This window comes from Jatropha curcas, chromosome 9 (genome assembly GCF_041381405.1).
Source record: "Jatropha curcas cultivar XTBG-Jc1 chromosome 9, XTBG_Jcur_1.0, whole genome shotgun sequence".
NCBI classification, from domain to species: domain Eukaryota; kingdom Viridiplantae; phylum Streptophyta; class Magnoliopsida; order Malpighiales; family Euphorbiaceae; genus Jatropha; species Jatropha curcas.
In genome coordinates this window covers 26,170,505-26,383,017 of record NC_143159.1, presented here as the reverse complement: position 1 = coordinate 26,383,017, position 212,513 = coordinate 26,170,505, and the positions used below count along the sequence as shown (strand labels likewise).

At 32.5% G+C, this 212,513-nt stretch overlaps 15 protein-coding genes, 1 long non-coding RNA gene, 6 other non-coding genes and 6 pseudogenes across 47 annotated transcripts; 21 read left to right on the top strand and 7 right to left on the bottom strand.

The window, feature by feature from the left end:
• The first annotated feature begins 19,906 nt into the window (after positions 1 to 19,906).
• On the top strand, positions 19,907 to 23,782 carry C4H (cinnamate-4-hydroxylase). Its single transcript, XM_012222786.4, has 3 exons — positions 19,907 to 20,742; positions 21,385 to 21,518; positions 22,993 to 23,782. The coding sequence occupies exons 1-3, from the start codon at positions 19,958 to 19,960 to the stop codon at positions 23,589 to 23,591; spliced, it is 1,518 nt and encodes a 505-aa protein (XP_012078176.1). The 5' UTR covers positions 19,907 to 19,957; the 3' UTR covers positions 23,592 to 23,782.
• Positions 23,783 to 25,538: 1,756 nt separating this feature from the next.
• TRNAG-GCC (transfer RNA glycine (anticodon GCC)) lies at positions 25,539 to 25,609 on the top strand. Its single transcript has one exon. It is a non-coding gene; the product is annotated as a tRNA-Gly (tRNA).
• Positions 25,610 to 25,612: 3 nt separating this feature from the next.
• LOC119371363 (small nucleolar RNA snoR114) lies at positions 25,613 to 25,703 on the top strand. The gene has a single exon (XR_005178978.1). It is a non-coding gene; the product is annotated as a small nucleolar RNA snoR114 (small nucleolar RNA).
• Positions 25,704 to 26,960: 1,257 nt separating this feature from the next.
• Positions 26,961 to 27,031, top strand: TRNAG-GCC (transfer RNA glycine (anticodon GCC)). Its single transcript has one exon. It is a non-coding gene; the product is annotated as a tRNA-Gly (tRNA).
• A 3-nt stretch (positions 27,032 to 27,034) lies between these two features.
• On the top strand, positions 27,035 to 27,126 carry LOC149493920 (small nucleolar RNA snoR114). The gene has a single exon (XR_016322762.1). It is a non-coding gene; the product is annotated as a small nucleolar RNA snoR114 (small nucleolar RNA).
• Positions 27,127 to 28,965: 1,839 nt separating this feature from the next.
• On the top strand, positions 28,966 to 29,036 carry TRNAG-GCC (transfer RNA glycine (anticodon GCC)). Its single transcript has one exon. It is a non-coding gene; the product is annotated as a tRNA-Gly (tRNA).
• Positions 29,037 to 29,041: 5 nt separating this feature from the next.
• Positions 29,042 to 29,134, top strand: LOC119371364 (small nucleolar RNA snoR114). The gene has a single exon (XR_005178979.1). It is a non-coding gene; the product is annotated as a small nucleolar RNA snoR114 (small nucleolar RNA).
• A 1,367-nt stretch (positions 29,135 to 30,501) lies between these two features.
• LOC105638883 (putative glutathione S-transferase parA) lies at positions 30,502 to 31,730 on the bottom strand. Its single transcript, XM_012222774.4, has 2 exons — positions 31,403 to 31,730; positions 30,502 to 30,934 (listed from the first exon to the last, which is right to left on the bottom strand). Exons 1-2 carry the CDS (start codon positions 31,715 to 31,717, stop codon positions 30,590 to 30,592), a joined length of 660 nt encoding a protein of 219 aa, XP_012078164.1. The 5' UTR covers positions 31,718 to 31,730; the 3' UTR covers positions 30,502 to 30,589.
• Positions 31,731 to 34,061: 2,331 nt separating this feature from the next.
• LOC105638852 (uncharacterized) lies at positions 34,062 to 43,832 on the bottom strand. Of its 7 annotated transcripts, none has more exons than XM_012222755.4 (14): positions 43,486 to 43,832; positions 40,747 to 40,886; positions 40,494 to 40,624; positions 40,026 to 40,064; positions 39,788 to 39,880; positions 39,560 to 39,676; positions 38,730 to 38,825; positions 37,823 to 37,936; positions 37,115 to 37,168; positions 36,385 to 36,432; positions 35,841 to 35,991; positions 35,014 to 35,179; positions 34,758 to 34,827; positions 34,062 to 34,440 (listed from the first exon to the last, which is right to left on the bottom strand). In XM_012222755.4, exons 2-14 carry the CDS (start codon positions 40,766 to 40,768, stop codon positions 34,189 to 34,191), a joined length of 1,353 nt encoding a protein of 450 aa, XP_012078145.1. In that variant the 5' UTR covers positions 40,769 to 40,886; positions 43,486 to 43,832; the 3' UTR covers positions 34,062 to 34,188. The 7 variants fall into 7 exon arrangements, with proteins under 7 accessions (XP_012078145.1, XP_012078121.1, XP_012078130.1 ...); XM_012222731.4 differs by having other exon boundaries at positions 40,782 to 40,886; XM_012222740.4 differs by having other exon boundaries at positions 40,809 to 40,886.
• Positions 43,833 to 44,801: 969 nt separating this feature from the next.
• Positions 44,802 to 59,428, top strand: LOC105638843 (uncharacterized). 6 transcript variants are annotated; one of them, XR_002285082.3, is made up of 20 exons: positions 44,804 to 45,189; positions 45,314 to 45,336; positions 45,500 to 45,681; positions 46,319 to 46,426; positions 46,536 to 46,578; positions 46,841 to 46,929; positions 47,040 to 47,135; positions 47,819 to 47,873; positions 48,041 to 48,140; positions 48,630 to 48,843; positions 49,654 to 49,813; positions 49,897 to 49,934; positions 55,737 to 55,803; positions 55,886 to 55,996; positions 56,099 to 56,124; positions 56,209 to 57,058; positions 57,150 to 57,199; positions 57,325 to 57,469; positions 57,928 to 58,025; positions 59,216 to 59,428. XR_002285082.3 is itself a non-coding variant. In XM_037641335.2 (20 exons), exons 2-19 carry the CDS (start codon positions 45,148 to 45,150, stop codon positions 57,438 to 57,440), a joined length of 2,370 nt encoding a protein of 789 aa, XP_037497263.1. In that variant the 5' UTR covers positions 44,804 to 45,004; positions 45,109 to 45,147; the 3' UTR covers positions 57,441 to 57,469; positions 57,928 to 58,230. The 6 variants fall into 6 exon arrangements, 4 of the variants coding, with proteins under 4 accessions (XP_037497263.1, XP_037497264.1, XP_089582624.1 ...); XM_037641335.2 differs by lacking the exon at positions 59,216 to 59,428 and having other exon boundaries at positions 44,804 to 45,004; positions 45,109 to 45,189; positions 57,928 to 58,230; XM_037641336.2 differs by lacking the exon at positions 59,216 to 59,428 and having other exon boundaries at positions 46,314 to 46,426; positions 57,928 to 58,230.
• A 195-nt stretch (positions 59,429 to 59,623) lies between these two features.
• On the bottom strand, positions 59,624 to 64,590 carry LOC105638833 (uncharacterized). 6 transcript variants are annotated; one of them, XM_089726500.1, is made up of 6 exons: positions 64,339 to 64,590; positions 63,159 to 63,983; positions 61,848 to 61,907; positions 61,547 to 61,755; positions 61,165 to 61,276; positions 59,624 to 60,568 (listed from the first exon to the last, which is right to left on the bottom strand). In XM_089726500.1, exons 2-5 carry the CDS (start codon positions 63,976 to 63,978, stop codon positions 61,211 to 61,213), a joined length of 1,155 nt encoding a protein of 384 aa, XP_089582626.1. In that variant the 5' UTR covers positions 63,979 to 63,983; positions 64,339 to 64,590; the 3' UTR covers positions 59,624 to 60,568; positions 61,165 to 61,210. The 6 variants fall into 6 exon arrangements, with proteins under 6 accessions (XP_089582626.1, XP_089582627.1, XP_089582628.1 ...); XM_089726501.1 differs by having other exon boundaries at positions 59,624 to 59,868; XM_089726502.1 differs by having other exon boundaries at positions 61,165 to 61,282; positions 63,159 to 63,938.
• A 5,674-nt stretch (positions 64,591 to 70,264) lies between these two features.
• On the bottom strand, positions 70,265 to 73,874 carry LOC119371361 (uncharacterized). The gene is made up of 3 exons (XR_005178972.2): positions 73,746 to 73,874; positions 70,629 to 71,554; positions 70,265 to 70,538 (listed from the first exon to the last, which is right to left on the bottom strand). It is a non-coding gene; the product is annotated as an uncharacterized LOC119371361 (long non-coding RNA).
• A 2,515-nt stretch (positions 73,875 to 76,389) lies between these two features.
• On the top strand, positions 76,390 to 83,698 carry HSI2 (B3 domain-containing transcription repressor VAL1). Its single transcript, XM_089726056.1, has 13 exons — positions 76,390 to 76,502; positions 77,414 to 77,495; positions 77,669 to 77,770; positions 78,269 to 78,915; positions 79,028 to 79,124; positions 79,234 to 79,408; positions 80,947 to 81,026; positions 81,136 to 81,193; positions 81,288 to 81,541; positions 82,214 to 82,263; positions 82,368 to 82,481; positions 82,588 to 82,655; positions 82,821 to 83,698. The coding sequence occupies exons 1-13, from the start codon at positions 76,390 to 76,392 to the stop codon at positions 83,516 to 83,518; spliced, it is 2,538 nt and encodes an 845-aa protein (XP_089582182.1). The 3' UTR covers positions 83,519 to 83,698.
• A 373-nt stretch (positions 83,699 to 84,071) lies between these two features.
• On the top strand, positions 84,072 to 86,889 carry LOC105640639 (uncharacterized). 4 transcript variants are annotated; one of them, XM_089725683.1, is made up of 5 exons: positions 84,072 to 84,226; positions 84,739 to 84,996; positions 85,578 to 85,709; positions 85,853 to 85,969; positions 86,313 to 86,889. In XM_089725683.1, the coding sequence occupies exons 2-5, from the start codon at positions 84,739 to 84,741 to the stop codon at positions 86,649 to 86,651; spliced, it is 846 nt and encodes a 281-aa protein (XP_089581809.1). In that variant the 5' UTR covers positions 84,072 to 84,226; the 3' UTR covers positions 86,652 to 86,889. The 4 variants fall into 4 exon arrangements, with proteins under 4 accessions (XP_089581809.1, XP_089581810.1, XP_089581807.1 ...); XM_089725684.1 differs by having other exon boundaries at positions 84,091 to 84,226; positions 84,721 to 84,996; XM_089725681.1 differs by lacking the exon at positions 84,072 to 84,226 and adding an exon at positions 84,247 to 84,385.
• Positions 86,890 to 87,616: 727 nt separating this feature from the next.
• Positions 87,617 to 104,080, bottom strand: LOC149493919 (uncharacterized). 2 transcript variants are annotated; one of them, XM_089725574.1, is made up of 5 exons: positions 103,654 to 104,080; positions 96,364 to 96,366; positions 89,144 to 89,229; positions 88,926 to 89,029; positions 87,617 to 87,927 (listed from the first exon to the last, which is right to left on the bottom strand). In XM_089725574.1, exons 1-5 carry the CDS (start codon positions 104,078 to 104,080, stop codon positions 87,666 to 87,668), a joined length of 882 nt encoding a protein of 293 aa, XP_089581700.1. In that variant the 3' UTR covers positions 87,617 to 87,665. The 2 variants fall into 2 exon arrangements, with proteins under 2 accessions (XP_089581700.1, XP_089581699.1); XM_089725573.1 differs by lacking the exon at positions 96,364 to 96,366.
• A 1,493-nt stretch (positions 104,081 to 105,573) lies between these two features.
• Positions 105,574 to 108,898, top strand: LOC105638807 (phenylalanine N-monooxygenase CYP79D16). The gene is made up of 2 exons (XM_089725572.1): positions 105,574 to 106,636; positions 107,824 to 108,898. The coding sequence occupies exons 1-2, from the start codon at positions 105,659 to 105,661 to the stop codon at positions 108,466 to 108,468; spliced, it is 1,623 nt and encodes a 540-aa protein (XP_089581698.1). The 5' UTR covers positions 105,574 to 105,658; the 3' UTR covers positions 108,469 to 108,898.
• A 6,337-nt stretch (positions 108,899 to 115,235) lies between these two features.
• Positions 115,236 to 118,136, top strand: LOC149493918 (phenylalanine N-monooxygenase CYP79D16-like; annotated as a pseudogene). Its single transcript, XR_016322727.1, has 2 exons — positions 115,236 to 116,211; positions 117,367 to 118,136. The product of XR_016322727.1 is annotated as a phenylalanine N-monooxygenase CYP79D16-like (transcript).
• A 2,384-nt stretch (positions 118,137 to 120,520) lies between these two features.
• Positions 120,521 to 126,638, top strand: LOC105640620 (B3 domain-containing transcription repressor VAL1-like; annotated as a pseudogene). The gene is made up of 12 exons (XR_016322694.1): positions 120,521 to 120,619; positions 120,787 to 120,888; positions 121,386 to 122,032; positions 122,144 to 122,240; positions 122,350 to 122,525; positions 123,840 to 123,919; positions 124,029 to 124,086; positions 124,181 to 124,461; positions 125,105 to 125,154; positions 125,259 to 125,372; positions 125,479 to 125,546; positions 125,712 to 126,638. The product of XR_016322694.1 is annotated as a B3 domain-containing transcription repressor VAL1-like (transcript).
• A 413-nt stretch (positions 126,639 to 127,051) lies between these two features.
• Positions 127,052 to 130,027, top strand: LOC105638798 (transcription initiation factor IIE subunit beta). The gene is made up of 5 exons (XM_089726156.1): positions 127,052 to 127,417; positions 127,772 to 128,029; positions 128,687 to 128,812; positions 128,956 to 129,072; positions 129,416 to 130,027. The coding sequence occupies exons 2-5, from the start codon at positions 127,772 to 127,774 to the stop codon at positions 129,752 to 129,754; spliced, it is 840 nt and encodes a 279-aa protein (XP_089582282.1). The 5' UTR covers positions 127,052 to 127,417; the 3' UTR covers positions 129,755 to 130,027.
• Positions 130,028 to 130,564: 537 nt separating this feature from the next.
• Positions 130,565 to 132,795, bottom strand: LOC110010168 (hypothetical protein). Its single transcript, XM_089726250.1, has 3 exons — positions 132,266 to 132,795; positions 132,052 to 132,155; positions 130,565 to 131,017 (listed from the first exon to the last, which is right to left on the bottom strand). Exons 1-3 carry the CDS (start codon positions 132,740 to 132,742, stop codon positions 130,756 to 130,758), a joined length of 843 nt encoding a protein of 280 aa, XP_089582376.1. The 5' UTR covers positions 132,743 to 132,795; the 3' UTR covers positions 130,565 to 130,755.
• Positions 132,796 to 135,388: 2,593 nt separating this feature from the next.
• LOC105638782 (phenylalanine N-monooxygenase CYP79D16) lies at positions 135,389 to 138,916 on the top strand. The gene is made up of 3 exons (XM_089726469.1): positions 135,389 to 135,477; positions 136,542 to 137,511; positions 137,950 to 138,916. The coding sequence occupies exons 2-3, from the start codon at positions 136,546 to 136,548 to the stop codon at positions 138,592 to 138,594; spliced, it is 1,611 nt and encodes a 536-aa protein (XP_089582595.1). The 5' UTR covers positions 135,389 to 135,477; positions 136,542 to 136,545; the 3' UTR covers positions 138,595 to 138,916.
• A 5,456-nt stretch (positions 138,917 to 144,372) lies between these two features.
• LOC105638772 (phenylalanine N-monooxygenase CYP79D16) lies at positions 144,373 to 154,371 on the top strand. 2 transcript variants are annotated; one of them, XM_089725623.1, is made up of 3 exons: positions 144,373 to 144,475; positions 152,364 to 153,345; positions 153,445 to 154,371. In XM_089725623.1, the coding sequence occupies exons 2-3, from the start codon at positions 152,386 to 152,388 to the stop codon at positions 154,087 to 154,089; spliced, it is 1,605 nt and encodes a 534-aa protein (XP_089581749.1). In that variant the 5' UTR covers positions 144,373 to 144,475; positions 152,364 to 152,385; the 3' UTR covers positions 154,090 to 154,371. The 2 variants fall into 2 exon arrangements, with proteins under 2 accessions (XP_089581749.1, XP_089581750.1); XM_089725624.1 differs by lacking the exon at positions 144,373 to 144,475 and adding an exon at positions 152,100 to 152,221.
• A 6,509-nt stretch (positions 154,372 to 160,880) lies between these two features.
• Positions 160,881 to 161,744, bottom strand: LOC105638764 (barwin-like; annotated as a pseudogene). The gene is made up of 2 exons (XR_016322426.1): positions 161,348 to 161,744; positions 160,881 to 161,219 (listed from the first exon to the last, which is right to left on the bottom strand). The product of XR_016322426.1 is annotated as a barwin-like (transcript).
• Positions 161,745 to 168,924: 7,180 nt separating this feature from the next.
• On the top strand, positions 168,925 to 171,708 carry LOC119369097 (phenylalanine N-monooxygenase CYP79D16 pseudogene; annotated as a pseudogene). Its single transcript, XR_016322693.1, has 2 exons — positions 168,925 to 169,906; positions 171,064 to 171,708. The product of XR_016322693.1 is annotated as a phenylalanine N-monooxygenase CYP79D16 pseudogene (transcript).
• A 10,540-nt stretch (positions 171,709 to 182,248) lies between these two features.
• Positions 182,249 to 184,136, top strand: LOC149493917 (phenylalanine N-monooxygenase CYP79D16-like). Its single transcript, XM_089726193.1, has 2 exons — positions 182,249 to 183,040; positions 183,473 to 184,136. Exons 1-2 carry the CDS (start codon positions 182,264 to 182,266, stop codon positions 184,115 to 184,117), a joined length of 1,422 nt encoding a protein of 473 aa, XP_089582319.1. The 5' UTR covers positions 182,249 to 182,263; the 3' UTR covers positions 184,118 to 184,136.
• Positions 184,137 to 199,602: 15,466 nt separating this feature from the next.
• On the top strand, positions 199,603 to 203,000 carry LOC149493916 (phenylalanine N-monooxygenase CYP79D16-like). Its single transcript, XM_089725560.1, has 3 exons — positions 199,603 to 199,795; positions 200,311 to 201,283; positions 202,103 to 203,000. Exons 2-3 carry the CDS (start codon positions 200,351 to 200,353, stop codon positions 202,745 to 202,747), a joined length of 1,578 nt encoding a protein of 525 aa, XP_089581686.1. The 5' UTR covers positions 199,603 to 199,795; positions 200,311 to 200,350; the 3' UTR covers positions 202,748 to 203,000.
• A 2,341-nt stretch (positions 203,001 to 205,341) lies between these two features.
• Positions 205,342 to 206,611, top strand: LOC105640595 (phenylalanine N-monooxygenase CYP79D16 pseudogene; annotated as a pseudogene).
• A 3,971-nt stretch (positions 206,612 to 210,582) lies between these two features.
• Positions 210,583 to 212,015, top strand: LOC105640586 (phenylalanine N-monooxygenase CYP79D16-like; annotated as a pseudogene).
• The last annotated feature ends 498 nt before the right edge of the window (positions 212,016 to 212,513 follow it).

Below are 212,513 nucleotides of genomic sequence, written 5' to 3'. Positions count from 1 at the left end.
CTAAACTCCCTCATTTACACAAATATATTAAATTAATCTAAGCCCAAGGTCAAGAGTAAATCTATTTTTTATTTACAATTTAAGTCTTAATTATAATTTAAGATGTTATTGCAACAAAATATCAAAATTCATGGTGAAATTAGTATAAAGGTCAAATTGGAGTGAAATTGCAACAAAAAGTTAAAGTTTACGGTGAAATTGGCATAAATGTCAAATCAAAGTGAAATTGCAACAAAATTTAAAATCGAGGGTGAAACAATATATTAAGCCTCGATTCATTTATGGAGTTAAATTCCTCGTTCAAATTTGTATCTCTGTTTGATGATATTATGCATGGAGTAGATATATCATCACAAATTCTTCAAAAGAAATATTATATTGAAATAAGAACTAAGAATTATTAAGAGTTATTGAAAATAAGTTAAAATTTAATAAAGGTACAGTAAACAATTTAAAAATTAACTATAATACAAAAAAAAAATTAAATTTATAATTTGAGACAAATAAAAAAAAGATGGAATATCTCTTTGTACCGACGGAGCATTACAAATCCTTTATTTCACATACCGCAGTGGGCTTGCTGCTCTGCTTTTGTATGACATATGCGGGACAACTTAACCAGGCAGTGTTTTGGCTTAATAATATGATTCTTTCCTTCTTCAATAAAAAAAAAAAAAAAAAAAAAAAAAGAGAATAGGCAACAATTTTTCAAATATTTTATTTTATTTGCAGGATTTTATTTTATATTAAAAGCTTTAATTTGTTAAATCTTTTATATATATATAATTATGATATCATATTTTTTAAAAATTTCAAAAACTTGGGTAGTTTGAAGATTCGGTTTTTACTGTCGTTACTATTATTATTATCATTAAATATGGTTTTTTTTTTTTTTGTTTGAAGAGGAAGGATTATTTATTTAACATAATATAATTTTCATTAAATATTATTTATTTAGATAAGCGAGTACATGAAAAGCTCATAAAGAAGTTGTCCGGCTTGCAAAAATATATCAAATTTGTAATATAAAGTAATAATTTTGTCTTTTAACCTAACAAGTTCATTGGTAAAAATTGAAGCTTATCTAAATTTTATGGGATAATTTTGTGAGTTGTTTATCCAATAATTTTGTTTTTCTATCTAATAAGGTGATGTTTAATTAGTTATAAAAGAAAGCGTTCCATCTAAATGAAAGGACTCTATCTTTTATTTTTAAAAATTTTGAATTAAATTTAAATTAGAAAATTTAAATTATATTATAATATTAAATTATTTGCAAAAAGCAAATCAGTTGAATTAAAAATCCGAAAACCATCTAAATCGAGCTGAACCCATTTGGTTTGGACCAAATCAGACTATATTCTTAAAAACAAACTCAAATCCCTCATCCTCTCTCTCCCCGTCGCCAACAGCTCCTGCGCCCTCCCTCCTTCCCTTTCTCCGACCAAACTCAATGGAATCAGACGATTAGGGACTCTAAAGTGCTCTACTCGTCGTAAGAAGTTCAATCCAAGTCCTAATTCACACGATTTAAGCCTGGATCGAGAGAAAATGAAACTTGAAATATCTTCAGTTTGCGATCTCACTCTCCAGCGAGTTCTTGCCGTTACCGGCTGATTTACGCGATGAAGACGGATTCAGTTAGCTCCTCAGCCCCATGCAAGCAATTCCCCTATGTTAATTCGGTCAACGAAGCTCGCATGTGAAACCGCCATGGATGGCAGTGGTGAAGCTACTGTCGAGGCCATTTTCAGCCAAATGAGACACACCTAGTCCAAATTCATCACGGATTATGAGTCCCCATGAGATTTCGAGCATTTTGGTGTATGTGTTGCTCAGTTCCGCAATATTCGATTTTCCAACCACCGTGTTCGACGGTCGGCATTTCAGTGAGCGGCCGGCGAGACTCTGGTGAGGCCATAGGAGATAGAATTCTCGTCTCGATTTGGTCAATGCAACGGTGTTAATGAAATTTCTATCGGTGATCCCTGGGCTTGGATGCTAAATTTCCGATGGAATTTGGTTAAGAGTTTATTGGTCTAATTTTATTGTTTCGGTTTAGTTAAGCTAAATGTATAGCTAAAATAGAAATTTACTAAAATGTTAGCTTAGTTGAATTAGCTTATTGATTAACTTAAATCAAAGGGAAAGTTAGATTAAAAATCGAAGATCTAATTACTGTTTTGGTGAGTGTCCACTTATTATCTAAGCAGTTCAAATGTTATGTAAATAATGGAGGATGGATTTTGATTGAGATTAATGCCCTGGTTTATATATTGAATTTACCTCTAATACTTGATTAGATAGCTATTCCAGTTTACAAGGCAGATATCGCAGAACTTTTAGTAAAATGCTTAATAATGAATTAAAAATAATTATATCATTAATGAAAAATAACTAATAAAATTACTAGCACTCGATGATGATTCTTATTATTATTATTAGGTAAAATTTTGTATATAAAAAGAAAAGGAGTAAGTGTTTGTAGTAAAACTAAATGGAAGTTTTTAATTTTAAAAAGGGTAATTTAAACGTTCTATTGTATATTTTTAAAAAATTAATATATTTTAATTATTTTTTTTATCATTATAAAAAAATTAAATGTTATTACTAAAGTGGAATGAAAGGATTACAATGCAACGGAAGATTAGAACCTACACTAAAAAAATGAGGAGCAATCTCATTAGTAGACAATAAAACATAGTGGAAAAAATATCCTCTCGGAGAAAAAAAAAACGGAAAAACGATTTCAAAATTTTTTTTGCAAACAGGTGACGTAATATTAGAAATTATTGACATAATTATGACGGGGACATGTAGCTCAAATAAGCAGTGGAAATGATGGCACGGAGGATTCCGTTAGGGGGGGTAGGTGAGTGCTATTTCTGCACGTAGCTTTCCGGAGTAGTAGGTGAAACTTTAGAATTGGTCTCAACACCATTTTTTTCCCACGCAAACATAAATAATATTTTTATTATTATTATTTATAATATTAGTCATTGTTATATAACGCAATCTAAATTGAATAATATGATAAAATATTATAGGTTTATCATTGGTAAATGAATTTAAATCTATCGAATTATTTTATTAATTATAAAGGTAATTTTTGTTTGGAAGAAATCAAATTACAAATTTTATTAAGAGAAAATTATATATAAATGTGGAATACAGATCAATAAATTTCTATATTTTTGTTTCAAGTTTTGAGACAAGAAAGAGCCTCAAAAGTATAAAGGAGACACTCTTTATTATGGCTAATAGGATATAAATTTTTATTACAAAGGTAATTTTCAAGTGTACTTATTTGAGAATATTTTAATTAATTTTAACTAGTAAAAATATAAAATCTTAATAATTACTTTAAAAAAAATTTAAAACTTGTTTAAATCCGATTTATAGACTTACTCATGAACCAAACTCATCAATAGAAATCTTTAAAAATTATTTCTAATGGAATATAATCATGTTGAATCCCTAAACTAATCATATTTATCTATTTTTTTTAAACAAATCATATTTATCTATTTTTTCAAAAAATCATATTATCTATTAACTTTATATCTTTATATCTCCATTTTAAGCGCCCAATTTTATCTTTTTTCAAACTAATGAAAATATTGAAAAAAAAAAGTTATTCAATGGGAAAATTTCTGGAAATTAACACAAAAAAAGGAAAAGTTAATTTCCACTAACCTTTTTGAATTTCATTTATTAAACAATACAATTTGTAGCAAACCACAAAATGTTATTATCAAATTTTTTAAAACTTTTATTTTAACCGTATGTATAAATAAATAAATTGATGGCTTTTAAAAAATTAAGAATATATTTAATAACTGTAATGAAATGTAATAAATGTAAAAAAATTCATCTACATTGTATTGTTTATTATATAAATATAGTTTATTAAATTTCATTATATGTACATTTTATTGTAGTTCATCAAACATAGTTTTAAATGTTTGTAGATTAAATCGACAATGTATGATAAAATATTGGAGCTAGAAAGAAATTTTCAGATCGTAATACTATAATAGAAGATACAAAAACTTTGTTCCATGACAAATTTTAAGATCGCTTTTAGTGTTTTGATTATATTAAACCACTATTTTTGTTAATTATAGTATTCAGTAAGACAATTTATTTAATAATTTTGAAAAGTTCAATGTGCGTACGTTATCTTACTTAATATTCAATATTTCAAAGTTAATAGATAATTTTTGACACAGATATCCATTACTTTTTATATATTAACAAACTCTGCTCGTAAAATAAAACGGTGCCCTTACATTTTTTTTTAGCATTATAAATTTAACAGCTAATCATAGAATTTCTGGCTTAATATTGCCAAAAAAAACCAAAGTCAAAGGTCAAAACAGCAAAGGCTAGGTTGCTTTGATTTTTTAATATTATCCCTTTGGATAGAGTTTGCGTCTCATTCGTATTCGATTGACAAAAAAAAAAAAAAAAAAAAAAAAAACTCAAATCTATGTATATATCCATTATCAAATAATTTTATTTTATTCTATTTAAAAATTAAATATAAAAAATGTAATAATTTATGTTCTCTTTTTTTATGTTGGTGATATTAAAATATTAATAAAATATTACTAATAACATATTAATTGAAGTAGTAAATAGTCTAATCTCTCGTGGCGAAGCCATAAATTTGACTTCAAAATTTTTGATGCTCTACTCTTTGAACACATTATATATAAACTTTTGTATGGTCGTGATTTTTTTTTTTTTTTTTTTTTTTGTGTGTGTGTGTTAATATTACTGCAGAACATTGATATTTGGCAGAAGATATGGGAGAAGGATTTTATAGATTGAAATTTGGATTTGAATTTCGCAAATTTGGGATTTTATTGAAATTGATAAAATTTATAGAAATTGATAGTAAAACTGAAATCTTTACAAAATTCTGATAATTTTAATATATAAAAAGTAACTTTCTTAATTGGTTTCATTTCTGGCCGCCATATATGGTTGTCGGTGACGTCCTCACAAAATCCAGTCGGTTGAAACCCATAACATCCATCATATCACAAAACAAATTGTTTAAATTCTCTAAGGGCATTATTGTCGTCATATCACAAAACAAACTATTCAAATTCTCTAAGGGCATTATTGTCTTTTTACTATAGTGCAACTGGGCTGTGCCAGACACCACTTGTACTAAAACTTACGTTTAATGTGCACAGATTGTGCTAGGTACAACTTGTGCCATTTAGCAACTCCCTTGATGATATCTGAATTGCTAAAATTATTTTTTAAGAACAATGCAATCTTTTCGTTCATGTTGGTGTGGCACAGTTAGTGCCAAAAATGTTTTCTGTAAAAATATTGTTTTTCTTATGTACAGAGCATTTTTTTTTCAAAATGATTAAGATTTTAATAGAATTAATAAAATAGATATTTATGATTAACGTGCAATCAAGCTCACGTTAAGTATATAAAAATTGATTTGTAATTTGATTACCGATTGTGCTTATTGCAAATCAATTGCTCTATCAACATGAAATATTTCCTACTTATGAAAATTATCTGAACCAAGAATATAATTTATAATTTGTGAAAATTTTATAATTTTATATACTATATTAACCTGGTAATTTATATAATTTTATAATTTTATATACTATAAAGCATCATCTGCTACTTATAAATATGCTTGTGTAACTAATGAAGGGTATTTTGATCTTTATGGTGTACTTTATTAAATAACTTGAATTCTTAAAACAAATTAAACAAAATTTGCATGATTTTATTTTTTTAAGTGAATGATCAATTTCTTAAAAATTAAAATTCCTTTTAATATTTATTTTTTTTAACATTAAATTTAATAGATCGAGTTTGTAAATTCTGAATTTTCTCAAGTCATAACATGGAAAAGTGGGCTGATGGGTAGATAGCACGTGGAAGTTAAAAATGGGTGGAGGAATCCCAGCACTGCCAGCAGCAGCTGCTCTTTTGTAGTGAGTGGTGTGCTTGCCGTCAAAATTGACGGCAACTGGTAGGCGCCAAGTTAACACCATTTGACTCATGCTGACAATTTCTTTTAGAAAGAAAATTCAAATTTGAATTTAGATTAGCCGAAGATTAAACAACGGCTGAATACATAAACTTTGAAATTTTAACTTTGACCTTAAATATTGCGAATGACCTATCGTATAATAAATTTGTAAATTTTGATAATATTATATCACTTTGAACACTAATATTAATAATTTTTAGAAATTTTAGCTTTTATCTATAAAAAATTGATTTTAAATGTAGTTTGTATGACTTTTGAAACAATAAACAACTTTTTAATAATTGTGTTATTGATTTAATTTTATAAGTTGAAATATTTAATAAAATAAATTTAAAAATTAAAATGTTTAATAGATGTAATTTTATAAATTGAAATATTTGATAAGTTAAAATAAAAATTGAAGATACCACGAAATTAAAATTATGAAAATTTAGGGATAAATTTATATATTCAGATATTAAACAATTCGTTATAATTTGGAAATTTATAACCGAGTAAAAGCGTATGGCTTGCATCACCCTATCCACAAGAAAGTTCAGACGTATGTATATTGTAACCCAATCAGTACCCTAGATCAATTGGTTCTTTTTAATCACTTTTCTGTTTTTTATTTTTTATTTTTTGTCTTTTTCATTTCTGTTTCTTTTTCTTTCCTCTATGTTAAAAAATAAAATTTGAACTTTATATGATTGGAATTTATTTTTGCAATTAAAATCAAAATCTTATTTTGAATATTTTATTTTATATATTTCTTAAAATGTCATTTTTTAATTTCTATGTTATTGGCACAGAATTATCATTATTAGGTTTAAATATGCCTCAGTCTATTGGATTAAGAGGATGCTTCTATATAAATTAATTAATTTGTATTTTGAGAAGAAATTTGTTATTGTAAATATGTATAATCAGGGTGTATTTTGCTGAAAATACTGTACCTTGCTAGGGGGCAGCTAGCTCTTTTAATAAGGTGAGTCCAATAATATTTATCCCCTTATATAAATTTTACCAAAATAATTAAATTTTTTTCTGTTTGCAAATCAAATTTGGAAAAAATATAACTTACATATTAGCTAATATCATTGATTTATTATTAAGCTACTAATCAACTATTCTCTTCTAAGCAAATAAAAAAATGCAATATATTTTAAATCACAATAATTGATTAATAATAAAATAAAATAGGCACACCACGGTATAGTATAATAATAAATGCATATATGATCCGACAATAGATCTAAATTCGAATCCCCTTTTCTAAATATATATATATATATTTTTTTTGGCAAATCAAGGATTAAATATCATTAATTCATAATACTACTCCCACAAATGAAAATGAGCATAAGATTAAAAAGCTTTAAACATGTGTTATTTAAACATGACTCAATTTACTTGCATCCCATGAGCTCGAGTTCTCAATGTATCTCGTTTCAAATTACGGGACCAAATTTGAAAGTAGTCAGATTAGATTTGTAGAAAGACTATAAAATGGAACAATGGCCATAATAGTCACCAAATGGAGTAAGGGATCGTCTATGTCACAAATATTATGTTCTGTTAACTCGATTAGATACTTCAAATCAAGATTATATTTTTTTTATTCTTTGTATAAATGGTTTATTATTACATTTCATATACAAAAATGTAGAAATATATTGATCTATACCACATATCTATATACAGTTTCCAATTAATGAAATTATAGTTTGATTTTTCTCAAAAGAAAAACATTTATGAGGCAAAATCAGATGAGATTATATTGACAAAATTGAAACTCTACTTTTTTTTTTTCTTTTGCTATTTTGGGATCGGAGTAAATCCATTATAATACTTTAGAGTCATTTATACTTTTACGAAATTTTGAAAAAAATAATGTTCTTTCAAAAATTATTTACAACTGTAATTTTACAAATCTAACTTTTGACATGCTATGGAGAGAGAGAGAATAATATACTAAAACCACAGGCTCAATCCAGTGCAATCAAAAAAGGAACTCATACCGATTAATAATCAATAAAATGTAATCAAAGAAATAAACAATAATAATTTTTATCTTTCATTGAAACTATCAAATCAAGTTGGGGTTTCAATAGAAAAATTGTAAATTATCAAATAACTTTTTCGTACCACAAACAATGCATTTGGTGGTTTTAGCAAAAATATGAGATGTAACCATTAGTAAGCGAAAAAGTGTATAAGAAAATAATATATATATATATATATATATTTTAAATCCATCAAGCTAATTAATGGTTTAAATAAAAAAAATATTTATTTATTCAAAATATTTTTTCATCAAAACACGCATCATTTGGTGGTGAAATATTTATGTACCAAATGGATTGGAGTATGTGATTATTAATTCAAACCTCGTGCCATTAGTTACTATATATTTTCAAATAAATTTAGAACTGTATAGTTGCGATTAACTTCTTTTCCTTAGTTGGGTAATGATTTAATTTAATTATACTTGTATTTTATATTAAACATATAATAAGTCTAACATATTTAATTAACCAAATTAAAAAAATATATATATAATTTAATAATTTCAAGAATTGATTAACCTAGCTAATTGAGGAAGGAACAAATTTATTTTTAATTCATTGATCATAATTTTAAAGGATAAGTATTTATCTTTCTTTTTAATAAATTTCTACGAATTATGATAAAAAAATTAAATCTTCTATTATAAAATAATCAAAATTACTTCTTAATATAATATGAATTGCTTATTTAAAAATTAAATATTAAAATTGTGCTCACATGACAAACAATAGATGTATCATGTTTGTATAAACATTGAAAGTTACAAATTCATTTATCATTTTTCTAATTTCATTATTCATTCATGTGAGATGTTGATAGAGAATTCCATGTATCATTTTCTCATTAAGAAAAAATTTATCAACACAAACCTAAATTAAGATATCATTCAACAAATTTCCATTAAGTGGAGATACTTATAATTTCTTTACACTTGATTTATGAAAGTCAAATTATTCGTAATAAGTGAAAATACCTTATTGCAACAGGTAAAACTCCAAAAATATAAGTTGTTTAAAGTTTTTGCTTATGATTAAAAAACTAATTAATTCCTCTAAATTATAGCAAAACTAAAGATAATATTTGAACAAATCACATTTTATCTCAAATCATTAGTCTTATCTCACATCATTATACCGTATCTAATATAAATGAGAGTAAAATTGAATATAGATAATTTATTATTTCTTAAATATTCAAAATAATAAATATTTTAGGGCAAAATAATCACCATAAAAAGATTTATATTTTATGATGGAGAGTAATTATTGAGTTACTAACCATAATTATTAGTAGTAATTTATTAATTGGAATATAAGAATATTCTTCATATTTGCATACATTTTCATTTACCAAAAATATCCTGAGTGTTGGGATATATAATAGGTTAAGTTAAACACAATAATGATGCCTAAATTTTCTTCTTTTTCTTTTAGCTCACTCGAAATAATTAAGTAGACCAAACACCAAAGCATCATAAATGACGACGACGACAATAATAATAATAATAATAATAATAATTGACTAAAAAAAATAAAAAAACCTATTTATTTCTACAAATGAGATCCAGTCCGAGAAGCATGTGCTAAACGACACCTGAACACCAACACAAACACCAAGTCAAACGCCTGATCATATGGCAGATCAGGATCAAAGTTAAGGAGGGGCCCGGCCTACGGTGGCCTGGACCCCACACTGTTAAGATGTAAACTAATCAGAAATCATTAAAACATTTAAATAATTTTTAACTCTCGTTCCATTCCATAATTTATGTCCTAGTTTGACTTGCAAATGTATAAAAAAAAATGGGTTTATTAAAAATTTGGTATCTAAATTCTCAAAAAATTTTTATTTCAATGTCTCAATGGAAAACGTTTGCACTCGTTGTTGCTATTTTGCTTCATTATTTTTTGTAATATATCCTTATGCTAGTATCCATATTAAATTGTTCTTCAAATTAATCAAACATTTGATTAAATAGAGTTTTATAGAAAGATTAAAGGTTAATATATATATATATATATAGTGTGACTATAATATTTGTTGATAAAAAAACATATTAAATAAGGGTAAATTAGTAAACTTCAAATATTATTTACTTTTTTTTTTAAAAAAAAGGTTAAATATTTGAATTCCTATATTATAGTGAAATTAATACTTAAGTTCCATAATGTTTGAGAAATTATTTTGAAGGATCTAAATTATGTTACCGTCAAATATTCAAGTACTTCCATCCAAAAGTTATCTATTTTCCGTCATTGTGAATGAAAAAGACGATAATAACCTTTATTTAACTTTCTTCCAAACCCCAACACATGCGGCTCTAATTTTCACCGTCAGATCCCAAATTTTCAAAGCCCCAGTCACAACCCGCTTGGGAAGATGGAACTGCAAGTGAAGGTGAAGATGCATTCATTACACAATGTGAACTCTGGGGCTCATAAGGAACTGCATGTGCAGGAGATGTACTCATCGCATTCTATGAACCTCCACATCCTGCTGATGCAAAAGCGATACGGCCATTAAAGAATTTAGTTGATGGAGGTATCACCTGTCCAGGGGATGTCATACCTTATGAAAAAGAAGGGCTTTTTCCAGTAGCAGTCCACCTCTTATCTACCAGCGACTTGGACTGATTCAAAGGCTGCAAGCTTCAATTCCTGGTTCTGTATACATTGGCAGTGCAGTTGATGTTTTGGCGTAATTAAAATTCTGCTCATTTCTTCTCTGTTGTATTGCAATCGAGGACGATGACATGGCTTTCTTCAAACCTGTGTTTTCCTTTAATGACTATTCTCATCTCTTCTTGTGTGCCTTTTCTCGTTGTGGAAGGATTTTCGGTCATTGCCCAAACTAAGAGCGGTCGCAGATGTGTGATCTCTGCAAGGAACATGTCCCGGTGATAACAAAGAAAAATTAGAAAAAAATAAAAAAAATTCCATAAGGGTATAGTTTGTCATTTAACAAATTTCTCTCTCATCTACATATCATTTTTATGTCATGTTAACAGGAAATAAGTAGTTTTTTACGCGAAAGGACTTCAAATTTGGACCATAGGATAATTTAGATCATTCAAAATAATTTTTCAAACGTTGAGGGATATAAATTTCACTATAATTTAGAGACCTGAAAATATTCAGCCCAGAAAAAAACACGATAATAATTTAAAACAAATGAAAAAAGAAAGTAGGGCAAAAATTATGAAAGGGAGGGAGTATTTAATTTTAAGTTAATCAAAGTGGAATTCTTAGACTTAAATGTCTAGTTTGACTGTTTATTTCTAATTTTAATTCACAAATGTATTTTATAATTCATAAATTATTTAGAAAATAAATAATTAAGTTTCGGTAAAATTATTTAAAAATAATTGTAGCATTTAAAAATTGATTATATATATATATATATATATATATATAATAAAAGTCTTAGTGGTTATTTTATATCTTAATAGCAATTCCTATTAATAGTTAAACCAAATTTGCCCTATGAACTGTTAAATGAAATAGGAGCTTACTTTTTTTTGAAAAGCGCTTAATACTTTTAAATGATAAAAAATCGTAAATTAAATAGAAACTATGAGGATCTATACATTAATTTTCTTAAAAAAAATTATTACAATAGTACAGTCTTTTGTTTGGTTGACGGGTAGTTTTAAAATAAATAGATAATCAAAAGTAAAGATAATATTAATACTTTCAAAAATTATGACAATAACATAATTTTTATATAGTTAACAAGGTTTTAAGTTAAATAATTAAAATTAACGAGGTTAGAATCCATTGTCTTTTGTACTAACTAGTTTCTGTTAAGATAATACAAATTCTGACCTTTATTATACTTCCTCATTTTTATTTATTTATACAAACTTTCCATTTACAGTGTCTCATTTATTTTAGATAAAGTTGTTATGTTTGGTAAAAAATGAAGGTATAAAGTCCACATTGCCTTTTATATAGCTTCCAATATTTGAAAATATCAAGATAGTGGCTGACAGAGTATAGAAAACGCATTTAATGAAGCTACGTTTTTAAGGCAATTGTTTTATCCTTTTCTCCCAACATTTTAATTAAAATTGCAGAGAAAATCAATTTATGACCGTAATTTTAGTTCTTTACAAATATCCTTATAATTCTTTTCAAATGACAGCGTATAACTTAAATGACATTGCCCGTTCCAAATATAAATCAACGATTTTTAGTTTTAACTCGCATTCAAAAATTGAAAGTCATATCTCACCAAACTCATACCTCCCTAAATTCCGCCTCCTCAACTTGAATACGGTAATCCATTGAGTGCTCATTTTGTTGTAGAATATTATTTTAGTTTAGTTTGGAATGCTTTAAATATCCACATTTTGTTATATTAAAAGAGTATTATTGTGTGTTTTTTTTCTGTTTCTTTGTTGTAATGACAATATTTGCCCGTTATTTTTTGTTTTTAAAATGATCACATTTTGTAGGAAATATTTTTATGTTCTCTTCAGTTTTTCAGAATGAGTTCTGAAAAGAAAATAATATATATATATATATATATATATATATATATATATATATATATATATATATAAGATTAAGTTTGATTGTGTATGTATTGAACTTAACTGCAAACATATATAACTAGTACTCATTCGAAAAGTTAGTACACACCTTTTACTCGTCTATGTGAATCCAGAAAATACAAAATGTGTGTAACTTAATATAAAGTGCACATATACACTGAAGATGATTGAAACAAATACATAATAAAACGTCTGCAAACGCAATGTATGTTCTCTACACGATTTGCTTCAATAATTGTCTTATCTCAAATTTTGATAGAGAAACACGAGTGCTACAGTAACTTGCTACAGGAACTCAGAAGCATCCGTGCTACAGTAACTTGATTCAAAATGTGTTGAAAGGCTAAGATAGTTGATGGTGAAGATTAAAATGAAAAAAGATAGATGATTGTTTTTGGAAACAAACAACACCCAATAGTTTTTGGAAACTAATAAAATCCAAATGTGATTAACACTTTCTTGTTATTCCAAATCTCCTCTTCCAAAGTACACAAAATCCCTTTATATAGGGAAACAAGAGATAGCCATAAACTCCCTTTGAATGTGTTGTTCAAAGACACAATTTCATGTTCAAAGGACACCTAACTAGGTTGAAAACAACACATTCAAAGATACACCTAACTAGGTTGAAAACAACTTATTCAAAGGACACCTAACTAAGTTTGAAATAACTCATTCAAAGGCACAATTCAAAGGACACCTAACTAAGTTTGAAAACAACACAAATGAGCTGGAATTCATAGTCAATGATCAACCAAGTGCTCCTTGATTGTTGTCTTCAAAGATGATGGTTTGAAGGAACCCAAATGGCCCTAAAAGGAGCTGTAGCTTCAGATTGAACATGTCACTCCCACCAAGCCCATCTTCACTTGGACTGTCTTCATCAACTTCACTAATGGAATCAAGACCAAGGCCCATGTCTAGGACAGCTTGTAAGGCTAGGCTAGATGGACCTCCATCATTCTCCCCTTCTTGAAAAGTTTCAACTTGGTCAGAAGTTGACATGGTGTCTTCCTTGTATTTGGCTAAGTCACTTACATTGAAGGTGTTGGAAATCTTGTAAGACGAAGGCAGCTCTACCTTGTAAGCATTCTGGTTTACCTTCTTGATGATCTTGTAAGGACCCTCGGCTTTGGGCATAAGTTTATTCTTTCTTTTAGAAGGGAATCGTTCCTTCCTTAAGTGAACCCACACTAAGTCACCTTCTTTAAATTCCACAACAGGTTTTAGCTTGGCTTGCATCTTGTAGGCTTCGTTCTTCTTCTCAATATGTGCTTTTGCTCTGGCATGGAGTTTGACAATTTCAGTAGCTCTGTCCTCGGCCTTTAAGTTAGAGGAGATACTAGAGTGTGCGTTGCTCAGATCAAGAGGAACAAGTGGATTAGCTCCATAAACTAATTCAAAAGGAGTAAAATTAGTGGTCTTACTCTTCGAACTGTTGTAAGCAAATTCAGCATGAGCCAACAAAGAATCCCAATTCTTTACTTTCCCCTTTAGCAAACTTCGCAAAATGTTGCCTAAGCTTCGATTGACCACTTCTGTTTGTCCATCTGTTTGAGGATGAAAAGCCGTACTGAACTTCAAGGTAGTTCCTAACCTTGCCCACAAATGCCTCCAAAAATGACTCAAAAACTTTACATCCCTATCACTTACTATGCTCCTAGGAATTCCATGGAGTTTTACAACATTTTCAAAGTACAAATTCAGAATATGAGATGTATCATTAGTTTTGTTACAAGCAATAAAATGAGCCATTTTTTGAGAATCTATCTACTACAACCATAATGGAATCATTATTTCGTCTTGTTCTCGGCAAGCCAACAATGAAATCAATACTTACATCTTCCCATGGTGAGCTTGGAATCGGCAAAGGCATGTATGGTCCGTGAGCTTGTAAGGTCATCTTGGATTGCTTACAAGTATTACAACCCTCAACAAGTCTTGAAATCTCTTTCCACATCTTTGGCCAATAGAAACTTTTGCTTGCCAATTCATAGGTTTTGTCTCTTCCAAAGTGACCGGCTAGGCCTCCACCATGGACTTCCTTAAGAATTGCTTCCCTTAAAGAGCTTTGAGGAACACAAACAGCATCAAGCTTGAAAAGATAACCATCATGAATAGTGAAGTCCCTAAATGCACCATCTTTCCTAACTCTCTCCCAAATTTGACCGAAATCCCCATCACTCTCATACAAGGTCTTAATATTCTCAAATCCTATTACATGAGCATGCATGGTACTAAGAACCTCATATCTCCTAGACAATGCATCAGCCACTCTATTACTTGGACCATCCCTATACTTCACTACAAAATCAAAGGATTGCATGTATTCAACCCAAGATGCATGTCTCTTGCTTAACTTAGCTTGACTTTGTATGTATTTGAGGGCTTGATGGTCAGTAAATAAGATGAAAGAGTTAGCCAACAAATATGCACTCCAATGTCTTAGAGCACAAATCAAGGCATAGAACTCAAGATCATAGGCAGAATATTTTCTCCTACACTCATTTAATTTTTCACTAAAAAATGCAATAGGTTTGCCTTCTTGACTCAAAACAGCCCCTATCCCAACCCCATTAGCATCACACTCCAATTCAAAAGGTAAGTTGAAATTAGGCAAGGCCAAAACAGGAGCTTTTGTCATTGCATTCTTTAAAGTGTTAAAAGCAAAGGTGGCTTGAGGTGTCCATTTAAACACCCCTTTTTTCATGCAGTCTGTTATAGGACTTGTTATAGTACTAAAACCTTTAATGAATCTCCTATAAAAAGAACAAAACCCATGAAAACTCCTTACTTGAAACAGATTGTTTGGAATAGGCCAATCAACAATGGCCTTGACCTTTTCAGAATCCATACTTATACCATCTTTAGATACAACATACCCCAAAAAACTAATGGTGCTATAACAAAAATGACACTTCTCTACATTAGCATACAACGATTCACGGTCCAAAACCTCAAAAACAAGTCTCAAATGCATATAATGCTCATGTAAACTAGTACTAAAGATCAGAATATCATCAAAGTATATCACCACAAATTTGTTAAGAAAAGGTTTGAGTACCTCATTCATGAGTCGCATAAAGGTGGAAGGTGAATTAGAGAGTCCCATAGGCATGACCAACCATTCATACAGCCCCTCATTGGTCTTGAAGGCTGTCTTCCACTCATCACCTTCTCTAACACGAATTTGGTAGAATCCATTTGCAAGATCAATCCTTGAGAAAATTGAAGCTCCATGCAATCGATCAAGCATATCATCAAGCCTTGGAATAGGAAACCTGTACTTGATCGTTATCTTGTTAACAGCCCTTGAATCTATCACCATTCTCCACTTGCCATTCTTTTTAGGAATAACAAAGGCTGGCACAACACAAGGAGAAACACTCTCCCTTATAAAGCCTCTCTTTAACAATTCATCAACTTGCTTTTGTAATTCATCACTCTCTTTAAGACTCATTCTATAGGAGTGCTTATGAGGAATTTGAGCTCCCGGAACAAAACTGATCTCATGTTGTATTGATCTTAGAGGGGGCAAACTAATAGGTAAAGTGTTTGGGAAAACTCTCTCAAACTCTCTAATAAGAAATTGTACCTCTTTTGGAATCACATGATTCTGTTTGGGCTCATCCTCCACATCAATTGGAACATAGCTGGGCAGCCCTTCCATGATCTCACTCTTCTCATCATTGGATAACAATCCAACCATTCCAACTTCTCTTTTCTTCTTTCTCTTCTCGGGTAGTAACGGTGTGAGCAAGATGGTGTTACCCTTATGGAAAAAGGTGTAAGTATTGGCCTTTCCTTGGTGTTGCACATCCTTATCATACAACCAAGGTCTCCCAAGAAGCAAGTGACAAGCTGTCATTGGGATAACATGGCAGCTCACCTCATCCACGTATTGCCCAATTGCAAAAGGAACTAGACACTTCTTAGTGACTTTAATTTCATGCTCAGAATTCAGCCAAGCCAACCTATAAGGGTTATCAATTGGCTCGATTTTCAGTCCCAACTTCGCAACCATTTCATTGGATACAACATTCTCACATGCACCACTATCAATAATAACTTCACACAATTTATTTTTTGTCAAACATCTAGTGTGAAACAGGGATTTCCTCCTCCAATCCTCCTCATTCTTTTCAATATTCAAAATACGCATCATCACTAAACACTCCCCATCTTCCATTGCATCACAAACTAGCATATCTCCCTCATCAACATTCAATTCACTATTTACTGCAACAGAATCAGCATGGTATATTTCTTCCTCAATCTCCTCTATCTCTCTAAGGGTCATTACTTTCCTTGAAGGACATTCAGATTGGAAGTGTCCATACCCTTGGCATTTGAAACATTTCAAAGCATTCTTAGAGGTATTTTTGGATGGTGGGACAGATTGGGTATTTCTTGGTGTGTTGGAAGTGTTTTTAAGAGGGGGTTTTGGTGAGGGTGTGTATGTGGTCTTGATAGGGGCAAAATTGGGGTTACTAGAGCTCGGTTTGTAGTTATAAGGTCTGATATTGGTTTTGTTTTGGTGTGAATGCTTCAAACTTGTCTCACTTCTTAGTGCTAATCTCTTCAATTCAATAAGAGATTCATAAGGGTAGAAGCTTACCATGTCTTGGATGTCGAATCGCAATCCTTGGAGAAAACGCCCCATGATCAGCTCCTCGGTCTCCTCGACCTCACACTTCAATAAGAATTCCTCAAATTCCATGGTGTATTGTTCCACGATTTTAGTATCTTGTTTGAGGCTCAACATTTTCTCAATCATTTTCTGTCTATAATGGGGTGGCAAGAACACCGCATCCATCTCTTCTTTCATCCTATCCCATTGAGTAATTTGAGGCCTCCCTTCCCTCATCCTTCGTTTTTGCAAATTATCCCACCAAAGGGCAGCATATCCCTTCAACTTCATAGCAGCAAGCTTCATTCTTTTGTCTTCGGACACCTCCCTCAGTTCAAAGGATTTCTCCATTGAGTATATCCATTCAAGATAGGCATCAGCATCGATCTTACCATGAAATTCAGGTAATTCGATTTTATAGTTGAAAGATTCTTCTTGTCTTTCAACACGGATGGGTGGTGGCAAACGCCTTGCCCCTTGGCCAAATCCTCCATGAAACAATCCTCTCCCTCTCCCTCTAAAACCTCCACATCCCAACATAAGGTGCTGGTCCTCTCCATTGAAATCTTCATTAGTCAGTTCCTCTTCATGAGGACTTCGGGTATTTGGGGGAGTATTTTGGATGAGTGTTTCTAAGGCTTCATTCATGGCCTTAAGAACTTCCATTTCCAACCTCATTTTCTCAATTGCTGAGGCTAGATCTTGATCTTCTAACATGACTTGTTTGTCTTTGTTAAGAGATGCTTGTTGGTTATTAAGCATAACTTGAAAACAAATGAAAGTGAAAGAAGGTAAGATTGTTGGCTCTGATACCAACTGATGGCATGGTGGAAAGGACTATGGTTTTGATAGAGAAACACGAGTGCTACAGTAACTTGCTACAGGAACTCAGAAGCATCCGTGCTACAGTAACTTGATTCAAAATGTGTTGAAAGGCTAAGATAGTTGATGGTGAAGATTAAAATGAAAAAAGATAGATGATTGTTTTTGGAAACAAACAAAACCCAATAGTTTTTGGAAACTAATAAAACCCAAATGTGATTAACACTTTCTTGTTATTCCAAATCTCCTCTTCCAAAGTACACAAAATCCCTTTATATAGGGAAACAAGAGATAGCCATAAACTCCCTTTGAATGTGTTGTTCAAAAACACAATTTCAAAGGATACCTAACTAGGTTGAAAACAACACATTCAAAGATACACCTAACTAGGTTGAAAACAACTTATTCAAAGGACACCTAACTAAGTTTGAAATAACTCATTCAAAGGCACAATTCAAAGGACACCTAACTAAGTTTGAAAACAACACAAATGAGCTGGAATTCATAGTGAATGATCAACCAAGTGCTCCTTGATTGTTGTCTTCAAAGATGATGGTTTGAAGGAACCCAAATGGCCCTAAAAGGAGCTGTAGCTTCAGATTGAACATGTCACTCCCACCAAGCCCATCTTCACTTGGACTGTCTTCATCAACTTCACTAATGGAATCAAGACCAAGGCCCATGTCTAGGACAGCTTGTAAGGCTAGGCTAGATGGACCTCCATCACATGAGGATTAAGGAAATGGATTTTTTTTTTCACTGACTTTCTATTTATGCCCCTAACAACATTTATTGCTTCACTCTTTGTTTCCTTAAATGTGTGACTACAAATAAGGGCATAGCGAAAATTTTGCCTTGGATTAGCTTTTATGTGGAGTAATTTCTCTATTTAAATGACAACCAAAATGGAAAGTCCTTATATATAGAAAGGAGAATCATTTATGTTTGCTCTACGCTGACCTGATACTCTCTAAAATGAAGTTTTTGGTTTTCACTTAGTTAGAAAATTTTGAAAATTTTAGAGAGAAAATATGCCTTCTTTATCTGTTTTTATAGATTTTCCACTTAACAACTCTTTAAAAATTACTCTATAATTTATTATTTACGACTAATGTTGTTTTGTTGCACATGTCTTAATTTGAATAAACTTATTTTAAGATTGATGTTTCATTTTAATTAGAAATAAAATTTTTAACTCTATATAATATATTTAAATCACGAAACACTGTGCAATCGTGCAAAACACACGTAAATCACTATACTTTTATTCTTCTTGTTTTCCTCCGATATAAATTTTATTCCCACCATAAAAATTTCCTTAAATTTACAAAGAGTAATTTAGTCATTCCACATCACCAAATTTTGAATTAATGGAAATGATCGGATCATTTTGATCTAACCATTATTGTTTTTTTTTTATTCCTCATTTAGGCATTTAGCCATGTGCAGTGCATCGCTATTACTGCCATCCCAATGGTTTTGGTTCTCAATTTGTATGTTGTGTAGGAAAACATAGCCACTTGTTCACTTTTATATTTATATATATATATATATATATAATATTTTCTCTAACGGAGACTATTATCAAAAAAATCTCCCTCCCACCAACCTCCTTACCTACCCCCATATGACCGCCATTCTCCTACCACTTCAAAACTTTAGTTCGTCAAATTTAACGCCGTCAACTTCCATTCTTATACTCTCACTCTCTCACCCACTGCTCCGTTCACTATAGCCACACGCTTCACCTAACGTGCCTATCAAACTCATCCACCTTCCACCCTTCATTATATAATACCCACCCTCTCTGTCTTCAATTCCCACACCAAACTAACTCCAAAATCTCCATCTACCTCTGGCAATGGATCTCCTTGTACTGGAGAAAACTCTTTTAGGTCTCTTCGCCGCCGTCATCGTCGCCATTGTCGTTTCTAAATTACGCGGCAAGCGCTTTAAGCTTCCTCCGGGTCCTTTACCCATACCCGTCTTTGGTAATTGGCTTCAAGTCGGCGATGACTTAAACCATCGTAATCTCACCGATCTCGCTAAAAAATTCGGCGACATATTTTTGCTCCGTATGGGACAACGGAATCTTGTCGTTGTCTCTTCGCCGGACTTAGCTAAAGAGGTTTTACATACTCAAGGTGTTGAATTTGGATCCCGAACTCGAAATGTCGTTTTTGATATCTTTACCGGTAAAGGACAGGATATGGTGTTTACCGTTTACGGTGAACACTGGAGGAAGATGAGGAGGATCATGACGGTTCCGTTTTTTACTAATAAGGTGGTTCAACAGTATAGATATGGATGGGAAGATGAGGCGGGGAAGGTGGTGGAGGATGTTAAGAAGAATCCACAAGCTGCCACTACCGGTATTGTGTTAAGACGGCGATTGCAGTTGATGATGTACAATAATATGTATAGAATCATGTTTGACAGGAGATTTGAAAGTGAAGACGATCCTTTGTTTGTTAAGCTTAAGGCTTTGAATGGAGAGAGAAGTAGATTGGCTCAAAGCTTTGAGTATAACTATGGTGATTTTATTCCTATTTTGAGACCCTTTTTGAGAGGTTACTTGAAGATCTGTAAAGAAGTGAAGGAGAGAAGGTTGCAGCTCTTCAAGGACTTCTTCGTCGAGGAAAGGAAGTAAGTATTTTATTTTCTTTTCTTTTTTTTTTTTTTTGGCTTTTTCAAAATAAAAAAAAAAATCCCACCAACTATAATAATTGCATTTTAAAGCTAAACTATAAACCATTTTCTATTTGGCAAGTTATTTCATTTTAGGTAAATGTTATGTTAGTTGCTAAAACTTAGTTAGCTGTCAATCTGAACTAGATATCAATCTTATCATTTAGGCAAGAAATCGTTTCCACAGTAACACCTAAACTGATTTGGGAGAAATTCTTCGGTGGGCTTTTCATCGAACACCAAGACGGCACAAAATGCCAAATTAGTCGAAGAAAACAGTAACTAAAGATTCCAATTCCTAGTCAGAGAAACAGACAAATTTAGCAAACCAGAAACGAGGACTGATATATAGTTTTTATTTTATTTTAAAGTAAATATTTCACCCAGTTCACTATTTCTTTAAGACACTTTATTCATTAGCGGGCCAACTTTAATAGTAAGCTGGTAGCATTTTATTTTTTAGTTGGCCGACTTTAGTCTGGTGGACTGGGGATATATGTGTTTATGAAAAAAAAAAAAAAAAAAAAATTTCTGTCAAATAGGAACTCAATATTTAAAAAATAAAATTAATATTATTATTTTTTCTATTGGTGAACACAGGAAGCTTTCAAGCACCAAGAGCATGAACAATGAAGGGTTGAAATGCGCAATAGATCATATTTTGGACGCACAGCAGAAGGGAGAGATCAATGAAGACAACGTTCTTTACATTGTAGAGAATATCAACGTTGCTGGTAAGATTTTTTTCTCTCCTTTTTTTATAAAAAAAAAAAAATTTATACACTGATCTTGTCATCTGTTGTCTTTTTCTATAATATATATTTAGCCATATTTTATTTTCTTTAGTCTTGATTATTCTGTAAAAATCCTCCCATCCAAGGGGTATTTTGGTCTTTTGGAATTTTTGATGGCCACTTAGGTAGCTACGCTACCCCTATACTGAAATCAATTTTCCTCCAGAAAATATAGCAAGTTGTGCAGGGCTATAAAAATGAGTAGATGAGGAATTTATGCACCGAAATTTTAGAGTTTATGCACCAAAAACCAATTCTTGTGAACAAAAAAGTACCTGGAATTCAAGACTTTTCCTTTTCTAACTTATCATAGAAGTTAATAAAAAAAAAATTTTCTTTTAGTGCTACAAGTTGCATACTTTTCAATTTTGCACGGTGTGACGTTGTTGTTAGTGAAGCCGTTACGGTAACGCCAAGAAATTAGTGATAGCTACGACTTATAATTTAATTATAAAAACAATGTCTTGACGTGATTGAATTAATAACTTTAATATTGATTGAAATTCTCCCCAGATTTGCATCTGGATTAGAATGTTATCACTAACGGCAAATCATGGGACCTTTTGAGCCCAATTCGATATCTCCTTTTAATGCAGCACTAGCTAACCTCTTTGGAAGCTAATTTAGGAACAGATATCTCAAAACTTTTTTGGTCAGCTTGTACCAATTGGAATGGTTATTGCCTTTTTAGTTTTAAGTTAGCCTAAGAAAGGTCAAATTGTATGGACGGACTTTTCAAGCTCAAACACTTGGCACTTCTCCTCTAAACCTTCCGTATGAATATAATACTGCTTTTGTCAACTTCTGGGACTAAGCAATTTTATCAGTTTTGCATAAGTTGGCTGAACCCAACCCCACCAACCACACCAACTGATGGTGGGTATCGTTGATGACAATTAACATGTCCTTTAAGAGATTAGGTATAGTTGTTGTAGGTGAACCGACCAAGACATTATTATTATTATTATTATTATTATTTTATTTGTATTAAAAAATCAGTGTTAACCCTTTTACGCTTGAGATGATCAATTAGCTGTTAAAAGTAGTATTATCTCCACTTTAGGTTGCATTAGTAGTAGAAAGTGCTCTTCTTACCTAACTTGTATTTAAGTAGGTTCTAATTTTGCCTTTTTTTTTTTTTTTTTAATCTTTTCTTCCTCATTGGAGTGATTAATGTCACTTAGATAATGAACATATAAGTAGGTTAGCTAATAGCTATCTTGGTGGAAGTAGGTTTATTTCCTTTTTTTTTATTATTATTTATTAGATCCAATCAAAGGGCAGAATTGTAAAAAATCTTTTTTTTTTTTTAATTTTCCAATTTCTAAATAACTAGTATTTCTTTCCAATTTTTATAAAGCAATGCAATTAAATTAAAGGTATTAATGTGCAAAATTTTTGTTATATGTAACAGCAATTGAAACAACACTGTGGTCAATTGAGTGGGGAATTGCCGAGCTTGTAAACCATCCTGAAATCCAAAAGAAGCTGAGGAATGAATTAGACACAGTACTTGGACCTGGTCACCAAATCACCGAACCTGACACACACAAACTCCCCTATCTTCAGGCTGTCGTCAAAGAAACTCTCCGTCTCAGGATGGCCATTCCTCTTCTTGTTCCTCACATGAATCTCCACGAAGCTAAGCTTGCCGGATATGACATTCCTGCTGAAAGCAAAATTTTAGTTAATGCTTGGTGGCTTGCTAACAATCCTGCTAATTGGAAAAATCCTGAAGAGTTCAGGCCAGAAAGGTTCTTGGAAGAGGAGTCAAAGGTTGAGGCTAATGGAAACGATTTCAGATACCTTCCTTTCGGGGTCGGAAGAAGGAGCTGCCCTGGAATTATTCTTGCATTGCCAATTCTTGGAATTACCTTGGGGCGTTTGGTACAGAACTTTGAGCTATTGCCACCTCCTGGACAGTCAAAGCTCGATACTACAGAGAAAGGTGGCCAATTCAGTTTGCATATATTGAACCATTCCACCATAGTTGCAAAGCCAAGGTCATTCTAATTTTCGTTACTCTAAGTTTGCTTCAAGGGAGAAAAGAATGGGAAATGATTTTGAATATAATGGGTTGATTAGAGATGAGATTTGGCTGATATATTCTGATATATCTGGTCTGTTGTGTGACAATGTAAATCTATGAACTTCAAAACTGTTCCAAGACTCCAATAATTATGTAATATTTTCTTTTCCACTAATTTTTTTCCGCAAATTTTTTGATTTTATATTTAAAGCTTTAGATTTTTAAACAAATTATATTTAATTTATGGATGCATTGGTTTACGGGTTATGAATTGATATTATTGATTAATTAAATCTCACCAAATTGAAATTTATAGCAATCAAATTGCATTGTCAAGTAATTTTATAAAACTTCAATGGGCATAAATTAGAAATTACAATTAGAAATATATATTAAATTTAAGCTCAATAGGATGCGAATCAAATATAAAATCTTAAGTCTTAGCGTTAGCCACTTGAGTTAACCCTACGACAATCACATATAAAATTTTGGTTTATGCTAAATTAGAATTTCTTTTCCTAATACTAAAAGAATTTATAAATGAAAGCTAAGAGTCTGTTTGAAATCAATAAATTCCACAAAATTTTGTGAAATTCATATGGAAATCCAAAATTTTATAAAGTTGATAAGTTTAGTTAAAATTTTATTAAAATCGTTGAAATTTGCAAATGAATTCCACTTATTAACCCACTCACATTTTTATTAACTGAACTGCCATTTCCTCAATCAAGCTTTTTCCGCTTCATAATTTAACTAAACCGGATTTCTTTGCTTACAATTAAATTTTATATATCTCTACTGGCATCAATCCAAAAGGGGTTTCATCTTTTTCTTTATTATCATCTGGTTCATCTTGATAAATATTTCATGGTTTTTTGGACGTGATAACATCCGAGCTTTCCTTGTTTGAGATTTGTTCATATCTATACCATTAGAGCTTAACATCTGAGATTCCTTCTATGGAAAACTCTAATAAAAATTTATCTAGTGGTGATCTTAGCTTGAAAGCTATTGAATTGAGACTCAGCTTACTTGGATCTCAGTCATTGAAGAGGAAGAATAGAAACTCGCAGCTTTTAGTATTAGTTTAAACAATAACAATAATAACATCAACGGCAGCAACAGTAACAATAGGAGCTTTGTGTTAGGTTCTAAAAGGATTTCTCTATTGCCATTCATGGTGGTTCCCGCAACTGGGTTTTCTCTGGCAGAGCTGGATCTGAGCCTAATTTTTCTTCCAAAGGAGCTAATGCTGAAAAATGATTGTTGGGTCCGATTCTGCTCCGCTTGTCAGATAACAACTTAAAATATGAAATTTTAAAATTTAATTAACCACTAGTTAATTAATTAATTAGGGTGAAATATGAGTGTATTTGTTTATATTAATATTTTTATTAAATTATTATGTCAATAGTATTTTAGAAAATAAAAATAAATTAATTTTCACTCACGAATGATTTCAAACATAATTTTATGGAATTCAATTGAATTTTTTATTTTAAATTGTAGTATACCAAACATGATAAATTCAATTGTAAATGAATTCTACTTGAATTCATTTATAAATAAATTCTAAAATTTTGATTTATTTGTTGGGTCCGATTCTGCTCCAAAATTTATTTTTTGGGAATAACGGATGAAATATTTTTATATTAATGAGATTTTGCCTAATTCATAAGTTTATTGCTTGTTTATATGTTAAACAATATTTTATATTCCAAAATACTATTGATAATAATGAAAGGATAATAACAGCTGAAATAGTTTCCCATTATTTTCAATTTTGCTTAATATCCAAAATTAGTTTTATAATTTTTTATATTTTTAAATTTATTAAATTTAATATTCATTTAAAAAAATTTAGAACTATATTTTAAAAAATACTTATATTATTTTCGATAAATTATAAACAAGGAAACATTAAGCATCGAGCACCAGTGGTCTAGTGGTAGAATAGTACCCTGCCACGGTACAGACCCGTGTTCGATTCCCGGCTGGTGCATTTGGGCTATGATGAAGTTAGTGCTCTATGCGGTAGAGGGGTCTATCGCAGTCGTCAGATCTTCAACAGCTGAATTCATAGCACATCTCAGCTCTTTATTTTTTTTCTTTCCCCCCCACTTTTTTAGTATTTAAAAGTAAAAATACATCGGAAAAGGAATTTTATTTTCTTTTAACAGTTTTTCTTATAATACCATTTTTGTTGAATTTTTTATATTTTAATACTTTTTAGATCATTTACACAATATTTACAGAAAAAAAAAAAAAAAAAAAAGAACAAGAGGGAGACAGAGAGCGAGAAAGAGAGAAAGAATCATGAAAAAGATAAAAGAGAGAGATGAGAGAAGAAGACGAATAAAAGGGAACAGAAACGCTGTCGTTTGATGAGCATGCATACGTAATCTTTTAATTGTTCTAGGATTGTTATGTAACGTGTGTAACAGTATGATTTTTACAATTACAGGCCCATATTGGCCACTCCCAAATTTTGGTGTGCCGTACGATTTTTGTTTTTTAACAGTTCAGTGCATATATCTGTATTTGGCCGTAAATTCATAGAATGTTTATCTTCCTATTTGCTTAGAATCAAGTGATGATCAATCGAATCATCGATGACCATGTGAGCAGAGAAAGAAGAACTGTAGAAGAGTGAGGGCGGAGGTAAAAAAAAAAAATACTCATTCCGTCTCGTTTTGCTTGCATGATTTTATAAAATACATTTAATAATAATTTATTCAATAAAAATTATTTTACCCTTCTTTTATTTTTAAAAATTCATTAAGATACTGAAAGCCCTTCGTTCAATAAACAACTATAAAGATTATTATGTGAAAAATAATTATTTACATGTCTAAATTTAGAAATCTTGCAAATATTTTGGGACATTAAAAAAAATGAATAATAAGCAAACAAAATAGGACGGAACGAGTAAAAAATAAAGAAAAAATAAAAATCCCTCGTTTTATTAATAGAAGTGAAACGTTTTTTTTTTTTAAAATACAAGTGAATTGTTTTTTATCAAGAAATATTAAGCATTTAAAGTTCTTCATTTCTTATTGCTAAACTAAATGGACTCAAAGGGTTTAGAAAATTTTTAAAGGAATGACAAATTAGTGTGATAAAAAAAAGATTAATATAATTAAAATTTGAAATTGATGTTCAATAACTTGGAGAGTAAATGCAATCATTTATTCATTATATAATACAGTATTTAACTATTGACGATTTATGATTTTATTAAAAATTTCATTTAACAGTTACTCTAGCAAAACGGATGACCTTTTTTCGTGATTACACAATGTATTACCTAAATGCGAGATTTTTATTAAAATAATTTGGGAATTGAACATCGAGCACCAGTGGTCTAGTGGTAGAATAGTACCCTGCCACGGTACAGACCCGGGTTCGATTCCCGGCTGGTGCATTTGGGCTATGATGAAGTTAGTGCTCTTGGCGGTAGAGGGGTCTATCGCAGTCGTCAGATCTTCAACAGCTGAATTCATTAGCACATCTGAGCTCTTAATTTTTTTCTTTCCCCCCCACTTTTTTAGTATTTAAAAGTAAAAATACATCGGAAAAGGAATTTTATTTTCTTTTAACAGTTTTTCTTATAATACTATTTAGTATTTAAAAATAAACATATATTGAAAAAGGAATTTATTTTCTCTCAACAAATTTTTATAATAAAACCAAGTTAAATTATGGATAGCGTTATCTCCAAAGCGCATTGTGTTAGTAATAGAGCAACTTATTTTTTTAATATTAAACTGACTATATGATCCTTGTAGTTAAATATTATATTTAACCCATAAAATCATCCTTTAGTTAAATATTACGTTTAACCCATAAAATTTCCGGCTCTTGAACTCATGGCTTTCTATTTCTCTTTCAAATCAATAAAACTGATTAATCCATGATAAAATCAATTAATCACACTAAGAAATTGTAAATAATTAAAAGCTCAAATTTTTTACAGATCTACCATTAAAAGTCAATCCTGTATTTTCTTCCTTGTGTTTGATAAAGAAGTAGAAAGAGGTGAAATGAATAGTTAGAAAATTTATATTGAAGGATTTTCCCTCTGGGTATCCATAATTGATGAAATATCTTGCAATGAAGCCAAAAAAGGTATCCATAAATTTTATCTCATTTTTGTTGAATTTTTTTTATATTTTAATACTTTTTTAGATCGTTTACACAGTATTTACGGAAAAAATTATTATTTGTCGTCAAGAACTAGAGCTGACTTTTTGTGACCAGAAATGAGACTCAGTTCATACTATAAATCATGAAATTTATTTTGGTTGGTGAACCATTCTGCAATAGAAGAAAGGAAGGCAGAGTTATTGAAATGCTGCAAAATTGACATCAAGATGTGTCTCATTTTTTAGAACACGAGTCTTCAATATATGGCAACAAATAATTTTTTATACTTCTTGTCTTAATGATAAATTTCTAAGTTAGAAAGGATAATATAATCAATTTAATATTAAAAAAAAAATTCATTTCTCTGGTATTAACAAAATGCGATTTGGAAATAACTCTACCCAAAATTATTTAATATTTTTAAAGAGAACACTTAATACACAAATTAATTAGAGATAAGACAGTTAACCTTTTATTTAGTTAGCATAAAACAATTTATCCAAGCACTTCCATTATCATATTGGCTTAATAAGCAAAAATACGGTAAACTTTGTGATTTGTTATAATCATATCATTTTTAACTTTTTTTAATAAGTACCCCTAAAAAAACAAATTAATATGTATACTGTAAAATGAAATTTTGAGACAAATATGTTATGATTGAAAGTAAAAAGTAATTATAATAGCGTGCAAAGTTCAGAATATTTTTATAATCTAATGATTAATTTACAATATTTCTTTTTTGGAATAGATGAATATTAATAAAATAAAAGCTAGTAAATAAATTAATTAATGCTCTTTTTTTTAAAAAAATATAACATTTATTTATTAGTTAAGTTCAATGAAATAGATCTCCAAGAATAGATTTATTTTAGTATTAGAAATTAAAATTCTTAAAATATGCTTTTCTGCAGTTTTTGTTCGTTTGAAAGATTTACATTGATTTATATAATAAATTAATTCGCGTAAATATTCAAAAAAATTTAGAGATATGATATATATCATAGAAATTAAAATATTTAAACAAGATGCAAAATGAAGGCTATTTAAAAAAAGAAATTAGATTCTTATTAAGTAGAACATTGATATTCTTTATATAATTAATTTTTTCAAAATCAAAGGAAATAATTAAACATAACCAAATTTGGTTTAAATATAATTAAATCCTTGTCTGAAGAAATAAAATCATTACCTTGAGAAGTTAAGCATCAAGCACCAGTGGTCTAGTGGTAGAATAGTACCCTGCCACGGTACAGACCCGGGTTCGATTCCCGGCTGGTGCAGTTTGAGGCTGTGATGACGCCTGTGCTCTTTGTGATAGATGGGGTCTATCTAGCTATCTGATCTGATCAATCAGATGGAATGGAGCATGTCTGAGCTCTCTATTTTTTTTTTTTCCTCAGGCAAATTCAAATTTTAGTTTATTGTTTATCATGGAAATTATTGTTAATAATATCCATTTTTTTCTCAGACAAACTCAAACTATATATATATATATACAAAAGGAAAATCATATAACACAAGAAAATCCATAGAAATACTTAAAATTAATTGAATCATATAAAAACATAAAAAAAAAAAAAAAGGCTAAGTTTGATTAAAATAAAAATAAAATTCAATTAGATCAATAATTAGCTTAAATAAAATTAAATGCAATGACATTTCAATTAAACAATTAAATTACGTTGCAAAAATTATTAAAATACTCTCATTTTTACTAATAGCTCTTAATTGGTTCTATAAAATGGGTCAATTTCTTAATACTCTAGATTTTTTCTAACAATATTTAATTAAAATTAGGGTTTATTGCTATTTACTATTCTTGACATATAAGAGCTAAGATTTTTAAAATTTTTGTCTTGGTACTTGATTTTGTTTTATTAAAATGTTTGAATGAATTAAAATTTTAAAACTATACATGTTTCGATTTTTATAATTACTAATGTTTTCAAATCATTTTATGTGTACCGGATTTAATTTTTTTGGAGAAAATTATAGTACAATCCCTGTAGTTTGATAAATACAACTAGTCATTTCTTGTCTTTTTTAAAATATACTAATTTGTCTCTATGTTTTGCTTCCGTTATACTATTAGGTTCTTCTGTCTATTTTTTGCATCTTTTCTGTTAGGACAACAAGAAAACACAGAGGTCAATAGAGAGATATTAAAATATTATAATAAAAAATTACAGTACGGTTCCTATAGTTTGAAAAATACAACTAGTCTGTCCTTGTGTTTTTAAAAAATAAAAGGGATATTTTTGTCATTTCATAAGATATTTAATGGAAAAATGTAATAATTGGATGGAAGGATTTAATAGTCTAACGGAAGTAAAATATAAAGATATTTTAATCTATTTAAAAAAAACAGAGACAGATTAGTTGTATTTTTCAAACCACATGGATCATACTGTAATTTTTTTTAATTTTTAGATAATCTATTTGGCAATAATTAAAAGTATTATTTTTAATAATATATAAATAGGTGAAAATGAGAATATGAACTAATTTTATCAAAATTTGACAATATTGAATCCAACCATAATCATTATCAACAACAACAATACTCTAATTCTAAAAAAAAAAAAAAAAAAAAATTGCAATGCCTCTTGATCTCAAGGCATGATTCTCCTTTCAGTAAAAAATGATTAATGAATTAATTAATTAATTTACACATAAGAGTATCTAAATTTAAAAAAAGAAACAAATTAGATCAAACAAGCAAATTATAAGCCCATACTGCTTAAAAGTCACCCAAAGAGAGAAGATTAGAAAGGAACTTGCACCAAACAATTTATTTCATTTTTCACATTACATATGCACTAAATGGAAAACTTCAGTCTAACCCTAATTTCTTTTTGAGCATCAAAACAAAGCCATAGATCTTGAGAGGGTCAGGAAGTGAGTTTTGAACACTCTCTTTTAGCAAGCACCTCTTGACCCATGAAGAAATTTTAGGGCACTCAGCTTCTATACTAAAATTTGCACATATTTTAAAAGAGTAGAACCAACTAGAAATGGGAATAAGTGCTATATCAACATATCCAATTCTTTCACCACCAAAATATAGCTTCTCTCCCAACTCTACTTCTAGTGTCCTCAACCCTTCTATAAACTCCCTCTTTACTGCCTCTTGATTTTCCCCTTTCTCCCTCCATATTTTCTTTCCATTCATGTAAATCTGCATTGAAAATAATTCACATACATGTTTCTTTAGATTCAACTAGCATTTTACAATTAATAATATGCAAAAAAAGCGTTAATCGATGGTGGAAATTTGGATTTTTTAGGGTTTTTAGAATGTTTTGTGCTAAATGGTCTGTTCAAAGCACAGTTTGGGGTTGAGTTAGTTTAACCCTTGTGTCAGTGTGTGGGTCCATATTTATATTGTTTATTATTTTTTAGACCATAATTTTAAATTAAGGTCCAATTATTATAAAATTTTAAAATTAGGGTGTCCTCGGGATTAAGATCAAAATAAGGTACAATTATACAACCCGTAAAAGTCAGAGTATTTTAAATGAATTGCTCTTTTAAATTCGAATAAGCTACAGATTTAAATGCATTTAAGAAAAAATTAAAAATTAATTAGAGAGTGACAGAATTTAGATTGATTGAAGAGTTTAGAGTGAAATATCAATTGACTGACCTTCTTCTCAATATAATCAGCCCAAAATCTTGCTTGGGATCGCAGAAAAGGATCAGTGGGAAGCAAAGGAGAAGTATCGCTCCATACCTCATCAATGTATTGGACAATGTTAAAAGACTCAGAAATGGGTTTCCCATTGTGAATAAGGACAGGGATCATCTTGTGAATTGGATTCATTTCAAGAAGCAAACAGCTCTTTTCTGCAAGGTTTTCTTCTTTGGCTTCATATTCAATTCCCTTCTCTGCCAATGCAATTTTCACTCTCATTGCATAAGAGCTTGGCCAAAAATCCAATACAATCACTTTCTTTTCCATCTTGCTTGATGAATGAGAATTTCTTTTTTTCTAAAAAAGAAAATGTTTTTATTTGTTACTTACCACTTATTTATAGCTGTTCCTTGCTACGTATCACTGACAATTTAATATGAAAAGAATGATGATGTCATTGCTTATATAGTTATGTTCATTTTTCTATTCTTCCTGCATTTGGCAGTATTCAAGAACAGTTTTTTTAAAATAATTTTTAATGTTTTGACGATCAAAAATACTAATCGCTATTTTTTATAGTATTCGGTAATATAGAGTGAATTAACTTTTAGAGATTAAAATAGCATTTTATAAAATGTTAACTCATATAATACTGAACTTCTTTAGCGTTTCACAAAAAACTAATTAAACAGCTAACAGTTAACAGCTATTAAAATAATTAATTTCACCGAATACACGTCAACAATGCAATATGCTAATTTGCTTCTTCTTGTTTGGGATTTAAAAACAAACGCTAGTCAAGCAAGATGGCTCCTTGTGAAGAAAGTAATTTGGAATGGTATCAATCTCGTTTTCACACATCCTAGTCCTACCCTTACAAATCTATCTATATTTATCTTTAGTCTATAATTTATAATATAATTAAGAAATTCAAAAAAGTTTTTGTAATGCCATTTATTTTCACAAAAAATATCTAAAAAATATTTTATTGATTTTTTTGATATTAGTCAATGGAAATATTTTTTAGTCGAAAAGAAAACTATGATATTTTTTAAAGGAAAATACTCCCTATATATATATATATATATATACTTGTAGTAAACTCAAAATTAAACAACTTTCCAAAGCCAAAAGACACCTGCTTTGTCACCCTCTAAAAGATGAGAAATCATAGTAGAAGGGGAAGGCACCAAATGGAAATCTCTACTCATCTTCAATGCTCCATCAGAATTAGCTTCTCTATGAATATCTCTCTTTTTAAAAGATAGAAAATATTTTTTAAGAATCTGTTTGGAACAAATGACTTATGGTTGTATAATTCATTTGCAAATGAATCTGTCATGTTTAGTATGCTACCATTTAATATAAGGAATTCAATTGAATTCCACTATTGACATAATAATTTAACAAAAATAAATAACAAACACCAATTATATGTATTATGTACAATATAATAACTTGTCTTTTTTTTATTAAAATATAAATAATAAATTTCATATAAATAAGTACCCTAATATTCCACGCTAATTAATTAATTATATAAACAGTAATATTCATCATAATATTTATTTTTAATTGATGAAAAAAATTATATTGATTTAGGTAATTAATTTGGAAACTAAAAAAATATTAAGAATTTTATTATTGTTTTTAATTGCATTTAAAAACAATCGTTGACACTTAGTTTTTATAGTTTCAAAGTAATAATAACTAACGTTATTACTAGACTTTAAAAAGCAAAAAAATATCATTACTGGTTTGAACTTTTCTAAAAGGAAAAAAAATAAAAATATAGATTAATGTAATTATTGGATTAAAAAAATAACGTTGCTATAGTTTGAAATTTTCCAAAGAAAATAAATAAAAGGGAAGAAAAAAGTTAAGGTAGTTGAGTTTATAGTGAAGAGTAATTTTGTCAATAAACATTTCAATGATCAATTTTGTGAAATTCATTTATAAATTCTATCAATTTTAGTAGAATTTGAGTTAGACACATTCAATTCCATAGAATTCAATTCGTAGAATTCAAATCTGTATTTTTTTTTATTACAAACACAATAATTTTGGATTTCGAAATAAATTTCACGAAATTTTATGAAATTCATTTATTCCAAACGGACTCTACGTGTTAGATAAATTTATTATAACCTTTAAACACAAACACAAACTTATTGATCCACTGATCACTTGTTCCCAAAAACTGCCATAATTTATCATTATGCATTTTTCTCATATTTAACAATAACACGGCCAAATCATCGTCTAGCAATATAAAAAAAAATTCCAGATTACTCAAGTGTTAATTTATGCTGTATGAATAAAGAAAAACATCATATATATAAACATTTTCAAGATTAAGAGGCATACAATTCCTTTTGTAATAACCAAAAATCAATTTTGTATCTAATTTGAATTTTCCAGAGCCTATATTCCAAATCAAATTTTAAAAACATACACCATTTTTATCTTACTCTTGTACTAGAGAGCGTATCTAATTCGCTTTGCAAACATAACTCTGAATTTTCATAAATGGAAGATAAAAATCCGGTAATAATCTATATCGAATTCAAATTATTAAAAGGGGAGGGGGGTTGGAAGACTCAGAATCTGATGGTCGATGGACCTTCAACATAATATGATCAGATAAAAGATCAAAGAGCCTATTCCTCCATGAATAAAAAAAAATTATATAAATTGAAAATTAAAAATAGAATGAATAAACCCTTTCAGCAAAAATATGGAAGGCATCGTTCAAAACCTCCATGACGCTGGTAATTAGCCATATAATCATTAATAGTCTATACATTATGATGACTGGAATCTAATAACTTGGTTTCCTCAGTTTCAGCAGTAGAAAGCTGAATGTTTGATTTTGAACTCATTTTATTCCACTCATTTTCAACGCGGAAGAAAATCCACTGGAAACGACGGACCATCTCCAAGAGAGTAATTGTGAACACGGTGAGGTAATTATGACGGAGATGAGCAGAGAGCTTGTAAGTCCACGTGCAACGCAGAATCAAGTTGCTTCCTATCACCCAAAAATATACCTGCAATTCACAAATTCATATAGTTAAAATAGAGAAACTGATTACTAGGCCAGCCACCAAACCAGTTAGAAGCGAAGAGAGAGGTTAATCAAATATAAGGGTTAGTTCAGCCTAAAATAAATTTTGCACTAAAAGAAGATTGCATTGCTTGAACAAAATCAACGTTCAATGATTGGATCAAATGAATTTGTCCATTCAGGTGTTAAACCAATCAGGCAAAAATGGTTCTGGTTTAACTAGACAGGTCAGCTGTAATCCTAGAAGCTCAGTTATATATCAAAGCCTGAATGGATGCTACATTGAATATATATTCTTACCCATTTTCGTCCATATATCAGGTATGAACAGATATTTGGTCTGTTGAATTTGAAAATTCGAGTGAAGCAGCTAGCAAAAGAAAAAGAAATTAATTAATGATTGTTGTTGAAGATTTGTAAATAATTTAAACTTTCTGCAATGCCCATCCAGCTTAAGTGGAAACCAAACTAAAAAATGGCATTCTCAAGCTTTAAGACCGAGACAGCGAGTACAATTGACTATAATTGTGAAACAGTTAAAGAGCAAACAACATACCTCAAGTCCCAATCCCGAGTCACATCCCAGTAGAATGAATACAACGAGTTCAAAACACTTGATAAAAGCCAGAGAGGCCTATAAAAATTTGTCCAACTATCAGGGACAACATGATATTTAAGTGCCGAAAGGAAAATCACTGGCACCGCAGTTGAATATTTTAAAGCTGAAACCACAAGCAAAAAAAGTTACTGCAATTTTCGAGCAACAATAACCTAAATGCAAAGCCCAAATAGAAAAGCTCAAAACTTGTAGGTGGTATTTTTTTCCAAAAAAGAAAACATAATAATATCCAATTGCAATGAGTTAAATCAAGACAAAAAAAAAGAAGGAAAAGATTTTTATAATAAAAATGCAATTCAAGTTTGCTTCAGCTAATTCAAATGTTATAACAAAATAAAATTGCACCAGATGAGAACCAGAAAAAACTAATGACCACAGAACACAGATTTCAAGAGATTAGGATCACTTCTCATATGAATTTTAGAATTCCTCAAAACCAAGCCACTCTCATTTTCTAAATTTTTCATTGCAGTGATAATCACTGAGAGATGGTCAAGCAATGATAATTATTACTAACTCGACAACAAGTCATTCTCAGTTTAGTGTTAGAAATGGGATCGCATTACAGGTTTTTTTAAGTCAGCAGACCAACAATAAATGATGCATTGCCAAAGATCATAAAACCATTTTTGCATAAAGGCCGACCAATTCGCTACGTGTTCAACACAATTCAAAAACAACTAGAGGGAAAAAAGATATTTAGTAATATATAAATCAAAGAAAAAAAGGGAACAGATCAGAGCGGAATTTCAAAGTGAATGTACCATTAAAGAGAGATGTTTTCTCCTTTGTGTCCTTGTATTGTCGAAGACATTGGAATAATCTAAAAATATAAGGCGAAACGAGGACTAAAGGGATGGCAATAGAATGACTGCCACAAACAGAATCAGCTTCAAACCATGCAATGGTAGCAACCTGCATGAGTCAAATAAAAAGTTTGCAGTATGGATCACTACATCTAGCAGCTACATTCAGAAGAGCAGGAACTTCTGATAATAGCCCAATATATATATGACAGAAATCAATACAAGAATGGTTTAACAGATTTAGTAGTCAAAAAAGGATTGGAATTGGGATGCCATGCAACCACAGGTCGAGCATTTATGGGTTTTTAGGACAAAGGTATTCCCTTTGTCTGTCTACTTCCACATCGAGAATTTTTTGAAAATGAAAAGATGTTAAGAGAGCTTCTTAGTTTTTGAAATAGGACCTCCTAACTCCTTTTATTAAATGCTGGTTTATCAAGAATATGCAAGATATGCACTTTGAACGGGTTAACTTTGCACAAAGAAAATGAAAAACACTGACCTGCCGATGAACCATCCGACATGCTGAACGCTCCAAATCTGAAAATACCTGCACAGAATTGACATTTATGAGAATATCACGTGATAAGAGTGGTAGAATATATAAATATCAACTGTATGCTAATTTCTTGCTCTGAATACAATATTGGTATCTACTATTTAATAATTGTTAAATTATAATTAATAGCTAAATAATAAAACTAAAGAAAGACTCGCCAATAATTTAAACTGATACAACTAATGAAAGACGAACAATGAACAAGACAAAGAGGATGATGTAATGGAAAGAGGTTGTCATTTACTACAAGCAAGAAAAGGAATAAAACAATTTGTGTTCATGGCCTTCTTTTTATTTGTAATCATCAGCTGATTCAAAGTTGATTTTCCAACAATAAGGAGCCATGAATATAGCCATTTTTCAGAAGAATAAAAAGTGCCAATAACTAAAAACATCAACCAGTTGAAAATGCAGTCGTAAACTTATCTCCTTCCATGACTAACCACATTAGTCAACAACTAGAATCACCTACAATTAATAAAAGGAACCAAAAATCTTAATTTTTAGATACAGTACAAGTTCCTAATTTCTAAAGTATTAATGTAACACAGGTTTACAAATTAAAAAGTAACAGAGAGGAGGGCAGTGGGATTAAACACTATAATATATGCAACTTCACGTGCACGAGTAAGCTTTAAAAAAATGCCTAAAAAGTAGATGATAGAATGCATACCTTTGAGATGGAAGTCAAAATATCAGCCAAGAAAAAGTCCGAAAAAGTTATTGCCTGTAACAAGAATATAAATATAAAATCAAACACAGTGCAGCCAAGCTCATAAAAACAGCAGAAATTTTTTTAGAAAAAAAAAGGTAAGATAACAGCATAAATTCCTCTACCAGACAGTAAGAAATGATCTATTGGTCCACTGATGCACATTCTGGCTCCTCATGTGCATAGGAAAGTTATGGGAGCCAGCTAACCATTGTGTAGATCAGACTAATGACTCCCAATAGTATATTTTCTAGGGACCATTATATGCAGCATAATCAAGTGAGACGACCATTATATGACAGCATAATCAAGTGAGACGACCTACCAAGCTGCCACTGCAGTTGATGACTCCTTATTTGCATCATGCTTGGCAGCATTTTCGTCTCAAAGTTGCATGCATCACATGGTTTATACAGCTTTTTCTTTAGCATAAATAATTTGTTAAAATTATGTTTGAGCAAGTTAGATAATTTTGATCTCACTCACTTTATCTGGTTAGTAGCTTTGACAAAATTTCCCAACCAACTGGAGTCCATATACAAGGAAGAATCTAGCAAGACATCTTTTTTCAAGTTAATATGATAGGTGAAACCTAAATTTTCCTCTTCTCATTCACTTATCTATTCAGTTCTTGATTAGAGTTAACCATAACATGGAATAACAACTTGCCTGTAGTGGGAAAACTATCCGCCAAAGGGTCCTCAACAAGTAGTAGCGAGATGATAAATAAAAGATATCAAAGGGGAATATCAAAACCATCACAACAGCAAAATATAAGACGACCTGCAATAGAGAGTGTTAACTGAATGCATTTCCAACATCATAACAGTAATCAAAAGATACAGAGTTTACTTTTGTCTAAATGATATATGGTTATAAAATCATGATATATGGAGTAACAGATCATACTTTTATTACAAATGAACAGATGATTCTTAATATTATTCCATAGAATTTTCATACACTCTCCGATTCTAGTTAAAATTATACTCGTATCCGCTTCAAAATTAAGAACTCAAATGTTATAGCACAACTCAAATCTTAAGACTCTAATCTTTAAAAATCAAGATGTTCATTCCAGTCAAAAAAGGATAGAACATTATGCTTCACATAATAATATAGCAAAGTGAAGCATTAACTAACAAACTTTGTCAAGTAAACTGAAATACAGATTGTCAGACCATGTTTTTGAAAATTATGCGCATGTAATCAATCCATCTCATTCTCTATCCATAACAATCTACCAATACAGAAAAACCAAAGCTTGAATTGTTTATGAAACTCCCAATTCAGCAGGTTATTATTTTCACTGTTTCTGTAACCACTGTGTGGCAATAGCAATGTAGATTAAAATAGCACCATTGTATTAGGAAACTAGCTATGATATTATTAAATATATGAAACAAAACTTTTTTCCCCCTTTACAGCAATTAGCATCAGTTAAAATCTTAACTTATGCAGGAAAAAAATTATAAAGATTAAAACAATTGTTTAAAAATTTTAAATGCGATTGAATCTGAATTAAAGTTAATGGTATAATCACATAAGATGCAATTAATAAGAGCATCTATTACACTGGTTGTGATGCAGCCAACGATACTTCTCCATGAGAATAAAGGTAAAGATATGCAGTCATGCTAGTTGGGACGACAATGGTCATCCACGTAGCAACCTGCAAATATCAAAATAAAATATTGCATTGAAAAAGTGTCAACACTAACAATAAGTATATAGCTTAAGAAAACTTAAAACCAACACTCAAGATTAAAATTAATTTCTAGACCAGTAAAAGAAATGAGAATAATTCTGCAACAATAAATGAAATAGGTTCTCTGGAAATTTACATTTTGCTACATCACATGTTGTAACAAGTGCTCAAAAAAGCATTCATCACTGTACTAGTATAGCTTAATGTTTACACCCTTCATCTAAATAGGCTACCCTGTCCAGAAACTAAAATGTAAATTCATGAACGAGAATCAACCATGATCCATAACATTCTCTTTCTCTAGAAGTGCCTTTCCTTCTTTCACTATTTTCCACAATTAATTTGGTAAGCATGACTAAAATTCTACTGACATGCATGGAGCAATGACGAAATTTGTAAGAGGTAAGAGTTAGATCAAACAGGTTGGGTGCAAAATGGTTCCAATCATAAAAATCCAACAAGTCTACATAGCGCGCAAGCACGGAAGCATGTTACTAACCAACATAAAGGCTTAAAAATGGCAAGATAGCATAGCAATAATTATAAGAGTTGGAAAACAAGGGTGCAACATAAGAAAAGTAAACCCCAATTAATTAAACTACTTTATAAGTTGTAAAGTAATGGATACACTGTTAATAAGGGTCCAAAAAGGACAACTAAACCATAATAAACTAATGCAGTAGTTTTCAAATACAAACCTTCCAGATTTCTCTATGGGTCAGATGATTTTGGTCAAGATCAAAAATTTTTGCATAATTGACGGTAGATTGGGCAAAAACCCATAAATTAACTCCCCAAAGCCAAACCATCATAGTCTACAATATGAAAACCAGAAGATAACATTCTTAGTAGCAATAAAGAGAATGTAAGAATCAAACTAAATTGGTCTCATTCAGGTCCCAATTACGACAAACACCATTACTAACCACAAGAAGGAGAGGATTGTAATACAAAAATGCCTCGTATAGAAAAAGGTCCCGCAAATCCACACTCATTCTCATGACAGAATCCCATCCAATCTGCAATTTTCACATGTATCCATTACAGAGATATAATACAAGCAACATGATGAAATTCAAAGGTCTTTCAGATGCTCCTTATGCAGCCATCAACTCTAAAATATCCAAATAAAAACCAAGGACAACAAATGAAATTTAAAGTCACCTTGCAGCAAATGAAACCCCAAAGAAAGAACAATAGTACCTGAACATTAAACCTCATTAGGATCATCAGAGATGGATAAAAAAAAAAAAGGACTAATAAATGGTGTAAATATAGAGTAAAATCAGAATACAACCCACCATAAACAGGAGAAATAATCTTAGGAGGAAAAAAAAAAAGTTGGCATACTAGCATTCAATTTTTCAACCACAAAATCAAAGGTAAAAGCAGATGTTACAAAATAGAAATTATACTCCAACAATTAATTCCTTCATTTAGCAGAACCAATTCATACATGGAGAAATAAATAGGAATAATCAAATCTACAAAATGTCACTTAAAGTCCATTCACCTTAGTCCTTCTTCAGATAACCAAAATATGCATATAAATTTAATAAATACATCATAAAGAAGAAATACAAATAATACTCTGGAAGAAACATAGATGTTAGTATATCATTAAAGCAAAACCTTAAATCTCCATAACAATATTGGAGATGGCATTATTGCAGCAGTACTAATTGGTGTAATCATACTCTTCAAATCAGGCGACTCAATTGAATGCAAGAAACCTTCCTCTGCACCATTTCCCTGCTCACTGACTGACAAATTGCACAAGTGTTAGCTCCATAATTACAAACAAGATACCATAAAAATAAATAAGTATGCAAAATTTTTTCTTTTTTTTTTTTTTTTTTTTAAGAAACAAGTAGTCATTCAATACATCTAAAAAAAAGCTTTATCATGATCTTTTTCTACCAAGATCAAAGACAACAGGTCGGCTACCAGACTTCCTCAGATGCGGACTATTTCCAGGCGCTATCACTTGTCCTCCAAACATAGATAGATGTAAACACACCTACTCTTCAAAACCACATTACCACAAACACAAATAAAATGAAATTAGTCTATCATTTATAATTGTTAAAAATTATGGATTTTTCATACAATCAGGAGATCTATAACAAATTTTTGTAAACACAAATTAAGTGAAAAAGAATTTCAAAACAAAAAATGGGATGAGGATCAGGATCGAAGAAAGAAAATGAGAGTAAAAAAATTTAAAGAGACTTAAAAGTGAGAAATAGGACTGGGTGTTGAAGTTTCGCTGCTTCAATTGATAACTTGAGTGTATGTTTATAGAGATTCAAATAGTTTTGAGGCTCAATATATCTTTCATATCAGTCTCGCTCTTTCTCCCACTAAAACTGAGAGCTGAGATTTCTCAGTTTCTACTTGATTTAAAGTATTTCTACCTGATATTTAAAGTAATCAAGTAGAACTTTGAAAGGAAAGAAAAGGATTTTGTCTGAGATCTCCAGTTATATTTCCATTTCCATCATCATTATATTGGCATTCTCCATTTTGAAAATTCATTAGTAACTTATCCAAAGACAAGCAAGCACAAGATGTCAAGGAACATATGAACCTGAAATTTAAGCATCTAAAGGAGAATTTAAGTGATTATTATTTTATCAAAACAAGGGTGTCAATGCTTAAGTACTATAAGTATGATTATCTATTTTCTTCTTCTTCCATTTTTTTTTCTCCACTTATAACCAGGCTCTATTTATCCATCTTCATCATTCAACCAAAAATCTATAATATTTAAGTGTCACAAAAATCTTAATAAAATGATAGTTAGTTTTTGTTAGTAACTATCTAGTCCTAAATTTTTCTTTTTCTAATGTCCTAGAAATTCTTGCCATCTGTTAAACCACATAGATTTCACTGCCAAGTATGAGTTTAGAATATATAGTCAAAACTACAATTATAAGTAAATTACTGTTCCATTCAAATTCTTAGCTCAAGTTCATAATTGCTCCATCTCCACAAGTAATCATCTAGGATTACTGACACCTCATTAAAATGGATCCAATGGATAAGATTGTAGCACACCATCATTACTTCTCCTTACTCCAAACGAGTTTTATAAGATTATGCACCTAAATCAAAGGGATTCTTCCAAAACAACAACTAAAACATTTTAAAACTAAGAAATAGGGTTCGATCCTATCCACAAAAATTTGACCTTGATAATTTCAAAAATAAAAAGGAAAATCTGAATTTCTCGAACATCAAAGAAGAAAGCTATTACACTGCGTCTTGTACCAATGGAAACTGGATAGAAAAATAGCATAGAGGGGGGCTCTTCCCTGTGCTTTATTTTCACGAATTTATGCCGATGTATATCATAAAAAGTGTTCTTGCCATGTACAAATGGGAATTAAGAATTTAATCAGTAAAACATTTTTTATGCTGAATTCTTTTAATTATTCCCATTTGATATTCTCAGTTCCTCACCTAGTGCTCCCAAAAATGACCATAATCTCTACTCAAAGTTAAGTCTAGCAATTCTACATCTATGCCTTTGATACTAAGATCATTTTATCATGAGTTTATGTTGCTTTTAGAAAAGAAAATTCTTGCGTAGAAGTTCCCAAATTTTGTACAAGAAGAGAAATTATTTGGATTCTAAAATTGAAATGATGAATATTTGATGAGGTCTATAAACAGAATGGAACAATAGAAACGATATTAAAGCGCATAAAAGAGTCACTAAAGTGGAGAATATTCACCATGGAATTTATTTCCAAAAGGTGTTAGTAATCGTGTTAGTTCAGGAAAATGAACAAATTATGAACTTGAGGAGAGCCACTCCCTTGCTTTGAGAGGGAAAGAATTATACCGGGTATATAGACTCAACAAATTTAATAAATTGAGGTAAATGAAGGTATGTTTCACTTTTTTTTTTTTTGAATGACAATTAACTATTGATTGGGGTGTATAAAGATGAACAGACACCCAATGTAGCAATCATTTTTCCGTTTGAATAGTCCCGTTTTCCAAATTGAGTCGGTCTCACCTACACCCAATTTAAACACCTATATAATATGAAACTAACATGTGGACCAAAGAGGGGTAAGGGTTTCTTTTCACTGGGAAAGAAAATGGCCAAAAGACTCCTTTAGGAAAAATTTTAATTCACCCATTGGCTTAGTGTATGAGACAATTGTTTACACCTAGTGTAGGAAAAGTTTTCCTTTCAAATTCAATCTTTAAGATATCCCAGTATATTACTTCACAATGCTAAAATTATAATTCCAGTTAATGTTATAATCATTCTCTACATCTCCCACAAAAAAATTAAATATTAATCTAAGGAATTCATCTCAGGATCATTCATTAAACAAAGACCCCGTATAAAAATTCAAAGGGAAAAAAAAAACAAATCTTTTCATGCATCTATGGCACAGCAATACTCCTCATTAGGCTCTCATCTATTCCAACCATATCAACATAAATTGTATTTCAAGCATCCTACAAATATTAATTAAAATTCCATCGAATCCTAATATGAAAGAAGAATGCATGTTCATTATTTTCTTTAAATCTAATTGAAATCAATTATCATGCACAAATTGCTGATTTAAAAGAAAATTGCTCAGAAATTTAGACTTACCCACGTGATACTGTAAAATGTTGCCTAAATACTGTGAAAATGATTGAAGTGGTTAACTTAGAGCTAATCGCCACTTGAGAAGATATGAGAAATGACTATGGCAACCTGGGATTTAGTTTTTTTCTTCTTGTATAAGTGATTTTCCGGTGAAATAATGATGAAAGAAGGAAGGATCCTGATCGCGAAGGAGCTGGAGATGGCGCCGGTGATTGGAATTTGGCGGTTATCGAGAAAATAGGTTGGGTTCTCTTTCTTCTTCTCCTCCTCCTTTCTTTCCTTTTCCGTTCTCAGTTCTCACCCCACAAGGCCCCAATGCTCCAATTCCTCCTTTCTTTCGTTTTTTTAATTTTGTTTACCTTTTTATCACACTCACATCACATGTAATCTACTCTACGATCACTGTACATACATACTCTTTGCATACTCAATATGTATCAATTAGCACATTATAATTTACAAAATTATATTTATTATATTTAACTTGTAAAATTATATATTTTAAAATATAAAAATTTATATTTTTAATTATCTAATACTATTTTAAACCAATAAAATAATTTATATATTTTTTAAATAGTAATTTTTGTGAGTAAGCCTTGAGCTCGATTAGTAGTCCTATTAACAGGATTTGGATACGAGTAATTTATGCAAAATAAATATAATTTTCAAGTTAAATTGTTCAGAAAACATAATCTTACAAGTTAATTCATTAAAAGAGTTAATAGATCAAAATAAATATGAAAAATGCCATTAGATTTTTGTTTATAAATTTAAGTGTTAATTTATATATTTTGCCATTTTTACACTGCAATTCACTTATCACAATAATATAAAAATATCATTAGGTTTCTAATAAAGCAGTTTTTTTTTTTTTATTTACAACTCATAATAAAACAACTTTAAATTGAAATTCTTCAAAATAATAATATATCTATAGGAAATTCAAGAATATTTCAATCCATGAATTCTATTACAACATAATTTTAAAGTAAATTAATAATGTTTAGCACCCATTAATCTCCAGAATAATTAATAAAAATATTTTATTAAATGTGGTTACAATTACAAACTTACTTGAGAAATCATAACACCTTTTAAAAAAAATTTATTAAATCTAATTATTTAAAATAAATATAAAAGTAAAAATATTAATAAAACACCTCCATTGACTCAAAGTTATTTCCGGAAAAAAAAAAAAAAAAAAAACTTACCTTAAAAGAATATTTTTTCACATAAAAGACTTTTCAAAATAACTTATTTTTTGTTATTTATTGAATAGTAGTTGGTCGGTTCCCGTTTTTCCTTCCTCAATTGTTGTGGGATTCAATCCTGGTGGTGGTTAAGGTTAACCAACTCGAGCTAGCATATAGGCTGCTTAGATCTTACACCAATTTTTTGTCAGAACGACAAGTCGTTACATCGTTCAGCAACACTACGATAAACTATAAAAGGAAAATTTGCCCAGCTTGAGATGTATATAGCACGTCAACACAGAATGTGGTTTTCGACTCGCTTTCTGGTGCTCATATATCTTCGACTAAACTCTCGAAACTTTAACACCAATAATACAGAAATTTCTTGATTAAGCTTAGTTTTGCTTTCGACTAAATTCGATTTCGTTAGGTTTGATTTTCAGCTTATTCTTCGTTAGAAGCTACCAAAATGCTGCAATGGATGGGAGGATCGAGGAGGAAAGTGACTACTGTAAGCAGTTATTTTGAATTTTAATTCAATAGCTTTAGTAGTCATTTGTCGTTTTGAATTTTGGATTGCAATTTCTAACTTTCGAATATTGCTGTCTATGAATGATGGCTTGAGAAATTTGAAGTCGAGGAAGTCCATACAAAAGAGGTACAGAAACAAACATTTGATTCGTAACAAATTTCTGTAAATTAAGTGAAATGCTGGTTTTTCATTCATTTTAAGGTTATATTGTGAGTTTGAGTTTGTTTTAAGTTGTAGGAATGTGATTCGTGAACGTTCTTATTCTTTATGATTTTTATATATATATAAGGCAAAAGCAATACTTTGAACAAAAGAGAAGACTGCAGCACCAGCAGACAGCTGGGTTTGAGAGCTCTGAAGGAGGAGGAAATAAATGGGAGCAAAATTACAAAGAGCATCGATCATTGGATATTCTCAATTTGCTAAACCTTTCCACAAGTTCCCAAGACTACAAGCTTGCTTGTCCTCGTGGTAAGTATCTGAAGTTTTTAGATCCAATGGCCTGAAATATTCACAAACTTAAGTGCTTGGGTCAATTTTATCCTATCTCTTGGATTTGTTTATTATATTACAATTGAACTTTGGGGTGACAATGTCAATTGAAATATCTTTAGTTATAACCCTCGAATTTAGTTTGATGCCTTCATGTGTTACTTGGGGTTGGCAGCTAATTCTTGGTTATGGTAATGTCTAAAAGTTTAACAAGCTATTAAATCTTGAGGAATCTAATAATTCTGTACTAAGTTGTGATGTTCTGAGTAATAATTTTCTGGCTTTTCAGAACAAACTTTAATGTTGAGAGAGAGAGAGAGAGAGAGAGAGAGAGTTTTTCATTAGAATGGAAGGTTACACAACCGTACTTGCATACGTCGCATTTCCTATTTATACCTCATTACTACTTGTAACAGAGAGCATAACCAACTATCTAACTCTGTAACAAAAAGTATAACAACTACTAATTCAAGAACTGATTACAATAGTCAACTCTTATTATTTATATTCCTAATCATATTCATAACAGTTTGATTTACTACTTTCTGGCGTGTTAAAATTATTATGAACTTTCCTTACCTTTTGTTTAACTTATTAACCATACATGGAAGGGAAGATCCAAAGGTCAATCCTTCTACAGTCAAAAGTCATATTATTACGAATCCACCAATGATTCAAGGCAGCACAGTCAATCCTGCAGATTCTCTTGAAATTAAGACAGCCAGTATGTTTTGTAATTTATTTGCAATATCTAGTTTTCGAATCTTATCCAGTCTCTTTCATATTTTTCTATTTCTTTATGTTTATATGTACTGATATATTTCTGAAATCAGGCTCTCCGTCACAAATCCAAGTGGAGACTCTATCGCCTAAGAAGTGAGTGAGAGCATGAGGATGTGAATGGCCATGTTACACTTCTAATCTATTGCAATCAAAAAAGAGCTACATTTCAACTTTAAATTGGCAGATCTTGGATTATTTCTATTATCAGGCTGCTCTTTGTCCATTTTTGGACTTCAGTGTGGACATATATATGTTAGCATTATCTGTTTAGTTTTTGCTGAGTTTCTGATTAAATTGCTTAGAGTTTTTAGGCAAGAGTTTGTCTTGTACTAGTAATTTGAGGTTTGTGACCCAGGGTTCAGTTTGGTTCTCAAGATAATCACAGCAATGCTTTCTATGAAATTGATAACAAACTAGATCTATGGAAGACAGCAATTCAACAAGGTAAATAATAAAATTTTGCTTTTTGTGCATCTCCAATTAGGATGTCTTTATGCCAATTATTCTATCACAATTCCTTTAACTTTTCCACTTTCTTCTAATTTGTTTTTCAGAATCATCTGTTTTTGATTTGCTTAGTGATGATGAATCAAATGGAAATTTGTTAGGAAGTCCAACTCGTGAAGCTCATGTTGCATTTTCAGTTGCTGGTATGGTTTTGGTTTGTCAGAATTTGAATTAAGATGTAATACATCATTCGTTGTGGAACATTCTTTTGGTTTTAGTTTCTATTACTAGTCAACTATATCTGGGTACATATTGTGCATCATGTTATACAAAGATACTAAAGAAATAAGTGAAGCACCTTCAGAAATCATTCAGAAAAGCAAACTAGTGTATGAGATACAAATATGTATTCTCTTTTGTTGTTACCATGGAACTATGAAGGGACCATAGATGATACCTTGTCATGCATTGTTGTAACTGAGAGGTGTATATACCATTTTGCAGGTCCTGAAATTTTGCACCAGTCGAATGCTGTAATGTTAATCCTTTTTGTTATGTGTGAATTCTTTTTTTCCTGACCAGAAGCTCCTAGATACTTTTGTATGTTCCATGAAGTGAAAGCTTGAAGATTATTTTCTCAAATGCCATATAAAAAAATTTACGAATTGCTGTTTGTCTTTACAAATCATTAATGTATTAGACTCGAGCACGCATATTTAAATTCCTACAGCGCCTACTTTCGATGCTTGTTGGATGTTTTCCATGACATTCTTAGAAAATGATTTAATAAAGTCCTATAAATTATGAAGTTGTGTCTGTAGTTATTCCATATTTATTATCATTTTTCTAGAATTCATCAAGTTTGTTGCCTTCATTTACAATTCAGGTTTAGGTAAAGTGGGTACAGAAACACCCCCTTGCTCGCCGCTTCAACCTGACCGGTAACATAATGCATTTGGACTTGTTTCGGTTTGTCAGTATTTTTTACCTATAGTTGCACAGGTAGCTTGCAAATTATGTGGAAAAAAATGTACAGATGAAAACAGAAAAAACAAAGAAAAAATTGAATTCCTGTCTAAGCAATGCATTAAATTTTGTGTCGTTATAGATATGTTTCCTATGGTTGCTCTTCACCATCAAAGGCTGCAAGGCGACTAAACTCATCAAGGAACCTTAATTGTGTGCTAAATGACCTTGAACTTGAAGTGGTAAGTACGCTATTGGAATCCACTTCTATATGGAAATTAACTTGCTTATGATTTACTTTCTGTTCTCTAAGTTTCTCTTTCGTTTAGGTGGAACCACTTGTTTTCTTATGTAATTGTGTCCTTTGTACATGAGACCCATAGTATGAAAGATTCTTCCTCATTTCTCCATTTACCTTGATTCTGCATCTTTTATATCAAGAAAACTTTTGAGTGTAGTTTGACTGTTTGGTAGCTTGTAAGCATTTGATTCAGTGGTAATACTCTGAACTGGTAATTCCGTTGAATTAAGGGCATTTGAACTTCAATATCATCTTATTCTCGGAGAATTTTTCTACTGTACACAAATGTCTGGGACTCTGGGTAAAAAATCTTATGTGATGGAGATAACTGGCCCTCTTTATAGAACCCTTTATGCTACCTGAAAAGTTCAAGCTATTTGTGTTTCTTGTATAAGATTTGACATTGACTGGTCTGCTGTGCTGCATGCAGGATGCTATAATGCAAGATATTGAAATGCCCCAGAGTGGCAGGTCTTTTGAACTTTCGACGGGGATCAAGGACCCATCTAGCAAGATGAAGAAGAAATTATCCACTGTCAGAGACCACATGCAACTTGATGGCCAGGGCAGTAAAGTGAGAAGCTCATTCGATGAAGGAAAAGCATTCTGTGATACTGAGAATGATAATGAAGATTTTTGGGATGGTATTTCTTTTCAATATCCATTTATCTTGTAATTAAAGTCTCTCTCTTGCTGTTTTTCTTTTTTGGGAATTATTACTTCTATGCTTGGTTCATAGCTTGCAACAATTTTTTATGTCCACAAGAGTCATGCTGGATAAAATATTGATTAGCTGAATGGCATTGATATGGATCTCCATTATACCATAATACACCTAAGTGGCAAAATTGTACCAATGCACGACAGGTCATAAGTAAATTTATGGTTGAATGTTTATGGCATAGCATGCTATAGCTGCTATCTTGGCATTTCACTTGGCTTGGCATCTTGAAATGTAAGCATTCAGGCACACGTAAGATTGCCTTTAAAGATATGATCTTTCTTTAACTTCTAATCCAAGAACATGTGAAATTTCCCCTTTTTTCTTTTTAAATTTCCATCATGGTATAAAATGTCCTGCCAGTGGCAAGATATGGTATGACTCTTACTTTATGCGTAATGGAACATTTATTAGTTCTCTAGATGGGGATGAGCCTTAGTTCAATAATAAGGTTGCTCCTGGAGGTCACCACTGGTTCAAACTACAGAAGCAACCCCATCGCATTGCAATAAAAGAACTGTGTATATTTGACTCCTTTGAGACTGCTTTGCAGAGAGTTTTGTATACTGGAAAAACCTTTTTTTGAGTTATGGTGAGCAGAGGTTGGCAATGTCTGCAGCTTTCCTTGCATTCATTTCTAATATTGCTCCATCAGTTGCCCCTTTGCTTTATTTTTAGTTATATCTGTATTTTTGGCAGAATGGTTATTCTTATTCTGTTTTTTGCTATCCAGCTAGGTCTAATTTGTCAGATGCCCATTATCTTGATGAATGTGATTTGTCCTGGAAAAGCTGGCAATCTCATCATAATGGAGATTTTCCTGATATTCTGAAGTATGGAGGCAATAAAATGCCTAATTATGATTTTGGAGGCTCCCGTCCACAAAAGAAAAGGTTTTCTGTAACCTTTGTGGCTTTCTCCTCCTTTTTTCAACATAAAATGACAAAAACTTATTGATAACTGTAATTCCATGCAGGGATGCTCCGTATGCAACAGAAAGCTTCAGTTTCTCAGGTCATCTCTCCATTGTATTTTAGTTAATGTCTACTGTCGCACTAATATCATTGAATGTCGAAACACCAAATAGAGAGTTATTCCCTTTTTCATTATTGTAATTTAGTGTGGAAAAAATATTTGTTGTATTTTTTCATCAATAGGGACACACACACACACACATATATATAGGATATTATAAACCTATTAGGAATCTAACTCCTAACAGAACTCAATTTACAACTAGTCCTTAACACTTCCCCTCAAGTTGGAGCATAGATATTGATCATGCCCAACTTGTTACAAAGATAGTTAACTTGAGGCCCATTTAGAGCTTTTGTAAAGATATCTCCTAACTGTTCACTTATTTTAACGTGCCCTGTAGAGATAATACCTTGTTGTATTTTTTCACTAATGAAATGACAATCAATCTCGATATGTTTTGTTCGTTCATGGAATACTGGATTCGATGCAATGTGAAGAGCAGCTTGATTATCACACCATAACTTTGCAGGCAAGGACGACTTGAAGCCGATTTCCTTTAACAACTGACAAATCCAAATTAATTCACAAGCAGATTGTGCCATAACTCGATATTTTGATTCAGCACTTGATCGTAAGACTACATTTTGTTTCTTGCTCCTCCATGATATCAAGTTTCCACCCACAAAGACACAATATCCTGAAGTTGATCTTCTATCAACCTTCGAACCTGCCCAATCTGCATCTGAAAAGCACTCAATGTCCAAATGCCCATGATTACTTAAAGGAGGCCACGGCCTGGATTACCTTTCAAGCAGCACAAAATCTGTCCTAAAGCTTCCCAATGGATAACAATAGGAGAAGACATAAATTGGCTTACAACGCTCACAGAGTAAGCAATATCTGGACGTGTTACCGTAAGATAATTTAGTTTGTCCACCAATCTTCTATACATCTCAGGATCATCAAATAGCTCACCACCAATTGAAAGTTGCAAGTTAGGAGTCATTGGAGCACTGCATGGCTTGGCACCCAACTTTTCAGTTTCCTTCAGTAAGTCAAGGACTTACTTCCTTTGAGATAAGAAGATGCCTCTCTTACACCTAGACACTTCAATACCCAAAAAATACTTCAACAATCCTAAATCTTTTGTCTGGAATTGAGTCTGGAGAAATGACTTGAGTGATGTAATACCCACTGCATCACTCTCTGGAAGATAATTGGCTTACAACGTTCACAGAATAAGCAATATCTGGACGTGTTACTGTAAGATAATTTAGTTTGCCCACCAATCTTCTATACATCTCAGGATCATCAAATAGCTCAGCACCAATTGAAAGTTGCAAGTTAGGAGTCATTGGAGCACTGCATGGCTTGGCACCCAACTTTTTAGTTTCCTTCAGTAAGTCAAGGACTTACTTCCTTTGAGATAAGAAGATGCATTTCTTATACCTAGACACTTCAATACCCAAAAAATACTTCAACAATCCTAAGTCTTTTGTCTGAAACTGAGTCTGGAGAAATGACTTGAGTGATGTAATACCCACTGCATCACTCACTGTAATAACGATGTCATCAACATAAACCACAAGTAGAATCAAACCAGTCTTAGTACTTCAGAAAAATACAGAATGATCAGAAGTACTCTTTTGCATGCCAAATTGGTGTACCACATTGCAAAATCTACCAAATCAAGCTCGATGACTTTGTTTTAGGCCGTAAAGAGATTTTCGAAGTTTACACACTTTACCCGACTCCCCCTGAGCAACAAAGCCTGGTGGTTGCTCCATGTAAACTTCCTCCTGAAGATCCCCATGAAGAAAGGCGTTCTTAACATCCAGCTGATGTAAAGGCCAGTCAAAAGTAGCTGCTAAAGAAATAAACAAACGAACAAAAGACAATTTGGCTACAAGAGAAAAAGTATTAGAGTAATCAAGGCCATAAATCTGAGAATAGCTTTCAGCAACTAATCGAGCCTTGAGACGAGCAACAGACCCATCAGGATTCATTTTAACTGTGAAAACCCACTTGCAACCAATAGCTTTCTTACCTGCCGGGATAGGCACAAGATGCCAAGTACCATTAGTATCTAAGGCAGCCATCTCCTCTTTCATTGTTGCACACCAACCAGGATGGAACAAAGCTTGGACAACAGTTTTAGGGATAGGTACACTTGCATTTACCTTTTCGAAGAGCAATGGGAAGGTCAAGGTCTGACTGAGGAGTGGATGGCACAGGCTCAGGTTGAGTGAAGGGAACTGGATCTTCTGTTGAAGCGGCAGGTGGAGGAAGTGAGTCAAGAGTTCCTGGTCTCCTGGAATAAACTTGTTCAAAATGAGGGTGGGTAGATGCTGGTGCAAGAGGGGGAATAGGAGCAGCAGATGCTGTAGCAGGAGCAGGTGCAAGTGCAGAAATAGGAGCAGGAGCAAGAGAGCTAGGAAATTGCTGGATAGTGTAGACTAAAAGCTCATCATCCTCCCCCTCGCTCTTATATATAGAAGAAGGAAAAAATGGAGTATTTTTAAAAAATGTGACATCTACAGAAATAAGATAACGATCAAGATCGGGAGAAAAACAACTATACCCCTTTTGATGCCGAGAATACGCAAGGAAAACACAACGAAAGGACTTTTGATCTAATTTGGAAACCTGTGGACGAACATCACAAACAAAACAAATACAACCAAAAATACGAGGTTCAATAGGGAATAGAAGCTTAGAAGGAAACAAGACACTATAAGGAATTGCACCATTAAGCACAGAAGAAGGTATGCAATTAATCAAAAAATATGCAGTAGAGACAGCATCCGCCCAGAAATGTTTAGGGACCTTCATTTGGAATAGAAGTGCCCTAGCAATCTCAAGAAAATGTCGATTTTTTCTGCAACCCCATTTTGAGGAGTATCAACACAAGATGTTTGGTGAAGAATACCATTCTGTGACATATATGATTGGAAAGAATTAGATAGATATTCTTTAGCATTATCACTTTGCAATATGCGAACAAAGGTATTAAATTGAGTTTTAATCTCAGCACAAAAGGAACAGAAAATAGAGAATATCTCATAACAAGTTTTCATTAAAAATAATCAAGTAACGCGAGAATAATCATCCACAAAAATTACAAAATACCGAAAGCCTGTTTTAGAAATAACAGGACATGGACCTCAAGCATTAGAATGAACTAACTCAAAAGGGGATGAAACCCGTTTATTGACTCGAGGAACTAAAGGTAAACGATGATGTTTGGCAAATTGACAAGATTCACATTCTAAAATTGATGAAGACTGAAATTGCGGACACAACTTCTTAAAGTAGACAATGAATGATGACCCAAATGACAATGAACCTCTAGAGGAGATAGAGCACTAGCACAAGCCAGAGATAACGAAACTTGTGCATTCAGAAGATAAAGGCCACTAGACTCACGTCCTCTACCAATAATCCGCTTCATCAAAAGATCCTGAAACACACAAAAGGTAGGATAAATTTTAACACAACAATTTAATAGACGAGTAATTTTGGTAACAGACAATAGATTGAACGAAAAACGAGGCAAACAAAAAACAGAAGACAACGGAAGAGATGGGATGAGATTGGTGGTGCCAATACACTAGACAGAAGATGTGGACCCATCAGCTAGAGTAACATGACGATTAAATTGTTCAGGTTCTTTAATGAGGATAAGAAACTAGGGTTACCTGTCATGTGATCTGTGCAACCAAAATCAATGACCCACTCTGATGAGGTAGACATAAGACATGTAGTAGGAGTACCTGAATTGGCAGCAGCAGCAATTGAGGAATCAGTAGACTTAGAAGAACGGTATCTAGAGAGCTCAGCATATTCCGCAGCAGAAATTGTTACAATGTTGTCAGAAAAAATAACTGTAGAATCTTGAGTGGCCATGTTTGCCCTTGGCGACTTATTTATTAGTGTCTTGCAATACCGTTTAGTGTGACCAGGTTCATGGCAATAATGGCAGATAAGAATGCTCGCCTCCGATTAATTGCTCTATTACTACGGCTATTTCCTCCTCTTCCTCTATTTCCTGGCTGCCTAACTATCTGATTACGACTCACAGATGCACTATTATCATAAGGGGAAGGGGTATGAGAACCTTCAGTACGTAGTAATCTAGTGAAAGTCTCCTGAAGAGAGGTAACATCACTGTCTGAAAGAACCTATGATTTGGCAGTTTCAAAAACCGGAGCAAGACCTGCAAAAAAACTCATTACAACCATTTGTTCTCGCTGAGTCTGTTGAACCTTAACATCGGGGCTAAAAGGCAATAAAACATTAAGTTCCTCGTAAATCTTCTTAAATTCCATGAAATAAGCTGTGAGAGGCTTATCTTGCTGGTCGGCTCAATAAAATCCTTTGCAGACTTCATACATACGAGATAGATTACATTTTCTCGAGTACAAAAATTCAAGATAATCCATCAGCTCCTTAACAAACTCACAATGATTAATTAAACCAATTACCTAACTGTCAATCGAATTCCGAAGCTGTAAAAATAACCGAGTATCGTCTCTAAGAAAGATTTTCCTAGCATCTCCTTCAGGTGGATCATTGTTCAAGTGGTCATCATTATCCAAACTACGAAAATATATACAAACTGTTTTACACCATGCCAGAAAAATAGAGCCAGTAAGTTTGTGTTCCGTTATTTTACTCAATAATGCACCACATCAGTGATGACAGGTTTCGATTTGGAAGTCTCCGGTGGAGTAGTCGTCATGATTTGTGACTAAACGCTCAAAAACAAATGTAGCACAGCAAAGGAAAACTACGATTCTTGGTAACTCGATAGCAGAATGACAAATAGGCAGCAGTAGAATACAAATTCACAAATTCAGACTGTACCCGGCAAAGTAGTAGCACGAAAAACACCACAAAACTCGAAGAGGGCCGCCGCAACACACTGGGTTGCACTGTACTGGCAAAATCGACGCCGGAAACTGAGAGCCGGTGACAGGAGATGGCTGGACGCGCCCTCACGCGCTGGCGCGTGAAGAACGGCGAAAAAATGTGAGTGGCGCGTGAAGCACACTCGCAAGGGTTTTGTGATCGGACTTGGAGGGGGAGCTGATCGGCGGCTTGCCCTTCTTCCTTGGGTGGCGGTGAGACAAAACTACCAACCTAGGTGGGTGACCTAGACTGACAGTCACCAAAAACTCACTTCTGCCTGTAGTTTCAACGCAAAAGAGCAGAAGAAAAAAGAAAAAAAAAAAAAACTTAACGAACCGAAGGCTCTGATACCATGTAATTTAGCGTGGAAAAAATATTTGCATTTTTTCATCAATAGGGACATATATATATATATATATATATATATATATATATACAAGATACTATAAACCTATTGGGAATCTAACTCCTAATAGAACGCTATTTACAACTAGTCCTTAACAATAATGTTATGATTCAGAAGTACCTATAAATTATGGTTTATTTAATCACTACCATGGTAGGTACCTAGAAAAAGTCCCTTTTAATTTTGTGGTTGGTCATGCCACACCTCTTTTGCAAATAGTCTTAGCCTCAATTCTGAAACTTTTAAATATTTAGTTGCTAGTATAACAGCAGGTTTATATACAGCATTCATCTTTCCCGTCTCCCTCCTTTTTGATGATCGTATTTTAGTCATAGTTTCATGATTTTTTATTTGTTGGATAGTTCCATTAACTTGGTGTTATCAGATTGAAGAACCTTTACGATTTTATTGGGATTCCGACTCTTCTTTTCTGAAGAAATTTATTTGTCCCGAGTTCTTTTAGTATGATATGGGACTTATTTTAGTCTAACTTTTACTGCTCTCTGTTCTTTGAGAATCAGATTTGCCTGCTTCAAAGCACCAAACATCAGAAAATGATTATGATTTCATAACTTCCAATGGGGCAAGGTTTGTTGATTTTCTTGAAAAAAAAAAAAAAAAAGTCTTGGTGTTTTTAGTATATGCACTTAAATACTTTTGCCTCATATAGTGGCAGGCGTCGTTTCGCTGGCACAAGTTTTGATTTTGGAGATGTAACTGGGCATCCTGATTGGCCTTGCTTCACTTCGGAAGATGAAAGAGAAAGTATGAGTTTGTTGAGGTAAAGCTTATCAGAACACTCCCCTAGTGTCGTCCTTTCATCCCTTGCCATTTTCTTTGCTGCTTTGACGATAGTTTATTTCCTTCTGTAAACTTTTGACAGTGAAGAGTCATGCTCATCCACAGCAGGTATCTTTTTTTTTTTTCATCATATTGTATTTGGTGAATTTATAAACCAAATTTGGCATGCTTTGAATTATTTTCCACGTGCAGTCAGGGGCGAAATAAACGATATTTCAGTAGCAAACTCCAGAGCAAGAAGACATCAAAGTGATTTTGGCAGTCGTGCAATGAAGCATGGTGATAAAATCATTCTGGCTGAGGAAAAGCATTTCGATGCCCTGCAAAGAGACAATGCAAGTTGGTCTGGAAAATGCACTCAGATGCCAGTTCTATCAGATTCCAAATTAGCCTATAACATAAATTATCTTTCCCGGGATAAAATAGAACCATATCAAACTTGGTTGTTTGAAGAAGGATATAGGTCAACAGATATGAACCTCAGTACCAGTTCTCTAAGTGGAACCTCAGAGAAAAAACATCCCTCCTCAGGCTTCAAGCCTTTTGCTGAAGATAGTTTTGATACATTACCTGTCCATGAACCATATAATGATGCTAAATTCTCGTCCATTAGGTCCAAAAATTGTAGTCCTTTTAAATCTCCACCATCTGGTACTTGCATCTCTAAAAAAGTGGTTTTCTGTGAACAGTCTAATCACAAAAAGTCTCATGATTCTCCTAAGAACTCAAAGGTTGAGTTTTGGGCTACTACCGAGCCAGATTTTGAGTTGGAAAGTAGACCTATTCATTCATCACAAGATGATGTTTCTCATGGGGAGAGATTGATTTCGGATTTATCAGAACAGGGAAGCATTAACAAAGATGAGGAAAATAAATCAGAATCCCAAAAAGGAATTCTTATTGAGAAGAACCTGAAGGTAGTGGAAGATTTAGAATATGTGAAGTATAGTCCTGAGTCCAATGAGTTCAAGGATAGAACAGTAGAGACATCATCAAATGTGAAGATCTCTGACAAATCTGAAAGCAGCGTAGAAGGAAAAGAGTATGTCCAATAATATTCTCTCTCTTATGCTTCCTGCTAAAACCAATACAACATATATATACTAAAAAGTTTGTTCATACATTGTTGTCAGACATCGCCAAGGTGATAACATTCCTCTTCTTTCTGAAAGTGGGAGCAAAGGTGTCTAACATTTGGCCTTTTCTCTTGAATTGCAGATCTCAGGCTCAGCTATCTTAAAAATACGTATCATTTTGTTTCCCTTTTGCCATTTTTGAACTAAATATGCTTCAATTATCTTGATACAGAAAAGGAATACGAGGGGCCTAAAAGGCTAAGTAAAAACCTCAACTCATCTCCCAAGCTGATGATGCTGGAAAGCTATGTCCTTCAACTTCTTTGCGTGCAGAAGCTACCAAAATAATGCGTCTGGATAGAATCTATGAAAGAAAGGTATACTGTATACTCATATATCATCCTCTAGGGACTTTAGAATGCACCGTTTGCAAAAATGTTTCAGGGCATGACCTGCAAATGACTAGAAATAATAGGCATTAAAATTGGAATTAATTCAAAAAAACAACTGCCTCTTTCAAATAGTTAAGAAGCTATCTACAAATACTAAGTAAGTAATTAAGAGATATAGAGAAAGTTAATTGGTACCCTCCAAATATAAAAATCATTTCATAAATATATAGATAACACATACGAGGAAAAGGGCGAGGTAGTGAAGGGTAAAATGCATTTCCTATTGATTACATTAGTGCATACATATAGTAGTTTCAAGTTTCCACAGCAGGAAAGATCATTGCCTCATTTTCGAAATTTCTTTACTTTTAAATGATTTTTTTTATTCCCTTATTTTTTCTTTTTCTTTTTTTTTTTTCTTTTTCTGTTATCTTCATCTTTAGGAAATGTTCATCTTCCCATGCGAAGCCTTCCTTGGCATGAATGAAGTGTCTTCAGCAGCTTCAGCAATAAGTCTTGTGCTCCTTTCTCCAAGCATCTGGTAAGGCGGACCTGTACTGTTTAATGTTAATATAAGAAAATTAGCCTCAAAAAGAAAAATAGAAGAGAGAGAGAGATATATACAAAATGGAGATTGAAGTGGCAAGCAAGTAATGTTTAATTCTTGTGGGCACATTCTCAGATGACACTAATACCGGTATATGAGATCTGAATTTAAAAAAATAAATAACTCTTTTCCTAAATAATTTTTTTTTTTAAAAAAAAAACCTGGACCTAGCCCTGATTAAAAATCAATAAATCCCGTATCCTGCCAAAAAGATCTAGCACCTACAATCTTAGAATTTTTAGGGTTGAATCATGTTCTCTTTTGAGCTCTTCCTTGAAGAGAAAGACTAATATGATTTACTCTGATTTTTAGCTAACAATTAGGCATCACAAAAAACAAATTTAGAGTAATTTTATCTACAAAATCAGATTATATTAATTTTATTGATTTAATTATAAACATATGCAAAGTCAAACAACCATAAACATGTGTATAACCCCAGATCCCCATGAACGAGAAAGTAGAAAAATAAAAATAAAAATGTTATGCTATGGAACGTGATATTATATATACCTTTACATGCAGAGTTGATGAGGAACCTCTTAGTGACTTTGGATCTATTAGCAATTTTATTTTATTTTTTTTTTTCTTTTACAAGCTACATACAAAGGATAATCATCACATTTTAAAAATTGAAGCTGATAGAAGCCAAATTCAGGCTATTTTCCCAGAATGGTCTCCTCCAAATGCTTCTATCATTGGAAAAAGACTTGTAATGGTGAATTGAGCAAGATAGTCTACTTATATAATTAATTGTTGATGATCATGGCCATTAAATAATAAATCCTAACAACTTAATAAAATTTTAGCAATTAAACCCTAGCCATTTTTCTCATGCTCTCTTTTTTTTGTATTCTTCTAGATTTTGTTTTTGAAACACCACCAACCATCTTTTTTGGTCGACAGTGGTTTTTTTTTCGTCCCTCTCTTGTTTTTCTTTATTTTGTTTAATTTAATAATTTTCAAACTATAATCTTTTAGAATCAAATTTGAATTTAGTCTCTCCGATGATAGATCTTGAATGTTTTTGGTACACTTTTAGTAGAGTTATTAGTTTCTCTCCTTTCATGAAGTTGTTCCTCTTTATTAAGAACTTTTTATATGGATCTTTATTTCTTGGGCAGTTCAAAAAACAAGATGAACTATTGATTGTTTGTGGGTGGAGACTTTAGATCTTCAAGTTCGGTTAAATTCCTTCTTCTACTAATGGAGTCTGATACTACGGTATATTCATCCATTAAAATTTGATATATTAAATTCTTTTCTACCAATTGTAATAAATTTTCGAAAAAACAATATTTAGGACAATATTATGGAAGGTTTCTTGTGTCGTCCTATTTTTTATCCAAAAAATTAACATCTTTTGACAAATCAAGAATATCTTAAAACAGAATATTTTAATTTTCCATATTTGTATCTCTTATTTCTATAGAAATATACTATGATGTTCATAACTTAAATTCATTATTAATGAATTGTTAAGTTTTAAAAAAAATAAAATTTTCGCAATTGGTTCTAAACATAAAACACAATTAATGGACAATAATCTTTATTTTTGACGTATCAGGAAATGACATTTACAATTAAATTGTGTAAAATAGTCATAATACAACAGGCCAGCGAAAGTGAGCTCTTTGTTTACAGCATCCTGTTTCTGTATCAATCTTATATACATCACCCATTACTATTAGGACGTGCCACATTCTATCAACATAATCTGGACATGCTTGCTCTCCATCAGGCGTCATGGTGTTAAATTTTCCTGCAATGTTTCAAACTGAGGACGCAGGTTTTAGCATTTTTTTTTTTTTTTTTTCCAGTGGAAATGTCCAACAAAGTTCCAAGGACATATCCAACATATGACATGAACTTCCATACAAGTGAAAAGCTTCAGCTTTCAAAAAATAGCAGATTTTAGCAACTGGGTGGTGTAGGGGCAGCTTCTAATACATACATGCAATGTGTGCCCTTATTTGATCAATTTTTTTTTGCATCATTAATTGGCCTTTTACACAAAAGATTAGGGTTTATGACCAAAATACTGCTAGGTTAGGGACTATTTCCAAAACTACGCTGTGGTAGTTTCTGAAGCAAACTTTACCAGAAAAAAAAAAAAAAGGAACCGCAGGAACACGCACATGAGACATGGATAGAGAAATCCTTTTCATTTATTTGCTTGTTTACTTTTTAGACTAGCATTATTTTGGTCAAAAACCCAAGACATTGAGCCTTTTACACAAAAGGCCAAACATTAGAAAGCAGTTGAGAGTCGTCTATGAGAATGTGAGATTGCCAGTCTGAACTTCAATAGCAGCCTAATTAAGGGGAAAAGGAGCCTAATATCTCCCAAATAAGCAATTTCTTCCATGTCATGCATTTACATATCTGCACAAGCTGTGGTAACTAGTTAAGGATGCTTGAGGTGTAGATGGAGAAGTTTAACAAGCCTCATTCCACGTCCAAAATTTGGAGCTCCTCTGTAGGGTTTCAGAAGTTTCATCAATATATGAAAGCCCAAGGGAAAATGTAATACATTTTACAGCAAAGTACCAACCATGCAAGACATAGATGTGCTACCCAAAATCTTGCTTATTAAACTTTGGTTCCAGTAAACAAACTTTGGACCTTCATAAATCTGTCCAGGTATATCAAATAAATTTCTATTGCTCCAATCCTTACGTGCTATGTCAATTAAAATTTGCTTCCAATTACTTAATGTTGCTTGCAAGAATGACAAACTTTATCCAAAAATACCACAAACAATCAATAAGCATCCTAGTTTTAATATGATACATCTCTTTGTCTGGGGTAAAAGGCTGCAAGGAGGCTGTTTCTCTGATTTGAACTTATGACCACTAAACTTCAATGGACCAATGTTACCATTCTTCTGAGACTGACTCCTCTTTATCTAGCTACCTAATGACCCTTAGCAGTAATAGTACTATGAACTTCTTCTGGCCCTGATTTCCAGACTTTAATATAAAAGGTTACTGGTTGGAACTAACAGGAGAAGAGAACCATGCCAAAAATTACGACTGTAATTTTTATTGATTACAGAGAAATAAAAGAATACCTGGTGTCACAATCTGATATCAATGACTGTTTTGAAAGTATCTTGTTCACGAATCATAAAAATGGAAGCCATCATTCATGTGCAATTGCATTTCTCTTACTTGGTTCAACCACTGTTCCTGAAACCAATGTCAGATTTAAAATTGTGTATGCCATTTCTTAACAAGTAGTTTCTTATTTCATGAAAACTCAGTAAACTCTTCATAAGAGAAAGAAAATGACCCAACTAACTAATAAGCTATAACATACTTTGCATCCAGAGAAGAAATGCATGTTTAGGCACTAAATTTTGTTTAACATGCATGCTTATGACCTATCGACGTGGTCAATTTTTCAGCATGGAACTCTTTTGATAATTGATGATAATATCTAATCCAACTTACGAGGTGCTTTGCCTCTTCTTTGAGTGCATTATCCATTTGATGAAACAGAGGATTCCACTTTGCTAGATGCATCTTCATGGTTGCCGAAACTGGGCAACCAACGGCAGGCAATTGTTCATTTTCTTGGTTAGGTGGAAACTCTTTTGCTACAATAGAAGGCAACTCTGTCTGGATTACATTTTGAACCCTCATTTGACTCCGCCTCAAAGCTGATATGGAAAACATAGAATGTGTCTTGTACAATTAGAAAATGTAACCATGTGCTAGCATCCAGTCATTTTTAAGGAAAAAGCCAATGCACCTGCAAGACGATTTGCAGCATCCCGGTAAAGAAATTGTAACCACTCAGAAGATACAGTACCTGGGGGAAAATAAAACAAATTGAAGTCAAAGTAACCCATTATACAACTTGTAGAAACTTTCTAAGATGAACCTGAGAATAAAGAAGGCAGTCGGACCAATTATTCCTAGAACACCAAGGAAATAAACTGAAATGCTATCCGGAGTTTGATTTCCACAGCCTAAAAGGGCTAATTCTTACAATTTTGAAATGCTATCCTGAGATATCCTATCCTTCAAACTCACACTGACAACAAAGAATGGTGGTTACAAAATTAAACCAACCTCAATCCACTTGTAATGCATTTTCATTTATCTGAAATGAATGAAATGATTTAAAAACTGGATAAATAAACAATTCCATGAGTTACTCATTTCGGGTTAGTCTTGGTCGAGGACTTGGATGTTAGAAGGGTATTGGTAGCACGTGAGTATGACCTTTTTTTCTAGTAAACTATGCTTCAACAATGGTTGAACTTTGAACTCACAGTTCTTTGCAAAATCTTGCTCAATTTCATATGTGGCCATTCAGCCAAGATCGCTTTGTTAATTGGAGGAAGGGTCTGCGTGAACCGTATTTTTTGAATATCATGTCCAGAGAATTGGACTTGGTTAGAAATGTGTGGTTAGTAAACAAGGATCAGTAGGAGATGACTTTAGCATCACTGAGCCAGAGCTCAGTATGACCTTTTCTATTGTGTGGGGGAGGAGCAAGGAGGAAATGAAGTCAATGGAACAGTCCTAGGTATCTTGTAGCTGTCAAGATATGACAAAAAGGTACCTGAATAGACAAGTGGTCTTTAGATGATGTCAAATCTTAATACAATTTACTAACTCAGACTTGATCCCACAATTGAAGTTCTTCAAAAAATCTTGATTTTATATTGAGGACATGGACAACCTAAGCATAATTACATAAAGAGTATCCTCAATGCACAAAGTTCCCTGCATTGCCAGGATTTGGGGGATGGTCTATTATACACAACCTTACTGCTTCTGTAAAGAGGTTATTTTCAACTTGAATTCATGACCTTCCAATCACAAAAAAAGCGACCTCATAATTGAACCAAATGACAAGAGGCTAATGCTAATATAATGTTGGATCACATGAACAATGGTTCTGAAATATTGTTGAATTGCTTGAGCGTTAAAATAATGCATAACCTATACTATAAGTAAGCTACTGTTCTCAAAGTATTAGCAGAATAGCATAGGAAATAAATATCATGCAGAACTGTAAAGATAAGCATAACTTTCAACTTTGAATTCCAACCTTCTTGAGAAAGAGAAGAAACGCTTGCTTTATTTGCTGATTTCTCATTGGAGGCAGAACTGCTAACGCTTTCTGATTTCATATTTGAGGTAAATGACTCATCTTTCTCATCCTCATTCTCTACCTTTATCATTGGTACCTCCAAATTGCTGATGTCTTCTTCATGCTCTGATTTCATTTGAAAAAGTCTATCTTCAGTTCCAGAAAACGTTTCCACCTGGCTTGTGCATGATAAACTATTTGAGCCTTGTCCATTATTTTCCCCGGATCCCTTTCCGTTGCATTCAGCTTCTGCCTTCTGGACATTGCCAAATCCTATCTCATCTCTTCTAACTAAAGCATTGATAACTTTAAAGACTTGTTCACTGCTTCTTATCCGATTTATGATTCCTGGATTAAGTTTGTTAAGCAACCCACTGGGTGCATCAATCTCAGTAAACTTGTTAATCTCTTGGACCTTTTCAACCTTCTTCACCTCCACGGGCAGGTCAGTCCTGCACTTCTTGCTGCGCTGTTTTGGCATTGGCGTCACCCCATTGGAAGGCATGATCTCAGGATTATGTTCCTTGAGCAACTCACATGGAGATGCAACAATCTTATTGAAATTGTTGACTTCTTGCATCTTTGCAAGTGCCCTTTTCCTGTTGGAATTATCATTTTCACGTTTCTTAGACTGCTTTTTTTGTACAGGCATCTGGGCAACTGAAGGTGTAAGGAATCCATTCTCTTTCATTTCCTGCCAGACCTTCATTGGATCTCTTTTCGACAAGGCATGATAATCTGAATGGTCACTCAAAGTTTCAATTGTAGTCTGCAACATATTTCCTAGGGAAAAGCATCCATAAAGCAATTTCATCATTTTCTCACAGTTTTAAACAGAACCCTAATTAATGCAACTCAATACAAAAAGCTTCATTGTCACAGATCTAGATTAGGAGTAAGTCAGCATCTGTTTGAACATTACAAACTCTACATACATTCATAGATAGACTCAATAAGCCAATACAAGAACACTCACATAGTATAAAGCATATACTGATATACAGAAACAAAAACCCAGAATTCCAATATCATTACAGAGATTACTTTGGGACTAAATTTGCTATTTTCATTTTTATGTTCCTCTACACACATATACTGTAGACAGAGAGAGAAGAGATCAAGGATTCGGCGGATTTACCTGAACAGAGATCTTAGATCGAAACCTCTTCCACTTGTTTTCTTGGTGAAAATTGAAAAAATAGGGAAAAAATAAGGGGCTTTAGATTCAGGATTAGGGTTAATAGAGACGATTGTGGAGACAAATCTTTGGTTGCAGTGGCAGAAGCAGATGGTTTTGAAATGTTTGATATATCGATGAGGAGCTGCGGATAGGAACTGTGAGATAACATGAGATCCCGCGAAAATTATCTGCAATTTTCCCGGCAAATATTTTAAATGAAGCCGCCCTATATGACATCATTCTAAAGGACAAAATATGGCCTATATATTAAATGAATTTCATTAAAAAAATATTTATTTAAATAAATTTTTAATTAATTATAAGATTTATTTAAAAATAATTAATTTTATTAAAGCTAAATGACCAAAAAAGCATCCTGTACTTGTATTTGAGTAGTTTTCATAATTTTGGCTAATTTTTTAAATTGTATTAATGGTAAAATATATTTAGATTAATATTTAAGTTTTCTAAAAATTAATATTATTTTTTTCTGAAAAAAAATAATATTTAAATTCCTCTATATTCAGAATATATAGACTAAATATATATATATGTCTCTAAATTTTTATAAAAAAATCCTACGGTACTCCAAAATTTGCGAACGACTGTTTATGCACCTGAAATCGTAAAAATTGATAACTATGTACATTACGCAGAACAATCCTAAAACAACTAAAAAGCTTGTATTCACGCGTTTGAAACCGACGCCGTTTTTCCTTTCCTCTTCCTTCATCCCCTTCTCTCTTCTTTATTGTTTTCTTTCTCTCTCTTGTTCCTCTGTCTCTCTAGCGAACTTCATCTTTTCTAGTTTCGGTGACTTACCGGCCAGTTCCTCCATTGTTTCATGTTTCAAATCCTCGGTTTTAATAGAAGAATCTATTACCAATTTCTTTGAAAATGAAAGAAATTTCCTGCCTGGATTCAAGTTACCGTTCTCGGTTTTAATCTCCTCTCTTGATTTTTTTTTTTTTTTTTTTTTTGTGTAACTGTAATTAGAAGAAGTTGCTTTTCTCCTCCTATGATTCTTTCTTTTTTGTTCTTTCAGAAAGTATATAAAATAGTGTTCTGCAATCAAAGTATAGTTCTGTAACTTTTGATTTTGCAATTTATTTTTTCAATGGGAACTTTCAGATTTAGATAAATTTCTCAATCTTACATCAATTTTCATATCAAGATTATATGGATAATAAACCATTTAGCATTTTATTTGCATTCATTTATTAATTTGAAATTAAAGGCAAGCCCATGTGAAAAATTTGAAAGATTTGATGAATGGAATATGGGGAAAGGAAATAATTTAGCTGCAGAGAAAGAGAGAGAACGCGTTGAAGAGATGGTAGTGGGTCAGTTGGAGAAGGAGAGTGTGGAAAGTACGACAATATCCACCTTAATTTTGTTATTTACCACATTTTTTATAGTTAAATGCCACATAAGCCTTCTTTTTTTATGCTTCACTCCTTAGGCAAGTGATTTTCACGCAGGGATGTGAAGTGTTTAAAAATGATGAAATTGACAACTTCAAGTGCATAATCGTCATTTGCAGACTTTGAAGTGTTTAAAAATATTAATTTTTTTTTTATTTTGTTCCCAAAAATAATAAAGTTTTTCAATTTTATCCCCTTTTAACTCTTTAAAATTCTTTTAACCCCTCCGTCGCCTAGATGAGCAATACAAGGTGCTATTTGTGAACCTTTTATGTCAAAAGCTCAAAATTAGAGGCTTGATATAATGAAATTAAAGAGGAGTCTAAAAGAGTCAAAACAACTACAAAATTTTCAAATTGAAAATATCAGAAGAATAATTAACCCCTTAGGAACAAATCATGTCAATTGGTCCAATAAAATTTCAATTAAGCAAGTTGAAACTTCTGGTATTTTTCATTTGCAGAGAATCACGCCAAGAATTATAGAATTAAGCAAATTGATGATAAGTTCTACCTAATAAAACAAGTTAAGAAAAATTCTTTGTAGAGCTTATTCCTGAAAAATTAAGAGTGTGATCAATTGTAGAAAATTGAAGTTGTTTTCTAGAAAAAATTTTCCAAGAAAATTAGATAACAGAGTTTTGTATTCAAATCAATCAGTTTTCTATCTGGAAAATTAAAAAATAGGTTTTTAATTTTCTTTATAACAAAAGACATGTTTTCCAACTGTATTCCATTTTATGAAATGATATTTTCATAATTGATGTTATAATATTTATAAATAAATTTTTTTATAAAATATATTTATTGAATAAATAAAAATATTTAAATAACATAAAAATTATATTATGCTTTAATATATAATTAATTTTATTATTACATTTGTTATATCCTTTATCTTAATTTTATTATTAATTTTAAGTGTCATAATTGAGAAATTGATTGGTAAATATGAAATGTAAACAAAAAAGGAAGAAAAAAATATGAAAAATTTAAATTAAGGTACTACCTTGTAAAACCACAAATCAGGTGGACAACAGCATTAACTGTGGTGATGTCAGTTGTCACAAATCAACTTATGACTTATCCTTCTTTTGCCTTTATCTACGTTATGAACATGCCAATCCCATTTACTCCAACTCCCATCTCATGCAAATTGCAAAACTACCATATAATGATTATCCGTCACCGTATCAACCTTATCTCTTCCTTTTTAAATTCCCATAGACAGGTCACAGAATCCCATGAAACCCTCCGGTCATTACACAGCACACTCACTGTCCGAAATTCAGAGCCTTCTCATGCAGCCTTAATTATAGTTACTATTAGAGAAAATTATTATGCAGTTATGACATTTCACCATATCAATTAACCCATTTTTATATTCTATAATATTATTTAGTAGTCTTTGAAGTTTCATTCCGTTAGACAACTAGGTCCTTTCATTTTCTTTGATTTTTGCCGTTAATACCATAGTAAAAGCAAGAGAGAGGTGAGAGAAACAATATAAAATCACAATAATATCCCTATTTAATATATAACGTTGAATAAAAAAAATATAAAACGTTGAACGAAACAAAAATCTTCAAAACTTATAACTCTTAGAAGGAAGAAAAACGTAAAGGGGCTAGGGTTTCATGGGTTGCAGGGTTTGCATCATGTCTTCTTCATCTGGATTTTCTAGCGCCACAAACAATGCAATATAAGGAAGAAGATATATAAATTCTTACTGCAAGGATGAAAAAAAAGCTGGGACTAGGATTTCTGAAACTGCAAAGAACAAAAATAGGTTATACTATTATTGCATTGACAATGAATGTGGGTCTTTTCTTAGCTGGTGCAAGGGAGAATCAGTTGATCCGAGTCAAAGAAGAGAAAATATGGAGTCTGGTTTGAGGCAGAGGAGCATACTTGTTGAGTTGAAGGAAGAGATCTTGAAGTTGCAGAATGAGATGCATAGCAATTGGAGAAAGCAAGAGTGTTTAGCTTCTGAGCTTAGGCATTTAAAGATACTGGTTTGCATTTGTTTGATGTGTATGGTGATTTTGTTCATATTAGTGATTATATTGCTGTGCAAGATAAAATAATGGGTAAAATGTGGTATTTTTGAGATTGCTGAGAGCAATTGAAGTTAGGTGTTTGGAGGATAACCATTAAGTAGGGATTTTGTCAGTTATATTTTGTTGGGATTTTGTAAGTTTAAGTAGTTGGTTATTTTGTGTACAGCCATTAATGTTTTTTCCTTTAACAGTATGTAATCTTTTTCATTAATGAGAACTTATATTAGATAATAATGGTTAGTTGTGATTATTCATTGATTGGTAGTATTGTACAGGTGGATAGACCAGCGCGATGCTGCGATAAATTATCTTTAATTTAAAAGAAATTAATTAAAAAAATAATTTAATTTATTAATAGTTAAAAAATTAAAAGTTATTATGAATAATTCCTGTCCCTGAAACCGAATTTGGAACTTGCATGATGGATGTTCTTGGCTTGGTTAGCAGTTTTCCTTTGTTTCAGTGTTGTCATGTCCGACGGGAGGCAAATTCTGTGGCCCGTGAGTTAGCTCTTAACTTTCTATTTCTTGTGTTTTCGATAAAGCTATTTGGTTAGAGGATGTTCCTAATTTTGTTTCTCCTTTTGTTGCTACTGATATCTCTTTGATTCCTTTATAAATTTAGTTTTATTCTAAAAAAAAAAATTTACGATGAATAATTGAAATTTTTTAGGATGAATCAAATTTAACAATAACATTTAAATTGAAATAACTAACTAAATAAATAATATTCATATTCACATAACTTGTTGGGTTAATTTCTAAGTAGTAGACTACATAAATTGTATACTACATTTATTTTCTCCAATTTATAAAGTTAAAATTGAAAAGGAATTTTCTTAAAATTACTTAATCATTCAAACCTTACAAAAAAAAAAAAAAAAAGATATATATAGTAAAGGAGTAATTGCAAAAATTGGACATACGCATGCAAATCAGTTAAATAAAAAATTAAAAAAATGAAAACAGAGTTGATAAAACCTTGTCTTTTTAAAAAATTAATAAACCATTATTATATACAGATCTGTCATTGAATTTTTTTAATTAAAATTATTTTTAATGAAGATAAAAATTTAATAAATAAATTGAAATGTCTTTTCTGTATTGTAAAAACTCTATCTATTCTTAAATGTGATGAATTAAATTTTATGATTTCTATTAAAACTAAATAAATATTTTTTTCCATTATATATATAAAACGAATGATAAGAATAGATGAATAATTTTATATTTTTCATACATAAAAATTAAGATAAATATCCAATGTACAAATATATTAGTAACAAATTAGAAGTAAGTTTTAAAACAAATAATTAAAAATCCTCAATTTTATCATTTATTTTATTTTTTTCAAGTTAATAATATTTGAAAACCTAGATATATAAATTTTGTATAAAATTAGTAAAGATTTATTGTAAATTATACATCTAATTCATCTAAATTCCTATTAGCATATGATTTTATTAAAATCATAAGTACATGTATCATAAGTTAAATTAATAGAGTTTAAATTTCAATTAAAAAATAAAAAAAAAAGTCTAATGATGTAGAAATTAAAAGAGAGGTAATGATTATAAATATTTATATGGAACAACAATTAACCAATACATATTTTGGTAGATAATTGTAAAAGAAAGTCTTGGTATATATTTAATTTTAATAATTATTTTTTTGTATAAAATTATTAATTTACTGTTACAAAAAAACTAAAAAAATATATATAAATTATATACCCTAGTTTATATATATATATATATATATATAAAACAAACAAAACCACAGTATTCTGCCAAATACCATGCAGCTGAGTTTGTAATACATGTATAAAAATCAAACAAGCTGCCAACTCACTTAACATTTGTGGGCCCTACTTTTACAGCTGAATCAACTTAAAAGAGGGTTATAATTGCCAATTCACTGTTCATACTGTTCTATGAATAGTGAATTTGGTTTTCATTTTAGTATATATATAATTTTCTTATTAAGCAATTGTATGACAACATAATCATACACTAACAGTAAAGAAAACGGAACAGTTATGTTGTGATGCAAGAGTAGTATTTCTGCAAAATATGCAGAAGCATGAGTGACCTGAATTTGTTGCAAATTTGAGTGCAAATTGGAGAAGCAACATTGTGCATATTTGACTACAAAATCGCAGCAAAATTTGTGCATATTTGACTACAAAATTGCAGCAACATTTGTGCAAGTTCGACAGCAAAACTAATATAATGTGAATTGTTGCTGCTGCTAAATGTGCATATCTGTAATGAAAATCACCAACAAAAGCAGTATTCAACATTCAAACCATTATTTACATATTCAAACAAAAGTAACATTAAACATTATACCAGTAATAATAATTGGCCAAAGACTGACATCATTCAAAATATCACCCTGTATTCCAATAACTCAATATGATCATCAATTTGTTGTCACAATACCAAAAAAAGAGCAGCAATTTACTATAATAGTTGAACACCAAAGTATCACCCTGTAGCTGAATGCATTCCAAGAACAAAAGAGCAGCAATTTCATAATATTTTGCTGTCAACTACAAAAAGGCAAAACAACAGCCTATCTAATCTGTATCCAAAAAGAAAAGTTTAACTTCTATGCATCATCATATGCTCCGCCAGAAACTTCATTCGTCTATCACTTCTTCTTTTTGTTTTTCTGCAAATAATATGAGACAATGCATGCAAGTAAGCAATAATTGTACAAAGTAACACATCATTAAGAATATTACTTAAGTGAATAAGATACCTGAGAGTTTGGAGGTGGGCCATTTTCACAAGTTCTTTTATTATGTCCAAGCTGCTTGCAAATGCACCACCTAACAGTGCAGGACCACTTTGCATTACTTGGATTTTTCTCACCCTCCTGTAGATTTCTCCTTTCTCTAGGCCTCCCAACTTTTCTCTTTAGTGGTGGTGGTTTGAGATTGGGAAATTAAGTATCAAGAGGAAGGTCATAATATGGTATTGGATGTATAACTCCAAAATAGGTCTTAATGTACCTTTTAATTGTGAAATACTTATGAAAAAAATCTTCAATATTATACCTCTTATATGCAATTGCAAGGCAATCATGCTTGCAAGGAAGGCCAGATATTGCCCACCAATTGCAAGTGCAAGTCGTCTGCTTCAAATCCACAGCAAATGCAATAGGTCCTTCTAGCACCTCAAACTCTTCTGAATTGGATGACAACATCCTACACACCCTACTTTCTTTGATCTTCTTGTTTAGGCTTTCCTTGCATTGTGGTGTAACTCTTCCTTGCCATGTAGCTGCTCTTGCAACCTCTTGTGTAAAAGGACAATGCACTTCTGTCGTATAGCATCAATTAAATCCACAATTGGTTTGGTCCTTAATTTGTCAAGAAAATTGTTGAAACTCTCAGACATATTATTAGTGCAGCGTGCACTCTTTGCTTTTGGCGGAAAAGCATGTCTTGCCCAATGACTTACAGGGATGTCCAATAAACATTATGTTGCCCTGCCTTCATTCTTTTCAGCTATAACTTTCATTTGTTGTATGAAAGCATAACTGAACGTGGCCTTTGCTGCCATCCAAAACTCCCTCCTTAGCATCACTCTAGGAAAAGCCTTCTTCAAGTCCATGAGGAGATGTTGGCAGCAATACCTATGTGAAGCATGCTCAAAGTTGACCCTTACTGCCTCTAGTAAACCCTGCAAAGGAACCATACACTAGCATTTAGTTTTTTCAATCATTAAATGCATGAGAATATAAAGTTAAATAAGAAAAATAACTTTTGTCTGTCGGACATGAAAGTCCAAGGTCTCTCTTTAGTTGTAGGTCCAATACATTGCCTCAAAAAATCCAAGAAGAAGTTCCATGTTGCCAAACACTCAGACTGAACAATGGCAAAAGCTACAGGAAATATACCCTTATTTCCACCAAGGGTAACTGCACTCAGCATACATCCACCAAAAGGTTCCTTCAAATGACCTCCATCAAGCCCAATGAAAGGCGACACCCATCCAAAAGTCCTGTGTTCATAGCTTCAAAACATATGAAGATACTTTGAAACATCAAGGGTTTTGCCTCACTATTTCTTGGCAGTGCCTCAAATTTAATGAATGTGCCAAGGTTTAACCTTTGAAGGGAAGCTATATACTCTTGTAACTTGTTGTAGCTCTCTGGATGATTACCAGATGCTTACTCTTTTGCTGAATTTATTACTCTATTCAGCAGTCAGTACTCAGGTTTAATCCCCCAATTTTTCTTCAATTCACTTTGCATAAGTTGATAACTCATCCTAGGATCACTTGCTAACTGATCTACAAGCTTCTACATCACCTATTTTGTTGTTGCATTAGGATTTTTATTGCTGACAGGTCTGATGCAATTATGTTCTAGTTGCAAGGTTTTCACAATAAAGGTTTTGTTGACAGGTGCCACACTCACATGGAACCTAAAAGGGCAGCCATCAACTATACATTTGGTAGTCACTCTAACACTATCATTCTTTATCATGCCTATAAGGTACCCTCTCTTCACAAAATAGTCCCTTAAAGCATCCTGACAACTTGTAACATCTCGGAATACTTGACTTACAGCAAAGACAATGTTCCCACCTACAAGAGCCTCAAACAAATTTGAATACAAGTTCTTGAAAGGATCTTTCTTCTTTCTCTGCCTCTTCCATTTAACTGCGAGTTCCTCATCATCACTAATAGCTGGAGAGTCCTCCTTGTCACTTCCTATATCACTTAGACCATTGTTGGATTCATGCAGTTCACTATCATGCTCTCCATCAAATTTATCATCATCTTTTTCTTACTCATTAGCATCATTGACTTCATCCTCAAAGCTCTTAGAAAGAACATGATCTTCATCATCAGTAGAGTCAGCATATGCATTAATGTCATCAACATTCATAGCCTCTTTGCATGTCTGCTCCCTCTCACTAAACATGTACCTACTTGTGCTGGTTGTCCTTTAGCCTTTGCTATGCATGATTCTACTAGAACCCTTGCCTAAACCAACTCCTCTAGGTCTAGCCCTGCCTCTTCCTTTACCTAGACCCCTTACATGCCCACTATACTCTGTATCTTCCTCTAATATACTATCCCAAATATTAACTCCTGATACATTCTTTAGTTTCCTTGTTGCCTCATTATCCCCCTCTCCTTGCTCTTGTGCAATATTATTTTCAGTCCCTCTTCCTTCGTTATTCTGCTCCTCACTAACATTTTGTCCAGAAACCAGCCCAACATCTCAATTATCATTTTTGACAACTCCATAATTCTCAATATTATTCATCCTCAATGTTAATAAATAGTTGCAATATTATCAACAACTTGGCTTTGTTGTATTGCTAGTTGCTCAACATTTGCTGGTAATTGTCTGTTCACTAGCTGTAATTGAGTGAAATCATTATCCTTGAAGTTCTCGAACATTAAGACAACATCATTGTCCTTCTCTATCTTTATATCATCACCACATACAATGCCCACAAAACCAAAACTAATACGATGAGCCTTGCACACATATCTCATCAACACTATGAAACTCATTTTGTTAGGGTCTACATCATATATATACACATTATATCCCCTTCCACCAAAGAAACTTCTAATGTATGATATCTCCAAGTAGTCATATTCAACCAGAACACACAAACCTTATTTTAGTAGAACATGCACATAACTCAGTGAATGGGAAACAAAACACAGATCACAATTGCAAAAAACCCTAACCTACATTAACATATATGCATTAAAGGAAATTTGTATAAGTATATAAAAAAAATAAAAAAAAATCCAACATCATATAGCCTTATGAAGCAAAATAGGCAAATTTTTTTACTAGAAATCATCTGGGTTTTAGAGACTTATGAAAAGTTGTTTTACTTACCTCCTATGACCACAAAACTTCTTGGAACAACGATCACACAACCTTTCTTTTCCTTTTAGATTGATCAAAAGCTTCCATCAAACTTCAGAGCAAACTGAGTTCTCGTTTGCTCTTTCTTTTCGATCAACAATGGAGTGGTGACTTTTGGTTTTTCCTCCACAATATTGGAATAGTTAAGTTGAGTTACTTTGGTCTTTTCCATGTTAAAAGTTAGGGTAATTCCATCTTTTACTATGGGATTAATGGCAAAAATAAAAAAAATTGGATGGAAGGAACTAGTTGTCTAACAAAGTTAAACCTCAGGGACTACTAAATAAAGTTATAAAAATGCAAGGATGAATTAATTAATATGGTCAAATTTCAGGGACTGCATAATAATTTTCTCTTACTATTATATGGAATATATGGAATTTAACCAATTTTACATGTTTTCCTTTTTTTTTTTTATCCTTTTTTTCCTTAAAAAAAAAAATAGTACTCCACCCATTCCTAAAAAAAAATAGTCCACTTCCTATTTTCACACAAATTAAGAAAGTAGTAATTACTCCATCTGTCCTAAAATATAAGTCTATTTTTAAGTTTATATTTTTGTTCCAAAATATAAGTTATTTTGAGTATGTTAAGGAGTAATAAATGATATAATGTTACTCTTATTTAGATTAGTTACAATAAATACTTGTATAATGATTAAATGATAATTTTATGCATATAATTTTTCTATTATGCCGATCTTACGTAACACGTGAGCAATTATTATAATTAATAATAAGTAAAAATTAATGAGTTTTATTGAAAATAAGATAAAATTTAATAAGAGTATAATAAACAATTTAAGGATTTACTATAATGCAAAAAAGAAAAGTGGACTATATTTTAGGACAAACCAAAAGTGAAATATGAACTATTTTTTTGAGATGGAGGGAATACTTTAGTTTCCAAATGCTTGTCACATTTGAAATTTCACATTTATTTAAGAAAATCTTAAATTTTGCTTAAATTATAATAAATTATTCAGCAAATTGACTATTACCCTTCATTTGATACATCTAATTTTCAAATTTTTGAGGAATTGAAGCATTAATGGTTGTTATATACAATGGGTAATTACTCAAATGTAATTAGAATTTAGAACCTGTGGTAATTTGAAATGATAATATATTTTTTTTTAAATCTTGAATGGTGTTATAACATAACTTAGGTGTCTTTGGTAAAATTAAAAATCAAACGTTAAAAATTTAATTTTTGAATTCAAAATCGGTTAAATGAAGAAATTTCTAAAATTATAATATTATTTTCTAGTGAGTATTTGCGTTATATTTTTTGCTTAGTCAATAATAAGAGGATAAGACAATAGAATAAATTATTTTATGACAAATTATTTTTTATTTATTGAGGGGCTTAACGATCCAGAGTAATTTAGTGGGGCTATAAAATATGTATAGTCCTTCTCTTAATTCATCAATCAGAGAAAACTCAAACAAAAATCTTTTCGCTTTCCATAAAAGTGGAAAAAACCAATCCGATATAAAAGTATACCTCCTATAATAATTATTTTTTTATTCATTAATACGTATAGAGATCTAATTATATTACACTTGATATATATTATTTATTATTTATTGACATAATGAATTGAGATAATATTGTACGCCAACATTACGTCAATATAATGGGTTGAGATAATATTGTGCACCAACATTATGTTAATATGCAAAAAATCTCGTAGTCGAGAAGATTTGAACTTAAAACCGCGAAAAAATAAAGCATATTACATTTAATTGGTTGATAAATTATTTTTTTAGAACAATTTTACTAATGTATATTTAGATTTTTAAAAAATCTCATGAATCAAATAATAATTCATTTATTAAATTACAGATTAACTTAACATAACCACTAAATGATTGACGAAATAAAATATCAAAAACTCTTAATTTAATTTTTTCAAAACAAGAACTTTAATTAATAAATATATAAATTTAGTAAAATATTTGGAATCAAATATTTAATTATTAATAATAATAATACAAGAAAAATAATAGAAGAAAAGAGACGACTTGTTAAGCGGTGTGTCTTCAAGTGTCGTGCATGCATTTTATGCATTTGTTCCTTTGCATGCATTCTCTCTCTTCCGCTCTCTTTCTTTCTCTCTGTGTCTCTTTCTCTCTCTAACCCCATGTTTTTTTATATCTTATAGAGAGAGACAGGAACACGCCTTGTTTGTTTGATCTTCCATCGCAGTTACGCTTCTGCTCTCTGTTTTTGTTTTAACCGCCTCTTCACCCTCTTTGACTCATCTCTTCTTTTCTCTACTTGGACTGCACTGCTGTTCACTTATATCACTTGCTATTATGAAGGTACTGCAATTTTCAAATTGATTGATTAATTAGTTAATTAGTTAATTTAGGTTTTCGAATTATTGGGTTTCCAATGCAACATTGATTGATTTTTGTTTTGAAATTTCAATTTTGTGTGGATTAGTTTGTGCATGAACGAGGAAGAGAGGAAATTTTGATTTTTTTTTCTTAATTTTTTTTTGTTGGATCTAATATGGGTTTTGGTCAGAATGGATTTTTAGGGATTTGATTTCGGGCTTTGTTATTGGAGAAGTATTGATTTAATTTTATTTTTTTTTTGGATATAAATGGGGACCAAGATTTGTATGAATGCATCGTGTGGAAATACTACGACCCATGAATGGAAGAGAGGCTGGCCTTTGCGATCTGGTGGATATGCTCATCTCTGCTATACATGCGGGTACTTTTTATCCTATTTTTAGCTTTATTAGTTCGATTTCTGTTTTGCTGGCTGATTTTAGTTTATCCAATGCTATGAGGGCAGTTTAGGGATATAATTGGATTTACGATTTTATGTGTTTTTATTTTCAGATTTTTAGATTGGGTTTTGACTGCAATTCCTGTTATAATGCATTATGGTATCATATGTTTCTTATAATTATACACAAATTTTTTGATATTATGGTTAACATTTAATTAGATACCCATAATTAGGTAACAAATGGCAATGATGATCCTTTTTTTAACTAAACCAAAGGCAGCTTACTGACTGTTGTTATAATAATTATTTCACCTTTCAATTGCTCCTGGAAGTTGTTAAATTTATTAAGGAAATCAAATTGGATTCAACTCCAATGTTTGTAAGCACATAAAATATGATGAACTCCCCAAATTGCTGGATGCCTCAGTAATTTGTTTAATGTATATCCTTTTATTCAACTCAGTTTGTGATACTGACAAATGTGATTTGCACCATAAGATCACCTGTACACTGGAAACAGGGTAGCAAAGGGAAAGTGGTGTGGACTTTGTAATATGTATTCAAAATCAGGTGATAGTGTTTATTTTGAGCTTTTTGGAACCGATTGCTTGTCCTCTTTTTATAAATTTATAGACTGCTTTAGCTTGTGGTTATCTGCACAGGGATTTTCTGAGGCTTGGTATAACTAGGGGATAGTGTTTGTTTTGTTAGCTTTTCAAAATTTTAACTTCTGTGCCAGTGTTAAATTCCATGCACTTATTGTGAGATGCTTTACCACAACCTCTGTTTTGTTTCTGGTTGATCATTTTATTCGCTTTTAATTTTCATTTTACATAATAATTTTAGACTTATCTTGCTTTTTTTTTTCCCTGGATGTGCCTTAACCATAGATCTGCATATGAGAATTCAGTTTACTGTGATACATATCACTTGGAGGAATCTGGTTGGAGGGAGTGTTACATATGTAAAAAGGTAGGCCAATAATCTAGTTTATTTTTTTTTTGTTGTCCAGATACTTTCGTTCTTTTATTAAACCTTTTTACCCCAGTGAAATTGATGTGCCCAACCCCCCTCATCCCTCCCTCCAAAAAAAAAAAAAAAAAAAAAAGAGGAAAAAAAAAGTCTAATTGCAATTAACATGGCAGCGCCTCCACTGTGGATGCATAGCTTCTAAGTCTTTGCTTCAACTTTTGGATTTTGGGGGTGTTGGTTGTACAAGCTGTGCAACGAATTATCGACTTCACCCGGTAAGATTAATTGCACCTAGCATTTTCCAATTGTCAGAACCAATGTGCTTTGTAAAGGCTTGCTTGGCTTTTAGTTCTCCAGTGCTGCTAGTCATGCTCTGAATATGGCATGAAACATTGATTTACATACACATCAGCTACATTATAAACAATGTCAATAGATTATAAGTGTTGTTCTTTTGGTTACTTTTAAGTCCTAATCATGGCTCCTTCTGCAGTGATATTCCTATATTCTCTTATATGTCATCTGGGTTCAAGGTTATTACTTACTTCTAATGGTATAGAGATAGTTATTGATCATGGTAAAGGGCTGAGGGGAAACTTATTCAACTTATAAGAAAATTTGGCATTTAGATATAGATCCCTGACAGTTGGTTTGTTGTCATAATGTTTAATGATAACTTTGCTGACACTTGTTCTAAAATTTACCTGCTAGAGATGTGGAGCTTGCAATGGTCTCTAACATTTGTTTGTGCCTCTTATTTTCTCATGTTGTAGATCCGTAGTGATGAGATTCCTAATGGTTTTGGCTTGTTAATAAATAATGCCTGTGATTTGGAATCAACTCCTCTAGAAAATAGAGTGGCTGGTCGTACTTTTGATGAGGGAAAACTTGCACAGCTGTGCAGACTCATGGAGGCTAATGCACCCAACCTATTATGTCAGTCTGAAGGAGCTGACACTAATGCAGGTCTGGGGCAATTCAGACAAGAGGAGGTGATGCATCAAATTGTAGAAGCTAGCCCAGGGTTCTCAGCTGCAGCTCAATCATCAGCTGGACAATCTAAATTTGCCCAACCATCAATATTAGATATGAGAGATATCCATGGATCACATGCTCAGCCATCCTTGAGTATGTCATTAGGAGCTCCATCAGGAACTGCAAGTTTTGTTCCATATCCTTGTGGGGTTGTTGAAGGAAAAGAGCAAAGCAAAACATCTCCCTTTCAGCAAGGGCAAAGATCTCGTCCAATATTGCCGAAACCCTCAAAACCGGTTCTTGCTGGGAGTTCAGAGACCAATAAGGCTGCAGTCTCTGAGCTGCGAATTGCAAGACCACCTGCTGAGGGACGGGGGAAGAATCAGTTACTTCCCAGGTACTGGCCAAGAATCACTGATCAAGAGCTGCAGCAGTTGTCTGGAGAGTATCCTTTTCTTTTTTAAGTTAAATTTTTTAGTATACCTGCTTCTGTGAAATGTATGCTGTTGTTTATAACTAGACTATCAATTGATGACCTTAAGTATATTATCTACTAGTTTGAATTCCAACATTGTCCCATTGTTTGAGAAGGTTCTCAGTGCCAGTGATGCTGGTCGAATTGGTCGCCTAGTTCTCCCAAAAGCATGTGCTGAAGTAAGTTTTTACCTGTTTAGCCTGTTTTTCCTATTCTGCTCCCTCCCCCGCAGCATTCCTTTTCCCATTCCTTTTCTTTTGTATTCCTGTAAAATGTAAACTGTTGCAGGCATATTTTCCTCCTATTTCTCAATCTGAAGGCCTTCCTTTAAGGATTCAAGATGTGAAGGGGAGAGAATGGACATTTCAGTTCAGATTTTGGCCCAATAATAACAGCAGGATGTATGTCCTGGAGGGTGTAACCCCTTGCATACAGTCTATGCAATTGCAAGCGGGTGATACAAGTATGTTTTTCTCTATTCTTGCTTATACTTTGATACTAGTCACTAGGTGCTAAATATATGTGTCACATATTGGATGATATATATAATGCTTGAGCATATGGTCTATGCAATTTAGTGAATAAGAATACTTGATATCTCTTGCTCACATGTTAAAATTGATACCTGATTGCTCAAGATAAATAATTATTATATTCTAAATGTTCTTCTTCATAATGAAATGTGGTATACAGAAAGAAATGTTAAGTATCTTGCCTTACGTCATCTATTGTGTCCTAGCAATCAAATTATGATATTTTCTTAAAGATGCATTTGGATAAATGTAAAGCGTAAATTTAGAAAGTGAATGAATGGAAAATTTAAGAGCTAAATTTTAAGCATTGAATAATAGAAATGCTAAAACTTCTAAACTGCAATGTTCTTTAAAAGCTCGCTAACTTATTGTATTAAGTGTGAATTTCAAGTTATTCTGAGTGCTGAATGGTGCTATCAAACACTATCTTAATTAATACAGAAAGTGAGTGAACAGTACAAAAATATGAGAAACTTTATTCGGATTTTGTAGTACATGAAACTTATCAGTGGTGGAGGTAAAGGGTGACCCCTATCCCCGTACCTCAAAAAAAATTTTTGAAATTACTCCCATAAAATTTCTGGATTTGTTTTTTGATTCTTCCCCTCTATCCACTAAACAAAATTATGAAGACTGCTGTTGAGATTCTGTAACAGTAAATTAGAGTGTCGAATTTGCCTCAGAAACAATAATCTATTTGGGGTGACGGCTACCATTGTTAATGTTATCGAAATTGTGAGTTCCCTAAAACTTGAATCCGATGAAATCATTCTAAAATCGTGTTAAAATAAGTAAAATCGGTAAAATTGGTGGAATCGGTAGAATCTGAACGATTTCAAAGTTGCTGTGCAATTGGGCAATTAGGCTAATCTATTTGACAAAATAATGAGTATTTAGGCTGGATTTTGATGAGGCCCAAAAGGAAAGTGAAACGAAGTATTTGAGGAAGAAAAATTTAGGGATTCAATTCAATCATTCAGATCTCCTGTTCTCTCTATCGTTTCTCTATGACTGCAACGCTATACTCCCACTCCAAAGCGGCGGACTGCAATGCTTCTCTTTCACACTTTAATGCTTGAATGCAAAAGTCAATCTAAAACTCCTTGCAAGAAAAGAAAAGTGACGTGAACTGCTGAAAAAAAATTTTGTTCTGATTTTTGAGTTTTGTCAAATACCTTTTTTTATAAAAAAAAAAAAAAATTTGTCAGAATATTTGTAAATATTATAGCTTTTCTCTATTTTTTTTATTTTTCTAATATTCTTTATTTTGTCTCCCTTTTTAATTAAAACTTATTTAATTATAAAAATTATCATCTTAAATAAAAAAAAGATGGATTGGTATTTAATGCACTTTTTTTCCTGTGATAGTCTGGTTTATGTCATATTTTGGTTCGAGTCCCTTTAATGGATGTGATTGTTGTACCCTATCTTGTTTTTTCTTCCTAATTTTACCTCTTTTCTATTGCAGTAACTTTTAGCCGGATAGATCCTGGGGGCAAACTTGTCATGGGATTTCGCAAGGCTACAAACAACTCTTTAGATACACAGGTTAGCCACATTTCATTTCATTCTTTTATTTCTTCAATTTTCAGCTGCCAATTGTCTTTTCTTTGTGGTGCAAACTTTTTTATTCTTAATGCTCTTGTTAAATGAACAGGATGCCCAAACATCTGCAATTCCTAATAGTGCTGCTATCACCGAAACTTCTTTTTCTGGTATTGTTACAGTAAGTGGTTACTCTGGTCTTTTCCAAATTCTTAAAGGATGCAAGAATCCTCACCTAAATTCTTTCTGAACTTTTGAGTTAAGCTGATGGGGATATTGGCTGGAACAAGAGTGAGAATCACGGAGGCAGGGTAAATGGGGATGCACTGCTGCAATCAACGTCAGAGAAGAAAAGAACTCGAAATATTGGACCTAAGAATAAGCGATTACTCATGAATAGTGAAGATGCTTTGGAGCTGCGACTTACATGGGAAGAAGCGCAGGACTTGCTTCGCCCACCCCCTAGTGTAAAGCCGAGCATTGTTACTATTGAGGACCATGAATTTGAAGAATATGATGTAAGTTTCTCGAACTCAACATTTTTGTTTGTTTATCTTATGCATGGATTGATGGTGTGACAGATTCAGAAGGGTAAATTGCATGAATGATCATTTGTATTAGTTTGATTATTGAACTTCAGATTATTCCAACTTTCAACTAGGCAGCTAAACCTCTGCAAGGTTATAAATGTGGCATTTTCTGCCAGATGTTGTTAAGCAACTAACATTAAGCTTATGTGGTTGTTCCCGGAACCCAAATGGCAGGAATGTCCTTGATAGCTTAGACTATGTAACACATGCTTCCATATTTGCTTAAAATGTCCCTATTTTGCACTATGGTGGAACTAGAAGGTTTTTCATTTTTTTTTTTTTGATTCTCTGAACGAGGCAACCCTAGACCAAAGAATATACTGTGCCTGTGTTGCGTTAATTTTATTTTATTTTATTTATTTTATTTTTGTTAATTTTTTAATGATTCTGCCACAAGCTCTTATAAGTGCTCCTTATGGAGACCTGACAGAGGACTGAATTGATACACTTGTCAGTAACCGAAATGAATCAAAATGAGGTTTCATGGATGAATTAAAATTAAATGGGTTTAGTAACTGTCTTTGCAATTTGCCCGCGTGGGAGAAACAAATATTTAAAATCTACCTTGTTTTTTGATTAAACATGTTTGTTGTCATTTAGGAGCCACCAGTTTTTGGGAAGAGGACAGTATTTGCTGATCAACCATCAGGGTAAGAATTTGTGTACTCATTTTTATTCTTTTGTTATTGAGGAAAAGGAGGGTTGCTAAATATAAATCGTATATTGCGGTTGAATTTGTTGAACATTGGGCCAGGGGACAGGAGCAATGGGCTCAATGTGATGATTGCTCCAAATGGCGAAAATTGCCGCAGGATGCTCTTCTCCCTCCGAAGTGGACCTGTTCAGACAATGTTTGGGATTCAAGCAGGTGTGACTTACATCTTCTTTTTAAGTATTTTGGAAAGTTTCATGTGAATATCTTTCATGAATGGAGATTCTTTTAATTTATTTTCTGGTCTACAATTTCCTTCCAGGTGTTCATGTTCGGCACCAGAGGAGATGAGTCTGAAGGATTTAGATTATCTTCTGAGAGTGAGCAAAGGTATGACTATTCCCTTGAAGTGTTCTGCCTACCAATGGGAGAAAGAACCACCTCTACAGATTTTCTAAATATTCTTATTATGTGCATCATATGATGTGGTCAATCTCATTGGTAAATAATATAATAGCCTGTTGATATTGTTGTCCCATGCTATGTCCTTTACAGATTTGAAGAAGCGAAGGATTGTAGAGAGACGCAAGGCATCACCTGAATGTGAGCGTTCTGGATTAGATGCATTAGCTAGTGCTGCTGTTTTAGGCGACAATATTTGTGATACAGGTGAGCCATCAGTTGGAGCTACGACAAAGCATCCAAGGCACCGTCCTGGTTGTACTTGCATTGTCTGCATTCAACCTCCCAGTGGTAAGGGCAAGCACAAACCCACATGTACATGCAATGTGTGCATGACTGTAAAGCGTCGCTTCAAAACACTCATGCTACGTAAGAAGAAACGACAATCAGAACGTGAAGCGGAAATTTCCCAGAAGGTGGACAACAATGACTGCAAGGATGATTCTGAAATGTCACCTACAGATAAGTTGGATAATGAAAGAAATCCAAATAGAAAGCAAACTGAGGTGGCTGAAACCAGTGCTGGGCAAATAGACTTAAATTGTCATCCTAACCGCGAGGATATACAGATGGACATCCCAGGATTGAGCATAATGGACCTTGCTGATGCAGCCAACATGCCATTTGACAATTATATCAAGCAAAATGGGCTTTCAAGCTTGATGTGTGACCGGCAGGCGAGCTTGGGTTCCTGTTCACATTCACAATCTAATGGTGAGAATCTGAGACGGCTGTCTGATGAGGCATTTCTGGCATCTATCGGTTGGGATCGTGAGAGTAGAGGTGATTAAGAATGCTTTTGTGGAATGTAGACTAAAGTGGTGTTTCAGAAAGATTCCATAATTTATCAGAGTGTAATTTTTTTTTTCTCTGTTATTCCTCTCCAAAGGGGTGGTGCCATACCATACATCTGATCTCACTAGTCACAGAATGTAGTTTTGTTGTAATGTTTAATTTGCTCTTAGTTTCAATCTCTCTCTCTAAATATAATGAGTCGTACATTCTATTCTTAGTAGATTTTATTCTTAGTAGATCTGGAGGAAAATAAATAAATTATTATTATTTTTTAATATAAGGAGCATAAATTAATTTGAGATTTTTTTTTGGATTTTCGAATGTTTGGAATTATCTTGAAAATATTATTTTAATCATGCCAAAAAATTAATTTTGTGTCTAATGTCAAGACTTAATTTAAGATATTTTTTTTTTTTGATTATCTAGAACATTTTATTATTTTTACTATTTTTTCAATTTTTCTTATTTTTCATCTTTTTCCTAAATAAAGAAAAATACTAAAATAACATCCATTTACATTTTCTTCAGTATTTTTCTTCTCATATTTTACCTTCATTCAAACATTAATTTCTGCATGTGCAAGTGCACTTCCGGAAGTGTCGGTTCTTACCTTTCTGAGTGATTGGAAAACAGGTTTTCCGATCGAAACAGAGAATATCGTATCGAACCCCGAAATTCGTTCGGAAACTTGGCCGATTCATTAGGTAATATATTTAAACCAAGGTCATAGACCTACCAGATTACCGCTCCTTGCTGCTGCATTTCTGCTATGTTCTTGTTTTCCTTGTTATTGATGGTTAGATTGTGACCTTCGGGTTGAGGCTATACAAAATTTCAATTTTTCGTCAATTCCTTAAAACAAAGTTAAGTTCTTGATTGATCATAAATGTTATGTTCATTTGATGAAATAGAGTTAATTTCTTGAATTGAATTTCTTGAGTAATAATTGTTAATTTTCTATTTTCTTTCGTTTACATTTCTTTACTTCAATGGCTCGAACTTATAATTAGTGCATATTTTCATGTCTATTCGAAAAATTTTTCAATTTATAACATAAAACACACAAACTGGTATCAGATTTACAAATTTGATGATGGAAAGATGATAAGAATGAGACAAAGTTAAACAGAGACGTACATATTTGGTTAAAGGAAATGGGAAATTAAGAGAGAAAGTGATTGAGACTGACAGTGAGCAGTTTGTTTCTATTCCATAGATGGCCTTGCATGAAAAGTTAGATAGATTCAAGAAGCAGCAAGAGAAGTGCCAATCCACCCTTGTTGACATTGCTGGACCTTCTAAATCCACTGGAGCTCAAAAATCTATCCCTTCTGCATCAACAGTAACAAATACTAGAACTCCAGGTCCACCTGTCAAATTTTCAAATGACACAGAGAGACTCCAACATATCAACAGTATTCGAAAAGCTCCTGTTGGAGCTCAGATGAAGCGTGTGATAGGCCTGCTATTTGAGGTTCAATTCTAAGTTCCAGTTAGTAAATTTTTTTTTTTTTTTTTTTTTTTTTTTTTTTTTTTTTTTTTTTGTGATGACTATATACAAAAAATGATGTTCATAATAGTTTTTCTTGGGGAAGATTTTTGCCAGTTCTTCCTCCTAGCACACATTTTCCTTCTTTTTGGTGCCATTTTAGCATTAGTTTATGCATGAAATTCAAAAGGTTTAATATATCAAATGAAACATATGTTCGTATTTTTTATCTTGTTTCGTTTCGTTTCCCTTGCTGCTCCCCTCTTTCAGTTCTCTTTTGGTATATTTTTTGATATGGCGAAGACGTGTGACTTGTGAGCATTTCTAAGAAATGTTTTAAACATTTGATGATGCTTATTTGCTTTGCTTTTCTTCATTCTATAAGGAGTTTCTTCCATTAATTTTGTGTTCCATGTGATGGTTTTCTTAATTTTTTTTTTGTTTCCTTTTTCTTGTTAGCTTCTCTTGACATTTGTAGGCTTTGTAAGAAGGTGTTTTAATCTTTATGGAACAAGTTGAGAAGCTGTAAGCGATTAACCATCACGTATGTTTTCTAATGTTTGCAGACAAGACGAGCTTTTACACCAGAACAAATAAATGACGCTTGTTTTGTTGATGTCAAGTCCAATAAAACTGTCTTTGACAGTTTGAGGAACAACCCAAAAGTTAATTATGATGGGAGGTGCTTCTCCTACAAGGTGACTCCTAATATAATATGTCTGCAAATCGTAATAGATCTGCACAATTTTGGATAAACAATTAATCAAAACCTTCTTACTGTTTCAGTAGTTACCTTTCTTTCCCCTTTCATAGAAGATGAATTTCGGGTTTTTGTTTATAGTCAAAGCATGATTTGAAGGACAAGAACCAATTACTCTCCTTAATATGCAAGTTTCCAGAAGGCATTGCCACTATTGATCTCAAGGATGCATACCTAGCTGTGACGGAGGATTTACAGGTATATCTAATAGATTAATACTGTTCTCTCTTTTGGTTAATTTACATCTTTTTGTTTGGTGTTCCATGACTGAAACTTTGAGAGCATGGGACTTTAATATTGCGTCAAGCTTTGAACGTTTTTCCTGGTTAAATAACCTTGTCTGTATTGCCACTAGGATGGAACTATTTTTCTGGTGATTACTCTTACATGTGTACTGTCTTGCACTTAGTTCCCCCTTCCTTGTACGAAAATTTTTGCTCTTGCTTTTCTTGTTGTGAATTTGTTCTTGTTATTCAAATTTTGTACTTTCTACGGGAGCTTGTTTGCACTGAGGCTTTAGTAATTGATATCATACTTCTAGGCGTTGAAAGCTGCTGGCAAGATTTGGTTGCTATCGAACTATGATTCACAGGAGGACATTGCATATCCAAACGACCCCAGGGCAAATATTAAGGTGGATGATGAGCTTAAGCAGCTTTTTCGGGGGGTTGAATTGGCTCATGATATGCTCGATATTGAGAAGGATCTACTAAAGAATGGCATGAAGCCCGCTACAGACACCGCGAAGAGGAGGGCTGCTGCCCAGGTGCAGGGCATTTCCTCCAAGCCAAAGAACAAGAAGAAGAAGCATGAGATCAGCAAGAGGACTAAGCTAACAAATGCTCATCTTCCAGAACTTTTTCGAAATCTTGGTTCTTAGAAATTTCGCGTCAAATCAAGTTATGGGTTGCAGGATTGCTAAAATAAGAATGGTTTGGTTCATAATTGAAATGGTAAGGGGTGTCCTGCAACTAAGGGGTGCATGTACGCCACTCACTCATATGTTCTTTTGCTTTTAATGGATTTTTTAAAATTCGAAAACTGTTTTCCTCTTTTGAAAAAAAGAAAAAAAAGAAGTAATTTTCCTTTTCCATAAATAAAAATATTTTTCCATTGAATGATTTTCAGTACTTCTTTGCAACAGCATCTACAGATTTCCCAGTTTTTTAAAAAATCTGTTAATTCCACAAAAATTACTAAATTTATTATTTAATTTATTGCAAATATTTTGCTGTTCCAAAGTCTTATTAGTTTAAGTGTCATTTTGTTGGAGTTCTGTTCTTTTATTTTTACATATGGAATTTTTGAAGTGGGCATTTTGGAATTTCTTAGATCTTGCACAACCGACTGTAGAAAATTGTCTAATTTAGTTTCTATAAGAACATGTCTTTGCTTATTTCTAACATTTTTTTTTTTTTTTTGCTTATTCCATAAGAACATTGAAATTAATTTTATTCCCAAGCTCCTAATTTTACCCAAAGGATATATGAACATGAAATTTCTAATTTCTTAATACATTTTGCAAACTTTGTATAAAAATATAAGATTTAACTTCTCGTATAAAGTCGAGCTTCTAATAGTCAAAATCACATCAATTTCAACCTGTAATTTTGGGCATATGACAATCTTACATTGTATCAAACATTAAACATACATTAAACAAAAGAGATGCATAAATATTCATAATTTGACTTCTTTCAAAACTTTAAGAATTTAAATTAATAATTCTCAAAAAAAAAAATTAAAGAATAACTTAATATTGTTAATTGTTGTATTAATTTTTTACTTCCTTTGAACTTGTTGAGTTTAACAAAAAAAAAAAAAAAAAAAAAATACCATATGGAAAACAAACTCTTTGGAAAATTTTATGGTGAAAGATAGACCCTTGATTTTCCTATAATGGAAGGTGGTGATGATTAGGAGAATAAGGGGAATAAGGTGAGGTGGAGACAAAAGAAGGAGGGCTATTGTTATGATGAGCCCTGTTTGGGGTCCTTGGGTTCACAGGACTTCTTGACCTTGAGACCATTGTGCTGTGACCATATGCCCTTTCTCGAGAGGTTCTAGGTCCTTTTTCTGCCCATCTAAGCTCTGCCTGCCTTACACTGCTTGGATAAGTTGAACAACACCCTACGTTTCCTGCCCTTTTTATATACCTGTGGACACATATATGCGTTTTTTTATTCGTTAGGAGGTTGGATAAACTAAAATAATACTAACTACATAAAATGGAGGTAGCCTTTTTCATGGTCAAGAGGACTTGAACTTGAGATTTCCCACTTCAAGTAAAAATACCAACCAGATCACACGTTATTAAAAATGTTTTTTTTGTTAACTTGTTATAATTTATATGAGATAATGTACATAATCTATTTTATTTAAATATTTTTATTTTTATTTTTTTATTATTTTAATTGTTAATGTCAGGACGGCAAAGTTTAAATTTTTTTTTTTGTTTTTACCTTTTTTTTTTCTTTGAGGATTTATGTCAGGACGGCAAGGTTAGTCCAATCTTCTTCATTTTTTTTAAAAAAAATTTTCAGAGTAATTTCGTTCCTTTCCAAATGTAAAGTACAAGAACTGATTTACTTAACTCTATTTTATTTTTCATCTTAGCATTCTTTAAATTATATTTCTGAAATTAATATGAATATTTTTTTATGATAAATACATTATTTTTTTACATTTATTTTAACTCAAAAATCCATTTATTTTATTTTATTATTCAAATAAATTGAGTAAATGCTGCTAATTAATTAGAAAAATAAAATTAAGGTAAAGGGAATTAGATTATATATATTTTTTTTAAAAAAAATTGAGGGTATATTAGCTAGGTTGAAATAAGGGTTAATGATGCAATCGACATTTCCTTAGATTATGAGTTCATAGATTTGGCCTTTCATGCATTAATTACTCTATTATATAAAAGTTTAAATTTAATATAGTATGCAAAAATTAATATTATTATCATAAAAAAAAATTTATAACTAGTCCATTTTCAAATCTCTAAAATATATATATATATATATATATATATATATATGAACCTAAAAATTAACCCTCTTCAATCAGCATGGTTATTATTTATAAAAAGAAAAAGAAAAATATATATAGGAGATAAAATAAATGATGAAAATATAAAAATATATGTTACCTTTGACTAAATCTTCTTCCCAAACATTGAATGCATTTTCTTCCTTCTGTCATCTCTCCCATTCCTATGCTCACGCAGTTCCTGCAATACACCCTTCCACAAACCTGTATGGAAAAACCTTCTTAGTCTTCATGGAATTCACAATATATATATATATATATATATATATATATAAATTTCACAGTCTCTTATTAGTTTTTATATTAGATTAGATATACCAAGCAACGATGCCTGAAAATATAGATGTAAGTAGAGCAAACAGTGCATATATTAGAGTGAGGAATCCCCGGCCGGCGAGTTCTTCCTGATGGGAAGTAACACAAACTGACCTCACAACAAAAAACTTCCCCACTTGAATGAATCTATTAGGAGTAACAATGAGCAACAAATTCAAGCAACACAAGCTGTCCTAAATCATACACAATCAAAAATAACATTCACCATATGAACACAAATCTTTTTACGTGGAAAACTCCTCCGGTGTGAAGGATAAAAACTACGGGACCTCTCCTCCGGTCCAAGGAAATAAAGTTCACTATCACAAATATTGTCTTACAGCTTACAGCAAGATACAACCATAAAAAATGTAGCTATACCACAAACAACCATAAACAAATGTGTAGCAACACAATAGAGTGATCACAAAAATACAGTTGCTGTTCTCAATACATTTAAAAATGTTCTACTCATCCAAAGATTAAACTGATCAGCCAGAATCAAGAGTTGGATGTTAGGAACAAGCTCACCAAAAATCAGCTCAATCCGACAAAGGATGACTGCCGAAAACGCTGAAGAAGATGAAGCTATGCAGAGTTGGAAGCAGAACAGGATAGCTTCGGATTCAGACCCAGAACTCACTCTCTGAACCTCCAAATCAAAATCCCTACGGTGAGAATCAAGAACAGAGAGCAAAGAACAACATACCAAAAATCACAACGATCCAACGGTTGGAACTCTGGGAATCTCCAGAACACGATGGCTGGTGCTGGATGGGGCTGTGCAGAAAATCCCTCTTCTCTCCTCTGTTTTTCTGTTTTTCCTCACACGGTTTTGGATGAATGTGTCGATCACATAGCAGCCAAACATATCAAAATATGGATATTAGTTGAGGGGCAATATTGTAAAACAATAATTAGTTTAGTGGACTTCAAAAATATGGGCTTTTACCACATAGGAAGGGAACCCAAACCCAACAATTCTCCCCCTTCCCGACTATGTAGAAGAGGTGCCCAAACCGGCACTCAAACGGCATATTTCAAACTTCATTCTTGGTAGAGACTTTGTGCACATATCAGCACCATTATCATCCGTATGAATCTTCTCAAGCTCAATTGACTTAGAATCCAAAACATCACGGATCCAATGATATCTCACATCAATATGTTTAGATCTACCATGAAAAGTTGGATTCTTACCAAGATGTATAGCACTCTTGTAACATCCCTTCTCGGTCCACCCGTAAACCTGAATAAACCGAGTCGAGACGCTACAAACTGGATGACTGTATGTCCTATCATGCTGACTTCATACTGTATATAGAAAATACTAGCATGCTGATGCTGATAACATTAATAATGTATATAATATTTACAAGACATGATACTGTTTACAAAATGAATTGGGCCCAACTGTGTGCCCTGTACATGCCATAAAAAGTATAACATGAGTATCTACCCTGAAGACCGAGTCTTCTACAGATGAACGGCAGCAGTTGTAAACGGACCCTCTACGGACCAGTCTCAAAACCTGCGAGTTAAACAGGTAACTCGCTGAGCAAATAAAGCTCAGTGGATATCTCAACAAGGAAAGAAACAATAAAGCACATACTTGTATATAAAGAACCATGTAGGCACATAAGGCACATATATCATGATATCTTTCATTTATCTGTATGATTTATGCAATGTTATGTCCAGATATCTGTATGGCTCCATAAGGTTATAGCGAAACCGAGGTGATAAGAAAAACTGTATAAACTGGATGAATACTGTATACTTGGCTGCTATGGCCCATATAATCATATCCACTCAACGGCCTGTAGCCGGAGTAACAAACTGTATGAGGCGCAGATCTGCTATCCGATGTCGCGACATGGCCTTATCGACATGGTTTCTACCTAACCTCAATGGAGCATAATGTTGGTATGTCAAGAATATAACACAACATCATAGTAATAGTTCATCACTTCATAAATTATAATGTTCATATGATTTCACATCATTTGCATGCTTGCATGTTGTTTTAGTACATGTTCTCATGATATATTTTGATGCTAAAATGATTGGAGGCATATATGGTAAGCAAAGGAATACACTTGCATTGAAATTGAAGTCCAACAATGCATGAAAAACAAAGTCGCGAGCGCGCCTTGTGAAGTCGCGAGCGCGTACAGTGCCATATAAAAGACAGTGTGTTATCGGGCACAAGTCGCGATCGCGTACTTGAGAGTCGCGAGCGCGTACTGTGTCAATTGAGAGTCAGAGAGTTTGAAGTGGAAGTCGCGCACGCGCAGTGCAAAGTCGCGAGCGCGCGACGTGCTTCCAGCCTACGCAGTGCCAGATCGCGACGCGTTTCCAGCCTGCGCAGTCTGCACTCTTTTGATCATAACTCGCAATATACAACTCCAATTTGGATGATTCAAAAATCCATGTAAAGCTAACACATAGAGGAACAAAAAACTCTTCTATGACACTTCCTAATTCCATCATTAAAAGGGGTCAAAATCAAGATGAAGGTCTCCCCTGTTTTCTCAACATTTCCAGTCCTCCCACTCAACATGAAGCAACATATTGTCTCATCATCAACACACCACACAAATTCCATGCAAAGCAAATAGAAAATGAAAAGAGATATCAAACCTCCACTCCAAAAACTTAAGCTCTTCTAGCTTCTCTTCTCTACACTCTTAGAACTTCCTTCACCTATCCATAACAATTCTTGTCAATTATCCACAATATAACTCAAAGAGGTTGCATAACACAAAGCTTCAAGATATACTACTTACTTGTTGAGAATTGAGGTTGCCTTAATGCTTAACTACCATGAAAATGTTTGAAGCAAGGAAGGGGATGAAGAAGATGAAGATAAACATGAAAAATGGGAAAGTGAAAATGATTTTTACGGGTAGGCCATCAAAATAGATGTGAAACTTACTAAATGAGACCTCAAGTGTGAAAAGGCTACAACTTAATACCCAAGCTTACTCTTTTAGTGCCATTAAATCCTAATCCTTACACTTTGCTCTTTTTCTCTCATTCAAGTAAGTCCTCTAATAATCCCATTCTACCCCAACCGGGTTTGGTTCAGCTCAACGCAACTCGACTCGACTCGACTCTATGCAAAGACTCGACTCAGTAGGATGTCACAGTTCTCCCCTCCTAAATATAAACTTCGTCCCGAAGTTTACCTGTTGTGAACAAGTGCGGATACTGTTGTCGCATGGTTTCTTCAGATTCCCAAGTTGCTTCTTCCGTCTTATGATTCCTCCAAAGAACTTTTACCAATGCTATTTTCTTGTTCCGCAATTCTTTAACTTCTCTTGCTAGGATCTGAACTGGTTCTTCTTCATAAGTGAGATCCGGCTGAATTTCAATCTCTTCTGGTGATAACACATGTGATGGATCTGATCTGTATCTCCTTAACATTGAGACATGAAAGACATTATGGATTCGATCCAAGGTGGAAGGTAACGCTAGGCGATAGGCTAATGGTCCTACACGTTCAACAATCTCATATGGACCAATAAACCTAGGGCTAAGCTTACCCTTTCGTCCAAACCTTAGGATCTTTTTCCATGGTGAAACTTTCAGAAAGACTTTATCACCGACTGAGTACTCAATATCCTTTCTCTTTAAATCGGCATAGGACTTCTGTCGATCACTTGCTTCTTTCAACCGTTTTCTGATGAGTCCCACTTTCTCTTCCGTTTCTCTAACCAAATCTGGACCCAAAATCTTCTTCTCACTCAGTTCTGTCCAACAGACAGGTGTTCTACATTGTCTACCATACAATGCCTCATATGGTGACATTTTAATGCTCGATTGATAGCTGTTGTTGTAGGCAAATTCCATGAGAGGTACATATCTGTCCCAACTGCCTTCAAATTCTATAACACATGCTCTCATCATGTCTTCCAGGATCTGAATGACTCTCTCTGATTGTCCATCTGTTTGAGGATGAAATGCAGTGCTGAAATGTAATTTCGTTCCTAATGCTTCCTGCAGTTTACCCCAAAACTTCGATGTAAACCTTGGATTACGATCCGATATAATGGATGATGGAACTCCATGTAGTCGAACTATTTCTCTAACATAAATATCTGCTAACTTGTCTAGAGAATAGTCCATCCTAACTGGTAGAAAGTGTGCGGACTTAGTTAATCTGTCCACAATCACCCATACTGCATCATGCTTCCGCTGCGTCTGAGGTAATCCAGTTACAAAATCCATCGTGATCTGATCCCATTTCCATGTTGGTACTGTTATTGGATGAAGCAACCCAGTTGGCAATTGATGTTCTGCTTTTACTTGTTGACACGTTAAACATCTTGTTACAACATTGCCGATGTCTTTCTTCATGCCCGGCCACCAATAGCCTTTCTTCAAATCTTGATACATCTTGGTACTACCGGGATGCATTGTATATGGACTGTTATGAGCTTCATACAGAATCTTCTGTCTGATCTCCCCTATCTGTGGTACAACAACCCGGTCTTCATAGAATAAGACTCCACTGTTATCCAATCTGAATTTCCCACCATGATCTTCCTGTACTTGTTTCACCCATAGTACTGTTTGTGCATCTTTCTTCTGTGCTTCTACAACTTCCTGAACCCAAGATGGCTGTACTTGCATCTGTGCTAGAATAACTCCCTGTTGTTGTAACTCCATGCTAATTCTCATTGCTCTCAAAGCAAACAATGATTTTCGGCTAAGGGCATCAGCTACCACATTAGCTTTGCTCGGATGATAATTAATGACATAATCATGATTAGCCAGAATTTGCATCCATTTCCGTTGTCTTGAATTCAAGTCCTTTTGTGTCGGTAAATATTTTAAACTCTGATGATCTGTGTAAATGTAACACTTTTCACCATACAGATAATGCCTCTCATACTTTAAATGCTAGAACAATGGCTGCCAATTCTAAATCATGGGTTGGATAATTCAATTCATGTGGCTTTAATTGTCTGGAGACATAAGCTACCACTTTCCTATCTTGCATGAGTACACATCCTAACCCAATATGAGAGGCATCACTGTAAATCTCAAAGTCCTTATCTGACACTGGCTGGGTCAACACTGGTGCTTCAGTCAACTTTTTCTTCAAAGTGTCAAAACTCTGCTGACATCTATCATCCCATTGGAATACAACTGCTTTCTTCAATAATCTTGTTAAAGGTGATGAAATGATAGAGAATCCCTTTACGAACCTTCTGTAATAACCGGCTAAACCCAGAAAACTTCGAACTTCTGTGACATTTCTGGGTGGTCTCCAATCAACAATAGCTTCAATCTTCTTGGGATCAACTCTGATACCCTCAGATGACACCACATGTCCTAAGAAAGAAACTTCTTCCAGCCAAAACTCACACTTACTGAGCTTGGCATACAACTGTTTATCCCTCAATGTCTGTAGTACAATCCGCAAATGTTTATCATGTTCAACCCTGTCTCTGGAATAGACCAAAATGTCATCTATAAACACTACCACAAACTGATCTAAATATGAATGAAACACGCGGTTCATGAGATCCATGAAAACCGCTGGTGCATTTGTGAGACCGAATGGCATGACTAAAAATTCATAGTGACCATATCGGGTCCTAAATGTAGTCTTAGCGATATCTTCTTCCTTTATCCGCAACTGATGGTATCCTGACCTGAGGTCGATTTTAGAAAACATACCTGCACCCTTTAGTTGATCAAATAAATCATCGATGCGAGGCAATGGATACTTATTCTTGATTGTCAGTTTGTTCAGTTGTCTGTAGTCAATGCACAATCTGAATGATCCATCTTTCTTCTTTACAAATAATACTGGTGCTCCCCAAGGTGATACACTGGGTCTGATAAAGCCTTTATCCAATAACTCCTGTAGCTGAATCTTCAACTCTTTTAGCTCGGCTGGTGCCATTCTGTAAGGTGCAATTGATACTGGTGCTGCTCCAGGATAGACATCTATGGTAAACTCCACTTCCCTCCTTGGTGGTAACCCTGGTAACTCTTCTGGAAATACATCTGGATAATCACACACTGTTGGTATATCTTGCACTTTTGACTGTTCTTTCTCTGCTTGTAATGCACATATCAAATATGCTTCACAACCCTTCTGAATTAATCTCTTTGCTGCCATGGCTGATATCACATTACCCAGAAAATCTCGCCGCTTCCCGACTACTATAATCTCTTCCCCTGTTGCTGTATATAATGTCACCCTTTTCTTTGCACAATCAACTATAGCCTGATGTCTGGATAGCCAATCCATACCCAGAATCACATCAAATTCTCTAAATGGCAACTCCATCAGATCTCCTGGAAACTCTCTCCCATGAATAACAATTGGGCATCCTTCGATCACTGTATGGGTTTTTACTACATCACCTAGTGGATTAGTAACTACCATACCCTGACTCACATATGCAACTTCTAACCCTTTAACCCAAGGTTTAGGTATGCTAATGTATGAATGAGAAGATCCAGGATCAATTAAAGCATAAACTGTATGATCACATAGAGAAAACTCACCAACTATGACATCTGGAGCTTCCTCCTCTTCCCTAGCTCGCATAGCATAAACCCTGGCTGGACCTCTAGTATCGGGTCTGTCAACAGTCTCTGATTGCTGTCTCTGCCCTCCGGAGCTCTCACCTCTACCTCTGCCTGCTATGAACTGTGTAGGAGTTTTTGCCCTCTTCGGACAATCCTTCTTCTGATGATCTGATGCTCCGCATATCCAACATTTACCAGTCACCAACCAACAATCTCCACCATGCCGTCTGCCACAATGCTCACAAGGTGGAAAAGGATAACCGGCTGACTCTGCACCTCTACTGGTGCCTCTACCAGTTCCTCTGCCGGAACCTCGACTACCACCGGCGGAACTAGCCACAACTGATACCGCTGGCATGTTAGCACCCCTAGCTGCGCCTTGGCTAAAGGAAGGTCTAGCACTAGCTGAACTACTAGCACCTCTGAATCTCTTACTTTCTGACTGATGTGGACTGGGTGCACTCTGAGTCTGGTCTCTCCTCTGCTGAGTCCGCTGGCGTCTGGTACGCTGACTGGCCTGAATTCGCTCTATCTCCTGAGCTGCCTCTACCAAAGCTGAGAACTCTCTGAATCTGGAAGCTACCACTCCCATCTGAATCTCATCATTCAGGCCTTCCTGAAACTTTTTACACCTTTCGGTTTCTGTAGCCACTATCCGCTCACCATACCGGCTAAGCCTCGTGAATTCTCGTTCATATTCTGACACTGACATTCTGTTCTGTCGAAGGTATAAGAAGTCCTTCCTTCTCGCATTTAGGTATGCCTCTGTGATAAACTTCTTCTTGAATTCATCCAAGAAGAATTGCCAAGTCCGCTGCTCTGTTGGTACTCGCTGCTGAACAGTAGTCCACCATGTATATGCTTCATCCATCAACAATGATGTAGCACAAATCAGCTTGTCCTCTGGTGTACACTGTAATTGTTCCAGAACTCTCGATGTCCCATCTAACCAATACTCAGCTATTTCTGGACTATCATCCTTACTGGCACTGAATTCCTTCGCACCATATTTTCGAAGCTTCTCCAATGGGGGCTTTCTTTCTCTTTCTACTACTATTGGTGCTTGAGGCATCACCCCTGCAATCTGTCGAAAAGTATCTGCGAGTTGCTTTAACAAAACCTCTTGACCTGGTGCTGCTGGAGCCTCACCCTCCACTGCTCTGGAGGCGTGTGACTCACTCTCCCCTTCTTGTGACATCCTCCTAAAAGAACAACAACTGCTTAGTTCATTAGGGTAGACATGGCATGTACACTATACTGAGTTATGAATGCAAGCCCGGGGAAACTGAACCTAGGGCTCTGATACCAAAATTTGTAACATCCCTTCTCGGTCCACCCGTAAACCTGAATAAACCGAGTCGAGACGCTACAAACTGGATGACTGTATGTCCTATCATGCTGACTTCATACTGTATATAGAAAATACTAGCATGCTGATGCTGATAACATTAATAATGTATATAATATTTACAAGACATGATACTGTTTACAAAATGAATTGGGCCCAACTGTGTGCCCTGTACATGCCATAAAAAGTATAACATGAGTATCTACCCTGAAGACCGAGTCTTCTACAGATGAACGGCAGCAGTTGTAAACGGACCCTCTACGGACCAGTCTCAAAACCTGCGAGTTAAACAGGTAACTCGCTGAGCAAATAAAGCTCAGTGGATATCTCAACAAGGAAAGAAACAATAAAGCACATACTTGTATATAAAGAACCATGTAGGCACATAAGGCACATATATCATGATATCTTTCATTTATCTGTATGATTTATGCAATGTTATGTCCAGATATCTGTATGGCTCCATAAGGTTATAGCGAAACCGAGGTGATAAGAAAAACTGTATAAACTGGATGAATACTGTATACTTGGCTGCTATGGCCCATATAATCATATCCACTCAACGGCCTGTAGCCGGAGTAACAAACTGTATGAGGCGCAGATCTGCTATCCGATGTCGCGACATGGCCTTATCGACATGGTTTCTACCTAACCTCAATGGAGCATAATGTTGGTATGTCAAGAATATAACACAACATCATAGTAATAGTTCATCACTTCATAAATTATAATGTTCATATGATTTCACATCATTTGCATGCTTGCATGTTGTTTTAGTACATGTTCTCATGATATATTTTGATGCTAAAATGATTGGAGGCATATATGGTAAGCAAAGGAATACACTTGCATTGAAATTGAAGTCCAACAATGCATGAAAAACAAAGTCGCGAGCGCGCCTTGTGAAGTCGCGAGCGCGTACAGTGCCATATAAAAGACAGTGTGTTATCGGGCACAAGTCGCGATCGCGTACTTGAGAGTCGCGAGCGCGTACTGTGTCAATTGAGAGTCAGAGAGTTTGAAGTGGAAGTCGCGCACGCGCAGTGCAAAGTCGCGAGCGCGCGACGTGCTTCCAGCCTACGCAGTGCCAGATCGCGACGCGTTTCCAGCCTGCGCAGTCTGCACTCTTTTGATCATAACTCGCAATATACAACTCCAATTTGGATGATTCAAAAATCCATGTAAAGCTAACACATAGAGGAACAAAAAACTCTTCTATGACACTTCCTAATTCCATCATTAAAAGGGGTCAAAATCAAGATGAAGGTCTCCCCTGTTTTCTCAACATTTCCAGTCCTCCCACTCAACATGAAGCAACATATTGTCTCATCATCAACACACCACACAAATTCCATGCAAAGCAAATAGAAAATGAAAAGAGATATCAAACCTCCACTCCAAAAACTTAAGCTCTTCTAGCTTCTCTTCTCTACACTCTTAGAACTTCCTTCACCTATCCATAACAATTCTTGTCAATTATCCACAATATAACTCAAAGAGGTTGCATAACACAAAGCTTCAAGATATACTACTTACTTGTTGAGAATTGAGGTTGCCTTAATGCTTAACTACCATGAAAATGTTTGAAGCAAGGAAGGGGATGAAGAAGATGAAGATAAACATGAAAAATGGGAAAGTGAAAATGATTTTTACGGGTAGGCCATCAAAATAGATGTGAAACTTACTAAATGAGACCTCAAGTGTGAAAAGGCTACAACTTAATACCCAAGCTTACTCTTTTAGTGCCATTAAATCCTAATCCTTACACTTTGCTCTTTTTCTCTCATTCAAGTAAGTCCTCTAATAATCCCATTCTACCCCAACCGGGTTTGGTTCAGCTCAACGCAACTCGACTCGACTCGACTCTATGCAAAGACTCGACTCAGTAGGATGTCACAACTCTGGCTATCACAAAATAAAACATACCTTTCCTAAGTAAAGCCAAGCTCATTCACAAACTTTTTCATCCATAGCAACTCCTTGCATGCTTCAGTAGCTGCAATGAACTCAGCCTCTGTAGTAGATAGAGCAATACATTTCTGCAACCTGGATTGCCATGCCACTGCTCCCCCTGCAAATGTAATCAAGTACCCAGAAGTAGACTTTCTAGAATCAATATCCCCAGCCATATCAGAATCAGTGTAACCACAAAGCATAAGCTTTTCAGACCCAAAACACAACTTCAAACCTGAAGTACCATATCTGAATATCCATTTAACTGCATTCCAATGCTCCTTACCTGGATTAGAAAGAAATCTACTAACTGTACCAACTGCATGAGCTATATCTGGTCTAGTACAAACCATAGCATACATCAAACTTCCTTCTGCAGATGCATAAGGAACTTTTTGCATGAATTCTTTCTCTTGCTGATTGGAAGGAGATTGCTTCACACTCAATCTAATAGATGTAGGGAGAGGTTTACTTACAGACTTAGCCTTAGCCATATTGAACCGTTGTAGTACCTTCTCAATATACTTCTCTTGTGAAAGCCATAATTTCTTGCATCTTCTGTCACGAATGACCTTTATGCCAAGAATCTGCTTTGCCGGGCCTAAATCCTTCATAGAAAAAGACTTGCTCAAGTCTTTCTTCAAATTCATAATTCTGGATGAGTTAGGACCTACAATAAGCATATCATCAACATACAACAGCAAAATGATAAAGTCATTGTCAGAAAAACTTTGCACAAAAACACAATGATCAGAAGTAGTCTTTTTGTAGCCTTGCTGAACCATAACAGACTCAAACTTCTTATACCACTGCCTTGGTGCTTGTTTTAAACCATACAAGCTCTTTTTCAACTTGCAAACATAATTTTCTTTGCCCTTCACCACAAAACCTTCAGGCTGCTCCATATAAATTTCCTCTTCTAAGTCACCATGAAGAAATGCAGTTTTCACATCCATCTGCTCAATCTCTAAATCAAGTGTAGCAGCTAAACCCAAGATAACCCTGATGGAAGACATCTTAACCACTGGTGAGAAAATTTCTTCAAATCAATCCCCTTTCTCTGATTAAAGCCCTTGACAACTAATCTCGCTTTATACCGTGGGGATGATGAATTCTCTTCATGCTTCACCTTATAGATCCACCTATTCTTCAAGGCTTTTCTATCTTTAGGAAGCTTTACCAGTTCAAAAGTATCATTGTCATATAAGGATTGCATTTCATCTTTCATAGCAATAATCCATTTTGTCTTCTCCTCACTCTCAACAGCTTCTTGGTAGCATTCTAGCTCATCTGCATCTGTCAACAATACATACTCATTAGGAGAATACCTTGTAGATGGAATATGATTTCTGGTAGACCTTCTGACTGGAGCCTCTTGTTGTCCCTCAAGTGTCTCATACTGATCATCAGTAGCATCTTCTACAGGAATATCAACCTCATCTGCCTCTTCAGTATTATCCTGAAGATCAACCTGATTTCTAACATCAACTGCAACAGGTGTTGAAGCTGACGGAACTGGATCTACATCAACCAAGCTGTTATTCTGAGGTTTTGGTTTCTCCACTTTGCCAATATCTTCAATAGTCTGATTTTCAATAAAGACCACATCACGGCTTCTATAAACTTTCTTCTCAATAGGATCATAACACCTATAGCCAAACTCATCTTGACCGTAGCCAATGAAGATACACTGTCTTGTCTTGGCATCTAGCTTGGACCTTTCATCTCTAGGAACATGAACAAAACATTTGCACCCAAATACCCGTAGATGATCATAAGAAGGCTTTTTACCATACCAAAAACTATCAGGAACATCGTTATTCAAAGGAATGGTAGGAGTAAGATTGATGACATGTGCAACTGCATACAATGCCTCACCCCAAAAGGAATTAGGTAGTTTTGCATCTGAAAGCATACATCTAACTCTCTCCATCAAAGTTCTGTTCATCCTTTCTGCCAAGCCATTCAACTGTGGAGTCTTAGGAGGTGTCTTCTGATGTCTGATACCATGCTCTCGACAATAAGAATCAAATGGCCCACAATATTCACCTCCATTATCAGTACGAACACATTTCAACTTTTTACCTGTTTCTCTCTCAGCATAAGTGTGAATTCTCTAAATGCACCGAGTACCTGATCCTTTGACTTTAACACACGAACCCAAAGCTTTCTTGAGTGATCATCAATAAAAGTCACAAAGTACTATGCACCACCAAGTGACTTATCCTTCAAAGGACCACATACATCTGAGTGTACGAGCTCTAACAACTCTTCTTTTCTAGAAGGAGGATGATGTTTAAAGGAGACCCGTTTCTGTTTTCCGGCCAAACAATGCTCACAAGTGTCTAACTCTCCACCTTGCAAACCAGAAAGCAAATTCTTCTTAGCTAGAATATTCAGACCCTTTTCACTGATGTGACTCAATCTCTTGTGCCATAATTCTGTTGAACTATCATTTTCAACTGCATTCACAAGATCTGTAGGGATGAGTAGCCAATACAAACCTGAACCTCTAAACCCTTTAGCCACAACCAAAGAGCCTTTATAAACAATGCCATGATTAAACAAATTGGTGCCATATCCATCATTATATAAAGTGTCACAAGATATCAAATTCAACCTCACATCTGGCGCATGTTTAACATTCTTAAGTATCAACTTCATACCAAGGTTGGTCACCACAGTTACATTGCCAATGCCCACTACTTTGGATACAGATCCATTTCCCATCCGTAAAGTTCCAAAATCACCAGGAGTGTAAGATGTGAAGAATTCTTTCTTTGAAGCAACATGGTGTGCAGCTCCACTATCAAGTACCCAAAGAATCTCATTGCTGGCAACATTAATCATACTTCCATCATGAACAACAGCCAAATCAACTGAAGTAGCAACATTGACACGATCACCATTTTCATCATTGCCATTCTTTTCTTGCTTGCCTTTATTGGATTTGTTATCCTTTTTCCACTTGTAACAGTACCGTTTGATATGCCCAGATTTACCACAGTAATGACATTCAAGGCTCTTATACCTTGACTTTGATTTACTCCTACTCTTGCTTCTACTGTTCTGATCATGACTTCTACTTTGCTTCTCCCCCTGTTTTCAGTAACCAAAATATCTGACTGTGATGTGGAAGCGCCCTGAGTTCTCCTTCTTACTTCTTCATTCAGAACACCACTCTTCACATACTGCATAGTTACAACACCATCAGGAGCAGAATTTGTCAAAGATACCCTAAAGTTTTCCCAAGAGTCAGGAAGTGTATTCAACAACCAAAGTCCCATAATGTCCTCATCAAACTTGACACCCATATTGGATAACTGATCAAAGATACCCTGAAATTCATTTACATGGTCAAGTACTGAGCTCCCTTCTTTGTACTGTAGGCATATGGCTTGCTTAAGTAAGAACAACTTGTTGTTACCAGTTTTAGAAGCATACAAAGATTCTAGCTTTTCCCACAAAGTTTTGGCATTTGTATCATTAACAATATGATTATATACATTATCCTCAACCCATTGCCTAAGAAAACCACATACTTGCTGATGCTCAAACTCCCATTCTTCATCAGACTTAGACTCAGGTTTATTAGTAGCAAATACAGGCAAATGTAGTTTCTTTAAAAATAAAAGATCTTTCATCTTTCCTTTCCAAGTGTGATAGTTTGTGCCATCCAAACAAATCATTTTGCTCATATTTACCTCCATAATTCAAACAAGCAAAATGCTCAATCAACAAAATAACTGCAGCTCTGATACCACTGTGATGGGAAGTAACACAAACTGACCTCATAACAAAAAACTTGCCCACTTGAATGAATCTATTAGGAGTAACAATGAGCAACAAATTCAAGCAACACAAGTTGTCCCAAATCATACACAATCAAAAATAACATTCACCACATGAATACAAATCTTTTTACGTGGAAAACTCCTTCGGTGTGAAGGATAAAAACCACAGGACCTCTCCTCCAGTCCAAGGAAATAAAGTTCACTATCACAAATATTGTCTTACAACTTACAGCAAGCTACAACCATAAAAAATGTAGCTATACCACAAACAACCACAAACAAATGTGTAGCAACACAATAGAGTGATCACAAAAATACAGCTGCTGTTCTCAATACATTTAAAAATGTTCTACTCATCCAAAAATTAAACTGATCAGCCAGAATCAAGAGTTGGATGTTAGGAACAAGCTCACCAAAAATCAGCTCAATCCGACAAAGGATGACTGCCGAAAACACTGAAGAAGATGAAGCTATGCAGAGTTGGAAGCAGAATAGGACAGCTTCGGATTAAGACCCAGAACTCAATCTCTGAACCTCCAAATCAAAATCCCTACGATGAGAATCAAGAACAGAGAGCAAAGAACAACATATCCAAAATCACAACGATCCAACGGTTGGAACTCCGGGAATCTCCAGAACACGATGGCTGGTGCTGGATGGGGCTGTGCAGAAAATCCCTCTCCTCTCCTATGTTTTTCTGTTTTTCCTCACATGGTTTTAGATGAATGTGTCGATCACATAGCAGCCAAACATATCAAAATATGGCTGTTAGTTGAGGGGCAATATTGTAAAACAATAATTAGTTTAGTGGACTTAAAAAATATGGGCTTTTACCACATAGGAAGGGAACCCAAACCCAACACTTCCACCTCTATCTTGGTACATAAAGTTCATGCTCATAATACTCATATCATCATCATATCCTCTACTAAACTCTGCATGCCCATGATGATGCCTTGGATGATCAGCATAAGCATATCCATGATGATGACCATATGATGATATATGCATGCTTCCCACATCATGGTGGCGGTGATTCTTGGTTTCTTGAAAGCCTCTATTGAAGTCGAGGCTAGGCAATTTTTTGAAAGAAGAGGGTTTGGTAGATTCGGCTTCTTGAATGGTTTCCATATTATTGGCTATGGATATCTTTTTTTCTGGTGAATTTGAACTTTCTTTTACAGCTGCAAGATCTTGAAATGTAAGGTTAACTGAATCATCTGGAATTCCCGAATACAGTTCTTCAAGATCCATCATTTTTGCCTTTGATAATCCTTTCGAGTCTCCCATTTTTCAGGGAAGGGAAAGAGAGAAGATTGATTGAATGAATGGTTAAAGAGAAGTTGGAATTGCAGATGATTATAAAGAGACAAGGCCGGACTTTAGAATTTGTACAAACAAGAATTATCAAATTAAACAAATCCCATTGTAATGATAAAAAAACTATAATCTGGGAGGTGAAATTTAGCATAACAGAATCCATCTTAGAAGTTTTTTTTAAAAAATATTCATAGGACTACCGCGTTGACCAGTTTAGGTTTAAGTCCAAAACTAATGGAAAATGTCAAAACTTAGAGAGAAGGGTGTCAGTTGCTAGGGTTTTACACTAATTAACTCATTATTTGTTCACTATTATTGCTATTAGTTATTAATTTTAGTATTATTTATAATGGTCTAATTAATTAAATACTACTATGGGTTGGGTACCATCATGCGCGGATCCAGAAAATTTAATTAATGGAGGCAATATATAAAAGCAATAATTCAATAGGAGTAAAATATAAAAATTTAGTGAAATAAATTTAGTGATATAATATGCGCATCACAAGTATACTGCTTGCTATGAAATAAAGTGCATAAGACCCAGATATGAATATAAAAACTAATTATCAAGGACTTTTAAGTTGTTAAAAATTTTCCATTTGAACACTAAAATAAAAAATTTTAAAAGGTTATAACTTAACCTTATTTTTTAATATGTTTTTATTTTGTAAACGTTTCAAATGTATTAAAATTATTGATTATCATTATTACATAGGAATCACGTTAAATTTATTGAACTAATGGTTCGAATCGATATATGCATGCTTTCCATATTTAAAAACCGTTTGTAAGATACAATTTAGGAATTCAATTAAACCTAAGAAAAACATGATCTTATTTAAGAACCACTAAAATTGGTCGTTGATCCGTCTTTGTTCGGTGCCTGACATTTCCACCATCACTTGACATCTGTTGCAAAATTGATCACTAATTTACATTTGTTGTCTGTTTCAACGCCATGGTTAATAGTACTAACACTTTTAAGCTCAAATACTGTCGTTTGTCATGACATGATTTCAGTCTCTAAATAGTGTTTTTTTATTGATTATCTAATTATTTCCTCTAACGAGCGACTATGAAATTTTCAGATGGAAATATTGACGTTCAGACAAAAAAACTGATGGTAGAATAATTTTTCAAAAAACATAAGGATGAAGCAAGTTAGACATCATTTAAGAATTCGAGTCCATTTTATACATAATACAAAAAGAAAATATGTGAAGTGGCTGAGAGCTTGTGGTGGGATATTATTAATTGGTGAACGAAAGATAAGAGAAATGTTCATAAAAATTAATTTTTTTTTAGCAATATATTTTGTGAAAGAGGTGCGTTTGCGTTTCAATTAAATTTTCCCACGTTTTTCTAACATTAATGGATGAAATTGTCATCTATGACTTTGCCACTTGTAGCTGGCCTATATATTGGACCTTTTCTTGAAGCATAGGATCCACGAACACATGAGTTTGTCCTATAAATAAATATTGATCTGTAAGATATGTGTACGGTGTACTGACCTGTACCTTTGCTGTTTTACTTTACAGTAACATGAGCTTTTCCCACCAAATAGCTTTTCCACAACTCATTTTCAGCTTCTCATTCATTACTATTATGATGGGAACGATAACCTCACTACTAATTTACTCGATAAAATCCCATAAACCACCATCCAAAAATGAAAAATCCATATTGCGACAACAATTACCTCCTGGTCCAAAACCATGGCCTATTATCGGTTGCCTACTTGCAATGTACAAAAACGAACCTGCTTTTAGATGGATACACAATCTCATGAAACAAATGAACACTGAAATTGCATGTATCCGTCTTGGGAACGTTCATGTAATACCGGTCACTTGCCCCAAAATTAGCTGTGAAATCTTGAAAGCTCAAGATTCTAATTTTGCCACCCGACCCATAACCATGTCTACCCGTGTTACTTCAAAGGGTTACTTAACAACAGTTCTTGCACCTTACGGAGACCAATGGAAGAAAATGAAGAGAATTTTAGTGACCCAAATGCTTTCTCCGGCGAAACAACTGTGGTTTTCTGGGAAAAGAGCAGAAGGAGCTGATCACCTTGTCCGTTACGTGTACAAGCAATGCAGTGAAGGTGGTTTAGTGGATGTGAGGATTGCTGCAAGACACTATTGTGGAAATGTAATTAGGAAAATGGTGTTTAATAAGAGGTTTTTTGGAAAGGGAAAGAAGAATGGCGGACCTGGTTTTGAAGAAGCAGAGCATGTTGATGCTCTTTTTAGAATTCTTGATTATTCATTTTCATTTTGTTTGTCTGATTACTTGCCATGTTTGGAGGGCTTTGACTTGGGTGGTCATGAGAAGATTATTAAAGAGGCTAATGGGATTATAGGAAAATATCATGATCCTATAATTGAAGGCAGAGTTCAACAATGGAAGGATGGAAGCAAGAAGGAAGAAGAGGAATTGCTTGATGTCCTTATTACTCTAAAAGATGATAATGGCAATCCTTTGCTATCTACAGATGAGATTAAAGCTCAAATTACAGTAATTCTCACTTTTCTCTCCTTCTTCTGCTTAGTAAAATGATTTATTTTATTTTAATTGGCTGGAAGAATCCGAAGCCCACTGCTCCACTAATCCAAATTCCTGCCGGAGAGGCCCATAAAGGGGACAAAGCGCTCATTCCCAAATGTTTAAAAGGACTACATATTTAAGGATCGAACTTAAGACCTCTAATTAAGGGATAATGAATCCCTGCCATCTCATCTCACTTTCGGGGGTGATTTGACTTATTTATTGATATTTGATCAATATTTAATTGACTTTAATTGATTTACTCCCTCCGTTTCATTTTGTTTGCATGGTTTGATAAAACACGCATATCAAAAATTTAGTCCACAAAAATTATTTTGCTTTTTTTTTTTTAATCCTTAACTCATAAGATATTAATCAAAGTCATTCATTTAGTGAACAATTATAAAGATTATTACGAGAAAAGTAATTATTTAAATATCTAAATTTAAAAATCTCATAAACATCTTAGGACATCTAATAAAGGAATAAGAAACAAATAAAATGGGATAAAATGAGTAATATATATAGGTGGCTATATACAATAAGTGTATATCAATCTGATCCAAAATTACCAAATTTTATGTTTTTTCTTGTTTTAACATACCAAGTAACATTTTATTTTACTGTTCTCTTTCTTATTAATTAAATAGTTGGTTGAATTCCAAAATTAACCTATTTTTCTCACATGCTTAAATTTTAATTAATAGTAATTGCATGTTGAATTTTATAACATCTTATCAATTTTATTGACAATAACTGCTTCAAAATTACCTTTCTCTTTCTTATCAAAAAGCATATTGTATGTTACCGTTCTCTTCAAACTTCATGAGGTCTTGCGGGTCTTGCATGTAGGTCGTGATGTGCCCCGAGATAGCTGTCTCCTGTCCCCATGCCCGTGGGGAATCCGCTCCCCAGTTGTAGCTCTGCTGCGTCTGGCCCGTCCTCTAGATACCTTAAACGATTTGAGTTTAAAATTTTAACTGTCAAAATCAATTGTCTTATAAAAACTGTTTTCAAAAAAAAAAAAAAAAAAAAAAAAAAAAAAAAAAAAAAAAACCCAAAAGTTTAACAAAGGTGGAACTAAAACCAAGAGGTGTACTTTTCACTAATGGCTGCCACAAAGTTAATTAGAAAGGCTTTTGCTGATGTTTGTGCAGGAAATAATGTCAGCAACAGTGGATAATCCATCAAATGCGGTTGAATGGGCAATTGCGGAGATGATAAACCAACCAAAGATATTCGAAAAGGCAGCAGAAGAGTTGGATAAAGTGGTTGGAAAGGAGAGACTAGTCCAAGAATCCGACCTTTCACAGCTTAATTACATCACAGCTTGTGCAAGAGAAGCCTTTCGCCTCCACCCTGTTTCGCCATTCAATATTCCTCATGTCTCCATTACCGATACAACAGTTGCAAATTACTTTATTCCGAAAGGCAGTCATGTTCTATTAAGCCGAGTGGGTCTCGGCCGGAACCCTAAGATTTGGGATGAACCGCACAAGTTCAAACCAGAACGCCATATCAAGAACGATGGGTCTCAAGTGACACTTATTGAGCCATATTTGAATTTCATTTCATTTAGCACAGGAAGACGGGGGTGTCCAGCGGTGACAATGGGGACTTCGATGACTTTGATGCTATTTGCTAGACTTCTTCATGGATTTACTTGGAACGTGCCTTCTAATCAGACAAGTATCGAGCTCAAAGAGTCCGAGAGTAGTTTAACACTTGCTAAGCCATTGGTTGCACTTGTGAAGCCGCGCTTGCCTGCGTACGTATATGACCAAATCATGCATGATCAATAAGAAAGGAGATGTATGGAATTGAGGCTTTAAACTTCTATTTCATAATATCCTGTTTCAAATGACATGGCAGATTCAAATGAAGCTGAGGTTGATGCAATACTATTGAATTACTCTCCTTGTCAGCTTATCAATATTATCGTATTTGTATTGAATTTGACTCAAAATCTGTTGTTTGTTGGGTATTAAACAAAAAGGAAAGGCCATGGAAATAGTGGTAATTATTTAATAAGTTGGGATTTCTTGGTAGAGTCTCTTTCAAAGATTGTTTTTCGTCATATGTGGTTAGGGAGAGAAATAATTTTGCTGATGGATCAGCAAAGAAAAGAGTTGATACGTCTATGCCTTTTGTTGAGTCGATTTAATTGTTTTATGCTTTGATTATTTGATGTTTTGTTAAATGAGACCTTCTTGACTCAAGAGGAGTTCTATTAGGCACTCTTTGTTAGGGGTAAGCAAACTTTGAAAAAAAACCGAAAACGAACAGAATAAGATTATTTTCTATTTTTGGTTTGGTTATTTGGTTTTCAGTTTCTGCTTTGATTTGAAATCTTCCATAATTTCGGTTTTCGATTTTTGGATCGGTTATTCCCAAATATTTATTTTTTGAAAGAAAATCTATTTTCGGTTTTCTATTTTTGCAATTCGTTTGCACGCTCCTACTCTTTATCCAGATTGTACATCTGTAATTAAATTTGTTCAGGTTTTTTACTTAACAATGTCAATGTTAGGATATGGTGTATTGTGGAAACCTGATGGCTTGGGTGTAACTCTTGGTACTGTTAAGTTTTTCCTGAACAACATTAATATCAATAAAAAAATAATTAAATTTGCTGATAAAAAAACTTCTATTTCATAATAACAGACTATATAATTTTTATTTTGCAGGTTTTCATAGAATAATGAATAAAACGTTGCAACCTTTGAGCAGCTTTTAACCATGTTTAGATTTGTAAACTTCAAATTTTAAGATCAAGCAACAAATAGAAAATCTCTTAAATGCATAAAAAGCTTGACCTATCATGTTCATATTAATGACTTGAACTTGTATGATTTTATCTCTAGTTTTATTCATTGGAGATTAAATGGTTGGAATAATATTATTAACTACTTAGTAAGAATGACCCTTCTCTTTATTCCTTTCTCAGTTCCAAAAAGATAATCCATCTTTCCTTTTTAGTTTGTTCTAAAATATAGTCCAATTTTCTTTTTTGCATTATAACTAATTCTTAAATTGTCTATTATATTCTCATTAAATTTTATCTTACTTTAAATAACTCTCCTTAATTCTTACTTATTGTTCCAATACAATAATTGCTCATGTGTTATTTAAGATTGGAATAATAGAAAAGTTATATGAATAAAATTGTTCTTTAACCATAATAACTGTTATTTCTTAATCTATATGAAAATAGAAAGTGGACTATCTTTTTGGGACGGAGGGAGTATTTATTTTATTTTTGGTAGAATCCCTCCTCTTTATTTATTTTGGAAATTTTGAAACATGTGGAAGTCATGTTAATTAATTCCAAAGTTATTAAGTGTGATTAATATTTTATTATAAACTATATATATTAAATTATTTAAATTAGACTTTATCTATATCTAATTAATCTATATATATTAATTAAGTGTGATTTAATTGATCTTTTCACATTTTGTCGAAGACGTGAGTAGCTATTTGATGACTAATTTAGCACGGGAAGACGCAGGTGTGCAGGGGTGACAATGGGGACTTCAATGACTTTGATGCTATTTGCAAGACTTCTTCGAGGGTTTACTTGGAACGTTCCTCCTAATCGGACAAGTATTGATCTTAAAGAGTCTGAAAGTAATCCAACACTTGCTAAGCCATTGATTGCACTCGCGAAGTCGCTCTTGCCTACATATGTATATATAGTCTGTAACCTTTTATTGGGCCAGGGAAAGACAATATGCCTAAACTAAAGGTAACTTTGTCAATTTACTGTTATCACAAGAGTAAAAGCATCTCGTAGCTTAGATATATATTATAATATACTATTTTACTTTTTTGAATAATATCAATTTAGGCTTAATAACCAAAAAAAGCTTCAACTTTTGAGTTTTTTTTTTTCTTAAATTTGGCCAACACTTTGAATTTTGTCAATCTAAAAGTACTGTGAATTTTGGCATCTATTTAAAGTCTGATTGTGTGTGGTCAAGTGATGCAACTTCAGAAGCGAAGAAACCTATTTGCCGGATTTTAAGGTTGCTAACGGTGTGAGTTGCTTGTCGAGAATCCATCAAGAGTCCGTTAATTGTAAAATTGTATCAAATTTTTTTAAACTTGCAGCGAGATGGAATGTAGATTGTCTTAATAACTCAATCTTTCAATTTGGAAATTCTAAAAGCAAAGATAAAAGGCCAAAAAATGGCCGGTCATTCAAGGAAAGGAGTAAAGGTTAGCTACGTTTTTCCATAATAAATGTAAGATAGTGTACAAAAGTTGTTGACTTTATGTGTTCGTGTACCCTATGTTAGAAGAAATGGTCCCATATATTGGCCAACTATTAAGGCAAACCTTTGTACATCTATCTTACATTTATTATGTTAATACCAATTCTCCTTTTCTCCTTTCCTTGAATGACTGGCCAAGGTTTATTGTGCTTACATCACTACCATAAAAAGACATCTCAAAACAATGTTGTATAATGAAAATCCTAACCCACTTAAATCGGTCCGCATCTTAAGAAGTTGTGCACGTTTTAATAATGTGATAGTTTTTGCATTCCAACAAGTTGTTTTTGGTACTTTAAATGCATTAATTGAGTATATAATTTCTTGTTTGCTACTATCTAGAAATTCTCCCACTGAGATCTGAAATGAAAGCTAAAACAAAGGTAATTTAGACTATTCACTTTGGCTAGCTTCTCAAAGTTACCAAATAAGTAAAAATTCTCCATTTAAATAAAACACATAAAAAGGAATGTTTGTCTATCTAAATAGAATAGAGGTAATATTTAAATACATTTTAGACTTTTTCTTTTGACATTCTTCTTAAAATTTCTATTTAGAGTAAAATTTTTTATATAAAACAAAGACCCTAAATAAAAATATCTCAAAAGTAATAAAACGGAGGGAGTAATTGTCATCTATAAATATGGCACCTGTTTACAATGGAAGGTTTGCCTTAATGGTTGGCCAATATATGGGACCATGTCTTGTAACATAGGGTACACCAACACATGAGGGTGTCCTAATTAATTATTAGCACCAAACCCAAGTGGGTTGGTGAACTTTTTGTTGTAGCTTTGCCACTTACTCGGATTTCGCCATTTAGGCAATGGTGAAGTGGTTGGTTTTCAGTTTAGTTTTCTCCTCCAAGCTAAAATTAATTTCTTTACACATGTTTTATATAAGATTACTATTTTTTTTTTACGTAGATTTTTATATATAAGAAAATAATTTTTTTACTTCATGTTTACAAATTGTTGAAAATTAAGTTTCACATAGATTAATAATAAAATAATTAAATCTTAAGAACTTACAATTGAATTGAATGAACGAATGATGTCAATTGATATTGTATAAATGGAGTACAACAACTCACTACAAGAAATTCTACGTTTACTGAAAGTGATTGCCAGCATATATTGTTATTTTATTTTATTTTATATATATTGTTATTGTTGTTTTTCAAATTTTAAATTACAAAAGGATAATAATATTGGCTACCTGAATTTTAATACATTTACTTATATTCTTAAAGTTACCGAATTTTTAGTTTTTGTTAACAGTAAATAATTTGTTATTATTAATTTTAAATAATACTAAGAAAAACCTAATATTGAAGGGCAACTAAACTCAAATCATTAGGCTTAACTACAAAAAACCAACCTAACCTAAGAATGTTAGGTGAAAAAATTTGGAACAACCTCAACACAAACAAAATATATAAAAATACATAAATTCCTCAAAAAAAAAAAAAAAAAAAAAAAAGAATACATAAAAATACATAAATTTCTCGACAAAAACTAATACAGCCAATAAGTATAGATATGTAAAATCTCATTATCGGAAAATCCTAAATTTCATCAAAGACGTTATTGAAAATCTCATTATTTCCCACATTTCGACATTTATATATAGTATATATACGTAAAATATTAATTTAATATATGGTTAGTACAACTTTTATAAGAATAATCTTTACATTTTTAACTATCCAATAAGTGATTAATTTATCTAATTTTACAAGTTGTAGAGTTTAATAAGATAGTTTTATAAATCAGAGTGTCTAACAGGTATAAATTTATAAATTAAATTATTTATAAATCAAAATAAAAATTGAGATGCAGTAAAATTTTTTTAATTAAAGTACATAAATAAATTTATGCATTTGACTTTTATGGGTTGCAATACTCCCTCCGTTTCTAAATATTTGTCACAAATGATAAATTTTTATTTTCATTTTTACCCGTTGCATATGAGTAATAGTGATTGCTTCAATTCCTTTTATAATTTATTATAACTTAAATAAATCAACAGTGGTATAATCAACATTATAACTTAAACAAAATAATTATTTTCTTAAACAATATGAAATATCTAAATGTGACAATTATTGAAGTACGGAAGGAGCAGGATGGAATGTGAATTGCCTTTTTGGTTTTGTTTAATGTTAATAATAAAGTCAACAATTTTTCTCCTTTCCTTGAATGACTGGCCAAGTTTACTGTGCTTACATCACTGCTATGGATGTTAATAATGAAATCAACAACTTTCGTCCATCTATCTTACATTTATTATGGAAAAACGTAGCTAACCTTTTCTCCTTTCCTTGAATGACTGGCCAAGGTTTATTGTGCTGTAAAGGGATAACAAGTATATCTTCTACAACTTTTTCTATCACAATACTGCTTCTCCTCTTAATATTAGGTACTCTATTAAACAATTTTAAAAACTCAATTATAATACATATTTATGTGTGCATATTTATTTGTTTAAACAATTTTAAAAACTCAATTATAATACATACAGCACTAGGATTTTCAATTTAACTAATTTTATTTATTTAATTAATTATTTAAATAAATAAATCATAACTAAAATATTAGGTTTATATGTATAATCTAAAATTTATCTCAACGAATTTTAGATATAAAGTAACTAAGTCGATACTTAATAATTTAGGTAAAATTGCAATTAAAAATAAATTAAAATTTTACCTTTAATGTCCCAAAACTTGTTTATAATCAAGTCATACTTGATTTGATTTCTCATTTTTATTTTCTCATATCCATTCTTATATACATAACCTATTAGGTTCCAAATATTTTGGCAATAAATATATTTAAGTAATTAATTAATATTTAAAGGTTAAGAACATTGTCTATCAACATGTCATGATTAACTAAATATTTGAAAAGTCAATAGTAGTTTGACTTAACCTTTGAGTGTATGATTTATCAGTGTAATTAATATCTTTTTATCATTAAAGTCTTGATTCAATAATTAGGCATTGAGTGTATCTACTTTACTAAATCATTTTAGTTCTTTTAATCTTAGCTATAGATCATTTGAATGAAATTTCAAATCTAATTTGCTAATTTCACTTTACCTTGCATAATGATTTCTTAACCAATACTAATAGAGAACAATTAGAATATTTTTCCTAATTTACCTAAAGTGATGAATCCTATCTTAATTACACAAGTATTTCCATATAGTTTCTGATATGTCCAATTCATCATTGCTTATTATCTATAAATGAATAATGTAAATGAAGAATCAAAATATAATTATCGCTATATAAGATAACTTAGTGATTTCAAGTTAAAGGATCACTTACACAACTATCACTTGAGTATTCCATAGACACAAATAACTCTCCATATGAAATTTTCATGCAGATCAATTCAAAGTACTTATTTAAATAACAAGCACATACATATTAATTCTAAATATCACATATACTTAGCTTAATTATGAGACCAATTGCTTCCCTTCACAGAGGAAAGAAGATAATATGTACGAGTCTCAACCAAAAATATTTATAGATATTGTTTTAATGTAAAATAAAACTCATAATTATAATTACATTATAATTTATTTTTACAATACAATATTATCTCATGGACTTTATCTTTTACCGAGATTCATTTGATAAAGTATAAAAGATAAATAATTGTCTTTTATTAATTATGAAATATTTATTACATGAAATATTATATCCAAAATATAATCAGTCAATTGACTATATGGCATATAACTAACAAATTAATGATTTCAATTAAAAAATTATTTACTCAAAATATTTTTTCATAAAAAAACACATATCACTTGATGGTGAAATATTTATGTACCAAATGGATAGGAAATGTCCTTGATTATTATTCCAAACCTTATGATATTAATTATTATATATTTTCAAATAATTTTAGAACTATATAGATGCAATTAATTTCTTTTTCTCAATTAGGTAATGATTTAGTTTAATTATACTTAGTATTTTATATTAAACATACTACAAGAACAACATCTTTAATTAACCAAATTGAAAAAAGTATACAATAAGAAAATTTGATCTTTCTTTACTATTGATTTATGAACACAAATCCAAATAAATAAGGTATCATTCACCAAAGTTTTAATAAGTGAATACCTTAATTTATATTTCATAAATAAAATTTAAACTTATAAATGAATTTCAGAAATATTTCATAAATAAAATTTCATTTATTTATATATCATTAAAAAATTTTAACATACACTAATTTAATCGTTATCTTCTTTGTTGTTTTACTTTTCAGTAACATCTCAACGAGCACCACTGGCCATTTCACAACTGTAATGAGCTTCTCGTCCCAAGCTATTCCACTGCCAATTATAATCTTATTTATTTATTACTTGATAAAATCCCATAAACCACCTTCTGAAGACAGAAAAGCCAAACAACAATTACCTCCTGGTCCGAAACCATGGCCTGTCATTGGCTGCTTACCTACAATGTTAACTAACAAGCCTACTTTTCGATGGATAAACAATCTCATGAAACAAATGGACACTGAAATTGCATGTGTCCGAATTGGGAATGTTCATGTAATACCCGTCAGTTGCCCCAAAATTAGCTGTGAGTTCCTGAAAGCTCAAGATTCTAATTTTGCCACCCGACCCATAACCATGTCTACCCGTGTTACTTCAAAGGGGTACTTAACAACAGTTCTTGCACCTTACGGAGACCAATGGAAGAAAATGAAGAGAATTTTAGTGACCCAAGTGCTTTCTCCGGCGAAACAACTGTGGTTTTCTGGGAAAAGAGTAGAAGGAGCTGACCACCTTGTCCGTTACGTGTACAAGCAATGCAGTGAAGGTGGTTTAGTAGATGTGAGGATTGCTGCAAGACACTGTTGTGGAAATGTAATTAGGAAAATGGTGTTTAATAAGAGGTTTTTTGGAAAGGGAAAGAAGAATGGCGGACCTGGTTTTGAAGAAGCAGAGCATGTTGATGCTCTTTTTAGAATTCTTGATTATTCATTTTCATTTTGTTTGTCTGATTACTTGCCATGTTTGGAGGGCTTTGACTTGGGTGGTCATGAGAAGATTATTAAAGAGGCTAATGGGATTATAGGAAAATATCATGATCCTATAATTGAAGACAGAGTTCAACAATGGAAGGGTGGAACTAAGAAGGAAGAAGAAGACTTGCTTGATGTCCTTATTACTCTAGAAGATGATAATGGCAATCCTTTGCTATCTACAGATGAGATTAAAGCTCAAATTACAGTAATTCTCACTTTTCTCTCCTTGTTCTACTTACTAAAATGATTTATTTTATTTGGAAGAATCCGAAGCCCACTGCTCCAGTTATTTAAATTCCTGCCGGACAAGCCCATAAAGAGGACAAAGCACTCCTTTCCAAATGTTTAAAAGGACTACATATTCAAGAGTCGAACTTGAGACCTCTAATTAAGGGATAATGAATCCCTACCATCTCATCTCACTCTCGAGGGTGATTTGACTTATTTATTGATATTTGATCAATATTTAATTGACTTTAATTGATTTACTCCATTTTGTTTGCATGGTTTAACAAAATACGCATATTAAAAGTTTAGTCAACAAAAATTATTTTGCTTTTTTTTTTTTTTATCCTTTAACTCATAAGATATTAATCAAAGTCATTCATTTAGTGAACAATTATAAAGGTTATTATGAGAAAAATAATTATTTAAATATCTAAATTTAAAAATCTCATAAACATCTTGGGACATCAAATAAAGGAATAAGAAACAAATAAAATGAGATAAAAGGAGTAATATATGTAGGTGGCTCCATACAATAAATGAATATCAAACTGATTCAAAATTACCAAATTTTATGTTTTTTCTTGTTTTAACATATCAAGTAACATTTTATTTTACTGTTCTCTTTCTTATTAATTAAATAGTTGGTTGAATTCCAAAATTAACCTGCTTTTCTCACATGCTTAAATTTTCATTAATCGTAATTGCATGTTGAATTTTATAACATCTTATCAATTTTATTAACAATAATTGCTTCAAATTTTACTGTTCTCTTGCTTCAAATTGTATGTTATCAAAGCAAACTTCATGAGGTCTCGCGGGTCTTGTCTGTAGGTTGTGATGTGCCCCGAGATGGCCGTCTCCTGTCCCCATGCCCGTGGGGAATCCACTCCCCGATTGTCGCTCTGCTGCGTCTGGCCCGTCCTCTAGATACCTTAAACGATTTGAGTTTAAAATGTTAACTGTCAAAATCAATTATCTTATAAAAACTGTTCTCCAAAAAAAAAAAAAAAAAAAAAAAAAAAAAAAAAAAACCCTAAAGTTTAACAAAGGTGGAACTAAAACGAAGAGGTGTGCTTTTCACTAATGGCTGCCACAAAGTTAATTAGAAAGGCGTTTGCTGATGTTTGCGCAGGAAATAATGTCAGCAACAGTGGATAATCCATCAAATGCGGTTGAATGGGCAATTGCGGAGATGATAAACCAACCAAAGATATTCGAAAAGGCAGCAGAAGAGTTGGATAAAGTGGTTGGAAAGGAGAGACTAGTCCAAGAATCCAACCTTTCACGGCTTAATTACATCACAGCTTGTGCAAGAGAAGCCTTTCGCCTCCACCCTGTTTCGCCATTCAATATTCCTCATGTCTCCATTACCGATACAACAGTTGCAAATTACTTTATTCCGAAAGGCAGTCATGTTCTATTAAGCCGAGTGGGTCTCGGCCGGAACCCTAAGATTTGGGATGAACCACACAAGTTCAAACCAGAATGCCACATCAAGAATGATGGGTCTGGAGTGACACTTACTGAGCCTGATTTGCGTTTCATTTCATTTAGCACGGGAAGACGCGGGTGTGCAGGGGTGACAATGGGGACTTCAATTACTTTGATGCTATTTGCAAGACTTCTTCAAGGGTTTACTTGGAATGTCCCTCGTAACGAAAAAGTATTGATCTTAAAGAGTCTGAGGGTGATCTAACACTTGCTAAGCCATTGGTTTTACTCGCAAAACCACGTTTGCCTGCGTATGTATACGATCAAATCATGCATGATAACTAAGAAATGACATTTATGGATTTGAGCCTTTAAACTTCTATTTCATAATAAGCCATGCACTTTTTGATCATTAAGTTAATAAGTTATTAGTTTGATCAGACTATATAATTTGTATTTTTCAGGTTTTTTTATCTTTGAGCAGCTTTATCCATTTTTTTAGATTTGTGAACTTCATATCTTAAGATTAAGCAGCAAATAGAAAATCCCTTAAATGCATAAAAAGCTTGACCGATCATGGTCATCTATTGACTTGAAATTGTATAGTTTTATCTCTAGTTTTATTCATGCGACTAAATGGCCGAAAAAATGATTTGGAATACACAGCAAGAATAGTTTATCTTCTTATTTTTCGGATCAACGAAGGCATAAGACTAATAGGATAAAATAACTTCAAGTAGTTTGTGGTATTCATTAATCTGAACCTTGATGTCTATGTCTCCTGACATCTCCCATCTGTAAATGACAAACTTTTGCTTTCCGGCAACTTAAAGGTTTATTTGGTAACCATGGAATATTTCCTTAGCCTCCTTGTAGGACGAGTAAACATCAAATACATCATTAGACAGTGTGCTAATGATAGTATGTCAGCATACTTTGTTGGCATGAGTTCAAAGCTCCTGGAGTTTTGGATCAACAAAGACAGAGGGCTTAGGGTTAGTGAGGGCAGCAGCAACGCCATGCATATGCAGGGCACTGGCATTTTCAGGTGCTGGAGGAGCAATGGGCACGGAGGAGTTGTTGACGGCAGCAGAGGAAGTCATAATCCTTTTAGATTGTAGAAAGAATCCTAACTTGAAACATGCGAGAGCACCGTCTTAAAAAGGATTATTTCGCAATCACAGCAAAGAGAGAAAAAGCTATGCGAAAACCTTTCCGGGATTTAACAGGCTCTTCTCAATCGAATTTTTTTCAAGTAAAACTAGTAATTTATTAATACTACCCAGCAAAAGATATCAGAAGATATTTGCAATAATGAAAAAACTGTTCCGTAAAACCTCACCAATGTTCACAATTAAATAGAAAATCAAGCCAAAAAATAATAAAAAATAGCTTGAATCAGGGCTCACGAGGGGGGCAAATCCACTTAGTTAAAAGTCCAACCTTGGTGCGTGCGGGCCCAACCCCTTACTACACTTTTTACTTGCCCAATATCAAACACCTGTTAATAAACTTCTTTAAAGGCTCCTACATAAGTTATGTAGGATTGTTTGAAATACACTTCAACACGATTCAAGACAGAAATATTAAATTTATATGATTTTTTTTTAGGATGGGAAATTTCAGACAATTTTCTGCAACAGGTTAAAATTTCTGCAGTAGTGTACACATCTGACACCTCTAATGGTAATCCCATATTAGCAAATAATGGAGCAGCTGAGAAACATATAAATGAGAAGGACTTAAGGTTTTGAATTGAAATGTGGTGTTTATAAAGAAAATCCTATAAATTTATTGCCTTAATTAAGATTTTGGGTCGAGTATATATGAAGACTCTGATATGTTATAAGAGATGAAATTTCTCATTAATTACTTGGAAGTTTTGAAACATGTGGGAGTTAAATTATCTGAAGTTTGATGTTTTAAAACTCTTGCAGTGGAGACCATATATGATGTTGTACAATAAAAATTCAAAAGTTAATTACTATTTAATGCGACAAAAAAAAAATATTAAATTCTCACTTGTGCGAGGAGTGGGAGATCTCAAGTCCGAGTCTTCTCGATCGTTAATTTGGTGTGAGCTAAGGGGAGAGTTATCCTATTGTATAATCTACAATGTCATTTCGACGTATTGGACCTCCAATGAATTAAAAAAAATATTAAATTGTCATAAATAAAATATTAAATTGCCCCACAATTAGGTAACAAATGGCAATGATGATCCTTTTTTTAACCAAACCAAAGGCAGCTTACTGACTGTTGTTATAATAATTATTTCACCTTTCAATTGCTCCTGGAAGTTGTTAAATTTATTAAGGAAATCAAATTGGATTCAACTCCAATGTTTGTAAGCACATAAAATATGATGAACTCCCCAAATTGCTGGATGCCTCAGTAATTTGTTTAATGTATATCCTTTTATTTTCACAACATTCTCAACTCAGTTTGTGATACTGACAAATGTGATTTGCACCATAAGATCACCTGTACACTGGAAACAGGGTAGCGAAGGGAAAGTGGAGTGGACTTCGTAATATGTATTCAAAATCACGTGATAGTGTATATTTTGAGATTTTTGGAACTGATTGCTTGTTCTCTTTTTATAAATTAATAGACTGCTTTAGCTTATGGTTATCTGCACAGGGATTTTCTGAGGCTTGGTATAACTAGGGGATAGTGTTTGTTTTGTTAGCTTTTCAAAATTTTAACTTCTATGCCAGTGTTAAATTCCATGCACTTATTGTGAGATGCTTTACCACAAACTCTGTTTTGTTTCTGGTTGATCATTTTATTCGCTTTTAATTTTCATTTTATGTAATAATTTTAGACTTATCTTGCTTTTTTTTTTTCCCTGGATGTGCCTTAACCATAGATCTGCATATGAGAATTCAGTTTACTGTGATACATATCACTTGGAGGAATCTGGTTGGAGGGAGTGTTATATAAGTGAAAAGGTAGGCCAATAATCTAGTTTTTTTTTTCGTTCAGATACTTTTGTTCTTTTATTAAACCTTTTTACCCGAGTGAAATTGATGTGCCCAACCCCCCTTCCCTCCCCTACAAAAAAAAAAAAAAAAAAAAAAAGGAAAAAAAAAAAGTCTAATTACAATTAACAGGGCAGCGCCTCCACTGTGGATGCATAGCTTCTAAGTCTTTGCTTCAACTTTTGGATTTTGGGGGTGTTGGTTGTACGAGCTGTGCAAAGAATTATCGACTTCACCCGGTAAGATTAATTGCACCTAGCATTTCCAATTGTCAGAACCAATGTGCTTTGTAAAGGCTTGCTTGGCTTTTAGTTCTCTAGTGCTGCTAGTCATACTCTGAATATGGCATGAAACATTGATTTACATACACATCAGCTACATTATAAACAATGTCAATAGATTATAAGTGTTGTTCGTTTGGTTACTTTTAAGTCCTAATCATGGCTCCTTCTGCAGTGATATTCCTATATTCTCTTATATGTCATCTGGGTTCAAGGTTATTACTTACTTCTAATGGTATAGAGATAGTTATTGATCATGGAAAAGGGCTGAGGGGAAACTTATTCAACTTATAAGAAAATTTGGCATTTAGATATAGATCCCTGACATTTGGTTTGTTGTCATAATGTTTAATGATAACTTTGCTGACACTTGTTCTAGAATTTACCTGCTAGAGATGTGGAGCTTGCAATGGTCTCTAACATTTGTTTGTGCCTCTTATTTTCTCATGTTGTAGATCCGTAGTGATGAGATTCCTAATGGTTTTGGCTTGTTAATAAATAACGCCTGTGATTTGGAATCAACTCCTCTAGAAAATAGAGTGGCTGGTCGTACTTTTGATGAGGGAAAACTTGCACAGCTGTGCAGACTCATGGAGGCTAATGCACCCAACCTATTATGTCAGTCTGAGGGAGCTGACACAAATGCAGGTCTGGGGCAATTCAGACAAGAGGAGGTGATGCATCAAATTGTAGAAGCTAGCTCAGGGTTCTCAGCTGCTGCTCAATCATCAGCTGGACAATCTAAATTTGCCCAACCATCAATATTAGATATGAGAGATATCCATGGATCACATGCTCAGCCATCCTTGAGTATGTCAATGGGAGCTCCATCAGGAACGGCAAGTTTTGCTCCATATCCTTGTGGGGTTGTTGAAGGAAAAGAGCAAAGCAAAACATCTCCCTTTCAGCAAGGGCAAAGATCTCGTCCAATATTTCCGAAACCCTCAAAACCGGTTCTTGCTGGGCGTTCAGAGACCAATAAGGTTGCAGTCTCTGAGCTGCGAATTGCAAGACCACCTGCTGCGGGACGGGGGAAGAATAAGTTACTTCCCAGGTACTGGCCAAGAATCACTGATCAAGAGCTGCAGCAGTTATCTGGAGAGTATCCTTTTCTTTGTTAAGTTAAATTTTTTAGTATACCTGCTTCTGTGAAATGTATGCTGTTGTTTATACTAGACTATCAATTGTTGACCTTAAGTATATTATCTACTAGTTTGAATTCCAACATTGTCCCATTATTTGAGAAGGTTCCCAGTGCCAGTGATGCTGGTCGAATTGGTCGCCTAGTTCTCCCAAAGGCATGTGCTGAAGTAAGTTTTTACCTGTTTAGCCTGTTTTTCCTATTCTGCTCCCTCCCCCGCAGCGTTCCTTTTCCCATTCCTTTTCTTTTGTATTCCTGTAAAATGTAAACTGTTGCAGTCATATTTTCCTCCCATTTCTGAATCTGAAGGCCTTCCTTTAAGGATTCAAGATGTGAAGGGGAGAGAATGGACATTTCAGTTCATTTTTTGGCCCAATAATTAACAGCAGGATGTATGTCCTGGAGGGTGTAACCCCTTGTATACAGTCTATGCAATTGCAAGCGGGTGATACAAGTATGTTTTTCTCTATTCTTGCTTATACTTTGATACTAGTCACTAGGTGCTAAATATATGTGTCACATATTGGATGGTATATATAATGATTGAGCATATGGTCTATGCAATTTAGTGAATAAGAATACGTACTTGATATCTCTTGCTCACATGTTAAAATTGATACCTGATTGCTCACATGCTAAACCGCAATGTTCTTTAAAAGCTCGCTAACTTATTGTATTAAGTATGAATTTCAAGTTATTCTGAGTGCTGAATGGTATTATGAAACACTATCTTAATTAATACAGAAAGTGAGTGAACAGTACAAAAATATGAGAAACTTTATTCGGATTTTGTAGTACATGAAACTTATCAGTGGTGGAGGTAAAGGGTGGCCCCTATCCCTGTACCTCAAAAAAAATTTTCGAAATTACTCCCATAAAATTTCTGGATTTCTTTTTTGATTCTTCCCCTCTATCCACTGAACAAAATTATGAAGACTGCTGTTCAGATTCTGTAACAGTAAATTAGAGTGTCGAATTTGCCTCAGAAACAATAATCTATTTGGGGTGACGGCTACCATTGTTAATGTTATCGAAATTGTGAGTTCCCTAAAACTTGAATCCGATGAAATCATTCTAAAATAGTTTTACAATAAGTAAAATCGGTAAAATTGATGGAATCGGTAGAATCTGAATGATTTCAAAGTTGCTGTGCAATTGGGCAATTAGGCTAATCTATTTGACAAAATAATGGGTATTTAGGCTGGATTTTGATGAGGCCCAAAAGGAAAGTGAAACGAGGTATTTGAGGAAGAAAAAATTAGGGGTTCAATTCAATCATTCAGATCTCCTGTTCTGTCTATCGTTTCTCTGTGACTGCAACGCTATACTCCCACTCCAAAGCGGCCGACTGCAACGCTTCTCTTTCACACTTTAATGCTTGCATGCAAAAGTCAATCTAAAACTCCTTGCAGGAAAAGAAAAGTGACGTGAACTGCTGAAAAAAAAAAATTTTGTTCTGATTTTTTTGTTTTGTCAAATACCTTTTTAAAAAAAAAAAAATTTGTCAGAATATTTTTAAATATTATGGCTTTTCTCTATTTTTTTATTTTTCTAATATTCTTTATTTTGTCTCCCTTTTTAATTAAAACTTATTTAATTATAAAAATTATCATCTTAAATAAAAAAAAGATGGATTGGTATTTAATGCACTTTTTTTCCTCTGATAGTCTGGTTTATGTCATATTTTTGGTTCGAGTCCCTTTAACGGATGTGATTGTTGTACCCTATCCTGTTTTTTCTTCCTAATTTTACCTCTTTTCTATTGCAGTAACTTTTAGCCGGATAGATCCTGGAGGCAAACTTGTCATGGGATTTCGCAAGGCTACAAACAACTCTTTAGATACACAGGTTAGCCACATTTCATTTCATTCTCTTATTTCTTCAATTTTCAGCTGCCAATTGTCTTTTCTTTGTGGTGCAAACTTTTGTATTCTTAATGCTCTTGTTAAATGAACAGGATGCCCAAACATCTACAATTCCTAATAGTGCTGCTATCACCGAAGCTTCTTTTTCTGGTATTGTTACAGTAAGTGGTTACTCTGGTCTTTTCCAAATTCTTAAAGGATGCAAGAATCCTCACCTAAATTCTTTCTGAACTTTTGAGTTAAGCTGATGGGGATATTGGCTGGAACAAGAGTGAGAATCACGGAGGCAGGGTAAATGGGGATGCACTGCTGCAACCAACGTCAGAGAAGAAAAGAACTCGAAATATTGGACCTAAGAATAAGCGATTACTCATGAATAGTGAAGATGCTTTGGAGCTGCGACTTACATGGGAAGAAGCGCAGGACTTGCTTCGCCCACCCCCTAGTGTAAAGCCGAGCATTGTTGCTATTGAGGACCATGAATTTGAAGAATATGATTGTAAGTTTCTCGAACTCAACATGTTTGTTTGTTTATCTTATGCATGGATTGATGGTGTGACAGATTCAGAAGGGTAAATTGCATGAATGATCATTTGTATTAGTTTGATTATTTAACTTCAGATTATTCCAACTTTCAACTAAGCAGCTAAACCTCTGCAAGGTTATAAATGTGGCATTTTCCGCCAGGTGTTGTTAAGCAACTAACATTAAGCTTATGTGGTTGTTCCCGGAACCCAAATGGCAGGAATGTCCTTGATAGCTTAGACCATGTAACACATGCTTCCATATTTGCTTAAAATGTCCCTATTTTGCACTATGGTGGAACTAGAAGGTTTGTCATTGTTTTTTCGATTCGCTGAACGAGGCAACCCTAGACAAAAGAATATACTGTGCCTGTGTTGCGTTAATTTTATTTTATTTAATTTATTTTTTATTTGTTAATTTTTTAATGATTCTGCCACAAGCTCTTATAAGTGCTCCTTGTGGAGACCTGACAGAGGACTGAATTGATACACTTGTCAGTAGCCGAAATGAATCAAAATGAGGTTTCATGGATGAATTAAAATTAAATGGGTTTAGTAACTGTCTTTGCAATTTGCCCGCGTGGAAGAAACAAATATTTAAAATCTACCTTGTTTTTTGATTAAACATGTTTGCTGTCATTTAGGAGCCACCAGTTTTTGGGAAGAGGACAGTATTTGCTGATCAACCATCTGGGTAAGAATTTGTGTACTCATTTTTATTCTTTCGTTATTGAGGAAAAGGAGGGTTGCTAAATATAAATCGTATATTGCGCCTGAATTTGTTGAACACTGGGCCAGGGGACAGGAGCAATGGGCTCAATGTGATGATTGCTCCAAATGGCGAAAATTGCCGCAAGATGCTCTTCTCCCTCCGAAGTGGACCTGTTCAGACAATGTTTGGGATTCAAGCAGGTGTGACTTACGTCTTCTTTTTAAGTATTTTGGAAAGTTTCATGTGAATATCTATCACGAGTGGAGATTCTTTTAATTTATTTTCTGGTCTACACTTTCCTTCCAGGTGTTCGTGTTCGGCACCAGAGGAGATGAGTCTGAAGGATTTAGATTATCTTCTGAGAGTGAGCAAAGGTTTGACTATTCCCTTGAAGTGTTCTGCCTACCAATGGGAGAAAGAACCACCTCTACAGATTTTTTAAATATTCTTATTATGTGCATCATATGATGTGGTCAATCTCATTGGTAAATAATATAATAGCCTGTTGATATTGTTGTCCCATGCTATGTCCTTTACAGATTTGAAGAAGCGAAGGATTGTAGAGAGACGCAAGGCATCACCTGAATGTGAGCCTTCTGGATTAGATGCATTAGCTAGTGCTGCTGTTTTAGGCGACAATATTTGTGATACAGGTGAGCCATCAGTTGGAGATACGACAAAGCATCCAAGGCACCGTCCTGGTTGTACTTGCATTGTCTGCATTCAACCTCCCAGTGGTAAGGGCAAGCACAAACCCACATGTACATGCAATGTGTGCATGACTGTAAAGCATCGCTTCAAAACACTCGTGCTACGTAAGAAGAAACGACAATCAGAACGTGAAGCGGAAATTCCCAGAAGGTGGACAACAATGACTGCAAGGATGATTCTGAAATGTCACCTACAGATAAGTTGGATAATGAAAGAAATCCAAATAGAAAGCAAACTGAGGTGGCTGAAACCAGTGCTGGGCAAATAGACTTAAATTGTCATCCTAACGGCGAGGATATACAGATGGACATCCCAGGATTGAGCATAATGGACCTTGCTGATGCAGCCAACATGCCATTTGACAATTATATCAAGGAAAATGGGCTTTCAAGCTTGATGTGTGACCGGCAGGCGAGCTTGGGATCCTGTTCCCATTCACAATCTGATGGTGAGAATCTGAGACGGCTGTCTGATGAAGCATTTCTGGCATCTATCGGTTGGGATCGTGAGAGTAGAGGTGATTAAGAATGCTTTTGTGGAATGTAGACTAAAGTGGTGTTTCAAAAAGATTCCATAATTTATCAAAGTGTAATTTTTTTTTTTTTTCTCTCTTATTCCTCTCCAAAGGGGTGGTGCCATACCATACATCTGATCTCACTAGTCACACAGGATGTAGTTTTGTTGTAATGTTTAATTTGCTCTTCGTTTCAATCTCTCTCTCTAAATATAATGAGTTGTACATTCTATTCTTAGTAGATTTTATTCCTAGTAGATTTGGAAGAAAATAAATTTATTATTATTATTTTTTTAATATAAGGAAAATAAATTAATCGGAGAATTTTTTTTTGGATTTTCGAATGTTTAGAATTATCTTGAAAAGTATTATTTTAATCATGCTAAAAAATTAATTTTGTGTCTAATGTCAAGACTTAATTTAATATTTTTTTTTTTTGATTATCTAGAACTTTTTATTATTTTTAGTATTTTTTTCAATTTTTCCCTCCAATTGAAAGAATCTTTCTTATTTTTCATCTTTTTCCTAAATAAAGAAAAATTCTAAAATAACATATCTAGAACATTTTATTATTTTTACGATTTTTTCAATTTTTCCCTCGAATTGAAAGAATTTTTCTTATTTGCCATCTTTTTCCTAAATAAAGAAAAATACTAAAATAACGTCCATTTACATTTTCTTCAGTTTTTTTCTTCTCATATTTTACCTTTATTCAAACATTAATTTCTGTATGTGCAAGTGCACTTCCGGACGTGTCGGTTCTTACCTTTCTGAGTGATTGGAAAACAAGTTTTCCGAACGAAACAGAGAATATCGTATAGAACCCCGAAATTCGTTCGGAAACTTGGCCGATTCATTAGGTAATATATTTAAACCAAGGTCATAGACCTACCAGATTACCGCTCCTTGCTGCTGCATTTCTGCTATGTTCTTGTTTTCCTTGTTATTGATGGTTAGATTGTGACCTTCGGGTTGAGGCTTTGCAAAATTTCAATTTTTCGTCAATTCCTTAAAACAAAGGTAAGTTCTTGATTGATCATAAATGTTATGTTCATTTGATGAAATAGAGTTAATTTCTTGAATTGAATTTCTTGAGTAATAATTGTTAATTTTCTATTTTCTTTCGTTTACATTTCTTTACTTCAATGGCTTGAACTTATAATTAGTGCATATTTTCATGTCTATTTGAAAATTTTTTCAATTTATAACATAAAACACACAAACTGGTATCAGATTTACAAATTTTGATGATGGAAAGATGATAAGAATGAGACAAAGTTAAACAGAGACGTACATATTTGGTTAAAGGAAAATGGGAAATTAAGAGAGAAAGTGATTGAGACTGACAGTGAGAAGTTTGTTTCTATTCCATAGATGGCCTTGCATGAAAAGTTAGATAGATTCAAGAAGCAGCAAGAGAAGTGCCAATCCACCCTTGCTGACATTGCTGGACCTTCTAAATCCACTGGAGCTCAAAAATCTATCCCTGCTGCATCAACAGTAACAAATACTAGAACTCCAGGTCCACCTGTCAAATTTTCAAATGACACAGAGAGACTCCAACACATCAACAGTATTCGAAAAGCTCCTGTTGGAGCTCAGATGAAGCGTGTGATAGGCCTGCTATTTGAGGTTCAATTCTAAGTTCCAGTTAGTAATTTCTTTTTTTTTTTTTTTTTTTTTTTTTTTTGTGATGACTATATACAAAAAATGATGTTCATAATAGTTTTTCAAGGTATTGATAGTACAACTAATTGTAAACTCTCTGTTGAAATTAGTCTATCGAAAATGGAAATGAAAGGTGATGTTCTAGATTTTGGGGAAGATTTTTGCCAGTTCTTCCTCCCAGCACACATTTTCCTTCTTTTTGGTGCCATTTTACCATTAGTTTATGCATAAAATTCAAAAGGTTTAATATATCAAATGAAACATATATTCGTATTTTTTATTTTGTTTCGTTTCGTTTCCCTTGCTGCTCCTCTCTTTCAGTTCTCTTTTGGTATATTTTTTGATATGGCGAAGACGTGTGACTTGTGAGCATTTCTAAGAAATGTTTTAAACATTTGAGGATGCTTATTTGCTTTGCTTTTCTTCATTCTATAAGGAGTTTCTTCCATTAATTTTGTGTTCCATGTGATGGTTTTCTTAATTTTTTTTTGTTTCCTTTTTCTTGTTAGCTTCTCTTGACATTTGTAGGCTTTGTAAGGAGGTGTTTGAATCTTTATGGAACAAGTTGAGAAGCTGTAAGCGATTAACCATCACGTATGTTTTCTAATGTTTGCAGACAAGACGGCTTTTACACCAGAACAAATAAATGACGCTTGTTTTGTTGATGTCAAGTCCAATAAAACTGTCTTTGACAGTTTGAGGAACAACCCAAAAGTTAATTATGATGGGAGGTGCTTCTCCTACAAGGTGACTCCTAATATAATATGTCTGCAAATCGTAATAGATCTGCACAATTTTGGATAAGCAATTAATCAAAACCTTCTTACTGTTTCAGTAGTTACCTTTCTTTCCCCTTTCATAGAAGATGAATTTCGGGTTTTTGTTTATAGTCAAAGCATGATTTGAAGGACAAGAACCAATTACTCTCCTTGATATGCAAGTTTCCAGAAGGCATTGCCACTATTGATCTCAAGGATGCATACCCAGCTGTGACGGAGGATTTACAGGTATATCTAATAGATTAATACTTTTCTCTCTTTTGGTTAATTTACATCTTTTTGTTTGGTGTTCCATGACTGAAACTTTGAGAGCATGAGACTTTAATATTGCGTCAAGCTTTGAACGTTTTTCCTGGTTAAATAACCTTGTCTGTATTGCCACTAGGATGGAACTATTTTTCTGGTGATTACTCTCAGATGTGTACTGTCTTGCACTTAGTTCCCCCTTCCCTGTACGAAAATTTTTGCTCTTGCTTTTCTATTTGTGAATTTGTTCTTGTTATTCAAATTTTGTACTTTCTACGGGAGCTTGTTTGCACTGAGGCTTTAGTAATTAATATCATACTTCTAGGCGTTGAAAGCTGCTGGCAAGATTTGGCTGCTATCGAACTATGATTCACAGGAGGACATTGCATATCCAAACGACCCCAGGGCAAATATTAAGGTGGATGATGAGCTTAAGCAGCTTTTTCGGGGGGTTGAATTGGCTCATGATATGCTCGATATTGAGAGGGATCTAATAAAGAATGGCATGAAGCCCGCTACAGACACCGCGAAGAGGAGGGCTGCTGCCCAGGTGCAGGGCATTTCCTCCAAGCCAAAGAACAAGAAGAAGAAGCATGAGATCAGCAAGAGGACTAAGCTAACAAATGCTCATCTTCCTGAACTTTTTCGAAACCTTGGTTCTTAGAAATTTCGCGTCAAATCAAGTTATGGGTTGCAGGATTGCTGAAATAAGAATGGTTTGGTTCATAATTGAAATGGTAAGGGGTGTCCTGCAACTAAGGGGTGCATGTACGCCACTCACTCATATGTTCTTTTGCTTTTAATGGATTTTTTAAAATTCGAAAACTGTTTTCCTCTTCTGAAAAAAAGAAAAAAAAAGAAGTAATTTTCCTTTTCCATAAATAAAAATATTTTTCCATTGAATGATTTTCAGTACTTGTTTAGCAATCTACAGATTTCCCAGTTTTTTAAAAAATCTGTTAATTCCACAAAAATAACTAAATTTATTATTTAATTTATTGCAAATATTTTGCTGTTCCAAAGTCTTATTAGTTTAAGTGTCATTTTGTTGGAGTTCTGTTCTTTTATTTTTACATATGGAATTTTTGAAGTGGGCATTTTGGAATTTCTTAGATCTTGCACAACCGACTGTAGAAAATTGTCTAATTTAGTTTCTATAAGAACATGTCTTTGCTTATTTCTAACATTTTTTTTTTTTTTTTTGCTTATTCCATAAGAACATTGAAATTAATTTTATTCCCAAGCTCCTAATTTTACCCAAAGGATATATGAACATGAAATTTCTAATTTCTTAATACATTTTGCAAACTTTGTATAAAAATATAAGATTTAACTTCTCGTATAAAGTCGAGCTTCTAATAGTCAAAATCACATCAATTTCAACCTGTAATTTTGGGCATATGACAATCTTACATTGTATCAAACATTAAACATACATTAAACAAAAGAGATGCATAAATATTCATAATTTGACTTCTTTCAAAACTTTAAGAATTTAAATTAATAATTCTCAAAAAAAAAAATTAAAGAATAACTTAATATTGTTAATTGTTGTATTAATTTTTTACTTCCTTTGAACTTGTTGAGTTTAACAAAAAAAAAAATACCATATGGAAAACAAACTCTTTGGAAAATTTTATGGTGAAAGATAGACCCTTGATTTTCCTATAATGGAAGGTGGTGATGATTAGGAGAATAAGGGGAATAAGGTGAGGTGGAGACAAAAGAAGGAGGGCTATTGTTATGATGAGCCCTGTTTGGGGTCCTTGGGTTCACAGGACTTCTTGACCTTGAGACCATTGTGCTGTGACCATATGCCCTTTCTCGAGAGGTTCTAGGTCCTTTTTCTGCCCATCTAAGCTCTGCCTGCCTTACACTGCTTGGATAAGTTGAACAACACCCTACGTTTCCTGCCCTTTTTATATACCTGTGGACACATATATGCGTTTTTTTATTCGTTAGGAGGTTGGATAAACTAAAATAATACTAACTACATAAAATGGAGGTAGCCTTTTTCATGGTCAAGAGGACTTGAACTTGAGATTTCCCACTTCAAGTAAAAATACCAACCAGATCACACGTTATTAAAAATGTTTTTTTTGTTAACTTGTTATAATTTATATGAGATAATGTACATAATCTATTTTATTTAAATATTTTTATTTTTATTTTTTTATTATTTTAATTGTTAATGTCAGGACGGCAAAGTTTAAATTTTTTTTTTGTTTTTACCTTTTTTTTTTTCTTTGAGGATTTATGTCAGGACGGCAGGTTAGTCCAATCTTCTTCATTTTTTTTAAAAAAAATTTTCAGAGTAATTTCGTTCCTTTCCAAATGTAAAGTACAAGAACTGATTTACTTAACTCTATTTTATTTTTCATCTTAGCATCCTTTAAATTATATTTCTGGAATTAATATGAATATTTTTTTATGATAAATACATTATTTTTTTACATTTATTTTAACTCAAAAATCCATTTATCTTATTTTATTATTCAAATAAATTGAGTAAAATGCTGCCAATTAATTAGAAAAATAAAATTAATGTAAAGGGAATTAGATTATAATTTTTTTTTTTTAAATTGAGGGTATATTAGATAGGTTGAAATAAGGGTTAATGATGCAATCGACATTTCCTTAGATTATGAGTTCATAGATTTGGCCTTTCATGCATTAATTACTCTATTATATAAAAGTTTAAATTTAATATAGTATGCAAAAATTAATATTATTATCATAAAAAAAAAAATAATAACTAGTCCATTTTCAAATCTCTAAAAATTTATATATATATATATATATATATATATATATATATATATATATATCCTATTTGAACCTAATAATTAACCTTTGATTGTGAATATTTCTTCAATCAGCATGGTTATTATTTATAAAAAGAAAAAGAAAAATATATATAGGAGATAACATAAATGAAGAAAATATAAAAATATATGTTACCTTTGGCTAAATCTTCTTCCCAAACATTGAATGCATTTTCTTCCTTCTGTCATCTCTCCCATTCCTATGCTCACGCAGTTCCTGCAATACACCCTTCCACAAACCTGTGTGGAAAAACCTTGTTAGTCTTCATGGAATTCACAATATATATATATATATATATTTTTTTTTTTTTCAAAGTCTCTTATTAGTTTTTATATTATATTAGATATACCAAGCAACGATGCCTGAAAATATAGATGTAAGTAGAGCAAACAGTGCATATATTAGAGTGAGGAATCCCCGGCCGGCGAGTTCTTCCACCTCTATCTTGGTACATGGAGTTCATGCTCATAATACTCATATCATCATCATATCCTCTACTAAACTCTGCATGCCCATGATGATGGCTTGGATGATCAGCATAAGCATATCCATGATGATGACCATGTGATGATATATGCATGCTTCCCACATCATGGTGGCGGTGATTCTTGGTTTCTTGAAAACCTCGATTGAAGTCGAGGCTAGGCAATTTTTTGAAAGAAGAGGGTTTGGTAGATTCGGCTTCTTGAATGGTTTCCATATTATTGGCTATGGATTTCTTTTTTTCTGGTGAATTTGAACTTTGTTTTACAGCTGCAAGATCTTGAAATGTAAGGTTAACTGAATCATCTGGAATTCCCGAATATAGTTCTTCAAGAGCCATCATTTTTGCCTTTGATAATCCTTTCAAGTCTCCTATTTTTCTTGTTCTGAGGGAAGAGAAAGAGAGAAGATTGATTGAATGAATGGTTAAAGAGAAGTTGGAATTGCAGATGATTATAAAGAGACAAGGCCGGACTTTAGAATATGTACAAACAAGAATTATCAAATTAAACAAATCCCATTGTAATGATAAAAAAACTATAATCTGGGAGGTGCAATTTAGCATAACAGAATCCATCTAGAAGTTTTTTTTAAAAAATATTCATAGGACTACCGCGTTGACCAGTTCAGGTTAAGTCCAGAACTCATGGAAAAAGTCAAAACTTAGAGAGAAGGGTGTCAGCTGCTAGGGTTTGTCACTAATTAACTCATTATTTGTTCACTAATATTGTTATTAGTTCTTAATTTTGGTATTATTTATAATGGTCTGATTAATTAAATACTACTATGGGTTGGATACCATCAGGGGCGGATCCAGAAAATTTAATTAATGGAGGCAATATATAAAAGCAATAATTAAGTAGGGGTAAAATATAAAAATTTAGTGAAATAAATTCAAATTCATATAATTATATAGACTAAATGTGAAAAACCAATTATCTTATACTTCTCAGACTCTAAATTGAATCTATTCATTCAAATTTTGCAAAAAGCCAATGATTTTTTTTTTCAAGTACTAAAAAAGTTATTTGATTTTACTTTTTTTGAATTGATAATAAGTTACTAACATTTTTTATTAATTTAATTTTGATGGAATTTAAATTTCAACATCTTTTGAGCTAAAAATCAACTGTAATTCATTAATCTAGTTAATAATATAAGGTATTAAGCAATATATTATTAAGTAAGGGTGAAATGGTAATAATCAATGTTATTGAGATCAAACAATAATACAAATGGAGTCTTCGTGAATACCTAAGTGAATTGAGCGTGAAAACAACTGGGCGTAAACTATAAATTAAGTTGGAAGACGACAATTGTTGTTCTAAACGCAGATAATATTAACCCGGCCAAGGATAAGACAAATAAGAAGCCGGACAATCCTAACTTAAAGACTCAAAAGACTCGTAATATTTGTCTTACTTGAGAGTGGGTAGAATCAATGCTTAGGTTTATTAGTAAGATATGTTTCATGTTTGGTTCGCCTTATATTAAAAACAAAAAAAATTACAAATATAATTGGAAATGTCAAAGATTCTAACCGTCCGATTTTTATTTTTTATATTAATTCTAAAATCAATTAAAATAATGAACACTCATGATTATTTATTTCAATTTTTTTCTCAATCTCTACAAATACCACCATTTCTAATTCACATTTTTTAATAGCTACGATAAAATTAACTGTTTTGTTAGCTGTTAGCTATTTGAATAGTATTTAATTGTTAGTTGTTTGAGTAACTTTTCATAAAACGTTAAAAGATAAACGTTACATGAGTTAACTTTTTATGAAACGTTACTTTAACATTATGTTACTGAACACTATAAAAAATATGTGTAGTCAAATGCTAATAGCTATTTAAAAATTAATATAAAAAATTAATCTATCAAACATACATTGTGTTACTGAACACTGTAAAAATTAGATCCGGATATAATACGCGCATCACAAGTATACTGCTTGCTATGAAATAAAGTGCATAAGACCCAGATATGAATATAAAAACTAATTATCAAGAACTTTTAAGTTGTTAAAAATTTTCCATTTGAACACTAAAATAAAAAATTTTAAAAGGTTATAGCATTAAATTTATAACTTAACCTTATGTTTTAATATATTTTTATTTTATAAACATTTCAAATGTATTAAAATTATTGATTATCATTATTACATAGGAATCACGTTAAATTTTTTGAACTAATGGTTCGAGTCGATACATGCATGCTTTCCATATTGAAAAACCGTTTGTAAGATACAATTTAGGAATTCAATTAAACCTAAGAAAAACATGGTCTTATTTAAGAACCACTAAAATTGGTCGTTGATCCGTCTTTGTACGGACCCTGACATTTCCACCATCACTTGACATCTGTTGCAAAATTGATCACTAATTTACATTTGTTGTCTGTTTCAAATCCATGGTTAATGGTACTCACACTTTCAAGCTCAATTATTGTCCTTGGACCTTTGCAAATTAATGACCGATTTCAGTCTGTCGTACTATCTCTAAATAGTGTTTTTTTTTTTTTTAGTGATTATTGAATTATTTCCCCTGAAAAATGAGCTATTTACTGTTAACTATGAAATTTTCAGATGGAAATATTCACTTTTAAACGAAAAAACTGATGGTAAATCTGAAATAAAAATTAAAGACATTATAATAATTTTTTAAAAGCATAGGGGTGAAGCAAGTTAGACATTATTTAGGAATTCGAGTCCATTTTATCCATAACACAAAAAGAAATTGCAGCAAAAAGAAAATATGTGGAGAGGCTGAGAGCTTGTGCTGGGATATTAGTGTGAAGGAAAAAGAAGAGAAATGTTCATAAAAAATAATTTTTTTAGCAATATATTTTGTGAACGAGGTGCGTCTGCGTTTCAATTAAATTTTCCCACGTTTTTCTAACATTAATCGATAAAAAATCTATACCTATGCCACTTGTAGCTGGCCTATATATTGGACCTTTTCATGAATCATAGCATCCACGAACACCTGAGTTTGTTCCTAGTACCACCAAGTGGGTTCTGAACTTTGTGTTGCAGCTTTGCCACTCACTTTGCTGGATCTAGCCATTTAGGTAACGGTGATCTGGTTGGTCTTCAGTTTATTTTTTTCGTCAAATTATAATTGTTTTTTATTTAATGTTTACTAGATTTCTTTTTTTTTTTAACCAAGAGCTATAATTCCATTCGATTCTGAATATAAAGATTTTGGTCATCGAATGTGTTTTCCGAATATCGAATTTATATTTTCACCATTACTAGAATTAAAGCTAAAAATACTAATCTTTTTTTAATCTATATCAATATAAAATACTCGGCTGGATTTAGCCATGTAGGTAATGGTAATCCGGTTCGCCTTCAGTTTATTTTTTTTGTCAAATTACAAATATTTTTTATTTAATGTTTACTATTTTTTTTTTTTTAATCAGGAAGTGTAATTCCATTCGATTCTGAATATAAAGATTTTGGTCCTCAAATGCATTTTCCAAATATCGAACTTATATTCTCACCATTACCAGAATTAAGGTCGTTTAACATCTCAACTAATATTTTGTTAGTTATTAAACTAGTTTCTACAGTATGTTTACAAACAGATTTTTTCACAATCTAGTTGACAGATTTTGTAAATAAAAGAATATTTATAACTAAATTTTATATAGAATCAAAACAACATCTCTCTACTTTTAGGGTCTATTCGGCAAAATTAGCTGCGAGTAGCTTTTTATAAAAGGCTAAACATTAAATCGTTACATGAGTTAACTTTTCACAAAACGCTATTCTAACCTCTATAAACTAGTCCAAACGCTTTGTTACCAAATAACTTTTTAAGTAATATAATCAAGACTCTAAAAACTATTTAAGAAGTTGTCGAACACAGCTTTGATGTGGATTAATTAATCTATGAAAGTTTGTAGAGTGCAAACGACTTCACTCCAAAAAATGTTGTTTTTTGAAAATCAAATATGCTTTCTCCTTGAAATTCAGACCTCTTATTACAACGTATTGGTTTTTTTTTTTTTTTTTTATTTTTTATAAATCACCGATATTTGCTCCGTTGTCCGATACCTATAATTAAATATTGATTTGTAAGATATGTGTACAGTGTACTGACCTGTATCTTTGCTGTTTTACTTTACAGTAACATGAGGATCTGGACTATTGGCCATTTCTCAACTGAAATGAGCTTTTCCCACCAAACTATTCTACTGATAACGATAATCTTATTAATTTACTTGATAAAATCCCATCAATCACCATCCCAATATAAAAAAGCAAAACTACCGTTACCTCCTGGTCCAAAACCATGGCCTATCATTGGTTGCCTACCTGAGATGTCCAAAAACGAACTTGCTTTCAGATGGATACACCATCTCATGAAACAAATGAACACTGAAATTGCTTGTTTTCGACTTGGGAACGTTCATGTAATAACGGTCACTTGCCCCAATATTAGCTGTGAATTCCTGAAAGCTCAAGATTCTAATTTTGCCACCCGACCCATAACCATATCTAGCGGTGTTACTTCAAAAGAGTACTTAACAACAGCTCTTACACCTTGCGGAGACCAATGGAAGAAAATGAAGAGAATTTTAGTGACCCAAATGCTTTCTCCAGCGAAACAACTATGGTTTTATGAGAAAAGAGTAGAAGAAGCTGAGCACCTTGTCCGTTACGTGTACAAGCAATGCAGTGAAGGTGGTTTAGTGGATGTGAGGATTGCTGCAAGACACTATTGTGGAAATGTAATTAGGAAAATGGTGTTTAATAAGAGGTTTTTTAGAAAGGGAAAGAAGAATGGCGGACCTGGTTTTGAAGAAGAAGAGCATGTTGATGCTCTTTTTAGAATTCTTGATTATATATTTTCATTTTGTTTGTCTGATTTTTTGCCATGTTTGAAGGGCTTTGACTTGGGCGGTCATGAGAGGATTATTAAAGAGGCTAATGGGATTATAGGAAAATATCATGATCCTATAATTGAAGACAGAGTTCAACAATGGAAGAATGGAGCTAAGAAGGAAGCAGAGGACTTACTTGATGTTCTTATTACTTTAAAAGATGATAATGGCAATCCTTTGCTATCAGGGGATGAGATTAAAGCTCAAATTACGGTAATTCTCACCCTTATCTTAATTATTAATTTGTTGTAATGAGAAAGACCTACCTAAAGCCTGTATGTACCTACCTATACATTGAATCAATTACAAATTAAGTTTTAATTCAAATAAAGATATTTTCAACCATGCACTGAAAAAAAAAAAAAAAAAAACGTTATTTAAAAAACTTTTCTTTAATTGATTTGGTGTATGTGGGTGGGCAAGAAATGTCCTTTTGTAATTAACCTGAATGATTGGCTTAGTTTAGTAATTAAGCTTGCTTGTCATTTGAATCTAATACTCAAATCAAGAATTCGAAACTGCAAATCATATGTACTGAAACTGTTGAAAAATTAACCCTGAATTTGAAAAGAGTAAAGCTAAGATGGAAGAGGTGTACTTAACACTAATGATTACCATAAAATTAATCAGGACATGTTATGATATTTGCAGGAAATAATGTTAGCAACAGTGGATAATCCATCAAATGCGGTGGAATGGGCAATTGCAGAGATGATAAACCAACCAAAGATATTCGAAAAGGCAGTAGAAGAGTTGGATAAAGTGGTTGGAAAGGAGAGACTAGTTCAAGAATCCGATCTTTCACAGCTTAACTACATCACTGCTTGTGCAAGAGAAGCCTTTCGCCTCCACCCCGTAGGGCCTTTCAATCTTCCTCACGTCTCCATTGCCGATGCAACAGTCGCAAACTATTTTATTCCAAAAGGCAGTCATGTTCTACTAAGCCGGATGGGTCTTGGCCGGAACCCTAAGGTCTGGAATGAACCGTACAAGTTCAAACCAGAACGCCACATCAAGAATGATGGGTCTGGAGTGACCCTTACTGAGCCTGATTTGCGTTTCATTTCATTTAGCACGGGAAGACGCGGGTGTGCAGGGGTGACGATGGGGACTTCAATGACTTTGATGCTATTTGCAAGACTTCTTCAAGGTTTTACTTGGAACGTTCCTCCTAATCAGGCAAGTATCGATCTCAAAGAGTCCGACAGTAGTTTAACACTTGCTAAGCCATTGGTTGCACTTGTGAAGCCGCGCTTGCCTGCGTACGTATATGACCAAATCATGCATGATCAATAAGAAAGGAGATGTATGGAATTGAGGCTTTAAACTTCTATTTCATAATATCCTGTTTCAAATGACATGGCAGATTCAAATGAAGCTGAGGTTGATGCAATAATATTGAATTACTCTCCTTGTCAGCTTTTATCAATATTATTTTGATGCACGCTCCTACTCTTTATCCAGATTGTATGGAAGTATCTGTAATTTTTTTTATGGAAGCCTGATGGCTTGGGTGTAACTCTTTGTAATGGCTTGGGTGTAACTCTTTGTACTGTTAAGTTTTTCCTAAACAACATTAATATCAATAAAAAATAATTAAACTTGCTGATAAAAAAAACTTCTATTTCATAAAAACGGACTATATAATTTTTATTTTGCAGGTTTTCATAGAATAATGAATAAAAAGTTGCAACCTTTGAGCAGCTTTTACCCATGTTTAGATTTGTAAACTTCAAATTTTAATATCAAGCAACAAATGTACAATCCCTTAAATGCATAAAAAGCTTGACCTATCATGTTCATATTATTGACTTGAAATTGTATGATTTTATCTCTAGTTTTATTCATCGGAGATTAAATGGTTGGAATAATATTATTAACTACTTAATAAGAATGACCCTTCTCTTTATTCCTTCCTCTGTTCCAAAAATATAGTCCATCTTTTCTTTTTTTCCTTTGTTCTAAAATATAGTCCAATTTCCTTTTTTGCATCATAACTAATTCTTAAATTGTCTATTATATTCTCATTAAATTTTATCTTACTTTAAATAACTCTCCTTAATTCTTACTTGTTGTTCCAATACAATAATTGCTCATGTGTTATTTAATATTGGAATAATAGGAAAGTTATATGAATAAAATTGTTCTTTAACCATAATAGCTGTTATTTCTTAATCTATATGAAAATAGAAAGTGGGCTATTTTTTTTGGGACGGAAGGAGTATTTATTTTGTTTTTGGTAGAATCCCTCCTCTTTATTTATTTTGGAAATTTTGAAACATGTGGAAGTTATGTTAATTAATTCCAAAGTTATCAGTTGCTGCTATTAAAACTCCTATTTGTCAAAATGCTTCAACGTTAGGTTAGGTATTATCTAAAGATATTAATTATGAAAATAAATAAATCTGTCAAAAAAGCGAAAATATTATTACTATCGATCTATATTTGCCAAACCTCTTCTAATTTGGCTTTCTCTTTGTTTTTATTTTCGTTTGACTTGTATTGGAGATTGTAAAGGCAAAAGCTAAAACTACTGATCTTTTTTTAATTTATATCGATATAAATGTTGAAACAATGAGAAAGTTTAAAGCTTTTTCTTTTATTCAGTATTTTCTTTGGAAAGTTTTGAAAGTTTTTTATTTTTTATTTGTGTTGTGATTTGACAATTTAAGTATTTTGATTAATATTTTATTATAAACTATATATATTAAATTATTTAAATTGGACTTTATCTATATCTAATTAATCTATATATGTTAATTCGAGTCCATTTTATACATAATACAAAAAGAAAATATGTGGAGTGGCTGAGAGCCTGTGGTGGGATATTATTGGTGAACGAAAGATAAGAGAAATGTTCATAAAAATTAATTTTTTTGGCAATATATTTTGTGAACGAGGTGCGTTTCCGTTTCAATTAAATTTTCCCACGTTTTTCTAACATTAATGGATGAAATTGTCATCTATGACTATGCCACTTGTAGCTGGCCTATATATTGGACCTTTTCTTGAAGCATAGGATCCACGAACACATGAGTTTGTCCTAATTTCTAGAACCACCAAGTGGGTTCTGAACTTTGTGTTGCAGCTTTGCCACTCACTTTGCTGGATCTAGCCATTTAGGTAACGGTGATCTGGTTGGTCTTCAGTTTATTTTTTTCATCAAATTACAATTGTTTTTTATTTAATGTTTACTAGATTTCTTTTTTTTTTTAACCAAGAGCTGTAATTCCATTCGATTCTGAATATAAAGATTTTGGTCATCGAATGCGTTTTCCGAATATCGAATTTATATTTTCACCATTACTAGAATTAAAGCTAAAAATACTAATCTTTTTTTAATCTATATCAATATAAAAGTTGAAAAAATGAGAAAGGTTAAGGCTTTTTCTTTTGTTCAGCATTTTTTTCTTAAAATTTTTGAAAGTTTTTTATTTTTTATTTTTGTGTCGTGATTTGACAGTTTAAGTATTTTTATTAATATTTTATTATAAACTATATATGTTAAATTATTTAAATTGGACTTTATCTATATCTAATTAATCTATATATGTTAATTAAATGTGATCTAGTTGATCTTTTCATGTCTTATCGAAGATGTGAGTAACTATTTGATGACTAATTTAGCACCGGAAGACACAGGTGTGCAGGGGTGACAATGGGGACTTCAATGACTTTGATGCTATTTGCAAGACTTCTTCAAGGGTTTACTTGGAACGTTCCTCCTAATCCGACAAGTATTGATCTTAAAGAGTCCGAGAGTAATCTAACACTTGCTAAGCCATTGATTGCACTGGCGAAGCCGCGCTTGCCTACATATGTATATGGCGAAATCATTCATAATTAACTTGGGAAAGAGATGTCTATATGGAACCCAATCTGTAACCTTTTATTTCATAAGCTAATTTTGTCTAACTCAATCTTGGTAGGTGAAAAAAACCTGGTCAACTACATCAAAGTAAAGCTCAATATTTCAGATTCGGTTAACACATTTTAAGAGGGTATCCGACCGTTAAAAAGGAACTATGCATTACAAATAATAATAAATAAATAAATCATCTAAAAAACCTCTCTTTTTTTATAGTCTTGAGTTGTTAGCTTCTTGGCATGTGTTCATCGATTATGTAGAGCAAAATGCATGAAAAGTTGTGATTATATTGGGCTTGAGTTGTTAGCTATGTGCCTCCACTATGTGGTGCCAGGGTCTTGTATGCAGGTTTTGGTTATTTTTAGATTTTTTTTTTTTTTTTTTTTTTTGGTTCTGCATACTACCGCTCTTAACAACCTTTATCTTATATCTTATATTATTATAGAAACTGATATTTGATTACAAAGAAAAAAAAATCAATCAAACCTGTCTAATTAGTTTTTTTAATAGTGTGAATAATGAGAGGATTCGAGACCTTCACCACAGAAGTTTTCACCAATTTGGTGAGTTATGGGGAGAACTAACCTTATTGTGTAGCTCATCGTATTATTTGACTCATTCAGCCTCCTAATAAATAAATAAAAAAGAAAAGAAAAGGAATCGATAATTTTTAGAGATTTTGGACACGGACTCATGGGCTTCATTGTATGCTTAGCCTTTCAACTTGAGAATATAATAATGAAATATAAGGAACAAATATATTAATGATAATCATGTCTAAACTTTTATAAGGATTACTCATTAGATATTAAACGAGCATAAATCCTGGCACGATATGCCGATCAATTATTATAAATTATATATTTATAAATGTAATTTTCAAATTGTGCTATGATAATGGAATATAACATTGCAAACTTTATGAATGATAATTTACATTTTGACTTGATCCGTAATCATTTCAATTTATAGATGGGACTATAAATATTATATTGGCACATACATACACACATGATTATGTACGAAAGCTACTTCTCATAGCAATTTGGTCAAAATATTTATCACCACACAATTATATTTTTTTCAGTTAAATAAAATTAAACATCTATACATGTGCATTTTTGTCTGGGTTGAATGAGTACAAAATATTTCATAACTTATATGCAATTAGTACATATTAATATATAAATAATCAGTAAATTGATTGAATAGATTTATAAAATTATGGTTGAGTGTTTGCTAGAGAAGTAATAAAAATAATTGATTAAAAAAAAAAAATACAAAGAATGTATAGGCACATTTGAAAGTTTTGGGCTATTGGGCCGGGGAAAGACAATATTATTTTACTTTTTTGAATAATATCAATTTAGGCTTAATCACCAAAAAAAAAAGCTTCAACTTTTGAGATTTTTTTTATTTAAATTTGGCCAACACTTTGAATTTTGTCAATCTAATCGGATTGTGTGTGGTCAAGTGATGCAACTCCTGATGATGATGACCGTGTGATGATATATGCATGCTTCCCACATCATGGTGGTGGTGATTCTTGGTTTCTTGAAAACCTCTATTGAAGTCGAGGCTAGGCAATTTTTTGAAAGAAGAGGGTTTGGTAGATTCGGCTTCTTGAATGGTTTCCATATTATTGGCTATGGATATCTTTTTTTCTGGTGAATTTGAACTTTCTTTTACAGCTGCAAGATCTTGAAATGTAAGGTTAACTGAATCATCTGGAATTCTCGAATACAGTTCTTCAAGATCCATCATTTTTGCCTTTGATAATCCTTTAGAGTCTCCCATTTTTCTTGTTCTGAGGGAAGAGAGAGAAGAGATTGATTGAATGAATGGTTAAAGAGAAGTTGGAATTGCAGATGATTATAAAGAGACAAGGCCGGACTTTAGAATATGTACAAACAAGAATTATCAAATTAAACAAATCCCATTGTAATGACAAAAACACTATAATCTGGGAGGTGAAATTTAGCATAACAGAATCCATCTCAGAAGTTCTTTTTAAAAAAATATTCATAACAAATCCAATTTTTATTTTTATATTAATTTTAAAATAAATTAAAATAGTGAACACTCATGATTATTTATTTCAATTTTTTTTCTTAATCTCTACAAATACCACCATTTCTAATTCACATTTTTTAATAGCTACGATAAATTAACTGTTTATATAGTTGTTAGCTATTTGAATAGTATTTAATTGTTAGTTGTTTGAGTTGTTTTTCATAAAACGCTAAAAGATAATCGTTACATAAATTAACTTTTTATGACACGTTACTTTAACATTACGTTACTGAATACTATAAAAAATAGCGTGTAGTGAAATGATAAAAACTATTTAAAAATTAATATAAAAAATTAATCTATCAAACATATGTTGTGTTACTGAACACTGTAAAAATTAGATCCACATATAATATGAAGATCACAAGTATACTGCTTGCTATGAAATAAATTGCATAAGACCCAGATATGAATTCAATTAAACCTAGGAAAAACATAGTCTTATTTAAGAACCACTAAAATTGGTCGTTGATCCGTCTTTGTTCGGTCCCTGACATTTCCACCATCACTTGACATCTGTTGCAAAATTGATCACTAATTTACATTTGTTGTCTGTTTCAAATCCATGGTTAATAGTATTCACACTTTCAAGCTCAACTACTGTGGTTTGCAAATTAATAACCGATGTCAGTCTATCGTACTATCTCTAAAAAGTGTTTTTTTTAGTGATTATTGAATTATTTCTCCTGAAAAATGAGCTATTTACTGTTAGCTGTGAAATTTTCAGATGGAAATATTCACTTTTAGATGAAAAAACTGATGGAAATATTCACTTTTAGATGAAAAAACTGATGGTAAATCTGAAACAAAAATTAAAGATATTATAATAATTTTTAAAAAGCATAAGGGTGAAGCGAGTTAGACATCATTTAGGAATTTGAGTCCATTTTATCCATAATACAAAAATAAATTGCAGCAAAAAGAAAAAATGTGGAGAGGCTGAGAGCTTGCGGTGAGATATTAGTGGTGAAGGAAAAATAAGAGAAATGTTCATAAAAAATAATTTTTTTAGCAATATATTTTGTGAACGAGGTGCGTTTGCGTTTCAATTAAAACCTAGAATGATATTGTCATCTATGACTATGCCACTTGTAGCTGGCCTATATATATTGGACCTTTTCTTAAAACATAGGATCCACGAACACCTGAGTTTGTCGTAATTTCTAGAACCACCAAGTGGGTTCTTAACTCTGTGTTGCAGCTTTGCCACTCACTCGGCTGGATTTAGCCATTTAGGTAATGGTGATCAGTTTAGTTTTTTCATCAAATTACAATTATTTTTTATTTAATGTTTACTAAATTCTTTTTTTTTTTTAATCAGGAGGTATAATTCATTCAATTCTAAATATAAAGATTTTGGAATACTATACCGTTCGACTTCAGTTTATTTTTTTCTGTCAAATTACAATTATTTTTTATTTAGTATTTACTAAATTCTTTTTTTTTTTTAATCAAGAGGTATAATTCGTTCAATTCTAAATATAAAGATTTTGGAATACCATACCGTTCGACTTCAATTTATTTTTTTCGTCAAATTACAATTATTTTTTATTTAATGTTTACTAAGTTCTTTTTTTTTTTTTTTTGATCAGGAGGTATAATTCGTTCAATTCTAAATATAAAGATTTTGGAATACCATACCGTTCGACTTCAGTTTATTTTTTTTCGTCAAATTACAATTATTTTTTATTTAATGTTTACTAAATTCTTTTTTTTTTTTTTTGATCAGGAGGTATAATTCGTTCAATTCTAAATATCAAGATTTTGTAATATCATACCGTTCGACTTCAGTTTATTTTTTTCGTCAAATTACAATTATTTTTTATTTAATGTTTACTAAATTTTTTTTTTTTTTTTTTGATCAGGAGGTATAATTCGTTCAATTCTAAATATCAAGATTTTGGAATACCATACCGTTCGACTTCAGTTTATTTTTTTCGTCAAATTACAATTATTTTTTATTTAATGTTTACTAAATTCTTTTTTTTTTTTTTAATCAGGAGGTATAATTCGTTCAATTTTAAATATAAAGATTTTGGAATACCATACCGTTCGACTTCAGTTTATTTTTTTCCGTCAAATTACAATTATTTTTTATTTAATATTTACTAAATTCTTTTTTTTTAATCAGGAGGTATAATTCGTTCAATTCTAAATATAAAGATTTTGGAATACCATACCATTCGACTTCAGTTTATTTTTTTCGTCAAATTACAATTATTTTTTTTAATCAGGAGGTATAATTCGTTCAATTCTAAATATAAAGATTTTGGAATACCATACCATTCGACTTCAGTTTATTTTTTTTGTCAAATTACAATTATTTTTTATTTAATATTTATTAAATTCTTTTTTTTTAATCAAGAGTTATAATTCGTTCAATTATAAATATAAAGATTTTGGAATACCACACCACCGGCATCGGGTACTCTACGACAACATATAGTTGATACCTATAAATAAATATTGATCAGTAAGATATGTGTGTTGGATTTAATTTTCTATTGTGGGCTTAATATGTAAAATTAAATATGTACAGCAGTCCAATTGTAAAGTCAATTTTAAATGTGGTCTTGATTGTGAATAATTGACTATTGAGGTATCAACTAATTATAGATATTAAGTGTAGAGACCATTATATAATTCCTATTACGTTAAAGGACCGAAATAGGAATTGTACTAACCCTACAGGTATATAAAGGTCGTGGTCCCCAGAGGAGTTGAATACGATTCAGTTTTACGTTCCTTTCGTATTGCTTCCGCTAAATCGATTCTTCAATTCTCTGGAAGGCTGCAAACCTAATTCTACACATCAAGATCGACAAACAACGATGTCAGGTACGCAACCTTTTTCTTATTCAATCTATTTTGTTGAATCTAGTGATTTGCACGATCTAGGTTATTGTGGAATTATTTGAGATTAAATTCTTAACAAGTGGTATCAGAGCCTTGTGCATAATTGCTAGATTTTAGATTGGTTTTTCGTATTTTTTTATTTATTTATTTGTTTACCCTACTGTTTATAGATTGAGGGTTTTGTTTAATAAAAAAAAAATGTATATATATATTTTTGTTCTCACTGTTCTTCGGATTCCCAAGAACAGGTAAGAGGTTTTGAACTAACGCCATTAACGATTAATTGTTCGTTTGGTATTTTTTTTTTTTTCCTTGCTGGCTGGATCTTGTTAAAAAAAAAAAAAAAAAAAAAAAAAAAAAAAAAACCTCCATTGTTGGCGGCGGAAAGGGGCTGGAACCTGTTATTTTCCGTCCCTTATCGTTTTGTTTTTTAGGTTAGGGATGGAAAATAACAGTTAGGTCCCTGGAAAATTTCATATTAGATCTCTAATTTTATATTTTTTTCGTATTAGTCCCTTAATTTTCTGTAACTTCAGATTAGGTCCTTTAATTTTCTGTAACTTCAGATTAAGTCCCTAAATTTTCTGTAACTTCAGATTAGGTCCCTAAATTTTCTGTAATTTCAGATTAGGCCCTAAATTTTCTGTAATTTCAGATTAGGCCCTAAATTTTCTGTAACTCCAGATTAGGCTTTAATTTTCTGTTTTCTTTCGATTAGACCCTGAACTTTATTTATTCAAATATATTTAGTCCTATTTTATAATTTAGTCTCAAATTTAGTGACTTAAAGACTAGATTATAATTTTTTTTTTGGACTAAATAATTTTAGATTATTAAATATTTAGACAATCAATTCATTTAATTGCAATTGTTTTGTTTTAATTACAATTAAATGATTTAATTTGTCGACTTGAGATTAAATTTTGGAGTGATTAAGTCCCTATTGTGTTTGATATTTGTTAAAATAAATTGATTTGATCAATAAGTCACCAAAGTGACCTCTATTGCTTGAATTGATTTATTTTAGAATATTAGACAGGTGTATTAGAATTCGTTGCGGATAGTTAATCGGCCCAAAGGAAGGTTGCTATCTGGCTGAGTTTTGAATACATGTTGGCAATAAGTATGTGATAATTGTTTGATTATTTTCATGACAATGATATATCGGCCCAAAGGAAGATTTATTATTTGTCAGGACTATGTTATCAATATTTGATTGCTGCGTTGAGATACTAATTACAAGTTAATGTTTTACATCCAAAGATGAGAATATTAATGTTGTGTCTGTATCTTATTTCCATTTTTTTTTTTAATCTCTACTTATGTGAATTGTTTCATTTGTGGATCGTGAGCTTATACTTATCTATTTGTTTATTTTCTCTAATGTCAGCTAACATGTCATTTAATCCTGATTGTGTCCCTAAACTTGAGGGATCAAATTTTGAGTCTTGGAAATCAGATATTATGATCTTTCTGGGCTGTATGGATTTGGATCTTGCATTCAGGATGGACGAACCTGCTCCTCTTACTGATACGAGCACTGATGTTCAAAGGGTTCAGTATGAGAAGTGGGAGCGTTCTAATCGCTTAGGTCTGATGATCATGCAGAAAGGAGTCCCAGAACATGTTCGAGACTCTGTCTCAGCTGAAAAGAACAATGCTCAAAACTATCTTGCCGAGCTAGAGAGGGCTTATGTCAAGAATGACAAAGCCGAAGTGGGAACACTTTTAGGAAAATTAACCTCCATGAAGTTTGCTGGCAATGGTGGTGTTCGGGAGCATATTCTTAGCATGTCTCATATTACAAAGAGACTGAAGGCGCTGGGTATGGCTTTACCAGATGACCTTTTAGTCCATTTGGTTATGAATTCTCTTCCTTCTCAGTATGGACAAATTAGGACTTCCTATAATTGTCAGCCGAATAAATGGACTCTTAACGAGCTCATTTCTCATTGTGTTGATGAGGAGGAAAAGATGAATTCTAACAAAAGAGAGAGTGCTCATTTTGTTTCTTCAGCTGGGAAGGGCAAGAACAAGAAAAGAAAGAGGCCTTCTGCAAAGCCTGTTGAAAAGGCTATTGAGAAACCTGCTGCTGCTACTGCTGTAGATCCAGTACAAAAGAAGCCTTATGTGCCAAAATGCTTCTTTTGTGGAAAGACGGATCACTTGAGAAAGGACTGTCCTAAATTTGCTATTTGGCTTGCAAAGAGGGGGCTGCCTCAACTACAGAAAGCCAACTGACGGTGAAAGATACGTCTATGTAGGAAATGGCGATCTGGTTGAAGTAGAGGCAATTGGACATTTTAGATTATGTTTAAGTACTGGCTATTTTTTGGATCTTATAGATACTTTTGTTATTCCCTCTTTTAGAAGGAATTTGATTTCTGTTTCCTTTTTGGACAAATCTGGTTTTCATTGTTCTTTTGGAGACAGTATATTCACTTTATCTATGAATTCAAAAGTTTTGGGTACTGGTTGCTTGAATGAATGTGATAATCTATATATGTTAGACATTGATACTAGTTATCATGAATCCCTGCATGTTACTACAAGAGGTACCAAAAGAAAGTTGAATATTGATAACTCAGCTGTACTTTGGCATAGACGTTTGGGTCATTTATCCAAATCGAGAATTGAGCGTCTTGTTTCTGATGGTATCTTAGATACACTTGATTACACAGGTTTGGATTCTTGTATTGAGTGTATTAAAGGAAAACAGACTAAACAAAAGAGACTAGGTGCCATTCGGTCATCCAATGTTTTAGAACTGATTCATACAGATATTTGCGGTCCATTCCATATTGCAACTAGAAATGGCCAAAGATATTTTATATCATTCATTGATGATTATTCTCGTTATGGTTACTTATATCTCATTCATGAAAAATCTGAGTCTTTGGACGTGTTTAAATCTTATAAAGCCGAAGTTGAAAATCAACTAGGAAAGAAGATTAAATCTGTTCGATCTGACCGTGGTGGTGAATATTATGGTAAATATGACGGTTCAGGCGAACAACGTCCAGGACCTTTTGCGCTCTTCCTACAGGAATGTGGAATTGTCCCTCAATATACAATGCCTGGTACTCCCAGCATGAATGGTGTATCTGAGAGACGTAATAGGACTCTTATGGATATGGTAAGGAGTATGATTAGTCATTCTACTTTACCAGAGTCTCTGTGGGGTGAAGCGTTAAAGACAGCAGCTTATCTTCTCAATAGGATTCCATCTAAAGCAGTTGCTAAAACACCTTATGAACTTTGGACTGGACGTAAGCCTAGTCTAAAGCATCTTCATGTTTGGGGATGTCCAGCTGAAGCAAGGCCTTACAAGCCGAATGAAACAAAACTGGACTCCAAAACTATCAGCAGCTACTTTGTTGGATATTCTGAGCGGTCTAGGGGTTACAAGTTTTATAATCCTACTTCCAGAACTTTTTTTGAAACGAGAATTGCAACATTTTTTGAGGATGTTGATTTTGGAGGGAGAAATAAAGAAAGAAACATTGTCTTTGAAGAGGAACCAAGTAAGGATGATTCGGTTCTCATTCCTTTTGTTGTTTCTGATAGCGTACAGACTCCAGTTGCTCCTGTCCCTATTCAAGATCCAATTCAAGACAATGCTATTCTTCCTCAAGAACAAATTCAACAACCTCAAGAATTAGAGTCTGTTCAAATGCCTTTGAGGAGATCTACTAGGGAGAGAAGAAGTGCTATTCCAGATGATTATATAGTGTTTCTTCAGGAACATGAGGATACTGTAGACATGATAGATGATGATCCAGTTAGTTTCTATCATGCCATGCAGAGTTCTGACTCTCATAAGTGGATTGAGGCAATGAACGAAGAGTATAAGTCTATGCAAGACAATCAAGTTTGGGATCTTGTTCAATTACCTGAAGGAAAGAAACCCATTGGTTGCAAATGGATATTTAAAACCAAAAGGGATTGTCAAGGTAATGTGGAGAGATATAAAGCACGTCTTGTAGCAAAAGGCTTTACTCAAAAGGAAGGGATTGACTATAAAGAAACCTTCTCTCCAGTTTCTTCGAAGGATTCTTTTAGGACAATCATGGCCTTAGTTGCAAATCTTGATCTTGAGCTTCATCAAATGGATGTTAAGACTGCGTTTCTCAATGGCGACATTGGTGAAACAATATATATGGTGCAACCAGAAAGTTTTATAATTGGAGATCCAAAACATCTGGTATGCAAATTAAAGAAATCCATTTATGGACTCAAGCAAGCTTCTCGTCAATGGTACTTTAAATTCAACCAAGTAATTGTCTCGTTTGGCTTTGAGGCAAATACTGTTGAAAATTGTGTGTACCATAAGTTCAGTGGGAGTAGGTTTATCTTTTTGGTCTTATATGTGGATGACATACTTCTTGCTACTAATTGTAAAGTCTTGCTACATGAAACCAAAGTTTTTCTTTCAAAGCATTTTGAGATGAAAGATTTAGGTGAAGCTTCTTTTGTTTTAGGGATTCAGATACATCGAGACCGTTCTCGAGGTATTCTTGGATTATCACAAAAGAGCTATATTGATAAAGTGCTCAAGAGATTTAGTATGCAGAATTCTAGACCATTGGATACCCCTATTGCAAAAGGTGATAAATTTAGTAATCAACAATGTCCAAAGAGTGAACTTGAAATTCAGGAAATGCAAAAGGTTCCTTATGCGTCAGCTGTAGGAAGTCTTATGTATGTTCAAGTTTGTACTCGTCCAGACATTTCTTTTATAGTTGGCATGTTAGGTAGATATCTCAGCAATCCAGGAATGGATCATTGGAAAGCAGCCAAAAGAGTCATGAGATATCTTCAGAGGACTAAGGGACATATGCTCACATATAGGAGATCAGATCAGCTTGAGATCATTGGGTATACTGATTCTGATTTCGCTGGATGCCAAGATAGTAGAAAATCCACATCTGGCTACGTTTTTCTATTGGCTGGCGGTGCTATTTCTTGGAAGAGTGTGAAACAAACTCTAGTGGCAACCTCCACCATGGAAGCTGAATTTGTAGCATCTTATGAGGCATCCAATCAAGCTATTTGGCTGAGAAACCTTGTCACTGGGCTGCGTGTAGTAGGTGGAATAGAAAGACCACTGAAGTTGTATTGTGACAGCAGGTCAGCCGTTTTATTCTCCAACAACAACAGGAGCTCTTCTCGATCAAAACACATTGAGATTAAGTTCTTGGCTGTGAAGGAGAGGGTACAAAGTGGACAGATATCCTTAGAGCATATTGGAACAAACTCTATGATTGCAGATCCGCTTACAAAGGCAGTGATACCAAAAGTTTTCCATGAGCACACCGCTCATATGGGTATCGTTTTGTTTGAGACTGTCTAGTTTTAGTGGGAGTTTGCTCTTTATGTTTGCATTATGTTTTTGAATGCTCTATTTTGTTTTGGATATGTTTTATTATGAAATTTTGTTGAGTACTCATTTTGGTTGATGGTTACACTCTGTATTATTATTATTGTTTTGCTTGATCTCACTTTTGTTGGTGACCAGTTGGAAACAGACATTATGATCACATTACATGTAGTTTTCATGCTACACTTCTATAATGAATCTATGTCATTTAGGGGTATTGGTAATGTAGTTGATGATGAACTTAGTCATGAGATATATGGCGAATGTTTCTTCAGCTCTTTATCAATATAACTAATGGACGAGATTGTTTTTGGATACCTTATATGACTGCGTTTGTTGAGCTCATTTTGGTGTATGTATTTTATTTAACATATGTTTGCCCAAGTGGGAGATTGTTGGATTTAATTTTCTATTGTGGGCTTAATATGTAAAATTAAATATGTACAGCAGTCCAATTGTAAAGTCAATTTTAAATGTGGTCTTGATTGTGAATAATTGACTATTGAGGTATCAACTAATTATAGATATTAAGTGTAGAGACCATTATATAATTCCTATTACGTTAAAGGACCGAAATAGGAATTGTACTAACCCTACAGGTATATAAAGGTCGTGGTCCCCAGAGGAGTTGAATACGATTCAGTTTTACGTTCCTTTCGTATTGCTTCCGCTAAATCGATTCTTCAATTCTCTGGAAGGCTGCAAACCTAATTCTACACATCAAGATCGACAAACAACGATGTCAGGTACGCAACCTTTTTCTTATTCAATCTATTTTGTTGAATCTAGTGATTTGCACGATCTAGGTTATTGTGGAATTATTTGAGATTAAATTCTTAACAATGTGTACGGTGTACTGACCTGTACCTTTGCTGTTTTACTTTACAGTAACACGAGCTTTTCCCACCAAATGGCTTTTCCACAACTCATTTTCAGCTTCTCATTCATTACTATTCTGATGGGAACGATAACCTCACTGCTAATTTACTCGATAAAATCCCATAAACCACCATCTAAAGATGAAAAATCCATATTGCGACAACAATTACCTCCTGGTCCAAAACCATGGCCTATTATCGGTTGCCTACTTGCAAAGTACAGAAACGAACCTGCTTTTAGATGGATACACAATCTCATGAAACAAATGAACACTGAAATTGCATGTATCCGTCTTGGGAACGTTCATGTAATACCGGTCACTTGCCCTAAAATTAGCTGTGAAATCTTGAAAGCTCAAGATGCTAATTTTGCAACCCGACCCATAAGCATGTCTACCCGTTTTACTTCAAAAGGCTACTTAACAACAATTCTTGCACCTTTTGGAGACCAATGGAAGAAGATGAGGACAGTTTTAGTAACTGAAATGCTTTCAGCAGCGAAACAGCGGCGGTTTTACGGAGCAAGAGTAGAAGAAGCCAATCACCTCGTCCGTTATGTGTATAATCAGTGTAACGAAGGCGGTTTAGTGGATGTGAGAGTTGCTGCCCAACACTATTGTGGAAATGTAACGAGGAAAATGATGTTTAATAAGAGATTTTTTGGAAAGGGAAAGAAGAATGGTGGACCTGGTTTTGAAGAAGAAGAGCATATTGATGCTATTTTTAGAGTTCTTCATTATTTATATGCATTTTGTTTGTCTGATTATTTACCATGCTTGGTGGGTTTTGATTTGGATGGTCACGAGAAGATTATTAAAGAGGCTAATGGGATCATAGGAAAATATCATGATCCTATAATTGAAGACAGAGTTCAACAATGGAAGGATGGAACTAAGAAGGAAGAAGAGGACTTTCTTGATGTTCTAATTACTTTAAAAGATGATAACGGCAATCCTTTGCTATCGACAGATGAGATTAAAGCTCAAATTACGGTAATTGTCGCTCTTCTCTTATTAATTTTCTTTTCTTCTTTTCTATCAACCCCAAAGATTGGTTTAGTTAATTAGAAAGGCATGTGATGATGTTTGCAGGAAATAATGTTAGCAACAGTGGATAACCCATCAAATGCGGTTGAACGGGCAACTGCGGAGATGATAAACCAACCGAAGATACTTGAAAAGGCAGTAGAAGACTTGGATAGAGTTGTCGGAAAGGAGAGACTAGTCCAAGAATCCGATCTTTCACAGCTTAGTTACATCACTGCATGCGCAAGAGAAGCCTTTCGCCTCCATCCCGTCGTGCCATTCAATGTTCCTCATGTCTCCATGACTGATACAACAGTAGCAAACTACTTTATTCCAAAAGGCAGTCATGTTCTACTAAGCAGAGTGGGTCTTGGCCGGAACTCTAAGATTTGGGATGAGCCGCACAAGTTCAAACCAGAACGCCATATCAAGAACGATGGGTCTCAAGTGAAACTTGTTGAGCCATATTTGAATTTCATTTCATTTAGCACAGGAAGACGGGGGTGTCCAGGAGTGACAATGGGGACTTCGATGACTTTGATGCTGTTTGCTAGACTTCTTCATGGATTTACTTGGAACGTGCCTCCTAATCAAACAAGTATCGATCTCAAAGAGTCCGAGAGTAGTTTAACACTCGCTAAGCCATTGGTTGCACTTGTGAAGCCGCGCTTGCCTGCGTACGTATATGACCAAATCATGCATGATCAATAAGAAAGGAGATGTATGGAATTGAGGCTTTAAACTTCTATTTCATAATATCCTATTTCAAATGACATGCGTTGAATGTTGACTTAGTAGCTATGGTGAAGGCCGTTGGAAGATTAGATAATTATTTGTTATTCTGTTGCTATTTTTAAGGAATAATTTAATATGCTTATCATATCAGATATGCATAATAAGTTTGCTTATTTTTCTGAAGTTTTCTGTTTTTAGAGTCTATAAATACTTATGTAATAGTGTTTCAATAAAATTAAGCCTTCACATGTTTATAAATTTTATTGTTAAACATCTTTTTTTAAATTAATCTTAGTTTCTAAGACACATATCTAACATTGTGGTATCAAAGCCAATATCTTGTAGGAACTGTGAAATTGAGTGAACCAAAATCAAACCCAAACACCAACCCGTGAGATGGAGGGAGAGTCTAGTTATGGTTCAATTACTCCTCCAATATTTGATGGAGTTAAATACAAATTCTGGGCTATCAGGATGGAAACTCATTGATAGCACTAATTCATTGGAGACTAAATGGTTGGAATAATATTATTAGCTACTTAGTAAGGAAGACCCTTCTCTTTATTATTCTCTTCGTTCTAAAAATATAATTTATATTTTCTTTTTAACTTGAAATATAGTCCAATTTCCTTTTTTGCATTATAACTGATTCTTAAATTGTCTATTATATTCTTATTAAATTTTATCTTACTTTAAAAAACTCTCATTAATTTTTACTTATTGTTCTAATACAATAATTGCTCATGTGTTATTTAAGATTGGAATAATAAGAAATTTATATGAATAAAATTGTTCTTTAACCATAATAACTGTTATTTCTTAATGTATATGAAAATAGAAAGTGGACTATCTTTTTGGGACGGAGGGAGTATTTATTTTGTTTTTGGTAGAATCCCTCCTCTTTATTTATTTTGGAAATTTTGAAACATGTGGAAATTATGTTAATTAATTCCAAAGTTATCAGTTGCTGCTATTAAAACTCCTATTTGTCAAAATGCTTCAAGGTTAGGTTAGGTATTATCTAAAGATATTAATTATGAAAATAAATGAATCTGTCAAAAAAGTGAAAATATTATTACTATCGATCTATATTTGCCAAACCTCTTCTAATTTGGCTTTCTCTTTGTTTTTATTTTCGTTTGACTTGTATTGGAGATTGTAAAGGCAAAAGCTAAAAATACTAATTTTTTTTTAATCTATATCAATATAAAAGTTGAAACAATGAGAAAGTTTAAGGATTTTTCTTTTGTTCAGCATTTTTTTCTGGAAATTTTTGAAAGTTTTTTTTTTATTATTTTTCTATCGTGACTTGACAGTTTAAGTATTTTGATTAATATTTTATTATAAACTATATATATTAAATTATTTAAATTGGACTTTATCTATATCTAATTAATCTATATATGTTAATTAAGTGTCATTTAATTGATCTTTTCGTATCTTGTTGAAGATGTGAGTAGCTATTTGATGACTAATTTAGCACGGGAAGACGCAGGGGTGACAATGGGGACTTCAATGACTTTGATGCTATTTACAAGACTTCTTCAAGGGTTTACTTGGACCGTTCCTCCTAATCGGATTGCAAACTTTATGCATGATAATTTACATTTTGACTTGAGCCTTATTTCAACTTATAGATAGGATTATAAATATTATATTGGCACATACATACACACATGATTATGTACGAAAGCTACTTCTAATGGCAATTTGGTCAAAATATTTATCACCACACAATTATATTTTTTCAGTTAAATAAAATTAAACATCTATACATGTGCATTTTTGTCTGGGTTGAATGAGTACAAAATATTTCATAACTTATATGCAATTAGTACACATAAATGTGTTGTTTTTAAGTGATAGGAATATAAATAAGGAAGATATAAAAGGATTGTGTGGGAAAACTTTCTCACAAATATGATTCAACAAAGGCATAAAATTTAGTATTAATAGGATACATATTAATATATAAATATTCAGTAAATTGATTGAATAGATTTATAAAATTATGGTTGAGTGTTTGCTAGAGAAGTAATAAAAATAATTGATTAAAAAAAATAATAAAAAGAATGTATAGGCACATTTGAAAGTTTTGGGCTATGGGGCCGGGGAAAGACAATATGCCTAAACTAAAGGTAACTTTGTCAATTTACTGTTATCAAAAGAGTAAAAGCATCTCGTAGCTTAGATAATATCAATTTAGGCTTAATTACCAAAAAAAGCTTCAACTTTTTTGGCCAACACTTTGAATTTTGTCAATCTAAAAGTACTGTCAATTTTGGCATCTATTTAGAGTCCATTTTTGTGTGGTCAAGTGATGCAACTCTAGAAGCGAAGAAACCTATTTGCCGGATTTTAGGATTGTTAACGGTGTGAGTTGCTTGTCGAGAATCCATCAAGAGTCCGTTAATTGTAAAACTGTACCAAACTCTTTCAAGCTTGCAGTGAGATGGGAAGGAGATTATCTTAATAACTCAATCTTTCAATTTAGAAATTCTAAAAGCAAAGATAAAAAGCCAAAAAATGGCCACATGGATGTAAGTTGGTGTTGTGGACCACATAAGCAACGAATTGAAGTACTCTGGACATATGTTATAATTGACAAAGAAAAATAAATCCGAGATAGTAATTGATGACATTAAAAATATTGATTAAATTTATCAAAAATGCCAAAATTGACTTTTTTTTTTTTTTTTTTTGTGATTTCGCTATCAATTTATATTCAAATCTAACAATGATTAAATTTGAACTCAAAACCTTATAATCCACGAATAATTTTAAAGACAAATTTAGTATCATTAAACTGAAATTTATTTATATACTATTTTCTTTTTATATTCCGGTTAACCTTTGTTGATTTGTAATGGTATGCGACATAATATAATCAAAACTCATTTCAATAATGCCCTAGAAATTGAAACTATAATGAATAGATTCTCTCTTTGACCAAGAAAGAGGCAAGTGAAGTGGATATTGGTGGTGGCTTTGTATCCGCTATAGATATAATTTGTGCTTGGTTGACATACTTCTTTCTATTATTAATTCGTCCCCACCCTCAAAGAAATTCAAATTTTTTTACTATATTTTGCTTAGTCATATTCATACTTCATATGTATATTAGTGCATACTTCTTGGAAACTAAGCATAAACTTAATTAATAAAGCATTACAATTAAGGTTGTTGAAACAGTTTAAAAGTTGTGTCCAAATAAAAAGTGGAATATGGATATAAAGACTTTTTTATAAGTAGCTCGCAACAATTAAAATGTGTAGCCATATTAGAACACATGGCTAGTATACATACTCTTTTTCGTGCTCATATATATAAATTGAGCACATTTTTACGAAAACAGCTCATAAATGTAACAGTTACTTATGCTTTGGAAACGTAAAATCATTAATTGCCCAACTCACCTTTTGTTTGCCACTATGCTCATTAATTGAGCTGAAATAACGACAATAACAAATGTTACTCCTGCAACCATTAACCAATTACTAGATACGGTCACAAAAACTTATGATATTTTCCTTCCGCTTGAAATGAATAAGGTTTTTCTAACTTGAAGACTTGTATATATGTGGAGGTCCTAAAGTGTCAAGGTGGCAATCAAACACACGTCCAAAAACATCTTAATTAGGAATGACAGGTTGCCTAATATGATTGAGGTAGACACTAACATTGTAAAGGACGCAACATTAGCACTAATACATCCTCTTGCAAATATGTTTACCCATTGATGATTAGTATCCATGTTTTAGATTATATGTTCACAATTTCATTGTTAGTGCCCCAGTTTATTCAAGTGGTTGTCATTAATACATGTTCACAGTTAGTTTCACGTTTGTGATTCAGTATTAATATATGTTTAGAGTTCTTTCTCCAAATTTGCGCTTAATTACTTTTATTTGCTCACAGTTTTACGAGTAGTGTACCAATTAATGAATGAGAAGTTTTTAACATGTGGATATCTTTGTTCAAAATGTACCCTAAAATAATGTTGTCCCATGAAAATCCTAGCCCACTTAAATCAGTCCGCATCTTAAGAAGTTGTGCACGTTTTAATAATGTGATAGTTTTTGCATTCCAACAAGTTGTCTTTGATACTTTAAATGCATTAACTGAGTATATAATTTCTTCTTTGCCACTATCTAGAAATTCTCCCACTGAGATTTGAAATGAAAGCTAAAACGAGGGTAATTTAGACTATTCACTTTGACTAGCTTCCTAGAGGTGGTATTTAAATACATTTTAGACTTTCCCTTTTGATATTCTTCTCAAAATTTCTATTCAGAGTAAAATTCTTTATATAAAACAGACATAAATTTCTCGACAAAAACTAATACAGCCAATAAATATAGATATGTAAAATCTCATTATTGAAAATCCTAAATTTCATCAAGGACATTATCGAAAATTCCATTATTTCCCACATTTCAATATTTATATATAATATAGATACATAAAATATTAATTTAATATATAATTAATATAACTTTTATAAAAATAATTTTTATATTTTTAACTATCCAATAAGTACTATATATCTATTACTGGGATCCTTCAATGGAGGTCGGATCGGATTCGATCCATAAATGGGAGGGTGGAAGCCAGGCTGTGGGGAGTGTACGGACTGGTAAAGAAAATGTTATCACCGAAGAACACGCTTCACAAGGTCTAATAATTATGTAATGCATAGCCATAGCTGTGATGATCAGAACTTGCTGCTGCACCGTACGCCTGCACTCCGTAAATGGGACACGACACAACTGGTAAAGATGCGCCACGTGTTACCCACTTATTGGTTTGACTTAAACAGCTGGTCTACACTACCTTCTCATTCAGTCGCTCCTGATGTTTTCTGACGAGTTTACAGTTTACCCTGGATTTTCTCCGCCCCTTTGCGCCTTTTCCGTCTCGATTATTGTACAATTTTAGATTTTTACATTAACGTATAATGACAAAGAGTACTAGCGTGGGGGTTCAAAAGATTCTATATCTATCACTCGTTGTATAGTTAAAAATGTAAAAATTATTCTTATAAACGTTACACTAATTATATATTAAATTAATATTTTATCTATTTATATTATATATAAATGTCGAAACGTAGGAAATAATGAGATTTTTGATAACGCTTTTGATGAAATTTAGGATTTCCGGTGATAAGATTTTACATATCTATACTTATTGGCTGTATTAGTTTTTGTCGAGAAATTTATGTATTTTTATGTATTCTATTTTTTTTTTTTTTGAGGAATTTATGTATTTTTATATATTTTGTTTGTGTTGAGGTTGTTCTAAATTTTTTCACCTAACATTCTTACGTCAGGTTGGTTTTTTGTAGTTAAGCCTAATGATTTGAGTTTAGTTGCCCTTCAATATTAGGTTTTTCTTAGTATTATTTAAAATTAATAATAACAAATTATTTACTGTTCAGAAAAACTAAAAATTCGGTAACATTAAGAATATATGTAAATGTATTAAAATTCAGGCAGCCAATATTATTATCCTTTTCTAATTTAAAATTTGAAAAACAACAATAACAATATATATATATATATATGTAAAATAAAATCAGGGGTAGATGTCCCTCGGTAATCGGTTGGCAATCACTTTCAGTAAACGTAGAATTTCTTGTAGTGCGTTGTTGTACTCCGTTTATGCAATATCAATTGACATCATTCGTTCATTCAATTCAATTGTAAGTTCTTGAGATTTAATTATTTTATTATTAATCTATGTGAAATTTTATTTTCAACAATTTGTAAACATTAAGTAAAAAAATTATTTTCTTATATATAAAAATCTACGTAAAAAAAAAAATAGTAATCTTATATAAAACATGTGTAAAGAAATTAATTTTAGCTTGGAGGAGGAAAATAAACTGAAAACCAACCACTTCACCGTTACCTAAACGGCGAAATCCGAGTAAGTGGCAAAGCTAGCAAGTACGTGTACCCTATGTTACAAGAAATGGTTCCATATATTGGCCAACCATTAAGGCTAACCTTCCATTGTAAACAGGTGCCATATTTGTAGATGACAATTACTCCCTCCGTTTTATTACTTTGGAAAAATTTTTATTTAGGATCTTTGTTTTATATAAAAAATTTTACTCTAAATAGAAATTTTGAGAAAGATGTCAAAAGAGAAAGTCTAAAATGTACTCAAATACTACCTCTGTTCTATTTAAATAGAGAATTTTTTCTTATTTGATAACTTTGAGAAGCTAGTCAAAGTGAATAGTCTAAATTACTCTTGTTTTAGCTTTCATTTCAGATCTCAGTGAGAGAATTTCTAGATAGTGGCAAACAAGAAATGATATACTCAGTTAATATATTAGTCTGACTAATATACAGGTTAATAAAATTTAATTTATATAATTAAACTTTAATTTTTACTTTGTTTTAACTTATCCTTGTAAAATATTAAATTATTATTGATATTAATCGAAACTATAATTATTTATTTAATAATGAAAGGACAAGAGTTATAGAACATAGGGAGATTAGAAGTATGAATTTTAAAATATTTTTTAAAATGACAAAAGACTATGTTCGTTTTTTCCGATGGAACTTTTACATTAAAATCTTTAATTTCATTAATTTGGTCCACAAATTTTCGATCTAATTAAGTTATTCCATGAGGAAAAAAAATTTTTGTATTGAAAGGAAAGAATTAATTAAAGATTATCTCTTCGTTCAAACACGAGAAATCTTCCCCCAAACTGAATTTGCTTTAGTTAACTTAGAAACGTGCAACTGTTTCCTTAACAGAGTCAAATGAATGAGCTCTGTATATTCATATTTTTATTTTTCACTCAAGAACGTGAGATTACAAGCAGCGAGTTTTCTTATTATACAGGAAACATTTATTTTCTGCTAATACAGGAACTACATTTATTGGAACCGATTAATAAATTAATTGGTTTAATCCCCACAATCTACAAAGTTGTAGTTGACTATAAGGCCTTGATGATTAAACCCATTTCCGTCTGTGTCTAACCGCCGGAAAACGCCTTCATAGTCTAAGTCCAACCCTCCATTGCTACACTGATCAACTATTCTTGCTGTCACTTGAGCTCCTGTTCTTGTGTTAGTCACCTGAACATAGCAAAGAATTCATCTCAAGTAAATAAATAAGAGCAAGCCTTTATTATCAACTATATATTTTCCTTTTCTGACCAAGAAGTAACCCTAAATTAGTTTATTATGTTTTAAAGAACTCTTACCCTTAAGCATTTGCCACAAGCAGCTTGTCCTTGAGGTCCGACAGGTCCACAGAAGGCAGTCCATCCATACTTCTGGCGCCATGCGAGAGGCTTGCCAGCACCCAAGTAGAACAGAAAGCACTTACAGCATTCAAATTCCATCCATTTTGTGCAGGATTGTAGTAATGATAGGTTGCTCTCACATTAGAAGCACTTTGGGAACTCACTCCAGCTATTAGAAATGCCAGGAACACAGTGCACCAGGTTATGCTAATCACCTTCCCCATGGTTAAACTTTGTTTGTGTTTTGATTTTGGTGTAAGAAATGGTTGAATTTATAGGAGAAGGTTTATTGTGCTTACATCACTACCATAAAGAGACATCTCAAAACATCCCAAACACATCATTATCGTTTTTTAACAATTGAAGACCATTTTTTCTCCACAGTTAGTATCTAAGAATATCTCTTTGATTGATTATTTGAAATTTCGATCTACATGATTAGATTATGTCAAATCATAAATTGTCCAATTGTTCGGGCTTTAGTAATATCCACACGAACATATAATCGAAAAACTCTAAAACTATTTTAGAGAATTGAGAGATACGACAGTCATAAGTATCATAGGCTCTATGTTTTAATTTGGAGGCTATCAATTAGTTTTATATTGTCTCTTAAACCTTATAAATGAAAGCTATAGGTCATAATAAATAAATTTTATTTATTTATTTAAATTTTTTAAATAAATAAATTATAGCTAAAATATATATGTGCATATTTATTTGTTTAAACAATTAAAAAAACTCAATTATAAAACATATGGTACTAGGATTTTCAATTTAATTAATTATCTTTAGTTATTTATTTATTTGAATAAATAAATCATAATTAAAATATTAGGTTTATATATATAATCTAAAATTTATCTCAATAAATTTTAGACATAAATTAACTAAGTCAATACTTAATAATTTAGGTAAAATTGTAATTAAATATAAATTAAAATTTTGCCTTTAATGTCCCAAAACTTATTTATAATAAAGTCATACTTGATTTGATTTCTCATTTTTATTTTCTCATATCCATTCTTATATGTGTGACCTATTAGGTTCCAAATATTTTGGCAACAAATATATTTAACTAATTAATTAATATTTAAAGGTCAAGAACATTGTCTAGCAACATGCCATGATTAACTAAATATTTGAAAAGTCAATAATGGTTTGACTTAACCTTTGAGTGCATGGTTTATTAGTGTAATTAATATCTTTTTATCATTAAAGTCTTGATTCAATAATTAGGCATTGAGTGTATCTACTTTATTAAATCATTTTAGTTCTTTTAATCTTAGCTATAGATCATTTGAATGAAATTCCAAATCTAATTCGCAAATTTCATTTTACCTTGCATAAAGATTTCTCAACCAATATTAATAGAGAACAATTAGAATATTTTTCCTAATTTATCTAGAGTGGTGAATCCTATCTTAATTACACAAGTATTTCCATATAGTTCTTTATATGTCCAATTCATCGTTGCTTATTATCTATAAATGAATAATGTAAATGAAGAATCAAAATATAATTATCACTATATAAGATAACTTAGTGATTTCAAATTAAAGGATCACTTACACAACTATCACTTGAGTATTCCATAGACACAAATAACTCTCCATATGAAATTCTCATGCAGAATAATTCAAAGGACTTATTTAAATAACAACCACATATATATTAATTCTAAATATCACATATATATCAGCTTAATTATGAGAACAATTGCTTCCCTTCACAAAGGAAAGAAGACAATATGTACTAGTCTCAACCAAAAATATTTATTGATATTGTTTTAATGCAAAATAACACTCACAATTATAACTACATTATAATTTATTTTTAAAATACAATATTATTTCATGAACTTTATTTTTTACCGAGATTTAATAAAGTATAAAAGATAAATAATTGTCTTGTATTAATTATGAAATATTTATTACATGAAATATTATATCTAAAATATAATCAATCAATTGACTACATGGCATATAACAAACAAATTAATTTTTTCAATTAAAAAAATTATTTACTCAAAATATTTTTTCATCAAAAAAACACACATCATCTGATGGTGAAATATTTATGTACCAAATGGATTGGAAATCTCCTTGATTATTATTCCAAACCTTATGATATTAATTATTATATATTTTCAAATAATTTTAGAACTATATAGATGCAATTAATTTCTTTTTCTCAATTAGGTAATGATTTAGTTTAATTATACTTAGTATTTTATATTAAACATACTACAAGAACAACATCTTTAATTAACCAAATTGAAAAAAGTATACAATAAGAAAATTTGATCTTTCTTTACTATTGATTTATGAACACAAATCCAAATAAATAAGGTATCATTCACCAAAGTTTTAATAAGTGAATACCTTAATTTAGATTTGTGTTCATAAATTAATAGTACGAAGTTGCAATAAATATCTCCACCTATTGCAATTTTGGTGAAGGATACCTTAATTTGGGTGTGTCATAAATCAATAGTAAAAAAGGATCAAAATTTTTTCTTAATGAGATAATGATATATGGAATCCTTTGACATCTTACGTGAATGAATAATGAGGTTAGAAATTATAAATGAATCTGAAACTTTCAACGTTTATACAAAAATGATGTATCTACTGTTTATTGTGAATGCAATCTCAATATTTTAATTTTTAAATAAGCAGTTGATATTGTATTAAGAATTAATTTTGATTATTTTATAATTGAAGATTTAATTTCTTATTATACCATTTTGAAATTTATTAGAAAGAAAGATAAATACTTATCTTTTGAAATTATATGATCAATGAATTAGAAATAAATTTGTTCCTTCCTCATTAGGTTATTCAATTCTTGAAAATTTTAAATTATTTTTATCCTTTTTTTAATTTGGTTAATTAAAAATGTTCCACTTATTATGTGTTGAATATAAGGTATAAGTATAATTAAACTAAATCATTACCTAATTGAGAAAAAGAAATTAATTGCATCTATATAGTCTAAAATTATTTGAAAATGTGTAACAATTAATGTCATAAGATTCGAATTAAAAATCAAATAAACTTTCAATCCATGTGGCAATAAATTGTCACGACCTGTTTCCGTGGGTTGGACCGGCACTAGAGCCCAGGTAAGCTTAAGGCTCCGGAGGCCCGTAGTAAGCCTGAAACACTAAAACCTATTATCTCAGTATAAATTTCAACATTCAGCCCATATGATTATGAAAAATAAACCTCAAGATTTTATTATTTCTCGGCCCAAGTTTATCTTCTACAACATTCCACAGCTCGGGCCCAATTTACAATACATAACATTTCTAATATGGGCTTACAGAATTATTTCATCTATGTTAATATACGACTAAATGTATATAAATCCTACAACTGCGGAGTCACTAACTATTTGGTATACATAGCTTTTTATACATATAATTACATAGTAAAATAATTATGGACCAGGAAAATTTCTCTATTGCCTTGCGCCGAAGAAACATAGCCTAAATCGAATTAAAGAAAAACTTACTTCCTGAAAAATCAAACAAGACATGTGAGTTTTCTAAAGAGTAATAATTATTGCACAACACACGCATTCACACAAATGTTTAAATATATTAATCTAGTCATCCGACTACTTATATGCTCACACAGTCAGTCACACAAATGGTATATCACTAGCACTCACAATCATTAACATCTATATATAATCACATCACGTGGAAATTGGTTTGTGGCGTTACCGAAACCCCCGATGAGCCGTCCTCCCACATGGCCCATCCTCTCATAACGTGTACACCAGGGAGCCAATTCCCCATACATGGCCGACTGGTCTAATCCTCACTTGACCCCTCTCATTGTTTTTCCATTCTCTCTTTTCTTTTCCATACCATCAGGAGGTCACCCTGTGGTTTTCCATATCATCCATATCATATTATCAGGTGCACATGGGGGCGCCGATCTCCCATAAGGCCAACGGTCTCGTGGACCGCCCTAACAAACCCATGGTGACCCACATCGTCCCAACTCCACACAAACATGGCAAAACATTTTCACATCACAACTAATCAAGCATTGCAATTAAATGCAAGCATAGAAATCAATTAAATATCATGATGTCATAGCACACTTAGACATCCATATTCAAATGCAAATAAATAAATAAATAAATAATATTAACAATAAATAACAATGATAGAATAAATAATAATACTAAACAATAATAATGAAAATAAATAATTAATTGAATAATTAAATGAATGATAAAGATAATAAATAAATAATTAGTGCACTTTATTTATTATCTATCAAATTATAGAATTTATCTAAATAAGCTTATTTATTATGTTATTAATTAAAACTAGTCTAGGTTCTATCGAAATTTCGGCAAAACCTCCCCTAAAAATAGGACTATCTACCTGTTTAAATATCACAATATTATTATTATTATTACTATGATATATATATCAATCAATACACACAGCCCATCCATCGAATAATCAATCAAATCAAATGCCCATACTCCTTTACATAACAATACCAATAATCAATGATTATCATTTGTTACTCTTTACTCAACAAACTCACTTTCAAAACCTTAAACTCAATATTTACAAAATCTAACTTTATTGCTGCAAGAAATAACATTCAATTAAATTTATTTTCATCCCAATCTATAGTTCATATTTGTTTGTCAATCACATCATTAAACCTTATCAACAACATTGTCAAATACGAATCATAAATATATAGCATTAATATAAACTCATTTAGCAAAACTCATAAAATCTTACCAACTAGCCGCTGCCAAGCTAAAGAAATCAGATTTCTGAATATAGCCTGTACATTACAGGCCAATGAACTCCTTTCTCAACAAGAACTTAATTGATAATATCCTAAATCTCATGTCAAGGCAATAACTTAAACAAATGGTTAGATTTGCTACTGCCATATCAAATTTGTTCTAACACCTTAATGAAAAACTGTAATAACCAAACATACTTACCAATTTCACATCAATTTCAGTTTGTGCTTATGAACAATTAAATCTGAGGTTTCCTCATATTTCATATATATATAAAAAAATATATACCTTGGATTGAAGCTTACTGCTGTCATTCTCATGCTATACTGAATTCCAAGCTATAAATCATCTTATTCATGCTAATATATTCAGTAGATTGATCTATAACTTAAATTAGATTGAAGAATCACATTCTCCTTAATAAAATTGCATGAACAGTAGTAGCTAGGGATTTAGTTCTAACACCAACTTAATTCATGAATCAAATCCTTCATCATTCAGCAAGAACTCATAAATTCTACTGAAGAAGGTCAAAATTTGGCTTACCCAATAGAAAATGCCACTGCTAGTTCGGTCGGAAGTGAAGGAGGTAGTGGTCGAAGAAACTGCAAGTGAGAAGATCAGGTCACAAACGCCGGCTAAGGACAATTGTCGCCGGAAAAATGAAGAAACAGGAGTGGTTGCGCTACTGTCCCGTTCGGAACGCAACCGCAGTTCCTTGCGTTTGCTGTGCCAGCAGGTGAACGGCAATAGAGAGGAAGAGTGTGAAGCTGCGCCGTCGTTCAGACCGCCTAGAGTCGCCGGAGAGCCGAGGAGGATACTGCGACGCGGTTCCGATCGAGGCAAGGTCGCAGCTCTTCCTGTGACTGTTGCTTTCGCTAGAAACGAACGGAGAGAGGGAAGGGGAGGCCGGACCTGCTGCGGCGAGGAGGCGCTGGTGGTGGTGGCGCGCGCTCTGGCCCTCGCCGAAAAAATGGGGAAGGAAAAAAAAAAAAACGTGCTGCCGCTCGGAAAAGAGGAGAAGAAAAGAAAGAAAAAGAAAGAAAGGAAAATTTGGAGTTTCTATACCATTCCGGTTGATTCAAACCGGTTTGGTCTAATTCAATGATTGGGCTCGATTTTACTCGGTTTGCAGGATTTTCATTTGGTTTTCAGATTATTCGTGTAGTTTTTGAGATCAATTTGATTTTCGGGTCCGGTTCGTTGTGGTATTTTTTATTCTATTCGAAGCGTGGAAAATTCCTTTCGATACCCAATCCACTGCCCTAGACTATACGGATCGAACGAGAAAGAAGTAGCCAATTATCTACCGAAAGAAGGGGAGTTGAAGTTCTCTGAGGGGGAATATCATACCTTACTCTACAAAGTTATCCCTTATTTTGATTATTTTAGATAGGTTCCGTAACCTTTTCTCTATTTAGTCAATTATAATAAAAATATTAATAGTAATGATATTTGATTTTAGGATAATTAATATATATATTCATAATAGATTAATTGCTGGAGTTTCATATTATTTTTCGAAAATTTTAACTGTTCTTAAATCGAAAATTCCAATATTATATTTGGGCTTGGGCCCAACTCGCAAAACTTTGAACTCAGATTAAGATTGTTTGGTGTTTATAGCCCATATAGTCGAAAATCGAGATTTTTGATTTAATAAAAATTCGAAAGTTTTGAAAATAAAATTACGGGGTGTTTCATAAATATTTCACCACCAAATGATATGTGTTTTGGTGAAACATATTTTAAGTAAATAAATATTTTTTTATTGAAACCATTAATTAACCTGATATATTTTACAAAACATTATTTTCTTTTGTATTTTTTGCTGATTAACGGTCACATTCCAAATTTGTATTAAAACTATCAAATGAATTGTTTGTCTTAATGTTGATAATTTACAACTTTTTAAATGAAACTTTAGTGGTTTCATTTCAATGAAAAAAAAAATTATTATTTATTTTTCAGCCTATAAATAGGAAGCCTTGTGACAGCGCTGGATATACGAGCATACGAAAGCGTATGTGAGCTTGCGATACATAAAAATTGCAAGACTATACTTTGTTGCAGCTTTTTATTTTTTTTTTATTTTTCGGTATAATTAGAAGGTTTAATCACCTCAAGTTTTTGGCTTTTCCAGTAAAATACACTTTTTGAAATTAAATTTATATTCTCACCCTTGTAGAAATTGAGATCGTCAACCACCTCAACCAACGCCTTGTTGGTAAGCTTTTATTTCTATTACACTTTCCGGTGAAAATAGATTTCCTTTTACTTATTACACAGTGGTAATTAAGTAGCTAGCTTTATTTGATAGAAATAAGTTCTGAATATGCAATTTATTTATAAATGAATTTTATTTAGAATTTATTTGATGTTCAGAATAAATTTAAAATTGAAATTTTATTTATTTTTATTTCTAAAATACTCTTGATATAATGATTTTAGAATGTTAAGAGAATGGATAGTTTAATCAAGAAGTGCTGGAGGTTTGATTTTGTGAAATTCATTTTGAAATTTCACATATTTTAATAGAATTTAGCTTTATTATATTCAAATCTACCTAATTGAATTCATAGAATTTAAATCTTCATTTTTTTTCATACAAAACACAAAAATTTAAACTTGTAAATGAATTTCAGAAATATTTCATAAATAAAATTTCATTTCTTTATATATTGTTAAAAAATTTTAACATACACTAATTTAATCTGTATCTTCTTTGTTGTTTTACTTTTCAGTAACATCTCAACGAGCACCACTGGCCATTTCACAACTGTAATGAGCTTCTCGTCCCAAGCTATTCTACTGCCAATTATAATCTTATTTATTTATTGCTTGATAAAATCCCATAAACCACCTTCTGAAGACAGAAAAGCCAAGCAACAATTACCTCCTGGTCCGAAACCATGGCCTGTCATTGGCTGCCTACCTGCAATGCTAACTAACAAGCCTACTTTTCGATGGATAAACAATCTCATGAAACAAATGGACACTGAAATTGCATGTGTCCGAATTGGGAATGTTCATGTAATACCCGTCAGTTGCCCCAAAATTAGCTGTGAGTTCCTGAAAGCTCAAGATTCTAATTTTGCCACCCGATCCATAACCATGTCTACCCGTGTTACTTCAAAGGGGTACTTAACAACAGTTCTTACACCTTGCGGAGACCAATGGAAGAAAATGAAGAGAATTTTAGTGACCCAAATGCTTTCTCCGGCGAAACAACTGTGGTTTTCTGGGAAAAGAGTAGAAGGAGCTGATCACCTTGTCCGTTAGGTGTACAAGCAATGCAGTGAAGGTGGTTTAGTGGATGTGAGGATTGCTGCAAGACACTATTGTGGAAATGTAATTAGGAAAATGGTGTTTAATAAGAGGTTTTTTGGAAAGGGAAAGAAGAATGGCGGACCTGGTTTTGAAGAAGCACAGCATGTTGATGCTCTTTTTAGAATTCTTGATCTTGATTATTCATTTTCATTTTGTTTGTCTGATTACTTGCCATGTTCGGAGGGCTTTGACTTGGGTGGTCGTGAGAAAATTATTAAAGAGGCTAATGGGATTATAGGAAAATATCATGATCCTATAATTGAAGACAGAGTTCAACAATGGAAGGATGGAACTAAGAAGGAAGAAGAGGACTTGCTTGATGTCCTTATTACTCTAAAAGATGATAACGGCAATCCTTTGCCATCGACATATGAGATTAAAGCTCAAATTACAGTAATTCTCACTTTTCTCTCCTTCTTCTACTTAGTAAAATGATTTATTTTATTTTAATTGGCCGGAAGAATCCGAAGGCCACTGCTCCACTAATCCAAATTCCTGCCGGACAGGCCCATAAAGGGGACAAACCGCTGCTTCCCAAATGTTTAAAAGGACCACACACACTCAAGGGTCGAACTCGAGACCTCTAGTTAAGAGATAATGGATCTCTGCCATCCCATTTCACTCTCAAGGGTGATTTGACTTATTTATTGATATTTGATCAATATTTAATTGACTTTAATTGATTTACTCCCTCCGTCCTATTTTATTTGCATGGTTTGACAAAACACCATATTAAAAGTTTAGTCCACAAAAATTATTTTGCATTTTTTTATCCTTAACTCATAAGATATTAATCAGAGTCATTCATTTAATGAACAATTATAAAAGTTATTATAAGAAAAGTAATTATTTAAATATCTAAATTTAAAAATCTCATAAACATCTCGGGACATCTAATAAAGGGATAAGAAACAAATAAAATGAGATAAAATGAGTAATATATATAGGTGGCTCCATACAATAAGTGTATATCAATCTGATCCAAAATTACCAAATTTTATGTTTTTTCTTGTTTTATTTTACTGTTCTCTTTCTTATTAATTAAATAGTTGGTTGAATTCCAAAATTAACCTACGTTTCTCACATGCTTAAAGTTTCATTACTAGTAATTGCATGTTGAATTTTATAACATCTTATCAATTTTATTAACAATAATTGCTTCAAATTTTACCGTTCCCTTTCTTATCAAAAAGCAAATTGTATGTTACCGTTCTCTTCATACTTCATGAGGTCTCGCCGGTCTTGCCTGTAGGTCGTGATGTGCCTCGAGATGGCCGTCTCCTGTCCCCCTGCCGGTGGGGAATCCGCTCCCGGGTTGTCGCTCTGCTGCGTCTGGCCCGTCCTCTAGATACCTTACACGATTTGAGTTTAAAATGTTAACTGTCAAAATCAATTATCTTATAAAAACTGTTCTCAAAAAAAAAAAAAAAAATAATAATAATAATAAAACCTAAAGTTTAACAAAGGTGGAACTAAAACGAAGAGGTGTACTTTTCACTAATGGCTGCCACAAAGTTAATTTTTAAAGGCATTTGCTGATGTTTGCGCAGGAAATAATGTCAGCAACAGTGGATAATCCATCAAATGCGGTTGAATGGGCAATTGCGGAGATGATAAACCAACCAAAGATATTCGAAAAGGCAGCAGAAGAGTTGGATAAAGTGGTTGGAAAGGAGAGACTAGTCCAAGAATCCGACCTTTCACAGCTTAATTACATCACAGCTTGTGCAAGAGAAGCCTTTCGCCTCCACCCTGTTTCGCCATTCAATATTCCTCATGTCTCCATTACCGATACAACAGTTGCAAATTACTTTATTCCGAAAGACAGTCATGTTATATTAAGCCGAGTGGGTCTCGGCCGGAACCCTAAGGTTTGGGATGAACCACACAAGTTCAAACCAGAACGCCACATCAAGAATGATGGGTCTGGAGTGACACTTACTGAGCCTGATTTGCGTTTCATTTCATTTAGCATGGGAAGACGCGGGTGTGCAAGGGTGACAATGGGGACTTCAATTACTTTGATGCTATTTGCAAGACTTCTTCAAGGGTTTACTTGGAATGTCCCTCGTAACGAGACCAGTATTGATCTTAAAGAGTCTGAGAGTGATCTAACACTTGCTAAGCCATTGGTTTTACTAGCAAAACCACGCTTGCCTGCGTATGTATACGATCAAATCATGCATGATAACTAAGAAATGACATATATGGATTTGAGCCTTTAAACTTCTATTTCATATTAAGCCATGCACTTTTTGATCATTAAGTTAATAAGTTATTAGTCTGATCAGACTATCTAATTTGTATTTTTCAGGTTTTTTTTATCTTTGAGCAGCTTTATCCATATGTTTAGATTTGTAAACTTCATATTTTAAGATTAAGCAGCAAATAGAAAATCCCTTAAATGCATAAAAAGCTTGACCTATCATGGTCATCTATTGACTTGAAATTGTATTGTTTTATCTCTAGTTTTATTCATGCGACTAAATGGCCGAAAAAATGATTCGGAATACACAGCAAGAATAGTTTATCTTCTTATTTTTCGGATCAACGAAGGAATAAGCATAATAGGATAAAATAACTTCAAGTAGTTTGTGGTATTCATTAATCTGAACCTTGATGTCTATGTCTCCTGACATCTCCCATCTGTAAAAGTTTCCAATGACAAACTTTTGCTTTCCGGCAACTTCAAAGGTTTATTTGGTAACCATGGAATATTTCCTTAGCCTCCTTGTAGGACGAGTAAACATCAAATACATCATTAGACAGTGTGTCGAATGATAGTATGTCAGCATACTTTGTTGGCATGAGTTCAAAGCTCCTGGAGTTTTGGATCAACAAAGACAGGGGGCTTAGGGTTAGTGAGGGCAGCAGCAACGCCATGCATATGCAGGGCACTGGCATTTTCAGGTGCTGGAGGAGCAATGGGCGCGGAGGAGTTGTTGACGGCAGAAGAGGAAGTCATAATCCTTTTAGATTGTAGAAAGAATCCTAACCTGAAACATGCGAGAGCATTATTTTAAAAGGATTATTTCGCAATCACAGCAAAGAGATAAAAAGCAATACGAAAACCTTTCCAGGATTTAACAGGTTCTTCTCAATCGAATTTTTTTCAAGTAGAACTAGCGATATATTAATACTACCCAGCAAAAGATATTAGAAAATATTTGCAATAATGAAAAAACTGTTTCGTAAACCCTCAATGTTCACAAGTAGCCAAAAAAATAATAAAACATAGCTTGAATCAGGGCTCTTTGGGGGGGGGGGGGGGGGCGCGGAATTCCCTTAGTTAAAAGTCCAACCTTGGTGCGCGCGGGCCCAACCCCTTACTACACTTTTTACTAGCCCAATATCAAACACCTGTTAATAAACTTCTTTAAAGGAGTTCTATTAGGCACTCTTTATTAGGGGTAAGCAAACTTTGAAAAAAAACCTAAAACCGAACAGAATCAGATTATTTTCTATTTTTGGTTCGGTTATTTTATTTTCAGTTTCAGCTTTGATTTGAAATCTTCCATAATTTCTATTTTCGATTTTTGGATCTGTTATTTCCAAATATTTATTTTTTTGAATAAAACCGAACTATTTGACCAAACCGATGCCTACCGAACCAAACCTACCAGTTTGGTTCAGTTTCAAAGAAAGTCTATTTTTGGTTTTCGATTTTTGCAGTTGGTTTGCACACTCCTACTCTTTATCCAGATCGTATGGAAGTATCTATAATTATTTTTGTTCAAATTTTTTACTTGACAATGTCAATATTAGGAACGGTATATTGTGGAAGCCTGATGGCTTGGGTGTAAGTCTTGGTACTGTTAAGATTTTCCTTAACTAACATTAATATCAATAAAAAATAATTAAATTTGCTGATAAAAAAACTTCTATTTCATATAAACAGACTATATAATTTTTATTTTGCAGGTTTTCATAGAATAATGAATAAAAAGTTGCAACCTTGAGCAGCTTTTACCCATGTTTAGATTTGTAAACTTCAAATTTTAAGATCAAGCACCAAATAGAAAATCCCTTAAATGCATAAAAAGCTTGACCTACCATGGTCATATATTGACTTGAAATTTTATGATTTTATCTCTAGTTTTATTCATTGGAGACTAAATGGTTGGAATAATATTATTAACTACTTAGTAAGGATGACCCTCCTATTTATTACTCTCTCCGTTCTAAAAAAATAGTTCATCTTTTCTTTTAAATTTGAAATATAGTCCAATTTCCTTTTTTGCATTATAACTAATCGTTAAATTGTCTATTGTATCCTTATTAAATTTTATTTTACTTTAAATAACCCTCTTTAATTCTTACTTATTATTGCAATACAATAATTGTTAATGTGTTATTTAAGACGGGAATAATAGGAAACTTATATAAATAAAATTGTTTTTAAACTATAATAATTGTTATTTTTTAATCTATATGAAAATAGAAGGTATGTTATCTTTTTAGGACGGAGGGAGTATTTATTTTGTTTTTGGTAGAATCCTCCTCTTTATTAATTATTCCAATACTAAATTTCTATTTAAAGCTTGTTAGTTGTTATTTTCTGATCAAGGAAAATATTAACCATAATATATATATAAATACTTACTAAACAACGGAATACCAGATTTTTGAATAGGGTAAAATCCGAATCAATACACTCGGTTTTAATCAAATAACTTGTATTATCATTGAAACACCATCGTAATTTTATTTTCGAAACTTTTAGAATTTTTATTAAATTAAAAATTAGAAATTTTGACTGTGTGGACTGCAAGTACTGTATAATTTTAATCCGTGTCCAAATTCACTGATTGGACCCAAGCCCAAAGTATAGTATCACAACTTCTAATCGAGAATTTTCTAAACTTCTTAAGAATTATATTGGTGTTAAATATTAAATTAATAAAAATAAATTAATCGGACCCATAAGCGAGTTTTGATTTTTTGAAAACCAAGTGAAAAACCTGCAAACCGAGCAAAAATTGAATCAAATCACTGAATTAGACCAAACCGGATCGAATCGAACCGGAATGGTCTAGAAGCCGACTTTCTTTCTTTTTCCTCTTCTTCTTCTTCTTCTCCAGCGCGCGTCCCTCTCCTCTCTCGTTCCGACCACCTGAGCTCCTCGCCGTCGTCTCCTCGCTACAGTTGTTCTGGCATCCTTTCTCTGCTCTCTTCTTGTTTCTGGCGTGCATAGAAGACGCAGGAGGGTGCGACCTCCTTCGATTGGGGAAATCGCATCGAGCCTCCTGTTCCTCGGTTTCTGGCGACATCGATCTCTCTTCCGTTGACGGCGAAGCTCCAGCCTTCCCTTCACCCTTTTCTACGTCTCCGGTGAACGCAGCGTCGCAGGTACTGCGACTTTGCTTCGATCGTATAGTCGCGTTGCAGCATCTCTTTAGTCTTTCAGCGAGCCCGTTCGGGCCAGATAGAGGACCGATCTCGCGCAACTATCGCCAAAAACAGACTCCTGAGGGAAAACCGAGCAAGATGGTGTGAAGACTGTTCGGTTCCGAGTAGCCACGACTTTTCGGCCACCATGAACGGCGGCGGAGGCGGCGGTCTAACTACCGGCCGGCGAGTGTTCGGGTTAGACCCAAAGAGGCGGAATCGTCCCCTGCTTGCACTGATCATGGAATCTTCATTCGACTTTCCATCGGTACACTTAGGCTTGGCCAAGGTTCCGGAACCGGCGGTTCCGGTTCCAGAAAAACTGGAACCGGAACCGAACCGAAAAGGTCCGGTTCCGGTTCTGATTTCGGTTCCGATCCGGTTACAGAACCGACGGCTCCGATCGGTTTTCCGGAGAATCGCATAATTTTAAATTTTAAATTTTGAAGACCGGTTTAAAAAATTTAATAAATTTGTGAAAGTTATTTGTAAAAAAAAATACACCTAAAAATTAAAAAATACTTCAATTAAATTTATTTTTTTAAAGACTTGAACATAATTATTTTTTAAAAAAAATTCTTCAACTGAATTTATTTTTTATTTAAAAAAGTTTTGACATAATTTAAAAAAAAAAAAGGCTTGAACTTAAATTTAAAAAAAAAAAAACACAAAACTGACAGTTTCTTAATAATAATAATATATTAATAAATATAAAATAATATAACATTACCTTCAAAAACACACAAATATTATAGTGTATATATATGTGCATGGGATGTTGGTGACAGCTGTATTCTAGCAAGTCACTCTTTTAGCAGGGCCTGCATGATTGAGGCCTCACAAGAGTTGCAAGCTCGCGTTGCAGAGCTCAGCGGGTCAAACATGGCCTTCGCAGTTGTGGAGAGCGGCTAGAACCGCCGGTTCGAACCGGCGGTTCTAACCGGCCGGAGAACCGGCGGTTCCAGTCTGGTTCCGACCGGTTCTCTGAAACTGCCGGTTCTGGTTCCTAATTTTTTGGAACCAGAATCGAATCGAAATTTTCCGGTTCCGGTTCTCACCGGTTTCGGTTACGGTTTCGGACCGGTTCGGCCCGGTTTCGGTTCTCACCGGTTCTGATTACGGTTCCGGACCAGTTCGAACCGACGGTTCCGGTTCCTCGAACCGACGGTTCCGGTTCCCGGAACCGACGGTTCCGGTTCCCGGAACCGTAATATGGCCATGTCTAGGTACACTAAGACCCAATTCTTATTTTTTGTATAAATTTCGAATTTAATTGATTATTTAAATGATTTAATTAAATAACAAGAAATTAGATTATTGAAATAGTTTATATGTAAATAGTATATTTTTAGTCTTTAATCGAATATGATCCTCGTTAGAGAATCTCATTAGATAAATATATTAAATCTTGAAAATTTAGACTACAAGTCATTTAGAATAATTGTTATAAATCAAAACGTGAAGATAATTTGGAATTAGTTAGTTAGTTAATTAGTATAATCATTAGCTTAAAACTAATTGGTTGTGCATAAGAAAAGTAAATGATTGAATGAATGAATAATGGTTTGGCAGACATGATTAGTTGTTTTGGATTGCCCGAAGGATGGGCTTTGAGAATTTATTTTTGAGTTGTGGTTTAATCAAATTTTAGGAGAGGTTTTGCCGAAATCTCGATAGAATCTAGGTAATCACATATAACAATTAAGTTAATAGGTTTATTTAGATTAATTCTATATTTTGAAATATTTAAAATAAAGTTCTTTATTTATTTATATTATTTATTTATGTATTTATTTTTCAAGAACCAATTATTATGTTATATTATTATTTGAATTGGCATTTGAATGTTTATTTGAGCCCTTGCATGCTAGTGATTACTTGATATGCTTGCATTTAATTGCAATGTTTGATTATTTGTGTTGTGATATTGCTATGCTTTGTTTGGGTGGAATTGGGATGAAGTAGGTCACCATGAGTTTGTAAGGACGGTCCTGGAAATGATGAAAATATGGAATTTGACTGTCGGCCAGGCATGAGGAGATCGGTGCCCCTGTGTGCACCTGATGATATGATATGGGTGATACCTGATGATATGATATGGGTGATACCTGATGATATGGTATGGATGATTGGAAAAGCACAGGATGACCTCCTGTTGGTATAGAAAAGAAAAGAGAGAATGGAAAAACAATGAGAAGAGAGAATGGAAAAACAATGAGAAGACTGGTCAAGTGAGGATTAGACTGGTCAGCCATGTACGGGGGATCGGCTCGCTGGTGCAAACGTCATGAGAGGATGGACTATGTGGGAGGACGGCTCATCAGGGGTTTTGGTGACGCCATAGACCAATTTCCACGTGATGTGATTATGTGAAGGTGTTAATACTTGTGAGTGCTGTTGTTATGCCAATTGTATGACTGTCTGCATGACCATATAACTAGTCGGATGACTAGATTGATATATTTTCACATTCGTGTGAATGCATGTGCGTGCAATAATTATTATTCCTTATAAACTCACATGTTGTTGCTTAACATTTCCAGGAATTAGATACTTCCGTGTTCCAGTTAAAGCTCTGTCTCTTTGCCCGCGAGCTAAACACATTTTTAAAGTTAGCAGTTATTTAAATTATATAGATGTGTGTATTAAAACTTGTTTATGTTTATCTATTAGTGAACTCAGCAGTTGTAGGAATAAAATCAATAAACTAATACGGATGTTTAAACAATCATTTACGAGAATGTTTGGGGATCTGTTAGCCCATATTATGAATGTATTATATTATAGTTGGGCCCGATCTATAAAATTGTATAAGATGTTAGATTTGGGCGGAAAATATAACAAGAATATGTGACTTATTATGCATAGCAATATGGGTTTAATGCTTGGAATTTGCATTGATATAGTTGAATTATGTAGTTAGGGTTACTACGGATCTCGGAGATCTTAAGCTTATTTGGACTCTAGTGCGGGTCCGGCTCATGGAAACAGGTCGTGACAATCATAAACTTAGTTTTAGAACAGGATTTTAAATAGATATATTAAATTTATATCAATTTTTTTTACGATGAAAAATTTGGGACAATCTTCGATAACGAATTGAAATTTCACCTCTGGTGGTAATCCCATATTAGCAAAGATTAGGGGAGTTGAAAAGCATATAAGTGAGAAGGATTTAAGGTTTTGAACTGAAATGTGGTGTCTGTGAAGAAAATCTTGTAACTTTATTGCCTAAGATTTTTGGTCAAGATTGAAGAGACTGGTCAGTTATATGAGGCTCATATATTTGAGGGGAGATAAAAAATTTCTCATTAGTTACTTGGAAATTTTGAAACATGTGGAAGTTATGTTAATTAATTCCAAAGTTATCAGTTGCTGCTATTAAATCTCCTATTTGTCAAAATGCTTCAAGGTTAGGTTAGATACTACCTAAAGAATATTAATTATGAAAATAAATAAATATACCAAAAAAAAGTAAATGCAACAAAAATATTATTACTATTGGCCTATATTCCCACACCTCTTCTAATTTAGGTTTCTCTTTGTTTTTACTTTTGTTTCACTTGTATTAGAAACTATAAATAACACAAGCTAAAAGCACTAATTTTATTATAATTGCGACATAAATTAGAGTCAACGTAGCCGGAACAATTATTTTAATTGCTTTCTCTTTTATCCTAGCTCATATCATGTATTAGCTAAATGTTATTGTTCATATAATTACCAAATCAATCTATCATTCGATTTTTAATCTATAATTCTATGCTTTTTGAATTCATAACACATCTAAGTTTGCGTTAAATAGGAAAATTAATAATCAATCAAAATTAAATTAAATTTATTTTTTTAACCAATAAAATCAATCCATAAATATATAGCAGGGCATATATACTTAGGCATGGCCGGTTCAGTGAACCGCCGGTTCCGGTTCACTGAACCGCCGGTTCGAGATGTTTAAAATTTTGAACCGGAACCGACCCTTGAACCTCCGGTTCCGGCACGGTTCAGCACGGTTCCGGCGAACCGACGGTTCAAATTACGGTTCCGATTCGGTTCCGGCATTACGCAAATTTTTAAAAAAATAATAAAATTTTTGATTCCGAATTCATGAATAAATAATAATTTTAAAATATTTAAATTTTATTAACTAAATGAATTATTATAAATTTTAAAAGAAAAACATCTATTAACTAACTTAGAACTATTATTACATTAAATTTTCAAAATTTGCTAATTTACTAATATAAAAAACTATAAATGGAATACAAAATTAATGGAATGAGTTGGAAATTATTATTTTCAAATACTAAGAAAATTATTTAAAAAATCAAATGAAGTAAATTTATGAATGGAAAAATTTGAGATTAGAGAAAGAATTTGGAATTGGATGTAAGAAAATAAAAAATAAACAATAGATAATTCCAACATTAAGGAAAATAAAGCAATAGAAAAAATAATGAACTGTGGAAATTTGAGAGAATTTTGATTGAGAATAAGAGAAGAGTTAGGATACAATTGATTGTGAAATAAAAAATTCATCAACTCATCATATTTATACATGTGTCTCATTTATTAGTTTTCCAAATTGTCCCTTATATAATTTAGTAAATTACAGTAAATAAATAAATAAATGATTAAAATGAATAAAATTTATTTACCAAAAAATAAATAAAAAACACCTATCATATCAAAAACTATCCGTTACACTCTTTTTTTGTACACTTGAAAGTATATTTGTTATATAAATCAACTATTCATGTACCATTTTTTATATAAATTAAGTCAAAAAATGTGTATTTTTTTCACAATTTTTTATAACTCATATACCATTTTACTTCTCTTCACCATAAATCAAATCAACTACAATCAAATCAATTGATATAAATTTTTTTATAAAAATTTTAAGCTACAATTTTTTGTGTATCCGGTTCGAACCGGACCGGAACCGCCCGTTCACCGCCGGTTCCGGGCCGGTTCCGGTTCATATTTTAACATCCACATGAACCTTAACCGGCCCTTGAACCGCCGGTTCCGGTTCAAAATTATGAACCGCCGGTTTCGGTCCGGTTCCGGTTCGTCTACAGTACGGTTCGATTCCGGTTCGGTTCCGGTTAGAACCGAACCGGTGGCCATGCCTATATATACTAACTAAAGAATTTATATTTAAATAAAAAACTTTAATCGCATTTTGCAATGACATAGTTGCATATAAAGTTTTATATTAAAGAATAATAACCAAAGAACTTATATTTAAAGAGGAAAAGTAATAACCAACCAAAATTAAATTACTTTTTTTTTTAACCAATATAATCAATTCATAAAATCAGCAAGGATGTGTATACTAACTAAAAAATTTATATTTAAATAGTTCAGAACTTTATGTATATTAATTTAACTTTATTAATTGTTGTTATCAAAACTCCTATTTGTCAAAATGCTTCAAGTTTGGCTAGGTATTACCTAAAGAATATTAATTATAAAAATAAATAAATATGCCAAAAAAAAGTAAATGCAACAAAAATATTATTACTATTGGCCTTTATTACCACACCTTTTCTAATTTGGCTTTTTCTTTGTTTTTATTTTTGTTTCACTCATATTGGAGCCTATAAAGGACAAGCTAAAACACTAATTTTACTGTAGTTCCAATATAAATGGGAGTCTACACAACTGAAATAATTATTTTAATTGTTTTCTCTTTTATCCTAGCTCATATCATATATTGGCTAATTGTTATCATTCATATAATTATCAAACAAATTTATTTATCGGAATTTCGTCTATAATTCGATTCTTTTCGAACCTCATAATAAGTCAAACTCTGCGTTAAATAGAAACACTAATAACCAATCAAAATTAAACTACCTTTATTTTTTCAACCAATAGAATGAATTCATAAATTTAGTAGAGGTGTATATACTAACTAAAGAATTTATAATTAAATAAGATAATTAGTAACCAATTAAAATTAAATTACCTTTATTTTTTCAATCAATAAAGTTAAAATCTTTCAAGATATTTTTATCAATCCATAAACTTAGTGGGGATTTTAGGAACCTAATGTTACCCTGTTTGTTGAGTTTAAATTATTAGCTATTAATTGTTGTAGTAGTTATTAGCTATTAGCTTTTAGCTGTGTTTGTACAATGGTTTAAATTAAAAATGTTCGGTAAACATAGTTTTTGTTGTTCAATTAGCTGTTTAACTTAAAATGATAAAAAAATTAATTAATTGTTTGTTAGCTTCAGAAAAAAAAGGATATGATTGTAAAAAAAAATTAACTAAAAGTTAAATGCTAAATATTAAAAACTAAACGTTAGAGTTTTTAACGTTTTATAAAAAATTTCATCAACTTCTAAAAGTTATGTTATCGAACATTACATAATCAATGTCGAAGGAAGAAATATCTTTCAGTGGTATCATTTATTTATTTTGAATTTTAGTGGAATTATATTAAAAACTCCAAAATTTTTCACTCAACATATATATTTTTTAATTTTTTTTATCAATTTAACCCTATTTTATAAATATTTTTTAAGAGTTGAGTGGGCCAATTGATCCCACTACATGTATTGTGGCTCCGCCCGGCTATAACTAATAAAAAATAGGGTTTTAACTTGATTAAAATGCGAAAAACTATCTCAAAAGCTGTTGCCAACAAGGTTTAAAAATATAATTGTTTTAATAAAAAATTATTTTTTAATGATTTGGTACATGGATGAATCCAGGTCTAGACAAGATAAGCTCAAAAAGTTTAAAAAATCATATTCGCTCTCTCTCACTTTGTTTACTTGTTATTTTTTTTTTTTTTTGGATATACCAAAATATTTACTTAATTTCTAAATTTATATATTAAATAATTATTTTTTTCATAATAATCTTTATAATTGTTTATTGAATGCAACGCTTTATTAATATCTTAATGAGTTAAGAATAAAAATGACAAAATAATTTTTATTGAGTGATTTCTTAATACGAGTATTCTGTCAAAATCATGCAAACAAAATGTGAGAAAGGAAGGAATATTTTCCCGTCTCAGAACAATTTTTTTTTTTTTAAAGTGATCGGTTAAAAGTTACAACTACAATTTTTTATGATTTAGACGACCGGTTGTAGTATATAACTAAGCACATGGAAATGTGCATGTTGTTTAGCCGATGGAGAACTGCTATGGCTTTGCCGCCATTGGCTTTTCCACAACTCCATTCAGCTTCTCATTCATTACTATTCTGATGGGAACGATGACCTTACTACTACTTCATAAAATCCAATAAACCACCATCTCAAGATGAAAAATCCATATTGCGACAACAATTACCTCCTGGTCCAAAACCATGGCCTATCATTGGTTGCCTACCTGAGATGTCCAAAAACGAACCTGCTTTCAGATGGATACACCATCTCATGAAACAAATGAACACTGAAATTGCTTGTTTTCGACTTGGGAACGTTCATGTAATAACGGTCACTTGCCCCAATATTAGCTGTGAATTCCTGAAAGCTCAAGATTCTAATTTTGCCACCCGACCCATAACCATGTCTAGCGGCGTTACTACAAAAGAGTACATAACAACAGTTCTTACACCTTGCGGAGACCAATGGAAGAAAATGAAGAGAATTTTAGTGACCCAAATGCTTTGTCCAGCGAAACAACTATGGTTTTATGGGAAAAGAGTAGAAGAAGCTGAGCACCTTGTCCGTTACGTGTACAAGCAATGCAGTGAAGGTGGTTTAGTGGATGTGAGGATTGCTGCAAGACACTATTGTGGAAATGTAATTAGGAAAATGGTGTTTAATAAGAGGTTTTTTGGAAAGGGAAAGAAGAATGGCGGACCTGGTTTTGAAGAAGAAGAGCATGTTGATGCTCTTTTTAGAATTCTTGATTATATATTTTCATTTTGTTTGTCTGATTATTTGCCATGTTTGAAGATCTTTGACTTGGGCGGTCATGAGAAGATTATTAAAGCGGCTGATGGGATTATAGGAAAATATCATGATCCTATAATTGAAGACAGAGTTCAACAATGGAAGAATGGAGCTAAGAAGGAAGCAGAGGACTTACTTGATGTTCTTATTACTTTAAAAGATGATAATGGCAATCCTTTGCTATCAAGGGATGAGATTAAAGCTCAAATTACTGTAATTCTCACCCTTATCTTAATTATTAATTTGTTGTAACGAGAAAGACCTACCTACGCCTGTGTATGTGCCCACCTATACATTGAATCAATTCTAAATTAAATTTTAGTTCAAATAAAGATATTTCTAACCATATACTAGAAAAAAAAAAACATTGTTTAAAAAACTTTTCTTTAATTGACTTGGTGTATGTGGGTGGGAAAGAAATGTCCTTTTGTAATTAACCTGAATGATTGGCTTAGTTTAGTAATTAAGCTTGCTTGTCATCTGAATCTAATACTCAAATCAAGAATTCGAAACTGCAAATCATATGTACTGAAACTGTTGAAAAATTAACCCTGAATTTGAAAAGAGTAAAGCTAAGATGGAAGAGGTGTACTTAACACTAATGATTACAATAAAATTAATCAGGACATGTTATGATATTTGCAGGAAATAATGTTAGCAACAGTGGATAATCCATCAAATGCGGTGGAATGGGCAATTGCAGAGATGATAAACCAAACAAAGATATTCAAAAAGGCAGTAGAAGAGTTGGATAAAGTGGTTGGAAAGGAGAGACTAGTTCAAGAATCCGATCTTTCACAGCTTAACTACATCACTGCTTGTGCAAGAGAAGCCTTTCGCCTCCACCCCGTAGCGCCTTTCAATCTTCCTCACGTCTCCATTGCCGATGCAACAGTCGCAAACTATTTTATTCCAAAAGGCAGTCATGTTCTACTAAGCCGGATGGGTCTTGGCTGGAACCCTAAGGTTTGGAAGGAACCGCACAAGTTCAAACCAGAACGCCACATCAAGAATGATGGGTCTGGAGTGACACTTACTGAGCCTGATTTGCGTTTCATTTCATTTAGCACGGGAAGACGCGGATGTGCAGGGGTGACGATGGGGACTTCAATGACTTTGATGCTATTTGCAAGACTTCTTCAAGGGTTTACTTGGAACGTTCCTCCGAATCAGACAAGTATCGATCTCAAAGAGTCCGAGAGTAGTTTAACACTTGCTAAGCCATTGGTTGCACTTGTGAAGCCGCGCTTGCCTGCGTACGTATATGACCAAATCATGCATGATCAATAAGAAAGGAGATGTATGGAATTGAGGCTTTAAACTTCTATTTCATAATATCCTGTTTCAAAAAGGAAAGGCCATGGAAATAGTGGTAATTATTTAATAAGTTGGGATTTCTTGTTAGAGTCCCTTCCAAAGATTGTTTTTCATCATATGTGGTTAGGGAGAGAAATAATTTTGCTGATGGATTAGCAAAGAAAAGAGTTGATATGTCTATGCCTTTTGTTGAGTCGATTTAATTGTTTTATGCTTTGATTATTTGATGTTTTGTTAAATGAGACCTTCTTGACTCAAGAGGAGTTCTATTAGGCACTCTTTATTAGGGGTAAGCAAACTTTGAAAAAAAACCAAAAACGAACAGAATCAGATTATTTTCTATTTTTGGTTTGGTTATTCGGTTTTCAGTTTCTGCTTTGATTTGAAATCTTCCATAATTTCGTTTTTCGATTTTTGGATCGGTTATTCCCAAATATTTGTTTTTTAAAAGAAAATCTATTTTTGGTTTTCTATTTTTACAGTTCGCTTGCACGCTCCTACTCTTTATCCAGATTGCATAGAAGTATCTGTAACTATTTATGTTCAGGTTTTTTACTTAACAATGTCAATATTAGGATATGGTGTATTGTGGACACCTGATGACTTGGGTGTAACTCTTGGTACTGTTAAGTTTTTTCTGAACAACATTAATATCAATAAAAAATAATTAAATTTGCTGATAAAAAAACTTCTATTTCATAATAGCAGATTATATAATTTTTATTTGGCAGGTTTTCGTAGAATAATGAATAAAAAGTTGCAACCTTTGAGCAGCTTTTACCCATGTTTAGATTTGTAAACTTCAAATTTTAAGATCAAGCAACAAATAGAAAATTCCTTAAATGTATAAAAAGCTTGACCCATCATGTTCATATTAATGACTTGAACTTGTATGATTTTATCTCTAGTTTTATTCACTGGAGATTAAATGGTTGGAATAATATTATTAACTACTTACTAAGAATGATCCTTCTCTTTATTCCTCCATCGGTAGTCCATCTTTCCTTTTTAGTTTGTTCTAAAATATAGTCCAATTTTCTTTTTTGCATTATAACTAATTTTTAAATTATCTATTATATTCTCATTAAATTTTATCTTACTTTAAATAACTCTCATTAATTCTTACTTATTGTTCCAATACAATAATTGCTCATGTGTTATTTAAGATTGGAATAATAGGAAAGTTATATGAATAAAATTGTTCTTTAACCATAATAAATCTATATGAAAATAGAAAGTGGACTATCTTTTTGGGACGGATGGAGTATTTATTTTGTTTTTGGTAGAATCCCTCCTCTTTATTTATTTTGGAAATTTTGAAACATGTGGAAGTTATGTTAATTAATTCCAAAGTTATCAGTTGCTGCTATTAAAACTCCTATTTGTCAAAATGCTTCAAGGTTAGGTTAGGTATTATCTAAAGATATTAATTATGAAAATAAATAAATCTGTCAAAAAAGTGAAAATATTATTACTATCGATCTATATTTGCCAAACCTCTTCTAATTTGGCTTTCTATTTGTTTTTATTTTTGTTTGACTTGTATTGGAGATTGTAAAAGCAAAAGCTAAAAATACTAATCTTTTTTTAATCTATATCAATTTAAAAGTTGAAACAATGAGAAAGTTTAAGACTTTTTCTTTTGTTCAGTATTTTTTTCTGGAAATTTTTGAAAGTTTTTTATTTTTTATTTTTGTGTCGTGATTTGACAGTTTAAGTATTTTGATTAATATTTTATTATAAACTATATATATTAAATTATTTAAATTGGACTTTATCTATATCTAATTAATCTATATATGTTAATTAAGTGTCATTTAATTGATCTTTTCGTATCTTGTCGAAGATGTGAGTAGCTATTTGATGAATAATTTAGCACGGGAAGACGCAGGGGTGACATTGGGACTTCAATGACTTTGATGCTATTTACAAGACTTCTTCAAGGGTTTACTCGGACCGTTCCTCCTAATCGGATTGCAAACTTTATGCATGATAATTTACATTTTGACTTGAGCCTTATTTCAACTTATAGATAGGATTATAAATATTATATTGGCACATACATACACACATGATTATGTACGAAAGCTACTTCTAATGGCAATTTGGTCAAAATATTTATCACCACACAATTATATTTTTTTTTCAATTAAATAAAATTAAACATCTATACATGAGCATTTTTGTCTGGGTTGAATTAGTACAAAATATTGCAAAATTTATATGCAATTAGTACATATAAATGTGCTGTTTTTAAGTGATAGGAATGTAAATAAGGAAGATATAAAAGGATTGTGTGGGAAAACTCTCACAAATATGATTCAACAAAGGCATAAAATTTAGTATTAATAGGATACATATTAATATATAAATATTCAGTAAATTGATTGAATAGATTTATAAAATTATGGTTGAGTGTTTGCTAGAGAAGTAATAAAAATAATTGATTAAAAAAATAATAATAAAAAGAATGTATAGGCACATTTGAAAGTGTTGGGCTATTGGGCCGGGGAAAGACAATATGCCTAAACTAAAGGTGACTTTGTCAATTTACTGTTATCACAAGATATATATTATAATATACTATTTTACTTTTTTGAATAATATCAATTTAGGCTTAATCACCAAAAAAAGCTTGAACTTTTGAGTTTTTTTTTTTTTTATTTGCCCAACACTTTGAATTTTGTCAAACTAAAAGTACCGTCAATTTTGGCATCCATTTAGAGTCCATTTTTGTGTGGTCAAGTGATGCAACTCTAGAAGCCAAGAAACCTATTTGCCGGATTTTAAGGTTGCTAATGGTGTGAGTTGCTTGTCGAGAATCCATCAAGAGTCCGTTAATTGTAAAACTGTACCAAACTCTTTCAAGCTTGCAGTGAGATGGGAAAGAGATTGTCTTAATAACTCAATATTTCAATTTAGAAATTCTAAAAGCAAAGATAAAATGCCAAAAGATGGCCACATGGATGTAAGTTGGTGTTGTAGACCACATAAGCAACAAATTGAAATACTCTGGACATATGTTATAATTGACAAAGTAAAATAAGTCCGAGATAGTAATTGATGACATTAAAAATATTGACTAAATTTATAAAAAAATGTCAAAATTGACTTCTTTTTTTTTTTTTTTTTTTTTTTTTTTTGTGATTTAGCTGTCAATTTATATTCAAATCTAACAACGATTAGATTTGAACTCAAAACCTTATAATCCACGAATAATTTTAAAGACAAATTTAGTATCATTAAACTGAAATTTATTTATATACTATTTTCTTTTTATATTCCGATTAACCTTTGTTGATTTAATCAAAACTCATTTCAATAATACCCTAGTAATTGTCACTATAATGAATAGATTCTCTCTTTGACCAAGAAAGAGGCAAGTGAAGTGGATATTGGTGGTGGCTTTGTATCCGCCATAGATATATTTGTGCTTGGTTGACATACTTCTTTCTATTATTAATTCGTCCTTGCCCTCAGAGAAATTCAAATTTTTTTTTACTATATTTTGCTTAGTCATATTCATACTTCATATGTATATTAGTGCATACCTCTTGGAAACTAAATATAAACTTAATTAATAAAGCATTACAATTAAGGTTGTTGAAACAATTTTAAAGTTGTGCCCAAATAAAAAGTGGAATATAGATATAAAGACTTTTTTATAAGTAGCTCGCAACAATTAAAATGTTTAGCCATATTAGAACACCTGACTAGCATACATAATCTTTTTCGTGCTCATATATATAAATTGAGCACATTTTTACCAAATAGCTCATAAATGTAGCAGTTACTCTTGCTTTGGAAACGTATAATCATTAATTGCCCAACTCACCTTTTACCTGCCACTATGCTCATTAATTGAGCCGAAATAACGACAATAACAAGTGTTACTCCTGCAAGCATTAACCAATTACTAGATACAGTCACAAAAACTTATGATTTTTGCCTTCCACTTGAAATGAATAAGGTTTTTCTAACTTGAAGACTTGTATATATGGTGCAGGTCCTAAAGTGTCAAGGTGGCAATCAAACACATGTTCAAAAACATCTTAATTAGGAATGACAAGTTGCCTACCGTGATTGAGGTAGACACTGACATTGTAAGGACACAACAACAACAATAATACATCCTCTTGCAAATATATTTACCGATTGATGATTAGTCTCCATCTTCTAGATTATATGTTCACAATTTCATTGTTAGTGCCCCAGTTTATGCATGTGGTTGTCATTAATACATGTTCACAGTTAGTTTCACGTTTGTGATTCAGTATTAATATATGTTTAGACTTCTTTCTCCAAATTTGCGCTTAATTACTTTTATTTGCTCACAGTTTTACGAGTAGTGTACCAATTAATGAATGAGAAGTTTTTAACATGTGGATATCTTTGTTCAAAATGAACCCTAAAATAATGTTGTCGTATGAAAATCCTAGCCCACTTAATAAATCAGTCCGCATCTTAAGAAGTTGTGCACGTTTTAATAATGTGATAGTTTTTTACATTCCAACAAGTTGTCTTTCGTACTTTAAATGCATTAACTGAGTATATAGTTTCTTGTTTGCCAATATTTAGAAATTCTCCCACTGAGATCTGAAATGAAAGCTAAAACAATGGTAATTTAGACTATTCACTTTGACTAGCTTCCCTAAGTTACCAAATAAGGAAAAATTCTTTATTTAAATAGAATAGAGGTAGTATTTAAGTACATTTTAGACTTTCTCTTTTGACATCTTTCTCAAAATTTCTATTTAGAGTAAAATTCTTTATATTAGTGCATACTTCTTGGAAACTAAATATAAACTTAATTAATAAAGCATTGCAATTAAGGTTGTTGAAACTGTTTTAAAGTTGTGCCAAAATAAAAAGTGGAATATGGATATAAAGACTTTTTTATAAGTAGCTCGCAACAATTAAAATGTGTAGCCATATTAGAACACCTAGCTAGTATACATACTCTTTTTCGTGCTCATATATATAAATTGAGCACATTTTTACCAAATACTCATAAATGTAGCAGTTACTCATGCTTTGGAAATGTAAAATCATTAATTGCCCAACTCACCTTTTGTCTACAACTATGCTCATTAATTGAGCTGAAATAGCGACAATAACAAGTGTTACTCCTGCAAGCATTAACCAGTCACCTTTTGTCTGCAACTATGCTCATTAATTGAGCTGAAATAACGACAATAACAAGTGTTACTCCTGCAAGCATTAACCAATTACTAGATACAGTCACAAAAACTTATGATATTTTCCTTCCACTTGAAATGAATAAGGTTTTTCTAACTTGAAGACTTGTATATATGGTGGAGGTCCTAAAGTGTCAAGGTGGCAATCAAATACATGTCCAAAAACATCTTAATTAAGAATGACAAGTTGCCTACCGTGATTAAGGTAGACACTGACATTGTAACGGACGCAACAACAACAATAATACATCCTCTTGCAAATATGTTTACCGATTGATGATTAGTATCCATGTTCTAGATTATATGTTCACAATTTCATTGTTAGTGCCCCAGTTTATGCATATGGTTGTCATTAATACATGTTCACAGTTAGTTTCACATTTGTGATTCAGTATTAATATATGTTTAGAGTTCTTTCTCCAAATTTGCACTTAATTACTTTTATGTGCTCACAGTTTTATAAGTAGTGTACCAATTAATGAATGAGAAGTTTTTAACATGTGGATATCTTTGTCCAAAATGAACCCTAAAATAATGTTGTCGTATGAAAATCCTAGCCCACTTAAGTCAGTGTAACATCCCTTCCCGGTCCACCCGTAAACCCGAATGAACCGAACCGAGACGCTACAACTGGTTGACTTTATGGCCTGTCATGCTGATATCATAATGTATATTGAATATAATATCATGCTGATGTTGTTTACATTAATAATGTACTTAATATTTACAAGACATGATACTAGTTTTCAATATGGAATGGGCCCAACTGTGTGCCCTGTACATGCCATGAAAAGGATAGACAAAAGATACACATCCAAATGAATAGCTACCCTGAAGACTGAGTCTTCTACAGATGAACTGCAGCAGTTGTAAGCTGACTCTCTACGGACCAGTCTCAAAACCTGCGAGTTAAACAGGTAACTCGCTGAGCAAATAAAGCTCAGTGGATATCTCAACATAGAAAGAAACAAGTAAGCACATACATATATAGAAATAAGCATGTAAACACATATGGATAATTAAGCATTTAAGCACACATATCATGATACTTTCATTATACCTTGATTATCTTTCTTACTGTTTATAATACTGTATGATTCATGCAATGTTATGTCAAGATATCTGTATGGCTCCATAAGGTTATAGTGAAACCGAAGTGATAAGAAAAACTGTATGAAACTGGATGAAACTGTATGACTTGGCTGCTATGGCCCATATATAATCATATCCACTCAACAGCCTGTAGCCGGAGTATCAAACTGTATGGGGTGCAGATCTGCTATCCTATGTCGCGACATAGCCTTATCTACATGGTTTCTACCTAACCTCAATGGAGCATAATGTTGGTATGTCAATAGTATAACACAACATCATATTAATGGTTTCATAATTTCATAAATCATAATGTTTACTTGATTTCACATCATTTGCATGCTTGCATGTTGTTTTGATACATGTTCTAATGTTGTCTTTTTGTTTTAAAATGATTGGAGGCATACAAGTTGAGCAAAGGAATACAATTGCATAGAAAATGAAGTCCAAAAGAGCATAAAAACACAAGTCGCGAGCGCGCAAATGAAAGTCGCGAGCGCACAAAGCACCAAATGAGAGTCAGAGAGTTTACAGGCACAATTTGTGAGAATGCAAATGAAAGTCACAAGCGCGCAAAGCACCAAATGAGAGTCAGAGAGTTTACAGGCACAATTCGCGAGCGCGCAAATGAAATTCGCGAGCGCGCGACGTGTTTTCCAGCCTGCGCAGTCTGTACTCTTTTGGTCATATCTCTCAATATATAACTCAGATTTGGGTGATTCAAAAACCCATGTAAAGCTAACACATAGAGGAACAAATAACTCTTCTATGACACTTCCTAATTCCATCATTAAATAGGGTCAAAATCAAGGTGAAGTCACTGGTTCTTTTTCCAGCAAAACCTGTTTCAGCATAACTCAATATCTACTTCATTTGTTCAGTTCATCCCATGTTTTCTCACCATTTCCTAGCCTCTCACTCAACATTAAGCAATATATTGTCTCATTATCAACACACCACACAAGTTCTCATGCAAAGAAAATGGTAAATGACAAGAGATATCAAACCTTCACTCCAAAAAGCTTGAGCTCTTCTTTGGCTTCCTTTTTCTACAATCTTTGAACTCACTTCTCCTATACACATCAGAATTCTTATAACTTATCTACAATATAACTCAATTAGAGGTTGAATAACATAAAGCTTCAAGAAATTCTACTTAGTTGGAGAAAATTGAGGTTGCCTTAATGCTTAACTACCATGAAAATGGATGGAGAAAGGAAGGGAAAGGAAGGAGATGAAGAAGATGAAGATAAAGATGAAAATGGGAAAGTGAAATGATTATCACGGGTAGGCCATCAAAATATCAAGGAATTTTTGTGAAACTTACTAAATGGTACCTCAATTGTCAACATGTTACAACTTAATACCCAAGCTTGATCTTTTAGTGCAAGTAAATCCTACCCCTTATACTTTGATCTTTTTCTCTCATTCAAGTAAGTCCACTTATAATCCCATTCTACCCCAACCGGGTTTGGTTCAACCCGACTCAACTCACCTCTATGAAATGACTCGACTCAGTAGGATGTCATAGTCAGTCCGCATCTTAAGAAGTTGTGCACGTTTTAATAATGTGATAGTTTTTGCATTCCAACAAGTTGTCTTTGGTACTTTAAATGCATTAACTGAGTATATAATTTCTTGCTTGCCACTATTTAGAAATTCTCCCACTGAGATCTGAAATGAAAGCTAAAACAAGGGTAATTTAGACTATTCACTTTGACTAGCTTCCCAAAGTTACCAAATAAGGAAAAATTCTCTATTTAAATAGAATAGAGGTAGTATTTAAGTACATTTTAGACTTTCTCTTTTGACATCTTTCTCAAAAATTTCTATTTAGAGTAAAATTCTTTATATTAGTGCATACTTCTTGGAAACTAAATATAAACTTAATTAATAAAGCATTACAAGTAAGGTTGTTGAAACTGTTTTAAAGTTGTGCCAAAATAAAAAGTGGAATATGGATATAAAGACTTTTTTATAAGTAGCTCGCAACAATTAAAATGTGTAGCCATATTAGAACACCTGGCTAGTATACATACTCTTTTTCGTGCTCATATATATAAATTGAGCACGTTTTTACCAAACAGCTCATAAATGTAGCAGTTACTCTTGCTTTGGAAATGTAAAATCATTAATTGCCCAACTCACCTTTTGTCTGCAACTATGCTCATTAATTGAGCTGAAATAGCGACAATAACAAGTGTTACTCCTGCAAGCATTAACCAATCACCTTTTGTCTGCAACTATGCTCATTAATTGAGCTGAAATAACGACAATAACAAGTGTTACTCCTGCAAGCATTAACCAATTACTAGATACAGTCACAAAAACTTATGATATTTTTCTTCCACTTGAAATGAATAAGGTTTTTCTAACTTGAAGACTTGTATCTATGGTGGAGGTCCTAAAGTGTCAAGGTGGCAATCAAACACATGTCCAAAAACATATTAATTAGGAATGACAAGTTGCCTACCGTGATTAAGGTAGACACTGACATTGTAACGAACGCAACAACAGCAATAATACATCCTCTTGCAAATATATTTACCGATTGATGATTAGTCTCCATCTTCTAGATTATATGTTCACAATTTCATTGTTAGTGCCCCAGTTTATGCATGTGGTTGTCATTAATACATGTTCACAGTTAGTTTCACGTTTGTGATTCAGTATTAATATATGTTTAGAGTTCTTTGTCCAAATTTGAGCTTAATTACTTTTATGTGCTCACAGTTTTATAAGTAGTGTACCAATTAATGAATGAGAAGTTTTTAACATGTGGATATCTTTGTTCAAAATGAACCCTAAAATAATGTTGTCGTATAAAAATCCTAACCCAATTAAGTCAGTCTGCATCTTAAGAAGTTGTGCACGTTTTAATAATGTGATAGTTTTTGCATTCCAACAAGTTGTCTTCGGTACTTTAAATGCATTAACTGAGTATATAATTTCTTGTTTGCCACTATTTAGAAATTCTCCCATTTTGATCTGAAATGAAAGCTAAAACAAGGGTAATTTAGACTATTCACTTTGACTAGCTTCCCAAAGTTACCTAATAAGGAAAAATTCTCTATTTAAATAGAATAGTGGTAATATTTAAGTACATTTTAGACTTTCTCTTTTGACATCTTTCTCAAAATTTCTATTTAGAGTAAAATTCTTTATATTAGTGCATACTTCTTGGAAACTAAATATAAACTTAATTAATAAAGCATTACAATTAAGGTTGTTGAAACTGTTTTAAAGTTGTGCCCAAATAAAAAGTGGAATATGGATATAAAGACTTTTTTATAAGTAGCTCACAACAATTAAAATGTGTAGCCATATTAGAACACCTGGCTAGTATACATACTCTTTTTCGTGCTCATATATATAAATTGAGCACATTTTTACCAAACAGCTCATAAATGTAGCAGTTACTCATGCTTTGAAAACGTAAAATCATTAATTGCCTATCTCACCTTTTGTCTGCAAGTATGCTCATTAATTGAGCCGAAATAACGACAATAACAAGTGTTACTCCTGCAAGCATTAACCAATTACTAGATACAGTCACAAAAACTTATGATATTTTTCTTCCACTTGAAATGAATAAGGTTTTTCTAACTTGAAGACTTGTATCTATGGTGGAGGTCCTAAAGTGTCAAGGTGGCAATCAAACACATGTCCAAAAACATATTAATTAGGAATGACAAGTTGCCTACCGTGATTAAGGTAGACACTGACATTGTAACGAACGCAACAACAGCAATAATACATCCTCTTGCAAATATATTTACCGATTGATGATTAGTCTCCATCTTCTAGATTATATGTTCACAATTTCATTGTTAGTGCCCCAGTTTATGCATGTGGTTGTCATTAATACATGTTCACAGTTAGTTTCACGTTTGTGATTCAGTATTAATATATGTTTAGAGTTCTTTGTCCAAATTTGAGCTTAATTACTTTTATGTGCTCACAGTTTTATAAGTAGTGTACCAATTAATGAATGAGAAGTTTTTAACATGTGGATATCTTTGTTCAAAATGAACCCTAAAATAATGTTGTCGTATAAAAATCCTAGCCCAATTAAGTCAGTCTGCATCTTAAGAAGTTGTGCACGTTTTAATAATGTGATAGTTTTTGCATTCCAACAAGTTGTCTTCGGTACTTTAAATGCATTAACTGAGTATATAATTTCTTGTTTGCCACTATTTAGAAATTCTCCCATTTTGATCTGAAATGAAAGCTAAAACAAGGGTAATTTAGACTATTCACTTTGACTAGCTTCCCAAAGTTACCTAATAAGGAAAAATTCTCTATTTAAATAGAATAGTGGTAATATTTAAGTACATTTTAGACTTTCTCTTTTGACATCTTTCTCAAAATTTCTATTTAGAGTAAAATTCTTTATATTAGTGCATACTTCTTGGAAACTAAATATAAACTTAATTAATAAAGCATTACAATTAAGGTTGTTGAAACTGTTTTAAAGTTGTGCCCAAATAAAAAGTGGAATATGGATATAAAGACTTTTTTATAAGTAGCTCACAACAATTAAAATGTGTAGCCATATTAGAACACCTGGCTAGTATACATACTCTTTTTCGTGCTCATATATATAAATTGAGCACATTTTTACCAAACAGCTCATAAATGTAGCAGTTACTCATGCTTTGAAAACGTAAAATCATTAATTGTCTATCTCACCTTTTGTCTGCAAGTATGCTCATTAATTGAGCCGAAATAACGACAATAACAAGTGTTACTCCTGCAAGCATTAACCAATTAATAGATACAGTCACAAAAACTTATGATATTTTCCTTCCACTTGAAATGAATAAGATTTTTCTAACTTTAAGACTTGTATACATTGTGGAGGTCCTAAAGTGTCAAGGTGGCATTCAAACACATGTCCAAAAACATCTTAATTAGGAATGACAAGTTGCCTACCGTGATTGAGGTAGACACTGACATTGTAAAGGACGCAACAACAGCAATAATACATCCTCTTGCAAATATGTTTACCGATTAATGATTAGTATCCATGTTCTAGATTATATGTTCACAATTTCATTGTTAGTGTCCCAGTTATTGAGTTTATGCATGTGATTGTAATTAATTCATGTTCACAGTTAGTTTCACATTTGTTGTTCAGTATTAATATATGTTCACAGTTCTTTCTCCAAATTTGCACTTAATTACTTTTATTTGCTTACAGTTTTACGAGTAGTGTACCAATTAATGAATGAGAAGTTTTTAACATATGGATATCTTTGTTCAAAATGAGCCCTCAAATAATGTTGAAGTATGAAAGTCCTCGCCCACTTAAATCAGTCCGTATCTTAAGAAGTTGTGCACGTTTTAATAGTGTGATAGTTTTTGCATTCCAACAAGTTGTCTTTGGTACTTTAAATGCATTAACTGAGTATATAATTTCTTGTTTGCCACTATCTAGAAATTCTCCCACTGAGATCTGAAATGAAAGCTAAAACAAGAATAATTTAGACTATTCACTTTGACTAGCTTCCCAAAATTACCAAATAACGAAAAATTCTCTATTTAAATAGAACAGATGTAGTATTTAAGTACATTTTAGACTTTCTCTTTTGACATCTTTCTCAAAATTTCTATTTAAAGTAAAATTCTTTATATAAAACAAACACCCTAAATAAAAATTTTTCCAAAGTAATAAAACGGAGGGAGTAATTGTCATCTATAAATATGGCACCTGTTTACAATGGAAGGTTAGCCTTAATGGTTGGCCAATATATGGGACCATTTCTTGTAACATAGGGGACACGAACACATGAGTGTGTCCTAATTAATTATTAGCACCAAACCCAAGTGGGTTTCCTGAAATGATGTCAATTGATATTGTATAAATGGAGTACAACAACTCACTACAAGAAATTCTACGTTTACTGAAAGTGATTGCCAGCATATATTGTTATTTTATTTTATTTTATATATATTGTTATTGTTGTTTTTCAAATTTTAAATTACAAAAGGATAATAATATTGGCTACCTGAATTTTAATACATTTACTTATATTCTTAAAGTTACCGAATTTTTAGTTTTTGTTAACAGTAAATAATTTGTTATTATTAATTTTAAATAATACTAAGAAAAACCTAATATTGAAGGGCAACTAAACTCAAATCATTAGGCTTAACTACAAAAAACCAACCTAACCTAAGAATGTTAGGTGAAAAAATTTGGAACAACCTCAACACAAACAAAATATATAAAAATACATAAATTCCTCAAAAAAAAAAAAAAAAAAAAAAAAGAATACATAAAAATACATAAATTTCTCGACAAAAACTAATACAGCCAATAAGTATAGATATGTAAAATCTCATTATCGGAAAATCCTAAATTTCATCAAAGACGTTATTGAAAATCTCATTATTTCCCACATTTCGACATTTATATATAGTATATATACGTAAAATATTAATTTAATATATGGTTAGTACAACTTTTATAAGAATAATCTTTACATTTTTAACTATCCAATAAGTGATTAATTTATCTAATTTTACAAGTTGTAGAGTTTAATAAGATAGTTTTATAAATCAGAGTGTCTAACAGGTATAAATTTATAAATTAAATTATTTATAAATCAAAATAAAAATTGAGATGCAGTAAAATTTTTTTAATTAAAGTACATAAATAAATTTATGCATTTGACTTTTATGGGTTGCAATACTCCCTCCGTTTCTAAATATTTGTCACAAATGATAAATTTTTATTTTCATTTTTACCCGTTGCATATGAGTAATAGTGATTGCTTCAATTCCTTTTATAATTTATTATAACTTAAATAAATCAACAGTGGTATAATCAACATTATAACTTAAACAAAATAATTATTTTCTTAAACAATATGAAATATCTAAATGTGACAATTATTGAAGTACGGAAGGAGCAGGATGGAATGTGAATTGCCTTTTTGGTTTTGTTTAATGTTAATAATAAAGTCAACAATTTTTCTCCTTTCCTTGAATGACTGGCCAAGTTTACTGTGCTTACATCACTGCTATGGATGTTAATAATGAAATCAACAACTTTCGTCCATCTATCTTACATTTATTATGGAAAAACGTAGCTAACCTTTTCTCCTTTCCTTGAATGACTGGCCAAGGTTTATTGTGCTGTGAAGGGATAACAAGTATATCTTCTACAAGTTTTTCTATCACAATACTGCTTCTCCTATTAACATTAGGTACTCTATTAATGTTCTCTATATCTAAATGTTCACATAAAGGTTTATTGTGCTTTGCATCACTACCATAAAGAGACATCTCAAAACATCTCAAACACATCATTATCGTTTTTCAACAATTGAAGACCATTTTTTCTCCACAGTTAATATCTAAGAATATCTCTTTGATTGATTATTTGAAACTTCGATCTACTTGACTAGATTGTCGCAGATCATAAATTGTCTAATTGTCCAGCCTCTAGTAATATCCACACGAGCAGATAATAAAAAAATTCTAAAACTATTTTAGAGAATTGAGAATATTATGATACCGACTATCTTACACTCTATATTTTAATTTGGAAGCTATCAATCAGTTTTATATTGTTTCTTAGACCTTATATATGAAAGCTATAGGTCATAAATAAATAAATTTATTTATTTATTTAAATCTTTTAAATAAATATATTATAACTAAAATATATATATGTGTGCATATTTATTTGTTTAAACAATTTTAAAAACTCAATTATAATACATATAGTACTAGGATTTTCAATTTAACTAATTTTATTTATTTATTTAAATAAATAAATTATAATTAAAATATTAGGTTTATATATATAATCTAAAATTTATCTCAATGAATTTTAGATATAAAGTAACTAAGTAAATACTATAAACATCGTTTTGTCAAAATCCTGCTTTCTTTGACCATATAAAACAAAAAAAATATTAAATCTTATTAGATACAATATTACTATTACCCTTCCATATATGAATATATGTTTTAACTCCCCTCCAACATAAAAGTTTTTGACTTTCCCAATAAAGTGCTCTTCCTAGAGGATCAAACTTATATTCTCACCCTTACGAAAATTCAGGTCACTAACTACCTAACCAACATCTTGTTGGTTGTCAACACAATTTTTTGAATCTCGTGTGAGTTGTTAGAGCATGCAATTGATATAATTATTTTTAACTCTGAGAGTTTTTTCTTGGCAAAACACTTATTTAATTGAGCCTCTAAATTTATCAAGTTTTATCCATTAAATTTCTATAAGCTTCAATTTTTATTTTTGTTATGATTAAGTTTTATTTAATTAACTAAAAGCAAATGGAAATTAAAGTCATTAACAGTAAAAAATAGATCCAACAATGTTGTGATATCGAAAAATCTCAATTATTATGAAACTAAATAAATGTAAATAAAAACTAAGAATGAAGAAAATTTGTTGCTGTTTATTCTTTGTATTCTGAGTTAACTATTGGGTGTAAATTCAGGTTTTTACTTAACTTTCTAGGGATAGCGATTTTACCCGAACAGTATCCAATCTAATCTGATCCAATTTTATTCATATTGGATTCGAATTTAAGAACTCGAATATCCGCTATCCATTTAATTAATATTTCAAAAATATATAAAATAATTATTTTTTTAAAATAATTATATATATACATATTTTTATTATAATTAATGCTATAATTATATTTAGTGTTTATATTATATTTTTTATTAAGTCAAAATTATAATTTTATAATTTTTATTTTTAAAAAATAAAATTTTTTAATGCTAAATGGGAATTTAAACGGATTCAGTTATTTAATCAAGTAATTATAATCGGGTTCAGGTACTAAAAGTGAATTTTTAAACGGTTTTGGGACAAGTTTAAATATCTAATTTATAATTGGATTCGGGTTCAGATAACGCATTTTAAGCGGGTACCAGATCTATTACCATCCCTAAACCTGACTTTATTTTCTATTAATGATTTATAAAAATTTTTGCTTTTGCTGATAAATAATAAATAAACATGACAATGTAAAATTCTTCATTTCCAAGCCACTCAAGGTGGATGTTTCTCACATAACTCGCCTATAAACATGAGACACTGTTTATGATTGAAAGTTTGCCTAATACTCAGCCTATAAATAGGCAGCCTTGTGATAGCACGGGAGACACGAGCATATGTGAGTGAGATACATATAAATTGCAAGACTATACTTTGTTGCAGCTTTTTACTTTTTTTATTTTTCGTTATAGCCATGAGGTTTAATCACCTCAAGTTTTTGGCTTTTCCAGTAAAATACGCTTTTTAAAAATTGAATTTATATTCTCACCTTTGCAAAAATTGAGATCGTCAACCATCTCAATCGACACTTTGTTGGTAAGCTTTTTATTTTATTACACTTTCCGGCGAAAATAGATTTCTTTTTACTTATTTCACAGTTGTAAATAAGTAGCTAGCTCTATTTGGTAGAAATAAGTTTAGAATATGTAATTTATTTATAAATGAACTTTATTTAGAATTTATTTGATGTTTAGAATAAATTTAAAATTGAAATTTTATTTATTTTTATTTTTTAAAATACTCTTGATATAATGATTTTAGAATGTTAAGAGAATGGATAGTAATCAAGAAGTGTTGGAGGTTTGATTTTGTGAAATTCATTTTGAAATTTCACATATTTTAATAGAATTTAGCTTTATTATATTAAAATCTACCTAACTGAATTCATAGAATTTAAATCTTCATTTTTTTCATACAAATCACAAAAATTTAAACTTATAAATGAATTTCAGAAATATTTCATAAATAAAATTTCATTTATTTATATATAGTTAAAAAATTTTAACATACATTAATTTAATCTGTATCTTCTTTGTTGTTTTACTTTTCAGTAACATCTCAACGAGCACCACTGGCCATTTCAAAACTGTAATGAGCTTCTCGTCCCAAGCTATTCTACTGCCAATTATAATCATATTTATTTATTACTTGATAAAATCCCATAAACCACCTTCTGAAGACAGAAAAGCCAAACAACAATTACCTCCTGGTCCGAAACCATGGCCTGTCATTGGCTGCCTACCTGCAATGCTAACTAACAAGCCTACTTTTCGATGGATAAACAATCTCATGAAACAAATGGACACTGAAATTGCATGTGTCCGAATTGGGAATGTTCATGTAATACCCGTCAGTTGCCCCAAAATTAGCTGTGAGTTCCTGAAAGCTCAAGATTCTAATTTTGCCACCCGACCCATAACCATGTCTACCCGTGTTACTTCAAAGGGGTACTTAACAACAGTTCTTACACCTTACGGAGACCAATGGAAGAAAATGAAGAGAATTTTAGTGACCCAAATGCTTTCTCCGGCGAAACAACTGTGGTTTTCTGGGAAAAGAGTAGAAGGAGCTGATCACCTTGTCCGTTACGTGTACAAGCAATGCAGTGAAGGTGGTTTAGTGGATGTGAGGATTGCTGCAAGACACTATTGTGGAAATGTAATTAGGAAAATGGTGTTTAATAAGAGGTTTTTTGGAAAGGGAAAGAAGAATGGCGGACCTGGTTTTGAAGAAGCAGAGCATGTTGATGCTCTTTTTAGAATTCTTGATTATTCATTTTCATTTTGTTTGTCTGATTACTTGCCATGTTTGGAAGGCTTTGACTTGGGTGGTCATGAGAAGATTATTAAAGAGGCTAATGGGATTATAGGAAAATATCATGATCCTATAATTGAAGACAGAGTTCAACAATGGAAGGATGGAACTAAGAAGGAAGAAGAGGACTTGCTTGATGTCCTTATTACTCTAAAAGATGATAATGGCAATCCTTTGCTATCTACAGATGAGATTAAAGCTCAAATTACAGTAATTCTCACTTTTCTCTCCTTCTTCTACTTAGTAAAATGATTTATTTTATTTTAATTGGCTGGAAGAATCCGAAGCCCACTGCTCCACTAATCTAAATTCCTGTCGGACAGGCCCATAAAGGAGACAAAGCGCTCATTTCCAAATGTTTAAAAGGACTACATACTCAAGAATCAAATTCGAAACCTCTAATTAAGGGATAATGAATCCCTACTATCTCATTTCACTTTCGGGGGTGATTTGACTTATTTATTGATATTTGATCAATATTTAATTGACTTTAATTGATTTATTCCCCCATTCCATTTTGTTTGCATGGTTTGACAAAACATGCATATCAAAAGTTTAGTCAACAAAAATTATTTTGCTTTTTTTTTTATTCCTTAACTCATAAGATATTAATCAAAATCATTCATTTAGTGAATAATTATAAAAGTTATTATGAAAAAAGTAATTATTTAAATATCTACATTTAAAAATCTCGTAAACATCTTAGGACATCTAATAAAGGAATAAAAACAAATAAAATGGGATAAAATGAGTAATATATATAGGTGCCTCCATACAATAAGTGTATATCAATCTGATCCAAAATTACCAAATTTTATGTTTTTTCTTGTTTTAACATACCAAGTAACATTAACTGTTCTCTTTCTTATTAATTAAATAGTTGGTTGAATTCCAAAATTAACCTACTTTTCTCACATGCTTAAATTTTCACTAATAGTAATTGCATGTTGAATTTTATAACATCTTATCAATTTTCACTACTGGCTGCCATAAAGTTAATTACAAAGGCATTTGCTGATGTTTGCGCAGGAAATAATGTCAGCAACAGTGGATAATCCATCAAATGCGGTTGAATGGGCAATTGCGGAGATGATAAACCAACCAAAGATATTCGAAAAGGCAGCAGAAGAGTTGGATAAAGTGGTTGGAAAGGAGAGACTAGTCCAAGAATCCGACCTTTCACAACTTAATTACATCACAGCTTGTGCAAGAGAAGCCTTTCGCCTCCACCCTGTTTCGCCATTCAATATTCCTCATGTCTCCATTACCGATACAACAGTTGCAAATTACTTTATTCCGAAAGGCAGTCACGTTCTATTAAGCCGAGTGGGTCTCGGCCGGAACCCTAAGGTTTGGGATGAACCACACAAGTTCAAACCAGAACGCCACATCAAGAATGATGGGTCTGGAGTGACACTTACTGAGCCTGATTTGCGTTTCATTTCATTTAGCACGGGAAGACGCGGGTGTGCAGGGGTGACAATGGGGACTTCAATTACTTTGATGCTATTTGCAAGACTTCTTCAAGGGTTTACTTGGAATGTCCCTCGTAACGAGACAAGTATTGACCTTAAAGAGTCTGAGAGTGATCTAACACTTGCTAAGCCATTGGTTTTACTCGCAAAACCACGTTTGCCTGCGTTTGTATACGATCAAATCATGCATGATAACTAAGAAATGACAAATATGGATTTGAGCCTTTAAACTTCTATTTCATAATAAGCCATGCACTTTTTGATCATTAAGTTAATAAGTTATTAGTCTGATCAGACTATATAATTTGTATTTTTCAGGTTTTTTTATCTTTGAGTAGCTTTATCCATATGTTTAGATTTGTAAACTTCATATTTTACTATTAAGCAGCAAATAGAAAATCCCTTAAATGCATAAAAAGCTTGACCTATCATGGTCATCTATTGACTTGAAATTGTATAGTTTTATCTCTAGTTTTATTCATGCGACTAAATGGCCGAAAAAATGATTTGGAATACACAGCAAGAATAGTTTATCTTCTTATTTTTCGGATCAACGAAGGCATAAGCATAATAGGATAAAATAACTTCAAGTAGTTTGTGGTAATCATTAATCTGAACCTTGATGTCTATCTCTCCTGATATCTCCCATCTGTAAAAGTTTCCAATGACAAACTTTTGCTTTCCGGCAACTTCAAAGGTTTATTTGGTAACCATGGAATATTTTCTTACCCTCCTTGTAGGACGAGTAAACATCAAATACATCATTAGACAGTGTGCTAATGATAGCATGTCACATACTTTGTTGGCATGAGTTCAAAGCTCCTGGAGTTTTGGATCAACAAAGACAGGGGGCTTAGGGTTAGTGAGGGCAGCAGCAACGCCATGCATATGCAGGGCACTGGCATTTTCAGGTGCTGGAGGAGCAATGGGCACGGAGTTGTTGACGGCAGAAGAGGAAGTCATAATCCTTTTAGATTGTAGAAAGAATCCTAACCTGAAACATGTGAGAAGACTGTCTTAAAAGGATTATTTCACAATCATAGCAAAGAGATAAAAAGCAATGCGAAAACCTTTCCAAGATTTAACAGGTTCTTCTCAATCGAATTTTTTTCAGATAGAACTAGCGATTTATTAATATTACCCACCAAAAGATATCAGAAGATATTGGCAATAATGAAAAAACTGTTCCATAAAACCTCACCAATGTTCACAATTAAATAGAAAATCAAGCCAAAAAATAATAAAACATAGCTTGAATCAGGGCTCACGAGGGGGGGCAAATCCACTTAGTTAAAAGTCCAACCTTGGTGCGCGTGGGCCCAACCCCTTACTACACTTTTTACTAGCCCAATATCAAACACCTGTTCATAAACTTCTTTAAAGGCTCCTACATAAATTATGTAGGATTGTTTGAAATACACTTCAACACGATTCAAGACAGAAATATTAAATTTATATGAATTTTTTTTTTTTTTTTAGGATGGGAAATTTCAGACAATTTTCTGCACCAGGTTGAAATTTCTGCAGTAGTGTACACATCTGACACCTCTAATGGTAATCCCATATTAGCAAATAATGGAGGAGCTGAGAAACATATAAATGAGAAGGACTTAAGGTTTTGAATTGAAATGTGGTGTTTATAAAGAAAATTCTATAAATTTACTGCCTTAATTAAGATTTTGGGTCGAGTATATATGAAGACTCTGATATGTTATAAGAGATGAAATTTCACATTAATTACTAGGAAGTTTTGAAACATGTGGGAGTTAAATTATCTGAAGTTTAATGTTTTAAAACTCTTGCAGTGGAGACCATATATGATGTTGTACAATAAAAATTCAAAAGTTAATTACTATTTAATGCAGCAAAAAAAATATTAAATTTTCACTTATGTGAGGAGTGAGAGATTTCGAGTCCGAGTCTTCTCGACCGTTAATTTGATGAGCTAAGGGGAGAGTTATCCCTATTGTATAACCCACAATGTCATTTCGACCTATTGGATCTCCAATGAATTAAAAAAAATATTAAATTGTCATAAATAAAATATATAAGCAGATTAATTGAAAACGTGGAAGTAATGTTTATGTATAATATGAACATGAATGTTCAATAAGTGACAATAACAAAAAGAATTAACTAGAAACTTGGATTTGTTTTTCGTTAATTAATTCTTAAGTTGTCACATTACCTGCAACTTGATTAAATATTTTATTAGTTAGCATGTAACATGTAATTATCTTAAATAATAGTAATATGTTATCATGTGATGAATTATTAATTTATGGTTTCAATTCTCTATTACTTAATTTTTATTGTAAAAAATTATAAACTCTTAAATTATACTGGCAATCTTGATTTCATATTTTACTTTTATTTATTTATTTATTTGTTTATTTTGGTTAACTAAGTCTAACTAAAATTTGAATTCCCAATTTCGTAATTCTGAAAATAATTTCTATCTTAAAGGTATAATTGGCAGAGAGTTTTACAAGCTTTGCCACCTAGAATATTCAAAAATAATATTCCTTTCATCTCATAACACACTGTAATTTTTTTTTAAGTGATTGGTCAAAAATTACAACTGCAATTTTCCATAAAAAATGACTTTTAGATGACCGGTTCTAGCATATAACTAAGCACATGGAAATGTGCATGTAATTATGCCAATAATACTAATGGAGATCTGCCATGGCTTCGCAGCCATTGGCTTTTCCACAACTCCATGCAGCTTCTCATTCATTACTATTCTGATGGGAACGATAACCTTACTACTAATTTACTCGATACAATCCCATGAACGATAACGTTCATGTAATACCGGTCACTTGCCCCAAAATTAGCTGTGAGATATTGAAAGCTCAAGATGCTAATTTTGATACCCGACCCATTAGCATGTCCAACCGTTTTACTTCAAAAGGCTACTTAACAATAGCTCTTACAACCTTTGGAGACCAATGGAAGAAGATGAGGACAGTTTTAGTAACTGAAATGCTTTCAACAGCGAAACAGCAGCGGTTTTACGGGACAAGAGTAGAAGAAGCCAATCACCTCGTCCGTTTTGTGTATAATCAGTGTAACGAAGGTGGTTTAGTGGGTGTGAAAGTCGCTGCCCAAAACTACTGTGGAAATGTAATTAGGAAAATGATGTTTAATAAGAGATTTTTTGGAAAGGGAAAGAAGAATGGTGGACCTGGTTTTGATGAAGAAGAGCATATTGATGCTATTTTTAGAGTTCTTCATCATTTATATGCATTTTGTTTGTCTGATTATTTACCATGCTTGGTGGGTTTTGATTTGCATGGTCACGAGAAGATCATTAAAGAGGCTAATGGGATCATAGGAAAATATCATGATCCTATAATTGATGACAGAGTACAACAGTGGAAGGATGGAACTAAGAAGGAAGAAGAGGACTTGTTTGATGTTCTAATTACTTTAAAAGATGATAATGGCAATCCTTTGCTATCGACAGACGAGATTAAAGCTCAAATTACGGTAATTGTCGCTCTTCTCTTATTAATTTTCTTTTCTTCTTTTCTATCAACCCCAAAGATTGATTTAGTTAATTAGAAAGGCATGTGATGATGTTTGCAGGAAATAATGTTATCAACAGTGGATAACCCATCAAATGCGGTTCAATGGGCAATTGCGGAGATGATAAACCAACCGAAGATACTTGAAAAGGCAGTAGAAGAATTGGATCAAGTTGTCGGAAAGGAGGACTAGTCCAAGAATCCGATCTTTCACAGCTTAATTACATCACTGCATGTGCAAGAGAAGCCTTTCGCCTCCACACCGTCGTGCCATTCAATATTCCTCATGTCTCCATGACTGATACAACAGTAGCAAACTCCTTTACTCCAAAAGGCAGTCATGCTCTACTAAGCAGAGTGGGTCTTGGCCGGAACCCTAAAATTTGGGATGATTCGCACAAGTTCAAACCAGAACGCCATATCAAGAACGATGGGTCTCAAGTGACAGTTATTGAGCCATACTTGAATTTCATTCATTTAGCACAGGAAGACGGGGGTGTCCAGGGCTGACAATATCCTGTTTCAAATGACATGGCAGATTCAAATGAAGCTGAGGTTGATGCAATACTGTTGAATTACTATCCTTGTCAGCTTATCAATATTATCTTGTTTGTATTGAATCTGACTCAAAATCTGTTGTTTGTTGGGTGTTAAACAAAAAGGAAAGGCCATGGAAATAGTGGTAATTATTTAATAAGTTGGGATTTCTTGGTAGAATCTGTTCCAAAGATTGTTTTTCGTCATATGTGGTTAGGGATAGAAATAATTTTGCTGATTGATAAGCAAAGAAAAGAGTTGATACATCTATGCCTTTTTGTTGCGTCGATTTAATTGATTTATGCTTTGATTATTTTATGTTTTGTTAAATGAGACCTTCTTAACTCAAGAGGAGTTCTATTAGGCACTCTTTATTAGGGTAAGCAAACTTTGAAAAAAAAAAAACCGAAAACCGAACAGAATCAGATTATTTCTATTTTTGGTTCGGTTATTCAGTTTTCAATTTCAGCTTTGATTTGGAATCTTTCATAATTTCGATTTTCGATTTTTAGATCGGTTATTTCTAAATATTTATTTTTTGAATAAAATTGAACCATTTTACCAAACCAATGTCTACCGAACCAAACGTACCAATTTAGGTGGGTTTCAAAGGAAATCTATTTTTGGTTTTCGATTTTTGCAGTTCGTTTACACGCTCCTACTCTTTATCCAGATTGTATGGAAGTATTTGTAATTATTTTTGTTCAGGTTTTTTACTTAACAATGCCAATATTAGGATATGGTGCATTGTGGAAGCCTGATGGCTTGGGTGTAACTCTTGGTACTATTAAGTTTTTCCTGAACAACATTAATATCAATAAAAATAATTAAATTTGCTGATAAAAAAAATTCTATTTCATAATAACAGACTATATAATTTTTATTTTGCAGGTTTTCATAGAATAATGAATAAAAAGTTGCTACCTTTGAGCAGCTTTTAACCATGTTTAGATTTGTAAACTTCAAATTTTAAGATCAAGCAACAAATAGAAAATCCCTTAAATGCATAAACTGCTTGACCTATCATGTTCATATTATTGACTTGAAATTGTATGATTTTATCTCTAATTTTATTCATTGGAGATTAAATGGTTGGAATAATAGTATTAACTATTTAGTAAGGATGACCCTTCTCTTTATTACTCTCTTCGTTCTAAAAAGATAGTTTATATTTTCTTTTAAATTTGAAATACTGTCTAATTTTCTTTTTTGCATTATAACTAATTCTTAAATTGTCTTTTATATCCTTATTAAATTTTATCTTACTTTAAATAACCCTCTTTAATTTTTACTTATTATTCCAATACAATAATTGCTAATGTGTTATTTAAGATGGGAATAATAGGAAACTTATATAAATAAAATTATTCTTTAAGTATAATAATTCCTATTTCTTAATCTATATGAAAATAGAAAGTGAGTTATCCTTTTAGGACGAAAGGAGTATTTTTTTTTTTTTTTTTTTTGGTAGAATCCTTCCTCTTTATTAATTACTCCACAACTAAATTTCTAATAGAAAGGGTGTTAGTTGTTATTTTCTGAGCAAGGAAAATATTAACCATAATATAAATATAAATACTTACTAAACGAGTTAGGATTACCTGATTTTTTAATAGGGTAAAATCCGGATCAATACACTCAGTTTTAATCAAATAAACAGTATTATCATAAACTTAGTTTTAGAACAGGATTTTAAATAAAATATTAAATTTATATATATATATATATATATATGTATATATATATATATATATATATTTACGATGAAAAATTTGAGACAGTTTTCGAAAACGAATTGAAATTTCACCTCCGGTGGTAATCCCATATTAGCAAAGAATAGGGGAGTCGAAAAGCATATAAGTGAGAAGGATTTAAGGTTTTGAACTGAAATGTGGTGTCTGTGAAGAAAATCTTATAAACTTATTGCCTTAAGATTTTTGGTCGAGAATGAAGAGACTGGTCAATTATATTTGAGGGGAGATAAAATATTTTTCATTAGTTACTTGGAAATTTTGAAACATGTGGAAGTTATGTTAATCAATTGCAAAGTTATTAGTTGCTGCTATTAAAACTCCTATTTGTCAAAAGGTATTATCTAAAGCTATTAATTATGAAAACAAATAAATCTGTCAAAAAAGTAAAAATATTACTATTATCGATCTATATTTGCCTCACCTCTTCTAACTTGGCTTTCTCTTTGTTTTTACTTTTATGTGACTTTGTGTTGGAGATTGTAAAGGCACAAGCTAAAAACATTAATTTTTTTTGTAATCCATGTCTATATAAAAGTTGAAACAACACGAAAGTTTAATACTTTTTCTTTTGTTCATCATTATTTTTTAGAAATTTATGAATATTTTTTTATTTTTCTGTGTCTTGATTTGACCGTTTAAGTATTTTGATTAATATTTTACTATATACTATCTATATTAAATTATTTAAATTTAATTTTAGGATTTTAGACTTTTTCTTTTATTCGGCAATATTTTTTAGAAATTTTTGAATTTTTTTTTATTTTTCTGTGTCGTGATTTGACCGTTTAAGTATTTTGATTAATATTTTACTATGTACTGTCTATATTAAATTATTTAAATTAAATTTTATCTATATCTAATTAATCTATATATGTCATTCAAGTGTGACCTACTTGATCTTCTCACGTCTAATCGAAGATGTGGGAGTGAGAGGTTTCAAATTCAAGTCTTCTCCACCACAAAGTTCTCCCTATTCGCTGAGTTTAAATTATTAGCTATTAACTGTTGTACTAGTTATTAACTATTAGCTTTTAGATGATAATTATATATATAACGGTTTAAATTAGAAATGTTCGATAAAAATAGCTGTTGTTATTCAATTAGTTGTCTAACTTAAAATGAAAAAGAAAATTAATTATTTGTTAACTTGAGAAAAAAATAATGGCTATGATTGTCAAAAAAAATTTAATTAAAAGTTAAATGGTAAACGTTAAAAGCTAAACGTTAGAGTTTTTAACGTTTCATAAAAAATCTCATCAACTTCTAAAAGTTATGTTATCGAACATTACATAATCAATGTCGAAGCAAGAAATATCTTTCAATGGTATCATTTATTTATTTTGAATTTTAGTGGAATTAGATTAAAAACTCCAAAATTTTTTGCTCAATATATATATATATATATATATATATATATATATATATGCATTGGATCAATTGGCCCACTCCACTCAATTTTTAAAAAATATTTATAAAATAGGGTTAAATTGATAAAAAAATTTATATATATATATATATATATATATATATATATATATATATATAAATTTTTTTATCAATTTAACCCTATTTTATAAATATTTTTTAAAAATTGAGTGGAGTGGGCCAATTGATCCAATGCATATATTGCGGTTCCGCCTGGCTATAATTAATAAAAATAGAGTTTTAGCTTAATTATGCGAAAAGCTATCTTAAAAGCTGTTGTCAAATAAAATTTAAAAATATAATCGTTTTAATAAAGAATTATTTTTCAGTGATTTGTTACGTGGATGAATCCGGGTCTAGATAAGGTAAAATCAAAAAGTTTCAAAAAAAATATTTGATCCGTAACATTTTGTTTACTTGTTTGGACGTGTCTTTTCCGTGTCCATATACATTTACTTATATGGCATTAGCGAACTTCAGTATCTTTTCCGTGTCCATGCAATGTTTTTTTTTCCAAGTGATTGGTCAAAAGTTACAACTACAATTTTTTTACGATTTAGACGACCGGTTCTAGTATATAACTAGCACATGGAAATGTGCATGTGGTTTAGCCAATGGAGAACTGCTATGGCTTTGCAGCCGTTGGCTTTTCCACAACTCCATTCAGCTTCTCATTCATTACTATTCTGATGGGAACGATGACCTTACTACTGATTTACTTCATAAAATCCAATAAACCACCATCTCAAGATGAAAAATCCATATTGCGACAATAATAACCTCCTGGTCCAAAACCATGGCCAATTATCGGTTGCCTACCTGCGATGTACAAAAACGAATCTGCTTTTAGATGGATACACAATCTCATGAAACAAATGAATACTGAAATTCCATGTATCCGTCTTGGGAACGTTCATGTAATACCAGTCACTTGCCCCAAAATTAGCTGTGAAATCTTGAAAGCTCAAGATGCTAATTTTGCAACCCGACCCATAAGCATGTCTACTCGTTTTACTTCAAAAGGCTACTTAACAACAACTCTTGCACCTTTTGGAGACCAATGGAAGAAAATGAGGGGAGTTTTAGTGACCCAATTGCTTTCTCCGACGAAACAGCGGCGGTTTTACGGGACAAGAGTAGAAGAAGCAAATCACCTAGTCCGTTATGCGTATAATCAGTGTAATGAAGGTGGTTTGGTGGATGTGAGAGTTGCTGCCCAACACTATTGTGGAAATGTAATTAGGAAAATGATGTTTAATAAGAGGTTTTTTGGAAAGGGAAGGAAGAATGTTGGACCTGGTTTTGAAGAAGAAGAGCATATCGATGCTATTTTTAGAGTTCTTCATCATTTATATGCATTTTGTTTGTCTGATTATTTACCATGCTTGGCGGGTTTTGATTTGGATGGTCATGAGAAGATTATTAAAGAGTCTAATGGGATTATAGGAAAATATCATGATCCTATAATTGAAGACAGAGTTCAACAATGGAAGGATGGAACTAAGAAGGAAGAAGAGGACTTGCTTGATATTCTAAAATACTTTAAAAGATGATAATGGCAATCCTTTGCTATCAACAGAAGAGATTAAAGCTCAAATTACGGTAATCTGATTAATTTTCTTTTCTTCTTTTCTATCAACCCCAAAGATTGGTTTAATTAATTAATGCGATGATGTTTGCAGGAAATAATGTTAGCAACAGTAGATAACCCATCAAATGCGGTTGAATGGGCAATTGCGGAGATGATAAACCAACCGAAGATACTTGAAAAGACAGTAGAAGAATTGGATAGAGTTGTCGGAAAGGAGAGACTAGTCCAAGAATCCGATCTTTCACAGCTTAATTACTCACTGCATGCGCAAGAGAAGCCTTTCGCCTCCACCCCGTCGTGCCATTCAATGTTCCTCATGTCTCCATGACTGATACAACAGTAGCAAACTTCTTTATTCCAAAAGGCAGTCATGTTCTACTAAGCAGAGTGGGTCTTGGCTGGAACCCTAAGATTTGGGATGAACCTCACAAGTTCAAACCAGAACGCCATATCAAGAACGATGGGTCTCAACTGACACTTATTGATCCATATTTGAATTTCATTTCATTTAGCACAGGAAGACGGGGGTGTCCAGGGGTGACAATGGGGACTTCGATGGCTTTGATGCTATTTGCCAGACTTCTTCAAGGAGCAAATTAATCAAATCAAATTCAATTATTTATTTAATATTGGGCTTATAATGAGTTGAGCTTATCTTTAACACAAAATGGCTTAAGCCTTTTAGTTAGTTCACCCTTCACATTATATGCCCTTTTACTTAATTGTATTTATCCGATGTGGGATTACCCACATACTCCAACACTCCCCCTCAAGTGGGACTACCAACTTGACAAGCATACAATGGCCCAACACATCGGTCCATCAAGGTACGACCCAACACTGACACTCCCCCTCAAGTGGGACTACCCACTTGACAAGCATACAATGGCCCAACACATGGATCCATTAGGGTACGACCCAACACGGGAACTTCCCTCATACAGGTTCAGATCTCAGGCTCTGATACTATGTTGAGAATCTGGGTCCTAGGAGCAAATTAATCGAATCAAATTCAATTATTTACTTAATATTGAGCTTATAATGAGTTGGGCTTACCTTTAACACAAAATGGCCTAAGCCATTTGGTTGGTTCACCCTTCACATTATATGCCCTTTTACTTAATT

Excerpts from the sequence above, each read along its gene's own strand:
- LOC105640639 (XM_089725683.1), top strand. The coding sequence starts at position 84,739 with ATGGCCTTGCATGAAAAGTTAGATAGATTCAAGAAGCAGCAAGAGAAG. Across the intron at positions 85,710-85,852 it reads GGAGGTGCTTCTCCTACAAG|TCAAAGCATGATTTGAAGGA; the intron begins GTGACTCCTAAT and ends TTTTGTTTATAG. Across the intron at positions 85,970-86,312 it reads CTGTGACGGAGGATTTACAG|GCGTTGAAAGCTGCTGGCAA; the intron begins GTATATCTAATA and ends TCATACTTCTAG.
- LOC149493917 (XM_089726193.1), top strand. The coding sequence starts at position 182,264 with ATGTCCAAAAACGAACCTGCTTTCAGATGGATACACCATCTCATGAAA. Across the intron at positions 183,041-183,472 it reads AGATTAAAGCTCAAATTACT|GAAATAATGTTAGCAACAGT; the intron begins GTAATTCTCACC and ends TGATATTTGCAG.
- HSI2 (XM_089726056.1), top strand. The coding sequence starts at position 76,390 with ATGGGGACCAAGATTTGTATGAATGCATCGTGTGGAAATACTACGACC. Across the intron at positions 79,409-80,946 it reads ATTGCAAGCGGGTGATACAA|TAACTTTTAGCCGGATAGAT; the intron begins GTATGTTTTTCT and ends TTTCTATTGCAG. Across the intron at positions 81,542-82,213 it reads ATGAATTTGAAGAATATGAT|GAGCCACCAGTTTTTGGGAA; the intron begins GTAAGTTTCTCG and ends GTTGTCATTTAG.
- LOC105638772 (XM_089725623.1), top strand. The coding sequence starts at position 152,386 with ATGGCTTTTCCACAACTCATTTTCAGCTTCTCATTCATTACTATTCTG. Across the intron at positions 153,346-153,444 it reads AGATTAAAGCTCAAATTACG|GAAATAATGTTAGCAACAGT; the intron begins GTAATTGTCGCT and ends TGATGTTTGCAG.
- LOC105638852 (XM_012222731.4), bottom strand. The coding sequence starts at position 40,863 with ATGTTTGGAGGACAAGTGATAGCGCCTGGAAATAGTCCGCATCTGAGG. Across the intron at positions 38,826-39,559 it reads CCCATAGAGAAATCTGGAAG|GTTGCTACGTGGATGACCAT; the intron begins GTTTGTATTTGA and ends TGATATTTGCAG. Across the intron at positions 35,992-36,384 it reads GTCGGATGGTTCATCGGCAG|GTTGCTACCATTGCATGGTT; the intron begins GTCAGTGTTTTT and ends TGACTCATGCAG.
- LOC110010168 (XM_089726250.1), bottom strand. The coding sequence starts at position 132,742 with ATGATGGCTCTTGAAGAACTATATTCGGGAATTCCAGATGATTCAGTT. Across the intron at positions 132,156-132,265 it reads TTTTCAGGCATCGTTGCTTG|GTTTGTGGAAGGGTGTATTG; the intron begins GTATATCTAATA and ends TTTTCCACACAG. Across the intron at positions 131,018-132,051 it reads GGAAGAAGATTTAGCCAAAG|GTATATAAAAAGGGCAGGAA; the intron begins GTAACATATATT and ends ATGTGTCCACAG.
- LOC105638883 (XM_012222774.4), bottom strand. The coding sequence starts at position 31,717 with ATGGAAAAGAAAGTGATTGTATTGGATTTTTGGCCAAGCTCTTATGCA. Across the intron at positions 30,935-31,402 it reads CTGATTATATTGAGAAGAAG|ATTTACATGAATGGAAAGAA; the intron begins GTCAGTCAATTG and ends TTTTCAATGCAG.
- LOC105638807 (XM_089725572.1), top strand. The coding sequence starts at position 105,659 with ATGAGCTTTTCCCACCAAATAGCTTTTCCACAACTCATTTTCAGCTTC. Across the intron at positions 106,637-107,823 it reads AGATTAAAGCTCAAATTACA|GAAATAATGTCAGCAACAGT; the intron begins GTAATTCTCACT and ends ATGTTTGTGCAG.
- LOC105638782 (XM_089726469.1), top strand. The coding sequence starts at position 136,546 with ATGAGGATCTGGACTATTGGCCATTTCTCAACTGAAATGAGCTTTTCC. Across the intron at positions 137,512-137,949 it reads AGATTAAAGCTCAAATTACG|GAAATAATGTTAGCAACAGT; the intron begins GTAATTCTCACC and ends TGATATTTGCAG.
- LOC105638798 (XM_089726156.1), top strand. The coding sequence starts at position 127,772 with ATGGCCTTGCATGAAAAGTTAGATAGATTCAAGAAGCAGCAAGAGAAG. Across the intron at positions 128,813-128,955 it reads GGAGGTGCTTCTCCTACAAG|TCAAAGCATGATTTGAAGGA; the intron begins GTGACTCCTAAT and ends TTTTGTTTATAG. Across the intron at positions 129,073-129,415 it reads CTGTGACGGAGGATTTACAG|GCGTTGAAAGCTGCTGGCAA; the intron begins GTATATCTAATA and ends TCATACTTCTAG.
- LOC149493916 (XM_089725560.1), top strand. The coding sequence starts at position 200,351 with ATGAGCTTCTCGTCCCAAGCTATTCTACTGCCAATTATAATCATATTT. Across the intron at positions 201,284-202,102 it reads AGATTAAAGCTCAAATTACA|GAAATAATGTCAGCAACAGT; the intron begins GTAATTCTCACT and ends ATGTTTGCGCAG.
- LOC105638843 (XM_037641335.2), top strand. The coding sequence starts at position 45,148 with ATGCTGCAATGGATGGGAGGATCGAGGAGGAAAGTGACTACT. Across the intron at positions 45,190-45,313 it reads CGAGGAGGAAAGTGACTACT|TCGAGGAAGTCCATACAAAA; the intron begins GTAAGCAGTTAT and ends AGAAATTTGAAG. Across the intron at positions 55,804-55,885 it reads ATAACTTCCAATGGGGCAAG|TGGCAGGCGTCGTTTCGCTG; the intron begins GTTTGTTGATTT and ends TGCCTCATATAG.
- C4H (XM_012222786.4), top strand. The coding sequence starts at position 19,958 with ATGGATCTCCTTGTACTGGAGAAAACTCTTTTAGGTCTCTTCGCCGCC. Across the intron at positions 20,743-21,384 it reads TTCTTCGTCGAGGAAAGGAA|GAAGCTTTCAAGCACCAAGA; the intron begins GTAAGTATTTTA and ends TGGTGAACACAG. Across the intron at positions 21,519-22,992 it reads AGAGAATATCAACGTTGCTG|CAATTGAAACAACACTGTGG; the intron begins GTAAGATTTTTT and ends TATATGTAACAG.
- LOC105638833 (XM_012222705.4), bottom strand. The coding sequence starts at position 63,978 with ATGTTGCAGACTACAATTGAAACTTTGAGTGACCATTCAGATTATCAT. Across the intron at positions 61,908-63,158 it reads TTCTTCTCTTTCTCAAGAAG|GTACTGTATCTTCTGAGTGG; the intron begins GTTGGAATTCAA and ends ATTTTCCCCCAG. Across the intron at positions 61,756-61,847 it reads TGCTGCAAATCGTCTTGCAG|CTTTGAGGCGGAGTCAAATG; the intron begins GTGCATTGGCTT and ends TTTCCATATCAG.
- LOC149493919 (XM_089725574.1), bottom strand. The coding sequence starts at position 104,080 with ATGGGAGACTCGAAAGGATTATCAAAGGCAAAAATGATGGATCTTGAA. Across the intron at positions 89,030-89,143 it reads TTTTCAGGCATCGTTGCTTG|GTTTGTGGAAGGGTGTATTG; the intron begins GTATATCTAATC and ends TTTTCCATACAG. Across the intron at positions 87,928-88,925 it reads GGAAGAAGATTTAGTCAAAG|GTATATAAAAAGGGCAGGAA; the intron begins GTAACATATATT and ends ATGTGTCCACAG.